The sequence below is a fragment of the Dromaius novaehollandiae genome, chromosome 9 (assembly GCF_036370855.1).
Source record: "Dromaius novaehollandiae isolate bDroNov1 chromosome 9, bDroNov1.hap1, whole genome shotgun sequence".
Taxonomy (NCBI): Eukaryota; Metazoa; Chordata; class Aves; order Casuariiformes; family Dromaiidae; genus Dromaius; species Dromaius novaehollandiae.
The window spans coordinates 16,457,206-16,739,766 of NC_088106.1; the positions used below are offsets into that span (position 1 = coordinate 16,457,206).

Below are 282,561 nucleotides of genomic sequence, written 5' to 3' on the forward strand. Positions count from 1 at the left end.
TCTAATCTATCTGCTGTGGTGTGGCACTTTTTACCATGCAAAAAACACAGCCATCTTTAGTGGAGGATTTTTTTCTGTTATGAAAACCTGAAATTAAGAAAAAATGATGAATTATTTCGAAAAATACTGTATTTTGAGGGCAAAAAGCAAATGTAAGGAATAAAGGTAATGGATTGTAAGTGGTAAATAGCAGGTATATAAACTTATGCATGATGGTATTTGTTTTCTCTGAGTGTGAGTGCTTGATTGTTGCATGCCAGCTTCCCTGTAGCTTTAAGGCACATATAACAAGATTCTTGGACCCAGATGAGACATTAGTTGTCCATGCAAGCAAGTGCCAAGAGCAGCAAAGGGCTTAGGTCACCATGTCCAGAAGTAGTTCTGATTTTGAGACTCTAATATAAGCTTCTTGGGAGCTTACCATCAGAGAAGTTGTGCAATTGTTAAAGCTTGCAATAGTATTTAATTGGGGCAAGAAAAAGGTGATATGCAAGCTATAAAGCTTAAATGAGATGTCTATTGCAGAAGATTTAATGAAAGGGCAAACTGGGATCTGCACATGAATCAGTAACCGGTTCCCTTGGACTCTGACAGCCTCTTCTATGTTCAGCAAGAGTAGACGCAATACCACTAGGAGTCACAGGAGTTATGATGGTTAGGGAACACCATGTGATGGCTTCCAGCAGTCCTTTCTTGAAAACAGAGCAGGTCTACAAGACCACCTCCGGCCCCTAAACACGTAACAGGTTATAGCAGAAAGGCCATGCGAGCACTGCAGGATGCTGTTAAGATGAGTTCAGCGCCACCAAACCCTCACTGCACCTGCAGGGGGGAGCACAATGCAGTCACTGTGGACGAGCTCTGCAGCATCTGTAGGGTAGGTGCTCCTCACCAGCAGATCTCTGCTCAGCTGGACAGTTTCACAGGTTTCCTGCAGCTCTGCAGTTGCTCACCTGGACACTGGAGGACTCATCCTGCAGCTTCAGTCACCATCAGCCTCTACCTCCTACAATGCAAACTATTCATAAAATTCCAAACAAGACAAAACTTTCCTTGAATTCTCTAGATGCATTCCTCTTTAGCACCTCTCTTTTCCTTTGCATAGCTATCAAACATACTCACCTTTATCCTCCCCAGTCTTCTACCCAAACAAGTAAGCAAAATATCCATTAAAGGAAAGGTGTGCCTGATAATTCAATTACCTGCTCACCACCAGAGGTAGCCTTGAGGGCCGACTGAGAACGCCGGCTCCATTCACCCCTTCTCTCAACTGATCTGTTTGTAGAAAACTTCTACCAGCCTGAGCAGGAGGGCCTGAGGAGGGGCAGTAAATGTTAATGAGTGATGGGAAGCTCCTGCCTGGGGTATCATTGCAGAGTGATCTGCAACAAGCAGGATGTTGCAGAAGGAATGACTTTCTGTGAATGCCAAACGAGCAGTCTGCTCTCCCACTAAGGGCTCACAGATATATACTGCTTCATTTATCCTGTGAGCCTAAAAGGTAGGTGTTTGCACAGAAAGAAGTCATTTTGGATTTTAAATAAGTTGTCTGTCATCTCAGGAGAAACTGGGATTACTAGAAGAGGGCCACACACTTGGTGTGGGCCTACGGCGTCTGGAAATATTCAATGTTTGGTGAGAACCAGAACATCCTGACATCTTGCACTCTTACTACAAGAGTGATTCTTAGCTGTTAAAAATGGTACTTTCTGACAAATATGACTTTGTTAGGCATTTCTGTAAGAACTGATCACTGCCAAGCTCCTCTTCTAGTTTTTCATTCACCTAACCCTGCATGTGTCTATAGCCCCAAAATACAAAGAGTATTTGTTCCTTCAGGTGCGTGTGACAGACAACGTGGTGGCAGCGGCAGTTTGTAGCCCCTGCTGTTGTGCAAGAGGCACAGGGCTGGCCGCAATCCCCTGCTCTCCGCTACAAGTGGCTCATTACGCGGGTCGAGGAGGCGAGAGCATCCGGCTGCGATACGGCGTTGCTGTGCTGCGTGCTGCCGAGCCGCAGGGGTAAGGCACACCGCACTCTGTCCTCCCGTGGCGGGCAGGCTTGCACGGACGCCTGACCCGGTGCCAGGACGCTGCAAGGGCTCCTGCTGAGGAGGAAGCTCCTCCGCGGAGCGACTGCCGGAAGATTAGCCCAGAGCAAAAGCAGCCAGCACAGCCCCGCTTCGAGGGGTGCTGCAGACTGTGCCACAGAAATGAGGGAGAAGCACCAGACCTCCTCGCATAGAAGTGGCTTATGTGCTTGCTGGGAGAAGGTGCTATTCATTACAGTCTGCATCTGGACGCTACAGTGAGGTTTAACCAGCATTTTCTTGTGTTTTATCTGAATTAGATGACCTTGCTGGGTTTTGGGGGGGATTTTGCGATATGTTTATATGATATGAAGGGTTACATTTATTTTGAATAGATTTTGTTTCAAATGGGTTACACCTGATCATAGAAAAGTTCCAAAGTTAACTTTCTAAAACACATCTGTAAATATTTATGTGATCAAAATATTTATTTGACCAAAGCAACTCCTCCCAGGAAAGCACTGCTGAAGAGCATCGAGTTCATTCTCCGAGGGTTTGTTTCTGAGGTCAGTGTTTCACACAGGCAGGTTCATTCCATACAATACACCATACTGCTTAATTTGACTTGGAAAGTTAAAATAGGCAGGTTATATAATGACGTTTATCTTTACATCAGGAAGTCAACTATGAAGCTGTTAAGCTGATATTATATAACACGGTCCTGATTATAGAAAGTGTGGAGGAAGATGATCTAGGTTGATGCATGTCATATTAGCTGTAATTGTTAAAAGTTAAATTAATATTGTGTTTCATATGCTTTTGGTTTAGATATTTTACAGCCTTCCTGAAGGCATTTGAGCATGAGCAGTCAGGAACTGAACTTTACTTGTTTATAGAAATTCCAGTTACGCTGTTCATTAGGTAAATATAAACACATGTAAATAAAATATTTTTAAGAAGGAACTAGAAGTCACATATTCCACATTCCTCGTAATTCTCTGGTTCTTGAAGTTGCTGGAATAATAAAACTCACTCTTTTGAAGGATTGTGAACTGTTCCAAACTGAATAAATATATTTTAATACGAAGGCAAAAGAAAGATCAGATTAGTTTATACCCTTGCAATTAAATTCCTATTTGAATGACAGCTCAAATAACTGCAGAGCACATGAACTGCACAACTTGAGAGAACTTTAGATACACAAAAAAACCTCCAATTCTCTCATACCGTCCCTGTAAACAGGAACATGTTCATCTACTGGTCACGTTCAGCTGGAAGAATAAAGGAGTCACTGGATCCTTGTATTCAGATCCAGTTCCAACTAATCTGAGAGAAATTTCAGTTACAAGGACGAACAATGGATCACAAACATATCACATAAACTCACAATGGAGTTCACAAATTAAAAATACAAAGCTTGTGTTATTGGGAAAACTCTCTTCTTTGTGTAAGAAAGATTAAAATCAAAGAATCAGAGATGCGTAAGATGATCCCATAAGAGTTCTATTGAGTAGGATTATTTAAATAAGCTAAATTATGATTTTAATAAAACTTTGACTTTAACAACTGGAATAATTTTGGGTCACTTAAGGGCACTGAGAACACAGTGTATTGATTTCTGTGTGATAAACAGCAACTCATTTTACCCACAGCAACAAAGACAGTAGAAAGGAGTGAGCTGGTATTTTGACTGGTCACTAATTTTATATGACAGGCACATGACTCAGTGGACTGTGGGACACGATAATCACACAATATAATGAAAAAAGTAGCTTTAATCTTCAGTAGCCTCTTGAAAATTGGCTACACCTGGTAGCTTTTGCAAGAAAAAGACATGCTACCATGCTGTGCTGTCATTTAAGCAGAACTTTTCCATAAGAAGTTGTCAGCATCTCTTGTAACCCACACAATTACCGCTGATAAAGTAAAGACACTCTCCCAGTGCCCAGCTCCTGGAAGGTAAGGCTGTGGTACGCGATCCAATCTTATCACACATCAGAGAATCCAGATGAGGTGAGGCGTAATGAACAAGCTAACTTCCGTCAGACTTCATTCCTTATTAGCTAGAGGAAATTAGGCTTCATTAGTTTCATTGCTCCCCCAGTTAACTGTGAAACATCGCATTGCTGCAAGGGAAGTGAAGTGAAAGCTTTCCGCAGCTGTCAGAGATCCTTTTATGAGTAACAATTCCCAGTTCCTTATGAAAAAGTGAAATCATCTGTGCTGTATGCTCATATGGTGACTGCTTTTAGACTCTAGGCATTAAGCAGAAGACAAACATAAGATATACAAAGCATCAATTTTATTGTTCTCAAGTATTTTCACTAGTAACTCAAATATCAAAAACTCCCGAGTTTTACTCATTACTCTTCAACAGACAGCAGTTCTTTTGCTGAAGTTATCAATTCTAGCAATATGCCAGCCAGCTTATATATCCATGTCCAACTTGAAATGAGTAATTGTACCATTATTTACTGCGTTAGTCTACCTCACCTTCTACTGTAATGCCCATCCTCCCTAAATGGATATTGTCAGAGCTCATGTCACTCTTGTGTTTTCTGGGCTGTTCTGATTACTGCAAACTTTTGCAATGTGGTGACGTCCCTTGTCCCTTTTGTCTTATTTTCCAGGTGGCCATCACTGCATTGATTGCTATTGCGTGTGTGGATCTAGCCGATGTTTCTTGAAATCTCCTGCTCTGAACTTGTTGTACCTATCCAGTCACTGCATGTGGTGCCAGCAGCAAGACAGTTTTACTTATATTCCCATCCTGAGTGGTCTCCATGACAGTCAACATATTCCATCGGGACTCAAGGCTCACAGGAAAACTGAAGTGAAGTCCCCCGCTCCGTGTCATGTTGCCCTACCTGTGCCCAAAGCGTGATGGCTGCAAGGCATAGGAAGTCGGAAAGCATCCCCTGTCCCCGTGCAGCGAGGTGCCAGCTGTGCAGGTGACACCTCTAGAGCACAAAGAGCCATTTCCAAAGCAGCCTCTGGCAGTGGGTCTGCCTGAGGAGCTGGTGCACAGGCAGGTACAAATCCCCAGCTGGGGTCACTGCTGTGATCGGTTTCAGAGCAGGCAGCTCCCAACAAGCTCTGGCAGCTTCTCAAAATGAGAAAACATGGTCTCTGTTTAATTATGGGTTTGTAAGCAGGCCTTAGTGGCCTCCTGCACAGAGCCCGCTTTTCCCCTCGTGCATGGATGGTGTGGGCTAAGATCAGGTTATGGATGTTTCTCTGCATCTGGACAACAAACTTTAGTTGTGCCTGCGTCTTGGCTGTCCAAAGCTGCACGCTCTCACACAGCGTATGCCCCTAAGCACAATCTCCTTGAACAAGCGGAGCAATAGGTGCTTTGCAGCGAGACTCCTGCCCTTGCCGAAGGTTCGGTCCCAGACAGGCTGCTGGCAGCAGTTGCAAAAGAAGGGCTTTTAATGGTGAGAGCGTCATGGAGGAGAGGGGCCATCTGTCAGATCCCCAGCCACTAACGTGGGCAAGGAGGCTACAGTGGAGGCAGACTGCTTCTTGGCTTAATTCTGCTGGAGTTCTTATCCCAAGGGTGATGCTGGACTCAAGCCAAGATATGTGGAGCTCAGCATAATGCTGGCTTGCATGCTGACCACATCAGTCGCAAATTAAGTACAAGCTTTTCTGTATGCTGCCTATAATTGTTTAATTTAATGATATTGCTTAAAACGTGGCATATATGACGCTCTGATTTATACCCAGTTTTCTCCCCTCTTCGAAGGAACTACCCAATTTCCTGAAAACTGAAGCCTGAAAAACACGATGTGTAATAGAGTGCAATTTTATAATACAGACTCTTACTGCAATGTGCAAATATAAATGTAGTCATTCATTCCTGAGATATTTTCTATATGTGCTGGATTCTCAAAACCACTTTATATACTGAAGTTTAGTAATGTGCAGTCTGGTTCCACCACTGTCAGGCAACAAATAAACTCCGAGAACTGAAGCAGAAGTGCCGGGAATGAACACCGCTCTCTGAGGTGCAATAAGGTTCACCTAATTGCTTCCTGGCTTGCTGATCCGTCATCCTGACCCTCTCTTTGATGTTTCTTTTCTTCTTCTTTTTTTTTTTTTCCCTGGAGCATTAGTAACAAGTTATAAATACTGTCTCAGGGTGTTATATGGGACTAGTCCCCCATTCCCAGCACAATGAGCATATACATTGGGATTATCTTTTATTTAAAATAAAAAAGCCTTGGAAACATCAAATCCAATTTATAAAAAAGTAGTTTCTTTCTTATGGTGGTTCCTTTGATTGCAAAAAAATTTTTTTCCTCTGTTATAATACATTTTTGTCACTCAGCAAACCACTCTAACTGCTGCAGATGTCTCCTTTCTGCTAGCTAAATTTAGGCTGTTCTTCCTCTCCCTCTGTATACATTACCCTGACATCAGAAGGACTACAGCCCCTTTAAAGTACATTTATTGCTGCTGTAAACAGTGAAAACTGATGAGGCCAAACAATAGAAGCTTCTGCCATTGCTCCTTCTTGGCACATTTTTCTTTAAAAATATGTATGAACTGATACCACTTAGTGTCAAAACTCGGACAGTATAAAAATACAGCAAGAACGGAGGAAGATGGGAAATGCATGTCAGTATACATTAAATGCATATTATAATGTGTTTTCTTCAATAAGGTATGTGAACAATTTCACAGTACATAGCTGTGGGAGGAAGAGAAACTCAGAGCGCAAATTAACTACGAAACATGGGAGCATTGGAAGGAGTGAGAGAGAGAAGCCTTCTCTAGATCTGGGCTAGGTGCGCTGCAGTGTAAGTTTCCCCTATTTTAAGATTAGGACCACAGCCAAATCTAGTCCTGATTTTCAGACCAATCACTTCAAGTCTGCACGAGTTTTCTAGGAGACGCTTTTTAGCCACCTGGTTTAAGCTCTTTAGACACATTTTCAGCTGTGTCTAAATCAAAGAAAGTGTAAATGGAGATGCAAACCTGGATCAAAAACCCCGTCAGCAGGATTTGCTTTGAACTTTTAGGTCTCTGTCTCATATGCACACACACACGCGCAGAGTTTGAAGTTTTTCACACCTGAGCTTCTGTTTGAGCTTCCACATGCCTGAGAAACAAGTACCTCCCCAATATAGGCACTTAAATTACCCCCGGTTCCTCTGTATACCAAATACGCATTTGCCCCATTAATGGGTATATAGCTATTGCTGCAGAGAGCCCCCCCCCCCCCCCCGGCCGCCGCCAGGTCGTTCACCTCCGCCCCGCAGGCCCGCTCCCCCCTCCCCGTGCCCGGCCTCGGCCCGCGGGGAAAACCCCGCAACAGGCAGGGGCCGCCGCGCTGCTGAGCCGCCGAGCAGCGCGGAGCCGGGCCCCCGCGGGCAGCTCCCGCAGCTGGCGGAGCCGGCGCCGCAGCACGGGCACAGCGCCCCGCGGGGCGCCCCCGGCTTCGCCGCCCTGGCGGGGGAACGCGCCCGCTCGCGCCGGGGGCCCCGCGCCGGGCGGTGACTCTCGGGACAACGGGCTCAGCCGACCCGCCTCGAACCCTGTCAGGCCGCCGCGGGCGACGGTCGCCCCCGGGGCGGGGCGGGGCCTGGCAGGGCGGGGCCGGGTCCCACCGCCCCCCGGCGGGGCGGGGCCGGGCGGGGCGGGGCCGCAGTGCCTAGTGCCCGCCCCTTGAAGGCGGGCGGCGAGCGCTCACCTTGCCTCCTCCCCCCCGCCGCCCCGCCGCCTAGGTACCGGCCCCGAGCCGAGCCGTGCTCTGATTGGGCGGCCGCCGGGCCCGGTCACGTGGGGGGGGCGCGCTCCCCACAGCCACCAGGCCGCCATTTTGGCTGGAAAGTTTGGAATTTCCGAGCGGCGCGAGCGGGAGGCGGCGGCGGCGCGAGCGGCCGCGAGCCCAGCCCAGCCTGCGCTGCCCGGCCCGGCCCGCCCCGGCGCCCGGCCCGGCCCGGCCCCGTTCTCCCTTCCTGCCTCCCCTCCTCCCTCCCTCGCGGGGGCGCCGCGGCGGGCGCGGGCGGGAGCCCCAGCGGAGCCGCTCGCCGGCCGGCGGGCGGGTGGGTCGGTCGGTCGGTCGGTCGGGCAGGGAGGCGGGCGGGGCCGGCGCCGCGGCCGCCTCCGCCCGGCCGGCAGGGGGAGCCGCGCCGCCCCCTGGCCCGCCGCGCCGCGCGGGGCTCAAAGTTTGCGGGGCGGCCGGGAGCGCGGCGGCGGCGGGGCGCCATGCCTGTCAGGAAGCAAGGTGAGCGGCGGTGGGCGGCGGCGGGGCCGAGGGGCGCGGCGGGCGCTGGCGGCGCGCGGTGACCGTGTGGCCGCTCTCTGCCCGCAGACACGCAGCGCGCCCTGCGCCTCCTGGAGGAGTACCGCTCCAAGCTGAGCCAGGCGGAGGACCGGCAGCTGCGGAGCTCCATCGAGCGCGTCATTAGCATCTTCCAGAGCAACCTCTTCCAGGCGCTCATAGGTAACGGCCGCCTCCGCTCGCCTCGCGCAGCGCGTCGTCTGCGTTAACTCGCAGCTTCGGGGGGGGGAAAGCTGCCGAGAGCTTGACGCTGTGTTGGAAGCTTTTTCTCGTCGTGGTGGTGCTTTGCGTAGTAACACACGTGCTGTTAGAGATCAGCAATTCCCTGGCTTTAAATAACTTATGTTACTATCCTGACCGGCCCGCTCTGCTTAAAGCTGTGCAATCCGGTGCAGTTGTTTCTTCTGGGACGTGCTACTCTGGGCTACTTAAAGCAGAATGTTTCTGCACTTACATCTTTTATCTACCTGAACAATTTATAGCAGCGTCCTTTCCTGTGAGTCCATATGTAACAGGTTAATGAATGAGTTGAAATGGTTTTATTCTAAAGCAGAACTTGTGTGAATATTTCTGCTCTAAAAGCGTCCCAAAGTTTGTATGTGTGGAGTTAACTTAAAGCGAATGAGAAGAAAACTCAAATCTCCCAGGGAAGGCTACAGCTTTTTCTTTCACTACACTTTAATATGCAGCAAATGATGGAAAACATTGCTCACTCTTAGCTTAGAGTACTTGTAATGCTTCTCCACTGAAAATGTTCACATAAGTCTTGTTGAAGTATTTGTGTGTAGGTTTGAATTTCTTGCACATGTTTGCTTGAAAACTGAGCATGAGCATAATTTACAGAATCCTGACTTTGTTTTGAAATTTCTACAGGGAAGTGTTGAGATGCAGTTTCTCATGATCTTTATGTCAGCTAAAGAATAAATATTTTGCTCTTTAAGGTAAACTAACAAACCTCTTGAAGTTTTGTATCCTTTTAATCAATAGTGATCTGTGTCTGACTTCTTTAGGAACAAACATTCTAGCTAGTATAAGTTTGCTTTTGTTGACTTGGCGTTTACACAGCTTATTGCATGTTTAGAGTATCAGATGAGTGTATGTGTTACTTCATAGTATTGCAGCTTCTTTGAATCTAAATTGAGTTTGTAATGTGGGGACAGGCAAAACATAAATATGCATTGCTGCATTTGGAGTGTTTTATTTTGGAGCATTTCTTCTCATGTAGCTTTTCAGAGGATAGTCATCTTGCTGTGTTTTTATCAGATAAGTTCTGGATAGTTCTTGAAAGCTAGCTGTGGAAACAGGTTAGTTCTAGAAATCTTGTACTTCAGAAGCTTTGTGTGTTTCTCTTCAATAGTTGATGGTAGCTAGCTCCATGGTGAAAAACTAGATTAATCTTTGTGGGATATGTATAAATAGGATTCACTGGTGGACCAGCATGCTGGATTTCTTACATCAGAAACTTAAAGTACACCAGTTAGGCTTTTTACTTTCCTTCTGGAAATTGTAGTGTTGGTGTCCATTTCTTTTTTGTTGTCTTCAAGATCCACTAAGTACTATGTGTCTACTCCCCTTCTTTAGGCAAGATACTAATCTAAAACATGGCATTAGCCTTTGATATTGTAACTTGCAACACATGCTCTCTCCTAATATCCACGTGAGGATCTTTGTTGTCTCATCAGCTCTGCACTTAGTACTGGTAAACTTTGTTACCTCATATTTGCTGGCTCCTTTCTGCAAGAACAGAGAACAGGAGTGGTGGTGGTGGTGCCTGGGTGGACTACATAGCCTTTTTCTCATCTTGTATGAAGTTGTATGTTGCAACCATTTGACCCCAGATTTTGTCTGGTATAGTTGATCAGTGCATGCAGAATAGGTACGTGCTTCTTGGGTGTGTTGCATTAACTTTGTATTTGCAGATTGATTGAATGGTTGTTTATTATGGAGTGTATGTGTGTATTCCCAAACTGTTTCTCTGAAAGATAGTAGCAGAGAAGACTTACTTTCAAAGCGGTTTATGCTCTTAACTTCAGTCTCTCGTTTTACCTTCTTCTTTCCATGGAAATACATAAGGGGAGTTGTCAGTAGTGACGGGGTGTTCATGGCTATTGTTTTTCCTGGAAACATCTTTTTGTAGTCTGACTACTGTATGATGGGGCAAGGAGTGGGGGTGGAACAATGGGGACTCCCTGGAAAAGATGGTATCTGGAGGATGGCTGCAGTTACTGTGAAAATCTTCGGCCTGCTCTTGCCTGCCTCTTTCCGTGGACAATTGGGAGCAGGCTGGATAAAGCTTTTGGTTGTGCTGCAGGTTAGACTTCTCTCAAGTACAGCATTTTTCATTACTTCAGAGTTAATTCTCAAGTACAACTTTTCAAGGAGTTGGGTTGTGTCTGAAAATTAAACATCCAAGGCTGCTTTGACAGCAAGTTGCAAGCTCAGCAAGCAGGCTCAGTTACTTACTTCTCATATAGATACTTATTCCAGCAAGCAAGCTACTTCTAGTTTCTGGATTAAAAAAAAAGATATATAGCAAAAACAAAACACTCTCATCATTTGTCGTTCCCTTCCCCCCCCCCCCCCTTTTTTTTTTTCTGCCAGGTTGCTGTAGTATCCAAGAGTTGCCTGTCAGTGATAGGTGAGAAGGTTTGTGAAGGCTGCAGTCAGTATCTGCTTTTTGGAAGCGCAGTGTAGTAATGCCTGGTACTTTAGTTAAATGATTACCAATGGCCTTTGATTAAAATCAGTGTGAGAAGTAGTGTTAATTTTAAGTCCTATTGTACAATCTCAATTATGGTATCTTTTCTAGCTTATGTTTTCTTGATTGTAATTAAAGTAACTTTTTGTTGCTGTACTGATAATTGGTGAGATGGGTCAGTTTGCTAAGTGACCCAAGTAAAATACCTGCATAAGGAGGGATGAGATAGAATATAGTTTTGGTTTGGTGAAGAATTTGGTATGTATCTTAAAATACTGAGGTAATGCTTAAGTTGAGTCTTTCTTATAGTTTAGCCAATTTTCTTTCTTCTTCTCAAAGATACAGATTTTTTTAAAGGTACAGGCATATCCTATATTTCACTTTTTTAAAAATATCTGAGGGGGAACACTCATGTGTGTAAGTCTAACACTTCTATGGAAAAATGTGTGAAGCTGATTTCTTTTTATAAATGGATTTTTCTTTTAATTAAAGCCTGTCTTTTTAATGGAATTTGTGCTGCAGCTGATGATGTGAAAATAGTCTCTTAAAATTAAAAATAGTACTGGCTTATAAAAATGAGGCAGTTTACCACTTTCTAAAATATTCCTTTCCTGACAGTAACTAACTTGCACAGGTGCCAGAAAAAGGGAATTTTAAAAAGGTCTCTGCATACCCTGGCAATGGTGTTGGCTTTGCTGCCTTTCTTGCCTTCTGTTTCGTGGTCCACCTTAAGTGTTTTTCTTGTGTGCTTTTTTTTACGTTACTTTTATGGCTGTGAATATGTAAACTTCTTGGTTTAAAATGGCAAATCTGATGTGGGGGAGGTTAAATGTGTCAAATTTCTTATGTGTAAGCACTCTAATTTATTTTACTTGGAGTTGATTCGCATGAAGACCTGCGTCATGGATGCTGTTTATGACTTTGATTATTCTTAACATAAATATCCAGAATGGGAAATTTTGAGGAAAAATTTTAGTGGTTGTGGTAATCCTCACTGAACCAAAAAAACAGGAACCTCTCCCCACACCCCAGTAATCTGATTTTTTTTTTAAAAAAACCTTAATTTGGATTAATGAGTGTTATGAATTGGACAGAATATACTAGAAAAATAGTGTTAATAGTTCTTATACATCAGAGAAAGAGAAGTCTTGTTTCTGAAATTTTTATGAAAATGATGGTAGCATTAAGGTAAATGCTTAATTTAGATTTATCTGTAGCTTGACTGAAGGTGAAACTTACAGGAACTTAAAAATAAAAGGCCCCCCCCCCCCCCCCAAGCTCTCTAGCTGTCTCAGCTCTGTCCATGCTGGCTTTTGTGAACTGCGTTAGGGAAAGAACCCTAGATTTTAGACTGAAGTAGACTGGATTGGGTCAGCACTGCCAAAAAGTTAGTACTATTTGGAGCTGACTGACCACGTTCCTGTCAGATAGCATGTGGCCCCAGATCTCCTCAGAGCTCCACGTGGCATCCCTGTAGACATTCTTGCTCTTTTAGCTCTCTCTCAGTTAACCAGTATGGAAGTATTTTCTATACTTGCTAGCTAAATTGAAATCTAATGTGATTAAAGCAGAAGCTTTTCTGCATAACTGAAACCAAAAGTGCTTGCCCTGGGGAAACTTCACTATCAGCTTTTATTTCAGGCATGTAGTTGGTTAATACAGCATATGGCATGATGACATAGTTAACTTTTCAAATCAACAGAGGCCTTACAAAGGCTTTTACTCAAGGGTATGTGTCACTGTGTAAGACTGCTCTGTAGTTAACTTAAGAAAGGCTACCTGGTGAGCTGCCTTTCATTTTTTTAAAATGTAATTTAGGCCCTAATACAAGTACTTTCAGACTTAGTTGAAAAATATTTAAATTACAAATCCAGAAATTTTTGAAAGTAAGGATCTGGTTAAATCAGTGACTCTTTAATTATTATTTTTTTTATTAGAGGGAAGCTCAGAGAATTAAGTCTTCTGTTATATTAGGTGCTACTGAAATTTTTGTAGTTGCTCAATAGGTATTTTGAGATTGAAATATTACCCTTGTTGCATTTTCATGACCCTCCCCTTCCCCCCCCCCATACAACTTTTAATAGCATAATATCTTTGCTCTTATTTGAGGCTGAAACATCTGTGGATGTTCAAGTTCTTGCAACTTTGAGGTATTCGTTTGCTTTTCCTAAGGAGACAGTGTGACAGCAGTTAATATAGCCTCCTTCCCTAACTGTGCGGTGAGTCAGTTTCAGTCTGATTTGACATAGGCTTGTGGCCTCACAGGTCATTAAGTTCATGGGGGGTTTTTTGATTTGTTTTTATCTGGATAGAGGGAAGAGTCGCTGCTGGTGTTTCAATAACTGGAGCATTTACCCTGTTGCTGTTTGTATGCTTCTGCCACATTGATTATTACTTAAGAATTTCCCACTTTTGGGAGGAACTTCGCATCTTCCTCGTGAAGAAATCTAATGATGAGGGAAACAATCTCATTGCTGCTCCTCCTTACAGAACGGCTTGTCCTTTCATATGTATGTTTGTAGTGTAACTTGATAGTGTAGAAAGTCTTGGGGTTGCTGTGTACAGCATACCCCTGCTGTTGATGTTGTTTTGTATGCTATATATGTATGTGCGTATGATAGTACAATGTATTGAATTTTTCAGGTTACATGCTGTTTTTTAATAGCCTAAAACAGCACATGGGTCTAGTGTAAATTGAGTAGCTGCTGATGTACAGATAAACAGTATCGTGGCAAAAGATTATCCTTGTTGTGGTTATAATGATTGTGTGTTTAGTGTTGAATAGCTACACTGTAGAATTTATCAATTACGGTATTATTCTCTTTACACTGCCACCATTAAAAGGGGCTACTACAAGAAAACATTGTCAACAAATCTGCTGTTCATCTGGAGGCTGAAAAGAAGCTGAAATTTGGAATAACCAGTTCAGTTTCCAGGTTCTGGGAGCATTTTTCTTCTGTGCTGTAGCAACTTTCTTGCTTTTCTTCCTTTACTATGTTTTTTCACCTGTTTCTTCCTAGTTGCTATGGCTATTTTTCCTCATGCTGCTCTTTACCAGGCTTTGCTCCTAATCTCTTGAACACTTGTATCAAAGACTTTACTTTGGTGCTTGGGTGCAGTGTAGAGGAAAAGGGAAAGCACAAGGAAAGGATGTTTGCCCTTAATCTTATGCCTGCTTCCGTGGTGAACCCAGCAGCAAGGACAGAGCAGTTGTGTGAAATATCTTATTTGGCTCTGCAGTTGGAATGCAGTGTGCCTACTTATGCTGGAGTTTGTCCTGTGCATCGGGCTGCTTGTGTTTTGAGGGATGGTGCTTGCTTTGATGCAGGTGGAAGCTTCAAAGAAACTAGGATCTAGCAGCTGACTGATTGTCTCCTTGCACAGATGGTTTCCTGGATTATAACTAGGCCAAATTTGGAAGAATGCTAAGAGATAGCGGAAGGGGTAGGGCTGACACTGGAATAACCTCCTTAACTTCATGTTCCCTCTCCAAATTAGAGGAGGCTCTAGAGCTCTTTGGTCAAGTGTTTGTAGGAATTTTGTTATGTACAAGTATCTTCCCAGCCAGTCCTCAAAAAGTTGAGTTATTTTGGCTGGAAATCAGAAAGATTAGCCAAAAACAGAGATGCAAAGAGGAAAAATTGTAAGAGCTTTGCAGATTTAAGTTCCATTTTCAGAGATTTGTCTTAGAATTTGGTCACAGGAAATATAAATGTGTTACCACTGATGAAGATGCTAGTATTTGGTGCCAACTACTTTTGTGTCATCAACAGTTCTGATACTTAGCTCAGAGTCTTACCAACTTACTGTTGTTGAAGAAACCAGTGCTTATGCTGTTTGCTTCAAGCAGTGCTGCGGATCTGTATGAAACCTTAGCTCAGAGCATTGGGTGAACTCACCCCAAAACAGTTTGATTTAGAATGTGTTCCTTTGGAGAGAAACTGCCTCAGTCCTGTAACAGCACTAGTTGGGGGACATCCTACAAACAAGACTGACTGATAGCACTTTCTTTATGCCTCTCAAATTTCTGTTGCTGCTAAAGACAGGAGTAAGTGTATGCTTTTGAGAGGAAAAATATGTTTTTATATTGGCTACTAGTGATTTGCAGCCAGGGTTGAGATATTTGGAGAGGGTGGACTAGTCTGAGTTCATTTTTATTCCTTTTCATGCTTGGGTTGATGACTAAGTGTGTGTGAGGTGATATTAAGTGGGAAAAGATTCTAGTTTGGACAGCAGGAGATAGTTATGCCAATTTTGGGCTGTGTGATGACAACTTTAACTTTTGTAAGTTTTTCCTGTCTTAGTTGTGAGTACAGGAAGTTGTGAGCACAGGAGAGGAGACCCTGTGGGATTCCGAAGGAAAATTGAAAGGAGACCTTGTGAAGATACGCTGAAGGAGCAACTGAGCAAAGGGGAAAATGTGAATGAACAGCTTGGAAAGCATAAGTGGACAGGCTGGCAAGGAGTGGAACATGGCTCACTCTAAAAGGCAGCCAAAGGAACAAGAACAAACAACTAGATCTAAGGTCAGATGAGAGCAATTTCAGTTGAGGGCAAATCAGAGAGCATCTGTGTAAGGATTGCAAGATAGCATTTACCAGAGTTGGAGAGCTAGATGTTAAAGAGGAGAATAGTAAAGGAGGTGTTGTAGAATAGAGGCTTAAAGGGTAGAGCATCATCACTGAAACAAGTGAAAGGGTTGAGGAAGAGTAACTGGATGCTGCAGCTTGTAGCAAAGGATGCTGTTGAACAGAACAGGTCAGGAAGGAAGTTACATTGCAACTTACTTTAAGAGTTCTTGATTGTGCACAGTAGTAGTTTTGGTTTGAAAAAGAAAAAAGCTGAATGGAGCTTTACAGAGGTTGTGATGAGTCTGGCTTTCACATTTCATAGTATGAATACAGACGTTTATTTTCTCCGGTGGTGGTGGTGAGATGACTACACAAAGAGAATATTTAACTGTCTCTGGGCATTGACTTAGTAAATGAATATGAAGCTTTTTTTCATGTTTGTTTTTCTTGTTAATCACTAATTATACTCTCTTAATGTAAGTAAACCAGACCTAAAAATGGATACTCTCAGCAGGTAAAGGGTAAGCATGAAGGACTGAGACTTGCTTAGAATTCACAGGAATTACTTTACAATTTAAGAATAGCAATTGGTAGCACTGACAGACTCTTCTGCCTATTCTGACCGTAGTCCTAACTCTACTTACATTTTGTCTATTCATTGTGTAGAGCCGCTAAGAATAATGGAAGGTGCCATACTTCTCAAACGGCCATGATCTGAAATGACATGTTGGCCTTTTGGTTTACTTTCTAGTAGTTTTAAGAGTTAAGTTTCAGGTGCTTCTCTTTCAGTATAGCAAGGAACCCCAAATAAGAAAGAAGTCTCTTGTGCTTGCTTGCACACGCTCATGCTCTCCCTTTTATTTTTTAAAGTAGGGAAGCACTTAATTTGTAATGGGGTGACACATCCATAGGACAATCTACACATGGTCAGATTGTTAACAGACCTGTGTGTTTATGAAATACCTGTATTTGGGAAAGCTACCTGTTCTCAACTCCTCTATATGGATGAGTAAATGTCTGATAAGAGGCGGACCAATGAGAGATGGCAAGGGAATTAATCACATGGATGGATTTTTCAAGTGAAACACTAAACTGGAATAAGTAAACTTTTGAATGAATTCATAAGCTCTTTGATCACTTTTGGGTCTGGGGGAGCACACTTGCACTGGCAGAGGTTCTCCAGAACCAAGCTGATACTGAAATGCCTTCCCTTCAGCCTGTATGTAAGCCTGTATGTTGGTGCAAATATATCTGGTAGTTTTCTGACTTGCTTCCTTCAGCTTTGGCTGAAGCTGGTTTGTTTTCTACTTGAACATCTGCTTCAAAGAAGTACTTCATCGATGTCAGTGCAAACTTAACTATATAGCTGGAACTCAAAAATGCTTGAAAACAGGTTTCCTTTCAAGTCTCTTCTCATATTTATATGCTGATTCTGTGAGACTTGAACAGATTAAAGAGCTTGTTGAAATGTCCATTTAGAAGTGTAAGGACTTGATTTCCAAGTACCATAATCTTATATGAGCTCAGAGCCATAAAGCCAGGCTGCAGGGTGTTGCCACCTGTCATCTAAAACTTAGTGGCCCAAGTCTTCACTGCCTGAGCAAGCAAACGGGAGAAATGTAGGAAATCAAATGTAGGAGAAAACTGTCAATTTTTACGGGGAGGGAGAGCTTTAGTAAATTTCCGCCAATTCATGCCAGGTTTTCTGCTGGTCGTAATGGTCATGGATGATATGTAAAGGCAAGGAGCAGTAAGGTGGCAATTTGCTGATGACATGCAGTTACTCAGCTTAGTAAAGTTAAAGTTGATGGCAGAAATTGCCAAAAAACTTATGGGACTGCCTGGGCAGTAAAATAGCCAGTGAAATTCAGTGCAGATAATAAATGTCAAGTGATATGCAGCAGAGAAACTTTATTAAGAGGCTCTGAGTTAACTGTTATTGGTCTGGAACAGATACTGGCATCATGAGAGAATTTGGTGAAAAGAAGTAGGGGGTTGCTCCCATACAGAGAATGACTATGTAAGTTAGGACCCTCCAGCCTGAAGAAAAGGTGATGGAGAGGAGAAAATAAGGTCTATAAAATTACAGGTGGCAAGTCAAAAGGTAAATAAGGATTTGCTGTATTGGCATAGGCATTAGATAAGAACTAGGAAGCTTCAAGTGAGGCTAGCAGATAGTAGATTAAAACAAAGAAAAGCAGTTTCATGCCCACTAATTAAATTGTGGGACTGTTTTCTATGGGATGCTGTGAATGCTGAAATTCAAGAGGAGAGCTGAACAAGCTCATAAAAGGGAAATCAACTGAGGGTTACTAAATACAGGCAACCTCTCTGTGGCTCAGGCAATCTAGAGGAGCAAATGGCTGGAACCTAAGAGGATATTTGCGGAGGTGTTGCCATTTGTGGCATTTGTGTACTTTTCTCTAGACGTCTGTTTTGGTCATGGTTAGTGTTGTAGGCTAGATCGATCTTTGGTCTGATCGAGTACAGCCTCTCTTGTGTTCTGGTTGGAAGCTTCCTGAAATTTGTTGGTTTTCTGTGAAGTATTTTAGTCTGAAATCAGTATGGCTTTTTCCCTGGGAGGCAGGAGAAGAGGGAAAGAAGCTCTGCTGACCAATCTCTGTTGTTCAAGATGGCCTTTGAGGGTGGAAAAATGAAACGAAACAAAGACCACAAATAACAAAAGTTAGGAATGAATTAATTACAACCTACAGTACATAAGGCACCTTTCTTTTACTGTTAAATACATTTCATTTTGAATTTTTTTTTCTGTCTGGAGGAGAGCTGAGAGTAGGTGATGAATGCTTATTTAGATTGCCTATCTAGATTACTTCACTTTGCAAAGATTTGCCAGTGTGTTAATAACTTGAGCAGATATTTTTCATGTGGGTCAGCTGTGGAAGCACTCCTGCACGCAGCTTTTTTTGTTGTCATTTTCTACTTCTTCCCTTTTTAGTCAATACTTTCTACCCTCAGGAGGAATTAGTTGCATCTAGTGGACAAACTAAATAGCTAGAAGAGATCATCATAAAAAAAACGCAGAAGATCCTTCTGGATTAGTGGCCTACTTCCTAGAATGCAAAGTATGGATTTAGAGTTTATCAAAAATGAGCAAACTGGGGGGAAAAAAGAAGATGGACTTGCCAAATTAGTTGTTCTTTGCACACAGAGCTGTTAAATGCATTAAGACTGAAAGTCTTCAAATGAGGATATAGCTAATATTGCAAGTATGGATGTAACTTAATTTCGTGTGAATTGTGGTAGCAGGTGTGTAGTGTACAGCATAAAGGGCAACAGTCCACTGTTTTACATACAGCGTCCAGTGTGGTCTGTTGCAGTAAATGTGTTAGTGTTTTCCTCCATGAAATCTTAAGCTTGTGTGGAATTTCCTGGCATTTATTTAAGCAAAACCACCTATAACCCACAAATGACAAAGATGCTTAAAGCATAAAAATATAAAGCCTAAAAACAGTTGGTTACTGTGATCTTCATTAAATGGCTTTTTTAATTAAAAGCTCTTATAAGTAGTAAATGTCGATGAAAATTTTAGCTATTCCCTCTATACCATAGCATTAATTAAAGGTCCAGTATCAGAATTTTTAGTAGAATCTAAAGAACAGTGTCACATTAAAAGTTGCAGTGAGTTGCTTAATCCTTGTTAGAAAGTCAAAAACATTTAATGTAATGATTATCTTTTGTGCCTGTCCTTAATGCAATTTAGTGAAATCTGAAAACGAAACTGACTTTAAACTCTACAATATCACTACTAAAATCATGTGTACTTTAGCATTTACTTTGTTGTTAACTTTCTGTGAAAGCAGGATTCAGTTCCTTTCCAGAGAGATAGTACAACTATTCTGTGAATTCTGCCAAATAGTGACTTCATAGTTTCTGAATGCAGGACCCTGCAAAACTTCTTCAAAACTCATTTTTGTAATATCAGTACATGTAAAGGGCACAGTTGCTTCTTGGTGGTGTTGGCTCTTTATTTTTGTTTTGACCCTTTAAAGGGAAAGTGGTAAAGACTTACCAGTTTGATTGTTTAGCTATGTTGCCTCTGTGGTACTTGCACCAATGTGGTTGATGCTTAGATACTCTTTACCTCCCTCTGGTCCTTGGTGTAGCTTGTGCTGGTGTGTTAAAAACTTCATCTGGGGGCCTGTTCTCTGCAGTTATATATGCATATTATTCTATGTAATAGTTACAGGATGTACAAAATACTAATAATTTTTTGCATTTTGGTTTTTATATAATTTCAGTTTACTTTCTAACTTCCACTTAAAGTATGATGTATCCTATTTGAGAGCTTTATGAAAGCTAGCTTATTCTGAAAGCATCCATTACTGCCGAAGTTTCTATAAAAGACCTATGCAGAACATTGTAGAGCTGAATGGAAAGGCCATATTGTTTGTTGCGGGAACGTGAGACTGAAGTTCTCGGAGGCATTGTTGCTGTTTGTGTTACGCTGCATGAAATAGGATATATGATCAGAGGATCAAATTTTACTATAATTATGTATGATTTGATTTGGAGATGCTTAGGCGGTTTACCAGTCTGGATTATGATTTGGCATGTTTGTTTTATTTGAACAATGCTGGATGCTTCAGTATCTATAGAGTGTTTAAAAATTTTTCTAGTTGGAGCGCTTTACTTGTTGCATCCGAGTTGCCAACTAGGTTACTTAAATTCCCAACAATTTGTTGCACTCGATCTTGGTGTAGTTAAAAGGAAACATACATCACATGCAAAGCCAAGAGTTTATTCCTGGTCTCATTAAAGTCTTAACAAGTTCCTGATTAGACTGTTGTTAGTCACAATGATACCAACACAGTACACATTGACTGTATGTATTATGAAATAACTTTTTAGTACCCACCCCTTTCTCTGGTGTTACGCACTGCCTTTCTTGGTTGTAAGATACGTGCTTTCAATCTTGGGATTGACTGGGGAGGGGAATGGGAGACTGACTGGTACTGGGAATCCTTCCCTGGGAGATGGATGCTGTTGATGATTTCTTCCTCCTCAATGTTGTGTCTTCCTGAGGTTGTTTTTAGGTAGCTAACGCGCTCTACCCTTTGTTCCTTCATCATTAGTTTGTAATACCATGTTATGTTTAGTTTATGTTATAATTATGTTAAGTTTATATATACACACAGTGTATTTTACAAATGCTAGATGCTTGCTCTTTGTTCTCTTTATTCCCTCAAACTGTTTTTGCTCAGTTCTCAAGATTGCGTGCCTCTGACCAGTAATTAGTGATCAGCGAGTTGTTTATAGCCCTGGGGCCTCTGGTATCACCCTGTGCATATGTTCTCAAGCCTCTGCTGTCATCCTATGCTTGTGCTGCTCTACGCTGCTTTTTATCCTGCTGTCATAGATGATTCATTTCATACAGAATGACTGCTTGTTATTAATATGTTAGTTACAGAAATACGTGTGTATGCATGTGTATTTATATATACACTATACATATATCTCTTGGTTAGCTTGGGACAATTGTGGGATGTAACACGTAGTGTTTTTATGTATATAGTATATGAAATATATATAATGTATGTATTATAAAATATGTACAGGAAAACTTTCTATATAGAAACTATATATAGTTTATGCATGTTATGTGTAAATATCTGGACAGTTGTGTTATGTAACACTTCTTAAGGTTAAGTGAAAGCTGTAGAAATTAGCTAATAGCCATCTGGTCTTTAAATAATTGTTTTTAAAGTAATACAAGCTAAAACAAATCTCTAGGCAGGCCAGGACGAGTCCAGAGGCCTGGGCTGTCACCTTGATATGAGGCCTGTGACCTGTTAAGAGCATTGGCAACACCTTGTTTATGGGGCTACACCTTTCCCATAAGAAAATGCAGTTACAGACATCCCATCTTTAACTTTACAAGTTACTGAAAAATTCATGTATAAGTGAATGCAAAGAATAATTCTGCTCAGCTTTATTTCACTAACTGATTGTACTAAAATTATATATTCCTTTCTGCAGAGAGGGTATGGGCAGGGAGACTAACTGTATCTGTGTACAGCAATGAGATTGAGAGTGTACACTGATCCTGGTTGTATCTCACTTACAAGTCTGCTGTCTGTTGCAGATATTGCAGAAGTAGCAGACACTATGCATACCAGTAGAAATGGCAAGCAGAGGTCTTATGTCTAATTTCTGAGGAGCAGGGTAGAAATCTATCTGAAGGAATGAGATCATATTGCCTGATGGAATCCTAGTGCTCAGAGACACATCCTCTGGACAGCACTGATGGAGACTCTTGAAGTGCCATCAAATGCACTTGATTTAGGAGAGGGCGTCAGAATTTGTTTACTGCTTTTGCAGTTCTACAGTCTTTTTTTTTTTTTTTTTTTTTTTTTTTTTTTTTATTGCTGCGTTGTGGTTTTTAGTTTGAGCCTGGAATCCCCTTGCTATAAGCAGACTTGGAATTATTTGTCCCCCTGATTAGCTTTCAGGTTTCTAATAAATTAAGAAAAATCACTCTCTTTAAATCCCAATAGTCCTCCTTTTCAGAATTGCTGGTCTGTTGCTTTTTTGTATAGAATCTTACTCCTGTTGCCATCAAAAACATTGTTGATTTGATTACATAATGTGCTTTTTAACTTGTGACCTGACATAATTCCAGTGTGATTTTTCTGTTGACTACCATTTATCACTTTGTGTGTCTGGCCTTCCTGAAACACTTTGCCCCTTCCCCCCCCCCCCCCCCCCCCAAGTCTGTGATCTCTGATATGAATTATTTTTCTGTAACTTAGTTTAGGATAGGAGATACAATCCATCTTAGAATTAATATGGGAGGAACAGGAGGGGATGTCAAAGTAGCACATCCAGGTTGAGAAGTGAATATAAGCACAAACATCCCTGAAAAATCTACTATTTTACTACCTGCTATTTCTGAGAACTATGAAGATCTCGAACTTTTGCATATGTTAAGAATGCATCTAGAGACTGGTATGATTTCATTAGATATTTTAAATGTGTACGCACAAAGCAATGTTTTTGTGGGTTGATCCATAGCGATAAATCATAAGGAAAGATCTGAGGTTGGATTACAGTGTGTCCTGAGTTTGTGGCTTCACAAAATTTAATTGTCCAGCAGTCATTCCTTACATAGCTAATGCATTCAGCATTCTTAGACTGCTTGCCTGTATTCGTAAGTGTTTAATGCTTGCATTTCATAGAGTAAAAATGTAAATACAAGCTAATATTATTGTGTAGACACAGAGTTTGTAAAAACTTTCTTTTTATGGATTTGAAGCCAGGTCAGGATAAACAGAAACTAATCCCAATATTAAGTGGTGTACATATTTCTGACATCTTTCAAGAGTGAATATATTGTGGTGTCCTTAAGAGATAGAAAAGTCAAGAAGGTGTATGGGGTATATAATGTGCTTTATGAAACAAATCATTCTGTGGTACGAATAAATGGATACCTCCACTGTCATTGAGACTTAACAGAATAGTAGTAGGATTAAGAATAGGTGCCCTAGATTTCTACTGTAAAACACTTGCACAAATAACCCCTTCCCATAAATAATGTAGTAATCTTCCTGGCTTGGTTGCTGTGGATTGCAGCTAAAGAATCAACTTAAAACACTGGCTATTTTAGTATACAAAGCACCCTCTACAAGAAAAAAACTTTACTTGGTGCATTTGATTGTCTTGTAGCTGCATTAACATTAATACATCTGAAATTTGCAACTGAGAGAGCTAATGTGAAAAATAGATTTAAAGGCAATTGGTATCTCTTAAGCTGTTTTGCTCCTGTATATGTAGGTCACGTAACGTCTTCTGCAATCCTGACTGCTCTTTCTTCCAATCAGCAGTGCTAAGAGCACATATAACTTTAAAAATTAATGTAAGCAGTTGATAGGAATTTGACTCTTGCTCTGAGAAATGATATAAATGGAATTTGAGAGTTGTAGTTTTCTGAATTGGTAGTGAGCAGCAGTGCAAATCTAGGGCTGGAACCACCAGCAACAGAAAGAGTTCTCATTCAAGTTGTTTCTTTTTTGGCCCAACTCCATCTAATAAAGGGATTGGTTCTTGTGCCTCTGTTACTGTCTCTGGGCAGCTGTTGAAAAGCTACATGATTGTAGATCAGAGTACTTCTCATTTCAGCCTGTGTGTTTATGGCTGGATCTTGGTCACTTCTTGGGCTAACTGTGTCTTAAATATGTCTTCTATGAAGTTGGTGTAATTAGGGACCTTGGTTACAACTCCTGTTTTGCAGATTGTACTTCCAGGAAGAAATTAAAGGCTTTTCAAGATAAGCTCTTCATTCTTCTGCTCTTCTCTTAATTTAAATTTGTAAAGATATAGGTTAATCTTTCTTGAATGTGGGTGATTACAGCTATGATTACACTTGTAGCAAATTCAAGATGCTGTACTTCCATAGAAATATCTTTGACTGCAGTTTTATTTTTTACTGGTGTTTCACGGTAGTATATAAAATACCAATGAAGAACTAGTGCAGGCAGCTGCTTTTTCCCCAGGAGTTTTCAGCTGAGTCCCCAAGGTTGTAGAAAAAGTTTATTAGTCCTTAAATATGACCTGTACTTCATACTGTTAAATTATTGTCCTATTTGTTACATGAGTCATCATCTGTTTTCAGTATGGTATCTTGATCCTTCTCCTTATTCCCAGCTTCTCTTAACTTCTCATTAATGGCAGACTTCATCACTATGCTTCTGTGGTTATTTAAGTAAAACTTCTGCCATATAGAGGGCCTTGAAATGTTGCCTTGAATAGGAGATTTCAGATAACCAAAGGCTATGTTAGCTGAAATTATATATGCCATGATATAAACACCATCTCCTTCCACTGTTCCACTGCAGTTACTCCAGGTGCTTCTGCTGTTCCTGCTGCACCTCATGCTACCAGTAGCTCTGCAGTGGCAGAACCTGAAGTCAGTGGTAATATGTAGGTCCAGAGGTAAGGGGGTGAGAGAGAGAGAGATGTGTATCCAGTGGGGAGGTTTAAGTGGTCTTGGTGATACAGCTTCATCTGTACTAAACAAAGTAGTAGGTATCTAGTTCGATTTGCAGGAGGAAAAGGTGGTTAAAATTAGAATGTCATAGTAATTATGAGGCCTAACTTCACAATTTTTTCACATCTCTAGATATTCAAGAATTTTATGAAGTGACCTTACTGGACAATCCAAAATGTATTGATCAACCTCAGCCCTCTGAACCAATACAGCCTGTGAATACTTGGGACTTTTCCAGCCTTCCAAGCACAACAGTGACATCAGAAACACTGCCAAGCAGCCTTAGCCCAAGTGTAGAGGTATGTTATAGAAATCTGTTTACTTTTTTAGTTGAGGCTATTAAGTCAACTTTGTTCTCTTTCCTTTATTTTATAACACACTTATTTCCATAGAAAACTTCTTAGTCTTAAGATTAATAGTCATAGGAGATTTAACTATTGAAATGTTAGATACCAGATGTGTGCATTTTTCTTACTCATATTTATAAATTTGTTTCTTAAATGTACCATTAAGTCTCTGTTAAACCGGATTTATGCTCTGAATTTTGAAACCTCGCTGACAGATTTAATATGCTTATACCATCCATACCAAGTTTCTTTAGTCATAACTTCATGAATAATTTTGGAAAATCTGAAGCTATATCTTTTTGATAAGTAAACTTTTTCGTATGTTCATAAGAAGCCCTCTGCTATTTATAGAGCTGTGTTTTGGAAGGAAATTCTTTTGGATTTCTTAAAATGATATGAATCCAATTTTCACTAGTGAATGGTGAGAAAACTGAGCTGAGAAATGCACACTGGTATGCATTTTTGCTAAATCAAGATCTCCACTGCCCAAATTAAAGTAGTAATGTTGCTTACATTTTTTTCATCAATCACAGTATGATCCTAAAGAGGTGAACTTTGAATTGTCCCCTCAATACTGGCACTGCTGTAACAGGTATGCGTAAGCTTCTGGAGGACTGAAGGCAGCTGGCTCTGACCCGTTTTTGTGGGATAGTAATAGAGCTCAGGAAAAGCCCTGGAGAAATAAAAGGGCTAGCCCTGCAACCTCTAGAAAAGCTCAGGAGTGTATACTACCTAGCAAGACAAAGTGGTCAGGCTGCCATGCTGAGTGAACTACCAGAAGCTGTTTGAGTTGTGTAAGAAAGTAGACTAAGAGGAAAATAAATAAAGCGCTTATGCTTATTGAGGCTTCTATGAAAACTGTCAAAAATACCTTAGAGGAAGCTATAGAGGAAACATAAAAATTGTGCTGACTTCTGTCAGAAAGCAGAAAATGGCCAGTAGATAAAAGATCAGCTTTTTAGCCTGGACAAGATAAATGTTGTGTATCATCAAGAATAATCATTAATGTTTCTTTAGATCAAGAAACCGCACAGTGTAGTTGTAACATATTTTTCAGGATTGTAAGTAATTGAATGTTTGAAGGACTGAAAGTCTAGTTGAACTTGTGGTAGTGGATTATTTTCCCTTGAATTTGTGAATATTGATGTACACTGGAAAAATTTAAACTTCACGTCTTTTTGTTGGAATCTTAATTACCTGAAGTTGCATAAGGAGAAGACCAGCGTCATCTTAATGGAAATGCACTGAGGATTGTCCTGTTTGGAGGAAAAAATAAATAATGTTAGGGTATATGAGAAACAGTATGGAAAAAGACACTATCCTATTTATTTGTATGCTAGCCTCTAAATCTTAGGCTAGAGTCTAAGACCTTCCCTTTCTAAAGATGTCCTGGAAATGGTGTGTCAGAAACTGGGCACGAAACTGACTGTAGACAATGGGGCATGCAAGGATGGGCAAAGTACCCGTCCTTAAGTGAGGTGCTTTCAAATAAGCTGGTTCTAATGCATTTTATCTTTGGATGTGTGAAGAACTTAATGAGGCAATTTGAGAGTCATTACACTTGTCCTAAACCACAGAGGATGGGTGAAGTTCCAGAAAATCATAGATGAGAAAACAGTATCTTTTTGAAAAGAGCATATATAGGAGCAAGGCAGAAAAGAAGGATCCAGATTTAACAGGTACAGGGGATGTTTCTACAGTCTTTCCATAGCCTTAGAGGATAGCAAAGAAATGAATAACAGCCAACATAGATTTGTTGAAAATAATTTTGTCAAACTTCATTTGTAACATGGTAATAGTCCTTGTGGTAGGAAGAAACAGTAGATGCGGTAAATTCTGACTTTATTTAAAAAAAAAAACTTTGGAATGGTCAAACAGGCTATCTTTTGAGATAAGTTATCAGTTCAAGTTTCCCAAGAGAGGGCCCTAGATCTAGTCATAGTTTGAGTAATTAGTAGAAATAGATGAGGATATTGTGATTAAACTGTAAATGATACCGTGGGAAGAGAGTGGTGGTTGCTGCTTCAGAACCTACGGCTGGAATTCAGAGAAGTCTAGAGCAATTGAACTAATGTAAAATGCACAGGTTCTAGTTCAGCAAGACCAGGTGCAATTAGGCTGTACTTCAGTTGTGCTGACAGAAGTTGGTAAATATTTAAGAATTGGTTTCTCACAAAAGATCTGGGGCTGTTGTGAATCTGAGTGAGTCAACAGTGTTGTGTGAATGTGTGTATGTGAAAAAGAAAAACACCTGATTGATACAAGAGTGGTGTAAAGCTCTTTTGCTGTACTCAGTCTGCATAAGGCTTTGCTGGAAATATTGCCAAGTTTGGGGTACCATGCTGCAAAAAAGATCTAGAAAAACTAGAGACTGACAAGGAATCTGAGGATTGAAGGAAGAAATAGGTAAAATTGGTGTTGCTTAAGAGAACTGAACACTTAATTGGGAAAGAGGATTTTGCTAGTGTATTTGTAGGCCACTGTAAAAAGGAAGATAGTATTCTGTGCCCCTGGAAGATGCAGCAGACTTGCACCACAGTAATAGGTTTAGCTAAAACACTTTTAATGTCTTTCTGAGCACCAGAATTAAGTGCAAGTGGGAATCGTCCTCAGTGAAGGTCTTTAAGGACAGCTTAACTGTGTCTGTCAGAAATGGCTTAATTTTTTTTCCTCTAATATAGCTTGGAACTGTGTGATAGGCTAATAGATTTATGTCCCTACCAAACTCATGGTGTGATTTGATGGTAGTGATCTAAAGGTGCCTCTAATGCCAGCAGCCTTGACTGTGAAGCAGATACCCCAAGTGCAGAACAGTAGGTGTTAATAAATCTAGGCTTTGTGATTGTTATCCACCTGCCCCTCCCCACCGAAAATGGAAAGTTCTTCTAGTAGAAGTTTACTTGCTTTGCTATTAAGAAGTCCACAGAAAGGAAGACTGACTCGTCAGCTGATGTGTGTTGTCCCCGTGTCTTTCAGAATTTTGCATGTAGATGCATACGGATATATGTGCAGATGAAATTTAGTTATGAAGTTGTCTTTACATTTTGTCTTCATGTGCTAGTAAACTGCCAGTAATACTAGGGCTTGCCCGTGACATGAACCAGTGACAACAGGCGCATTATCATGGCAGATGACAAGTGTGCTGTAAAAGAATGGCCTAATTCAGGAGGTCTCACCATTGACATTAGTGTATGTTCACTGCTGAGCTATTTGCTATATGGTGCAGCTACTTCTCTGGTGCAATCTGGTGGTCGTAGTCTATCGTGTTACCTGAATGAAACCTGATATATGATGGGTTACTTTGTTATTCTTTCTAAGTGGCCCAGATTTGGACCTTTATGGCAAAGCCACCTGTCTTCCTTGAGACTTTGTCTCAAGTATCATGAAATTCAGACAGTTGTTTGACCTTCAGTATATGAAAGATATCTTATATTTACTTTCAGTATTTAAAAGCATAGTCACACATGTTGGTGTTGATACTAAACTCTTTCACAGTCCTTGTCACCTACAGTAAATGTTATTTTTTATTTTGTTGAAATACTGCTTGAGGAATGTTGTTTTTCCATATTGTAGTTAGCCAATTCTGAAGTGTGGTAGTTCAGTGTTATGTGTTTTTAGTATTTCTGTATGTCATAGTTTACATACATACTCGAAAGCTAAACTGTAGCAGTAATCGTGTAGAGACAGAATAGCAGCTATCTTTCATCTCTTTTAAAAATGAGTTTTCTGTGATTACCCTTTAGTAATAAAGGCACAGCATGTGCTTAGTCAAAACATTTGTTTTGCTACTTGCTGAAACTCAGTAGGGGTCAGAGGGAACTTGAGTTAGTGTACCTGCTTCTGTTCATGGCTGGAGGTTATATATAGTTTTTTTTTTTTTTTTAAACAAAAACTGTCACTTTTCAGACTTGAGGGCTGCTGCCCAATTCAACTTTAGTTCATTAACCTGGTGTAACCAGATTAACATATCAGTTGGACTTTGAGACTAACTTAGCTTTCTTCTTTTGCAGTAGGATTTTATGTGATAAAAGAATGGGGCTGTTCTTTGCTTGTGATTAAATAGCCTTGGATATTATATCACAAACCCTATTTTTTTTAACCTTAATGATGATTTTTTGGTATAGCTACTCTGAGGCAAGTGAATATTCTTCCAGCTGACAGTTTGATAGTATTTGTGAGGTGGGAGTTGCCTAAGGGTGGGAATACAAGGGCCCCCTACAGTGATTACGGGTTGTGTTACAGGATCTTTATACATAGCTGACTTTTGGGGAATGACTTCTTAGCAATGTGTGGTCGTGTATATACACAGAATAGTGGTAGACAAGCTTAGGTTGCCTGAGGACTTTTAATGGGACTTAGGTAACCTAGTTCTGGTTTCGCATTACTCCTCCTGGATCAAAAGACTGGATTTTGTAATCTGCATAGGTATTGTATTAGAGAAAGTTTGAGCGACAGATTTCCTGTTCAGTAATATGTTTTCTTTTCTATGCTTTATATTTCCTGGAAGCTTATTTGACAGCTTGATTTGGTTTAGTTTCCAGTGCAAAAGATAAGGCAAAAAAAAAAAAAAAAATCAAGATTGTGATAAGCAGGAAGGGAGTGTTAATTCTTCCAGTACTAGGTATGAACAAAAGATAAATACAGGATCAACTTGAAAAAGATGGAAGGTGCATATGCTTTTTTTCTATGAGCTTTAAATGCTGAGTTTTAGCTATGCGTTGTCAAAGCACCTAACATCTATAGCAAGATGTATTAACTTTTTGATCTCTTAATGCTAGTAATATTGTGGAAAAAATATCAGAGGGAGTGTTCTCTTAGGCTGTTTGCGGTGATCTGTAGTGCCATCTGTAGGGGGGACAGTTTGTGTTTGAGAAACGCTTGTTCGATAGATGAAATTGGAGTTTCTACTAAGCAGATTTTCACATTGAGGTGCTGAATTTATATGAATCCATTGTAGTTAATGTTCTCCAGTGATGCAACCTGGATCACTGGTAGAAGTCTCCTTCAACCTAAATGAATAGTAAATTGATAAGGAAATCATTTTGTGATTTTTTTTTTCCTTTTTTCTCTATCTGTAGAGTATGTTTTAAAATAGTTTTAATTAATAACCATTAAGCTTAATAGCAAATACTATTGCCAACTTGCTAATTTACCACCTTAGATTTAAAACTAGCTCCTCAATATTTCATTTTAGATGCTGTGAGGAAGAAACTGCCTCAAAATAAAGGTTATGGTTTAGGAGGAGGAACTTCATCTGGAATGTCTTACTTTCACAGTTGGCATAACAGGTCTCTGTATTTAGTAAGTAATAGTGGCTGAAATGCTTTGATCTAGTCTGTGGTTTCCCCATACACCTGAACATGTTCCTGTGTTTAGTATTTGATGTGTGGTGTGACTGTGGCTTGCTGTTTCCTTTTTAATTAAAAGAAAACAAAAGAGGAAAAGGAAGGAAAGCAACTGAAATTGTACACCAGTCAACTAAAATTCAGGCCCAAGGAGGGAAATGAAACTGTCTGAACATCTCGAGTCATGGAGTAACTCATGCTCGGCTGCGAGATCAGACCAGGTTACCCAGGGCTTCATCCAGTTGAGTCTTGGAAACTTCCAAGGTCGGAGAATGCAAAACCTCTCTGGGCTGCCTGTGTTTGACTGTTCTCATGGTGAAAAAGCTTTTCCTTATTTCCAGATGGAATCTATCGTGTTTCAATTTGTCTCCATTTTCTTTTGTTCTTCCACCATGCACCTGCCTCTGTCTTCTTGATAGCCTTGGCGTAGGTGCTGGAAGGCTGCTGTTAGGTCCAAATGAACTTTTTTCTTCAGGCTAAAACAAGCCCAGTTCCCTCAGCTTCTCTTCAAAGGACAAATGATTCAGCCCACAGACTGTCTTGGCCCTCTGCAGAACTCACTCCAGTTATCAACATCTTTCTTGCGTTGGGGGACCTGAAATTCAGTGCAGAATTCCAGGTGCAGGATTACAAGTGCTGAGTGAAGAGGGATGATTGCTTCCCTTGATCTTATGGCTATGCTTTTCCTAATGCAGCCCAGGATGCTGTTAGCCTGCTTGGCTGTCCGGGCATGCTGCTGGCTCATGTTCAGCTTGCTATAAGATGATAAATAACAGTCAACATAAATATTTTGAAAAAGAGTAGAATTAAGCTAGTTCATTTTCTTCTACGTTGTGGTAATTGGTCATGTTGACAAAATAAAGGCAATAATATCTCTTTAACCTTTGAAAGATTTTTGATAATTTTGTGTGATTTAGTAAAATGAGCTGAAATTGCCTAGAGGAAAGTACTTTGAAGGTAAGATTTCTATGTATGCATAGTGAACTGAAAAATCTGTATTTAATGGATAATCACTAGTGATTTGTATTCAAAAATGGAATGGCGCATCAAACAGTTAATCAGGATTCTAGAGGAAATTCCTGCATATGTATGTGTTATTAAAATTGTAGGGTATTCTAGCGGTCTTTCTGCTTCTAAATTTTGTTGAGGGTAATATCGTCTTGTCTGGCCTTGACAAATGCAGTCTGTCATACCTGTCATTAGCAAGCTGTTCATGTGAAAATCCAAGACCTAGCCCACTAATTGTCTTCAGATACTTTCTTTGCTTTAATAGTCAAAAAGGCTCAGTATTGGCTAGCCTGCTGATGTGCTGTGTGCTCCCTGTTACCTTACGGCTACTTTATGCTTGCATCTGTAGGTGCGTATTGCCCATTATTATACTCGGGTAGAGTCTTTTTGTTTGTTGAGCATCTAATAGTTTGTAGCCTTGGGCCACTCAGCAGTCTTATCAGTTCACAGATGTTAACTTTACAGTAGGAGAATGACACTTGGTTTGCTATGTATTTTCATCCTTGAAATCCAGGCTCTTTGTACAAATAAGAGAACGTAAGTCTTAGCTAAATCCAAAAGTCTCCCAGGGCAGGCTTTTGGTCAGACTGAATGCAAAAAAATGAAACATGGTCAGTTCAAGATGTGTACACAAGCAATAAAAATATGGCATTTCTAATTGCTTCTCTTTTTAAAGTACTTCTGGGTTCAATTCAAAGCTGAAAGGACAATTTTCAAAAAAATGAATAAATTTAATTTTTTTTTTTTTTGAAAAGCTCTATAATAGCCTCTTCCATCCAGGTTCTAATGGAGCTAGTTATATTAGGTTACAGTCCTGTAATTTTAATGCTTCCTTTAACTAAAGGTACTGAGAAGATAATTGCAGTGATGCTAATGCTTGATCTTTACTGAGTCTTTGAAATGTCTCTTCAGTCCTGCTGAAGCTGGTCAATGACATACCCTTGCAAAGCTGAGCTGAGCCTGCTTCTCTGGTTATACCTGAGACAACTGTGTGATACAGGTTTTTTCACATAATATGAGAGTATATTAGCATTTAAATAACCATATGTGCTGTTTTTTATTTGTGGATAGATGAAGAAATTATTTATCTGCAGAACTGGTGTCTTCCAGAGCATCATTTTACTTTGCATGATTTTATGCTTAGATAACTAAATGCAGGAAAATTATTCTAATGTGTAGTTTATCTGGTGACTTAGATTCTATCTACTTGGCAAAAAACACTCAAATCTGTGAAGGCACAAAAAGTGACTGCCAGACATAACCTGAAAGAATCAGTAGAGAATTTGAGAAAAGAAGCAGCTATCTCTTTCCTTTGTGATACTCATCTGAATATCATGCTTTGTTTATTAATAGTAATATCACAAACAGTGGTAAATGTGCTTTTCTCCTGGCAGAACTGGGTAGAATGCATATTAGTGACGGTTACTGAGATTGCTTAGAGCTGAAAGGACACAAAGATGTTAAGGTAGAGGTACCTCTCAATCTGAGAAGTGAAAATGGTGATTTTTATATGCAGAGATAATCGTATCTGAACTTAGAGAATGAAGTCAGCTTTGAGATATTATAAATCTGTATATTCTACAATTTCTTTACCTGTACCGGGGGTCTTTGGAATATTTTCTGATGTGTGGGGTAGTTAAATTTTTGTTTTAAAGTTAAATGCTCAGATTGTCCTAGGTTAATGAAATTGCTTTCCTCTCCTGCTTGAGCTGTGATACTTTGATAGGCCTTATTTTCAGTAAGTATGAATGATGTGAAGAGATCTTGATACTCTTCTGAAGTTGGGTAAAATGATAATGGCTTTAATGGCTAGCAGTACTAGTTGGAAATGTCTTATTCTTGGGTGTATTATAAACAGGGCTTTTAAGGCATTTCATGATTTTAGTTCAAGTACTGATGTGTTCTTTGTCTTTCTGTTGATTCTTAAAATACAAGGAAAGAAGATTGAGTGATGATTTTGTTAAATTGTTTAATTCCAGTAGTTTTCATACCTAGTTCTTATTTTTGAATGACGTTCTTGTGAGCTCCAGAATTTCATATGTGGTTGCTCATTCAAGGAGATTTTAAATGTGTCTGAATATGTATATTGTTGTTTCTTACGGAAATATTAGACCTTGTGAATGTTTGACTCTTATTTTCAGATCGATTTCATGTATATGCACTGTTTCCAGTGAAAAGTCTGCAGAAACAGTGCCTTTGGCCCAGGGAATGCTTGTTTGTGTGGCTGCCCCCCCCCCCCCCCCCCAAAAAAAAAAAAAAAACAAAAACCATCTGTGATCTGTGTGCTATCTTTAGAAAAACATGCATTGGTGTTTGCTGCAAACTTTTTTGCTGTACCAGTGTAAGTGTGATTAGTATCTTTTGTTCTCTGTGGATTTTGCGTCATGTTGGGCTCTGTTTACTGGTTAATAAACTTCCACTCTTCTGAATTAGCATCCATGTGCTGTTGTTGGTACTTCACTGATGTTTGGTCTTGAGAGAGCTATGCAGAGAGTTGTTAGAACTGCCTTTTCCTCGTGTGTGTGTCTCTCTGTCTGTCTTGAACTGGTTACAGGAGATGTTCCTGGGCAAGACACTGGACTTGTGTCGAGCCTCCTAAAAGTACATTTCCTCAGTTCCTCTTACCTTTTTGGATGCTTTCACTTTAAGTGTTCTGTTTAGGGTACATGCATAAGTGGTCTTAACAGAGGCTTGGGAAATTCAAGAATAATTTGCATGTGGGGTACCTTGCGTGCATTCAGCAATGAGTGTTTTTGTTTTGTTTTTGTTTTTTCCTTCTGGAAAACAGAGGAGCAGTTCCTTCTACTTAACCAGTGCTTTGCTTTTCTGCTTTCTTAAGCCAGAATTTTTAGACTCTTGGCCTGGGCCTTATTACCAGTCTGAAAGATGTGTGGTTTTCCCACTGATGCTTTGCAGTGGTGAAAACTTCACAGAAGTTTTCATAGTAAAAATTCTTAATAGACAATGTGGGGATGATAATGAAAAATATCTGTGGCTTGAATTAAACAAACAAGGTAAAATCCTAGCCTTGATAGCTGAATGGTGTAAGATTTATCTTGATGGTCCATTCAACCTCAGCAGTTGTTTTCAATAGCATATTAAGTGTTTTTTGTTTACTGGGTTTTTTTGGGGGGGGATAACTTTTGAGATGAGAGAATGATTTTGTCCTCCTTGTCCTATAAAGGTGCCATCTGTCTGCAAAATAAAATTTGTAATTTTTGGGAAGTGCTGTTTCCTTATTCACTAACTTCTCTTTTTGCATTTTGTTTTTTCCTTCTCCCCTGTACATATGGCAGAGCCAGGGAATCAAGTGGTGGTGGAAAACTGCAGAAAGCTTCTGCAGCTTTATCTTAATTTTATGCAAAGAGTTTGCATGTGAAGCTCAAAGTTGTGTCCTTGTCCTTTCACTTTATAACCTCCTCAAGCTGCAGTTTGACTGATATTGATATTGTTTAATGTGCGGTGCTTCTCTTTTCTATGTGTGTGCCCCCTAGGCCCCTTGCCACTTCCCCAGATCTAGATTCAGATAGTGAAACTCATTTAAAATCGTTTTTTAAGTTGTAATTTCTTTGAAATGTGTATGCTTAATTCAGAGCCAAGGTGTAACCGTAAGGCACAAACACCTGTGGATAAATTTGACTTCTGATGTTACAGTGTATGTGTAATAGCTGCTTTATACTTGAGACTTGCATGGGTTGCCAGCAACTGTGATAGGTGATGGGCTGCTGTGTGGTATAGTACAGTTGTGAACAAGTGGAGTGGAAAAAGTATGCCAGGGTGGAGTCATAGATGCTGGCACAGCTACTTCTTCAGGCATGTAGTAAAGTCTTGTTTGTTGCTAAATTAAGCTTTATTGTGCTAGAAAATGTGCTGTGAAGAGCAGCTCTTTGAGGGACAAAAAAGGAGAGAACAGTCTTGTACTAATGCAGTGCACCCTAGACCACTCGACTTGATTTTGAAACTTGCTTCTTAAACCAGAAGGGAACAGTGAGAATGTTCTATGTCCATACCTACCTAGTCTGGAGTTTGGTTAGCTGTACATCTCGGGCCAGAAGTGAAATGATGCAGACAAGATTTTAAGCATTTGACTTTTCCCAGCTGTGCTAATCAGGCTGAGAAGGCAATGCTTGTACCCACCAACTTTGCCTTGTCACTGCTCTGTAGCTTTGCAAAAGGAAATGCAATTCTAGGTTAATTCAAGGCTCAAAATAGCGTCTCTCTTGCAATATGCATTACCTTTTCCTTGTCACTTTCTTCTCTCCCTGTTCTACATGGAATATTCCATTCATTACTGCCTCAGAAATCAGTTATTTTGCAGTTTGCAAATGCTGAAATGACGTGAGAGGAGTAAGACTTGCTTGCAACCATAACTATTTTTGAACAAGAGCTTCATTTTAGAAATTGTAACCATCTAAGAAAAGCTGATCTGAGATTTTTGGCTGTAAAATAATTTTGCATTACATTCCATCAAATGATTCCCTGTGACTCTCATGTGTTAGGTAATCCTGAAAGAGGAGTGTATGAAATAGAGTATGAGGAAGCACTTAACTGGTATGGAATGAGATCTGGTATCTTTTGTAGGATATTTTCAAGGATAAATGGAGATTGTTCAGGCATAGATAATCAAAATAGGTTAGCCTTTTTTGAAACACAAGCATTCTTATTCTAGCTTATTCTCTTCTTTTTCTTTTTTTTTCTCCATTGTTTCTACCTCTGATTTGAATCCAAAGGGAGACCTGGCACAGACTCTACTGTTTTGGCTATTAAATAAGTGTACTTTTTTCATTCTGTTGAGCTGGTGGTTAGCTGTGATTGAAAATAAACATCTTAAATGTTTGGAAAAATACCTGCTATGCTGAAACGATGGATTGCTTATGCATTGTAACAACAAAGGTAAGACGATAAAGCTTTTGATTAATGCCTGCGATCTTGGAAGTTCTTATTGAATCTTTCTATTTTTGCCCAGCAATAATGAAAATAGTGTGATGGTTTTCTAGTGGTGATTTTTTTTTTTTTTTAGACTTCAATTGTCCAAATAAATACTGTAGTTGTTGCTAAGAACAGTCATAGATGTTCATTCCTGTAAGAGTCAATTATGCCAGTATTTAAAGACTGCAGTGTAGTAGAACAATCAATTTTTTAACATTCATCAGTGAGACTTTTCTCTATAAAAATTCACTCTCTTTAAATGCATTAAAACAGTAGTTTGCTTTAGAATTCCTCATTTCAGATTAAAAATACTGGTTTGCATAACCTTTGTCAGGACGTGTTTAGAATAACCATCAAAGAGGAAAAAGATGAATCTGGGGAAGTCCCATTAGGGATGGATATATTTGAATGTTCTGCAAGCTTGGCATATTGCTGCTTGGTGCTGTTACTTCTGTGCTAGGATAAAGCTTCATGTGTGATTGTTGTTAATATAGTCCACTTGTAACTGCTAAAGATAAAATCCATAGATTGGTTATATAAAAGATAAGATTCATAGGCTGAAAGTAGATGAGCAGTGTGCTTGTGAAATATGGATAAAGGTGAGTTTGGTTTTTTGGAAGCTTTTTTCCTGTAAATAGTAAACTGTTCTCTATTGCTCCCTTTTTCTTAGATGTTTACATAGCTATAAGTTTAAAAAATCTTTAACAAACTACTTCCACTTTTATTTCTACTTCTTGATCATTTGGAAACTTTATTCTACTTCTTGAGAAAGAGGTTTGTATGAAGTTAAACATCTTTGAGAATATTTTGTGGGTTTAGTGATAGCTTTATAAAACAAAAGGTGAAGGTGCTTATGCATGTTCGATAGAAAGAAGCACAATACCTAGTAACAGGCTAATTGGAGTGGCTGAATTCACCTTGTCTGTCAGCAGCAAAGAATTCTTTCTGCTCTTCAGATAATTTTTTCTGGAAGTAAAACGTGCCTTTTAAAACCATAAGTTTGATTTAGCTATGTTCATTTGGGACATTTTTGCCTTATTTCATTTTAAATATCTCAAGTACTGTGAGAGCAGGAACAGGCTTTCATTCCTTGACTTTGGTTATGTAAATATATCTTTATTTTGTTGCACTCTTTTTTTTTTTTTTTTTTAAAAAGCTCAACTTCAGGTTTCTCTCTGCATTTATTTACCTTCCTTTATCTATTTCCTTAAAAGTACAAGGATAGCTTATATGGAAAGTTAAGCCAACAGAAAATGCACTCTGGATAAAAAGATACTTATTTGTTTGGTTTTTTTAGTATGGTCAGCCTGGCCATATAAGCACTAATGCTTAAGAAAGGAAGACTGTTCACAGAATTGCTGCCTGGAAGAGAAAGCTATCATTCCTTCCACAAAAACATAGTCTTAGATCAGCTTAGCTTGATCATGCATTTCCACCTGGGTTTATCACCGCTTAATCCTTATTGTCCGGTGCATGTCAAGTTTTGGCCTCTTAGCTAAATGCTCCTGTAGTGCCTTGCAGCTTCAGTTAAAGCTGTTGATAGTGAAGCTATTAAAGGGACTGTTTGTTTCCCTTAAATGTGTGTGCTTACAATGAATTGGAAGCTGTAGTCTTGGGAAAAGTACATTCCTTAATGTCATGTATGAATCTACTTCTGTAATGTAAAGGAAAACAAGTGTACATGGCGTAAGTAAAGCAATTCTGAAATCAGCATAGGAGAAATGTATGATAGGGTTGAAATAGGATTAAGTACTTCTTTCTCTGACTTGTGTGTAAGCCTTGTTTGAAATAATTCTGTTGCTACTCTATTTCTGAGTAGCAAAGAGAAATTAGTCTAAGATGATTTTTCTAATAAATTTGAAATCTTTCAGGATTTGATCTTTATAGTTTTGTTTTCTTTAATTCAGAATAAAGACCTTTTCACTTAATGGCAAACATCTGTAAACTACTTTCTGCTTTGTGTTCTGCGGTCTAACCAGTTTGCTTTGCTCTAATCTAGTGCAAAGAGTACTGATTAATACAGTCTTTCCCTCCTTATGTGGGCACATTTGGTTTGGTGTAGGTAGGCAAATTTGCATCACTGAAACCATGGATACTATTAAGAGCAGGCACGTGGGCTGTGCCTACAGTAATGATTCTTATTTAAGTAACAGTTTTAAATGAGTACGTGGCACTTAAAAATGCAGAATATGAAAAACCTTAAATTCTTGCGGATAACTGTTTTTTGAGCAGTCATTCTTAGCTTGCTTGTTCAGTAGTATACTTCCACTGAAACAGTTGAATTTAAAGACATGATTTAAAGTTTGTACAAATAATATTTCTAGTAAAATTGTGGTGCAAAAGTGTCTTGAAACAAAAACAATGATTAAGAAGCATGCTGCTTGAACTATGCCGGAGCAATGTCCGTCTAGCCCAGTATGTTGTTTCTGACACCTTGCTTAGTGTTAGCCTTTATAAATCAAAAGGTAAAGATGCTTATAGGTCTGTTTAAAAATGGATACTGTAGGAAAGGGGCAAGCATATATGATGCATCACCCTATTATCATGGGAGGAAGATGAAGCTTTTTTCTGACTTTTTAAACTTAAAAATCAGGAGCGATCATAAATTCGGGGCCATTATTGTATCACTCTGGAAGTGATCTAGTCCAACCTCCTGCTAAAAGCAGTGTCTACATCAAATTCAGGCAAGGTTGCTTAAGGCTTTGTCCAGTTGGGTCTTGTAAACATGTTAAGAACAGAGATTCACTGCCTTTCTCAGCCTGTTCCAACGCTTAATCATTGTCATAGTTTTAAAACAATTTTTTCCCTTCATATGCATTTAACCTCCTCCACCCTCTTCCTCAGCCCTGTCTCGGTTGGAAAGTTGTCTTTTGTCCTCCTGCTGTGCCCTATGATAAAGGGCCAAGCTCCATCTTCGCAGTAAGCCGCTGTTAGGTTGTGGGGAGCTGGTAGCAGCCTTCTACTAAGCTGCCTCTTCTCCAGGCTGAACAAGCCCATTTCCTGAATCCTCCTCGTGCTGCTCACTGTGCCTTTCAGAAACCACTTAAGGCAGATCAGTGGAAAACTTACATTCTTATTGACTAGTAATTGCATGTATGTAATAATTATAATAAAAAAAAGCCCTCTGCATATAACTTTTAAGGGGCATTTTCTTAAATTCAGGGTCATCTTACTGCTAATAGTTTGTGACTCAAGGACTTTCTGGGCTAAATATGACTGGTATAGTTATTGCTATAACTAGGAATCCTCAGTGGCCCTCTCTTACATGGGTTTGCCCAGCCTCACCAGATGCCTGTAAAATACAGGGCGAGGGTATAGATCTCTTCACAATATATGTTTTTTTCCCTGTGGCATATGCTTCATCCGCAGAGCACCTCTAGACATGCTTGCTTGCTCTTCCTAAATAGCTGTAAGTATGTAGAGTTATTTCATTGATAAACCTTGCAAAGTTGCTAATCTGTGTAACTTTTCAGGCAGAGAGGTATTGGTGAAGTTCTAAATTGTTCAAGTTTGGGTGGATGCCAGAAGAAACTGGATAGTTGGACCAGGTACCTGATGCGTTTGTGTGAAGTGGATCGTTTCATTAGATTTTTAAAGCCTTTGTGTTTGAGTCCATAGTTACTTCCCCCTTGTTTTAAAAGTAAAAGCTGCCAGTTAATAGTACAAATATATAATAAATGAGTTTTATCTCCTCGTTGTGTCAGTTCTGGGCATGTTTGGTTAGTAATTGACTGAAGAGCTGATTAAAAAAAATGCCTCTGAAATATCAGTATTTCCAACAGTTGAATTATAATAAGACTTGTTCTCATGAGAGTCAGTAAATCGCATGGTGTGAGTATATTTAGGTTGGAGGAGGTGGTGAATACAGCAGTAGGAGACTGGAGAATAACTTTCTGAAATCAATCCCACAAGTAAAATCTCTTTAAAATTAATATAGCCCATGAAAAGTATCTGAAGTGGGAACTAACTATTATTTAGCTTATCTAGAGTTGCTTCTGTGCAGGAGCAATTTTCAGAATTTTGGGGGAAACAATCAGATGCTTCTCATGTCAAAAAACGCTTCCTTACACGTATGAAAAAATGATATATAGTAGTATGTTGTCTAGCTATACTTGCAAATAGAGCAGATGGAAGAAATTATTATTACTATATTGAAATTACTCTGGTTATATAAATAGAATCAAAGAATAATTTGGGATGCAAGGATTCTTGGCATGGGGGGGTGGTCATCTGGTCCAACCCCTGCTCAAAACAAGGATAACTTCAGTGTTAGATGGGGTTACTCAGAACCTTGTTCTGCTTGGTTTGGAATATCTCCAAGGCTGGACACTACATAACTTATTTAGGTAACATGTTCCGATGTTTGGTTATCCTCATTGTGAAAATTTTTCTCCTAATACCCAGTTGGAATTTTCCTTGATGCAGCTTTTCTGTTGCCCTTCCTCTTTGCTATGTACCTTGGTGAAGTCTGGCTCCATCTTCTCTATAATAACCTGTTAGATAGTTGAAGACATCACCTGGATCCCTCTCAGCTTTCTTCTTTTTCCCCCAGACTGAGCACAACCTAGCTCTCCTGGCCTCTCCTGTTATATTATATGCCTCAGCCCCTAATCATGTTGGTTGTCCTCCACCGGACACACTCCCTTTTGTCAGTGTCTCTGTTAATGAATACTGAACAGTTTCAGCCTTAGTATTGGCAAGGGTGGGGAAATCTTTTACTAAACAAATAGCTTTTTCAAAGGTTTGAGGATAGCATTTCAAACTGGAAAGCTAAAGAGAAGTTCTATTTTGAAATGAGGTAGGACAGTTTAAAGTTTAGCAGCTGCTGTGCTGTTTAGTTCTGCATCTCTTGCATTTTCACAGCTCCAGGTGCCTTCCCAGAATCATGTCAGTGTATTTCGGAGGAGCTGGTGATCTTAACCTGGATAACTTTTTGAGTAGGATTAATAGGAGTAGCACAGTGAAATATTCATTCCTAATCATTTTTGCGTTGCTGTACCTCTTTGCCTGTGGAAGAATTCAGTTAATGGTTTCATGTGTGACAGTGAGCTGATTTTTCAGGTTGCTGCTACTGAGGGTGTGTCCACCTCTCCTTTCCTGCTCACCTCCTAGGAACTTAGGAGAACCTGACTTGCTTTTCTGCTGGCTAGTGAGTTAAAGCAGCTCATGGAAAAGTCTACAGAGCACTAGAGACACTAGAAGGTAGCTGCTGGGGTGAAGAAGGGAACAGTACTGAGCAGCTGAATTGGCTCAGCTGCCTGTGAAGTGCAGGTAGTGATCAGACCTAACAGCTCACCATTTTTGGAAGGGGGGGGGGAGAGAGCAGTGGTTTTCCCTGCAGCAGAATCGAACTGTTTGGTCTGGTTGCTCGTGAAACTGGACTCTCGGCAGGAACGGCTTTGGCATAGTCTCCTGTGTTAAGGAAATAGCAGTGGAGGGGGATTGAGTGCCATTGAGGAGCTGGGCAAAACAGTGGGAGAACACATGTAGGTTTGTTCATAGCTGGACATACGGTCTCTGACACGATTCCTTCAGTTGGTAGAGATATTTAGATTTGGTGGCAAAACAGGGCTTTTTCTCTCGCTTGAAGTGCGATTTCAGGATGGCTGAGCAGACCGGTTAAGAATTCCTGGTATGGCACTCATTGACTTTGTTTCACTAGCTGGCACACTGCTTAGCCACTTTATTTTGCAAATGCAGTAAGTTGCACAGGGGTCTTGCTAACGTGGGGTTTGGTTTTTCTTTTTTTCTCTTCTCTTTGATCTGATGCTTGCTTAATCATAGCTTAACATATTGTGAGTGGATATTAATCATACTTTAGTATGTGATAACATTAATATTAGAACTGGTACTCACCTGACCAAAAAATCTAGAATGCTGAAGACATGCTTTAGTGCAGGCTATCAGAATATATCTGTTCAAGTGATACAGAGCTTTATTAGTTATATAAAATACTCACTTGTTCTACCCTGTCCTCTGCAAAGACAGTTCTTTGAAGATTTTGTGCTGCCTCATCTTGTGTGTGGAGGAGGGAGGGATACTTAATCTGTGTGTGCATGTGCACTCCAACAGCGGGTTTACGTGGGGCCATGTAAGTTGTAGTATGTACTTTGGGGACTTTTGCTCCTTCCTCCTCTCGGTGAGGCAGCATGCACCAGCCGCTGTTTGACGTTCTCTCAGATGTGCCGGTGAGATGGAGCACACTACCGCGGTGGACTTTCATCCATCTCTGTGGCACTTGCTCTCTTTCCTGTTGGAACCGTAGTCAACGTGATAGTGGCGTGCAGCTCTCTGCATTTGTGGTGCCTTGTAGTAATACCTGGTGAAGGTAACTCCACAGAGAAGTGCTTTGTCTCCGCATCGCTTATGCAGTGGATGGCATGCAAGTGATGTAGCTTCAGGTCCAGAGCTTAAGGAGATGATAGAGGTGCTTGTGACTTGGGCACTCAGAGCTGCCAGGGTGGTGCGTTGGCCAAATGTGGCAGCGCTGCATACAGACCTGAACAGGCAGACCTCTCGCCTTCTTGCGCTTGCTTTTTTACATCTGTAATGGCTCTGTTGAAGCCTCTAGAGTTACATAATGCATGAACTTGGTCCATTTTCCTTGTAGTTTTAATAGGTTGCTCTTTATTTTTGCACATTTGTTATTTCACCAGAAATTTATAGTAATTAGAAATAGTGGCTTGTAGTATATTCCTGTATCTTTTTGTGAATACTTTACATGGAAGAGACTTATTTCTTACTCCTCAGTTCACTTTTTTCTGCTAAAATTATTTCACTTACGTTTGGTAAAATGAAACCTTTCATCACATGACCGAGTCTGAATGAAAATCTGCTTTGATTGCTTTAGCACAATTCAGTAAAGTGAAATAGTGGCCTAATCAACTACACTTCCTCAAAAAAAGAAAACAAATGTCTTATGTAATCCTACAGCTGATATGGTAATGTTGCTGCAGGTTTTTTTGTTTGTTTGTTTGTTTTTTTTAAAAAAAGCTTTACAGTGTTAGCAGTTTGGTTTGATAATTTAACTCTTATTCAAGAAGCCTAAAGCAGAAGTAGCTTATTACATGAAGTTTTTGTTTTTTGAGCTGGTGCTTTCATCTTCCTTCAGTCTATGAAAATGACTAGTATTTAGTGAATACTTTGGGTAGCCTCTACTTGCTTTTTTTCTGTTTTTGTTTGACATTTGCCTCTTTATGCTGTAACAATTCCGGTTAGCTTAGGAGAAGTGGTTAATTTTGTGACCTGTTAGTGATAAATAATCTTAGAAGCTGTTAATAGAAAACTTCCCAGAAATAAGCATAGTCTTCTCTTTGAGAAAAACTTGAATTACCCTATTTCTTTTCTTCCCAATAGGTTGTTTAGTGTCTGCTGTACACAGCTAGTTTTATGTAAGTAACTGAAATTCAGGTGAATGGGAAAAAAATCGAGTTTGGGATAGTAGTAGTATGGTGATTATCATTTTTATTTTGATCTTATTTAATTGGCTGTGATGTACACCTTGGAGAGCATTGCAGTATTTCTGAGGAGACAGAAAAGTGTATTTTATGCAGCGTTACATAAGTGCAACTCTGGCATATACAGCTAGAAGTACTACTAAGCTGGTGAGGAAGGTGGAGGTGCTGTGTGGCAGCAGCAGTGGGGAGCGGGGGAAGGCTGGAAGAACTTGACTAGAGGAAAGACTGAAAGGGGGTATGTTTCCCAATTACAAAGGTAGCACAGTTTTCAAATGGCAAGACATTAAAACAGGAATGAAAACAGTAAGCCAAAATAAACTAAAGCTGGAAATTAAAAGGTTCCTTACTGCTAAAATAATTGGTTTTAAAAGCTTTTCATACCAATAATGTAGACAAAACCAGTTCTTTATGTTGGAGTTGGATCACTTTAAGAATAATATTAAAGTTGTTCATTAGGGGTTTAGCTTGTTTGTGAGACTTAGCAGAAAAATCTGTCCTGCGTTGCATTATTTTGAAGGAGAATGATTGAATTTGGGTTGGATACAAACATGAGGATTGTTATTCATCTAAAATCATATAAGCACTATTTGTTGTAGCTCTTTCTATTTGATGGTGTTAAATAGGGAAGTTAATTTCAAAATAGTCATTTCAACTTCCTAATTGAAGTCATTGGCAATCTAGAAACTCTCACCTTTTCTCCCATTACTTGGAATGTTCAGTTATGCATTACTGAGAATGTAATCAAAACGAATCAGTTCACCAGTATGCTACAAACATGCTGGAATGCAATTTTTGGCAGCAGACTGACTGCAATGAAGGAGATGAAAACTTTGTGGTGGAATCAACTTGTATTTTTTCTGGTCTTGCGTTTGCTTTACTTATCCTTGTACATTACTGTAGATCTGGGAGGTGTCATTTTTGTAGGTTAAGTATAGTGCCTGTAAAATGAACACTTTGGAAAAAGGGATGTACTTTACTGTAGGCTCCTTTGCATCTTACATCCTTTACTACTGTGAGCAGGCAGGTAAGTGTTCAAATGAAAATGGAGAAATGCTGCCCTCTACTGTTTATAAAGTGTTTTTCTCAAATTAACAGAAGCAGGAGAATGCAAATGCCAGCATTTTATAGGACTTTGCGGGGCTTTTCTGCCTTCCAAGATTTGAAATATGAGGAGACCCTTTTTGAAAGTTATGGAAGAATAGTGTGCTAAACTGGAATTATATTGTTGGGTTGACAGACCTATAAAATACTACCAATCAGAAAGCTGTAAGATCTTAGTTGATATTTTTGAGTGTTGTCTTTTATTCCTACATTGCTTCGAAAATTCTCTTATGCACTTCATATCTTTCTACATCCATTGCAAAAAAAAGCATGTGCTAATTTTTGTTGGAATTATCCTCAGCTAGGGATTTTTTTTGTATTTTTCAGACATCTTGTTACTATAGGAAAGATTCTGTATAATGGGAAGGTTGTACAGGGAATTTCTATTCCATTTCTTTCATTGCTTGTCCTCATCTGTTTATGTATGTCTGTCTTTTTTGATTCTCTAACTCTAACGTAGGTGGTATTGCGTAATGAATGGGGGCCATGGTTATCCACAACCATACTTTAGCACCTCACTATATTCCTGGGATCAGCAGTGTGAAACTGGTTGGATGGCATTATGTTATTCTCCCATGCAGTTGATACCAGGTGCAATAATAATCATTGATGTAAGAATTTACAGTTTAAAAAAACTTTTACAACTGAAGCTATTACTACTTTTATTCATGCGCTATGTCCTACAGGGGCAAATGTAGATGGGAAGTGCTATGAGAATAATGAAAGTTTAAGAAATAAACTTATCTTGTGTGTAGATTCCTTGTCCCCTGACGGGTCCTAGTCTATTTAGCAAGCTGTTTAGGAGCTTCACTGATTGCTCTAGAGGAAAATCATAACATCAAAAAATCCAGAGTGAGGACTGGGGAGGGAATCTTGAGAAGCTCTTTGAAAGCTGTCAGGTTGTAAACTGAACACATTTTGCTTGTGCTTAGGAAGCTCAAAGTTCTTTGCCCTTTCTCCTTCCTGGGGTTTTCACTGAAAAGTAGAAAGTTTTGCTTGCTTTAATTAAAAAAAAATCATTTTTATCAAGTACTGGCACTTACGTTAGAGGTTATTAGCCCAGGAAGGAAGTGATAGGACTCTACTGGACATGAGTTTTCCAGGTTCAAAATTACTCTTGAACGATACTCTTTTTAAAACCTCTTACCTGAAATAAGGATAGTTTCCTTGAATTCCTTGATTGCCTCAAACCTCCTCTTTCTCAGTGGTGGGAGTGACATAAGCCAAGTAAAAGGAGCTGGAGTTTCCTCTGTCCTGACTGCTTTATCGACTGATCAGCTTGTGACCCTGTGGGTAAAGAACAAATCGCTTAAGGGATTTAAAGTACTCTAAAGGTATTTTGATAGGATTATATTTACTATGTGACATGATTTTTCATGTACTGCCTGAAGTTACCTTCAGATATACACAAAGTATATCTGCTATTTACTGTTATTTTTACTGTAGCAAGGGGTATTTCTTGTGCCTCCTCTCAAATGATGATGTTTTGGGGGAGGGAAGAAGAGGCAAGTAATTTGGAGTTAGTAGCTGAAATGTAACTAAGGTAGGCTAGAGTAAGCCTGAGGTCAAGATAATGGCACTTAGTAATAATAAAGGATGTAAAGCCTCATTGTTTGAATTCTTGGCAAAGTTTGGCTTTGATTTGTTACTGATATTTAATGTGAGAAAGAGTGTTTTAACTTGCATTAGCTAGCATTAAGATAATTTGACTTGCCATTAGAAAATGTAATTTGAGATTCCTTTGCAGACCTCAAGTTCAGTTCAAGTAACAACAGACTTCTCATTTAAGCTGTTCTGTCATGGTGATTAAGCTGTAACTTGCTTTTTGCAGTTTTGTAAAAGGCGTAAAAAATTCATGCTAACTCTTTTCCTTTCAGCTTGTTACAATTACTCATTTCCTCCTTATTTGCTGTATTTTCTGAAGGTGTTACTGTACTGGCTACCATATTAATGGGCACAATATGAGGGAATGAATCTGTGCCACAAGACCAGAAGTACTTGGGAAAATGCATCTTAAACAGCTGGAGAGAGTTGATACTCACATTCCTTCAGCTGTATTGGCTCTGTCCTAAGCAACTTTTAGTTCTCATGGTCTCTTACTCATCCTGCTGTCTACAATGCTCAGATCCATCTCAGCAGAGCTACTATTCAGCCACTTGTGTGTGTGTGTTTTCTGCCCTTGCTGCAGAACATGGCACAGCTCCTTGTTGAACTGCTTGAGGTGTCTCCTGGCCCAGTCCTCAAGGTTGCTGAGGTCTTGTAACTCCTTGTGATAGCCATTTCTGCTAATTGAGTGTTGTCTGCTAGCTTGGGCCCTTCAAATCCTTGGTCTTTTCCTAGCTATCTCTTCTGTGCCTTTTTGCAGCTCTCCCTCAAAAACCTTGCCTTTTGGTTTCCAGGACAATGGCAGGAGTGTCAATGGCCTGCAAACAGCCCTGTTGTTTCCAGCCCAAATAGCAGCGTTCCTTATCCGTTCTCAGTTAATAACAGTGTAAATGACAAATACCCTTCCTGTCTAGACTGAGACAGCCTTCTTAGCCCTTTCCTCTAGCACTTTAAGATGGAGAAATGTGTAAAGCTGGATTGCAGGCTAGCAAATTCTTCCATCCGTAAGGTCTAAAGAGTAATGTTATGGATATTTTTCTGTTTAGAGGGAGAAGTCACCCCTGGTTTGGAAATGTTCAAATCTGTTAGAATGACAGAAATACAGTGTGAGAATGTTCCTCTTTGAACATGGTACCAAATTTGTGATACAAAGACTTTTTAAAAATAGTTTTCTTATAAAACTTAGTGACAGTCTTCCCTCTATGCAGAAATGTATGGCAGATACCTGTGCATCAGTAGAATATTACTGCTGCCTAGCTTCCGTCTTGTTCTCAGTAAACTGCTTCTCAGTAGTTGAACCACAATCTGTTTTCCCTGTTTGTAAGGCAGTGGAGGTCTGATTTGTATTTGTTTCTAGGAACAACCTTCTTGCTGTTTGCAGTGGAGGGAAAAAAAATGCCCTAATGAGCATTTCTTCTCTACTCACTATGAGAGGCTTTCAGCCTCTGCTCTGAATGTGCTGCATCAAAGCAATAGCGCAGAAACACACCAAGGTGCTGTCCTTCCTGGATAAGGGAAGCATGAACAGGCATTGAAATGAATTTGGAGTATGAGATTTCACCAGATAAAAAGCATATGTTGTTAGTATATTCACCCTCTTTTTCTTTGTTTTTAGACTTACAGGCCTCAGTGGAGGCACAGTTGACTGATTAATAGTTTGAAAGTCACTAAACAGCAGTGCTGTTTTTCTTAGCTGTGTTGCACAGACCATTGAAAAAGTGGTTCACTCTTAAACTGCTGCTCCAAAAGGAACTCTTGTCTTTCAAAAGATAATACAGAATGACTAAGATTATGAGCAATCCTTCAATTGCTGGAGAGCGTATGAACATCCTTCAGTCTGCAGTAATCCTTTAGAAGATGTTAACTTCCTTCCTCCGCCCCCCACCAGTGGTTTTTGCATGACAGGCTGAATCAGACTGGCCTTCTGTCTCAATCTAATGAATGGATGCCTCGGGAGACTGCCTTTTGGGAGGATGTGCTTAGCCTACCCAGCCCGAGTCCTCCCGGGAACAACTCGGGGGACTTGGATTGATCTTTGCTCGAAATTGCCCTTTACACTGAGGGGAGTAGCCTCAGCTAATCTGAATCATATCATGCAGGATCCAGTCTTTTCTACTGAACATAGGCGTTCTAAGTATAGCCTCAGTTCATGAATAGTTTTTATCACTTGAGTTTAGTTGAGTCCATCCTCATCAACCTCAAAATGAGAGGAAGCTGCATTTGGAGGTTGGGGGAGGAGGGGGAAAGAAGGCAGTGAAGCTTTCCAGTCCTTCAGAAAAGGTCTTCTACCTAATGGGCTTTTATGTTTATCTGTTTTATCTTTGGGATTAAATGTCTGTCGCTCACTAGAAATCTTTTTGGTTGGCTAGAACTATGTAGATCTAAATATATGTACTTTTTCCTTCCTGTAGACAGATGGTAGCAACACCTCAAAGGCACCGCCTGAAAAATCACATACTTCCACTGTAAGAATGGTTTCAGCAATAGTTTCTGAATGGTATCTTAACTCTTGCAAGGATCTCATAGTTCTTCAATTTGGAAGGACTTTTCAGGTCATACTGTTTCTAGACATGTCAAAGATGTTTGAAGTAATGTAGTATTTTAGTTTTTTGGGGAGGATTTCCTAGCTGGGTTATATTCTAATTGGAGTACAGACACCTTTGTGTGTGTGCACATGTGCACACTTGTGCCTGCCTCCAAAGGTGTAGTTATCAACATAATCAAATTTCTTTTCAGCCATGACTTCAACAGAGGAGGTCAGGTAGACTTCAGTCTTATGGGAAGGAAACTTTGGTATCATCTTTATCTTCTGCACTTATGTCCTTGTTATTGGGTCAAGCCTAAAGTCTTGTAAAAGGAATTACTTATCTTTAGTCCTTTCCTAGCCTTTCTTAAAGGTGTTCTTCCAATGTTGGCAGCTTCCAGCTAGGAAGTAATAAGGTTGGATTACGGATTTCACAGCAGTCATACTAGTCAGTTCTGTAACTTCTATCTATATCTAAGGAACTTCTTTTGTGGAAACTGTAAAGACTGAAGTGTATGCTCCAGTACGGCTGAAACACTTTAAAAACATTAGGAGGAGGAAGAGATTCTACTCTTGGCCTTTTTTAAAATCCAAAACATGATGTTTGAAGGGCTTCATACCTTCTAGAGCATGGATTCCTATGACTTTTTGTCAGGGTGTGCCACCATCTTGCAGCAATAAACTGTGAAGCTTTTTTTCCCCCCTCTCTCCTCTTCTTTATTATTCTTAATACCCTTCTCTGAGAACTGCCTGTTGTTGCTTATGCAACTTTCCCCCCCACTTAATGGGGTTCTTTGTTCCCTCCATGCCTGCCACCTACTGTCATGAAACTTGCAGGTAACTGATACCCTCTGAGGTCTCTGCCCCTCTCCTAAATGTGTTTGCCAATTGTTTTAGAATTACGAAGTGGCAGGGGAGGGGCTGGCCTGGTACAGCACACCTGGCTGGTATCATTAAATAAAGCTGCTTTTCCTTTGAAATCACATTTTAAATTCCTAGGACTTCTATCCAGTGCTAATTGTCGGGAAGGTCTATTTTTGTGAAGTTTTGCTTCTGAATACTCTTGAGTATTACTATTTTGCAAAGCCTGTGTTGAAGCTTGATTATTTTAACATGTAGAATACATCATAGCACAGACACCTCTGGGTTCGTTCTGCTTTGACAGTGGTTTTTCTCTTCTGTTTTGGACTGAAGAGAGCTCCAAAAGCAAGCTTATAAAAGTGCCCATGATAATGGTCATTCAGTGGGGAAGGAAAGTATTCTTGTCTGTTTTCGGCTTGACTTATCAAGGCTTATGAAGGACCTCACCGGAGCGTTGTCCTAGATCTGTCTTCTGCTTAACAATTTAAGACTTGGAATAAACTGGGAGAAAATCATGAACACCTACTGAAAAGTTTCTATTCATAGGACCTTTTCTGGGCTTAAATGCCACCGCGGGGCAAGTTTTGAAAAATGCCACTATTAATCAAATTCCTGTTTCCAAAATAACATTCCACCTTCCTTCTGAAGTTATTGGGGCTATGGTATCCTCCAGGATGTTGGAAACTTTAAGACACAAATAGCTGCATTTACAACATGCTGATTGTCCCAGAAAAGATTTTTCTACCATTGCTGCAGTTGGTCCTGTCAAAACAATGGAAAGGATTCTCTCTTAATTTTTGTGCTTTGTGATGATTGTGTTGAGCACATATGGTTCAGACTGAGTGGGCACTGCAAAGTTTGTGTGTATGAGAGTGTTAAGCTCCCTAGGAGGTGGATGGGGTTGGCATTCTGGACTGAAGGTGCAGCAGTGGCTGTTGATTTAACTTCTGTAAATGTGTTCACCTGCCAAGGTGACAAATAAGGTAGCTGTTGTTTCTAGGGCAGCTGCTAAAGCTATCTTTTACAAGGGGAGTTTTCAGCTCATGGTGTTTTCAATAAATAAACCTGTTTGCCTGAAAATACTGTGCAGATGATTTTTCTGGCAATTTAGGAGCATGCAGAAACAAGTAGTACATTTTTTTTGGCTGCTTTCTCAAAATACATTTGGACAGTCTAATATTTCAGGGAATTACTAACAGCAAAGCCAAAGAGAACCTCACGGATACGAATAAGATACAGTTTGCACCAGATATCAGTTGTTATGAAACTAGTGTTTGAATTTCATTTATCTTAATAGAAATTGCTTACAAAATTATTACTCTGATTAAGAAGCAGTTATAGCCATTAGTTTAGAGCTTTCTTTTAAGATGAGGCAGTCCTAAACCGGTATCCAAACTTCTTTGCACAGATTAATTTTGCAGTTCTGTTTTCTTTCAAGGCCATGTGGTGATCTCTGCAGGACAAGGTTATGTAGACCAGTGGTTTAAAATAATAATTTGTTAGACTGAAATAATTCTGATGCTGAAGATGGTAGAAAAGGGCCCAGGAGACTTGGCACACAGATTTATTTTTATTTTTATTTTTATTTTTATTTTTATTTTTATTTTTATTTTTATTTTTATTTTTATTTTTATTTTTATTTTTATTTTTATTTTTATTTTTATTTTTATTTTTATTTTTATTTTTATTTTTATTTTTATTTTTATTTTTTTTGTGGGTTGTGTTAAGTATCCTGAAAGCATACCACTTCAGGCTCCTGCGGGAGGGAGACCTAGACTAGAGTCCTACCAGGCTGCAGGTATGTGCAGTGGTACCTAGAGGACACATCCTATTTGAAGAAATATGTCAGGCAGTATAGTCTTTTCCTCTTCAGGCTGCCATCCTGAACAGTTGCCAGTTTGTTGAGACAGACCTTCACTTACCATGGCATTAAAGACTCCAGGTCTCAGTTCTTACGAGCTTGGCTCCTACCTGTGCTGTATGAGGATATGGGTGGAACATGTGGATGAAGGAAACGTACCACTGTGTGGATTTTGCTCTGCTCTTCAGTATAGTCTGTAAGTGTGTAAAACTTGATACCTGAGAACCTGGTCATAAGTCAGTGTTACTTTTAGTTATTATCCTATTTTATCTACCAGTAATTTTTTTGCTGTTTGCTTTTATAAAAAATGCAAAGCTATATAGCATTGGTATTCACATCAATCAAGAGTAGTGGGCAAATGCTGAACAAAGCCTTGAGTTTCCGAACAGGTTGTGATATATATATATATATTTTTTTTGATGACACATAGCTCTTGAGTTTCTGCCTGTCTGATATTGCTACTGCTTGGGGAGTCTTGGAAGTAGCAGCTTTCTCATTTTATGATGGTAACAAATTAGTCTTGCTCACTAGTTGAAGATCTTAATGATATTCTCATTGGGCATGTGGGGACCACATATAAAGATCAGTTATTTCCAAGTGAACATGTAGAATAAATTTGAAATAAGAGCAATTCATTTTATGCTGTATTTTCATAGCATGATAACAGTCATTTTTAGTGATACCACTTTAAAATAAACATAAGTTTTAAAGTTCTGAATAAGCTTAAGATTGTCTTGTCTAAAGCTGTCATTTTTACATTTCTTTATATAATGTTGGGTGAAACTGTCCAAGGCAAGAAAGAATTTAGGTTTTCATTTTTCTGTATTCAAGAAATGCTAACTTGCATGAAAGAAAGCAAAATTGCTTGAATGCTTACTTTCTTGAGAGGAGAACAGTGAAGCTGCTAGGTTTGTGAGCAGATGTCACTGAAGTTTGAATGCTTGGGGAGGAGATGACAGAACTGGGTGAATTTGTGGTAAAAATCTGAGCCAACAAAACTTAGTTTGGAGATAAAACTTCTTTAAGGGCTTGAAGTTTCTCTGTAGTTTATAGCTTTCTCAATGGGTATACAGTGTTTGATATATCTTTTAAAAGTTGTATGTTGCTTGTTTAACAGTAACTTTAATGGTACCATTATTTTCACTCTAAGGAAGACTAGATCTGAATAGTGAAAAGACTGCTTTTTCCTAGAAGCCCATTTTTTTGCAGGAGGAGACCCATTCTGCCAGACCTCATAATACCTAGAGTAAAAAGCTGGCCAAGAATGGTTCAAACTTTTGCTAAATTTTTCACATTTTCACTGCTTAAGATGTGAAATGTAAATATTTTTCTGTAGATAATGTTCCTTGCTTTTTGTATTTTAAAACATTAACTCAACCTTCAATTTGAATTGGAGCAATGGTTCAAAAAATAAATATGAATGTGTCTCTTTAGAACTCTGAAGTAGAGTCCCAAATATTCTGAGTAGATGTGTTTTCCTCTGCGTGATACACACAGCTTCTTGAAATATGCAGTTGAGAACATTATTTGCTCATATTTAAAATAAAAGCCTTCAATGAGTACAAATAATTCCTTTGAAAAAGTGAAATTGTCATTACAGTTAAATCTCTAGATTTAGTCAGTGAACTATATAGGAATATATTTTAATTTGCCAAGCTTAAATGCTGTATTTCTAAGCATGTGCATGGTGAGATGTGATACTCTTAAGTTCTGTCTTTGTATAAAGGTTGGGACAATTTTGCAGTGTAACCGTTTTATTTGTTTACAGCTGCAAATATATGGCTGAAAGATTGGGATGTTTTATGTAGTCTTCATCAACAATGTAGATGTAATTGCCTGAAGTTGCTTGAGCTTTCTCTTCTGTTTTGTATCTTACTGAAGAAATCCTTTGTAGATGCCTGCACCGTATTTTCCTCTTACTGATTCTTCTGTGCCTGTGGCACATCAGAGCTTCTACTTTCTGTATCGCAGAGAGCTATTTCTGCAGCATTCACAAACTGCTTTTGGCTCTTTGCCTTTATTTGTTGTCATGAAATTGGCATGTACTTGACTTTTTTTTTTTTTTTTTTGTAAGAAGCTGCATTATTACCGTGTGATCAGAGTTATGGAAACAAGCTGTGTTGTTGACCTGTGGTGTGTAAAAAAAAGGTGTTTTGTGGGACAGGAGCATCCCTGTGTTCTTGGGGGAGTAGGCAATGGTCTGTGGCTGTGTCTTTCCCTTCTGTGACTTCGTTCCATTTTTGAGTGGTATTTGAGTATGTGTTTAGTTCTCTGCTGTCCTGTTTCTTCACACAAAAGCCTGTATAATGTAACCCCATCCAGTGGCAGAAAAATCTATTTTTCTTGTAAGATTCCTCATCATTTTATTACACGTTTGACTATCTTTCAATTTGAATGTACCTGCAGGTAAAACTTAACCTACTGTGGCTAAACTTGGGCAGTGTCCATCTTCCCTCCACCCCACAGTGTTATCTCTGTCATCTTTGTTTCTGTTTCCATGATGTTTAAGCTGAACATTTGTGATTTTTGGTCCTGCCCCTCCTGCTGTGCTTGCATGCAGATGATGACCTACTGTAGCAAGCCGGGTCTAAGGCTATTTGGTGAGAAAGCGTAAGTCATGGCATACAGCAGAAAGAAAACTATGCTTATTAGTATGGAAATGCTGCTGTCCTCTCTAGTCTCTGGATCTTCTACCAAGAAAGAGGTCTTCATGCAAATGAAGTTTATTTTGAGGTTTACTGTGGGCTGAGCTATATTCTTCCCCCCCCCCCCCCCCCCGACATCTTGCCTTAGTTTTGGCTTCCTCAATCTGCACATTTATATAAAGACAACTAGTATAATTTATGAAGCTACCCGATGCTGGTGCTGTACATGTGCATGTCACTTCTACGCTACATTAAATGTACACTACATTAAACTTTCTACCTCAGAGGGGCTTATCAGGTTAACCAAATGAAGTAAAAGGGAGAGCAGGCTGCTAGAGGTATCACCTTAAGTGAGCAGGCATTTTTAAGAGAAGAGGGAGATTCAGAGAATAGTCTTGCTAAGAGTCTTAAATGCTGCTTTTTTTTTTAATGCCATTGAATATAATTAAGAAATGGATGTGATGGGGTGATAATCCACTGAAAGGTTTGTTAGCTTATGGTACAAAAACAAATCACGGAAGGATATGTGTTTGATCAAATCCTGTAATGTGATATGCTAAAATGTATAAAGGTATTAAAATCCCTATTTTTGCTGCAGGGACCTCTTAAAAACAGTAAAGTTTGTATCCTTATAATAGGGCCTGATCAAAACATTTTTTTTAAAGAATTTAGTATCTTAAAGACTTGTTAGCATATAACGCAGAAAAATCTTTGAGACAGTGACTATATTTACTTCAGTTCTAAGGAAAAAAGCTTTTTTCTCTTTTCTTCAAACTGTCTTGATCTGTAACACACAGTTGCTTGAAATGAGGCACTTAAGCAAGAGCTCCTCCTAACCACGCCGGTGTGTAGGCCAGATTATTCGTGCTTTCCTATAGACCGGGGTGTGGGGGGGAACTGCAGCTTCTCATTTCAGTCTGCTGGAATTGGGGAAAATTCATGCATTTCTGCAGCGATGTCTTTCTCACTTCGGTAGACCACGAGCAGTTTTATTGGGCAGTTGAAAAGCCTTTTTTAACCTGTGCCAGATAACCATGCATTTTTCATGTTTGAAAACGGGCTTAAAGAGCCCACGGCTATTCATTGCGGGGCTGCCGCTCCTCCCCGCAGGGAGCCGCCGCCGAGGGCCGCTCAGCACGTTCCCCGCCGGGCGGCAGCCCCTTCCCGCCGCCTCGCGGGCTCCCCGCGCCCGCTGGCGCACTGCGAAAGGCCGGTGGCGGCAGCGGCGGCTCCGCGGCCGCGGGGGCCTCGCTGCGGCCCCGCGCCCCTCCCCGCCGCAGCCACGCCGCGCCGCAGCAGGTGGAGCTGCCGCGGGGCCGCCGCCTCGGCGCCGGCGGAAGGAGCCCGCCCCGGCTGGGGCCGCCGCGCGGCTGTCGCCTCCCGCTGATCCTCGCATCGCTCCATATAAAGCTGACTCGGTTTTTTTTTATGGACACGGGGGTTTCTGCGCTTGCTTTTTCACGAGCAGGTTTCTAATGGGAAGCTTTTTTTCCCTGAAGGATTCAACCTATTTATATAAAAGCTTATTTTTGAACACCATGGACCTAGATTAAATGTTAAAGACAGGCAGCAAGCAGCGTTTACAGAGGCATTTTTCTGGAATCTCAATCACGGATCGATTGAAGTGCCCAGGGTCTGAAAAGATGTCACCTAGCATAAAAAACTTGGATTGTTTTTCTCCGATGCTATGCCACTGTAAAGTAGCATGTACCAACAACACACTGTCTTTAATGTTTGGATGTAAGGTGGGTCTATAAAAGGACTTTCCTGGAAATATAAATGGAGTTTAATAGGATATTAACGACTGTCATTATGTCTAATGTAACTGTACCTTAAATTTCAGATTAAATAGCATGTATTTTGTTCCATGCATTAGCTGATTGTCAGGGCTCTTGGCGATTGTGACAGAAGTACTGAATTAGCATGCCTGCTGTTTAAAGATCCCTTTGAACAACGTTTTGAATTTACAGAATGCCGCATGTAAAATGTCGTCATTCTCCATTAATCAGCATTAATCATCACGTAATCAGTTTATTGCAGTCGGCTTTTATTTTCTTCGGCTGTGAAGAATTAAATACACAGGAGACTTGCCCTGAGATGCAGGGCTGGAAATGCCTTCTGACATCATATTGATAGAAGCAATTGTTAGTGGCAGGTTTGGGTTTAACGGTGCCCTCGGGCTTTTAGTCATCTCAGGACTAAATCAGCTGTCTGGGTTTTAGAGTAATAAAATTATCAAATTACGTATGTTTTAGAATAGTAAATGGAATATATTGTGTCATGTCAAAAGTGCTTTTTTCAGTAAAATTAGCACATAATCTGAAGGGTACGTTGGGAACACCAACTACTGGAAAGCCTCTTTAAAATTGATTGCTGTGTGTGTAAAGTTACTTTGAGACTGAGATTCAGAAATCGTTGTCTCCAAAAGTTACTTTGCATACAAGCCGGCGTTCATTTTTAGCAAAAAAGTTTGTGTTGAATTGTGAACAATTTTGTGTGTATGTATGTGTGCACATTATATATATATATACATATATATATATATACACACACACAAATGTAAAAAAAAAAGTGTATACCCATGAGAATATATTTTTATATATGTAAATCACAATATATATTGTGGTTTATGTATGTATATATAAAGCACAATCTTGTTGATATTGCATAAATGTTACCTAGTTTGAGAGGGAAGAGTCTGAATTTTTGTGCATCTTTTGATAGTGTGATTTATTGTGAAATCTAAAGCTGAATGCTTCACTTCCAGTAGGCAGTCATTTGCTTGCTTTTGCACCTACTTACCCTTCCAGTGTTCAGAGCATTTTTAATTGTAAACACGTGTATTTACTGAGGCAAACTGGAAACTCTTTACTATAAAATTAGGGTTTTTTTTTAAATTCTTTTGTAGAACTGCAGATCCTTTTCTTACTTGGAACACATTCTCATGTTTAAAACTTAAACTTGGGGAGAAAAGCCATATGAAGTAAGGATGAAAATGCTGTTATGATTTTAATTTGGTAATTTGTACTGCAGATAAGAGACATTTTTTGCATTAACAGCAAGCCAAAAATATCCAGAAACTGCACTTCAGTCATTTTGTGTCAGATATGACCAATGGTTGCATTTGTTACTACACTTGCACATCAGTGGCTCTTTTGATATCTAAGTGTATTAATGATTTCTAACTTTGCTACAATTCGGAGTACTTCAGAAACTTGGGTGCAGCCTCTTAAAGCGACACCATCTGTGGTGCGCTGCCCTTCTGGGGTGAGCCCCAGCGTGCCGGGCGGCGCGGGACGCGTGGGAGAGCGGCCCCGGGTGGGGAGCACTGTGGCGGCCGCCGAGCCCACGGGGCCTTGCTGGCAGCACCGGCCTGGTTTTGCTTGCAGAGGGGGCTCTTGTAAACAGGAGGAGGTGAAATGCTGGAGGGCAAACACCCCCAGCAGACTTCTTGTGGATTTTTCATGATGTCATTTGGGTATAGAATACTAGACACAGAAGCGAATCTCGCAGAGAAATGGTACCTCAAGTGCAATTAATTTTTTAATGGCATTTAATTAGTTCTCTGACTATTTTAAGTGTGGGGGTTTTATTCTATCCAAATAAAAATGTATAACTGGTAACTTAGTGTGGGTACTTCATAGTATGCAAATCCCAAATGAACTTCAGTTTTAGGTTTAAATAATTCTGAACTGCTGGTAATACAGAGATATTTTTGGACATTTTTTTCTTTATTCAGAAGAAAAGTTGCAAGGTTGTGCTGCATTAAATATAAAGTATACCATTATTTTTGAGATCATGTTTTTGAATGCTGTAACTTACTGAAAAACTGAAGGGTCAGTATCTCAATGACAGCATATGTTGAACAGCTGCATGTATGGAACAGTAATGGAGAATAAGCTGTTCAGTCCTTCACATACAGGAAGAAAAACCCCTGATCTCATGCAGATTATTTTATGAATACATTATTCTCCATTTTCATTTATTTTTTTGACCATGTGAAAAGAACATTGACAATTAGGCAGCTCCATTTCACATGTCTTGCTCCTTGGCATTCCAGAGCAGGATATTAATACACAATTAATACTACAAATATTTCTGGTGTTTGTGTTATTTGTACTTATTTTAAATTATGATATCACTTTGGGATGTCCATGAAATGAAGCATTGCCGAGATGCCTACATTTGACACCAGCTGTGCATCTGTATGTATCATGGTGGAACACTGTGACCGAATTAGCATGTTATATGCAGTTTTATTCAAGGTGCAATAAACTGAAGTCTTCAAAGGAGAAAAGAATTCCAGCTGTTAAAGGCTGCTTCCCATGTCTGTTGTTCAAATGTGTTGTTCTTATTTTGGAGATCGTTGTTTACTTATTAAAAAAAAATTTAGAGCTCTTTGAGGATAAAAGGGGTTACTCAAAGTACTGGACTTGTGTTAAAGGAATAAAACCCAACTTTCTTTAATTTCTGATCTAATATTTCAAGTCATTAGTTTGTCATGTATTGAGGCTTAAACTGTAATACCGAATGTCCTATTCTGTGGTAAGTCAAGAAGTTCTGAAAATACTTGAACATGTATCTCCTTTTCTTACATCACTTAAGTCTCTCTTGTGTTAACCACAGACTTCTCGCCTTTCAATGTGAATTGTTGCTTACTTGTAACTAGACTTCATTTGTTTTTCATAATCTACCCAGTTTTAACAATTGTGGAGTAAACTTCCACTCTACAGTAGCTGAAAAAGTTCTTCATTTGAGGGGGGGGGGGAAAGAGGGGGGAGGAATGTTAATGGGTGAATGCAAAAAATTCCTATGTATGAATATACTGATGTGGTATTAAAATGTAAAATCTGATCTTCAACACCCCACCCCTTAATAAAGTCACTTGTGATGGACATCTTAAGAACACATAGGAAATAAGGAACAAACCAGCATCTCGCAAAAACAGACTTTTCCATGCTGTGTCTATAAGGTGCAGTTTTTAGAAGAATTCAGCACTGAGCCAGTGAGTTTGTTAGGCTTGGCAGTGAAATCTGGTGGGTTTCATAGGATGAAAGGTAGGCTAGTCCTTCTGAAAATAATTTCTGATGGATTTCGCTGTACTGATTACATTATGGACATTTCAGAGTATAAATTTTATAGTGTGGCTAAGATGCCATAGAAAGATGCCTTAGAAAATATAGACATGAAAGCACTCTTTTAAGGACTTTGAATTTTGAGAATGCCTTGACCTGCAGGCAAATGTTTCTGGAAAAAGGAGAAAAACACTCATAGCTGGAATTCCCTGCCGTCTGACAATGTGTATGTTTCCCATTTTATTTCACTTTCATTAATGTGACACTGTCACATCAATCTACTTGCAGGCTTATCGGTATAAAATGCCTTCATCTGTGTTAGTTTTCTTCAGGAGCCTTTTAAAAAATATTAAGCCAAAAGTACCTTCCTGTTGAGTATTTTTTTTTTTTCTCCACTCTTTACTCTTTATTCAGTTACCTAGGAGAATATCAATGACTTGTATTTAGTTGTGAGCATGATACCAGAGATTTTGCTGTTGAGCACTTACCATGAAATGAGAATGTGAGAGGATGCAAATTTGCATCAGCAGATGTGGAAATAACACTTTGGTTCTGTGCTTGATCAAGTACGTGAAAATAGTACTTCTGTATTTGGTTCTGGTCTCTGTACTTACAGACTATATTAGTGTGACAGTACTTCATAGTTGCATCTTTAAATAGATCTGAGTTGTATACAGGAGAATGCTTGGCTGGAATGTACTTCTTGTTTTATGTCCTATTGTTTTCCTCAATGAGGAAGATGTTGTGTCTTCCTGGGCACTTTACTTGTTTCTGATTTAGCACTTCCACTAGACTGTTGTGAAGACTCATACAGAATACATCAACAGCTTAACATATTACTTTGGTTGCATTAGAAATTTTGCTTCAGCAAGATTGTGTGAAATTTGACTTTACTGTTGCTTTTGTGTCAATTATTGGAGCTTATTTTCTGACAAACAGTGTCTGGAAGTCCAAGTAGCAAAGGTTGTTTTTTGGGGAGACAATGTACTTTGTGAGAAGAATTGTAGATATTTAGATTTCTATACTTGCTTTTAAAATATTGCTTCCCAGCCCTTTTATACAGGAGCTGAGCTGTTGAATGCAAAGCAGTGTTTCCTAACAGCTTCAATTGCTGGAAAGATCTCTTGAAGGACCCTTTCAGATTTAGTTTAACTTCTAAACTGGATCGGTGAGAGAACGAGGACAAGTATTTAAATTTGGAGAGGCATATGCTAGTGGTCTAAAACCACGTTGTTTTATCATGCTGTCTGTCCTTACTGCATCAGAGAGAATCTGGCACTGTGAGCTTCTATTTAGTTATCAAGTTCAGGTGTTTATCTCTACTTGTTGATGTCTTTGCTTTGTTCTTACCCTTTTTCAAAGTATGGGCTTGACTTGTACGGAGAAAGCAAAAGCATAGAGACAGGCTATGCAATTCAGGCTGCATGTTTTCTTAACTTTGGTTTATAATTTTTCTTATCTTATTGTTGCATGGTTTGGGAACATTAAAACCTGGAGGAGGAGGGGAGAGGGTACAGGAAAGAAGGCCAAATTATGATTTGGGTTTTAAGCACTCTTTCACCCTCATTCAGATATTAAAACTGTCTTAAAACTTTTTTTTTTGTGTACAGAACATTATGCTCCCGAATTTCTTTTCATGTAAGACATTGGATTGATGTGTGCTTCTAACATGAACTGGATTTCAATACACATCCCACCCAGAAGAGAGCTGTAGTTACTGCTGTCTTTCATTGTGTTATGGTATCATCAGGTAGCTAAGGACACGCTTGCCTGACTGATTTGGTTTTTTTCCTCTGTGAACATGACATTCTGTATGACCTGAATCTTTAAAGTAACAGAATTACATGCTGATGTGGGTCTGTGTCGTCGGTTTAAGGCATGGGGCTGTAAGGGAGTTCCATAATCGCTTGACTTCCTTCTGGTTCTGTCTCAGTGAGATGCCTCGTTAGTGGAACTTGCTAAAAATCTAACACCACAACTTAATTGTCTCCAGAGGGTAGATTATGTACTAATCTGTGTGTGTTTTGAAATATCTTCCATCTAAAATATATACATGAGCTCAGACAGACTAAATCTAGATCTTTGTTCGAATGAGTTACTAAAGCTGTTTCATGTTTTTCCTACGTGAATGGGTGTCACTTGTGTGTTGAAAAGTGTTGCTATAAAATTTCAGCAAAATCTTTTTGTATTTGTCCTCCATATTATGTCGCAGATACTTTGTTCATTTTTACTGTTGTTTAACTGCTGGGCTTGTGAACTTAAGCAGCTGTTGAGGCTGTGGGCCTGAACAGTTAACACAATGACTGGGTATCCCTGTGATGAGGTTTGGGCAGTGTTCTCTTATGTAAATTAGCATGGTTTTATTAAAATAGATTTTTCTGTAGTTATCACCAGTAAATAATGTCGTCCATAGTATTCAGTGACTGGTTTAAAACTCGTTGGGGGTGTAATCTAGCACTTGCCTAGGTGATTTCTGGAAGAAATCCTGTTAACTGTGTTGCATCAGAAGAGAAATGATTTGACTTCATCTTGACACACCTGTAAACCTGCAGCTGAATCCTTTAGGGCAGTATCTGTCAGAGGTATGTGACAAATGCTTAGCACTTGATGGGTTTGCACTTTAAATTATGATTATTAATTAGAGTAGTCTGTAAAGCTGCTTAAAAACAGTTAAATTGCTTGGCTGCTATTTAAGGAGTGCTGGAAAACTTCCCAGCTGTGCAGCTGAGGTAGGTTGTGTGCGGCTCCAGTGCTGCTTCGGCACATCTGTCTCTATTCTTCCTTTGTTCTCTGCTTTGTGTTGTGCAGTCCTCGGCTGGCCCTTCTAAACCAGGGTCTGCTCGGAAGCAGAGTTGTGTCCAGGACTTGACTACTTTATTTGTAAGCAGAGAAATGGTCTCCTGCTAGCCCCTCTCGTATGGTTTGGTCTACTCTCTTCCTCCCTTTCTTCCTGTTGTGCCAGCACTGCTCGTGTCTCATCTTGCTGTGAGCCACTTGAGGGCATTAAAACAGCAGAAAATTAATACTGCTGAATTCAATGTTGTGCTGGATTAGCTCCCTGAACTAGCTCACCATGGAGTCAATGTGTGCCAGGAGCCAAGGGGCAAGCAGACAGTTGTGCAGGTGGGGCAGCAGAGATCCAGTGGGGTCTGCTCCTGTGGACGGTAGCTGCCCTCTGGGTCAGTTCGGCTGTACTGTGAAACTGCATCTTTGGATGCCTGTGAAGTTGGTCTGAGGCAATGAAACTTGGTGTAAACAACATGGGCTTTTGAATCATACGTGGCAGCAGAATTAACTTGGCATGACTGAAATAATTGACTGAATCCTTGTTTAAGGGACGGGCAGTTTTGGATGATGGCTGCCTACCTGTGCCAGGTCACTTGAGTGCTCTGCCTCAGTCAACAGGTAGCTGTCGGAGGTGATGCTGTACAGTAATGAAGTACAAAATACTTCCCCTCCTATGGAGAACTCTCTCTTACCAGGTATACTGATGTGCCTTGAAGCTGAAGCACTTCCATGCATGTATGTATAGTATGTTGTATATGTATTATGTAATATATGCAGAGGACAAGGACAGTTTGATATCTTTCAGAATAAGTAGTACTGTGAGTGTTACATTTCTGCTCATCTCATGTCCTCGTCTACTGTTTGCACTTTGAAACACTATCATGTATGTATTTGGTCAGTATATTTTAAACATTGGTTAGTGTATTTTAAACATGAATTCTGAAACTCTTGAGCAGTTTCAAGGTGACCTTACTATCATTTAGGAGATATTTTCTGATCTTGACTAGTGCATCAGAACCCAATTAGAATTTCACATTTAAGATGCTGGGTTTTTTCTTTCGAGAAGCTCATAGCCCTCATCAGTGCCTCCTATGAAAGATAATCCTTCACTACAGTATTTTTTTCTTTAGTTCTTAATCTAAATTATGACACACTGACCCAGTAAAACTTAATACATACTCTATTCTCTTAAGCACTAATACAGTGGATGAATCTTAGTAAACAAATGTTTCTCAAATAGATCTAGAGACTCTTTAATTACACTTGGCAGTGTCCAAATAATTGTTTTTAATGTATGTATCTGCTTTCAGAAAAAATCAAGCGAGTTCTCTGTGCTTAGCCTAAAAATATTCACAATTCTGTAAAAGTTTGTCTTGAGTGCACTGTGACCAGGGGGTGTGTGTCTGTGTGGGTGGTTTTTAACCTGAATGCCACTTTTAGTTCTTCACAGGATCTTATCAGGTCTGAATTGTGAACTTAATACACTTTCAGATCCCATCTTCCTCTATTTCATTGTCAAATTTAAGTTTGAGGTCTGTCAGGGACATCCTGGATCACAAGTCCAGTCTCCCTTGTGGAAAGGGAGATGGCCAAACGCTGCCTTCAGCAGCTGAGCAGGCTCCTTTAAAATAGTACAATTCCTACTTCCTCTGTTTTAAGACATTTTCTGTGCTTCTCATAGCTCTAATGTTTGTTTTCTAATTTTCAGGTCACAAGTAGTATGATATTGGAAATGTTCACTTGTGGTTTTGGCTAACACTGTCCTTTAATTCTCTTCTGTTTCTGATGTTGAACATCATTGCTGTGACAGCTAATGTCATTCTTTTTTTTTTAAAGGTTAAAAATAAGTCAAATACTTTTAGTACTCTCTCAGAAAATAGATGAAAATAGATAATTGGGAAAAGTCTAATGCTGAGCAATCTACTGTCTCTTTAGTGCAGGGAAAGGAAAGGAGACTGTATCTTCTGTCAGGAGTGAGCTGTTAGCTTGGCTGGCTCATCTCAAGAGGCCTGCCTGTTGAGGATGTGGAGAATTAAGACTCTTTTGAGTGACCATCGCGGTTTTTCACAACTGTCAGCATTCAGCATCTCTCCTTTTCCATCCAGTTAAGTAGAGGTCTGGAAGTGTTTTCAGGTTGCTTAGTAATAGAAGTCTTAATACTTTCACTTTCCTTGTGGGGATTATTTCTCCTGCCTTGTAGTGCTGCTTTGCGTGACCAATATTAATAGAGATAATGCTTGTACTGCTTCTGCCTTGGTGTTTCTAACATTTCAGAAGCATAATCTCTCTCAAAATCTAAAGCTTGACCTCATACATCAACAGAAGAGCACTGAATGGAACAGTGTGATCTTTTTTTATCTCCAAAAATAGATTGAGATATAACCTTAATGACTTCTGACATCTCATCAGTTACTGGCTAAAAGAAGCTCTATTTCTTCAATATCAGTACCTCATTTGTGTGCTTGGGTAGGGGCCTGGGGTTTTTTGGGGGTGTGATGGTGGTGGTGTGCTGTTAAGGTAGGCTGGGACTGGCTAAAGCAAAATGGGTCACAGAAATGCAACGAAGCAAGTAGCTTCCTTTAAGTGCTCAAGGGAGCTTGTCCCTGAGGAGTCCTGGGTTGGACAGATGAGGTGGCTGGAAGGAGCGAGTGAACAGATTTGTCCTCTTTCGACAGAAGTCAGTTGTGTCATTTCAGCTTGGGTCCCATGGGACCACGTCTTTGCTGGCAAAACTATATATTGCTATAGCTATACTACATGATGAGGGTACAGAAGATGAGACGCACTGCTGTGTATCTTGCTCCCGGAAGAGGGAGATCCCATCCTTGTTTCCTCCCTCTTTTGCACTAGCTCTGGTGTTAGTTAAATCTCAGCATGAATCGGGGTCAGTAATCCAGGAGAAATCTAATCCAGCAAAGGAGGGGTAAAAAGTGGGCAGTTTTCTGTTGATTTATACTGAAGGCCAGAATAAAAAAAAAAGGGGGGGGGAGGATATGGTGCCATCCCCAGAGTTTGGGAAAGGGGTTGGGGGCAGTAATATTAACCCTGCTGTTATGAGTTCAGCTGTCCCATTTGACTGTACTTGGAGTTACGTTTCTGTCATGTAGACAAAAAACCCAGATCTTCTATAAAACAAGTGCTCCTGGGTGAAAAAAATGAAATTGGTAATATCTACAGGAGTTGGTAACTGATGAATCATTTCAAGCAGTTTCTTTGTACTTAATCTTGCAGTTTTTATAGCTTTGTAATATTGCAAGACTTCATTATATGAAGACAATTATTATAGAGAATTATATAGACAATCAGATTACTATTTGGCGATTACTGGATTACTATGTATAAATGATATATCAAGAAGATGACAACTGTCGTTGACTAAAACAATAGTACATACATCTGAGAATTCTGTTAGAGAAACAAGAAATGCTTTTTTTCCTAAATATACTTTACTAGTAACGGAAACAGCTTTTTCTAATTTTAAAACCCTTATACATTAAAGGCACAGAAAAGCCTTCTAAATGACATGGCATGCTTTCCCTGTAAACTAGTAACATTGCTGTGATACTCCAGAGGGATTAGGTAAATGTGAGATGTGGCTACAAAATGTTGAGGTGTATCTTACGGACACAGTGAACCATGCTGGAAAAAAGTTACATGATTTCAGCTTTCAGGTTTAGTTTTAACTAGCAAGAGTATGCATGACTACTTAAAATGCCTCAGAATTGGCTGAGACTAGAAAGGTAAAATTGGGGTGAAGCTTATGTACAAATGGATTTATAATGCAAGTCCATGCCTGCTTTGCAGTTGTCAGGTGCTGGATGATCAGTTAATAGGGAATTCACAGTATAGACAAGTATTATGTGTGCCAGTGACTTCGTTAATACCGATCAGCAGAGATCTGCAGGTGTAGATGCAGCACAGAGATTGGGGCACATCCCTGATGGATGAAGAATAGTCTCTGGTCTTTGAAATGGAACGGAAATGAGTAAGACTGAGTAATGTTTGGGGGGGGGGGGGGGCTTCCAGGGTGGGGAAGCCTAACCTGTCTAGCAGCAAAACCACATTTTATAATTTCATAATAAAATCAGCAGTTGTGAGTTAGTATGTTGACATCCCAATATAAAAACTTAAAAAAAAAAAAAAAAAAAAAAAAAAAAACTTAAAAAGACTTTGGATGACAAGGTGATTTTAAAAAAACCACTTTGGCAGACTTGCTGAATCAGCATGGGAAAACACTATTGAGGCTGTTATTTAAAGGCAGGATAGAGTTGTAAATAACTGGTTGGCACTGAGAGTTTCTGCTATTCTGAGAGTTGTCATTTCTTTTTCAGAAGATAAACATGTATATTAAAGCTAACTTATTACTAAAGTTAGAGCTAGTTGTGATCTCTTAGGAACTGAAGTGAGAAATAAGCAGTCTCTGCACATGGTTCTGTGCAAGTACTGCGGTATTAAAGCTTGCACTAAAACTGAAGCAATATGATGTACTGAATAGAAAACTAGCTTAAGAATCCAATTCTGAATGAGTAGCTTCCTTCTCTGTTTACTTTTGCTGTCTGTACAATGGGAGTAATGTTTATGTCCATGTGAATGTGTTAAGTGCTGTAAGCAGTACTCTTCTAGTCTGTTTGTAAATAGGTCTTGTTTGGACAGGTTTTTTTGTAATGTTTAAGTCACTATTTCAAAGCAAATAAAATGTCAAATTATGTTGCATTTTGTAGCCCTTCCTATTTGACAAAGTATTTATTCTAATATTGCAGGGACACCAAAAATTGAAACCTAAGGCATGCGTATGCATATATGTAAATCATTGAAAATAGTTTGAGTTTACTTGATGTTTTTCTTCATCTTCCTGCTGACTATTAAGCTTTTTTTAACAATAAAATGTTATGTTATTTATTACATTACACTGTTTGTAAGACAAGTAAAGGGAAAAGTTTTCTAGAAAAGGGAGCTGGGGACATCTACTGCATAAAGAAAAGTGATGGCTTTATGGTAGTTTTAGGTGCAACTAAAATGGGTAAAACTTTTTTTGGATGGGATCAGTCTTTAAACTGAAAATACTAGTTTTAACTTATGTCTAGATTTTACTGCTTTGAAATCATTGAGGCAGAAGATTATTATTTTTATCTTCTCTAAGTGTCCTGGATAATCTTTTCACAATTCTGTGGAGGGCTGATCTTTTTCTGTAATTGTTTTCTTCAGAAATACCGCTATCAGGATGAAGATACACCTCCGCAGGAGCACAGCTCTCCGCACATTACCAATGAGGTGACAGGTCCAGAGCTGGTTCACGTATCGGAGAAGAACCTGTCCCAGATTGAGAATGTACATGGATTTGTTTCTCATTCTCATATTTCACCTGTAAAGGTAGGCGTTTTTAATCTATTATGACAGTGAAGTGGTATGATATATACTTTCTAGGAACATAATTTTGTGAAAGAAATTACCAGCAGATATATCTACTTCTATTTTTACAGAACGATTCCTTTGTAAAACTCATGTTGCAGATGGTAAGGCTTTTGAGTTAGTTCCATACAGTATTCTAACTAGAAGGGCACACCCAATAAAGCACTCGGATAACGAATCTAGGTAATGGAGAGGTCTGGGATGCAGGTATGATAGGGCACTGCTGTTACTGTTGTTGCATTTTGGGGTTTCTAGAAGGATCTCATATAATTAGTTCCAAATTTGGTTCTAGTAAATATTTTACTCAAGGACCTATAGGAAAAATGTAATGAGCTGCATGTGAAACATGTTTTTAGGAACAAAGCAAGCAGAATATTGGGCTGTATCCTAAAAAACAAACTTCAGGACAGATTTAAAAATCAAGTGGTCAGAGTGTGAGGTTACTGAGGCTGTGGCAGGCTGGTCTGTTGATGCTGGGTTCTATGAACAAACACTAGTGAGCGGGAGAAGGAGCTGCGACGTGCTTCTGCATAGCATGTGTGAGGCCACCACCTGAATCCTGCGTCTGGGTCCAGAGCCTGTGCTTCTGAGGGGCTGTTGGAAATGGGGAGCATGTACTGATGCTTCAGATGGTTTTCTGCAGTGAAATTTGGAACCTGATCTCTTTCATAAAGTTGAGATGTGAGGGACTTCATCAACGTGTTTGGGTTTCCACAGAGGAGAAGTTTGTTTGTTGAATTAGTAAGGAAATGTAGCTTGGTTGTTTTATAAATATACTAAGTGTGCCAAACTAAATATTGTCTTTTCTGTAACACTTCTGAAACTGTTTAGCTTGCTTTGAGGAAAAAGTGGAGAAATGATTTGATACTGATCAGTGTTTGGGTTTTAGAAGGATAACCTTGTTCATGGTAGGTCTGTGTTTTGATATTTTTGGCACGAGTTGTTGATGTGTGATAGTATTCCTTGTGACCGAAATTGGCAGTGCAATGGAACAGTGCCACAGTATTTTAAGAAAAGGTTGTTTTGAACCTAGTAAGATTTTTCAGAAGATCTTGATTATAAAGAAAAATTTTTTTTGAAGGTACTAGCTCTTTATAATTGATTTATAAGTCCTGAATGGTTGTTTGGTAATCTCTGTTCCAGCTTTCCTAGGATGTTAAAAATGTATGTTGGTATTGAACATCCTGGGGTTTTTTGTTTGTTTTTTTTAAACTTTATAAGTATTGCAAAAGAGAACCTTCTGTGGTCTTTAAGGAAGCACAGAGGACAAGAGCTGAATTCTTTAAGCCCTTATGAAACAACTTTCTGGAGCGGGGGGCGGGGGCTATACTTGCTTCTTGCAGAGTCTTGTAAAAAAAACCAAGCAGACTTTTCATTTTGAGTAACTAGGATTTCAACTTTGTGTTGCTTATGAAGATAGACGCACTTGTTATATTTCATTTGCTCAGTGTATTGCATTCAAGAAGTAGTATATTCAATTTTGTATGTGCAACTGTTAGAAATAAAACAAACAAACAAAAAAACCCTTTACCTCTGCATTTTGGGGACTTGGGGTAAACTGCTTATTTACAAGCTTTTCCTAATTCTTAGCACAGTTGACCTTACATCTCAGAAGGCATAAAGGGAGCAAAAAGGTAAACTATAAAACTGTTTGTAATGAATGTTCAAGTATAATGCACATCACAGTGCAGAAACCAGTACAAATTAAAAAAAAAAAAGTTATGCGAGATTGAAGATCTGTTTCCACTGGGGCGATGTAGACATTATTTCACTGTATAAGGTACATAAGACTGTGCAAAGGGGATAGGGCTTTAATTACCTTGGTTTCTTTCCAGCTGCCTTTGTCTAAGGGAGACCAAACTACTCAGGTAGCTCCTGTGTTTGACTTTCTATTTTGGATCATTTTTGCCAATAGTTAACTACATAATATAGAGCCGAGGATATGATATTGGTAATATTAATGTTCTGTGGAAGATGACTTTTATTCCTTATCTCTGTTCCATAGTAGGATTGGTCTTTTGTGCTTGATAAGATTGTCTGTTTAAGGCTCCCAGGCAGACTCTTACAAGCAAGCAAGGCTCGTGGCCAGACCATTTATATGGGACCCTTAACTATCCACTTCCGTCAAGTGGCTTCTACCCCCTGTAACTCTCTGGTAAAGACACTGATGGAAAACCTAGGGCAGTTCTGCAGAAATAAATGAGTGATTGTCCTCTGAAACCCTCTACTCGGACGTGATCATCTCCAAATTGAAAATACTAGTTTTCTTGGGATGTGTTGAGTATACAACTCTGCAGCACTGTTCTAGAAGAAAGAAACAGCATATCCCTTTTAAATTATACTGGAAACTTAGTTAAGTAGAATTTAACTATAATTACAAAATACAGTGAAGCCTTTTAAAATGTTAAAAAATACTGTGGATCTTGATTCTCTGCATAAAAATACTATCATTCTCTCAAGCATAAAGACTAGGAAATCGCCCACTTAGTATGGAAGAATATGTATGAGAGCAGTATTACTGTGCAACTCTTGTATGACCATTTACGCCACACAACTGAGTGGGCTTTTTTTCAGGAGGCTGCTGTCTTCAGTTATTTCAAAGCAGTATATAGTACAGCTGGAATTTGAGCTTTGCTCATCTGAAAACCGAGGTGGATGTTGTTCACCAGTGTATTGTGAAGCTTTGAATTCTGGCGTAAGGTTGGCTGCTGCTGTGGTTCTGTCCTGGAGAAGTTAATCTCTGTATGTATGACTTTGCTAAAAATAGGGTCAGTGGGGCCTTGAGGTTGGGAGCGAGGTTTGAGTGCATAGTTTCATAGTCTCTTGGAGTTTTCATGGGACCTTTCTGACTAAAATGCCCTTCAGCTCACAAAGTTTTTCTACTCTGGGAATAGTTTGCTGAAGTTACTGGAATAAATGCAATTAGAAGTTGGACCTGAACATGCCAGAGACGCTGAGGATTCCTATAACATGCTTAGCGTAGGTGGTCCTGTTGTTGTCTTGGTTTAATAATCTGCAAGAGATGTTCATAGTTTTGGCATAGCATATGTTGAAGATATTTAGCCACAATAGCTCTGAATTAAGAGAGCTCTGCATAATTTATTTGGTAGGATGGCTTGTTGCACTGTTTTTCTAGGGACCAGGTCTTGGCTAATGGACAAGATCTTGATTAGCTATATTCACTAGCAAATTTCCATAACAGAACCAGGTTTAATAGAGGGCATGAAAAAGTCTTACTAAAATACAGTGTTCATTACCCTAATGAAATAATGTGTGTGTTTAATGCGAAGATGGTTTTGTAAAATAGCAACACTGCATCCGAAACTTCAGATACAGACTGTTACTGGTTTACGAACATACAGTTAAATGCAAGCACTGTTTTATGATCGTATGCAGCTTTCTTAGAAGTGCTGCAGAGGGCAGCAGAATCAGCTTTTCTGATTTTCTTACGGAAGTCTCTTACAGCCTAGAACAATAATGCTGAATACGGGTGGACTTGGTGAAGAACTGAGATGCCTTTTATTACCAGTCTGCATTTTGTCCTTAGGAGAAAAGCATTCCAATTTCGTACGACTTAAATCAGCTTTTGCAATGTGTTTGGACTGTTGCACAATTTTCAAAGGGCAGCTTTCAGTTACTAAGATGACAAATGCATATCCCTAATTTTTAGGGGATGAACATATAACTATGTTACTATTTATCGAATGTTCTAGATTAAGAACCATAGTAACTCAGGGTGGTTTACCCTCTTGACAGAGGGTGAGAGTTGTGTAACTTGGATGCCTCAAGCATCAGAGAAGTAAATCTGACCTAGGAGAGCCCTTGCCCTCTGTTCCCCATTTAACATTGTGATGTGGAGCACTTCTTCATCCAGTAAGACTTTTTGAATGTTTAATGGGAGAGAATCATGAACAGAGAGTGAAAATAGTGAAACTTCAAATCCTTCATAGATGCTTTGTTCCAAACACTTTGAAGAATGTTTTCAGGCAGGCAGGTTGCTAGCTGCAGCTTTTCTGTAGTGGGAGGTCTCAAAATTTCTTGTAGAAACTCACAATCACAATACAAGGTGCCCTGAGTTACTAGGAGACAAGATAGGACTGTGGTGAATAGACCTCAGTGTGAAGGCCAGCAATGCAGCGTGAACAGGACTGACCGCTAGATGGTGGTGCGAGAAAAGGATTTGTCACTCCAATTGTAAAACTGAATTTAACTGAATTGCTGTCATACCTTCAGATCGATGTCTTTCAATTTAGCATTTGTTTTCATTAAATAGCTCCAACTGAGTAAAGTCTTTTGTAGATATGGTACCATATAAACTCTTAACTGTAAAGTGGAAGTTGGAATTTCCTATCAAGGTAACAAGCTTGGAGGAAAATATTATTGCATTGTTTTAAAGTGACAGGTCATGCTAATCCCTGATGTAATATGATGAAAAATATCTATCTTAAATTGCAGTGTACTTCATTTAAAGTATTTTCCCTTTTATGCACAGGTTGCTTTGTTACTCCGTATTATGATGTAGCGAGGCAATTCAATATTGAGTAAGTTTAGAGCCTGGTTGGGGCTATTATGTGTTTCTATGTTATGTTTGTATATTATGTGTTATTATTTGGGGCTATTATGTGTGCTTTCACTTGTGATAGAGAAGCTCCATTTTAAAGAAAAAATGTAATGGTATATAAAATACTAAATTATTGTATTTTGTACTGGAAAGGTGCATCGTGACTAGTGTGATAAATGTTAATCTTTATCCTGTGAGGTGAAGATGCTCTCTAATAAACTCTTAATGTTACAATAGTCATCACAGTTCCATTATGTTTCCTGTTCAAAATTTGCACAAGCCTGTTTCTTGGAGAAATTTCCAAGCAGTTGGTAAGTTTAGAAATGATGGTATGGTGTGGTTGCCTGCAGTAGCAGTAAGCTGGGCTCGCTGGTCCAGAGAACTCCCTCTAGTTCTCTTTTCTTCAATTAAATCTTTCTCACAGCTGTGTCTCTTGAATTTTTCACCATAATGCCAATCTTTAAAGGGTCTGAGGAGAACGTTTGCATTCAGTTTATTCCTTACACAGATAGCATACATTAACAGCTGAACATATGTATTCTGGTTGGAGCATTTGTACTGACTGTATTAAGCTAATAAGAAATTATTTGTTCATGATATACAATAAAATTTTAAGGAGTGAATGAATAGGAGAGCACAGCCATAAGAAACTTAAAACATCCTACATTTGGCATCTTTAGAATAGCCTTGTACAATCATCACTGCAGTAACATAAATGGTATGCTACTTCCAGGAATTGTGAGACATGGTTAATTTTGAATACAAACATTTTAAAGTTGTGACTATGTAATTGTTGGCTCTGTACATATTATGAAACAGTCAACTGCACTCTTCTGTGATTCAGCAGATAGGTGTATATTCAGAGAAATGATCATCATTGTGCGAGTGACTGCTACTGGGAAAAGGCAATATAGAGCAGTGCAGGCAGCTCCATGATTGACCTTTTTCATTACCAGCTACCAAGCAGGTGCTTGATCTCATTCAAAGACCAGTTATTCTCTTGAGCACCATTATATTCTGCCAGAGTACTTAGGCTTCAGATAAAACAATAAAAATCCTTACTTCCTATAACAAAGATTTTTTTAAAGTGTTTTAGACTCTAACATGTAGACTAATGCTGCTTGCTCATTTAAAGCACAGCGTTGGAGTTTTTTGTTGTGGTTATATATTTATTTCAGTAAAGAGAAACTATGACTTCATAATATTCTGGCAGTAAAAGCAACTGAGTTGATGCTTTCCTATGTTTGAATAGTGAAGTATTTCAAACTAAGGTGAAATACTGTCCCCTGTTGAGCTAGAAGACTGTTTTGCTCCAAAATTTTAATTACAGAAGCTTTAATTACAGAAATCCTCTTCCTAGGGGAAACATCTGGTACTAGGTCCTAAACTCCTCTGATAATGAGCTGAGTAGCTATAGGCCTGCAGCTTTGCTCTGTGTCAGTGTCCTCCGCTTTATCTTTGCATTTACCCAGCAGTGTCAGGTGTGGGAGAATTTAAACTTAGGTGCATTTTGCGTAGGAATAACAGTCTTACTCAAAATCATCTCCTAATCAGATCCAGCAAGGTGCTCCCTACAGCTGCTTGTTAAATGAGCTTCTGTTCTGTTTTACACCTTTTTTCTTTGCAACCCTAAAGAGTTTACTGTTTCAACTAGCTTTCATATCTGCAAGACCCTTGCATTTCCCTGTTAGCCCTGGCAAGTCTGCAGAGTGGTAGCTTCTCCTTTTTCTGTGCTGAATTGTGTGCATGTGCTGGGAGAGAGTTTAAAACAACTGTCATGGGTTATTGGACACAGAACTACCTCCATTCGCTCTACAAGTTGCTGAACTACAAATTTCTGGGCTCAGGGGTGGTTTATTGAGGGAGGATTACTCTATGCTTATGGTATTAGCTGGTGTGAGATGGTAGGCTGGATGGGCGCCTCATTTGACCTAGTGCAGTGATTTTTGTCCTTGCTAGGTAGGAAACAGTCTTTAGCCTTATTGTTTCCTCTTGCTTAGAAATGGCAGCCCCTGTTTTTGTTTCATACTTTGAAATGTTTGAAATGCTACCTTTTGGGAATCACTACTCTAAATACTCGGTTTCCAGTTGTATATATCAGTGGTATCCAAACTGATGTGACGAATGCTGCAGTCTGTCTTCCTGGTGTAGCAGTCCCGTTGGCTGCGTGCACTGTGGTTTTACTCTGTGGAATGAGTGTCCTGTGCCCACCAAATGGATGCCTGCTTTTTTCACGTGTTTAGACATCTTTGGAATAGTAGCTGAAAGTAGACTGTACTTTTTAGGACAGTTCATTTGGCCTCTGGTCCTGTTTCCTGACACCCCTATAGACAGGCGTTTTCAGGCTGGATCAAGTGTTCTGGAAGAAGTATAGTGCTCTCAGGTGCCATCTCATGCATTTGTGCCGTTATTCGATCGGAAGAGATGAGGCCTGGAAGTGGACTGCTTTTACTAGAACTGCTCACCTTGTTTGCTTCCTGCAAATAGTGTAATAACTGGTGCAAGCATGAATCCTGTTTACATCCTAAATGGATAGAAATCCAGTTAGAGCACCGCTGGAATTAAATATAGCTGAAGGAAACCTACCCTGGCACAGTTTTATGCAGAGAGCCAGTAACAGTACTTTAAGAGCAAAAAGGAAGAAATGACCAGCATGTTTTAGAACTCTGTAGTTTAATTTTAAATTGATTTGAAGTAAATATAATTTTAGAACATAAATGTAAAAAAAATCTCCAGGATCTAATGGTATTTCTACTTAATGTTTTTAAATGAACTTGAATATGAAAATTCTTATTTATTAATGCTGTAATGCTGTATAAGAGTCTGCTTAAATTGACTGTGGTATTGCAGGAAGAAATGTCAAGGTGGTATCTGTTCTTTAAAAAAAAAAAAAAAAAAATCCAGAAGGGAGATGAAAAACTACGGCTTAGTCTCATTTCTGTACTGGGAAAACATGGTGAAACTATTCTAAAGAGTAGAATAGGCAAATACATGGATAAAGTACTGATGAGGAGGCAATGTAAGCTTTGTAGAGAAGTTGTGCCCCACAAGTCAATTTCTACGTACATGCTCAAATAATCTTGTTGATGCAAGATTCTGGGTCTTCTCATGTGTACATAATGGAATCCTTCAAAAAAGCTCTTAGAGAAATTAAGCTGTCACAGAATAAGGAGAAGTAGTCTTGATGGTTCTTTTCTTTTTTTAAAAAAAGAACAAAAAAAGGGGAAAGTAAATGGTGAGAAAAAAGTTGGTAATCATGATGGATAGAGGTTACCAGAAGGATCTTGGAAGAAACTGTGTTCTCATTTCATCATCTCAGGGGAATGAGAGCTCAGGGTTATAATAGATTAATGGAAAATCATCTGAGTGCTCAAAGGCAAATGGAATACAGGGAAAGTCTGGAGATGCAATAGGGAACAAAGTGCGATATTGTATGATTGTAGAAATCTGCACTGTTCCTGCATCTTGAAGACTGTGCATAGTTCCTTATCTCAGAAGGTATGTGAAGTTAGAAGTGCTTCATACAAGAAGAATTAAGAGTGGTCAGAGACCTGGAGCAGCTACTGTATGGTGAAATATCTATCAGTCTGTTCAGTTTGGGAAAGAGCTGAGTCAGATGGCAATAAAACTTAAGTCATGGTGAGTAAAACTATGAAAATCACTAGGGAATGATTATTATATTCAGAAATATAACTTAGTAGATGATAGTGTTCTCATAGCCCCTAAACACAATGAGCTGCGTTCAACCTCTCACGCTGGAAATCCTAAGCCAATGATAGCCTCTTGGTTTCTGGGTATGCCAAGAACGTATCACAACACACGTTCCCTGTCTCTTCTGCCCTTTCTCTTCAGCTAGAAGGGCCTTTATTTAAATCCTTCCCTTAATCTATGTGGGAAATAACTGCTCACATATATGTGTGTATACGTACATGTGCAATGTGCTTCCTTTAATGCAAAAGAACCATCTGCCTCTGTGAACCTGAATCTTGTTCTAATAAGATTAACAGCATCCCTTCTTTCTCTCCCCTCATCTAAAAAGTCTTGCCCAAATGTCTGTATAGTTGGTGTTAAAATAGACCTCTGCTCGTTAGGAGAGCAGAGCAGAACAGCCTTGTGTACTGATGGTCGCTGTCCTTGGTTTGGGGAACTACAAAGGCACATTCAAGATGGGCCAGCAGCCAAAGGGATTGTAACTTTACACCTGCCCTGCTATGTTTTCCTACTTGTATTTCCTAAATCCTGTTCCCCTCTGAGCAGGTAGACAAGATTCCCATGAAGATGCTCTTTCCATTTAGGAATCAGAATGTTGGTTGGCATGTGTTTGTTGGCTGCAGGAAAGTTGCAATCTATTATCTTTACCTAAATGTAATAAAGTTTTAGAAAGGACTTCATCTTCAGCAGGAAGTCAGTCCTCTGGAGTTAAGGATGCTATATAGGAGAAGAGCGGAAATTGCAAAGAACAACTTGAAGTTTTGTACGTATCACAAATACTCATTTTTGGGCTAGCTTCATCTTTGGTGTATGCTCTTCGGAGGAGGTGCTCTGCAATTTTTAACTGAAATGTCTCACCCAAGTTCTTGATAGGTTACTGCTTTTGTAGTTCCTATAAATGAGGAATATACAAGTATGTGGAGAGCTGTCAGTCTGCATCTTATATTAAGCAGTAGTTGATCAAATCTGGCCTTTCTTAATATGGATCTGCTCAACAAATTCTTATCAGTGGAGAGGAGGAAAAAAAAACGGTAACAGATGGAATGTGGATTAATGCTAATGTTGAAACTTAAGATACACTAATCAACATCAAGTCATCTTACCAAATGGTTATACTCTTCATTTCCCCTGAATTCTCAGTGCAGTTGGGTTCATTTTGATGCGTTAATAAAATCTAAAGAAACTCGCATTAAACATAGGATGTTTGTATCAGTCTGGCGTGCCAAAAAGATGGGCAGGAGATTCATGAACAGCATACGGAAGACCAGGCACTTCCGTCTGCACTGCTTGGTAAGTCATCTGAGGCAGAATGTGAATGCTTTTCAGTTAACTTTTATGTTCAATATTTCTGCTAGAAATACATTTTTCTCGAAAAATAATTGTGCTGGCAAACTTGTTTTGAAACTAGAATACTTGCCTTTATTGACTGTGTAAATTGGGCTTGATCTGGGACAATCTTTTCAGTCCTGTGTCTTGATTAAATGCTGAGATAGGCTTTCTACCACTTAGCAGAAAGGGTTAATGATTTCTTTTGCCTCAGGGTCCAGTTTGAGTAGTGCACTCCAGGACTTTGGCTTGGAATGGTTGAGGCCAAATATTGAATAGCCTTGTTAACAAGACTTAAATTTTTTATGCCAGTAAATATTTATTAAACATAGATTTCTGAAATGTTTATAAGGAAAATGTGAATATATATATACATTTTTGGAGTGTCTTTTCCTGCGTGGAAAGTTATTGTTGTATAGCCCTGTATTTGAGAATTTAAATTTAGCTGTGGACATAGCTTTTATTTTAAGAGGCAGAGAAAAAAGAAAAGTGGCACCAAAAGTAAGTTCTTGCCTGTGTTTATGTTGTTCTTGAATTTTCTGTATAAAGTATATATTTTTGTCTGATACTTTTTGTCAGGATATTAATATAAATTACGTAAGGTATTTTTTTGAATGTTTCAGGCTCTTTAAAAATTAATTTAGATATAATTGCCATTGTATATACAAAGATTTTTGGTGTGCATTTTCACCTCATGGTATACTTGCAACTTGTAAAGGTATGCATAGGAAAACTTGTTTCATGTGTTAGTGTACCATCTTTGAGATAAAATTATAGTATTATGGCATGTTTAAGCTTGTTTTTGCAAGCTGATCATATAAACTGGCTGAAGTACAAAATCAGAATGACTTTATTCCAAATATTTGAAGTTAATCTTTTAAGTATAGTAATCATAGTGGTTACTATATCACCTATTTAAGTGGTTGAAGAACAAAAGGTGCTGTTTTATGCCTGCTGCGAATGCAGATGCATCTTTTGGTCTTCACTAGCTCAGACTAAAAGATTAGGGTTAAAATTTTATTAAGCCATAGGAAGGTATGTGTACTGATCTAGAAATCTTAATTTTTTAACTACAGTTCTTTCTTCAGATTAATTTTTTTGAGTTTTACTGTTTTATTTTTTAATTGAAGGTGCCAAACATATAGAGGGAATGAAGGAAGCCCTCAGCTCCTTTTAAAGTTGCCTCAGATACTCGGAGCCTTTTCATTGTGTTTCCTGCCTCTAGAAGTAGCTGTTCACAGGCACAAGTTCAGCTGCCACCTCTCTATCCATGAGTCTTGGATTTGTCATCTTTTTTCCTAGATTTTTCTCTTTCTATCCAAACAGAAATACTGCTCTATCTGATTTCTACTTGTTAGGTATTTGACCCTCAGTTGCAAAGCTATTTGATGAAAACAAGCCCTTATTTTTAGTCCCACTTTTTTTTTTTTTTTTTTTTTTTTTAAACTGCAGTAGTTAGATCCTGGATCATGCTGGAGTTGTGCCATGCCTCCATCTTCAGGCTGCTTTGTCTGGAACATGTAAAACCTAAATTTGTCCCATCTCCACACTCAAAATTCTGTAGTACAGGCCCTCGTTTTGCTCCTGCTACAAACTGCTGCAACTGCATCTTCTTAGGCATCAGCAAATCCTACTGTTAATATCCATACAAAGTGTACATGCAAAGACAGCTTTCCCGTGTCCCCAGTGAGATTACTTAATGCCTTCCTTACAGCCTGTTACGGATTTTTGTCTCTTGCATCAAAAATAAAAAATAATAATTAAAAAAAAAAAGCCTTGGCTTCGCTTTCAGGAAACTTTGTCTACACCTCCTTTTTCTGAAGCGCTGATGCCTGAAGTATCTTTGTTGGGGTGCCACAGTTCAGTGTTGGGGTGCGGGGAATCATCCTTGAAAGAAGCTGCCTTACAGCAGAGTATTCCTGTCTCACTTTGCAACTGCTTGATACCACATGAGGAGCAGCAGTCCCTTGGCACATTGCTTGTTCTTGCGTTGGGGTGTTCCCTTTCAGGAGTTTAAACGGTATCTCATGTGGCTGTCGGTTTGAAGCCTACTGAGACGTAATTTTTTAAATCTTGGTTTTATTTTTTTATGTATGTATATATAAACATGCAAATATATAATATATACATACATATGTACACTATATATAAAGTTACACGCGTTCTTATTTGTGTTCTCAGGTCTTTTCGAATGTATAACAGTGTTGATATTTAAGAATGTATAAGGAAAAACATGAAAATAATGTCACTTTGGTTCTTATAAAAGAAGAAAACATGATTAAAAATTTAAAAAATGTAATTTGTAATTTGTTCTGAATATTTTTACTTATAACCAGGGGTAAAGGAATTTCTCAAGTAATAAATTCACAGGCATCCTTCAGACTAGGTATTTCCTTCAAGCCTGGAAGAAAATCACATTTTGTGAATGAATTCACCTTCAGTTCTGAAGTTTTTGTAGTATTAAGCCTTGATAATGCAAAGCTTTGATAACTATTAATGTTTGGGTTTTGGAGGTCTTATGAATGTCATGGGCAGATTAAGTTAGATGTGTTCAGTGCTTCTGCTTCATCGCCCTTGTCTAGTGAATGCTTCTGTCCATATAGTATAATATGTTCTGTCCATATGATATATAACCACTGAGTAGGTCTTCTTGCTCATCAGTTTTGACTGTGGGTGTTCCGTAGCGTTTACAGTTTGAGTTGATCATACAAGGATCAGAGTAAGGAATAAAAAGTTTCTTTTTGCCTTAAATGACTTACTCTCTCCATCCCTTGGCTGCTGGTCCTCCTGGTAAGGGAGGGTTTCTCTTGGCCCTCTCTGCCCAGCCACCGGGTTTCTCGCTGAGCTCTTCCTGGAGCTCATCACTGCATCTGCATTTCTGCCCAGGCAGCAACCGTTGGCAGCACTTGAGTATAGTTTTTTCAGACCAGATATGTGAACAATAGTTTCATCTCGATCTGGTCTGCCCAAAACATGGCCTGGGAAGCAATTAGCTTAGTTAAAACTAATGGTAAAGCTGTACCTTTAAAGACAAAAAATCAGGCACTGTAACTTCTGTTTTGTAGAAAGTCAAGCTAGATTATCACAGAGGTCTTTCTGTCAGATGTTTTTGTATATAAAATTCAAACTTCTGCTTTAACATTAATGAATAGTTCATATTCTTTTTGATCTGCAAACTTCAAAATGTGTAGCTGTATCTGTAGAAACTCTTCACAGCCTTCTGTGCAATGGTGCAACCTTGGCATGCGCAGGAAAGTTGTATTTTTGAACATAACTTCCATGGGGTAGCGCACAGGTTAGAAACTGTGTAGCTCATTTAATTTAAAAATTGTCATGGAGCTTCCAGTGTTCAAGTGCAGGGGAGGTGGGAGAGAGATCTGTACGTTGTCATTGACCTCTTCTGTGACCTTTGACAACGGCAGTCTTGAAGAAAAATGGCTTCTTCCAGAATGTCAAAATGACAAATTTGTAATCCTTAAAGATAGGGATTGTGCTTTTTTTTCCCCTATACCAACATAATTACATGTAAGGATGCAATCCCAATATTATAAATCCCTACATTATAAAAAGGAAAAACCTATCCTTTTACATGGACTATTGTGTCAAGTATGTTTCAGACATTTCTATACCTCCATAACCTGCTGTATGCACATAGCTTTAAGGGCTCGGTTGGACCTAGCTTAATTTAATGATTTACACTGATCAGCTTCTGTATTTTGTCAATATTAATCAGGTCAGTCTGAAAGATGCCTTCCAAGTATTTCAATGTGTTATACTGTTAAGGTGTACTGGTGACTAAAAGTAAATGGGGCATTGATTTTTACTACCACAGCTGTAAATTCATGTGCATGTTCTTTTTGCTCATGTTGTAATGTAAGCCTTCTGTGAAGATTTGTTAGGTAGAAGAGTATATTGCACCAGAAAGGTATGTGGGGGAATTTGATAGTTTCCCCTAAAACGCACATCGTGAATCAGTGGGTTTGTAGAAGGGTATGGTAACTTGTGGCCATGTTGTAAGCCTGTGTGGGGACTCATCTCCCTGGCTAGAACTATACCAGGGACTGTTTTGATAATTTTGTATCGGATTTTGGAAAGGCAAAATTGTATTGAAACCCTCAGCATTTACCTTATTTCCTACATAATCACTTTAGTGTGAGCTAGAGGGTTTTTGCTTTAAATAGGCATCTATAAAAATATGAATGGTGAGTTATGTAAGGTAACTTGAATTCTAAATAATCTTTTAGATAATCACTCCCAGAGACTGCTGTTATTCCTGCAAAAGAGAGCAAGAAAAATCCACATCTGAGCAGTAATATTCTTGTGATTTGCATCAGAAGTCAAAGTATTTTTATGGAAAATTCATTAATGGATATTAAAAAAATTTGCAATTTTGGGGTTTTTTTTGCCGCTTTTGAGAAATACTGTTGGGTCACATTAAAAATACATATATTTCTATCGTTTTCATATCATGCTTGTTAAAGTGTTCACAGAACTAATCTTGGGAATAAATGTTACGATCATGTCCTAATCCAATGACTAATGTGACAATAGAGCAATGACTGTTAGAGTTTAATGTTAATTTCCTTAATCATCTTGCTGAATCAAAAAAACACTCGAATCCATTGATATGCAGCATAAAATGACTGTTCTGTGTTAGAGGATATCTTCTCTCCATGGTTGTCTTGTGTGATAAGGAGGGAAAACAAAAAAGAAAAAAGGAAAAAAAATAGCAAACATCTCTTTTTGAATATTGTTTCTGAATATAATGCTCAGGTCTTTTTGTTCAGGGGAACATTTTCACAGCTACAGAGTCGATGAATGAGTGCAGTTATGCTGCATGCATCCCTGTTTTGTTTAGTTCATGTTCATAATTTATGTAAGCAGTGAAAAGATGCTATTGGATCTTACTACAGGCAGCGACTAAAACTTGTTAATTTGTGATCTGTGCTTTCTCCACCCCGTAGCTGTTATCAGGCATCCTCAGAGTTGAGGGTTTATAACCTCTTGGGGTACCTGCTTCCTGGTGTCTCTTGAATACCTGTTATCAGCTAGGAAGAGAAGACAAGCTTTCGATCCTGTGGATTCTGCAAAAAGGAGAGGAAAAAAAAAAAGAAACATTTGCTTGCTTTTTATAATTATTACAATAATGAGCATCCTCTTGGGCAACTGCAGGTAGAGAGAGGATATAAGTGGTAGAAAGCTCAGAGGAAAAATAGCATCAGCTATCAAGAATTTTGTTTTCCGGCTTTGCAAATGATGCTGCTGTAATTCTATCTGCATTTTTTTCTGATCATTCACCACTCAGCAGCTGGTGGGGAAGTAAGACTGCCTGGCAACCACCTGCAGAGCTGCAGAGATGAATTACATTTTCGGAAATAACACACTCCTCTATTCTCGTGCCAGTCGAGGAAATACTAGCTCAAGCCATAGTTCTGTAGGCCCAAAGCATAAGCAGTGGGCAAAGAAAGGCTCGACAGACGAGTTACGGAGCGAGCCTTCCCGTTGGCAACAGATAGTTGCATTTTTCACTCGGAGACGTGGCTTCATTGACTGTATTTCTGTTGCTGCCAGCTCCACCCAGGTAATATGTCACTTGTTGAAGTTATTGTGTCTGCGTGTTTTCTGATTACTTACTAGCCAGAAATAGCCATCTGTTTGTGTATGCATGCTCCCATGTAATCTCTGATCTGTGAATGGGTTTTTTCTTTGCCTGCTTTTGTTTTCAGATTTCACAGAGCTCAGTATAATTTTTAGTTGGGATTGCATGGAAATGAAAACATTTGAATGGGATGTGGCTTTTTGGAGTTATTTTGCAATTGGTGAGCTTCTGATAAATTTAATCATGAGGTATTTTAATGATACTGAAAAATGCGGTTTGCATTCTACTGTTTAACCCTATGAGGGGAATAAACTAGTTATTATATTATGAATTTGGTACTACTTAAGATGTCAGATCAAAAAAAGACCAAATATTTCTTGGTTAAGGAATTGTATATAAAGGATTGTATTTAAAGGATTTAACAATTGTATTTAAATTCTATTCAATTGTATTTAAACTGTATTTAAAGGATTGTATTGTATTTAAAGTCTTAAAGTATATAGCACACATTCTAATCTGTATCAGTTTTCTGTTTTTTGTGGATTTTTTGGCTGCAAGCAATCTATAAGTAACACTAGAGAATGCCTTATGTATAGAATATACATTTAATGTTACAGTCTGTACAGTACAATCTATAAGAGACATAACAGACATACAAAGTTACAAAATGTAATGTTGTTTTTATTAATCATTATTGAAAATCAAACCTACCTTTCCTCCTTCTACCTGAAGTATGTAGATTTGGGGAGGGCTCTGAAGAACGAGGATGTTAAGAGGAGTTTAAACTTGCCAATGTTGTTAGCAGATGAATGTCTCGGTGAATAATGCAGTAGAGGAGAGTATACGCAGAATGCTGAGGCATCGGAATTCTTTAAGAATTTATGATTATGTTTGTTTTGCTTGTTGTCAAACTAAATTCAGCTTTAGCCAATATAACAACTTTCTTGATGTACATTACTGCATTTTTAACCTGAGTACTGCAAAAAATTGTAAAAAAAAAAAAAAAATATTTACAGAAATTGCAGTAGTACTAAAATATTCTTAGATCTGTATTGCTAGCTCTTTCAAAGATGATAAACAGGCACTTCCTTTGGAAGTCTGCTTATTGTTATCTGACTTCTGTTTGCGAATTTAAAATAAGTGATGAATAGGAGGTCATTTTAGAGAGGGTTTTTCAGTTTCTTACTGTCATAAATTTACATGACTAGAAGAGAGATCCTGTAGCTTCTGTAATAAGCCATTATGCAAATATAAGTTGCATTAAGTAGACATAGCAGCTTTTAAGTACTGTTAGGGTTTTTTTTTTAAAGCCAAAAGATACAGTAGTAGCTCTCTGAATAAATACTGTAGTTGTACTTACCTATTAATGCTTGAACATGTAATACTGGAACACATGAAGTCATGACTAGTCAGTCAGGACTAGAAACTTGCTGGTAAATATAATAGTGAATAGCCCTCTTTTGAATGTGGGTTGGACCTGATAAGCACCCTAAGGTCCCTTCAAACCTAATCTGCGATTCTGTGAATATCCCATTGTTCATTTTATTTTTCTGCTGTTATAAAGAAGAGTTTACCTCTGTCAAAGTTGGCCAAAATTTTTCTGTCGTAAGTCTGATGATCCTTGTATTAAAAAAACCTGCTTACATATGTTTGTGGCCAAAAGGAGGGGAAAAACATGTAATGTTTTGAAATGGTTGTAAAAGCTTAATGGCTATATTCAGCTGTAGTACACTGAAAACATAAGAGCTTTTTGAAGCCTTTTCCTCTGAAAAGATGCTGTGCTGTCTCCCTACCTCATCCACCCGTTGCAGCTGTTCTGACCTCAGGGTGAGGGAGGCAGACATCTCAGAATTGCTCTTTATAGTGCAATTTTGTTTTCAGTTCTCTTCAGTTCTTGTTCTGCGATGCAGTAGTCTGAAAACTCTTGACAACTTGTGTTTGTTCATCTAAGATGTATCCCCACCACTTGAATATAATCCAGCTCTATCAGCTTTGCAGAATCCAAATAGATAGTGGCTCGTGTAGTGATATACTCCTCCAGCCTGTCCCTTAAGATTACTGCTTACAGTGATGGGCTTTATATATACATGCTGTTGTGCATTAAGATTTTTAATGTATGCAAAACCAAACTGATGTTTTTTAAAATACTAGTCTTTTGTTTCCCTTAGTATGCTGCGAGTTGCCTGTGGGAATATGCTGTATAGCACCTGTCTTGGCTGTCCCTTTTATTTCCTTGCCTTTCTGGGATGGGATGATGATCTCTACAGATTTTCCCCTCTACTGACAGTAAAAGGGACATGATGCCTGGGAATTGGGCCGCATGCCCCTTCTCTTTCTTGGGACTTGTGACATGTCACCTTCTCCCCGGCTAGGTGGCAAGCAGGCCTTTGCTAAAGAAGGGACTTGGGATTTGGGGAAGGGCATTGACTGCATAGGGGGTCTCAAACCCAGAAGAGGCAAGGAGAAAACTGGTGATAGATCACACAGAACTGCTTTACCCTGTGGATAGCATTAGGTTCATGCTGAAGGACTGCACGTGTTTGCCAGTGCCCTGTAGCATGGGGCACTCACGAGCAGCGGAAGCCTGCTATAACGAGCCACAGTGCCCCGAAAACTAGCAATTCATTTTCAAACAGTAAAGTTGCCTTATTTGCTAGTATTACCCCTCTTTAATGTTAGCAGATTCAACTAGTATCACGTATCCCATTCAGATAGTGGAAATGATGGTGTGAACAGATGCAGGCAATGGCAGAGTAGGCATTGTAAAGCTCTGCTTGTGTGCAGCCCTGGCCGAGGTCTCCAGGGCGCTGTGCAAGGCACTCGAGGTGCTTGTATTGATCTGTAGACTTTGTAGTACTAACAAGGAGTTCAGTGATCAGATGTACGTTCTGCACAGCAAATACAGTCTGTCCGTAGTGCAACTGGGTTAACACCTGCTCCTCTTGTGGTAGAGGGCTGCTGTGGAGGTACCTGCGTCTTGCTGCCCCCGCCACTGGGGAGGCTGCCTGAACGTCCCAGGCATCTGAGGCCTTTGTTTTGTCCTTCCTCCTCCTGCATTCCCTAGGACTAGGAGTTAGTTATTCAATAGGAAGAATTAGGGAATTCATTTAGAAGCTGGTCTTCTGATTTTTGTCACCAAATTAATTAATTTTAAATAAAACCCCAGTCTATGGCATAAAATGGAACATAATGATAACTATACAACAAACTGATGCTGTTGCAAATGTGGATAGGTAAGCCATGAGCTTAGTTAAGATTTCAGTATGCAAATGAAAAATACTGGATATTTTTAAGTGTTATCCTAGCAAGAGGTATGTGTATTACATCAACGAAGATAACTTTATCTACAGCAATTCTTTCCTCCTCTGAAGTCTTCCCTGAGCTCTGTAAAGCACCTCTTCTTGACAGCGAATACAGCTACTGTGTCTCAGCATGCGCTTCAGCTCTGGGTAGTATTTGGCCCATTTTGTGCTTCAAACTCGGAAACCATGATTTGTTGGAAACTTGTATGGTATTAAAGCAGTTCTAACAGCAGTGCATTCATGGTGGTGTTAAAAGGTAACATCATTGTATAATGTGCTTCTGGCATTTGATATTGAAAAATCATTTAGCTCTTTGAGTATGCTGTCCTGATTCCTACTTCTCATTTCTATGAGTCTATATGTTTTAGGAAAAGAAGAAAAAATGGGCAGAAAACCCTTCTTAATTCCTTTCATCTCTTTCACTGATTTCTTTTGTGTATATATTGAAAAGCTAAACATCAGCTTTCAGAGCTTTTTCAAATAGTTTCTGCCAATTGTTTGAGCTCAACCACTTCTCTTCTTTGGATCTATTCCTTTTAAGATCCTGATAAAAATTTTAATGTATACCATTACTTCCAGAATATGCATAAGAAGATATATGTAATCAGACAACAAAACAGAGGTTTTGCAAAGTTTAAATGATAATAGTTGAAATTAACAGGTGATTATCCCACTCTCTTTTTTTAATGAAAGCTTTATGGTTCAGGAATTGCAAAAGTTAATTTCTTACAGCAATGTTCACCATCCTTTTTATGTTCTTGATATCCTTTACAATGTTTATATAGTTTTAGATATACAGACCATAAAACATGCTTTAAAAAAAAAAAGTAAAACTTCATATAAAACATGGAACTTGCTGCAGGAAGATACTGCAACTAAAAGTTAAGTATATATTTAACTTGAGCAGATTTGGTAGCAGTGTAAGTATTAAATAACTTGGTCAAGTATCTCAGGAGGCATTACAGTTAATGTTGATGTATTTGGGGAAAGAAATTAAACCTTGGTGCGGCTGCGAGACTGTCTTAGTATTCCCCTAAGTTTACAAGTGAAAATGGGACTTCATTATGCCAGCCATTGCACAGTGTGAAGTTCTTCAATTTTCAGGATTTTTTTTTTTTATTCAATGTATCTTTTGTATATAAAGAGGTGATACAGTGAAGAGGAAGAGAGGAGTAACTGTTCTATTAATACGTAGAACTGTTGTGTTTGGGTTTTTTTCCTTTAAATGCAGACCTTTACTTAACTTTAAATTCCTGAGTTTAAAATTTAAAGATACATTGCCTGAAAGCTGTTGCTGTTAGTTTTGTAATAGTATTTGCTTAGGTTGGTTCCAGCTATAAAAAAGCAATTCCTGATTTTTAAATGTGAATTCTAGTATATTAAAAGTTTCCTTAGTCATCTTGATTTTAGTTAGATAATATCGCATCTGTAACAATATGAATTTACATCTAAAAATAAAAAATTATCTGGCATTCTGATTTCATTTCCTGTAAGATGGCATTATAACAAGGATAAAAATGGTAAGAATTTATGCTTCAAGAGAAACGCATTTTGTGCTCTAATCAATAGACTGAAATTAGACTGTACAAAATACTTGACAATTTAAATTCAGGCCTCAAGTGACTGTCTCTGGAACCTTGAGTTTCTTCTGTAAACACTTTGTTTCTGGCTATATACAATGGAAATGAATATCCTACTTCCCAATGTGGTGAAGTATGCTTGGCAGTTATAAAGGGAAATGCAGTTTTAAGAGCATTAAAAAAAAATCAATAAATCTTAAAAATGCATATCATGACTTATGTAATATCATGTAGATTGTGCTGGCTGGTATAGCCAACTGTCATTCCTCTTTTGCAATTAACTAGTATGTTAATGAAGTAATGGGAGTATGTGTGTGTGTTTCCTTCCTGAAGCCATGCATGGGATATTAATGTTGGTATGTGCAGTGCTTTATTTTGGTGAGTCACTTGCAGTGTAGCAGTGAAGATGAGAAGCAGTGCTGAGGCTGCCCCGGAAGCAGCAGTTCCAGAGGTTCTAGGTCCCAGGTTCTCTTGCCTGTTTTCTCCCCTCACTTCAGAGCTGATTGCAGAATTTCTTCATATTTCTATTCTGTTATTTATCAAGAAAATTACTTCTTCCAGAAAGAGTCAGAAATCTGATAAGCCAAGAAAAAAAAGGGGGCACAAAATGTCTTGCTTTCGGAGCACTGCTACTGCGGGGGCTGTCTGTCTCCACTGTGCCCAAGACTCTGAACCTTCAAGCAAGGCAGGTGCAGAGTCCCCTGTTAATCCAGCACCTTCAACTCCAACAACTAACTCAGGTGGGCTAACAGTATCTTGCAGTATGAAGCTCAGTGAATGGAAGCCTTCGAAAGAGGTAGGACTCTTTAGGTCTGTTATCTAACTTCTCTAATTTATTTTGTATTGCGATAGTTGTCTTCTCAGTTGAGGCTTGTATTGGTGAAGTGTTTTGAAAGCCAAATGCAGGCCAGCGTGTCTTTCACCAGCTTACTAAACAGCTCTAACATAGCTCCTGTAGTATAGCGTTTCTGTTTTGCTGCCAAAGCTGCTGTGTATGTTTCAGTTAATACAGTTATTAAGTAAATGACTGTCTGATAGAAGCATTGAATCTAGAGTAAACACCATCCTCTTCCTATTCTTCTACCTTGGTCTACAATGTCAGGAACTCTCAGTTATGATTAAGGATGTGCAAGATGATTCTTTTAGTCCTAAAAAGTTAAGGCAACAGAAGTGTCTTAGATATTATTAGAAAACATGACTTCATCTTTTTAGAATGATCTGCATCCATGTCTGAGGGCTGACATGATATCTGAATCTGCATTATGCAGTCAAGAGACTTTCAGTTTATACTTAACTCAAAATCTTGTTAAACTTTGTCTGCAGCCTTTCTGGGACATAAAGTAACTCCAGAAGAGAGATTATCTTGTTACATCGAGATAAATTTAAAACTTTATCTAGACTTTAGCTGTACGTTCTCTTTTCAGAATAATTTACTTCCCTTTCTAGAACCTTTGCAGCAGCCTGTACTTTCCCCATGTCTTCCAGAACAGAGGAGGTACTTGAATTTGTCTTTCTGGTTAATGATCACTTAAAACTTTAGGTCAAGCAGATATACTGTTGATATTTCATTATTCCTGAAAATGATTTTTCTGTAGTTCAGCTTTCTGTATGAACATCTGAACTTTTTTCTTCATCCAAATTCTTTTCCGGTGCTCAGAAATGGTCCTACCTAGGGTAAACAACTCTGAATATTGGGCAAACTCCTAGTCCCTGGTAGACATCTACTTTGTACTTCTCTTTTCTTTTCCTGTTCTCCATCTGAGGTTCATAAGGTGATATATCAGTGGAATGAAGAAAACTGGTCTCAGAGAGATGGTGGAATAATATATATGAAATGGGAAATGTTGCTTAATGCGGGATAATATATTTGAGACCTTATATGATGCTGTGTATTGTGGTTGCTTACACCTTGACAGTAGGTCATCTTCCCAAGTATTTTAAGCACATGGAAGCAAGTATGTTATATTCTGGAGTTATAAAATGCCAGTTGTGCATCAGTGTAGATCCTGTAACAAAAGCTGTCTTTGCAACATATGTACTTTTTTTGACTAAGCCTACTTGTCTGGGCCGTGAACCCATTCAACTGTCTCTCACTAATGTCTCTAGGAGTGAGATCAAAACAGTGTTTGACACACTACTGTTTGCTGAACTTCAAGTACAAGCATACTGTGAAGCATTTCCAGTACATTTCTTTTTGTGTGTGTATTACTTTGACAGATCTATGAAAGAGGAGAATGTCAGGAAAAGATCCACCTTCTCATATGGTGCATCTCGTGCAGTTGAAAAGAAGTGCCTCATTGTAGCTTAACGTGACAGAGTATAAGCACATTGCTTGTACTTTGCCCATCATATAATGGATTTGTAGCTGACAGGCTCAGTGGATGTTTTCCTTCCCTGAGGAAGGTACTTTCCATCTAACATGCCTTCCCAAATTTCATTCAAATGAAGGTGTGTAGTTTCATGTATGATTTCAGGAACACTTAAAGGTGTCTCTAATTAGAAGGAAAGAGAAATCATTCAGATCACAGTTGGAACTGTTCCTGCAACAGATGCAGTACTAACCAAATCATGTAATGAAGTTCTAGCAGGGATAGATTGAAAAGGGCACAATTACCTCAGGAACACCAACAAGAAGAATAGCAGTTCAAATATATCAACAGACCTTGAGAGGGGTGTAACCACTCTGTTGGATGCCATGTTCATGTTAAGCCAGCAACCTCAGACCATCAACTTCCTTCCCTGTGAAAGGCTTGGGAGCATTCCTGCTTCATGCCGAGGACTGATAAGCTTGTACCACCTGTTAAGGAAGCTCATAAAACTAATACTGAGGCTGAATTCAGTGCTGAGATATGGCTCGTTAATACCACCACCACCTAGTGAGTTCTCCCTGAATCATAAATGTACCTTTTGAGGAACTGTCTTTTCTGGTTTTGCTCAAACTAGCACCAGCAAGTGTCATGTCTGTACCAGTCAAAATAATTCTTCCCAGAAGCAGTGTTCCATGCCAAAGAGAAAAATAGTCTATAACTTCTGGATATACTGGGAAAGCTGTGGTATAAACTACTTTTTTGTTGATTTGGGGCTGTAACTGGTACTTCAAATGGCCACCTCTTACTAGTAGCTTCTATATCTTCTGGTAACTGCTTGGACTCTGATACGAGAAGCCCAGTAGTGCTTTCTGACTCTCTTGAGCCACACACGTTGTGCACCTCATTCATGTTTTACAAATTGTACCTACTGGAACCTGCTGTTGGAGGAAGTGCTAAAGGACTTCCTGATAGACTTTCACTGATAAAACTGATTCCCATTTTCTGAGATGTATGCCAGTGACCTGATCCATGCTGACATGCATTTAAGTACAACTGTCATACCTTTTTCTTTGGAGAGTTGAGGTGGAGAGGGAGGAACTTGGGGAGCACTTGTTCTAGTGAACTACAATCCTCTTTTCTTGCCATTTTTATGGTACTCTTATGTTTCGCAACCATGTGGTTGCTTCTGCCCTTATAGACTGATAGGGTCCCAGATCTTGTGCATTTGTACCACTTTTTGAAAGACTCAAGGCTTCTATCCATGTATGAACTTCATGTATGTGTACGCACGCTCGTATCAAAAAAGCATTTTGAAGGACTATACTCAACACAGGACAAGGAATCTTCCAAGTGGGTTTTTATTTGGTTTTTGTTTTTTTTAAATCTCTTTGTCACCAGCTAAAGCATTTTGGGACTTGTTTTCCAGTTTGGTATTCTTCAGGGTGTCTCTGCGCTGTTTATTGCTATTCCATGTGACTTTGGTTCTCGGTGTTGAATTTCATCTCACTGCATGTATCTCGCTTTTCTCATCTACACGACTTGCTCTACAGCTTGTCTTGGTTGCGCATTTGCTACTCTTCCTGGTTTTTTTACGTTTGGCTGCACATTAGGATGTAGTTGAACTAATACATTCTCCAGACAGATATTTGTGACTCGTTTTGTCTCTTTAAGCTGATCTTGGCATTTATAAATATTCTGTTTATTGCTCCATTAAACTGTTCCATTAAAGTATTGTTTCCAGTACATATTCTAAGTGTTTCCTGCAACAGTGCTTTTTGTGGAATGATGCATCTACACAATGATTTAAAAAAAAACCTGATCACCTTATCCTTGTTTCTCATAACATTTAAAAAGGTCAGGGCAAAATAGATTAAATTTAAACTTTTGACACTGTCAAAATGGAAAAATTCATCCATTTTTTTTTCCATGTCTTTGTAGTCAACTTAAGAGGATTTTTTTTAAAGTTGCCATTATTTTCTTAAACTCTGTGGAAGTTAATGTTATTATTGGAGGCCAGTATCTATGTAGTTGTGTCAGTTTTTTAATATGACTTCAGATATTTTATCTAAGATAGAGGCATGGAATAGGATTTATCCTTGGCCATGGAATTTCCGGTTTCTTCTCACTGCCTTGCGCGGTGTTGACTTGCAGCTGCTGTGCTGTAGGAATGTTGCTGATGAGTCTCACAGCCTCTCTTCATTTTATTCACTTTATCAGTGCTGCCACATGGTGTTTATGTTTGTTTATTTAAACTGTTTCTCTCCAAGAGTGCTGTTAGAAGTAGTCAGCTGAGCGATCTGTATTATGTCTCTTGCAGGAAATAGGGTTTAGTTTTGATAAAAGGAAAGTAGGGAGCAGAGGTAGGGTTGCTTGGATGTCTTGTGTACAGTTCTACTCCAAAGCAAGTTTAATTTACGAAGTAAATTGTAGTTATCTTTTAGTTAACTAGCTGTATTTGAATACACAGTGTGATGTAACAGGTAAGAAAAGAGCCAGTTTTATCTTTGGAGAAGGAGAGAAAGGGAACTTTGGGTGCTGCTGTAACACAGTCTCCAGTTTGAAATCCTGGCTTGAAAAAGGATGGTGATGAATCAGGAAAGAGCTTTCAGAAAATGGATTGTAACCGTAGATTGCATTCAGGAAGACCCTCTTTAAAATGAGAAATTTAAGAACCTCTGGTTTGTCCAAAGGAAGGCCAGGATGATTTGATCACAGACTATAAATAAATATATGGGGATAGATTTCTGAAACCAGAAAGCTTGTTTATTTAGTGGGAAAGGCATCTAAGCTTTCCAAGACTGGGAACAGAAGCTAGACAAATTTAGATAGAAAAACTGATATGGATGAACTAGAAAGCTTAATTTTAAAGAAAGAGATTAATGTAAATAATGTCTCAAAAGCTTAGTGGGACATGATGTACATAAAGAATAGATCAGGGCAATAAGTGGTTTCTATGTAAAAGCATAATGTCAGATAAGGTTCATAACTTGACAATATCAAAATATATCACAATCTCTGATTCAGCATCTAATATAATGACTTTAAACAGCTACTTGGAAGCTGTAAACTGCTGAAAAATCAGGAGGGTGATAGCACAGCCCTAGATTATATTCCTAGATAAGGGTGGAATGCCAAAACAAATGTGTGCCACAAAACAAAAAAGGCTGTATAGAAAGCTGGGGCTGTATAGAAAGCTGGGGCTGTCCCACACTTGAACTTGGGGTAGTTCCTGTGACATATTTCTGTACTAAAAAAAAATAAAATAAAAATCAGCTGCCAATAGAAGAGAATTTAAATTAATTTGGTAAGAGGCACAGGTGATCAATATGAGATGACATTTACTCAACATTTCTTAAGGAACCTTATGTTTAATATGGCTGAACTGTACATTATATGGTGTGTGACCTTTTATGTTTAAACTGTCTGGGTACTCCTGGAATTATATTAAAAAAAAAAAAAAAAAAAAAAAAAAGCAAATATGCCTTAAAAAAGAAAAAAAACTAAGTTGTATTCTCTGGAGCTACAGATGAGCAGGTGTGATTTTTGTAGTGTACATGAGAAACTGAGAAATTCCTTATTATTAAAATAGAATTAGCAGGTAGATGGATAAACAGATATATGGAAGGGAAGGCAACTTGTCTTTCTAATGAGAAATGAAGCCTTGCAGATTTTCTTGACTTTGAAAACAGGGAACATCTAGATAAAAATCTAGATGGGATCATTTGGTCATCAGAGGGTCATTGTAATTAAAAAGCCTTTGAAAATAATAGTTCTTGGATCAAAGGCTGTTAAAGAAATTAATGATGTCATGGGATAAAGCGGGAGTATGTCTTGCGGATTTTTTTTTTTAACGGGTTAAAATATAGTAAGCAATAAGACGGGGCAGTTCTCATGCTGGAAAGAGATTATCAGAGTGCCAGAAGGTTGTATTCCTGAATAGTCTGAGATGTGCATGTGTGTGGTAGGGGGAATTGTAAGGTGGCAATTGGGTGTTTAGTATATATTTTTTCAGGTTAACTAAAACTAAACTAACTGCAAAGAATAGCAGACATATCTCAGTAGTGAATGATCGGGCACAAAAATAGCTCATTGTACAGTAATGAATGAGGCGCGAAATTAGAGGGATAGTCCTGCTTATGTGCATAGAGTGATAGGGTATAGATTAGCTATTGCTTTTCCAGATGGTTCTCTGAAAATGTCACCTAATACTCTGCAGCAGTCGAAAAGGTGGATCAAATGGATTGTCAAGAGTTACCAAAGAAGAAATAGAGAATATCATGAACATGCCCCATTTGTGTCTTTCTGGTGTGTCTGTATCTTGAACTCTGTATGGAGTGCTGTTCACCTTGTCTTAGAGCGGGTATAATAGAAGTAAAAAGGAAAAAGGGTAGTAAAAATAATCAGAGTAGCTGCGTCTGTACAGTATCTGTAGGCACTGATTAAGTGGACTAAAACTGTTAAATTCAGAAAAAAGCTGGGAGGGGGGTATGATGGAGGCTTATAAAAAGCACCAGTGAAGTGGAGAAGGTTCTCAATTAGCAATGATTTAACAGATTTCTTGCACTAAATCTGTTACATAACTGTGTACTGTATGAAGAAATACTTCTGCTAAAATGATGCAGCTCATTGCTGTAGAGTGCTGCGGAGAAGGTTCAAACAGAGACTGAATTCGAAATGGGCTTAGATGGACTTGCAAGGAAGAGGTCCCAGGTAGCTATTGAAGACAGCAGTTGAGGTCCTTAACCTGCTGACTGTCAGAGTGAGAGATGGTTTCCTGGGATATGTTACTGTGTGTATGTCCGACTTCCCTGTGTGTTAGTGGTTGATGTTAGTGAGGTTCTGGGCTAGTTAGGCCTTTGCTCTCATCCATGCGGCAGGTTTTCCTACTTTATTTTTTTTTAAAGTACATTTTTTTTTAATGGAGAGAGACATTAACTATTAGAATAACTTGCCTGTGTCTGTAGTGAGTTGTCTTATTTGATGCCTCTGAATAAATTACACTGGATAAAAACTGGATAAATCTCTGGAGGATGTTCTGAAGCTCAGTGAGGATGTATGGGTGTGATGCTGGATTTTGAATTTGAATTTATCTTGCCTTTCAGTGGCAGGCTCAGTGATCACAATCATTTGACCTTAAAATCGGAGTCTCCTAGGAAGATGCTATCTGATAGTTAGATTATTCCCTGAGTGAAGTGTCAGAGTCATGAGACAACCAAAATGGCAGGAATGAATCTTGGATTGCATCTGGGAAGGATGTAGTGCTTAGTTTAAGAGTTGTTAGCAAATGTGATTAGGGAAACACATGACACAGCTTAAGTTCCTGCCAGCCTGTCCTTAGGCATGTCTAAATCAGAAATGTTCTCATTGTGTCTTGCTGTGCATTCTTCTAAAGACAACAGATATACTGATATGCATCATCTTATGCTCTAACATAAATGAGAAAGGCAGGAGTGCTGACAGTTTGCTTTTTGTCTGGTGTAAATTTTTATGCCATGCGTTGTTCCTTTCGCATACTTTCTCATAATGCTGGGCTTGGGAAGTGTATTTGACAGTTACTAATTTGAGTATAAGCCTCAGTAGCCAGCATGAAAAGCACATTTTGCTTTCTGGTTCTTGAGATTTGATGTAGTCGAACACTTACCTATTTTTAACACTACCACTTAATCCACTTTCTTCTTTCATAGTCTGCAGTATTAATTTATTTGTTTCATTCCTGTTTCTTTACCTGGTCCGTTTTACCTGTCTCGTACTTCTCACTTTGTCCTTCAACTTGAACAACCACAACCAGATGATGTAGAACATACTAAAAAATACCATCTTTCCTTTTCACTTTGCTAGAAAAGGAAATACCGAGATGTCTATCAAGCTGGTATCCCAGGGCTAGTAGTGGTTCTACCTGATAGGCCCTAGTACCCTGCTTCCAGCAGCAGCCAAAGCAGAGGACTAGGGAGGGATATAAAAGCAGGAAAAATAGGTATGATTCTTCTTCTGAGGACTTTCACAGCATCTTTTCATGAAAACTTGTAAATTTGGAGCCTCAACAGCATCCTGTGGCAAGGAATTCAAGAGCAAAAGAGCAGGTTTTCCTTGTTTTGTAGCCTAAATAGGGGAGGAAATTCCGGGTTCTGGCCCCTGTTCTTGTGCACTTTGTCCAAAGATGTTTAATGCAAAACAGTGTTGGAGAATAGAAATGAGTGTTCGGGTTCTGTCTTTAGGGATATGCCCTTCTACTGGACCGGAGAGTCAGCTTTGTCTTTTCTGTTCTTTTGTTGGCCCTATTGTGTTGTGGGGTTTTAAAATTTTTAAAAATTTTTTATTTTTTAAATCCTTTCTTCCCAGAGGCAGGAAGGGATTAGGCCTGTTGGAGCAGTCTGAATGTCCCACTACTGTCCTGAGTAGTGGGAACTGTTTTGAACCTCCACATACCAAAGTGAGCCTGAAACTTAAGACTTGACACTGTTACAAAAATTTGTTTTGCGTCTGGCTAAAGGTATATTTAGCTCAAAAACTTGTCTTTCCAGAGACGTTAGAATAAAATGTGTTTTGAGTGATTGCTCTGCAGTAGAGAGTTAAATGAAGGACACAACCTCCCTCCTTTTTTTTTTTTTTTTTTTCCCCTCCCTTGCATTAAACAGTTTAGTGGCCAAAGACTTTTTTGGTATTGATTAGCTTTTGAAAGTTTAAGGTCTTGAATCTTTAATAGAATTGTGTTATGTAGTGTTGTTGGAATTAGGTAGGGGTTATAAGAAATAAAACTGCAAAATTTTCTTCAAATAGTCTGTATCTGATGAATCCTATTTTGATTTTCCTGAATCTTAAATTCGGAAGTCAGAACCCTGTCCTCTCAGCCCCTTCTAGAGAATGTTTTGAAAGGAAGAATTTCAAATATTTCAATTCTAAAGGCATTAAATGTTTTATTGTGGACTATCTTTTGGCATTGTAATTACCTGCACTAAATAATATGCAAAATTAATTGTGTAAACTAGTATTCTGCCAAGATTATTTTAATTCTATGAATTTTTGATTCTTCATAAAGTCTTCGCTCAGGACCCATTGCTCTCCCTCAGCATTCTGAGGAACTCAAGTAACTAACTTGTAATCATTGTCATCCACTTTTTTCAGGCCAATATAGTCAGTATTTCTTTTATCCAGAGTAAACGAGGCAAGGATGAGCCACACCAAAGCCTGGTAAGACGAGTTTTGGTAAGTGTGATAACGAGACACATTTCTGCCTTTAGGTGAACCCAGGCCTCCTTTGGTGTGGCTAGCACCGAAACAGAAGTAGTAAATCTTGCATTTTGGGTCCGACTTCCGCAGAGCCTTTTGGTTGTCACTGCAGCTGCTTTTGTATGGAATAGGAGCGAATCCAGGGCTCCTTGACTCTGCTCTCCTGCCCCGCTGGCAAGGTTAAGCAGCTTCTGGGCTATCTATATATGGCAGCAGCCTTATACCTCAAGTAATCACATCTGAACTGGCTGCCCTGGTGCTTCTATATCCACGGAGCAATTAACCTGAAATCCAGATAAAACGTCTGTGGATAATTATGGAGCATAAGTCAGTTTGTTTATGAGCTTGCTCTAAAAAATGTGTTGTTTTTAGCCAATATTGTAAACTTAAAATTACACATAAATGTTTGTTTTCCATTGCAAGGTTGCATAACATTATATTCTTTCCTAAATTATGCTGAAAAATACTGAAATCTTTAGAAATGTTTGGCAAACAGTATCGTAAGAAATAATTCAGTCTCTCTATTTACTTGTGGAGTGAGTTTGCACAAGTAATGCTAGACATTAAGTCTATTATAACTTTTATAGTATTTAATTTACTGAAGACTGACATGACAAACTACCTGTTTTGCTGAAAAGCTGTAGGACTCTTACGACTCCCTGTACAGACAGGGTGTGTTGTGTAATGGTACTCATTTTGAGATTGTATTATCACCATGTGTTGTCATGGAAGCAAGTTCTGAGGTAGCTTCCAGTGTTTCCATGGTTTAAGAATGAACAAAATCCAATGAGGTGCCCAGCTAGTACTTGTATGATAAATATTTTAACCTTGGCTCTGAGCAAAGAAAAGGCAAAGCTATCAGAACTGTAGTGCCCATAGTAGTGTATGGATGGGAAGAATTCAGTGTGCTGATGCCACTTGTGTGTATGAAGCTTTTGGGGGAGGGGAGGGAGGAATGGCTTTAGGATAAAGATCCTCTATGGGAAAATCAAGTCATTAATATTCCAAAACTTTTTAACGTTTATTTCTAGATGTGTTTAATGGGTGGTTGTAGGTGTTTTTCATGTCTGATTTTTGTTGTTCAGTAATGTGAGGTAAATTAAACTGCTTTCTGTTCATACTCGGTGCTTTAGGGCAAATTTCTTTATTTTGATAAAGAGCTTTTTGTGCAGATAATAGATTGCTCATAATTCCAGTGTTAATAAAATAATAACCTGCTTTAAAACAAAGAACTCACTTGGGTTTGCTGACTTTGCACCTTGTTTTAAGATTGTGCCCTTACAGATGTTGGTGAGGGGGGTATGCTTTAAATGAGGCTGAGTGTTTCTGATACTTAAGAAAAAAATGATGATGCTTTGGATGAGATGAAGTTCAAATGCATAGTTTTCATAATTTATGAATAACCTTCTTACAGATATACTCAATTAAAAAAAAAAACCCTTGGAGAAGAGTAGTGTGAATGAAAGTTAATTGACATATGTCTAGTACTAGAGAGAAATTCCTTCCTAATATCAGACCTAGATGTAGGTCAACTTTCCTGTTAGAATGATTTATAAAGAAGCAAACAAACATGCTGTCTAGGAGGAATTAATTATTCCCGGAACAATTTAGGAAGGAGTGAGGATTTATGTGCGTTCTGACCTTATAGAAGTGTCAGTACAGAAGTGTATTTCTGTTAAGGCAGATAAACAGTAACTAGTCTTTATGGTTGTATTTTGATTTAACAGTGTTTTCAGGAGTGAACACAATCTATCACATTTCACTTTGAAAAGCTACTGACACCCTAGAGCTGCCATTATTTCTTCTGTAATGAAGTCTTAAAGCACTTTTTCCTCTTTGCCCAGGTTTTCTGGTGCTGGAACACTACTTGAGCTTCTTTGAGGACTCTTTAGTGTTAGAAACTCTTAGAAACCTACTATTCTTAAGGCTGTTGTTTAAATAGTGCTTACTAGGCCTTGCTTTAAGTTGTAAATTAAATGCATTAAATTCATTCTTGATAGGACTTGGGAACCTAACTAAGTAGCCTTGTATTCTGTTTTGAGCTTAAGTGCTAAGTTGCTTGGAGAATACAGATGATTAACCTGCTGCATACTGCTCAGTGCTAAATATTGGTTTAGTATTTGAAAAAACATAATTATGAATTACCTTTATTAAATCAATATTAACTTTGTATAAACTTTGTGTATTATAAACTTGGAATGTGACTGTGACTGAATCATTTAAACAGTTCTTGAGAGGTTTGGCAAGGCAAAACTAACTAAAAATTAGTTTAAGCTAAGTAAATCATTCAGAATACCAGACTTGAAAGGAGGACACTGATATTTGCCTTTGTACGAAACATTGTTCATGATGTTAAGTCCGTAAGGTCCATTTTTAGATTCTGAGAGGGACAGGACTGATAATTGGTTGCTGAAACTTCAGGACTCTTGTTCATATTTGTATGAAATTCTTGGCACCTGAAAGATTTAACTCCTCAAACAGCCACTGGATACTAGGTGAAACGAGTTGGTGATTGCTGTGTAGTTCCAGGTTCACTATTGCTACCCTGCATGTGTCTGTTTATCTAATACACAAACCTCTACTTTGCTGCAGAGTAGAAATTCATGCCACAAACTGATACAGTCTGTCTTCTCCCCTCCTTTTGCTCGTAGATATAACATTTCATTTTTATTTACTCTGTACACTAAAAAATGCTTACTCAGCCTCAGCAAGTACATGTCTTTCTGTCCCTGCCTTTGCTGCTTTGCTTCTGCTTGGTAATTATGGTGCAAATTGTTCCTCACTGGGTTGTTTTTGTAGAGGAAGATTACAATAAAGAATCAACAGTAAATAAACTGCTCATTTATCTGTAAATTAGTTCGGGTCATCTTCACTGTTTTGTTATTTTTTCCTCCCAGTATTCTGCTGTCACTGTTTTCACTTTCAAAGCTCTTTATTTGTTTCTGTTTTAAGTTCGGATTTTTGAGTTCATTTGAGTTCATTGCAAAGTGCTGTGGGGGGTTTGAGGAGGAAACTAGGTTAGAGAATCAATTTGTTGGGGGGGGGGGGGGGGAGATTAGTCACATCTACCAATCTACCATGCCGGCTGTGTCTTTAAAGTAGAATGATCACATATATGTGACTTTCAAAAACCATGATTTACTCTGAAAAAGTGAATTCTAAAATAGGCGTTCAGACTAGTCCTGTTAATCTGCATGAGCCTTTTCTTCTCTGGGTTTCAAATAAAACTTTCATATCTGTGTTACAGAGCTGGTGTTACAGATCCAAGGTGGCTTGTCCATTCCCAACATCTCTTAGTAAAGCCTTTATGTAATAACCTGCATCTCTTCATGTAGACATACTCCAACAAACACTACACTCATCTTTATTTCTGTCCTTTTTGTCCAAACTGCCCTTGGAGAGACCTGGATGGCATCCAGGTGGAGATCTGGATATTTCTTCTTTCTTTGATCCTTAGGAAACCTTGGGAATCAGCCTTTGCTGCGTAGTGGAAAGGAACGGGGAGAGTCACCTTTAGGGTTGGAAGAAATAACCCCAAACCCCAGCCAGAAGTGCTTCACCCTTACATAAATGCACAATGGGAAATGGACTTGGTTGTAACTGTCCACAGATCGAGGCTGTAATTAAGCTTATAATTTACCTTAGTCTCTTTAATGTGGTAAAGCAATTTATCTTTGAAAAATAGGATGGAGTATGCTGACTTAAACAGGAGAATTTGAACAACATTGTGGTTCTCCCTTCTTCCTCCTTCCTCCCACCAAAAGAAAAGCAATACTCATGATACAGGAGTAGTTACTAATTTCTAAGCTTCAGTAGTTAGAAAGCTAACCAAGTGTGTGTATTTGAAATCATTTGGGTTTCAGCCACAGTATGTGAAATAGTCAGATATGGTGTCCTTCTCAAAACTGGAGAGTTATTGTAGTAATAAAGTCTTGGGAAATGCATAATAATGGTCCACTGATGAGAGAAAATCTTCCTCCCTTGCAAGGAATCAGTAGAAGAGGAAAATTGGGAGCCATGGTAACGGTATTCTCTCTCGGTGGTTCTCATGCAGAAACTTCAAGTCAATACTTAAATGAATGTTTATGTTCCGATGTTTCTGTGCTTTTGCTCTTGTGAAACTTTGTAATTTTTTTTACTTAATTTCTCTCAAGCTTTTGTTTTGGCAATGGGGAGATGCTGTGTGTTTTATTTCCAAGTCCCCTTGCTGCTATGTCTTAGAAAAATACATTCAGGAAAAATACTTATGACACAAATCCATTATTTAACAACTAATGTCACTGACAGTGAGGTACTAAAGAGCTGAGCAGGTTGCAAACTGGCACTGACTCAGGGAGCAAAGTGGTAGAGGCCATGCAGCTGTGTTAGTGCTAATGATACTCAGACTTGGGTGCTCTGGGCAGCATGCAGTTAAAGGGATGATAAACGAGGATGGATTGCAGTTGTGCCTAATGCTTTTCTCCTTTACACCACACTAAACAGCCTATAAACCCCTGAAGGTATGTTTAGATGAGTGTGTCTTTTGCGATTTGGAGGAAGATGGATGCAAAGCTCTTAGAGAAGAACAAAGAGCCAGCTAAACTACTGAAATGTCCTGTGACATTCAAGGGTTTAGTTTCAGATGTGTCATGCAAATTATGTGTATCTACAAAGAAAATAGACATTTTTTCAGCTTTGCCACTGGATATTGAATCAAAATGGTTTTTTCCTACTACTTGTTTTGTTGACTTTGACAGATATTCTGCTTTCTAATTTCAAAAAGATGTAATGAAGAAGAATTTGTTTTTATCAGTCAAGCTGTATTAATTCAAGTTGTTGATTGTGTGGTATCTATTCAACACTAACAGGAGAAGTCAGTACAAAAATCATTTTCAGAGGATTCTCCTAGATACCAGCATTGCCTTTTTGCAATAATGAAAGTTAGTCCTTTAGGCTTATCTAGTCTTGAAAAAAGACTTTTGCAGTAGACACTTGTTGCTAGTCAGGTATTAGTGTTTTTTTCCACTTTCTGCTGTTATCCAGCTATTGGATGAGTATTAGAGAATGTGGAGAAAAAATTATTCTTGAAGGAATATTGCTTGTAAAAGATTATTGGCATTTTAAGAGGTTGCTGAAACAAGTGTCCATTGAATGTTCAAAAAGAAAAAAAAAGAGATATAGGTTGCCTAGTCAGTGATCTGTGTACATTGTTTATGTAGCAATTAAAAGGATGAAATATTGACATTTCAGCTTTGTTAGTAATATATTCACAGTTTGCAAATAACATGAAAGCACAGCCTGATCCTGAATCCCCTCTAGTTATGAAAAATGACTTAGACAGAACTTAGTATTAGAGTGAAGCAGTTCATGCTTTTAATTAGTACAGTCTATACAGAACACTTGCCAGTTCAGGCTCTGCAGTCAAAAGCTGATCTTGTCAAACCTGTGCTGCTTTAGTTATGTAACTTTTTTCTTTCTTTGAATTATGCGTATGTCCTAGTGCTCTACCAGAGGGTTTTTTCCTACTGGTGTGACTGCAAGGCAGGCTTTGCCTTAAATGCCGCACATATGAATGTAATTGGGCAGAATGGCCCCTGTGACTCTCAAATGTCTGATCTTCATGAGCATCACCCTTCTTGCCTTCACTACTTTCCCTTTTTCCTTCTTGTTTTGCTATTTTATGCTCTCTGAGCCTACTAGGCTTTGATAGGATTTTTCCCCCCACGCCGTGATTTTTTTGACCAAAACACTATACTCACTTTGCATACCCATATAGCACTAAATTTCAATGCTGCCTACCTTTTTTCACTGGATATTGCCCTAGCTTACCATTTGGCCCTGGGTGAATTAAGTATTCTTCATGAACCTCCTTGTCATTGGCTGTGTTCCAGTGCCTGGACTGTTGCCCTTCAAAGTACCTGTGCCTTGCAAACCCCCAAATTTGTTTGTTTTTTAGTCACTGATACCCTACTGATAAATCACCTTGAGATCATCTTGGGGACCAAAGGCATGAGGACTTCCAGGAAAAAATACTGTGCTGTCACCAGTGATCTGCTCCATCTTCATTCTTTTGCCACTGAAGTCAGCATGTCTGAAAGCATGCTGGAGAGATGCGAATTCGTTTGTCTCTTCTCTTTCCCCTTTCTTCCTTGGAGGACAGCATGATAGGAGGTCAGGCAACTGGGTTTTGGATACTGTTTTCTAAGACTACCATGTCCAACACTCCCACTCCAAAAGAACTTGCCCTCGTTTTCTCACTTAACATGCTCCAGAGTTGATCTTTATTTTAATCAAGAGGCTAGTCTGCCTCCAGGTTTTCTCCAAACCCAATGCCTTCAGGAACAAGACATTTCTTTTGCACCTGGAACATCATGTGTTTGGGGATCCCCACCACCACCACCCAAGACAAAAACTTTCTCGGAAAACTCTTTACCTCTTCCTTTCTGTAGTTCAGGAATTAGAAATCTAGACAATGTCAGACTGGGTAGAAAATTGGGATTTCTGATATACAAGTACAATGGATGGTATGAATGCAGCTTGTTAGACCGGGAGCAATCTTGGGTAATGTCTCTGAAAAAATGCTTGTTTTGATCTACAAAAGCAGCCATTTGGCACATTGTTGCCAAACACAATACTCATGTAGAGACTTCTAGACAAGACATGGCCTTTTTGTGGATAATCCATATAGGCTGGGGAATGTGTCTCAGAGTTGCTCAGTATTAAGGTATGGGTAGCTATTTCTTGAAGGAGAAAAAAGTTGTGATAGGCAGTTTTTGAATTGTTTACCTATATGCACCTGCACAACATGCTTATCTTCTTCCACTTTCTCTCTCTGTGCTCCTATAATTAAATTTAGAGATTCTTGGGTTGTCTAGAACAGAACAACCAGGATTCATCTGCCCATCTGTATTAGTGGGACACAGTCATCCATTTCCCTGATACTGCAAAAATGAAAGATGTACTGATCCTTAGTACTTTCCATATGCACACTTGCATCTGCAGATATTCATATGACCAACAGATCTTCAGCTTCCTGTCACTGGCCAGAAACCTTTCTGTCTCTGCATTTCTGAATATTGCATTAATGATATGGTATGCAGCTCTTGTTTACATCCATTCTGGGTAGAAGATGAGACGTGGCAGCTCTTGGTGATTAGAGGAGCATCTGTCAGTTCCTATTTAATTCTTAATATCCATGCTATAGATAACTGGAGATATTTGTACTTAGGTCTGTATTTCAAGCTATTAATTTTGTTTGCAAGATTATGCTGACTTGTATTGTTTAAATATTCAGATTTAGTGTAGGGAAGTGTATAATGGCATGAAGAACAATCATGTTTTAATGCTTTGAACTGATAAAATTTCTCTGTTTTCTCCAAATGCAGCGTGTGCAGCTGAGCTAAGCAAGCTTTGTTTCCTGTGGGCTGGTGTCCTTCATTCTTACCCTAGCCAGCACCTGAGTTTCCAGTTCACAGCGATTCCTAGAACAGACCCATAGGGCAAGAAACAGATGGTGCGTGCTGTGGCGGTCCAGGGCTGGGCAAACGCTCATCATGTGTCCGTTAGCAAGACGACTGTATTAACCACTGACTTTAGCCTGCTTCCTCCCTCAGTGGGGCTGATACTATCGGTCTCTATTTAGTTGTCAATTTTCAAGTGGACTCTGGGAACTTAACTTCTGACCCTTTTCTTTTTTTAGAACGGTTGATTTAAAATTGGCTGGTGAAGTTAAATATTTGTCAGCATGATGGCAACAAGCCCGTTCCTCTTTTTGTGTGTGTTTTGGGGGAGGGAGGCAGGAGGGAGAAGAGTTGTTTTGGTGTTTGTTTTCAAAATTAGGGTAAAAATGTGATAGAGATCATGATATTTTAAAAACTGAATAAACTTAGGTTCTTTTCATAACCAGGTTTTTGATTTATAGAAACACTGTCCACCTTAACATTCTGACCTGAAAATGCTACTGTATTTCACTGAAATGCAACTCTTAATACTACTAACACTGAGGAAGTAAATCTATTTGTTAATTTTTCATGGTCTTTTTCCTTAAGTTTAATGTTGATATCTTGTACAACGTGTCTTCCCCATCACAATTTTCATGCTTTTCATCATAAACTTTAAATTCATTAGTTTTCAATCCACCTAATAAAGTATGCAAGGAAGGAGAACAGGTGTATTTAGTAGTTGTAGAACTTCTCCAAGTTTTGAGGCTGTAAAATACAAAGATGCATAGGGATCGTAGGAGCTTATATGAAAAAGAAAATAACGTAACATTTCATAGTTTGGGTGGTTTTTTGTTTTTTTTTGTTTTTAGTAAAGGCAGATGACTTTTGCCATCTATTCAATAATTTGTGCATTGCATTGATTATTTATGCCTAGCAAATTGACTGTTGTGTGGTGGTTCAATGGTGCTCTTTAAATAGAGTACACAAAATACAGTACTAGATGCAACAGCATTTTAGAGTTTCTTCCTATTGCCATAATCCAGAAAACATTTTTGAAACTTTTGCAGGAACCAATATTTGTTTTACCCTCTCCTCCTTTTTTTTTCAAAAAGGACTATTTGTATTGCTAGTTTCATGACTGCTTACTGTCACAGCAACAAATATTGTGGTGCTGCAGATGAGCATGAAATGGAAATGCTCAAACTAACTGATTTAACAAGGAGCCCCAGAATGGAAACTCGTCAAAATCTTCCTGTGCAGCCAAAACAGCCTCTCCAGCAGCAGCAGCAGGCACCGAACACTCATGCGTCTTTTAGTTCAGCCACCCTGCCAGCCTCTTCAAAACACAGAGGAAAATTTACAAACCTGCGTGATAGTGTAAAAAAGAGCCCTACAAAAAGCACAGCAAAAGTAAAAGCTACTAGTGGTTGGGTGTCTGATGGCTCATGCTCTAATTGTTCTTTGGAAAAGGTATGTATTGTACTCAGCCTTTATAGATACGTGTTTTTATAAGATTTTATGCTTCTTGGGAAATGAGACAAGGTGGGTTTGATGCAGGCTGAATGAAATGTGCCACACTTTTTCTCTCTGTAGTTTTATCCCTACTCTTTCTACAGACTTAATGTTTCAATTACTTTTTTTTCCCCTCTAGTTCATAATCAGAAATCAAAGATGTGATGTATGAAATTGAAAGCTGATGGGTAAAGAAATACTTCTGATCAGTGTTTTTCCGTAAGGATCGTTGTGCTGTTTACAGTGTTTTGTTTTCTACAGTAATTTGCTGCAAGGGAGGAAAGTCCTGGTTTGCTTTGTTTTTCTTCTCCAAGTTTTACCATGGTGTTTTAACAGAATTACTTTTTAGTATAGTCATTCATACATTTTGTTAGGCTGAAGGACTCTGTTATTGTTCAAGTCAAGCATTCCTATATGTGATGATCCATTTGATTGTGTAACATAGTTCATATATAATCAACATAAACTTTTAAATAGGCCTATTATTTCCCTTGTAGCTTAGATCAGTTTGTGTCTATTTAAACCAGAATTATTAAATGCTGTGGTCGTAGACATCTTTGTTTAAAGCTATTTTGGGGATAAGCTTTGAGTTTTCAGACTACTTCAGTGTATTAGTTTGGAGAATCCCTAAACATTAAAAATGTTCCTTTCTGGAAGTTCCTGGGAAGCAGAGCGTGGCAAGAGACATCCAAGGTGATTCAAGTTTCTTCAGCTGCTCTCGCAGCTGTACCATCTAATCCTTGTCAGGCTGGTCATGCTCCATACTAAAATATAATTAGCGTTCTCCTTCTGTTTAGAAAGATGTTCCAGATTGTCTTGCTTTGATGGTTAGAAATCTTGTAATTTCTTTTATTGTTCTTTAGCTCTTAAGTGATCAATAGCTTTTTGGGTGCTGCGTTTGGGAACAGGAATAGTTCTTCCATTGCTCACCTTTCTCCCTCACCTCACCTTAGCTGATTTGGTCTTGCTAGGGCTTTTTCCAAGGGGATGTGATGGGGCAGTAGAAAAAGTGTAGATACTGCAGGGTTGCTTGGGTCCCCTTCTTTCTTGGATTATATAGTGTCCTCTTGCTTCCCTCCCACCTTCCAGCATGACTCTCTTCCTGATCTGCACGCTTTCTACAGCTTGCAGACCTCACACATCTAAAAACTTTGTTCTTCTGCTTCGCTGTAAGGCGGGTAAGGGGTACTGGTGTTTGGAAAGGAAAGGAAACAAAGTGTGAACTGTCTGTGCTCCCACCCTGGGGTGAGAGGCTATACGGTAAGCACTACCCCAGCTCTGGGAGAAAAGGCAGCGTGGGCGAGGGTACAACTGAGTGGCGTGTGTGGCGTGCACAGACCCGAGACGATGCCTCACCAATATTGTGTGCTATTTTCTATTGTATACTGTGGTATTTGTATATAACCCATTGCCAGTCTAAAACTTCCCTTCCACCCATGTATTTAGGAGAGGAATGCAGTGTCTTCTTAAGCCTTTGTTTTGCTAACTGAACCAGGCCACACACTTGTTTTCTTTGTCTTCAAATATGAGATCTTTGTTCCCTTAGTCATCTTTGCAGCTCTCCATCAAACCTGTTCTGGTTGGTCGAACTCTTTTCCAAAAGTTACTTAGTTTCACGTCGTACTTCAGTCTGTATCAAATGCAAGGGTAGAGGAATTGTGTGTAAGGCGAAAGAGGGCTTTTAAAGTTAAAGTGAGGCTTTTTACTTAAGATGGGTTATTAAAGAAATCCTTTATGATTCCTGTTTAATTGAAAACTTGGAAGTATTTGGATGATTTTTTCCTCCTGCGTAATGTGTGAATTTTAAGATGAGCAGTAAAATTCAATATACCCTAAGTGTATTGCAGAACTGTGCTTGCTTTGCTCTGGTTTCCTGCCTTCCGTGTGGCAGCTGTAGCACCTACATCAGTTTATTATATTCCAGGAAGCTTTCATGTTCAAATGAAGACAGTTTCGTCTTATTCTGATTTGCATATCCCGTGAAAAGGATTGGCGAGGTTTTCACCTCTTCCTTCGTTCACATGGTAGTAGAGGAGACTTGTAAGAAGGATTCATATTGAGCTTGGCCAAGCAGCAAAAGGGTTTTTAAGAGTCTGGATACTAAATTGACAGCACAAATGACAAATACAGCAGTGACAGTATCAGCTTATGAGGCTGGAACCTTAAAGAATAAAAGGACTTTGAAAATGCAAATTTTAAAATAATAAGGATAAAAATTGGGACTGCTTGGGCAGGGTTCTTGAGGCATTGGGTAATGAGAAGCTGCAAGAGAGAGCGAAGGAGTTAAGCACTGAGACGAGGAACAAAGCGGGGAAATAAGACTGGTGTTTGGTGCAAAGGTGGGTCTGCAGGCTGTCTGGCCCATGATGAGATCAGCTACTGCCCTGTCAGTTATTTTGTTAATTCCGATGGTAGGAGAGTATGTGGTCAGTATTAAGAACAATTTGGTAAGTATTGCAATAGTTGGAATGACTTAAAATGGTGGGACTGTGGATGTGGTTGTGTTTTTTGTTTTGTTTTTTATCTCCTATTCCAGGAGTGACACCTGTAAAACTGGAGTTTTATAACCTACCAATGACTAACTTTTCATAGCATTGTGTTATGTTTTGACATGTAATATGCATATAGCTGAAATTTTCATTAATAGGATTTTTATTCTGTGCATGTGTTTGAAGCTGCTCACTTTGGAATAAGGCAAAGTTAAAGGGCTGGCCTATTTCTCTGCATATGTGAGGCTCTACTTTAATTGCTCAAACTCGTTCATTTGATCTGTCCTCTAAGTAACTGGAGGTCTGTTGCACTGAGCATGTGCTGTGTCCCTTGGGGAATAGCTATTATCAGTTCTTTAGACCAATTTAGATTCCATTTATTTTTTTAATACTTGAAAGATTGTACAACTGACCATAGATATAAAAATGTTTAAATGTTGTTAGTATTAATCTTTCAAGTTACCAGACATATCTTTCCATGTGTTTTTACATCTTTCAATAACTACAACTTTATCAGCTGTTCACTTTGGATAGATTGACTTTGAGCTGAAAACACCTGTATAAATATAATACATACTTCTAGTAGGGGCTGCTACTCTTGGGTGGTGTTAAATTTCTTTCATCTTTGCTTTTGCTGTTTAATTTGGTTTGTGCTATTGAAGTATCTTGCCTTGTTTATTAAAACATCTGAATCCTTTAAAATATTTTTAATACTTTCATGTTCTGGGTTTTTTGTTGATTTTTCAGGATTTAGTAATTCTTCTTATGTTTCTCATTGAGCTTCAGCTTATCTCAAGATCACAAGAATGTCCTGGAAAAACTAAGTTGCAAGAGCTTTGATCCATAGTTCAGCTTAAAGTTTGGTTATAGGTGCCAGTAGTTTCTGTTGCTGACAGCTTGCTGATAACCAGTATCTTAACATCTCAAAATGATTTGAATCAATGTTTAGCCCAGAATGCTATTTATAACCTTGCTTCCCTTGCAGCTTATGTCAGCAGCTTTTTTATTATTTTAACTAAAATTGCAAAATGCAAATTCTTACTAGACTGAAGGAGGTGTGCTATGTTTGTATAGTAAACCTATATGAAGAGCTCTGAAAAGGTGGAATGAGTGTGCGTTACGGTCTTTCATGCTGTTTGGTACTGTCAGCTTGAATGACTGTTTCCCTCCTTCTGTTGCTACTGTATAATGATGAAGGGCTTCTGCTTTGAAAGCAGCTCCCATAAAGTCTGAGCCTGTCGATTGACATGAAAAGGTTTTCTGTTGGACCCCAAAGTCTTGCTATTCTGTACTGCAAGGTAAGTTGGTATGAATAAATTATGTGAATATCTTTCTGGAGTCTTTAACATAAGCATATTGTTGGGAATGCACCATCATATACAATGCGGCTAAGGATGTCTGTTTTCAGTTGCCTTTATAGTCTTTAAATCAATTTGTTGTTGAGTATTAAAAAATAAAAAGCTGTTAAATTTGAATGCTTTTTGTTTTGACTTTTTGTTTGACTTTATTTTTGACATTTTATTGGTGATTTTTAGCCCACAGAAGCTGTTCCTTCCTCTTCTCCCATTGTCCCTGTGATCCCTGTCCCTCCAGTCCCTGCTGAGACCACTGTCATCCCATCTACCATACCACAGGTTTTTATTCTTTTTGTTTGTTTGTTTAAATTTGTTCCACTTTTTATTTATTGAATTTAATTCATTGTTGTTTAACTTTTTGGTATAGTCACACACAGGTCTGAGAGACCATGAAATAGCTAAATTAGTAATACGCTGGAGTTCCTTATGTGTTCTGATGTTTTCAGAGTAAGAGTATATGTGATTCTTATGGCTATTTCATCGGTATTTCTGTGGCATTGCCCTTTCCTTTCTTTAAATAGCTTTTAAACACATGCTTGAAAGCTGTAAGGATTTGTTTCCTGTCTTGCTGTTCATTCTGAATTGGATTGGCATTTACAAAACTTGCTTAAAAAAAAACAAAACCCACTGCTATACTTCTGACAAAATCAGTAAGGTAGAAGAGAAATATTACTGTAAGATGGGCAATATACTTGAAATCCATGTGTCGCACTTGTAAAAACACATTCGAGAATCATCTGCAAGTTATTGCTTGCGAAGTCTTTGTGTTTGCATATCAAACTTGAAAATGCTTTCTAAAATGTCTTCGAAGTAAATGAATTTGGATTCTAAGTAAAACGAGCGAGCGTTTGTAATTCATGAGTGTGAATTTTCCTGTCTGAGAGGGAATGAGCTACCCAAATATGACTGGAACATATAAAAACCACAATGAAATGAATAATACAAATTATTAAAGGCCACATAAGTAACAACATCCTACTAACAAGATACTGAATGTCAGAAAAAAATAAAGCAGGTTGTTTTCTGAAAAGGGTGTGTTTGTGTGTGTAAGCCATCTACTTTATTCAGTATCTGGTCTTAGAAGCAGGTCTTAGTCTGTTGCCTTTGGAATTAATTACAATTTCTTCATTCTTCCAGACAGGAAATTATTTACGGTTTCATTTTGTCTGTGTTTATGGAATATACATATTATATGTACACATGTATGTGCGTACACAGATTAAAATACTGCAAAGAATGGATATTTATGATACAGACTTGATCAGAACAGCACTTTGCTAGAGAAAGTACTGTGCCCAAGTTAGCATTGGGTCCATACTTGTTTTGATCGTTCATAACTCCCTCAAACTCCATCATTAGCTGTTTTACGTATCACTTACATTATATCTTCTAGTTGCTGCCAAAACTATGTAGTATTTTACTGTAGAGTGCTGCTGAAAACATAGGATCTGAATTCTGCCATATGCCTGTAACATGAGACTTTTTCCGTTATCGTTGGTAATTTTTAGTTTCCTGCATCTCTGAAGGAAGAAGCGAAAGGGGCAGAGAAAAAGGAAGCGTTACTCTTTTTATGGGGCCTATCCCATCTTTTTTTTTATAGCAGCTTTTATTCCATTTAAAATAAAAATATTTTTGTATATAAGCATACTAATCGGTTGTGAAGTAGCTGAAGAAAAAACTCCAAAGGAATGGAAAGAAAAGAGAACAGTATTTTGTGTTTTCACATAATGCTTTTAGGTGGAGCCATTGCACCCTGGATGAAGGCTGGAAGGATGTAGCTGCTTATTACTATTTTTATTTTTTATTTTTCCTTCTGGCCACTTGTTGGTATTAGTGTGCTTGGTGGGCATTTAGAATACAAAGGATTTTTCCCCTCCATCTCTGTTCCGAATATATTTCTGCCTTATAGAGCCTTCCTTCTGGATCATCACATTTTGAAGTGCTTGTCTCTTGAAAGCTTTTTTGGTATTGACGTTAAGTGAAAGCAGTAAACGTGCTAACATTAATATCATGCATATAACCTTGAAGATGTGATCACAGCATGGCCAGCTATGGGATAACTTAGGATAGAAGTTATTTTTACATATCAAAGATGTGATTTTTCTGCTTTTATTATGACTTTTTTGATGACTTTCAGTGCAAAAATCTCAAACAGTGGGTGCACTCCTTAAAAAAAAAAAAAAAAAAAAAAAAAAAAAAAAAAAAAGGCAACTTAGGTTGTTTGGTAACAGATGTTTGTTAACTTTAAAAGGCAACGAAACTCTCCAGAAGGATAATAACAAGGATATTTTCTGTAGTCTAAAAGTCAGTATTTTTTCTTGAAGTTCACTTTCAAGCTTTGCAACTCGACGTGCAACAGGGAGTAATCCTTTTAACTCTATTATGAATTTAAATTTTACCTAGGCCAGTAATGATTGCAAGTTTTTACTGTTTTACTGTTGCATGGTCCAGTTTCTAGCAGATATGTGTTTATGTGAAGTCATCACCCATACTATTCCCAGCCGGCAGGCCAGAAATTAGCTTAGTTTCAGAGCTGTTCCCTTCCTCAAGAGGGATCCTGTGCCCAGCAGCATTTGCAGCAACCCACCTCGGGCAGGCCAGTGCGCCGCTGCTCTCCGCTTGCTGGATAAAGCTAACTCGGGCTCTAATAACGCTTCATTCCAGGGACTTGCCAGTAGACTAAACTTAAAATTTTGTTAAACAAATTAAATAATAATTAATGCTATGTGTGTATATATACATTATCCTTGACTGAAGAAGGCTGCTTAGCTGGCATGGCAGGGGCAGTGCCCATATCTGTTGATGGGGCTGGTTACGAGGAGAACAGCAGCAGCTGTGTGACGAGTGCCTCGGGCTCCTGAGGCCCTATGGAATTACGTGTATAATTCTGCATCACAGCCAATTATAAGCAATTATAAAGTACCATGGAAAGTCATGAGCTCTGGATTTGGCAGACATGTTTTTGTGATAAACCTCCCTGTTTTGTTGGCCGTTTTTCCCCTTAGGCAAGCCCTTAGTCTGCTTGCAAACAGACCTGTCAAATGGCCTTGACCGTTTGGCGGAGCCGCGGCGCGATAGCTGCAAGTGGTGGGGTGATTTGGAGAACGCTTGCACAGCAGGCTGGCACAGCAGTGCTCCCTTCTGCGCAGCTGGTGTTTGAGCTACATATTGTCCTGCATCTTTGCAGTGTCCAGGCCCGCATGTGCAATGTCCGGCACCAACCTCCTCTTGCTGCTGGGAAATGATGCAAAATTGTTACTTCCTGCCATAAAATACAAACGAAGGCAGGGGGACTACTAAGAACTGAAGTTGTGGAAGATGCCTAGCGTCTGTTGGCTAGCTTCTGTCTTGAAACATACTGTTCACATAGAAAACTCAGCTACTGGTCGCAGTTTGTTTTAGCTTGTTTTCCTCGTCTTTTTTTAGACAGGAAAAAACACACAGGCTGTCAGCCTCAAACAGGTTCATAGGAAACTAGCCTTCACTGACACTGCTTTTGTTGAATTACTTTGCTGTTACAGAATTCTAATGCTAAAATAAATTCCAGAAGTTGAACAAAATGTAAAGAACATCTGACCAAACTTTCAGAAATAACTTTGGTCTGGTTTTCTTGTTTTATAAATTGGGGGCTTTTCAAAACCATGAAATTTTCAGTAGTATGTTGTCATGGTCGTGAGACTGCAGTTTCTATATGTTACCTATATGAATAGGTCAGCAAAATCTTCATGGTTTTGTAAGCCTTAAGTTTATCTTTGTGTTTAATAATTTCTTTTATTACAGCATGTTTTACTCTCCCTAAATTTGTTTTGTATATGTGTGTATATATGTATATAAACATATATATATATATGTGTCTCTCTCTATATATATATAAAAGAAATAATCAAGAATGTCACTTTTTTCTTATCTGTAAGAATATCTGCTTAAAGTAGTAAGGAGATTACTTTCTGTGGTGTGCCACCAGGCTTGTATATCTCATATTGGACTTAATATCCCAGCGGCTTTTGGGGTCAGGAATATATCTGTACATATTTTACTTTATTTTTTAAAGCAGTCTAGATGCTAGGCATTCACAAAATCATTGTCTCTAGTTCTTGGAAGTTTCTTACTTTGTCAGTTGAGAAGAGCACCTAGTTATAACCTGCTCGAGAATGAATTCAAAAACCTCTGGCTTCTCATTTTGTGCCTGCAGTTAGGATGAGGGCCAAAAAGTGTTTTATTCCACCCAGCCTCTTCCTAATCTATTAAAAAAAACCACCAAAACCAAACAAAACCTTGTCTGCAACCAATTTTAAAGGCAGATAATCAATGTAAAAACAGGAAATTTGTTCATCTGAAAGGATTTTCTTTCAGTGAAAGCCTCTTTTTTTCATGGTAACATTCTCAACATAGGAGAACAGGAATGTTTGCTTATTTTCCCAGTCCCTAGCTAACATGAATGCTATGCCATTTTCCATTCCTACAGCAGTAATTTCCAACTTTTTCTAACTTTTAAATCCATCAAAAATTTCTGATGGAAGCACATGCTGCTGTATAGTGGATGAATGTCTACTGACATGGACTTGCTTTCCCAAGTCAGTTCTGTAGATCTTTTACTTCCATAAGGTTGTGTTTCTGTAAGTCTGCAATTCCCCAGTGTGGGTGGGGGGGAAATATTGGTAGGAAAAGAACGGGGAACCCAAGCCACCAAAATTTGGTTTTAGAACACTGGCCAGTGAAGCAACTTCTGAATGTCATATCACAGGTACTAGGATAATTGATGTTGTGTTAAATGAGAGAGTGATTCCTTTCTTTCAAAGAACAGAATCATAAATGATAGAGTTTGTATGTAAAATACATGGACTCGTAGTTTTGGAAGGGTGTTTTGTGGGGTGAAAGCATGGTGCCCAGGTCAAGAGGCTAGAAACAAGGGTTTCAGAAGAAGTCAATTTTTCAGATTCTCTAGTTGAGGTCACATTTTAACAAAACTTTGAGAAACTAAGCAAATCAAATGGGGTGTAATTTTCATTAGTATTGTTTTCTCTTATATTTTATAATATTTGTTCTTCTTTTAAAGGCAAATCCCCCTCCAGTACTGGTGAATACAGATTCTCTGGAGACTCCAACATATGTAAGTTTGTTTGCTTTCAATTGCAACTTTAGATAATATTTTTGTGTATGTAGTTGTCTGGATCTGTTGTTACTGATAAATAAACCCTATTTTACCTCTCTTACGATGCACAGTTTCTTCAGATGTCCTAATGTTTATCCGAAATCCTTAAATAGCTGTTTCATGAAAAAATTTTGGTAGATTCCGGGGGAAGGTTCCGTGGGTATCACTGTGTGTGACAGTGCAAAATGCAGCTGTTTGGATACTGAATTAACCTTAGGCGACAAGCTCTTTAGTTGTACAGTCAGATGTTTTAATATTTAATATGCCATTTTGGTTGCAGTTTTGATAAAACACTTAATGCAGGGGCTGTACTTAAAATTTTAGTGCTCTAAATGATCATCAAAAATGTGTTGGTTCTGTTTGAAACGTCAAGCTAGTAAGCGTGGTTAGGAGGAGGCTAAAACTAGTGTTTGGCAGTATATGTTTTTTGATAGGAATACTATTGACAGAAACAGGCTTTGGAATGTATAGAAGTTTGACATTGGTTTTAAGTCTGAAACTTCCTCCTGTACCTTTCTCCCATAGGTACTTGTATCCCACTTTCCTGTTGCTTTCCTAAACCATGTTGATATCTGTACTAGTTCCTTTATATTGTATTTGCTTTAGGTACTGGTATTAGTGAGTAGAGAAGAATAAATCTTGTCCTTATCAAAGCATTGCTGCTTATCAAAATAGCTAGAAAGAAGCTCCAGTAGCTCAAGACAAAGGCATGAATTAACAGATTAAATAGAAGAATAAAAAGACTAGTACAGTGACATAATTGACTCACAAATTAGACCAAAGTCTATGAACAACGTTGCCTCTGACCAGAAAGATCCCAGCTGTATCTGCAGTGTAGGGAGGCCCTTTGTTCTATTGATATGATGCAGATAAGGTTTAGAAAAAAATACTGAATGTGAGGTGTCTTCCTCTGCACACAAAATGAGAGGATATGGGATTAAAAAAATAGGCATTCACATTTTAGATGGCCCCATCTGATAGGGGCACTGGGGGGATGGTAGATAACAGAAGCTGGAAGAGAAGCTAGAACTAACAGAACAAATTGACACTCAGAATTATAAGATACCTAAGTTATCAGTTTGCAGTGAGTGTAAAACAAACAAACCTGTAACCATCTGTAATCTAACCTGCTATGTAATCATAGGCGGCTGAGTAAAGCAATACCTTTCCAGGTTCACAGTCACGTAGGTAATGGTATTGTTAGGTGATACATAGTGTAAAATCATACCTGCGAGGTAACCACATCATGAATCATCAAAATCTTAACTACTAAACCTTTTTTCTATTTAAAAAAAAAAAACAAAATGTGAATCTACAAAGTCAGCAAGGGACAAGTGGTCAGACCACAGTTATCGCTATCTGGATCGTAAAGCTGCTCAGCAAGTACTCTGTTACTCGAGCTCATACTGGGTTGGAAAAAATAACCACAAATAAGCTTTTTTTTTTTTTTTTTTTTAATCCTTCATAAAAGGAGGTTCCCTTTTTATTCTCTGCTAGAAAATTGTACAAATTTGAAAAAGCTACTATGTATGTATGTTTTTACATCTTTGTAAAGACTTCAATAGTATGTTAAGACTACAAAGATTGTGAGATTTAGAAGACTTTAGAACAGACAAGATGCTTTGTAAAACAGTGGTATAAATTATGTCTCTTAGCTTGTTAAATATTTCATCCTAAAATGCTTGAAATAGCAAATTAACCTATAGCTGTATGTTATGAATGCTCTCTTAGGTATACATAGAACAAAAGATTTTGAAGTCCAAAATAATCTTAGTAATTAACCAAAATCTTAATGTTATGTTCATGGTAAAGAGTCCCAACACTTAATTCAGATATTTGACTGAATTTAGATATTTCTCAATTCTGTTATTTGATTGCATCCTAGTTCTGTAGGCAGCAATGAATATTGTTTCCACATGAAGACTATGAGGCTCTTGCTTACAAAATAATCTTATAAGCTCTTCAGGTTTTTAGTCTTGTTATAATTTGTAGATTTTTAGTAGATACTTAGCATGATAAATAGTAATATAAACATTTGCTAAATGCTGCTTTAGAGAAGCATTACTCATTTCTAGTGAAAAATGATGTGTGGGGTACATGCTTTCTTGAGTCTGTTCAGCTGGAATAGGTAGGCAGCAAAAGTATTAGATTTTTCAGATTAAACATTTTTCAGTCGTCAGTGTGGTGGGTGGATAGGTATGATTTTTGTGTTTTTGTTTGGGGTTTTTTTTAGTGAGTTCATACAAAAAGGCTTATTTTAAAGCACCTGTCTTTGATTTTCTCTGGTCAGCAAGGAGCAATACTTTGAAAATACTGTTCTGTTTGTATATAACTTTGTTACCCCTGCTCTAGAATATCTGTGTCAAACAGTCTGTTCTCTGGAACATTTGTATTTAAGCTAATATCTGAGAAATGTCTGATAATTCATGTAGGGGAGAATGGAAAATCACAAGCCCTTTCTAAGCTCTCTGAGCAGGGTGAATCAGCTGGGATTTGGTGGGAGCAAGTTGCCAGCCTAACAAACTGTGTCCTGTGTAAAGTCTAAAATTCTCCAGAAATGTTTGTCTTTTCTTTTGTTTTAGGTCAATGGCACAGATGCAGATTATGAATATGAAGAAATTACTCTTGAAAGGGTAATATGCTAAACATTTGTACTCTATTTTGAAATGGGGCTCATGATATTTAAATACAAAAAATTAATCTCTTTTGATAGCACACTGTTAAAAGGCAATCCAAAACAATTCTTACTCTTTTTTTGTAGGTATTTTAGGTATTTAAGCTAAATTTAAAAAAAAACACACGCAATGTTGAGTGTGTATGGAAGGGAAAGATATTTTTGTCCTCACTTAATTGCAGTATAATATTCAATCGTTTAATATTGTATTGGTAGCTGAACTGCAGTTTGTTCAGTCTCTCTGTGCTTTCTTGACAATTTAGACAAATTTAAGTTGACAGAAATCCTGACGCTTCTCTTCTGCTGTCTTTTTGAGAGGCACAGGTCCTTTAAACATTAATTAAAAACAAATCTTTTGATATTTATCATTACTGGAGCAGGGGTAGAGGCTTTTATTAATATCCTTGACCATTAATAGTAAAATGATGGAAGGCTTACCAACTGAGACATACTGCATTTAGCCGCCTTATCTAGAATTTGAAAGGATAGTGCAAATTGTGATTAAATTTCATATTGCAATCTGTAACAGGGCTTTTAATTATACAAGTAAGTTTTGTTTTGTATAGAGATTCAGGCCACTAGTTGAGATTAGAAACAACACTGTCATATGCGTTGCTTTGTTAGGTTTACAATGTAAAGGTCTGCTACAGTTCTCTTTTCTTGAACAGCACTGTAACCAAAAGAAAGAAGTCACGGTTACACTGGATACCGGTACAGTTCTGGCTGTGCTGAGGCAGAGAAGAGGCCTCGCAGTCAACTATAGGGGCAGGCAACCTTTGAGCAGAAGGTCTCAGTCTGAATCTCTGCATCTATGAGGACATACTACATATGTGACAGGAATGAGTTGGGCGATTTTGGCGGGGGAGAAAATAATTGGTCACTAATAACCTAGTGAGGAACAAATATTCGTGGGAATAATCTCAAAGAACTCTCACTGGAGAGGGAAGTCTTGTCTAGCTTGTCAGGTTTAGTTCAATGAAAAAGCGATGGTGGTGGCATTGTAGCTTTTACAGTGCCACAGTCTGACCTCCTGCTTGCTTCTGTGGAAGCAAGTATGTATTTCATATGATTACATTTATGTATTAAATATGGTTATATGTAGCATACAGTTTTACAATGTCAAATGTCTTTTAATAATGCTTTTATCGGTTGAAGATTATATACATTTGGTATCATATTGAATCAAATAGATGTATTAACTTTATTGGAGAAATCTATTCTTTTCCCCTCATAAAAGGTTTTATTTTTTCCTCTTATTTTAGGGAAATTCAGGACTTGGCTTTAGCATTGCAGGTGGAACAGACAACCCACATATTGGGGATGACTCAAGTATTTTCATTACAAAAATTATAGCTGGGGGTGCAGCTGCACAGGATGGAAGATTACGGTATGACAATTTTTTGTGTTGTATTGCTAACTTTTTTTTTCCAAACAGTAGAATAAACATTTTCAGTTGTTCTCAGTTTATGATATCACATAACACTTTAAGCTTTTATTAAACATTTTCACTATTTACAAAATATTTAATTAGGTGGTCTGAAATTTTTTCTTCCAAGAAATTTGCAGTTAAGTGATCTTAAGTGAACTTAACCTTCTCAGTTCTATGGTATAAATTGATTTTGCCAAATGTTCTGTAATCCTTAATTTGGTAAACTTTTGATGTTCTGATTTTGAATGTACCCTTCTCAAGGAATTAATTTGGACAGTTTATCAATATCACTTACATGATACAGGGATATATTTGATCCCACTCCCCATGTCTCTGGTTTTGCAAATGTACATATGAATCTTCTAATTCTGACGAAACTACTGAATCCAAGTGGGATGTCAGTAGTGGGTTGTTAGAAGCCTTCAACTTCTTTAAGTTACTTTCTTCTAGCAGTTTAGGGTAACTTTCTACCCTACTTCTTTTCCCACATGCACTTTATTTTTAAGCTGTATTGAGTCCAAGTTCACATTATATTTGAATGTATTTTTTAAGGTAGCTGATAGATGTTTCCTGTCTCACGTTATAAATTGTGCAGAGGTTGTAGAAGCCAGTAAAATGATGAGCTGCCAAACAAAAATGGGTGAAAGAGCCATTAATAACAGCAAGTAATGCTGGATAGCATGCACTGTGTTTCTGTCCTCCCTCTTTTCTCTTGTGCTCATCCTTCCACCTCCACTTAAAAATTCAAGACTTCTAGTTAATACTTAAGTGAATTAATATTAATGTAATCACTGAATAAGCTTGTCTTTTACTGTCACAGCACAATTTTAAATACTGCATGAGTTGAGATGAGTCTTAGCAGAGAAGATAGAATGCAGTGGAAAGCTGTACTTCAGCTCTCTGCTTAGGACTTCTGGCAAGTAGAGAGAGAGCATTCAAAAGAGTTCATTTTGATCCACTTACATCACTGCACTCACTGCATAGCCTGGTGCCCTGAGTATAGTACCACCTCTGTCCTGTAAGTAACCTGGTGCAGGGATCATGTTTGAGATCTCACTCAGATTGGGTCCTGGCAGTGAGTGGAGGGCAGGGGAACATTGGCTGGTGAATCCTGTCAAAACTTAAGTGCTACAAAGCTTAGCACTGCTGAAAATCAGACAGTTGTAGACATACACAGCATTAGGAAGCAACTGATGGTTATATTTAGAAATTAAATTTTGGACTTGCCTGCCTAAAATGGCCTTGACCCTAAAACCGAATATTCCTTCACTAAATTGTCTCTTATAATGCTTCCTGAAAGACTAGTGCGGGTAGGAACCAAGGACAGGAAATATATTTATTGTTTTTCTTCATTTAGGATAACTCTTGTACTTTGTTTGCATTTTTGGAGTAGTCGTATTTTTGTTGTTTTTGCCTTTTTGCAAAAGGCAACTCAAGTCTTTATCTTTTTTGTTTTGGCTATTGATACATGTTTTAGGATTGAGTTTTAACTTAACCTCTTTCCCTGGTATAGTTTACATGGTCCCTGCCCAAATATAGTAGCCAAATGTGGCATTTAAATGAGATTTGGTCCATTGGATCATTTTAGCACGTATTCCAAAATAAAATCCATGTAGTCTTTAAAAATTTATTTGTATTGCCAGATCTAGTTAATTTCTGTGATAAATTTCAAAATGGAAAAAATTCCACTATAGGTGATATTAATAAGGGAAAAGCTAAACATACAGGTAACTCTTGGTTATCTATGGGCAGATTATCTAATCAGTAGATTATTGTTCTTAATAACAGCCCTCTTATGCCTGAAATCATCATTCTGTGTCTTAAGCTTTCAAAGATATCGCATATCTTTGAAAGCCATAATTTTTGTTCAAATGAATAATTTACTTTCTCCATTATCCTCTCTTCTTATTTGTGGGATGATGCTCCTTTGTAACACCTGGTGAGGAATTGCTGGCGTATTAATTTAGATGGTAACAAGTGATATTTGCAACTTTGCTTCAAGAGCACTGTTAAAGGTGTTTAGAAAAATAACTCTTATTAATAAAACTTGCTGTTAACCATAGCACTCTTTAAGTATACCCCTGCATCAGTGCATGAAACAAAAACTAATTTTTCTTTCTCATGTATTATCAAGAATTTGCATTGCTTTTTGGTGCAAATACCTGCTGACTTATGGTTTTTAGTCTTAATGAGCTTATTTCAAGGCTTCATGTTAGCTTGTTGGCCATTGTCGGAAGGTTTATTTGGCAGAACTTAGCGACAGGCAGTTCAGGCGTTTGACTTACTGTAGTCAAAGCTCAGGGTTACTACAGCAACATGTTAAATGGAGTAGAAAGCCAACACATATATAAACAACTTGTGAAAACCAGGGAAAGCAACATACAAGTTTGTTAATGTCCTGGTTTAAAACCAGTGTCTTCTCATTGTATACCTCTTAGTTCCTGAATTAAACTTTTATTTCTTACACCTCTAAACAAAGGTAGCTTGTACAAAGCTCTGGTCAAAATACTCTTTAAATTGAAATGCACCTACTATCCTCTTCAATTTTGGACAAAACGGTAAATTTAAATATTTTCTAGTTAGTTTGTTTTATTTTTAAGTACTAACTGCTCTAATAATTAATTTTAAAGCATTCTTTTGAATCCATATGATTTCAAAGAAAAATCTATGCATCTTACTGTATTGTGTGTGTTAGTGTATTTTAGATAAGATACTGTTAGACTTCTAATGTGTCCAGTGTGCTGCAACCCAGCAGCTGAATGTGCACATTGCTGTCCGTAGGGTTAATGATTGTATTCTACGAGTAAACGAGGTGGATGTCCGTGACGTGACACACAGCAAAGCAGTTGAAGCACTGAAAGAAGCAGGATCAATTGTACGGTTGTATGTCAAAAGAAGAAAACCAGTCACAGAAAAAATCGTGGAGATAAAGCTTGTAAAAGGCCCTAAAGGTATGTAAGAAGTATAAAGTTTCTGTTTCACTAGAAGAATGGAGTTAATTTTAGCATTTATTTGTCTAAATAAAGCAGTACCTTGCATATGAAGCTCTATGAAATACAGAATAATGCAAGTTAAGACAGTGGCACCTTAAATACTTCTGAATTCTTATGCATGCATGTTGTAAAATTGTGCTTGTAGAATGCATATTTTTCTTTCAAATAGTAAAAATGAGTAGCTAAATTGTGTTTGTGATAGTACTTACTAATCTTTAAGTGACTACATTACATGTTATAAATGGGAGTAAAATGTTTCAGGTGAATTTACCTAGAAAAATCTTCGGGAGATTAAAAACATTAGGAAAAAGTATTCTTTCGCTTTTGTAAGTGGAAATGGTGGAAAATAGTTCTCTGAATATGAATAGTACCTCTGTAGCTGTGCTGTGTATGTATTTCACAAGGCATGAAGTGAATCATTTAGTCTTATTTTCAGAACTTCTGTAAATGTTACTGCTTTTCTAGAATATTCTGGAAAATCAAGAAGTTCACTTGGGAAGGCACCCAGTGTTCTTTCAGCTACGTCCTTTTCATATATATATATGAACTTTTATATATATATATATATATATATATATATAATATATATAATTTTATATATATATAAAATAAGAGTGTGTGTGTGTGTGTATATATATATATATACACACACACGCACAGTTTTAAAAACGTGTGCACATGTGTATGTGTATATGTGTGTATATATCAATCAGTTGTGTATCTATGTGTATGTGTGTATATATGTGATACAGGTAGCATTGTTCTTTGTATAATTATTAAAATCTAGTGAATGCTAAAAGGTTTCTTGAGTACTCGCTTCATTTTCGAGCAGGTCTTGGTTTCAGTATTGCTGGTGGTGTGGGAAATCAGCATATACCTGGAGACAACAGCATCTATGTAACCAAAATCATAGAAGGAGGGGCGGCCCATAAAGATGGCAAGCTTCAGATTGGAGACAAGCTTTTAGCTGTAAGTAAGGGCTGCGCTTTCCTTTGTGAGCATTCACTTTTAGGTCTCTTAAGTATATGGACTTTGTAGTTAAGCTGCCTATCAGTGGAGTTGGGGGATCGTGTTGTAGTATTATTTCTTAGAAATCAGTAAAATATTGTTCTTCTAGAAAATTGGTGATAAAATTAAATCTGCACTATGGTCCCCACAGACGTTTCAGGAAGTCTGAAATACGTAATTCAGCACAGTGCTTCCTGCAAAACCTATAGTAATCAACATTTATTACTGATGCCTGCTATTAGTTTCTGGAGTCTAAGTGCCTGAAATGTAAAACAGCATACAATAGGATTATTTTTCTCATAAATAAATAAATAAACAAAATCCCAGAATGGAGAGGAATTCCATATGCTGGTGTAGCTGGCCAGCCTATAGTGAAATTGCTGCTTGGATTAGATTCAGTGTTTGTTGTAGTACTTTTGAACAGTGGTTTGGGTTTTTTTTATTTGTTTTTTGATTCTTCAAAATTCTGTCTGTGGCACCTGAGTCATAATGCAGACTCTTAATGGTAGAATGCTTCAGTGAACATCCTGTGAAAGCTAGCACTTTTACATTGAGAATTGGTTTATTTTTTTATTTTTAGGTGAACAGTGTTTGCTTAGAAGAAGTTACTCATGAAGAAGCAGTGACTGCCTTAAAAAATACATCTGACTTTGTTTATCTGAAAGTTGCAAAGCCCACCAGCATGTTCATGAATGATAGTTATGCCCCACCAGATATCACAAACTGTAAGTTCAGCTTGTCTTTGGGTTAACTCTTCTGCATATTTATTTCCTTTTAACATATGCTATCTTAATATTTTAACTGTTTCAAGATTTTTAAAATTATAGCCAGCTGATGTGAAAATCTGATATTAGTGTGAGAAAGTTGATTAATTAGAAAAATTATAATCCTAAACTAGAATAACATCCTAGAGCTGGTCTGCTGAAAAGCCAGGAACAGTGTAACTATCATTCTGTTTGTGACTGCTGTGGCCTAGTCCTAGTGACTTAATATTTCTGGTCGGTTGTGATGAGTACAAGGAGAACAAATGCCGAATTCTCCTGAGTGTTGTGAAGAGAAACAAATGTAGCACTGTGCAGATAGATCCTCAGTGTCCTGTGAAATGAGGAAAGGACAGGATGCTCTTTGAAGCCCATCATCTCTTGGAGATAACTGCACTATCTTATATCTATTTGCATAGGCCTTCACTCTCTTGTTAGAAGAATGTTCTCAAATGCTCCACTCTTTGTAAATCTTAATTTCAAGCCTGTATTTGTTTCATCCCCATTTCTATACTTATTTGATGTTGGGCCACTCTCTGCGTAGAGAGCAACCATTTCCCCTTATGGTATCTGGTTTGTCCCATGAATCCACCTTCTCATTACTCCCTTGGAAGAGAGGTTTCTCTTTCTCTTTCCATTGCAACTGAACGTCTTCCTGCATTTCACCTTGGATTCAGACTTTTCTGGGACAGAAATAACCTGATCCTGGTGGTATTGCACTGGTGTGATTGCATTACTGTTGGATAATGATGTGACAGAAATAAAAATAAGAAATAACGTAAAAATGTTTTTTTAAAAAAGTATAAATAATATAACAAAAAAAATAAATAAAAGTAGAAATAAAAGTAAATTTATTACTACTGTATGTTGACTTGGTCATTGGGATATTTACTTTATTTGTATTCACTTTTGTGGGGACAAAGAGGAGGCCTCAAAGGAGATTGGGGAGAGGAAGGTAGAGAAGGAACTGGCTCCCTGAGAATTTGCCTATGCCTAATAACCCAGCACCAGTCCTGAAATTTGCAAAGGTCATACTTGTCGAATCTGGCTAAATGGCCCCAATTTATTAAATATCAACTTGTTAAAAGGCTAAGAATGGACAAGAAGAAAGCACAGCAGTAATTTGGAAGACTTGTTATCTCTCTTAGGAGGAGATAGCTGTTCAATATGAGTGAAAAAGGAGAAAGAAACCTGTAAGGGGATTTGACAAATGTACCCCTTAACTAGACTACCATAAAGGAATAGTCAGATATAAATATAGATTCTCATTTTAAGTTTTTATGTGCTTTCTCACTGTTAGTTAAATGATATTTTGATCTTTTTAAAAAACTGTCTGACTATAGATTGCAAAACTTAGGAATTGAGACATCAAACTCAGCTCAGCTGATTATCGTCAGTACAGTAGTTCAGGCACTGATAAAAGACAGAGAATTTTGATATTCCTAGAAAGAGAGGCATGAGTTCAGTTCCCATGGCCATTAATTCAGGGAGCCCAGGATGCCTTTAGTTCACTGTTACAAGAAGTAATATACATTTCCTAAAAGCTTTAAGTTGTCTTGAGCCAGGCAAGGTTTTAAAACCATTAAGTAAGTAGAAATAGGTGCCTAGTGAGTTTATATATATACATATTTGAATATATATATATTCAAACTATATGTATAAATAAGTACTGTTAAATACTTCAGTATTATACATCAGGGCATGCTGTAGGCCCTCTTTCATGCAGAGTGTGAATTTCTCTGAACTGGTAGATTGTTCGGCCATTTGCTTCATTAAATCTAGTTGTATTGTGACAGAGCCAAAAGGAGACTGGTATCTTCAAGAATACCTTCTTACTATTTCCATGGGCTCTTTGGTAAATTTCTATCAAGGAAAGGATAATCTATTGCCTTGAGGTCATGTTCTGTCAGCTTGCCTTGAGTGCTTAATATCCGAGTATCCATGAGTTAGTCGCACATCTGTTTTCTGGAGACAGATGACCTAGAGATACATGTAGACCCTCTTTGGTCCCACTACTGTCCTGCCTTCCAAGTTTCCCTTCCATTTGGTTGCTCTTCCCCTAAGTCAGACTTAAGACTGTGGCATTCTCTGCAGCCTACCATCCTGTCCTTTTACGAAGAGGGATTTTTATTTTTGTTCACTAAGAAATGAAAAGACAAACTCCGAAGTGTTATGCCACTCAGGCTCCAACAGCTTCTACTCGGGACCTTTGTCCTGAACAGTTTAGGTACTTTCAAAATATCATACGGGAGAGATTTCTTGGCTCCTAGAAGTCTTTCCGCCTTCTGTCCTTCAGTGATCTTTGACAAGGTGCTTGGACTAAAGCTCTCTCCATACCTCTGTTTTTTCTGGTTATGGTTCACTCAGCACAAATTTTAGCTTTCAGATCTTTCTTCTTTACTTACTTACCTGCAGCTGTTCTGAAACATGTATTTGCAATCTTTTTTCATGTTTTTGTCCTTCAGAATCCTGTCTTATCCAAGTTCTTAAGAATTCAGTCCCTCTCCTAACAGGGCAGTACCTACTCTTCCTTTTGCTGCTCTCTCCTGAACATGCACAGAGGCTGCCTGCAGACATGCCCATTACAAATACTGCTGAGATGGAAAACCCTGTATACTGCCTCGGTATGTCTCTAGACTGCTTACTGCCCAGACTGCCCCTTGTTTTTATTAAAATAAAAATAACAAGCAGAGTGCACAGTACCTGCCAGGTTGGAGTCTATACTGTCTGCTCAGCAGAACATGCTACAGGTTGCATGTGATTGTATTTTGTGTGGACATGATAGCTTGTTCAAGACTCCACAAAACGTCAAATTCAGGGTTTTGTTGTCTTTAGCACTTTCTCCCAGAATTGGTCTAAGTTTACTTGTAGGGCTGCCTCACTTTCTCTGTTTATGGGTGAGCTCTGTATTAAAAGAGTGTTTTGAGTGTTGAAGACCAAACTTCTTGAGCACCAGGTCCACAAATTCTAGTAGTTAGGCTTTCTGTAAATTCATTTTTCTTTTACAACTCCTATAGTAAAAGCACCAGCCATACAAAAGTACAGTTTTGTCAGATGTTCTGATGACACAGAACATGGCACCATGTAAGTTAGCATCCACATAGGTACTCACATCATTTGAGATGTGACGTTTCTTTAGTGAGATTAGTGGCTTCAAATAGAGGGACATTTGATCAAGAATTTCCTGAGATTCTGATTTATGGCAGTGTTTATCAAGAAGCTTATGGATCCTGCGAGTGTATTTCACTGTGTGTACCTGGGGCTGGAAACTGACCTCAGTCATTTGGTGTTTATCACAGCTAATGAACAGCTTCCGGCTGCCTTTGGGGAAACTAATGTTGAAGACATTATTAAAGCAGAGTTGGAGCTGTCTGATATCTGAACATTGAGCAGATACAATCCTAATTGCAGTGCATGTGAAAAACGTGACTCGTGGTTATGTGCCGTAGCTCTAAAGACTGTATTACTCTCTACAGACTGTATTACGTGTGGGTGATGAAAGCTTGACCTAGCTCTTGACAGGCTGGGGTAGTTGATTGCTAGGCCTGTTTCTGATAGTCATCTCAGCAGGATTTCTTTTAACCCCTGAAGTGTGGATTGTTAGCTTATACAGTTGCTTTACAAGAATCTCCATTTTCTGACTCATGTAGAGTGCAGTTAATGAAAGACTGTAATTTCTGGGCACATTGCCATTTGAGTACTGTTCTCCTCTGTGGCATCCAGTCTCTGATGGACTGAAAAATGAGATCTTATGGTACGGGAAACATGAAAATTCCACAAAAGCTATGTTACTTGACTGTGGAAGAAGAGCAGCGCTCTAGGTGAATGGACCAGTGGATTGATGTCATCCAGCTGTCTAGAGATACTGAGAGCTAAACTTTGTGGTCGATAATCATAACTATTAGTCTTCTGTAGTAAGTCATCAGTAAATTACTTCAGTAATCTGTCTATAACTGTTGGCCGTTAAAAGTCAGTCCAGGAATAAATGTCAAGTAACTTATTGGTCTAAATGCTTTTATTCAGTTGAACTATTACTGAGAAGGCCCAGAACTCAATATTAAAAAAACCCCACAAACTTTAACTGCATAGTACGTGCTGTACAACATCAGACTCAAAAAAGCATCTACACCTTTCTGAGGGACAAAGAGGACTTATTTCCTATACAGACCTCCCTTGAAGGCAGTGTTGATACATTTTTGACTACTAATCCATGTTGAATTATTACATTATTTGTCCTCTGTCTGCGTGTGCCTTGGTACGGTATTTCCACAGTGCATTAAGTAGTAGAATGCTGCAGGGGAGGTATTAAGTTTTCTGACTGGAGACATAAATTCCTTTTTGCTTAAATGACATAAATATGGGAAGGGAAGAGCATGTAATAACAGTAAATTGCAATAAAATTCTTACTTCCCACTTCAGAGATTGTACTCAAGATTGGTGTCTTCAGTTTGCAGATAATAGGGAAGTCTTCATCTTTCTGTATAGAATTGTGTTATGTCAAGGACGGGTGGATTTGGAAATGGAAGTTTTCCTTAAGCATCTGATTTTCCTGTGTTCCACTTCAGATGTGATTTAAATTAGCAAGTTAATCTTATGTTTGTAATTTTCTGTTCATCCAAGACAGTTACTTGCATATTAGCTTCTATAGTGCTAAAGAATACTAACTTTGGAAAATGACCTGACTTTGCAAAGCACCTTAGCATATGTAGAACTTTAATAAAGGGTGTAGCCATTGCTGATGTGGAATGGTCTGAAATAATAATTCATTATATTGCTTGATAGCCAAATTTAGTTGCATGGTGAAAAGGTACAAAATTTAAATATAAAAGTATGTGATGATATTAGATGGTGCATATGCTGCTGAACATAGTACAGTTAAAATGCTGTTTTAGAAGAAGCATTGTAATTCAATGAACATGAAATTTGTTATAGAAATCCAATTACTTCCTATAAAATATGAATCATAATAGCTGTCACTAGCTTGTTAAAAGCAACTGTAAATTCATTTTCTGAAATGGGAAGACTTAGTGCATGAACAGTGTGTACAGAGCTGCTGTACTGTGCTACATTTCCTTTTTTAATCCAAACCCATTTTCCACTAATTAGAGAAAAGTTCATAAAGCATGCATTACATTTTTTATGCTTTAGTTGTGTAATTTTCCAGTAAAAGTACAGTAATAATTTTTACATGCAGTAGTAGTACTTTTCTTTCAACTACTTTGCCTTAACAAAAAGTGTACAGTGCCATGGAAGTTATCACTTTGGTATTTAAAAACATGCCTATTTTTTCCAGTATAAATCTTTGTGACACATCTATATTACTGTACTCTTCAGTGATCAGTAAGAATATCAGTACTACATAAATTCTGCTGTGGCTGAGAACAAACAACTTCTGAAACTGACTGAATGGTCAAAACTTGTTATTTGTGCACGGAAGCTGTGCCTTGTCCGAGAGGCAGGCAGACAGAATTAAGGAGTAGAATCTGCAGTCTTCAAATCCTTGCAGAGAGCATAAGGATGAAGAGGGAATTGCACATGTGTTACAACTCTTGCTAGAAGCAATAAGTGTCTCTATGAAGTGAGGTCAGCATGAATCCTGCATCTTGAAGAACTCCTAATTATTGTCAGATTCTCCACACTGAATGCTGTTTTGACTTTGATCAGTTGGTTTTAGCAAAAACACTATTCTTTCTTTGTAATATTGAACAAATTTCTCACTTAAAAATACTCTTGATGAAGTTGTATATGCCACATGTTCAGGCCGTGATTAAAAAAAAAAAAAAAGAAATACAGGTCCTTTCTGTCATGCAGTCTGAATCATTCTATTCAGTTAGAAAGTTTTGATTTTAGTGCAGATCTTCGAAAGTCAGGTACTGCCTCAGATATAGCAAGGGAATAAGAGAGAAAAGTCTGGCCATTTAGTAGTTTTGAATCTATGACCTTCCTCCCAGTCCTGTGTTTATACATGTGTCCTCAGGTCATTTTGCACTTGTGGGCATTTTTTTAGTGAGGTGAGGAGGACCAGGTTAGAGTTTCCCTTTACTTCTGCAGTAACAGCTGAGCCCATTCTCTAGTCTTTCTGTTAGCATGCCTGATAAAGCAAAAGTACCCTTAAGTTACAGGGATTGTTGTAAAGACAGAAAACAGTGGTCAGATTCTTTTAGCTCTCCTTCAAGCTCAACTGGTGGCCTTAATAGTGAGTTGCACATGAAAAATGTGAAACTGAAGGAAAATTTCAGAATTTTCCTAATTCAAAAAGCAGTTGGGGGCAGACCTTGGTGCCCCCATGCAGCTTTTTGTTCCCTGCAGCACTTCCCCTTGTGTTCTCTATTGCTGGCTAGCAGCCTGGGTGCTCACAGTTTGTTCTGTAGTGCTGAGGAGTCAGCACTGAAGTTGGGTTTGCGTGGGATTTTTTTTACAACTTATATGTCTCAGAATGCTTTTAGTGTCTCCTTGAAAAACACAGAAAATTGTCCTCCAAAAGTTGTAGTTACATGATCTAAATGACATTATCAAGCAGTAGAATAATAAGAAATTCTCAGATTACCCCTTCTTGTGAAGGATTCTTGGTTCTTTGCATTGCAGAATTGCATTCTGCATGAAGGTTTGCATTGCAGAAGACCCATACTGAATTACTTTTAGATGAAACTAAAGTAGAAAATGCAGTCCAGGAGCACTACAATCCCTAACGGGCATTCAGTTCAGGGAACCAGAGTAGAGCTAATCCAAAGTAACCTCTTCCTCCTCCCTGCCCAGTAGTGTAGATATTGGGTTGTCAAGACCAACTGTTTAGTCCCACAGTCTTGCTCTTACTGTGCTGCACTGTTCTAGTTATAATCTCATGTTCTGTTCTGTTTTAGTCTAATGCAGTCTTAGCCTGAAGCACCTACACCATTTTTCAGTTGCACAGTATGCTTTGTAATAGGAGACAAAAACTGGATGTGTCCAATACAGGAATATAATGCACCCTCTTAACTACTTACAGGGTTGTCTTTCCTGGAATTATAGTATGCTTTCCATCAACTGAAGTCTTTAAGTTGCTAAACTTTTCTACTACACCTGTTGTGGTTCGGCTAAAAGACATGCTCTTCATGCACAAATCAATAAACCTGTGAATAAGGCAACTGATCCTCGAAGTACATTTTGCACTGGTTTTATTTCTTCCTCTTAGTAAACTGATGCTTTTTGCCTCGAAGCATAGAGGTGGAATAATCTCTCCTTGGTTTTTTGATGTTTGCTGTTTGGTGGTGGAACATAACCCCCAGCACCCTTCCTTCTGCCTACGGAAGGATTGCTTTGCTCAGTGCCTGGGAAGTGTTGCATCCCTGCCCCTTCAGGCCTCATAGTCAAAATGTTCTGGGGTATTCTAGAAATGCTAGGGTGCTCTGCACCAAAGTGCTGCAAAGAAAGAGGTAGGCATCTTCTCAGTTTAGAAGAAGTGTAACTTTAAAATGTCACGTTTTTTAACTGTTGCTGTAATGTAGCATTTTTCATTAACTGTCTTACTGCTTATTTTTTCCCCCCTTCTTTGAAGCCTATTCTCAGCCAGTGGACAACCATATCACTCCACCTGCTTACTTGGGACAGGCCCTGCCCCCGGCATCGCCAGGACGGTATTCACCAATTCCCAAGGGAGTGCTCGGAGATGATGAGATTACCAGGTAACGAACACACAGAGCTACCTGTCAAATTCGTTAACCAGGAAAGCTCACAATATGTGCTTGTGGGCAAAATGCTGAAGAAGAAATAAATGTAAATCTAACGCTTACAAATATGGATATAAGGAGAAAGACTTTTTTTAATGCATGATATATGAGTGCAAGAATAGGGTTAAAATCAGAACGTCCTGCCAAACCACTTCATGAGTTGACTGAGATGGTTTCTGCGATTTCAGATACCGTGGTGATGATTGAGGGATCATTCCGGATAGCTCCTAGCTGAGTTCAGGAGGGCAGAGTTTAAGCAGCTTGTGGTTCAGCCCAGAAGTGAGGCGTTCGTGTTTTGAATTTATCGTGGATCAGTGATTACTGCTTATTTTAAAGCAAGAGATCTTTTTTGTTACAGGAAGGGGTTTGTTTTGATGGCTTGGTAAATCCAGAAAGGCTAGAAAGCTCTTAATCCTTTTCTATTAACAGACTATTCCTTCACTGATTCAGTAGGAGATTGTATTAATCTTTTTTTTCCACTATCACTGGAAAAGCGAAGCTTTTCTAATTTTATTACCCTCCTGTTCTGTAAGTATAGAGATGTTAAGCTGCATTTTCAGAATGTTGTTACTAAATTCTGTGTCATACTCTCATCTGATACAGATAACATTGCTCAGTTTGAAGCAGGGTCTGCCCAGGCTTGGAACATACATAGCATAATAAATTGGAGAATTATTTTAAGTGTATTGGAAGAAGAGGAAGCCTTGGATATGTGCCTTTCCTAGTTATTTTACACTTGCAGTTAGGCAGGCACATTAGGCAAGGTGACTCTGACCTGCTGACACCATTACTGAGCTTATGAGTTTATCTATCTTCTAAAATTACTGTAAAGAAAGACTTTTACGTTTCTTCTGAAATCTAGGTAGATTTCAGAAGGCTGAAGCTCTAGGCTACCTAGAGAAGGCTTCAGGTGTTTTTTCCTGAAAATACCTTCCCTCCTTCCTTGCCCTCCTTCCCAAAAAAGTTTAGATATTTTGCATAATCTTTTTGAAATATCGTGTCTTTAAGTTCTCTGAGAAATTTTTTAATGTGTTAATGTAAGTCAGAGCAATATACCTATGTTTTCACTATGCCATATATTTGTAATAAAACCATACTCTGAAAAGATGAATCTGATGGTTGATGCAAGTGAAATTTGGGAATTTGTTGCTGACCTGATTGAAGAGCCAGTGCAAAAACAGTGATTTTTGAAGAGCAAACTAAAGTTCTGGGTTCTGGGGTTTTTGGTTTCTTGTTGTTTTAATTTCAGCTTCTTAATTTATCCTAAAAATTAATAACTAATGTCTCAAAATAATTCATGTTCATTAATTGTTCTTTGGTGCTCTCTAGTGCTTTTTAAATGCAGTACACAGCTGCTGTGCTTTAATACTAGATATTGTTCGTTGGTTTCTGAAATTATCCTTGCTTTTCTTCCATTGGTTAAAGTAGCAGGTTAGATTTTTTTATTTCTTCACTAGAAGTGGACTTATCTAATAATTCAGCCTTTTAGCTTGTTCACTATTTCTTCTTTCCCCTCCTCATCTAAGACAAAGAGGGATTTTATAGAATAAATGAAACAACTTAGTTTAGGGGGGTTTTTCAGCTGCAGTTGCTGTAAATAAATTGCTGATGTATTTAAGAAAGCAGTAAAATCTTATTTTGGAAAGGATTTATGCATAATTCTTCAACTTTTCTTTGCTGTATTTATTGCTTGATCAACTGTAGTGAAATTAAACCAGCAAGGACGTATTTTTTCATTGTTAGCTTTTCCATTATAATTTTTTTTTAAGCTTTAGAAAGAAAAATAATATCTTGTTGTATTTGTTATTAGTTAGATATATCATTCACTTCACACTGAATTCTGTAAGGGTTTAGTATATTTTAACGAACTGAGAAATAATGCATCATTTCATGTGGCATTGGGATATGCATATGCAGTGAAACTGAGACTATCATTAAAATTGTATGAAGTGCTTTGCTTCTATAATCGATATTAAATGATCGATTTAAAAACTTAAAGTGTGAAATTACTCCTTTTTAAGATTATTCAGTGTACAGGACTTATAAGAAGTTTTTGTTGGTGAACAGTTAACAAAAATGATGTATGTCATGCTAATTTTACTGTTATATTCTCCCTTTAGCTTTTTAAAATACTGTATAAGTAACAAGGTTAGAATTACAGTATATCTCATAAGTATTGTCCACATTGTACAAGGGAGGAAACTGAGATACAAAGACATCTAGGTCAAACCTTTTATGATATTATGGGAAAGGATGTAGGTCTGGGATTTTCTACAAGTGTGCAGTAGGCACAAGACCATACTTTCTTTATTGTGCCTTAACCAGTGTTACTGTTCTGTCCCTTAGTTGTCACTAGTTGTAGACTGTACATCTTAGTGGGGAGAGAGACAATGAATGGTGCCTGGAGGAGTAAGACTGAGCTATATTAAGGCTCTTGAATTGTTTATTCTACTTTTATATGTGACTAGTGAGCAAGACCCTGTGTTTTTTTCTTTCGTTTAGGGAGCCTAGAAAAGTTGTCCTGCATCGAGGATCAACAGGCCTTGGTTTCAACATTGTTGGAGGAGAAGATGGAGAAGGAATTTTCATCTCTTTCATCCTTGCAGGAGGGCCTGCTGACCTGAGTGGAGAGCTTAGGAAAGGAGATCGAATAATTTCAGTAGGATTCCTTGCTGCTTTATTTATTTATTTAAATCTTCTTTTTCCTGAATCTTAGTTAATATAGATTATATGCAGAATAATGTCATTAGCTATGCTGAATTTGAGACAATGGAAGGGTAATCCAAATATTTCAAAGCATCTTTGAAGTTTTTGTCTGCCTCTGTTTCTCATCTGTAACCTGATGAAAATGGCACTTTCCTACCTCAGAGATATTTGTTCAGACTTAGAGGTTATTGGCCACTAACTTCTCTTAATCTGGTAGCCAGGGTATATATGCCCAAATTGAAAGATTGCAGCCTTTGGAAACAAGCCTTTTAACAAGATGGAGACATTTGGCAGTAACGTCTGAAAGTTGGTCCTTTGCTTCCTGGAGTATCTGCTGAACTTCCTGTTAGGCATAATAATACCCATCTCAGAGCCTATTCTCTCTGCTAGTGCTGAATGTTATAAAGATTTTATGTTTTTTCTTAAAATGACTTAGTTTATGAAGAGTAATTTCTTAGGGCAATTAAAACGTGAATTGGTAGTTATTTAGGAGGAAAAAAATGAATTTAGCTCTGCTGTTCCTAAAATACTGATACTGACATTCGTCTGTATTATAGGGGGTTTGTAGCAACTATGAAAAATGCTGTTGGTCTACAATGTGACACAAATTTCTGCTTCAGACAGTTCTCTTTCTGACATTTTTATATCTGATGCATTGAAAACAAGGCTAGGCAATTTCATGGAAGATGAGGTTCATCCCTGGCTCTTGAACGTAGTGGTCTGTAGGTAAGCTTTGGCTCAGGAAGTCCCTAAATGCCTGTTGAAGAAAGATGAGATGATAACGACAGAACATTTTCTGTGTGTGTCCTTAAAGGGAGTGAAGAAGGTCTTAAGAAGAAGATAGGTGTAGTGAATAAAAATTCATGAAGTGATATGCTAGGCCTGTTACAGTATTTCTTAACATATGGATTTATATGAGACAGAGCTCATTGACTTTGGATTTCAGTAAAGATTAGTAATCTTTGTTTGTGTTAACTGGATTGTAATGTTAGAAACAGGAAAATCACATGACGTGGAAACCAGTCTGTATCCAGTTAATTTTTGTTCATGTGACTCTCTATTCCATGGTGATAATGATAAACACAAATTATTTTGATAAAGAGTTTTTTCTATTATTTGTAGGTAAATGGGGTAGACCTCAAAACAGCAACCCATGAACAAGCAGCAGCAGCCCTGAAGAATGCAGGCCAAGCAGTAACTATTGTTGCTCAGTACCGTCCAGAAGGTAAGATAGTTGCTGCATGCATTGAAGTTTCACTTTTAGGATTTGAAATTCAGAGAAAGATAAGTCACAGTGTCTTTCCTCTCCTCCCCTCTTAAGCTCTGTTTTGAGGAGAAAAGAAACAAATTATGCAATAGACAGACACATGCCTCTATTAGCATAATTACAAGTGACCAGATAGGCATATTTGAAAGAGTTGGTGCCACAACTTGTGTTTGTTTTTTTTTTTTTTTTTTTTTTATTTGATCATGTTCGGAAGTTTTGACTTTTTCAGTGAAAGTCAACAGCATCCTAAAATGAAAACTAGGCCAGAAAATCCAGAACGTAATAGAAATGCCACATTGTTACTTATATTTCACTATTGTCTTGATCCTTTAATATTTATGTGGTTTTGTTTTCTGTAGTGGTAGGAGGATAAAAAATTAATTCGTTCTCTGTTGTGTTGATTCAGCTGACCTAAGGAAACCGTCAGGATTTCGTTCCTCTATTTTGTACTGAGCTGATATTTATCCAACAATTTCTTCTGATCCAGATTAGACTGCAGTTAATACTGAGTATCCTAATCTTTGTGGGTTCTGCAGAAGCCAAGTAATACTGCCTCATCACAATACATGTATTTGTCCTCTTGTATTTTCATAGCATGTTTCAAATGCTGTTGCCTTTTGAGACTTGAACAATTCAGTAGTCTAAAATGGTATGTGTTCCTTGAGTCTATAGAGCCATGTATTATGATTATACATTATTATATATGTAATAATACATTCTTGATATGTTGATATGAACTACGATGATCAAAGTCTTTTTATGGTATTACTAACTTGGATGACACATCAGTAAATCTTGCCTGCAGTGAGTTGTCCGCTTGAACCTTCCCTTTAGCAGTACCAGCAGGGGATAAGTGTAGGCCCTTAGCAGGACTTCTGCCTGTATCTGCACTGTGAGACACTTGATGTGTCAGTACACCTTTCTTTCTTCTTTCTTTGTTTCTTCTCTTTTGTCCTGTTTATTTTATACCTTTCTCCCTGAGGCTTTGAACTGTTGGCTTTCACGTACACCCCCACCATGTTCTCCCTCCTCCCCGCCCCCCCCCCCCCCCCCCCAAAAAAAAAACAACAACATTATATCTCCACTGACCCAGGAACTCTGTCAGTAATAACGCCAACAGATTTGTTTGTGTCTGGTTGGTGGTGCGAATCCCTGCAGCCAACCCATGTTGTCAGTGTCTTGAAAGGGTGTGCAGCCTGTTCAGGTTTTGAGTCTGCAGGTCTTTGAGTTTCACAGGTGCTTCCTGGGAGTGCTCATGCTGAGGCTTCCTTTCAGAAAGAATAGTGAGGTCAGCATTGGTTCTGGAGTATTTGCTTTGCCTTTGTGTCAGAATTGGCAAATACTGATACGTTTGGCCTAACCTCTGCAAGTGCTCTCATGGGTGTCACACCTTTTCTTGTCACAATTGTCACACCTTTCTCTACTTTCTCCCTATTCAATAAGAAATAAAGCTTATGCTTGTATTTGCCCATGAGTTGTCTTTTTGAGCATCTGGCCAGTTATTTATATAATAAGGGCATTCATGGTCACTGTTTCTTCTGCGAGGGAGATAGGATGAGATGTGGTTCTAGCAGCAGAATGAATGTTTTTCTGGTAGAATATATCCTAGGACACAAACACTTACTTTCATCCAAATGTGTCCAAATTTCATTTGGATGAAGCAGTTTCAGTTCTCTTTTCTGGGGCTCATGCTTTTAAAAGTGGATCTCTTAATACTTTGAAAGTCAGAACTCCTTTTTATAATCACAGAACCAAGCATTTCAGATGGTTCATGATCTTTCTGCATTAGAGAAGAAACTTTCTTCATTGCTGCTCGTCCAAGTAGGTAACAGGTTTTCCTGAAACACATTTTGAGGTGCTTGACTGGTGGTATTTTGAGTCATTGCACAGAGGTTTGCCCAGTGTATGCTGCTTCTCTTACAAATTTCTCAACAACTGCCATTTCTAGACTTTAAACCTGGAGTTGTACTCATTCCTACATGTTTGCTGAAGCATTTTGGAAGGAGCCTGCATGCAGTTGAACTGTATTGAGTGAGGTTCTCATAAAGGAGGATGGATGTTTCAGAGGATGGATGTTTCTTGAAGTTTTATAGGCGGACATGTGATACACTATTCAAAAAAGGAAAATTTCTTTAAGATGTGGAGGCCATATTCCCATCTTTCTCTGTAACGTAGTGCTTACATTTCCACTCCAAATGGGGAGTTGAAGAAGCGTGTTTGAGCTTATTCCGTCCTTTCGAAGGATGCCACTGAGAAGTATATCTAGGAGTATTTTTCTATATTGAGAACCATTGCAGTTTGGAGGAAGAGTGTGAATTTGGACACATGGACAACATACCTCAGAGCTCTAGTTGCTAATGTCTGACTTTCAGTTTGACATCTGTTTGCCTTTTCCTACTCCTCATAAAAAGAGAGATTGAATGGAACTCCAGCTATCAGCTTTCTTCAGGTCTGGTGTGGAAAGTAACTTGGGTCAGATGGTTACCGTTCATAGCTTAGGGAGCAGTAAAGAAAGAGTATTTCCTTAAAGATTTGTATCCATTTATTATCAGAGGGAAGCAGTCGAGTTGAGATTTGACTTTCCAGATAGAAAATATGATCCTGCCAATCTTAATGTTGAATGTATTTGACAAAAGTGTGTGTGTTTGATCTTCAGATTTCCTAAGTTACAGCTGTTGATGGTTTTCCCCTCACTTGATTCAGTTAAGTTGGGAAATGATCTACATATATCTAACAGTTTTATGAACTGTCATTTTAATAGTTTTTACCTTTTTTGAATGTCATAATTAAAAATTAATCTTCAGTGTTTCTCAGATATCTTCCCAAAGAGGAAGCACATCAGTTTATTTGAGCATCAGTTATAATTGCTTGTATTGTACATGTTCGTTACTTATATTCATGGTTCCAGCAGGATTTTAGTAAAAGATGCTGACAGCTAGGACAGATCAAGGAGATTCTAGACATCCATCAGTGCTCATTATAACTGAGTAAATAGATTCAGTATGATAAGAGCATTTGGAAGACATTTGGGATCAGCTCACATCACTCCCTGTAATTGTGCATGACAGTTTGTACGTTCATAGATTTGGTGGGGAATACTGATTTATACTGTAACATCCTACCACATTAATTCTATCAGAAATTCCCCATTTGTGTTTCACCTCTGGGTTCTGGGAAAAGAGGATCTTGCAAACAATTCTCTCTCAGGAAAGCTCGAGTAACCTGGAAAACACATTAATCTTTTTTTTTCTTTTTTTTTTTGGGGGGGGGGGGGGGGGGGAGAGGATCCTACCACAGAAAAGATTGAGTTTTCTATATCTCAGTCTCCTCAAATCCAGAGAGACAACAAGCTTTATCAAATAATAGTTACTGGGCTCAAAGTAAGCTAATATGGTTAAATGATGCTTCTTTAATTATACCAGGGTTCAAATCACATAATGGCTGATCTCTTTTTTCCCTTAAATATCAGAAGTGTTTCTTAGTTACAGAATGAATTTAAAACAGATGGAGTCTTATTTCTAAGATTATCCTTCTGGATATGAGTTTAATTTTCACCAGAACGTTCTCATTATATTTGTGAAATACCTTACAAAATTTTCCTGTTACACTAAGTGAAATTTCAGCAACTCACCAGCACTCTTTGGGATAGCTAAGTGCCAAATAGGAAATGTGAAGGCATTTTCCTGTTTACAGAAGAGCCTCTTCTATCAGACACCACTTCTGTAGCCATTTGACTTCTTTCTCTTTGTACATTTTATGTTTTATCTTGCAACAGACCTAAGATCTATTGCTGTAAAATGTTGAGTCATGGACTGAGTTGTTCTTGTACATACTTTTGTGGTACATACATGTGTGTGTATATTTATATATAATATATAACTCTCTCTATATAAAAATTTGTAATACATATGTTTATGTATCTATATATAAAAAAATGTCTGTAGTAGCAGAGACCTCTGGGTTTGATGGACCTGCTAGGGCTGGGTGCTGCAGAGCAGTGTCCATGCTGGGAGAGTAAGAGACTGGGAGATGGGGAATACCCTGCAGAAATGGTGGGAAACTTGAACAGTTGTTCTCATTTTCCTCTTCCTTTCGAAGCTGTTCCTCCTGCTTGGGACAGGCATTTCTGTCTCTTTTCAGGACATCATTCACGAACAAAAGGAGGTTTTGCTTTACAGTGAGTTCCAATGGAAACAACACACCATGACCTGCATCAGCTTCAAAGAAAGTGACACTACTGCAGTATAAAAGAGCATTTGATCGGTGATTTTCATTTGTAGATGTTTCTGAGCCATTTCATTTTTCTGTTGCTCCCTGGCTCTGCAGAGACACCGTGGAATCATACTGCCTTCTCCCTTTTTACAGCCTCTTCGGATTTTCCAGAGATGTAGGTATCGCAAGGAAAATTGTGATATAAGTGTGGAAAATGAGAGGAAGCTCTAAGCAATTTGGATGTGTGTGTGCATCTCCTGAGAGTGGGAATTTAGAGATGGTCAGAATTATGATCATGCTCTACAGTAACATAGGAATAGAGGAGACTCAGTGCTTAAAGGGAATGTAGCGGGAAGAGAAGCAGCAAGGAGAAAGTATAGGAATGTCCAGAGGTGCTGGAGGGCTGTTTCCTCTTTCCCCGTTGTTATACCTGTTCAGTTTTAAGTGTCGTCTAAAACATTCTTGTTCTGTGTTTTGAGGATGACACGATAATATAAGGCTGCCTCAAAATTCAGAATTTTTAGAAGGTCAAAATTTTGCCATTCTGAAAAGGCTCAAGGTATCGCTAGGTAACCATAACTGTGTTATAGCTTGGGTGCATTTAACCATTTAGAAATAAAAATCTTAATAAATATATTGGGCCTATGGTTGAAATTGAATAAAGTATTTCACAAGTTAAACATTTTTCCTCAGTTATTCTAGATCAGAACTGAGCAGTTAAGTACCCATTTTATATTAACTATAATTACGTGCATATTAACTGGGCAGCCTTGGAGGAGATAGCACCAGAGAGTAGACAGTGTGTGTTGTCATCAGGATTCATTCATAGATCACCTGACCCTTCTCTCAAAATAGGGCAAAATTCAGAGAAGTGTGTCAGATGAGAGGAAAGGGTAGCAGCACTTTCCTTTTCCCAAGGATCCAACTGATGTACCAAAATAAAAGGATAATTATAACTAACACTACAGTCTTTCCTAATGTGAGTTATCGGGTGTCTATTGTTTGGAATTTAAAATCTTCATTCATCTTCCATTTGTAATTCACCTGATCAAGTTCATCTCTGTACATCTTCTTTTCTGAAAGAGAAGACAGACGGTTAGGTGATCAGTTTAGCTCAATGTTCTTAGGTGACTGGGCAGATCAGTGTGAAATTAGGAGAAGGTGCCAAGTCCTCAAAGATTTTAAGGTACTTTTTGTATAAGTGCTGCTTCTGGAATTGTATTGTTCATAAAGCTACCTTCTGTACACTTTTCTTTCAGACTTATTAAAGGAAATGTAACTGATTCTCTGTGGAAAATGTATTCAGTACAATGCAATAGTTTAATCAAAACTCCTGACACTCTGTAAATGAGATTTTCATGTATTTTTCTTTTGAAGGAATGTGTACATCTACTGAAAAAAAGATTCAAGTATAACAACTTTGTATTTTTCATTCTTGTGTCTTTAAAACAAATGACTCATGAAAGAAAAAGTAATGCTTTGTTAGAGCTTCCCTTTCATTGGCCAATATTGGGCCAGTTTTTCTGTTTGTGTCACTTCATCTCTGCACTGTTTTCTAGTGACATTTAAAACAATTGAAGTAACTTAAGCTCTAGAAACTGGTGCCACTTTCATACTCACAAGCTAAGATTATTTTCTGAGCATTTTTCCCGAACTATCTTCTAAATTCTGCTTTTATAAAAGTCCAGGTAGAGTGGCCAATAATGGCTTCACAAAATTAAGATTTCAATTTTGTTTCATGTCAAATGGATGAGCTTCACTTGGTTTAGTTGAGAACCTGGATTGTCGTAACCCAAAGTGGTTGAGAAGATCAGCACACCCCAATTTCACAAAATGAAGACTCTAGAAGTGTCATGGTTTACCCTATTTTGGGGGTATGCGGTCTCTAGTGTTCCAGTTTTTTTCCCCTGCTTGTTTTATACCTGGTTCTATTCATTCGTAAGTAATCTAGATTAGCCAGTTAAAGCACCTTTAAAATCTGTCCCATTAAGATTAGAAGAAGGGTTCTGTTATAAATAGTGTAGCCAGACAGTACTATAAGGCGATTTAGACATGTTTTAATCCTTTAAAACTTCACTTCAGCTCTTTAAGGAGGGTGGTGGGAGTCTTCACTTCAGTAGTGACTAGACCCATTCTCATTGTGAATTCTGCAAGTTTTGTGGAAGGATTTCTTAACTAAATGCAAGTGCCATTTTTCTGACTGTTTTGAAAATCTGTGGTCTAGCCTTTCAAGTGATGAATGAAGTGAAAGTTCATTACACACCAGGATGTGTGAAAGCCACCAGTAGCATGTGGAAGGTGTTGTGGTCTCTCTTAGTTTGTGTTAATATGAAGAGACTAGCAATGAAGCCAAGTAATTGCTCCTCAGAAATGTTTTGTGATGTTTTTATTTTGGTCCATACATTTTAATAGATTATCTCTTCCCTTGTGTAGTTGTACTAAGCATGATATACTCCACAGCCTTCTGCACCAGCAAAGATTCATGCGGTACTTTGAGTAAGGACGTACAAAATATGAATGGTACCTATGAATTTGTCAAGTAGCAGCGTAAATAAGAGATACCCAACTAGAGTTCATAAATATAACCTCACTCTGCTATGTGCTGTGCTAGACATCAGATGAGCCAGCTGGTCCTGCTTCATAAGCTTAGACCTGAAAACAAATGGGAGATCAATACTAGATCAATGTGATGGTGGTCATCATAACTTACTGTGAGGCTCCATTTCTCAATTTGTCTGTAGGCAGCATGACAGAAGAAAATTATGAGTATCTTGGGAGTAGAAAAAAAACAGTAGACAAAATTCTCAGCAAAGGAGTCCTGCTTTGATAGATCTAATGAAGCCTGCTGAAGGAGGGCTTTCCACAGACAGATGGGAAGAAGGAAGCGAGGAGCATACTTTTTTTTTTAATTGAAATGAACGTTTTCAGCTCTTAGCAGCCTCAGTATATGCAAGAATCTCTGCTTCTCAGTGCCATGCTGCCATCTGTTCCCTGTACACACCTCCCTCTTTCTGTGACTTGCTTTTCCTTCTGTCGTCTCAGCCTGCTGAATTTTTCCATCCCTTGTGGTAGTCTGCTGCTCTTTTGCCTCTCTTTGCTACGATGTGTGTTCCAGAGTAAATGAATTGTTATTGCAGCCCTTTTGCTCCTTGTCTGTCTATATAGACTATTCACTGTGTACCTGTTTAGCACTGTCCTCTTTTTGCTCACCAGGTAGGCAGTCTATGAGAATTTCACTGCTCAGACCCTTCTTCTGAAAGTTTGATTTCTGTTAAAGTAAAGTTGATATTGAAAGTGTTGCAGTTTTCTAGGCAAAATCACTTTAGGGACTGGAGCAGAGGAACCTTCCAAGATTTTCTAATCTATCCCTCCCCTCCCCCCCCCCCCTTTTTTTTTTTTTTTTTGCTGCTGAGCATATATGTAGACATGAAACAGCAGGGTTTTTTTCTAGTTCTACAGCATCTACTTATCAACTGTAATGTTAGGGTTTAACTTGAGCCTGGATGTAAGCAACCAACATTCCTAACAATCGCATAGGTGTAAATCAGGGTTAGGTTTGGTGTTTTTACTTGGGAGGGTGGGGGGTGTTGCTGCTGTGTAAATGCCATTAACTGAAGCAGCATATCCTTCTACTTTCTGAAGCTCTATGTTATGACAGCAAGTACTCCCCCCCGCCCCGTGCCCTCCCACCAATAAACTCATAGGAAGCTTTGGAAAAATTTAAGTCATTAAGAGATACCATTGTTCTTATAGTCTTACTTCATAGAGAGTTTTATGTGTATTGTTATTGCTTATTACTCCTTTTCTGGGGTGTAGCATTAGTGGCTTTCCTACAATTTGGACTAATAAGAGCTCCTGAGTTGCATCGCATTCACTGCTGTTTCATATGATCAGGTTTCAGAAACCTAATCAAATTCTTTGCAAATTGTTTTCCAAAGAGACTTGAGGATTTTTGTTTTCTTTTGTGCCACCACTGTTTATATTAGGACACTATTTCAGAATCTGTGTTTTGATGGCTGTGGAAATTAAAAGAATATTTGTAGCTTGAGTTTTCATGAACAGCTTACTCCTTTTGGGTTAATGCCAGTCTTACTTTTTTATTTAAATAGCTTTATCTCCTTTCTCAATAGTTGCCCCAGTCACATTTTTTACAGATATCAATCATATTCATTTTCATCTAAGTTCTTCATTCCCTTTTAAAGAGACTCTCTGCTTTCTTGATCATCTTGTTCACTGTGCCTATTCCAGCTCCAAATTTCTGGAATGCTGGTTAAAGTGGAAAAATAGGCATAACTTTAAGTTTTTAAATACACTTGTGCAAAGTGTGATTTTGCCACATGCAGTCATATGGAAGTTTATGCAGAATTCATTGTTATCTGTGAGAAAAATATGATCAGTTTTGTCATACACTAGATATCTAATGTTATGCATACCACATCAGAAAGAATGGAACTACAAAAAAAAAAAAAGGATTTTCTAGTGTTTGGGGGGAATTTAGTGATTATAAAGCAAATGAAATATGTAACTTAAACATACAGTAAATGATATTCTGGAAGTATTTAAAGTACTGCAGGATAAGAGTACTTAAGGGGAAAGTATCCCTCTGTGCTTGCCCAATCATAATTTTCCATGAATACTTACTACTTGGTTACTGTGAGACACGGGTGCTGAGCTAAGATTGGCCCTTTTGATCGTACCTAGTACTTCTGCTTTTATGTTATGTTAGCTGAGGCATTTCTTAGTATAGCCATTATGTTAAGTCTTTCATTAGTATAGATTTGATACTACTTCTCTGCAATTTCTTTGCATTTTGTTTTGTGTTTAATAAGCAATAAAGTATTACTGAAGAGCGATTAAAAACATATAAGTGTACAGATAGGTTTTGGGTATTTCTATAAAATAAAGTTGTATTTTGTATGGATCATATTTCTGGTAGAAGTCTCAGATATGAGATTCTAGTCTTGCTACCAGCTGCTGCCTGTCAGTGTTCCAATTCTGTAGAGCAGAAGGCAGAGCAGCTGTGGCCACTCTTCTGCCTGCTATCCTGCAACTACTTCTCTACATTTCATAAACTACTGGATGACATCACTGTTCTTTTCTTTAATGGAAGGTGCTGAAGACAACTGATATGCAACTCTTCCCAATCACAGAGATAGATATGACCTCTCCCAGACAGATAGCAGAGCTCACACTTTGCTTCATCCTGCCCAAGCTGAACCATGTCTAATTAGGCAATATGTCCATTTGTCAACAGGGATGGGTGCTGATCCTCTGGGTACCACACTGGCACTGGTTTTCTGGTGCTGTCAAGAGTCTTGTTGTTGTCTACTTTTCTATTTCCAGCATTAGTTTCCGTTCCACTGTATTTCATATCAAACTCTCCAGGACTTTAAAGAAGAAAATCCTGCCTACTTTTTGGCACCAAACTCAGTGATTGTTTGAGGTATCTGTCCATCCTGTTCTTTCCAAGAACTTGTCTTACAGGAGCACATCTCAAATTCTTGGCTTGTTCAATGTCAAAAAACTTTGAAGGGACTCACCACATTCCATCTGCACAGAGTTGTTTTAAGCTTCTCCTAATTATGGCATTTCTTGGTACCTCTTTTTCTTGAACATTAGAACCTTTGAAGTCACAGCCCATTAGTTTCCGTTTTTGCTTTCCTGGTATGGCAGGAGCCTCTCTAGACATTATTCTCCTCCTTACTGCTATAGATGTCCCTGTCTGTTATTCAGCACTTATTTCCCGGGAGGTCTGATGAGAGAAATTGAATTACTCTGGAAAACAGCAGCAGCAGTGGCAACCTGAAGAAAATATGTAGGATGAAGTAGAATTAAGGAGTAGTAAGCAACAGTTTCCCCTATAAATGGTGTTTTACCCACTGCAACAGAGGAAATATCCGATTCTTCCAATAGATGAGATATGACTGTCTTAAGAGATTGCAAATTTCTGTTCTGACGGTGCAAAGAACTGCAGATATTTTAAAATGTTGAACAGACTCTAGCACGAAATTGGATTATCTAATGTTTTCCTTGCTTACTTTCCTTTCACATAGGGAAAAAATCTCCTATGTCAGAAATCAGTGCTACCATTCTTGTAGTATGCTTAGAACTTAGCACTTTGATCTTTAAAAAAAATAAATGAGAGAGAGAGAGAGATGTGAACGACTTGCAAGATCATTCCTCAGGTGAAATACAGTTCTTCATCGTGATAGTTAACAGTTGCATGATAGAGCTCTCCTGACAGCCAGTCTGAAAACTCCCTCAGGAACCAAACAACTTTTGTACACCCAACCATCTCCAGCTCCTGATAAAAGATATATTGCTTTGACAGTAACTTCTTTAGTGAACAGAGCAGTGTAGCCACATAAAGCAAAGAATATGGTGTATGGAGGTCTTCACAAATGTAAGCTTGTCTGTATCACTCTCCTGAGAAAGAATGGGCAAAGAAAGGTGAATGTTACCGGTGTTGATGTGACTAGTGTCATTTACTACCTACTGCAGAAAATTCAGAATTGCAATGATAGGTGCTGTTCAAGAGCTTTTATAGAATAGAATTATTATGGTTTTGCTAATAGGAATCTGGCAAAGCCAGAAGGAAAATGAACTGTGGCCAATATCCCAGGAAAAAAAAGGCACTGCAGGGAATTAAATTCTGGTCTTCTGAGTCCCAAAGTAAAACCCAAACCATCTGGCTAGCTGCACTGCAAAATAAGCAGAATTCTCCATGATAGATTCATGTATTGTTTTGGTTTTTTGTGTTCAGTAAGATGAGTGAAATTAAGACAGACACAAGTGCAAAAACATATGTGTATGTGTGCATGTGAGAAATGAAGGAGAATATCAGCTGCAGAATCAATAAAAATTTCTTTTTCCTGTAATGTGAGCTGCACTGGGAGTGGGAAGCCATAACGTTCTGCCTTGTTTAGTGACTTGGGTTGTTTGTTGTTTGATTAGAACAGATTAAGAATTTTGGGGCAAACTATGTTTTAGTCAGAAAATATCAGTGTGTCAAAAAGTAAAGATTTTGCTTGTGATACACTGGTTTGTATTACTTTCAGTGAATCAATCGGTTAAAAATTCATGGGACAAAAAAGGTCCTATCCACAATATGCACAATTGACCATGCTTAGAAGATTAGAAAACCTAGTCCTAGGAAGTGTTCAGTCTAATCCTAAAGGCTAGCACTACCTTCTCCCTTACCTTAGGTATCAGGCTTCTAGCTATTCTGAAATGTGGGTGCAACTTGTTTGGGAAAAGAGACTAGGGAAAAGAAGTGTTTTTTGCCTCACGTATCCTACCTGCAATATCTCAAACTGCGTGAAAATTTTTCATATGTCTAATTTGTTCCTGTATGGAGATGATATTTTGGTATCTGTCTCATGATAAGTGGATAGCTTGCTTTGTTGTCATTTTAAGATGAAATTGCATTCTATTTAGTCATTGTTATACAACTTTCAGCTGTGAAAGGGAGGCACCAGCTGTTAAGCAGGATTATAATATGAACATACACATTTGTATAAATTAACTGCAGGTATGCAAGTGCTGTTTGAAATCCTATTCAGATTATTTTTCATAAAAAGAATGTGTCTGAGGATTTACAGTCTAAATAATTAAGACCAGCTGCTGTGAGGAAGGGGAGAAGTACAGTAAAATGAAGCGACTTGCCCAAGGCCACACAGTGTAGCAGTAGCAAGGAGCAGTAGCAAGGCAGGATTAGACTGTACTCTGTCTGCATCTGGGCCCTTCCTCTAAGCAATATTGTGTTCTAAAAATTGTCATTTTCTCACTTGCCTCTTCGAGTACCGTCCTGTCATCTTGAACTCTTGCTATTAGCAATAGCATCAACAGGCGTGGAAATGATGTTTTTGTTTTTCTTCTCAACTTCATCAGTCTGGATTAGTAGTGGTATAAATTATTTCGTCTGGACTTTATTTGTGCAATGGTATTTAGTATTTTAAAAACTGAAGTAGTATCTTAAAAACTACTAGCTTTTGGTTTTGAAGGACCAAAGTCAGGACAACTGACAGAACTGTTCATATTGTCTTCATTTGGATAGGATTGATTATAACTGTTATTGCTAGGACATTAGATTTATAGTTAAGTTGATGAATAAAATGATACACCAGAAACTAGTCCATGGTATACTCTTCTATAACTTATGTAATTTTTTTCCTTCCTCTCTGGTTAATCTACAAGTCTTGGTGGTCATTGTCTGAATCTGTGGGGAGAAAGTACTGCAGAACGTGATATGATCAGTCATTTATGGTATTAAAGTACTGCATTTGTGGCATTAATTATGACTGTTAAAGGAATCTTAATTTAGAAATTTCCTTGAGTTTTTTGCATTTTAAAGCCCTCTTTCAGTCTTACATTTCCTGAGTAAATTTGATGCCCACAGGGAATGAGGGTGCAGCAAGGGAGAGCAGCAGAAACGGATCCAGTTGAGCAGCTGCTTGTTGCACACACCCAGGCTCTCCCAATGTTGACTTGTTATAATCTTGCATCACGTGGTCTCCTGGAGAAGGTGGTGGCTGTAGAGTGTTTCTTTAACTAGTAAGCTTTTAGAAGTAGATCTGTTGATCCTGAAGTCCAAACTAGTCAACTGAAGGAAAAATTTACTTGTTTTGAGTTCATACTTTATGCTGACGGCATGTAAGTACCTCCCTTCAGGAAATGTTTTTCCTGAAGAAGCTCTTACTATTTTGCTGCCTGTCTTTGTATCTAAAATCAAATGCATTTAGCTTAGTTTTATTAGTACACAGTGCTGCTTAAGAACACAATCCGTTTTTCGAGGATTAGCACTGTACATAATTATGTAAAAGGAGTTTGAATGTCTGATGCCGTTTACAGATGGATCGAGACTTGTGCCAGAATTCTGCATTTTTATCCTTTCTTAAGATCCCATGGGAATATTGTCTTATTCAGAAAATTTTTTGCATGTTTCTCAGCTTGTAGTACTAAATTCTTTATCTCATTAAAGTCCAAAATATCTATTCAGTGCTGTTTTTTCAGACACTTAACTCCCACTTTTTATATTTAAAATACATAATTCTTTGTGATAAATATGCATTTCAAATATATGCTCTGCTGTTTTCTTTTGTAATGAGGTAAAATGGATCTATATCAGTCGTCTTATTACTATGAAAATGATAATTGTAAGCTAAATTGTTTTGATTAAAAATAGTTACTGTAAACTATAGATTGAAAAACATGAAGTCTTTAATGGATATTTTGTTGTGTTTTTGCTTTGTGTCTCATCACAGTTCTTTCAGAATCTATTTCAGTTAATGTTGATAAATGTAAAATTTTTTTATCACAAAAGATAATGCTTAATAAAAGCGTTTTTTGAAAGTTTTTTCTTGCATTGAAAAAGCAGTAACAAACGTTTATTTTCTTAGGTTTTCAACATTTGTGTGAATAATATAATTGCTGAAACTCAGGGGAAATTAATTATGGTGTTTCCCTTTCTTACAGAATACAGTCGTTTTGAAGCTAAAATACATGATTTACGGGAGCAGATGATGAACAGTAGCATTAGTTCAGGATCAGGATCTTTGCGAACCAGCCAGAAGAGATCCCTATATGTCAGGTAGTCATCTTTCTCACTATGTTATGTGTTTGTCTGCTTTCTGATAGACTGCATATTTCTGTATTCGAGTTTTTAAACACTTCTGGAACTTAACAAATTTATATTGTTATGATGGGAATATATTGAAAATTAAGCTTAATTGGGTTTATGATTAATGTAATATAGCTGAAAAAGAAGTAGTATCCCTGAGAGCCCTGTATGAACTTTGAAGAGCTGTGCTATTGCTTGCTTTTTGTCCTGTCTCTCAGTAATAATAACACTTCAGCATAATAATATTTATTCTTTTTAAGTCAGAGTAAATGAAGTTTTAACAATTTGATTAATTCAGTTTGTGTCTTTGGTTGTCATCATATTCTAACCTTTGTTCAGTTCCTCAGTTCACATTTATAATCTCCCCTTACTTACACTCTTGGATTTCCAGTTTATTTCCTTCAACTTGAGTTAGTTGTATTTCCAACTTGTATTAACAAATATTATTTCCATAACCGATAGCATTTTATTATGGCATAATTTCCATGATAACCAAGAGAGCAAATGCATTGAAAAAAAAGCCTTTAATAGGAATATTCCCCATTAATTTATTCATACAGAATTAAGCATAAAGGAGGCTAGAAGGAAGTGGAACTATAAAAGAGCATGAAGCAATTAAAAAATAGCTTCCCTAGAAATTTGTGGCATGATGCAGCTCATTAATATGCAACTGAACTCCTATATTAGTTATCATGTACTAATAACACGTAATATTTGAAGTATGCATTTGGTTAGAGGGATTGCATTTTTAGAAACAGATTTTGAGTTATATTGTTAATATATTCATATATTAACAATATATGTTTTTGTTCTTCAGTAACACATTTCTATTGAGTAATTATATTTAAAAGGGTTTAAAAATGACTTTTTTTAACTATCATTAATAAAATGAAAGTGAGCAAACTACCAACTAATTACAGCATTTAACACACAAAAAAGTGAGTCATTTACTCCTGGTTTAGTTCCCTAACCTGCTCACCTCTGGGTTGCATAAGGGCCAGCACTAGTCTCATGGAAGAGGCTAGACTGTGTTAGCAGTGGAGGTAAGACCTCAGCAGTGCTGGTGTTAGATTGGTTTAAAAATTTGTAGGACCTCACTGTTTGGCTTACCTGCTAAAATCTTGGGCTTGAGATGCTGTTGACTTTCCCATTGAGAGAGCTGCCTCAAACAGCTCCTGTCTCCTGGCTGTGCTTTGAGAGCTGTTTACAGGGCCAGGCAGTGAAACGATTCAGAAAACTGAGCCAGATTAAATATGTGTGTATCCCTGTGCAGTTGCGCAAGCAAGGTGCCTTCCGCAAGAGGGGGCAGCCCGGGGTGCGAAGGACCTGCTTTTAATGGTATTGCCATCCAAAGAAACGCTCGTGAAAATTTAGTCTTACTGTGAATAGCGGAAAACTGCTCAAAGCGTTGACTGTTTTTTTTAGTCTGTTCTTCCTTTTTGTAACTTTTAAGTTTCTGCTTTTCAGCTGATCACAGACTTGCAAGAAAATAATTTTTTTAAAGTTGCATTCAATTTTTTAAAAATATTAACTTTTTACTTCTGTACTATAAATATTCAGTTCAGCAGTTCAAGCTGAGTTGATTTTTAGAAGCCAACAGAGGGGTTTGAATGTAGAAGGAGAATTTTTAAGAATGTAGTTAACACAGTATTTCCAGTTAATCGAAGACTGAAGTACTATGATTTCACCATTACACTTCCCATTTCCCAGCTTTCCTTCCAGTGCACATTCTTGACCTGCTTTTGGGTTTGTACAGGTCCAGAATAAACCAGTTAGAAAGCTGCTATCAACTCACAAGAAAACAGGGTGTTTCACAGAAATCACCTCCTACTGGTATGCTGTGCAGCCACACACACTCTGCTGCTGGTAGTAGGGAGTGTATCTTGTGGGTAGAAGAGACGGTGGTAACAGCAGCTCAGATTTAGATTGATTTAGGCAGTTACGGGATTTTACCTCGAATCTTTTAGTTCTGATCGGCTTCTGTGAATCTACTAAGCAAAAGTGCTCTGGTTAAACAAAATATTGCACAAGGTGTAGGGTATTGGTGGTGACGCTTGATCAATGTGTAACTTAAAAAAACATTAGATATGTTAACTTCCAAAGAGGTAAAAAGAACAGTCCTTCTCTTGAGGCTGTACAGCAGCACAAGGGCCATTTCACAGCTTTGCTTTGCTGCTGAGGAAATTGCTATTGGCTCCTCATACACCTTGCCCCTTCTCTTATCTCTTCTCTGTGGAAACGTCATATATATTTTACCCTTGTTACGCTGGTAGTATAAACCCTTTGTGAGGACTCCCAGAATATTGCTTCATCTTTCCCAGGAGAACCCGTAGTGTTTTGTTTCTGTCCTCCTCTATATTTGTATACCATACGGCAATTTCTTTCTTGTTTGATCTAGGTCATAGCTTTGAGGTAAGCACTCAGTCTCCGTGTAGATATTGCCAGTGATGGTCACTATACCTCAAAGAGTTGTAAGAGAGTTGGATGTTCATTAGCTGTTAAAAATCTATATTAAAAATAACTGCTGTACTGCACTTGAGTCTTGGGTCAGCATACTTTGGTATACTGTCCCGAAAAGTCTTCTATTAAATGTCTCATCTCATGCAGAAAGAGACTAATTAAAGAACCCTTTAGCATACTCTCTCCTGAATGGTATGATTAGACATGGCTGTGTTATTCCCCTATAAACAGCCAAGTGACTGAAACATATTCGCACTTTTGGCATGCTTGAATCCTGTAGAAAACTTCTTAGCTTGAATCACCACTCATTTGGACAACTTTAGTTTTCCGTGTTTTGTTTTGGGTGGTTGGATTCCTCTCCAGATTCAGAAAGGGTGTTCGTCAATGTGAGTACTAAAACCAAAGCATTTCACTAATGCAAAATATGAGGGTAATTAAGAAGGATTTTAGCTCTGCTGTCACTGTGCAGATATGTGAACGTCACTCCCGTTGATCTAGCCAGTGATCACATTTGGGCAATGGGAGGTAACGTTCAGTTGAATATCCAATATGTTCCCAACTTTTTGAGAGTTATTGCTTCGCTAGTGGAACGACCCCCATTATTTTGTTGTTGTTGATAGAAGATTTTATATTTGGTATGCCAAAGCATGTATTTGCTCAAATCCGGTTTATGAAATGATCTTGACTGCACAATATTGGTGATGCTTGCCCTGCACTATCACTTTCCCAAGCTTTGTATACTTTGTAGATGTTACCACTCATTTGTGTTTTATTTCTTTCCAAAACATCCTGTTAGAAATAGTATTATCAGAAGTCTAACTGTTCTGAAGACCCACTCGATGAAGTGAAACCAGAAAGTCCAGACTGCTACCATAAAATGACATTTACGTTAACCATGAATATTCTGTGCCCTAAGTAGATATGGTATTGATATTGTTCTGTTCATGGTATTATATCTATTGAGTTATGGGAAAGGAAGCAAGTTTTATTCAAGGTATTTACCTGGGTAATTACATCCATATTCGGGAAAGACTTGGTTATGTGCAACCTATTTCTAAAGGCTTTCAAACAAATGTGATTACTCATATACAACTTCTTTTCAGATTGACTATAGCGTGTAGCCCTTATGTACCAATATATTATTTTAGTAGTTTCTGGTTTCTGTTTTTGGAGAGTTGACTTTTTTACACTTTGTTTGCCTTAAATGTCATTCCCCCCTGCACACACACAATTTAAGTCTCCAGGGATAAATGCTTTAAATATTAAGGATAAGTACTTAATATCAGTTATTCTTGTCTTAAAATTTCCCCAGGCAAGTATATGTATGGACACTGGTGAGAGATGCCTCCTTTCCATAATCCCGAGATTTATCTTTAGTCCTCATCATGTAACTAAGCCTAACAAATTTTAAATGCCTTTCTTTTGCTTGGTTAGCTATAGCTTGATTACCTTCTAAACTGCTTATATTCATATTTACACACTGATCTGGTATTTTAAACCACTGACAAGCTTGCTTGTGTTTACGTAATTTTTATTCCAATGATTGTTATCTGTAAATGATTGAGGGTAGGCTTTTGACTTTGCCAGGTGCAGAAAATACAGGCTTCTCCAGCCTGTTGGCAGAAGCCTTGTGGAGACTGGTGATTCCATTTTCAAGAAAGGTTTTGAGATTTGGAAGTCAGTTTTGTTAGAAGTCAGAACAAAAATATAAAATGCAAGAATTCCCTACGCAAAGGACTTTCCCTCATATCCCCTTTCAGAGAGTGCTGCAAGGTCTTTAGAGCTCTGCCCTTGTCACCATACCACTAGAAGGGCTGCCAGAGACTGATGGGCGAGTTGGTGGACACAAAATGGGTTCACATCTATTCTGTCTGATTTCGACCTCACTGTGATAAGAGGTTTTATGAGTCTTTGCACATATTGGTAGATACTGACAGAACATAATAGTTATCCCAGTTATTCCTTATCTTAAGCCACTTTGGTATGATCATTACGTATTTTTAATTTAGCCAATTTCAGTAACTAAAGATAACCTTTTTCTGTAATATTTGTTTTTCAGATGTGCCTTAAAGGATTTGAGTTATATAACATGATGCTGAGTTGAACTTTAAGTGGTAAATCCAACTGTAAAATGTTTATAGGCATTCAACTGCAATTGTAGAAAACCAGTTAAATAAAATACTCCCTGTCTATGTAATAATCTGTGGTGATTTCTCAAAATCATGGTAGCAACAGCAAACAAGATCGGATACAACACTGAGTCTCCGTAACCGAAACATGATACTTTTATGAAGTAGTCTGCTTGTAAACTGTATTTTGGGGGCGTTATGTAATGTTAGGGAGAAGACAATTGTATTTCACTGAAGATACAATTTAAAGTAAAGTGGCAGATTTTTCTTCTTAATTGCATAGATCTCAATGTATGATAAATAGTAATGTAACAAATGGTCCTTGGAGGACAATATAAATATGGCAACTCAGCAACGGCTCTCAATTTGCACTTCTGATTCTCTGTCTCTCCATTGACTAATTAAGATGCACTAAGTTAATGTCCTTCTGATTGTTTTTTATAATTCTTTTGATCTTTATTCTGAGAGGAGAGACATTTTCTCGTTGAAAGTTTCCATTTTTGCGTCTGAGCTCTATCTATATGCTCTCTTCCTTCAGCTGCAAATTCATAAAGCACATATGAAAAAGTGAGATTCAGTCATGGTATACCAAGTTTTTTGATGGTATGTTGTCAGGGAGTAAATTTTTCCCATATTTTATCTCATCTTCTATGTCAAATCTCAGTCTGTGCAATGTGCTTAGTATTCAAATATGAAAATTATGTTCATCTCTGCATTTTTGTAGCCAGCATGACACATTACAAATTTAAATAATGATGCTGATTTCTGCTTGAATGAGAATAGAAGGTGATGACATCTCCAAGTGGAAGAAACTTCACAATTTTGAAATCATTACGAGATTTTAACTAGATCCGTTGAATAATAAGGACTGGTATTACCAGTGTGCCCAAAATGTGCACTTACCTGGAGAAGGCGTACAGTTGCGCATCTCTACATAGTTCTGATACTTCAAACATCTAGTTTCAAACCACTCTCCCAAAAATCAGGGAGAAAAAGAGAAATTCCTTTTTAAGTTGACCTGCTTTGTTCTAAAATGGTAAGATTGTTCATGTTTCACAAAATATGACATAGGGATACTTCCCCTGTTGCAGGGATTCACTGGTTTCTTTGTTCAGCATGAATACCCTAAAATAAGAAATGCTTCAGAAAAGCTTAATCAAAAATCTATGGTATTGAAAGAAGTGAACATGACCAGGTAAAAAAATATTCTGGAAAATTTGGTAATATTAACACACAGCCATTAAATTCTTGGTTTTAAAGCAGAAGCATTCATGAAACTTGTTGATCTAACTTAACTTCATTTTCTGTAGACTTATAACTGGAGACATCCACTTACCTGTTCTCGTGCTGTTTTGCTGCTGAGTAATAAAGGGTGAAATATAAGGAAAGGACTTAATGCTTTTCCTAAAATAGTTTTTAGGACTTCTTATTTAAATTTAAATAGAACTTAATGATAGGGTGAATATTGTGGAAGAGTGTCCAAAGCAATGTTAATCAGGAATGCCAAATTTATTTTTAAATAAATTTGTGTTTGTGTTTATAACTTACATGAAATAAAGGTATATGTGGTATTGCTATTCTGTAATAAGTCTCCTTACAGGGAGCTGATCAAAACCAGATAATTTAAATACTTTTGTGTAGCTAAATACATAGTCCTGGGTGTGAAATTAGTTTCCATTTGATGACTTTCCAGGCATATGGAAAAAGCCATCTGTATATAAACAGTTGGAATGAAAAAAGATTTTTGTTAATTATTTGTCGTTCGGCTGATTTATCTGATTATTACCAGTTTCTGGTGTTTCTATAATTTTTAGCTGCATAATTTTGTCACTACTGTGTGACATCCTAATTCATATTTATCTGCTTTTATTTTTTTCCCCACAATAAAATTGTTTTTCTTTCAGTGACCTCAACGGAGCAAATGTATTTGATGAAACTGCTCTCATTATGCAAAACCTAACTGTGTAACTGTTTATCTAGTTAAGAGAGCATATGTTTCTAATATTAAGTGCTTTTTATCCTTTTGTGTCCTTTTGACATTTCACTCTTGTATAATTTTCTTATCTTCTCATGCAGTAAACACATGGAGTAATGCTTTTTTGCGCAGAGCAGTATTCTTACAAGTTTATGTTGAAACTAATCTTAAAAGCAGTGCTGGAAGAAGTTGTTGCTTGAATGCTAACAAAAAAAATCATGAAATAGTTTTCATGATGCATTAAAGTAATTCAGTGAAATGAAAATGCAATGAAAAACTTTTCATATTTCTTGTGACCCCCAAAAGACATAGTGTCTCAACCAACTCTGATTCTGCAGCAGACTGTATGCCAATATGTAAAGATGAATTGATCTTTAGAAAGGCAAAATTCACAAAACTAAAATATAGTTTGGTGCAAACATAGTCATGACTTACCAGGTACTTGCATGTGTAAAAGAAATTCGGAGAGTTTGAAAGTCTAGGAGAAAAAGGTATGTAAGACCACTGTTTGGGAAGAAGAAATTAACCAAACTTGGACAAGAAAGACACCATTTGTATCATTTTAATCATAGTGTAATGATCTGTTGACACAACTCTCCTTAGGTTTGGTGAGCTTGATATCTAGTCTCTAAATCCAGATAGGCTTTCATTTAGAAGGGGTGTCACTGCCAAAACTCACAGATGAGATAATGAGTTAAGGACTTTTTGGCCTTAGTCATGTGCACACTTCTCACTTTAAAATCTGTTTATATACCTGTTTCAAAGATAAAATAAGACTCCCTTATAAGGTATAATTTTAGGGGCATCTCTTACGGTTGCAGAGTTTTGTTTTTTTAAAAAAGAAAAAAAGTTCCTGTCACTGTTCATTTCCACATCCTCACTAAACTCTCTGTTGTGCTGGGACAAATGTGCTGTAGACCTCTTCAGAGAACTGATCCAGATTTAAAATAATCCAGCAGGGAGCAAACAATTAATTTTAACCCACATTAGTTCCCCAGTATGCCTTACCATGTGCCTTTGCAGACAGTTGTGCTATCATAACTAAAAAGGAAGCAGTAGAAGGCCTGAATGGATGTGGTCTGTGGATAACAGGGAACCTGCAGAAACCAACCTTGCTAGCAAAAAGAATTGTAATAAAAGTGCAGCCATGCAGCTGGTGCTCAGGTATTGCTAGTGCCCATTATTTGGAAATGGAGTCTGGCCTTAGAAAATTATGAGATCCTCTGAGAAGTGGTAGGGAATCTTCCAAAAGAATGCACACAGGGTTTTCTACAGTTGCTTTCTGGTACGGATGGTAGGGGCTGAGCTGTGTTCAGATTATATGTCTGTGCTTTCTTCCTGCAACTCTGTGGGCAAGAGATTAACTTTTGTTTTAAATGGAAACTGATTTTTTTTTTATTTACTGAAATAATTCTTACTTATGATTTGATATAGATTGACAGATGATACAGAACTTTTGACAATAGTGTATACTTCAAAATACTTTACTTCTCCCCCTGCTGCCCTCACCAGGCTCACATCTAACTTTCTCTATGAAAAGTACACATTTAAACTGTGGAAGGCATCTATTCCTGTTGACTTTCTGCAAAGTACTAGAGTTTTGCTCTGGACCAAGTTTGTTGTTCTCATGTATTAAAACATACTTATACATAGTATGTGTGTATATATATATATGTTTATACATACTAGAAAATACTACATATTTATATTCTCTATTTATGTATTATAGAGAGAGGGAGTATTCAACATTCGTGTCTTAAACAACTGTCCAAATGATACAGCCACTTTTAAAGAACACCGCTTATTTCAAATTTTGTGTAATTGAAACTCCCCTATTTTGTTCCTGCTTTCTTTATGTTTATTTTTTTCTTTTCAACATAGAGCTCTCTTTGATTATGACAAGACTAAAGACAGCGGCCTTCCAAGTCAAGGACTGAACTTTAAATTTGGCGATATTCTCCATGTCATTAATGCTTCTGATGATGAGTGGTGGCAGGCACGGCAGGTAACTCCAGATGGAGAAAGTGATGAAATTGGAGTTATCCCAAGCAAACGCAGGTATGTAATGATATTTTTAATGATTTTGAGATGTTTGCTATTAAAGTTCTGATTGTATTAATACATATATTGCATATATAAACATACAGCTTTGTTCTTTTTTGTTAATTCTTAACTTTTTTCTTTCTTTTTTTTTTTTTTTAAACAAGTGGATGATGTGGTAATCTGTAGTGGGATTCTGACTAGCTCCATGTTAAAATCATTTCTAACCTCTGAAGTTGTGTGCTGAAGTGGATAAAGGCAGTCTGAGTCTATTTTCCCATACTCTCTGTAAGCAAATTACTGCGGATACTGGAAATGTAATATAGGTTTAACAGTGCTACACCATTTACATACGAAAAGATGCAAAGTAAATTTTGTCTAATAGGATGTTGCTGGTTGTGCCTCCATAGCTGTGCATGCAACTTGTGTCAGAATTTTTCAGTTCAAGAAGAGCTCAAAGAAGAACTTTACCCAAAAATACCACCAAAGCAATTTTTAGAAGTGCAACATTGGAAATATTCTTTGCATTTGTCCTGATAGTTTGATAAAATCTGGTTTGAAAGAGTACTATGAAGTTCTGCTTCACACACTGCTAGTGTGATCTTGTTGCCTGAGTCCAGCTGCAAGAACGTGAGGTTTTCTCGCCTTCTACAATAGTGCAGTATATGCACTTAGGAAGGGAATACAAGCTCACTCTCAAACATGTCTAATCTGAATTTCTGGTGGGAAAACAAAGCCTATAGATGCAAACTCTATCACTGATATTTCATTTTACATATGTGTGACCTACACAAGAATTACTGACCAGAACTGTGATCCCCATTTGTAGATGGCAGGAATGCATCAGTTGCCAGCTGATGTTTTAAGTTTGCTGACACAGAAGTTGCTTGAGGTAACAGTAAGAACAGTTTATAGTGGAACATAAAACAAAAATTCCTTTCTTGTTGAAGCTACAGGCAAGCTCCTTTTGTCTTCTATTAGCTCAAGACTCTTCTCAAGGAGAATCTTAATCAGGCTCAGATCATGACATTATCATGAATTCTGTCTACCCAAAAACTGCAAAATGGTGGCAAGCCATTCTTTGATGGCCAGAGCAAACAAAGACTAGCTGTTTGTGTGATTATTCCAAGGACCCAAATAAGGGATTAGGTGGGCTGAATCTTAGTATCTGCTTTTGACTCGTAACTGAGGCTATTCACTTATCATGACCTTTTTCTCTTTTTGTACATGGATTTATTGATTCTCTGCAATCAGAAAAATCTTCCAGTATCTTTACAGTTCATCTCTTGAGAAATAAAAGCCTACTTTTTCAGTACAGTCTGCTGTTAGCACATTGCCATTTTCTAAAGGTGACATCAACAGCAAAAAATCTGTACTACAAAAGGTACACTATATGCTTACGTTGTCACAAGTAGCAATCTGAGATTCATGCTGGAATTTTGCTAATTGAGTTTCTTTTGTCCTTTTCTGGTAGAGTTGAGAAAAAAGAACGAGCCCGTTTAAAGACAGTGAAATTCAATTCCAAGACAAGAGGAGATAAAGGGGTGAGTTTGTGAAGTGCTCATTACATCTGGTGTTGTGAATGGTAACATTTTTCATGGTTTATATATGATGGTTCAGTTCCAGTTTTTAGTGAAAAGATTAAAGTCTCTCAAATAGAAATAAATATGAAAAGTAAAGCAACTTACACAGTAAACCATTGCCATAACACTGCAAACTGTTTGAAAAATTAGAACTGAAAATGTATATTATCATTAATAATGTAATGTAATAAGAGCTATAGATATTAATCAGGTATTGAATAGTGCCATTGCCAGAAGCAGTGAGCTCATTCGAGTCCCTATGATAAAATGAGATTTTGGGATGTACTTTGTTACCCAGACAGTATAAAGTAAGTTCTTTGTTACAATTATGGATGCCAAAGCATTAAGGAATTTCAGGTGACAGCATAGGTCAACAAAAACTCTAAGCTAAATCCACTACCAACCAAAAGTCTCCATCTCAATGCTCCCTCCCCCACCTAGGGGGAAGAGGCGGATAGTTATATGGTTTTGGGGGTTTTTACCTTCTTCACCCCTGCTCCCAGTTCACACAAGTACTGATGTGGCTGTGCCCAAATCATGTAAAGTAACCAGTTCAGATGGAACAATAACCCAGTCCAAAACAAATCACAAAACAAAATGTTAATTTTCTGAGTTTTAATTTTAATTTTGTAGTCCAGTTCACTGCATGTTACATAAACCCTGTCCCAGTACCTGTGATGGGGCAGTGGGAAAGAGTGATGAGAGAGCAGAGTAATGCTTAAGCAGCAATGGGAATGTCTGTACCCTAAATTATAGCAATTTCATAACGCTAAAGCAGCCAAATTTGGGGATTTTAAGAGAGTGAGGGTTTTTCTAGATGATTTGGTCATTCTGAAATTTTAGAAAAAAATCACAACCTAATAATTTCTACCAATACTATGTGACTACTTATTTCAACACTTAGGTATGTATACTTTAAATGTAAGAGCCTTCTAAAGTAATAATGTCTTGGGTTTTTTTATTATTATTATTTGAAATATGCTTTAAGCTCTTGAGGAAGCTATTTCTTAAATAGACTTTTTTTTTCAATAGCACTGGTGCTGTAACATTAGTCACTACTGTAGATTCTAGAGATTCCTTTTTGTCATTTATTTCAATTACAATGTTTTCATAAATTTAAAACTCACAGCTTTATAGAGATAAAATATTAAAGCTTCAATACTTAATCCTGATAGTGTAGGACTTTATAGTTTAAAAGACACTCAAGTTCATATTTGCATCCCTGTTTTACATGGTAAAGGTTTCAGTTTAATACATTAATAAAATCTTAAGTGTTTTTTTGTATTAGTATTTGCTTAAAGGGAAACCAGTACCTTTAGCAATTTTTCTGGTGAACAATGGCAGTATTGCCTTAAGGATTCGTTTGGATCACTTGCTTTTTGTTTTTTATGTATTAGTACATTCATATTTTTTTACTGCAATAAAACACATTTATCAACTGATGTCGTTAATTTTTAAGCTGATCATGTATATATTTTGAATTCACTGTTTAATTTTATAGGATGTAACCTTTTTGCATTTTACAAACTACCTTTATTTACAGTGGTGAACTTGGTGTTAACTGGCATGCCCAATAGGTGAAAGTCTCATAAAGGAAAATGCTTTGAATGCCTTAGATAATTTCAGCTACATTAAATAATTATTCAAATGTTTTAATGTTCTTTGAACGATAATTGCATGTTTTTGTACCATGTCTACCAATGAACTGTAAACAGTTAACTATTTGGAGTAGCCTATTGACCATAGCGGCATTAGTACACAGTCGCTGTGTACTAACATAGCACCAAAAAATGCATGGAATACTGAGTGGAAAAGCAACTACGCTTGCCATTGATATACAACTGCAGTTCTTTGTCTTCAGTAACACTTCATTTTGCAAACACGCTTATGCTCTTCACAATCTTTTGCTTCAGCTGTAAATGTTTTAACATTATGATTTCCTCTTTAAAGTGTTCTTCCTGTTTTTGTCCTGCTGGTATTTTTCCCTGTAAGTTGTCTACAACATACATGTTTTCATGGACTCTGTGTTGCTATGTCTGTATGTGATTATACTCCACTGACAGTATAAAATACCAACTATGAACAATTCTTCAAAATTTCTGCATTAAAACCTTAAATGACGCTAAGGATGGCAAGTATTAAAATCCATGTTCCTTTCATTTTAAAGAATACTAAGGAACTGGAGTAGGAATGGTTATCTTTTTCTTGTTTTTTCCTTTCATATGCACATTCATCTCACTTCTGTGCTGCTTCTGTTTTAATGTGTTCTTGCTTATGATGCCTATTCATGATTTGCAGTGGGCTAATGAAAAATTTAGTACAATTAATATGCATTTTCAACTAATAAGCAGTTCTCTAGCTTTTTATAATCATGGTATCTTTTAAAAATAATCTTTTGGTAATCTTTTATTCAAAATCGGTATAATACTACTGTTAATTTTTCTCTCTCTTTTTTTTGCAATGGAACTGACTCTGACCATTATACATGCAGTATATAAAATTAAATGTTACTGCAGTAAGTTTCACTATAGAGAAAGTTAAAATGAAGAATTAGTGTTACAAAATATTTTCCAAACTAAGATGAAGAGTCTGTGTATGCTTTATGAGGTACAATAAATTAGCCATTCCTTTTATTTTAACTCTCCAAATTGCAGAAACTTACCACCTCAGTTAAACTACCCCATTTCAGCTTTGTTGCACTTGTCTTCTCTGTTCTTTTGCCCAAACTGAGGTACTTGTCTTCATGGGACAATTATATAGATGCAAGACATTCATCTACTGAAATTCACATTACAGGATTTTTCCATATACTCAGCAAAAATCTTCTCCTTTAGGCATACTTCCTTGTTGCCGTTATTCTGTACATTACTGTAATGTTTGTGGGTGTGAGAAATCAGTTGCAATGACATGTTGATGTCAGATAAAGAGGCTCAAGAGGGCCATAACCCAAAACCTTGCTCATGCCAACAGTAGTTCCTGCGAGCAGATGATTGGCTTGAAATGAGTTTTTTTGTCCATATGTCAGGTTTATAATTTACCAGTTTTTACAGTAGAGTGCCAAGTTTGGTCCAACACAGATGCCAGCCAATTAAAGGTTTTATGGATTTCCTATTTAACACAGTACTGCTATTTCCAGAGCTCAATAGCATTGTCACCCATTGTGCTCCTGCTGTACCATGTGCCTCTTCAACACCTGGTAATTTTAAATACACTTTTTTTTTAAACAGTGGTAGTAAAAACATCACTGGATTTTTTTTTTCAGTATCTGATGTTTCCAAGCAAGTCTTTATTAAAACAGATGGCCAGAAGGATGTTAGTTTTGCAGTAGGATGCAGCCTGGATGTTGCACTGCAGGCATTCTGTTTAGGAAGGCCAAATGCTAGTTTTGTACTTCCACTGAATAGGTGGCCAACCATTTGAAAAAGTTTAGTCTTGTTCCACTCCTAATTGTTACTATATGTCATTCCATACTAAATGCTGTAAGTGTAACTCTTTGCAACCATACTGAATATGACAGGGAAAGGTGAGCTCACACAGAATTAAATAAGACAGACAATTATTTGAAAAGTATCATGCTCCACATTTTAGAAATAACTGTTAATAGAACCTTTATGATTTGAAAGTATCTTGGTTCTTTTAAAAAGCAGCTATTTAAAAAATGGTTCTGTGGAAGTTTTATTACTTACTGCTGCATGTCAGATGTACTTGGCTTAGAAATAAATATTCCCTGTGCAGCATAGGGTCTCAAAACCCAGCTGGGCACTTTCTTACTCTTGCTGTCCTCCCCAGTAATACAATTTCTGCAAGCCAGATGCCACAAATATGGCAGATTTCATATCTTGGCAAAACTGGTTGGGTGATTCACTTGTGCCTAGATATAAAACAGATTTCAGCTAGCTTCAGAGTAGCTGTGTTAGCTCTGTGCCTCATTACAATAAAAATGTGTTACTGATTTACTTATGCATTAAGGTTCTTTTTTATTTACTTTTCATAAAGCTGTAAGTTAAAAGTGATACAGTCATATAATATTCTCAGGAGAAGACATGACAAATATTACTAAAATCTGGCCTCCTTATACCTGTGTGTGTTATACATATAGGGTGTGTGTATATATATACACACATGCACACATATGAAAATATATTCATATTCTCCATCACTTAGGCAAGGAATGATTAGCACAGTGAACAGATGAAGTAAGTTGGTATCTTTTGAAAATGAATCTTGGTATTGGGATGCAGACTTTCCTGGAGCAAAGTCATTTCTTCCGATGAATTTGTAATGAATTGCAACTGTGAGAGACTGAAACAAATACTTTTTTTTTTTTTTAATTGCTTGCTGGCTATTTTAACTGGAAACACTTCCTTTTCTTTTTTGCTATTTCACTGTTACTCTCTTTAGTTTTACCCTAAGATAATTCAGTGCAATGCCAACTTTTAACTTTCTTTTTCTTTACTGTATGGTATGTTATTTAGTAGTTATCACCAAAGTATTTACAGTTTTGCCTTTGCATACAGGTAACACTGGGAAATACTTTTGTTGTGCCCTTACAATGTCAGCTGTTTGCAAAAGCATGTGTAAAGCCTTGGCGTTTTGTTGTTTTTTTTTTTTTTAATTGTAACCCCTCCATTAGATAATATCAATGGTTTAATTGATTTTGTTTGAGTTCATTTTGCTTTGGCTGTCTTCTAGCAGCCTACTTGTTCATGTCTCTTTGCACTCACAAAAAGCCTAAATTTGTGAAATATAGGTCAGACCTTATAGGTTGCACCAGCTTGCCAGTTCTCTTGGTAGTGAACATGTGAAACGGAGTGTGAGCAAATCCATGATCCCAATCTCTATTTCTGATGAGCTGAGAAGCTACTGTTAAATTGCACTATGCGCTGCATAAGGTGGTTGTAGGAGTCAGCTTCCACAGAGCTGCTGGTCTGGGCCTTTGTTCACACAGACATTAGACATCCTTTGTTTTGCCCCTCCTTCTCTTCTTCAGCAGTCATTCAATGACAAGCGTAAAAAGAACCTCTTTTCCCGAAAATTTCCCTTCTACAAGAACAAGGACCAGAGTGAGCAGGAAACCAGTGATATTGACCGTAAGTATGTGGAACCCAACTGACAGACAAACGCACGTAGAAGGGCCGACTAGATGCAGTAGGGTGTTACCATGGAGACAGTTTCACGAGCTGCAACAGGCTGACGAACTTAAGGTGCTCATGACAAACGAAATCTATCAAAGCAATAAAATGATTTCTTTGCTGTTAAGGTAAAGTCTAAACCAAGAGTATCCCAGTTTGGCATAAGCTGGATAATAGCATGGACTGACAGCATATGTAAAATTGGCGGAGATGACGGCTTTCCGGTGCTGTCAGTGACAGTCGCTCACATGTGCCTCTGAGGAGGACTCGCAGCAGCGACCGAAGTGTTACTGAGCTTGCAGTGTTTGCGAAGCCGGCACTTGAGACTGGGCAAAAGGCATTCCATTCCCATTCGGTTTTCTGGAAATGCACAGAGGTTATTTTGATTGCTGTTGCCAGGACTGGGAAAAAGAAAAAAGAAAAAAAAAGCGTCTCTCCAAAATGCAGTTGCCTCCGTTGGGTAATGCATACCAGGTCTGCTGGAAGCTGCATTCTCTGCTGTTTGCCTCAGTGATTACACTTCACGTGCCAGTCTGTTTAAATGCAATAAGCTTTTCTTCCCCTGTGATGTTCTGGGAACTGTCTCCTGTCGTAGCGCCAATTTTATATATTACTGACAATTATTTTCTTTGTGATTGTCTTTTTATTGCTTGCCCTCTGGGGACTACTCTGCAGGAGGTCCCTGACGACATGGGATCAAAAGGCCTGAGTAAGTGATCAAAATACTCCCAAGTTATTTTAACCTCCATCTGAAAATTTTTTTTAGCAGATCTCTTTGAGACTGGTGCTCTACGGGCATAAGGAGGTTAACTCTAAAAATGTTTCATAAGCTTTTTCTAGTTTGTAATGTTCTGGGGGTTTTTACTTTCAAGAACGTCTTTAAGTTCATGTGGTTATCATGTTAGATTTTTTTGTTCAGAAGCTTACTAATGCCTACTTGTTTGTCCTTGATAAAGGCTGTGATTTGTTGATATATTTTTGATGTCATTCTTACATCGATTTTGTGTTCTCATCTTTAAAAATAACCCACATCTTTTAGAATAATGGTATAATACCACCATAATATTTTATCTAATTGCAGTTTTCAACCCTCTCTTTAGGTGACTGATGTTTAACAGATGACATGAGGGCTTTTCTGTCTGACTTATCTGAACTCTTACAATAGCCTTAAACCAGTGTTGATCATGTAGGGAGGTGGCTAATATGAGACTTAAAACAAGCATTAGTTGCATTTCCTGCAGAACAACATGTTTCTGTTCCACTGAATGTGGTAAGATTGAAAGCTGCTGCGTACTCTAGCAGACCCGTTCGTGTACATAGACACCACTACTGTTCTAAAATAACAGGTCAAGTAAAGATATTAAGACCTTGTTTTCATCACAAATGTTAAACATGCAGGTTGTCATGCATTTCTGGGATAGCAAAAAGGTCATGGATGGCAACATTTCTTCCCAGGGTCTAACTCCTCCCTTGTCTTCTGTATTATACATGCACGGTGTTCCTGAAGTTGCTTGAAATAAGTAGTGCACTTCTATACTTGGCCTCAATCACTAAAGAGAAATACTGATGGCTATAAAATTACTTTTCTGAAACTGATTGTAAGGAGATTTCTTGGTCTAGGGTGGAACACCAACCATACCAACCTTTATGGCTTTATGGTCATGTCTAGTTTGAACTCATATGTAACATGATACAGAAATTTCACCAGGTGATTCTGTTATAAAAACAAATGGCTGCTTCTAGCCTTTATTTTCAGACTTCTTGAAACTGCCTTACCATGCTTAATGCAAGCTCAACTACTTGGGCTCTGCAAGACCAATGCTGTTTTTGGCATTCAGGCTTTCAGTCTTGCATCTTCATAAATTGTGCCTATTATCAGATTATTGCAGCACTTACTATTCTTAGCTGACTAGCCCAGTGTCTCCCTCAGAAGACAATTTTTTCATGTTCTACTACCAGGCTTTTAAACAGCACTATTTCCATCTTCCACACCAATGTGGGTGTTTGTCGAAGACCAGAAAATGAAATGGCAGTAGGTCGAAGTTGCTGCTGCTCATGAATGTTGGAAAATATCTCTCTGCCTTTCCTGCACGGAAATAAAATAAAAGAGTTCAGTCAAGTCAGACACTTGCATTTTAAGCATATTGGTTTAATTTTTCCAGAACCATTTTAAGAGGTTAATCAGTTTACTTATAATGTCTGTAACAGTTTTATTATGTTGATTAATCACTAAAAGCATACTTGTTTCATACCTGTATTGCTTCCTTCAGGGTCCCTTTGATTCCTTCTCTTCAATCTTGTAGTGGAGGAACAACACTGAATTTAAGATATTATGAAGATTTCCTATCACAACAATTATATGCACACAGTTAGCTTTCTGATTTCAAAATTAGTTGTATTTAATTTGTATATGTCATACACATGTTTATTTTATGCAGTCTCAACCTGTAAACTCTAGTGTTTGTCATTAGAAATAGACTCATTTCATGGCATGAAAATTGGTTCCTTACAGTAAAGTTCAGAAATATCAAAGTTCGTCTTTGTCCCCTAGACTTCTACAATTTTCAGATGACAGAATAGATTGATACCAGGAAATACTTCAATTGCATTAAATTTTATCATCATATGTGAAATTTTCATTTAATGTGTTCTGTTATAAACACAGCTCAAAAAAGTAAATATAAGCACCTTATAGCTGGTGAAATGTTTTAATCACTATGGAAGAGCTGAGAGATTCATATTGTTTTTTTACTCCAGTGTAAAAGGCAGGAACTTTTGAAAACTAAAGCATTATTGAGAGGAAAAAAACAAACAAACAAAAAACAAACTTTGATTTTTGCATTGCACTTTAGGTAAATTATTAAATATACCATAGAATAGCATCTATTATTGAATTTACCACATTATATTTCCTGGAATATATTGCAGTATTTTCTGCTCCTAGAGGCTTCATATAATTATTTAGTTGCCTCCTTAAATAATATAGTTGAAGTATATAATCCCATGTTTCTTGCACAACCAAATTCATCTTGAAGTAGAAACACCAAAATCACAGGGTTACATGTGAAATATGAATTAGTGTACTTTTCATAATCTTTTTTTGATATGCTATTTAATGTTTTTTTCTTTTTATTAACATCCATTCCTTTTGTATGAAATTAAGCTTGATCCTGAGAGGTATGAGAAGTACCTTAAAACATTTATGTGCAGTATGTATTGATTTCAGCATTTTGATGGTATCAGTATTGTCTTTCATCTGGATTATTTTTGTCAATTTGTTTTCTTTTGGACTCATGCCATTAGTGTGTGTTCCTTATTTTTCCATTGTGTTGCAATTTCAGAGCATGTAACCTCTAATGCCAGCGATAGTGAAAGTAGTTACCGTAAGTGTTTTTAAGTTCTTTGTTTATTTAGAACCTTTGTTTAGTACCTCTTTGTTTGGTTTTGTTTGTCTGTCTTTTCTTGGTATTTGTGTGCTCAATAAAACTGCCCAGTCAGCTTCAGTTAAATCTATACTCATGTGTTTGTTGGGGTACTGCAAAGTTGCTCTGCCTATATTTTGTTCTATTTTGATCTAAGATTAGTTCAGGATAACTTTAAGCAATTACTAATTTTTATAAATGATGCCAGTAGAGCTAGACCCGTTAGAACTCAAATTTAATCTTGACAAATATAATTCTATTTAGTCAAGCTTAATACTGGGAGCATAACTAAACTGCATAACCTGTTAAGTAATGTAGTAACTGTATCTACAGTTTTTCACAACTGATACCCACATTTAATACATAGATACTTTTAATGAAAATGAAGATGAGGAAACATGTATTTACCCTTGCTTTTCAGCTTTCGCTTACCAGTTTTGTCCAGTACGGGTACTTACTTTGAATTGTCTTCGAGGAACGTGACACACATTCAGTGCTAGAGTCAGTTATGATAAATTAGCATGACAGACTCTCTCTCTCTCATTTTGAAGGCATAGTATCTTTTAGATGTTAGACTGAATTGGCTATTTTATTACCCAAGCTGCAACATGTTCACACCAGGTAATGTGCTGTATGATGCCTCTATACAATGCCTTTTTTTTAAAAAAAAAAAAAAGGAAAAAAAAAGTTCTGTCTTAGACGAGAGTCCAAACTGCAATTCTACTAGTGAGCTCCAGCCAGCAGCTCCTCAATAAGGTTGCTGAGCCCAGACCTGGAAGCCAGGACAGAGCAGAGCAAGACAACGAAAAAGTTGTGGAGTCAAAGAGTGAATGTACAGTAAAATACACGCAGCGTGACACTGTCAGTGGCTTGCTGATCAGCTCCTGGTTGCCCACTAACCACAGAAATGAATCCTTCAGAAAGAGATATCATTGGTGTGGAGAGGGAGGAATAAGGAGAGTGCTTCTCCAGCACACACGTTTGTTTGGAAGCTGTTAATCTGCTGAGAGACAACGAGCTGCATCAAAATTTTTGTGTACTGATGAATACACTCAAGGAGAGAATTTATATAGTGCAAAAATTCCCCAGCACTTACAATGCTGATAGTGTTGTAGACTGCAATTGACAAGAAGCCAATTATGTAAAAAAAAGTGTATGTATGTATATATACGTATGCATATATATGTATATATATGTGTGTGTATACACACACACTCTCTTTTGTTAAAATTTACAAGTTAGTCCCCTGTGTAAAGACATACCATTAAAACTGTCTCACCATGACAGTTTCTCCTTAAATTTGTAGCTTTCCTAGGTTTTTTCGAGGTTTTTGTCAGAGCTTATTTATGTTCAAAGCTCATTATTGGTAGTACTAGGTAGCTTTTTTACTCCATTATTACTTGAGAAGCTGTGATTTTACTATGGATGTCATGCAATTTCTTATCTGTATGTGTAATTCTAAGCACTTTTTATTAAAATGATTCTTTTAATTTCTTCTTACTGCTCTCTAATATGAAAGTTATCTTGATTACAGATGAGTACGGTTGTTCAAAAGGTTCATTCTATTAATCTTCATTTTTCTGAAGTATCAAAAAACAGTGACAATATATACTTTTTGCCCTCAATCAGGGGATGCTTTATACTTCTTACTATCTTTAACATTTTACTTAACTAATTTCTGACCTTAGAATAATGTGACTTCTCCCAAAAAGTAGCTAATTACATGTCAGCTGGATCTTCTGTAGATGAGTTGATAGTTGAGTGATCCACTACTCCTCTCCCTGGCCTAGAAGAGGTTCTGAAAGTATATACTGTCTTTCTGAAATCCATTTGCATGAGTGACTTGTTGAGATATTAAAGTATACAGGTTGCATGTTTTCATGTCCGTCTTCACATATTCCTCACTTGCAATAATTAGAAAAAAACAAAATGATGTACACTAATGTATTGCTGTAATACAGTTTGAACACAGATTTATTGCAAATAACATAAATCTCATTATTCTTAATGAGATTGTAAAATTCAGAACTAAAATGTCCATAATCTTTGCTTTGGAATAAAGAAAATATATATAAGCAATTTATGCACTTTGCCTGCCATCCATTTCTATACAGCTATGGTATAGCATTGGTATGTTCCTTTGCCTGTTATGAATACGGCTCACGAATTCCAAAGAACGTTCCACAAATTACCCAAGCGAGTTATTGGGACACTGTTTTATTGAAAGTTCACGGTGATGTCATATAATTTGAGCTTGCATCTTCAGAATTGTAAATTCTTTGCTATCATGGAATTTACTTTTAGGGTTCTGCAAGAAATCTTACTTTGAGACATTTTGTTGGATTAAAAATGGTTTTTAGAGAGGTGGCAACTGAGGTATATTTCAGATGCTTTCACTAACTTTTGAAAAGTCTTCAACTCTCAAAGGGTCAAAATTTACTTATTTTAGTTTCATTCACTGCTGATGTGCTTTCTGAAGCTGAGAATAATACAAAGCATCCTTTGTTTCTAAGTTCATCTTTAAAAAGTCAAAATAATAGTTTGGGGTTTTGTAGAATTAGAGTGGTTGAAGGTTTTTGTATTGTTTGTGAAAAAAGTCAAAGAACAGATGCATAACTTGACAAACATGATTTTCAGCCCTGTGTAAAAATAGAAAAATTTTAAATACTGACTTCATAGTATGGAAAATGCTCATGGTGAAGGTGGCTTTGCCTCTAGCAGTGAATGATTGTATGCATGCATTTGTTCGGGGAGACATTTATAACGGCGTTTGAATAATGCTTTAATGTTCTTCTGCTTGACGTCAGTTTGACATGCTAACATATCCAACGAAATTATTTATACTGTATGTCTTATGCTTTAAAATTTTTTGTTTGGCTTATCTGTGTGGGTTTTTTTTATATATATAATTCATCACTCTTGGAAAATGTCCTGCATCATTATTATGTATATTTTACTGAGCAATGTCTGTATCTCATTATGGTTCATTAAAGGAATGAATTTAAATATATTGGTTTAGAAAATAACACACAGATATTTCTTTGCATTTACATTTTTAGGCGGCCAAGAGGAATATGTCTTGTCATATGAACCAGTGAATCAGCAAGAAGGTTTGTAGATCTCATTTATTATAAAATAAATACTGTCTGAATTATCAATATATGTCAGGTGGCTTTATATACTGAACACCATGGTAAACTTAATTGGTTTTGAACTGTTACTGTTGTTCAAGTGAGTAAAGTATAAGGGCATAAAATGCAATTGCTGAATTGATTTGGCATCTGTTCTGAATGTATGCGAATTAAGATAACTTCTTATCATTATGCTGTGTTTAACAGTTTCATCAATTTGAACCTCGCAAAATCATGGTTGATTTCCTTGTTTCATACTGCTTTAGAATTTTCTCTGCTCTTCCATTTTTTTTGGCACAGCAGAAGAGCGAGGCAATGGCTCACTTGTCTGTTTCAGTAAGCTTTAATTGAGATGGCTGTAAAAGATAGTAGTCTCTTCTCCCATTTCTTTGTGCTTCTTATACGGCTAATTTGGTCAGCAATTGGCTAGTGACATTTTTTTAAGGAAAAAAAGTTTGTTTGAAAACAAGAATGCATTCTTTCCAAACATATCCATCTAATGAGGTAAAATCAAAATGGAAATTGCTAGGAAAAAATGATTTATTTTATCACACATTTAAAGAAATGCTTTTTGGTGATTTCCAATGGGATCCTGTCACTTTCTTTTTTCATCCTGGTCCCGATTTTGCTTCAGAGTGTATAACGGGTGTAGAATTTTTGCTATTCCCATTCACCTTCAGAGATGTGAACAGTTGATTTACATCATCTGATATGTACTTCATATATTGGTAATTAATCTGTAGAAGGGATGCCTTTTGAGAATAATTGATACCTATTCCATATAAAATATGATGGCAATTTAAGTAAATACATATCATGTATCTACATGTATTTTGATGGTTACAATTTCATTTTGGTTTCATGCAATGAGTGGCCAGGCCCAGTCTCTTTTAATACCATTATGGAACATGCATGTACAGACTTTCTGCTCCAACTTGTTAAGCTTATCACCTGGACTCCACTTCATCAGTCAACTTCAGAAAAAAATATAAGTTGTTACACAAGACTAATACAAACTAAATTATTTAGATCATGCAAATCATGATTTTGACAGGCTCTTGATAAAATCATGGATGAGAAACCCATGAGCAAGGACATGTTAGAAATGGAGAAATGTTTAGAAATGATTGGCCTTCAGTGTGCTAGGTAAGCTACCCATAGGCTAGTGAACTGAAGGTTTGTTACCTTCGAATAAGCTGCTGCTGGTTCTGTGTATGCTTGCAAACCAGATAGATAGTCTCCCAGAAAGAAAAGCTGCTTTTTAGCTGGTATTAGCTTCTTAGATTCTGATAGCTTAATGGAAAAAGTTTTAGTAAAAATGAAAGTAATTTCAGATGAATTACGTGTCAAGATTGAAGAAGAAAGATATGAATCTTTCTTTGCACAAGCTGACATTTTTGTAACTGCAGCATTGTAAAACTGTCAGGATTTTAGGAGAGCCATGTGCTTAATCCTTTAAATAGCTATGTACTCAGGCATTTAAATACATGACTGTAATTCCCTTTTTAACTTTAACATAGTGTATAGGGAAGGCCTTAAAAGAATCAGCAGTGCATTCCTTTTCCTAGCTGCATGAATGCATTCTCTGTACACGTTAACCACAGTTGTCCACTAATTGACTTGCACAATAAACATTTATATTTTTAAAGAGCCCAGAGGAATAAAGAACTAATGACCAAGATAGATTTAAAGAAGCTTGAACTTGAGACATTAGTGGGACTTGAGGCCCTAGTGAGCCACCATAAGTCTTTATGCAAAGATGTTTGTTATTGAATTAATAAAGTGACAGTTACTGGATCCCAGACATTCCTTTTATCAATATATTAGTACCTCTGAAAGGAACTAGTTTCAGAAGTCAAAATATATTTTATAGGTCAAACTTTATTTAGTTTAGGCTTTTTCTGCAGTAATGACACATTCAGCCTAAAAATAAAATGTGTACAGCTGAAATTATATGCTAATGCTTAGTTACTTAGACATTATTGCCTTCATGGAACTTGCAGTGTAATTAGGTATTTTCTGCTTGTCCTTAAATTACAACCAGAAGCCATTTATAACTATAAAACAACTTAAGCTCCTTTTAAAAGATGATATACTTCATTTTATAAAGGGGTTAATAGTTACAGATATTGCAGTTGAGTATTTTCATATATGGATGTTTAAGCTGTGGTCTTAGATAATAAGAGAGAAGCTTTTCCAAGAAAAAAAGAAGCTTTTCCAACAGAGAACTAGAATTTCAAGAACTCTGCTTCTGCTTTGGTATCTCTCTTTGAAGTGTAAAGGTTTTCAGACTTCCCCTTTTGCTGCTTTCATTAGAATAAAGTCTTTTACTTGTAAAAAGATTTTTCAAAGACCTCATAAGTCAAAACTGACCTTCAGTCACCTACAGTAGTGATCTGAGGGTGAAAATCTAATGTCTTTCTTTGACTTCAGTATTAATTGATGTATGTTCTTTAGTAGGTTTTTTTCCTCTCTTCAGGAGTACATATTTTTTAGGTATTAAAACTATTACCATTTGATTAAGGGTTGTTTTGCTGAAATTTAAAGCTTAGCAATCATACTCTAATGTAACTGATGCTATTGTTTTATGTTTAATAGTCAGTTATACTCGACCTGTGATTGTTTTGGGACCCATGAAAGACAGGATAAATGATGATCTGATCTCAGAATTTCCAGACAAATTTGGCTCATGTGTTCCACGTAAGTCTCAGCAAATACTAAAGTAATTCTAGATGGATTATTCCTGTTACTTATCCTCTGTATGTTGAGTTAAAAAATGTTAATGTTTTATTGTCTAAGCTTTTTAGAACTATTTTAATTGTCAGTTATCAGTTTATAACAATTTTGCAGTATAAATAGACAGGTTTTGTATATTGCAGGGGAAAAAAGTCATTTTTTTCTTTTGCTTTAAAAATTACTGGTTTCTCTCTAAAGATACTACTAGACCAAAACGAGATTATGAGGTGGATGGACGTGATTACCATTTTGTCACTTCTCGAGAGCAAATGGAGAAGGATATTCAGGATCACAAATTCATCGAAGCTGGCCAGTACAATAATCATCTTTATGGAACAAGTGTCCAATCAGTGCGAGAAGTAGCAGAAAAGGTAAATCAGTGCCAGCTTTACTTTCATTTTTTCAGATGATTATCTGACTGTGCTGGCAGGGGAAAAGAGATGAATGGTGAGAAGCCATTAGTAACCCTCTGATCTGAAAAGGAATTTCTACAAAACTAGAAACAAAGCACATTGTCACAAATGCATCTGTCGAAATAGCAAAAGCTGTGAAAGGCAATCAGAAAAGAATTAGGCACAAAAATACAGCCTGTTATTTAGTGAATCTTCAAGACAAAGGATAAGAGAGAAGGTGGGAGTGATCAATATTGCTTTTGCTTTATGTGTTTTTTTGCTCTTGCAATGCAGGAACTGACTGCGGTCAAGGAGAATGAACTTGAACAGAAGACTGTTTTCTCTAATTAAATCTAATTTATAGTAAAGGTAGCAGGATAAGATGAAATTTAAACTGAAGTATTTAAGGAACTACTTAGAGCAATTTTTGATTCCATGGTCATTATCTTCAAGATCTCACACAAAGTAAGTTAGGATCCATATGACTGGAAAAGAGCAACCATGGTTTGTGCCTCGTTATGGACAGAGAACAGAGAGATCAATGGAATTACAGACTAATTAGCCTAACTTGCATACACAGTTCATTAATGAAGAATAGTGTCAGTGGTGGTGGGGTTGTTTAATGTGATGGACATTTGATATGGATCTGTATAGAAGAAAATATGTCAAACTGATGTTCTTTGTATTCTTAACTAATTTAGTTGACAAAAGAGTGAATGTGATAAACTTGATTTTAGAAAGACCTTTTACATAATTAGCATTAAATTTTGAAGACTGACTTTACTAATTGTTTTTTAGCTTGAAAAGAATTCCATTAACTGCTTTTTGCAAAATCAAAATGTTTCTAAATCTAAACTGAATTTTAACTGAGCTTTCTAAAAAACAGTGGGAAGAAGAAAGCATTTTTCTTACATTACGATGCTTGTATTAAAGAGAATTGCTTTGTGAGATTTCTTTATAAAGGTTGGCATAAATTCCACCTTAGGTTGTTGTGAATGTTGTTCTTTTTAGCTTACAAATATGGTGCTTTTGGGATAGAAAGCATTATCTGGTCTGTATGAAAGAAAAGCCAGCTGTTTTCTTTGTCGGGACTCGTATTTGTGGGCACTTTCAATTTGGACGCACAGTGGGTAATTACGGTTTAGCCATGTGACATAGGAGTGTAGCTAGTCCTCTGGAAAGCAGCTTTGCCCATTCTGGCCAAGTTGCTGAACATTGTTGTTTCAGGCAAGTGTAATTTATTGGACTCAAAGCCAGAGAGAACGTGGTGATATTCTGTGGCTCATATGATGTATTTTTATTTTGCTCTCTTTCTAACTGTATGAAGTAGAACCTGGCTCAGTGGTATATAGGGAGGGAAATAAAGAAAAGAAAATTAATTACAAAATTGGTGAAGTAAACGAACAGTGTTGTGCATAGGAGGCTGAATGAAGTATGTGGTTAAATGATGACCACAATTCTATATGGTTAAATGATGAAACTATTGAACATAAACATTATAAACCTGTCAGCTGTCACTTTATCTGGTAGCGCAGATATACTCCTTCAAGTCCATCCTAGACTTGAAATTGTGTTTTCTTGACCATCGAGTGGGATCTCCCTTAGTAAGGGACAGAACGATTGTAAATCTTTTATAAACTGCCATAGAAAACAAAGTACTGCTGGCTGCCTCTGTCCTATTAAATACTTCGCACAGATACCATCAGACTTTAGGTAGGTGCAGCAATTTCTCCACTCCGATTAACCTTCAAAGCTGTGGCAGCGGTACAAGCTAATTGCTCAGGGGCTATCCCTTCCTTGACTTCCTCTCCTTCTCCTTTATGGGACGAGTCTCTTCAATGAATCTTGTTGAAGGGATACAAAAGACTATTTCCGTATTTTATATGAGGAGTGCAGGGACTGCCCTGGCATAAGTGGTTGCTACTACCCAAAAAGTACAAGAAATAGTTTTCTTGCAACAGATTTGTGATTGAAAAGATTATGCACATTAATGCACATTAAATTGTGTTCATTCACTCATGCTTCCAGCTGATCCCTATCCCTCTTAACTTCCTCACCTCACAGCAACTACTAATGATACTTTCTGATGCCATTGTTTAATTATTGGAGTAGGCACTGAGTGCTCCTCTATGTTTCTGAATCAAATGCAGTACAAATATGGAACTAAAAAAAATTCTGCTTAAATTTGCCATGAGCAAAGAGCACAATATCTTTCTGTGTCAAAAACTTGATAGTTATATCATAAACTACTTGTATTTATTTTCCTTGTCTTCCACATCTTCATCTGAAAGGAATTTTCATATCCTCCTTTCTTTGGGATTGTTAATCTCTGCATATTTGAGATCATTCTTAGTGCACATTCAGTATCAGTTTAGCATAAATGGACACAGCTATATCTCAACATCCAGCACAGCTACTATGCTATCAGTCTTGTCCTCCACCCTATGCCCAAAAAACCTTTGGCACTGGTTATCCAGGTATAAGGTGTTGGTCCAAGCAGCAGTTTCTGTAAAAATGCTAACTGCCTTATCCCAAAATGGAAAATGGACCGGATGATATTTTTCATTCTTCATTTCCCAGGGTATGCGCCACTTTAAAAGAGGTACTGTATGGAAGATGTGGACAGATCAGCACATGTAGTAAAACACTCTGCTAGATCATACAAACACCTTAGATGGTACCAGTTAGTATCCTGATCCATGCACATGATTCCCATGGACCTGGGAAACAGTTAATCTCCAGCTGAAAACAAACAGATGTGTATTGTTTATGCTGGAAGAATGTTTCATTCCTCTGTAAGAATTGCTGAAATAAATTGTGAGTCTTTGTTGTGCAAGAGATCAGACCTAAAGGATTCTAGTGATCCCTTCTGCTTTGAAACAGAAATGTTTCAGTCATTTCAGATTGCACTGGCTTCCTTGCTCTTTACTGCGTCTTCCAAGGATTGGTCTCACAGGGGTTCAGGAAGTGTGTTTTGTGATATAAGCAACCTTTGGTTTTATGATGCTTTTGGGTTTATATCCTGGCTTGCAGAATTCTGCCATTCGTATTAGGTCTACTAAAGAAAAGGCTTTTCTCATTTTAGTCACACAAGAGCTGTTTTCCTCTTTTCTCTTGCTTCCCCTCTTCCCCATTCCTTTCTAAAATATTGGTATCCCAAATTATGCTGCCTAGAAAGAGAAGAAATACAAATGTTTGGAGGAAAAGGAAATAATGGTGTCAAAGATAGGAGGAGCTGAGGAACAGGAGAGCCTGTGGCGTGGGAAACGCCTGGGAGCTGGAGAATTGCATATAGTGGGAGAATAGAGGGAAAGAGAAAAGCAGCTGCATTCTGTTCCAGCTGCCCAAGGAAGGATTCTGACTTTATCTTTTTGCTTCTGAAAAGATTAAAAAATAATCAGCCCAAATAAATCGCATTCACCATCTCAAATCTGATGTCATACAGCATGATACTTCGGGGAGAGGGAAGAGATTGTATTCAGTTCGGTCTAACTGTTCTGATGGTGGGAAATTCCTGTGCCACCAGTGGTGGTGATTTGCTCAGATATGCCAGTTAAGTCATCTGGCTTTGGTCTAAACTGAATCAGTGAGATGGCCACATCCTTAAAAGATCCTCAAAGACCAAAAAAAAAAAAAAAAAAAAAAAAAAAAAGGTGATGATTTTACTGCTGTAGTTTGAAGTACAGCTGTCCCTTTGGATGAATCAGCATTGTTGATTGGGCTGCAGCCTCTGGAGAAAGGAAGGATGAAGGTTCAAGAACATCTCAAATGATAGACGACCCCAACAGAGGAATATTGTGGAACCCCAGGCCAGTGTGGTGAAATCGTAATACTATTAATGTGGATGCTTCAACTTTATTGGCTTCAGTGGAGCCACAGTTTTACTTCTAAGTTCTTATACTGTATATGGCTGTGACTTGAACTCTGCTAAATATCGTTTTCCCTTCTCTCTCTTACTTTTTAGGGTAAACATTGCATCCTTGATGTTTCTGGTAATGCGATCAAAAGGTTGCAGATTGCCCAGCTGTACCCAATCTCCATTTTTATTAAACCCAAAACAGTGGAAAACATCATGTGAGTAAAAGCAAAGTACCTCAGACTAAATTGTTTTAGACTGTCAGTGTATTTCAAAGCCAGCTTGCAGGTCATGTGAAGAAAAATTATAATATTTGTATTTTAAACTTAATTATTTGTTTTGTTCATGTAACTTCCTGTGTTGAGTTTCTAGGGACTTCTAGAATGGGCTTCAAATCCAAATCAGGAGTGCTTGAGAATGAATCCCGCTGTCTATGCAGTATTCCAGGCAACCTAGTGTCAGAATAACTCATTCCCACTGCAGTCTCTACTTAGGTGCCTCAGAAGACTATTCTTTACTAGTATTCTTACTAATGCTCAGACAGCAATTTAAAATCTTATTTCAAAAGATCCCAAATATTTGATGGTAGTTTTTTATGCATGATGCTTTTAATCTCAGGGAAATGAATAAACGCTTAACGGAAGAGCAAGCGAGGAAGACATTTGAGAGAGCCATGAAGCTGGAACAAGAATTTACTGAACACTTCACAGGTTTGTTTTGTTTGGGACTGTTCTCTTTTGCAAACTGAAATTTTATTGCTTGCTGCATGGTAATTGCCACACCATTAAGATAAGGCCGAATCTTGTTTACAGGCTGGTCTGTGATTGTTTTGAGGCATAGAGCAGTCCTAGTACTTCTACGCTGGTGCCAGTTTGAATTCACTAGATGCAAAACCTTACCTGGAGCTTAATTTAGGTCTTAAAATCATGAGAACTTTACTATTTTTCTAGTTATTGAAATGTCAATGTTTGCTTCATTGATATATTGAATGCTTAAAACTTTTTTTATTGCAGAGCTAAGATTGCCCAGCAAAACTCTCTGTAGAATGAGATTACTTTCTAATTTTTGAAATCAGGAAGTAAAGAATTTTGGTAATTAAACTTCTGGAAATTAGCATTGTGGTACTCCAGCAAAGCAAATACGTGCATGCCCTGGACTTAACTGTAACAACAAGGGATCAGCTGCAAACACTCAAGCTATGCTAATTTTTTGCATTGTGGCTTGCAGCATGAGGAGGTTGATCAAGCTGGAGAGGGTAGAGATTGATCTTGGGGAGGACAGAAATGGGCCTTGTCTATTCCTGTCCCAGACACTGGCTCCTTTCCTTCTTATTACATTCTCTTTTGTAGTGTTTCAGTATTTGCTGCCTCATTTACCTTCTTTCTGTGACATGTCTCCCTTGCACAGTTCCTTCTCCCACTATTTATGTGGGCAGAGCTGTGAATGCAAAGCTTCTCTCTGAACCATCTGCTCAACCTGGGCAGAGATATGGGCAACTCCTCATGGGAAGAAGATGGAGAAGCCAATAGACTCCCTGCCCCAATCTTCCTGCTACCCTGTTCTCTGCATCATGCACCACCCATTGAGTGACTTGAGACCATCCCTTTCTGTCCTCCTCCCTCTCTGCTGCTACACCCCCACCTATCACTGTCTCTCCCAAGGCTGTTGCTAGCTCTGCCACTCTTCCCACAGCTCTTCATCTGCATGTACCCAAAAATTTATGAGATTCTCAAAGTATATTGCAAATTCTTCCTATTATAGAGTTCCTTCCCAAATGACTTCCCAGCATGTCAGGTTTGTTTTCAGGAAACCACTACATTGTCATGTCTACTTCCTATCTAATGAGCTCATTTTAATAGCTATTAATTAAATATTTAGTAGTTAGTAGCTGGTGTTCTGCCAGGTTGTCTCAGTGGCATCATATCTAGCAATTCTTCAGGAAATTAAGGGACAGAATTAAAGATGTTTCAAAAAGTTATGAGCCTTTCTAAGAGCCCTTGAGCTTAGGGCCATGTTTTTTGCTTCTCAGAAGTGTAAGGCTTTGTTGACAAAGGCAGATAGCAACATCCCTTGGTCAGGTTTTTGTCCCTGATAATCCAGTTTAGGGCAAAAGTCCTTTTCTGCATGTTTGAGGTACTTGAAGATATTACAGTCCCATTTACTGCTTAGCATGTGGAGGCTGCTACTCATATGACTCCACTGGTAAAACAGAATGTGTGAACATTCTCTGATCTGTTAAAAATACCACCTCATGTGGGATAACTGAAATCCACTTCCTGAGCAGGCTAAGCTTAAACAAGTTTAGACTTTGCACTGAAGCATATGAAGAGCATGTCCATCTTCTTATTAAGCTTTGGAGGAGAGAGAGTTAAATGTAGCTAGCAAGAAGTAAGATTCTGAAGCTTCTGGCCTTTTGCACTGCAAATGCATTTCTGAATCTTTCTAGTGCACAATAGTGCTGTGAACATTGCACTTGAGATATAATAATTGAGCAGCCGCCTCCTCCCACAGGCACTGTGACAATGGGCTGCAGACGGGGAGGAAGTTTTTAAGAGATGGGAATGATGACTAGGAATAAAAAGGAAGTAATTTGCATGAAAGCAAAGCTCGGAAGCATCAATAATGTATTAATGCATAAAAGCGTGCGTCTGGTGTGCCTCTAAAATTATCTTTCCTGCTAAACTTTATTTCTTGGATTATCAACACTGAGGTGGCAATCACAATTATAAAGAAGTTGCTATCTCATGATGATTGCTATTTCAGGCTGAAGTGTTGTATGAACAGCTCAAACTTCATTCTCATTCTCACCAGACCATACTTTACTCTGATATGTCAGGACATATCCATATTGGTTCATTTCTGATTATTTTCTGGCCTTGGAGAAGACACATACAGCTTGCACAATCTGAATATAAATTGCACTCAAACTGTGTAAGGAAGGCCTATTGCCTATAAAACTAGAATCTATTGACTGGAAAACAAACTCCATGACTTTTTCCTCTTTCTGGCCAAGATCAAAGCTACTGCTAGCAGGGAGAAATCATAAGGTCCACCAGCTTCTCTGTGGCATTTCAGAGTGCGGTTGAGGAGTTCGCCCATCTCCATTACATCAAGCCAGCCTCAGACTGACTGACTGCATGAGGATGCAGCCCTGTGCTCTGTCTTGTCTTCTTGTGTTGGAAACATGCATGGAAGTTGGACCAAAAAGAATGCTGGAAGACATGAATTGACTTATAGCAGCTCTAACATGAAGTTAGGAAGGGCAAAAAATCCCTTACTGTATGTGTGTATTTGCAGTACAGGTTATTTCCTAACCACAGGCCTGTGGGCAGGACAGACAGTGCTTTGGGTGTCCTGTAATATCAACAGCAGTTTGCTTCAGTCCCACCAGAAACCAGAGATCCCAGTGGCTGTCGCTTCCTTCAGCAGTCTAAAATGTTTTGTTGCTCTAGAAGGAGTAAAGCTTAGAACGTCTTGGTTCCTGTACAGAGCTAGAAAAGATGATTGCTGATTGCCATATTATGTTTTGCAGCTATTGTCCAAGGAGACACACTGGAAGAAATCTACAACCAAGTGAAACAGATCATAGAAGAGCAATCTGGGCCTTACATCTGGGTTCCAGCAAAGGAAAAATTATGAAAACAGATTTTTATTTTTGATTTTCTAACTGACATCCACTACTACATCTGAAAACTCTTAAGCCCTTCTGGTGGAGCCTGCCTCTAGTTCTTTCCAGTGTGGTTCATGTCCTAACCATCGCATTCTGCAGTTCCCATAATGCTTTACATCTGATGTGTCTCTTACTTTAAATAATTTGTATTATTGTGTGTTGTTGGTTTGCCATTTTTCAAACATGACAGTGGAATGGCCTGACCAGCTATTAGTTTGGGGTGGGGCGGTGGGTGGGGAATTACTTCATAAAATTCCTTAATGTTTAAGGGAAAGTAACTTTCAAAGATTTTTCAAAAAAGCTTTATAGACATTCTTTTAAAATTTCATAACAATTGAAAGAAAAGTTGTATTCACAGAAGTTGTAAATCATGAGCAACTTTGCACGCTTAACTGTAATAGCATGGTTTGGTCAGGGCAATCAATTTCAGGTTTTATTTTCTGAGTTAAATTCTGTGGTCACAATATTTTTTCTTTCCAGGCAGTTAAAGAAAAACTTTTAAATTTTGAGTTAACATTTTCATTAACTCCCATCACTACTTCTCAAGGGATATTCATTTTCATAATTTCATATGGATATTCTTATAATCTATTTTTTCATTTTTTGCCAATAAAATTGCTAGGGACAAAGATGTGTAACGTTTTTAATCTTCCTCGTGCAACACTATTTATAGTGTCTTACAAAAATTGTTTATAGATAATGGTCATCACACTTTTTGAGCCTAAAATATGTTTAGGTGCTAGGAAACCTTGTATTTTACAAAGGAATGCCAAGTTTCCATTGGCAGTAATACAGAAAACAGCTGCAGAGATGGTCTTTAGGGCAATGAGAGTGTGATTCGTAGCCTAAAAATGTGTGTGTTCTTAGGGGTCAGATTTTAATGAATATTTTACCCACAATAACTGCCTATTTTGTTATAATAAATATATATATATATTAAACTTTCTTTAACTAAACTCTGTAACTATGGGAATTATTTTCTTTACATAGTTGCACACACGTATAAATATATATATATATAAAAATATATATTTTTCTTTTACCACCTACTCCTAGCTTTTTGTTTTGAATAAAAATGCAGATTAGAATTTACCTTCCTTAATCACATGAAATTAAGTGGGCTATGGTGGCTGGGCAAAAAGTCCAGGGAATATTAGTTAAAAGAAAAAATATGTGCAAGTTCTCCTCTTTTCTACAAAATTTCAGATGTTTGTACTTTTTTCTTGTAATATGCATGTTTTAACCAAAGGGAGAATTCAGAGTCAACAGTACATTTTATTTTTTTCTGTGTTTGTTCATGGATTGCATAGGTACAAGATCTTCCATTTGCAAAGCACAGACTTCTGTGCTGAGTGTTATAAATACATTGTAGCAAAATGTGGAACTAACTTCAGTAAGGAAACTCTTTTAATCCCATATTATTTGGTACCTGCCATTGCTTATTTCAAACTGATTATTTGTAAGAGGGATGTACTTAATGACAGCCGTGGTGCTGTCACTCAACCAAATTAGCTTTGGTTTGTAAAGAATTATCCACACTATCCATTCCATTTGTTAGAAAGAGGAGAACAGCTAATAAACTTTATTGTACAATGTGTTTGTCAAATGTCTTTTTAATTAAAAGAAATACAGGTGATGTAGGAGTTTTAAAAAAATTGACCAAGACTGTAAAAGAAAATAATGTGGTAAAGAACACTGACCACATGGGGCTGGTGAAGCTATTACATTAAAAACAGGGCTGAACTTGGGACAAAATACTGTTGGTGTTCTGTGGAATCCTTACAATGCTTATAGTAAGCATGGCCCCAAATCGTTTTTGTTTCTCTAGATTAGTAAAGCTGGTGTGCTGTGTTTCTGAGAATCCTTCCGATTCTGGAACTGCAAGGTGTGTAGGCCTGCTATAAGTTTTGACAAATAATACTAAATTTCTAAATGCGCTGGAAGTGTACTGTAGTCTGCTTCTTCAAAAGACCAATCATTTGAGGTGTACAATGAGACACCTTAAAACAGAGCAGCTTTAGATCCGTTTTTTAAACTCAGCTGAGATATCTAAATAGTGAGAAATCTGCACACCATAATAATGTTTGAGATTTTTACATAGTATACATTTTTGTTTTCCCTACCTCTTCTTTTAACCCATCAGGAATTGTTTTAGTTCCTGTATTGCTGAAAAGATTTGCAAGGAATTGTTCTTTCATATATAAGAATGTCTGAATAATTTCTATAGAGCTTTTCTTCCAAGCATTTGTCGAGTATTAGCTAGGTGTCACCAAATTCTACTTTACACTCAGGCTGAAGTCCACAGTACTTAACTTGCACGCTTATCATGCTAGCATGAAAGCTAGTCCTGGATACAAGACCAAGAAAACCCAAAGAACTCTGGGGTATCTTCTCTGTTTTGGGGGGTTTTTTGTTTGTCTTTTTGTTCGTTTAAATTTTTCCCTTTGGCCCTGATGCACCTGGTTGACTTGCTTTATTTTGTGATTTTTAGGACTTTGCATCAATTGCTTTTTCTCTGGATCTGATTTTTCCCAGTACCGTGTGCTGACGTCTTTGATTTTTGAGTAAGCTTTATATTATGTATTTTAAAAGTTATATTCTAAAATATTTACATATATTTCTCTTAATGCTTCAGTAGAGTAAATGGGAAATCCAAATGGATTCATACTGTTGCATTATAGCCTTACTTTAGCTGGCCCAGTGAAGGGACTGTGGGTTTTCTTGCCTACCTGCTAAACCAGCCATTTATAATTGCTGAAGATAAGCAGCTTCATGAGGTATTCAACTGCTGCTCTCTCTTAGTATTATAAGTTATACTATATTAATTCCTTTGCAGACATTTTTGTCTAACTACGCTGAAAATTGGGTTAAGAAATTATATATCTCTTTGAAGCATAGATAGTCAAAGAGCTATTGATAAAATAGGAAGATGAGCTAAATCACTATGGGCCATAGTGATTGTGATGGTTTAGAGGGGGCTGCATTCAGAATCATCCTCTGTGCTAGAGGTGCCCTTCCACCTCCTGAACCCTCTCAGCGGAAGATCAGAAGAACCACAGGAGAGGCCTGGGCGCAAATTCTATTCTTACTAATCTTGCCCTTGCACTCTCAAGCATCAAGAGTGCTTGAGAGGTTAAGCTGACCAGTGGGAAAGGCACAAGGGGGAATGACTCTCCAAATAATTCATCATTCCAGAAATTTGGAAGGGCTTCAGTGGTGCCAAGTTGTTTTCCAGCACTAGACAAAGGGAATGAATCCACTTCCAGGTGGTCTGGGTAGTCAGAATTGGAGTTCAGCTACAGGGTTTTGGTAAGAAGAAAGTCTGGAAGGGTCATGCTAGATAGGTAAATTTTTTGAAGCTGTGGATTTGAAATAGCAATTAATTGGAATAGATTCAGGTGTTGTTTTACAAGTGCTAGACATTAAATGTAGTAGTCTGGTCAAATTCCATCCAGGAGCTAAGTAACTAAGTCCTGAAAGCAGCCCAGTGACTTTACAGGCTGCGTAGAAGGCCTGAAGGATATGTGTGGTTGTGCTGTTCGTGCACTTTCTTGGTAGGAGATGGTAGAGATGTTGTGTGCATGGGGATTTGTGGTGGTGCATAGCCCTTCTTTTTCTGGGTGCTGATCTGAGGAATTGCAGAGAGCATAGGAAAGCAGCACTGAATGGCTTTTGCCTGAACAAAGTATTACCGGTAGCTGCAGTTCATTGACTAATGAACAGCAAGGAAATGGGCTGCACAAATGACTGCTGCTCTGTCGAAGCTGCTCTAAAAGCCGCAGCAGCTTTGAATAGAGGTATTCTCTGCAGGGTTTTTACTCTTCCTGGGAGAGGTAAATCTTCCTGAGTTTTCTCTAAAACCTTAAAATCAAACTACTTTAGCTATTTCCTAGCATTTGCTATTAAATTTTGGGAGATGTGTCCCTAGCAACTGCAGAGTGCACAGGCTTCATTATTATAAAAGCCCATGTTTCTTGTTATGGGTTTATGTGATTCGTGACAGCACTGAGAATGTGGCAAAAAGCGACTATCAGCTCTGTCAAAGTTCTTAGCCTGGGCCTGTTTTTATTTCCTGAACTTCCAACACAGAGAGAATACACACAACTCTTACTTAAGATGAGGATTTCATTACACAGCCCTACTTTGCCCCTGTGAGTTGGTGTGTAGCTGTTTATCTAAGTCTGGTGGTGGTGTTACAGCAATGACAACCTCATTTGTGACTCAGATATTTTGTCATATCCAAGTCTGTTGTTCCCCCCCCCCCCCCCAAGTTTAGAGTTGGTGTGAAGAGAGGTAGGATTTTTTTTAGGTTTTTTTTTTTCCTCCCATGTGGTGGAGGTGACGTGTGCCAAAGTAAGCAAGATAAACTGTTGAACAAAGTGCACCTGCCCCTTGACTGCTGCTGAATTCCACCACGGAGCAGACTGGGGAGAGCAGGCGTGCAGAGCACTGGTCTTTGGGCGTTCTGAAGGCTGGAAAAAGCATAAATCTCATAGCTTTCACCATGAAGAGCTCCAGGAGTGTCTTCTGCCTTCTCTTCTTTCATGCTGGTAAGTGCCCTCTGAAAAATATTTGGCTGTGGCTTGCTGTCTTTGTGGTTGGCCAGTTTGTGATGTGAGAGAGCAAGGAGAAAATCAAAACCAATTCAGAACCAATGCGTATGGTCAGGAGAAAGAATAGGTAGATTATGTTCAATACAGCCTTTCTGTCTTGACTCATTGGTGTCAGATGTTACATTTCCTCAGCACTGACTCTACTGCTCTTGGTTCTCTGGTGTCCGTTTCTCATGAGTATGATTGGTTCTATGATATTTATTTTGTAAAAATACAAATAATTGCATTATTGCACTCTTCATGCTGTGTGAGACATGGTGACTTTCTCTCCTCCCAAGTTCTATAGGTGGATGCTTTTAATTTTACCAGAGGCATAGATGCTGTTTCTGAAGGACTTTGCAGTTCTTCAAAAAGAAAGATGCTGGGTCTGAAATGATACTTGTTTATGCATTTTTTTTTTTTACTTTTTTTTTTTTTTACTTTTACTTTTTTTTTTTTTACTTTTTTTTTTTCCTGTTGAAAGCCCTTTTCAGTGTATTAGTAGGCTTTTGATAAGATATTACACAACCCAGTAGTGTTATTTTCAGCAAAGGAGTTAATTGGGTATGAGCCAATGGTAAATTATGTGCATGTTTAGGACCTTGAGCATATTTCGGATGGAAGCCATGTCTCCCGCCATTTCATGCTTCATGAAAGGGCCAACAGAAGGGCCAAAATTCTGAATAAACTTAGAGTCAGAGTTGCACTTACTATTTTAATGTGTTCTCCATTGGCAGTAGAAAGGCTAGCTACAGACACTTTCTGTGCTCTGAGACCCACTTCAAATGGGTTAACTCACAGGAAAAGAAAAAGGAATTTTCTGTAACAGGAAAGCATCTGGCGAGATGCTGGACAGAGTCCAGCAGTTTGGTAAGGGACAAATGAATTGCCTCTTGTAGATGAGAGAGGAAAAAGGCAACAGATTGATGCCACTTCATCAAACTGGCTAAGCAGGGAGCCAGATGAGCTTTGCTTCATGTTTCAGATTCATGTGACTAATGATTCCTCACACAGTTCATGCGTTACGTGAGTGCTGAGGTTGAAGAATGATACTTTGCCATGTGTGCCGCAGTGCTGAGAAAGCAGTTTAATTTCCAGTTGCTTGTGTGCAGGAGAGAAAGGAGGAGGAAAAAAAAAAAAAAAAAGCTTTATCTCTGAAAAGCTAGATTCTTTCTCTTGCCCCCAAGATATTAATGGTGAAGATGATTTCAGCCAGGGAGATGAGGTAGATGTTAAGTTTCCATGAGTTACCTGTTCACCATGACCCTGCCATGCATTTCAGCATTGCTACGTCACAGAAGAGAGGTGAAAAACTCTTTCCCCCTCTATGAGCATATTCTGCTATGAAAACTTCCTGCGAGCTGTCCAGGTCTGACTTGTGTTTGTTGACAGCAGGTTGTGTCTGAGTTGCAGTGGAACAGGCAACCAAGCTCTCTATTTCAGTATCTGATGCAAAACAAGGTTTATGGCATCAGTGATGTTGTTTAGCCTGAGCCACCAAGTGTTTGAAGTCGCAAGATGTACATAGCTACTATTTACTCTACTACACTACTACACTAGTGGAGTAATCTTTGCTAGTGAAATTAGATACGGTATTTCAACTGCATGACAATGGTGGGCAAGCAGAGGGCCAGTTAGAGTTAGGAAAAAAGCACAACATGACAAATAACGTAGAGAAGAATCCAGCTTAGTAAACAAAAAAATGTAAACAAAGCCATGGAATTTCCTGCCAACTGATTACAAAAATAATCTCTACTTACTCATTAGCATAAAGCATCTTGCGCCCACATTTTTTGTACAGCTGCACCATTTGCACATGATGATGTATGCTTATAGAATGATGATATATGCTTACAGAAGCAACAAGGTGTTACTTTGACATTTAGAGTACTGTTTTGGCTTCCTGGAATATACCTTTCTCCACTGACTAATGGAGTCCCCCCCTACTTTACCTGAATCTGTTAATTCATGGAGCTGCACACTGCTTTTAATGACTGTGGAAACAGCCTCTTACAGAGGTGTTTTGAAGGGACAAGTTTGCTTTTCTAGTTTTCATAATAAGCCCAGCAACAAGGTTCTTAAGCACCTAGGGTTGCTTTTCATTCAGACTAGCAAGCGATGGGGCATGGTTCCAGGTAGGACAAGGTACCGCCTAAGACAGAATTGTTTTCAGGATGATCCCTTTGCTTTTATAGTGCATCATTTTAAATAAGTATTTTAAACACTTTTTACTCAGTAGAAAGCATTCTGCATGTGTCCCAGGACACATGGCTTGAGCAGACAGCTGGAGGCAATAGTTCTCACAGTAAATGATGCTCTCTAAGGATTCTCCTGTTGCAGAGTGCATTGTTTAAGTGTGTCTTCATCTGTCTGCACAATAAATCAGACCTTGGAATCTGGTCAGGAGACTCTTCACAGCTGTAAAGTTAGAAGTAAGGGTAGTGTGTTTTTCTTTAATGTTAAGTTACCCAATTGTGCAGTTAGTATTGTACACATCTTCAGGGCAGCTCCAGAAAACAAATCTGAAAAGCTGCGCGAAGCCAGGACCGTGCTTTGTGTATCGCAGACCAGCTCCACAACACAAAATCTCAGACACTTCCACAGCCACCAAGGACGCGTACGTACAAAGATGTCATATTTTACCAGGTCTTAAGAATGGCCTGGCTGCCCTGACTTGTTCTGTGGCACCTGTACTTATGCTAGTAACAGATCCATCATATTTTAATATCTGAATTGGAACCTCTCCTGTTTCTAATCCAGTGAACTTCAGTACTCCTGTTAATCTGAATGAAAGCAGAAACCATCTCTGAAGCCTCAGTGCAGAACAAGCCCTGATTTCTTTTGTTTTGGACAGAGGAAGGGAGTGAGAGTCTGGATCTTTAGTAATCTTTAAATTCTAAACTTTGTTACAATGGTGCCTTTTTTTTTTTTTAAATGATCTCTTCTCTTGATGCTTTGTTCTCAGCTCTCAGCCTGGAACGTATCCGGTGGTGCACTATCTCTAAGGAAGAACTTTCCAAGTGTACTGACATGAGTACAGCCTTTGCTGGGGCTGGCATCCTTCCCCCAGTGGAGTGTATGGAGGGGGGGTCCACTGCTAACTGTACGCAGATGATCAAGGTGAGTTGTAAGTGATGGCAGCAGCATTCATTAATTTCCATGTGTACCTAATAATGATCTCTCCACTTGGCAACATAAACAGCTCTACAATGTGTGATAGAATGAGGTCGCGGGCTTTATGTTTCTTGGCATTCCCATCTTTGAAAAAGCGAAATGCATTTGGGCAGGGGGACGGACAAGACAGTTGTTTGTTTTAAGACAGAATGGTATACACATGAACCTGAAAAGCAAAATGGCCCTGCATCTTCTGTTTGGCTACTCAGATATGGCCAGTCAATAGGGACACAAGGATAGGGCTTAAGTAATCTCTTTTAAATACTAATCTTTGACGGGGGAGTTGTGTCAGGCTTCTTTAGCAGGTGGTAAGAAGGGGTGGAGTGATAGGGTGCAGGTAGTTAAAGCCATGCTGCTGTGCACAGTGGTACGGTAATACAGCAGTAATACAAAGCTTGTCTGGGCAGGGTACACAGCTTTCTTGTGGTGCAGGCCCAGATTGTGGTTGAATATGCGTGCTGCAAGATTGAGGAGCTCCTTGACTCTTCTTAGCCAGTCTGTGCAGGGAGGGATTTCCTTCTGCTCCCTTCAGTGACTGTCCAGTGACTCTTATTTCAGGAACTTTCTGAGACCTTCAGCTCTTCTGTTCTCATTCACATGCTCAGAGCTCTGCGCTTCCCTGTCCCTTTCTTCCCCAATGCAGGTGTGCCCCTGTTTTTGAAGGAGTCATAGTTGGTATTGCTTATGCAGAATGAATACTGTTGTCTGTCTGTTCTGGATGAAGCACCAAGTTGAGTGAGCAGAAGGCACACAAAACTGACTGGGTTAATTCAGCTGCCCAGTGTGCTCAGTCTGGGAGAGGAGCAGGGCTTTGGGGAAGGTTTTAAAGACTGTAAACCTTTGGCTTTGCAAATGGTGAATGGAAAATAATTCTCTCCTTAGAAGGGAGTGGGAAGCAACAGGTGGATATTAGAAGAAATGCAGGAGACGGTAATCGAGGCCACCATCACTGGCAGAATATGGTGGAAGGGAAGGATGGCTGCATATGTTAATAAATGTTCATCCTGTGTAGACATGCCCAAAAGTCAGGAATTTGTGAGGGAGATGCAGCCTGTCAAGGACAAGGGGATCAGAGCCAGGAAAACAGGCCTGGCAGAGTAGTTTGGAGGGAGATTAGGCAGGTAGTGGTATGGCCAGAAAAGGAGATGAATTTCAGAAATTGGTATGTTGTAGTGTTTTGTCAACAGAAACAGAAGGCTTGTCTGTCTATTAAATAATAAATACTTGGTAAATACCATTTTTGACTGAAGGAATCAAGACTGTACTAAAGAACATTAGGAGCAGATATCAATATATGTGGCTTGGACAGGAAATACTTTTTAATGTCTCATCTTCCCTAAAACCAATTTGGCTGATTGCTGCATTCCACAGAAAAGGATCTGTTAGACTCTGTAAAACAAGTTATTGAAAGAGCTGATGAGTGACTGCCCCCGAAACGTAACATGCACAGAATCGCATTTGTTATCCATTGCAACCAGCACACAAATTTCTAAAACTCTGGATCGTTATAAAACTTGATTAGCTGAACTGAGAATGCTGCAGGTGGATAGCATGAGTTAATAGCTTGCTGATAAAACTTCATAGTAATGCTTCAGGCAAGGTTCTGTCCTGGAGACCTCTTTTACTTATGGTAATGATCTGTTAAATGCTTGAAACTGGCCTACTCTATGTACAGAACCCCTGAGTCCGCATCTGCACTGAACTCTGCTCCTTGAGGACAAAAAAGGGATGGGACGCAATGGCTGAGGAGGCAGAGATATGCCGTTTTATAACCCCACATAACTTGGACTTAGTTCTGTGAACCGTGTTTGCGCATGGCTAAAGTACACAATGATTTCTTTCAAGATGTTTAAAAATTGAGAAATGGTGTAAAATTTAACCTGGAGAACCTGACAATATTTGATTTGACCAGAGCTATTCTTCAGCAGGTCTTTAGACTTTTCCGTGTGCAATTCACAAATGTGACACACAGAAATGGAGTCATTCTGAAAATAGTTAACGCAGGGTATTACCATTGCATGTATTTTTATCAAAAATCATATGTGGAGCCCATGCTTTTGCTAGTTATATTGACCAAAGATTGCTACAAAAAAAAAACTTGGCTATTGCTGATATACTACCTCATCCATGATTATATGATTTAAAGGGGCTGTGGTCTGTAGCCTGTGAATTATTCCCAGGCAAAGAAGTTTCAACTTCAGATTAAATACAATAATATATATTTTTCCTGTGTGCATATGCATTATGCTGTGGTGCAAACACAGGGTTTTAGACCCAAGCTATCGATAGGAGGCTTTTCTGCTAAAGAGAACTCAGTGGCTCAGCTTTCTGATCAGCAAAGTGCTGTTTCACATGGAAGTATTTCCGCATAATATAGTCCTTGTCTTCTGTGGCCAGCCTTTCTCATTTTATCTGGCCTCCCTCCTGTCCACCACCAATTCCAGAGGGTCATTTTGTTTTCTCTGAAAATCAGGTCCTTCCAGTTTCTTTCTGCTTTCTCATAAACTGCTTGGAGACTCTCATGCATCTCCAGCTGCTGGTCCTAATTTCAGCTGCTCCTTGACTGCACCCATGAGGGTTTGTACATGCCAGCTGCCTGTGTGTATGCACACACACACTTACATGTGCATCTCTATCCCTAGATATCCCAGTCCCTATAGTCCCTACAATCTGCAGTTGTATGCTGTCTCCCAGCCCCAAGTCTTAGAACAAATGCATTGGGATAGCACCTGGGATTTCAGCCTATACTTTTTGTATTTCAGTTCCTTACATTCTTATACCATGTCTGTGTGGCTGTAGCCCATAGTCAGTCTGAATTACTTTTTTGAATGGTAATATCTATACCTCTTTAACCCCAGGCATTTGCTCTCAGATTTTGCTCTTTGTTTTTTCCTATAAGCCATAAATATATATGTTTCACTATTCCGTTTATGACAGTATTGCCTGAGAAGCCACTTCAGAAGCATTTATATGGAACAGGAAAGATTTTTGTCATTGGATTCTGTAGGTCTGATGGTTACACAAAAGTTGTTTTGCGTGTTTTCTATCTTTTTAAATCTTTGTGAAAATTGCTACAGTTCAGAGGCAAGTGTCTAAGTTGTGCTATGGAAAGGCTAATGCCTTTTTGAAGTCAGAACACAATACAGCAATGTCTGCAAGCATAAGAATAAGCCTTGTGTGATAGCCCCTTAGACTGTGAATGAATCAGGCTTGCATCTTGATTTTGGTGGCTGGACAGTCCCCTGTAATCTGCACTTTGGCAATGAGTGGTTTTCCTTATATGTACTTCAAATGCATTCCCACACTACTTCAGTGCCTCATGTGCGCTTCAGAGATTCATTGCTGCTCCTGCCTCCTGTAATGACAATGTGGGGCCTTGAAAACATACTTGTGTCTTCCCTGGATATGCTTAAAATCCTAACATTGACAGGGTAGGCTGCCACTTCCTCATGATGTGGTCCAGATAGTTTTTTCTGCTGAGTGGTGAAAAAGGGTTACTGCTTTGGGAATCCAAAAGGTCCAGTTTTGTGCTTAGACCCTGGCTTATCTTTCCCAAGAGAACCATGGCAGTGGAATTTGCCAATAGTGTTTCTGTAAGTTTAGAGTAGATATAAGGGACCCTGCCCTATTTTCTGTGTTGAGTTTTTGTACCTGGCAAGGGGTAGGCATCAACGTAAGAAAAGATATTCCTCTGCCGAAGCAAGTATACCGTGTTCAGCCTGTGATTTGGCTGGGACAACTGAACAGTAAGTCTCTTCTCACTCGATACGTGACCCCAGAGGAGTTCTAGCTCCTCTTCTTCCTTTCACTGTCAGGTGTGCCTTCTAGAGAAGAGGCCATCTTTGATCTCAGATTCTTGTCCTGTGCTCTGACTCTTCCTGATGATATCAGGTCTGGTTATTTCAGAAAGATTGTGTCTGTTCTTTAAGATGCAAGTGTCTCCCAACCCCAGCTCCATTCCAGGTTTCCCTGGAGCTTGGTTCAGTTCAAGTTCATGAGAAACAACTCTCAGGGTATCTAATGTTTCAGCAAATTAATGAGTATCATTTTTTTTTCTCGCTTCAGCAAAATTAAGAAAATATTTTAGATGGCTTGACAACTTTGAGCCTGATTTAGGTACCAACATCAATATATTATATACCCTCTCAGATAATCCGTTAAAAACTTTTCAAGCATTTTGTGTGACTCAGCCTGTGGGGAATTGCTTCAGGATACTTAAGAAGCGTAGTCCTAACCTGGTGAGCGGAATTATCCCCCTCCAATCCTGAACTCCAGAAGTTAAACAAACTGATAAGAAACTCGGTGTCAGCCTAGAAATGCAAAATATCAACTTGCTGTATCCTTTCTCAACAGTAACTTGTTTCTCTGTCAGATGCCCTCTCCTGGCTTCTGCTAGGCTCAGTAAACACTGAGAGCCAAGTCTGGCTGATCAGAGGTGTGTAAGCAGTTCCCTAGCTCTTGCTTCTGTGGGCAGTCCTGTCCTGTGCTAGTTAAAATCCAGTGCAATTCTACATCTGTAGCAAAATTCCTGCCAGCTCAGTGTTATAGTCAGCTGAGAAGATAAGGTATCGTTGGAAACCTTCCCAGCAGTGGATGCCCCAGATCTCACACTCTTTTTCTTTGGACAGTCTTTTCAGATACTTGTTGTCTTTTCTGAAAGGCACTGCCAGTGTTACTTTGCTGCATTAGTCAGCAGTAGGATTTTATCTACACTGTTCTCTCCTTGTTTCTTTGGGGTACTGAAACTGCAGCCTTCTAGGAGTTTGCAAATAGGGCCGGGGTCTTCCAGAGGTCATGGGTTCTTGTAGCTGAATTGGCCCTTTATCTAAATGTCCTCACAGCTGTGCTTGTGCCTGATGTACCATAGCCATACTGAGAAGCAACCCTCACAGTACTTAGACTGGTTTGTCTTTTCTGCTCTTTCAGAAGGTTTATGAAAAATTCCTAAAATTGCCATCACTGATCCAGCTATTATGGGTCTTAAACTAATGCCCATTCTTAACTCCTTCTAGAACAGATCTCTTAGGCTTTGGACAAAGAGCTATGGCTCTTTCTCCTGCTCACGTGCTCATGTCTTCCTCACAAAGCGTTGCTGCTACACTGGGGGAGCTTGCTGGGCTGTGTGTGCCTCTGTTGCTCTAAGATACTGGTGTGGTTCTGCCCCATCTCCTCAACGCTTGGCTGCAGTTGGATTGGGGCGAGTTGTCATTCAGCCTGTGAACCCCAACTGTGGTGAAAGGGGGTTACCTCCCTGAGAGCATCCCCAACCTGCAGAGTCCTCCCCCAACTGTCCAGGCCACAGTGGCTCCTGTGTACCAGGTACCAGGCCTTTACTGGGCTCCAAGTCTCTGCTGCTTTACTCTGGTAATCAAGGTATTTTGAGCCTGTTCTTTCCTTGTTATTTGAGTTCCTCCTTTTGCATGTCGTTCACTTTTATCAGCTGCAGATGGTCCTTGATTGCTGCCTGGGTTGACCACTTTCTTGCATCAAGGAATTTATGAATCCTGTTGCTGGAACATGTGTCTTGGCGCTTCTTCACTGTTGTTTTACTTCTCTTATAACACAGAAGCATTTTCTCCTGTGCAGAATAAAATTGTCTGTGTTTATTAGGAACAAGCAATTCACCAGAGTTAGTGTTGCTTATAATAGATACTATTCCAAAGGGAGGAAAATATCGGAGGAGAGCAGAATTATTGTTTGCTAGAGCTCCATCAGAGGTACTTAGTATAAACTCATTCAGACAATGAATTACTGGGAAATGTCAATGTCCCCTTTCTCCCTCCCCCACAAGATGTATGGCTGCTTATCTCCTGGAATACAAGCTGGCGTGTTTAGTGCTGTCTTGAGTGTGCACTTTGGCGTTCATATTTTGCAGCTCTAGAAGACATTGCTTCAAAATGTCTGTGTGTGAGCTCAAAAATATATTTGTTTTATTCAAATCTTTAAGCTTTGGGGCACTAGCTAGAGATGAACAGAACTCCTAATTGATGAGCGTCCAGACTTGTCACAGAGCTGGAGGAAGAAAATATGGATCCATTTCTAAGATTCCTTTGGAGCGTGAAGTCTAGTGAGACCACTGCAGTCTAGGGCTAGTCTCTGCATTATTTTGGAAGGAAGAGAATTTTGGTGTTCTAAATCCATCTCGGTAATTGTTCTTTAGTAACTTCAGTGCCCTAGAAAGGACTTTTTGGAGACAAGAAAATTCACAAATAGAGATTGACTGCATCATATGAGCCTCTTCTCTCAAATTCATGAATACACTGCCTCTGGCTGTTGAGAAATATATGTTGAAACATAGTTATTAATATCTTCACCTCTTGTTTGCACAGGATGATTTGGCAGATGCAGTGACACTGGGCGGTCGTTCAATTTACCAAGCTGGAAAGGAGCATGGGCTGAAGCCTGTGGTTGGAGAAGTGTATGATCAAGGTATATTTAGACAAAATAACTTCTGGATTTGTTGATGTGAGCTTTTTCCTATGCATTTTTACTGTTTCCATTTTATTTTAGGGTCCTCTTGAAGATCCTAAACACTGCGTTATGGTTGCATCCCCTCTTGGGTGTTCTTGCCATGACAGACCTGTGGGGGAAGCAGGAGACCAAGGGCTGTGGTAGAGTCTGTCCCTGAAATGCTTAGGTCAAAACAGCTCTTCCTGTAATACCTTTTTACTGTCTTATTGCTTACTGTCTTCCCTGTTCCAGACTTTGCAGATAAATCAATGAATTGCAAAATATGAAGTTAAATTGTTATTAGGGCTATTCCTCAATCCTGTAAACTACAATAAATTATTAGGCTCAATTTTTAATTGTGCATATGATTACACGCTGGAAGGAGGGAAGTGATAGATTCTACTCCTTATCTGGATGTTGTGAAGCCTTGGGTGCCTTTCAAGACAGAGACTGTAATTCAGTGGTGCCTTATCATCCTGACTAAAGGCTTGATATCAATGTGTTTGTGTAGTTCAGAGGCAGAAGTATGTCCCGTAAATTTCAGAGAGCCAAGAAGAACAGCAGCTCTGGAAGCAGTCTGTGGACAGCAGATGACACTAGGTCTCCTGGTGTCCCACCACTCTATTGTGAGAGGGAGCTGGATTGGGTTTGCAGCTGTGTCTCAGTGTGATTTGGCCAAGTCAGTCTCACAAGTGCCTGCTGGCTCACTTCCTTTAACCTCCAAAACTTGGATCACTTGCAGCAGCCCAGCCTCACTGTTAATCACATGTCATGACCCTGGTGAGGGGACTGTGTTTTGATTTCTCAAAACCATGAGAGTCTCATGATCCAGAGGCTAGCTACCTTTATTAGTCAGGCTATGAGCTCAAATTGGAGACAACTGAATGAAATTTAATGGCTTGTGTTAGATTAAAACAATGAAAATGAAATCATCTGTGGTGCTACAGTGACATCAATGTGCTATGCTATGTCAAAATGATCAAATTAATAGACAACTGTGGGAATTGTTTTTACAATTAAATCTACTTGGTATCAATTTACAGGGTGAACATAAAAGTTAGAGCAGGTTGCTTGTAGCATTTAAAAAGGACATTTCACACAGCAAAGACAATAGGTGATACCCTGAGGTCAGCAGGTTCTCACCAAGGATGTGAACAACGTGTCTTCTCTGTGGGTGGAGCCGAGAGACACCACAATTCAGTGCATCTCACTGTAATGCAGCTGCTAGGCTACTTTGCTCCTATTTCTTCCTATGCTGCAGGGATTGGAACTTCATACTACGCTGTGGCTGTTGTAAGGAAGAGCTCCAACATCACCATCAACAGTCTGAGGGGTGCCCGTTCATGCCACACAGGCATCAACAGAACTGCAGGCTGGAACGTGCCTGTGGGTTATCTCATTGACAGTGGGCATCTATCTGCAATGGGATGTGACCTTCCAAAGGGTAAGAATTGCAGTGCCGAGAGCTGCTCTTCAGCAAGGCCTTTGTGTATGTTCTTGGGACTGCTGCACATGGACAGGAATGTGTGGTACTAGCTGCTGTTTTGTTCTTGGTTCTGATGCTCCTTGTAAGATAGAATAACGCAGCCTAGATCCAGTGAAGAGTGCAAGCTTTTTTACTTTGAAAGTCATCTTTTAAAAACAAAATGACTTATTCCTTTTTATGTTTTAGAGATTTACTGTATAGGTGCGTTAAAATGTGATTGTAGGATGACTCACTCTACTTTCACTTTCAGCTGTTAGTGACTATTTCAGTGCGAGCTGTGTTCCTGGAGCAAATAGCACAGATTATCCCGAATCCCTCTGTCAGCTCTGTAACGGAGATTCATCTGGGCAGAACAAATGTGAAGCAAATTCACAAGAGCAATACTATGGCTACAGTGGGGCTTTCAGGTAAAAACCATAGCATTGTAACTTTTTATCTCTATGCTATATCCATTGTCATAGTGTCTGGGCCTCACTGACAAGAAACCGAAGCCAGAGAACTTGCCGTTGATCCTGGCAGATAATCTCCTAGCATGTTAGGACAATCATGATTTAAGTCTAAAGACTGAACAGAAGTAATCCTGAACCCACTATTTCAGGAATGAATACCTGAGTATTAAAACTAACTGGGTATTTAACGCTTGTGCTGGGCAGGGAAATCCCATTGCTGTTTGCTTTGTCCAGCACCTGTTGACACAAGTCTGGCTGTTTCAGCAGGCTATATCTCTCCTAGTAAAACCTGATGACCCTTAAGAGTTTGGCCACTGAAGTGCCACACTACTCAGCTATTTCACAGTCATCCCATCTCCATGGCAGTGAGTTCTCTTAACAAGTTCCTCTCCCCTCCATTTTTGCACAACTGCCTTTCCTCATTTTTGTTCTTCCTGTGTGTGCTGTAGTCCAGTTCCCAGTTCCTGAGTAATAGTGCTGACTGAGCAGGGGTGGGATTTGTTCATGTGAAACCCTCACTCCCCTCTGTGTATTCCCCAAAGGGTTGTGTGACAGCCTTAGATGGTGAATTTTCCTGAATGAGGAAGGTCATGTTGCCCATCCTAGGCAGCCCTGAACATGTTGTCCATGTTCAGCAAATGACAGTGATAGTTTACTTCATGCTCTGACAGCCACTAGCCTCTGCCTTGAGCTAAACTCACAGCACAAGGATAGGAAATAGGTCACGGTCTGCTGGCTGATGGAGCATATCACACAGCCCTCCGACTGTCAGCAGGCAGTGCCCAATGCATGGGAGCAGTGCTCTGCAGCGCATAACTGTGGTTGGATTTACACTTCATTTAGGTGTTTGGCTGAAGGTGCTGGAGAAGTTGCTTTTGTGAAACACAGCACAGTGCCTGAAAACACTGATGGTAAGTAATCCGGAAACCTTTTTTAGCAGTCTGCCTGCGAGGTCTGGAGTACAGTGACAAATACCGTTGCAGTACAATGGCTGTAAAGACCAGTATAATGTCGAATGTTTGATTTATTTTGAATTGAGGAGTGAGCAAAAATGTTTTAATAATATGAATAGATGTGTCCACATCTGTATGCACCCAGGAGATGGATGAGTCCGTGTGACTATTTTTTTTTTTTCTTTTTAAGGTTTAGCCATTTTAGTAAAGGTTAGAGGTGGGATCTTTAACTTCCTCTGCAAAGAGAGATTTACCAGCACTAAACTCTTGGTTTTATACAGGCCTGGGCTGCTGTGAATATAAACATTGCTTATTCCTACTGAGAGATTTCAGGAGAGACTAGCAGAAAGGGTAGGCCATGTTTTGTTAAACTCTGAGGTCTGCCTTGAACATAACTTCGTTTAAATATCATGGACCTGTCTGACTGTCATTCACAGTAGGAAGAAACAAAAATGTCCTATGTGGTCCTAGACTTAGAGACACTTTTGATACTGCTGTGGACCGCAGTATAGTTCTGTGCATCTGGCAAGTGTTCAGCTGTGCACCCTATCGGAGATGCAAGACCACATAGATGCTTAGGGATATATTGGGCAGTGAGGAATAGTTCAAGGATGGTCAGGAGGGCTGTATTCTGCTCCATGTGCACATGCAATGCTTGGCACAGACTTGAAGCCAGAGTCATCAGCACCAGCCTGATGTCTATTCCATAAGTGTGTCCTGTTTGATTTCAGGAAAAACTCTTTCTTTGTGGGCTCAGAAGCTTCGCTCCAGTGATTTTCAGCTTCTGTGCCGCAATGGCAGTAGAGCTGATGTGACAGAGTGGAGAACCTGCCACCTGGCCCGAATCCCAGCTCGTGCTGTGGTTGTACGGCCTGACACAGATGGGACAATTATCTTCCAGCTCCTGAACCAGGGACAAGTAGGACACCATTTTTTTCATCAGTACATTGCACTTTAGATGGATTCTCCAACCTACCTGGGCTGAACTGAAGATGGGCACCTTCAGCTCTGTGGGAGTTTGAAAGGGAATGGGAAGCACTCAGCCTCCAGGTGTAGGGCCCTGAAGGGGGTAACACAAAGTGGGGCTGAAGGTGGGAGGGAGGGGCCCCCATTGTGGGGGGAGGAGTATTTTTTCACTTATTTTTAGCCTATGAGTCCTCCAGAAGGAAAAATCTAGTCGCTTGTCCCTTCTGTAGGCAGGAGATGGTTTCCCCTGTGCATAACCAATATTGTCACAGACTTCCCATGTGACAGCAGCATACAGGGACATATATCTGACACACATTTTTCATTTCTTTAACATAACAGCAAATATTTAGTGGTACAGGTGCCAGGTTTCAGTTGTTCGACTCAGCAGCCTATGGTGCCCAGAATCTTCTGTTCCGAGACTCCACCACCGAGCTCATGGCAATCACAACTCAGAGTTACCAGGCATGGCTGGGTGATGAGTATCTTCATGCCATGCAAGCCGTGAGCTGTGACCCCAACAGTAAGTTGTCTTCAGATTCCTCTTTGTAACAATGAACAAAGATAGTTGATAATTGAGATCATCTTTATTCTGCTTTATTTTCTTCTGACTCTTGGAGGCTTATGGTGAAATGCCATCCTAATCTCAAAGCATAGAGGAAGGGCACTCTGTGACCCAGAAACAGTGCCACATTGTAGAATGCTTTCCTGTGCAAATTGGCCCATTTCCAGCTTTGTAAGACATGTGCATATTCTCCCCTTTCTTGTGTACACAAGATTTGAATCTGGTAATAAGCTGCTGCTCCTGCCTGGTGTACTCTATTTCTTACCTGCTAAAGAGGGGAAATAGTAATTAGTTGCTGTGTAAATCCTCAGCTAGTGTATATAAAAGAAAGGATGGAGGGGATCCTTTTCCCAAGCTGGAGAAATCCCCAGTTGCCCTTTGAAGTGTTATACTGTCAGAAGAACGTAGAGATGACTTGGTGCATGTTCTGACAGACTCGGAAACATAGGTCGTAGGAATCCCTGTCTTAAGAAGCTTCGTAATCATGACAACTGAGCCTCCCAGACCTGCTCTGTGCTGTGGCAAAGCCTCTACCTCCAGGACTTGCCGTTTGTGAGGTTGCTTAGGGTTGTTGGGTCTGAGGAAGCCTGTGTTCAGGGTGACTGCACTCTCTCAAGAGTAGACTGCAAACAGCTAACATCTTGTGGTTGCGCTTAACGTTCAGCAGTAGGAGGAGTTCTTGTTCCTTCATTCTGGATAGGTGTGCAGTATGGACACGTCACTAATTTGGAGACCTCTGGTTCCTGAAGAAGGTGCAAGTCTGCGCTAAAGAAATGGAGAGAAAGAGTGGGCAGGGCAATGCCCCCTTTTCTGTTTCAAAGAAAGTGAACTTTAATACTTGCTTTCCAATTTTGTGCAGCGTTGCCAGAAACCCTGATCTGGTGTGTTATATCTACTGAGGAGATTTGGAAATGCAGTGAAATGAGCGTTGCCTTTCAGAAAAAGAATTTGACACCAGCAATCCAGTGTCTTTCAGCCGACACAAAAGAAGAGTGCATGGAGCTGATCCAGGTAGGCTGCTACCAGCCTTGTGCAATGGACAGATTAACACAAGCTGCTCTCTGCTGGGTAGGTAGGATCAGAGATGTGTGTATTTAGGCAAGCGGCAGACAATATTGGGTATTCAGGAGGCGATCTGCAGCTCACATGGTATGGATGGGCCTGAGCCCTGAAGCTCTTCAGTTGTGTTAAGGACATTGTTGCCCATCTAGCTCAAACCTGTGTGTCTGAAATCTGATGATGCTTTATGCAGGTTTTTCATGTTTTATTCAGCGGAGGATGGCTCTTTTGCTACCAGACTTGCCCTCTGAGACGTAACAAGTATGATGTTACAGGTGTCATCACTGTAGCAGGGAAGGTGGCTGCTGTTTTTTTTCACAGAAGCCCTAAATTTTATTTGATTTTTCAGGAAAAAGAAAGTGATGCTGTAGCTCTGGGTGGAGCTGATATTTATACAGCTGGGAAGACATACGGCCTTGTACCAGCAGCTGGAGAAAATTATGCTGGTAAGGTCAGGAAACATAAACATAGACCTTATTTTTCCAGGATGTTTTTTAAAAAAAAAAAAAGCTCCAAAACCAGAACCTCTGTTCTCTGGCCCTGATTGGAAAGTTGTTTTCAAAGGACATGAGTATTATTATTCTCACGTGGTGGATAGAGGAGGAAAATAAGTATGGAGTGGGTTTCTACAGTGAGTTTGTGGCAACTTTTGTCTACCCTGACACTGGACCAGCTTGAGTCTTTAGCAGTTGACGAATCTTTCACCTCTTTATTTGTCTTTTCAATTCCACAGAAAGTACTTACAATGGAAAAATGAGTTTTCATGAGAGCACAAGATTTTAACAGAAGCAAAAATACAGAAGTAACACAGATTCTAGTTAGAAACAAATTCTTCCCCTCAATTTGACTGTCTCAGAATCAGTGGTGAAAAGGGCTCATGAATGTTATGACACTAAGACAGAATTTTGATACTCTGCAAAATTCATGGAGATCTTAATGCAGATATGAGTTGTCACATAAAATAGCTTGCTGCTTAAAGTAGTTTTGCCACGTCACTAATGACACAAATATTGTTTTCAAGAGAGGGATGTATTCATAAGACTTAGTGTTAATAAAAACTCTTGTGACGTTTAAAGTATTCATGTTCATCTCTTGATTATTTAGTTCAAGTGCGTAGCAGTACCTGTATATGGGCTATATGTAAATGCAACATTGTGGAGTATTGGAGGTAAAGAAAAATTCCACGTGCACTCATACTTCATAGCTGGCTGATTGGTGCTATTTCCTTCATACAGCATGAGCTAGGAAGCTGGCACTGGGTAGTGTAGCACAGATTATCATGTAGCAGCAGGAATGCTTAAGGAAAGCTGTAATGCTTTTTGTTTGTTTCTGCAAGCTGATGACAACAGCAATGGGTACTATGCCGTGGCATTAGTGAAACGGAATCATTCCAATGCTTTCACCATCAGTGACCTGAAAGGGAAGAAGTCCTGTCACACAGGACTGGGGAGAACCGCTGGATGGAATATCCCCATTGGCATGCTAATTAAAAGGGGCATGATTAGGCCCAGAGACTGTAATATTCCTCAAGGTAAGATGGCAATATGGCATATCAAAAGTACAGTAATTCTAATTATACACTTTATAATTAGACAGGTAAAATTCTGATATTTCATAGCTCTATACTAAGCTAATCTGTTTAAAAATGCAACACACCTTTACAAATATAATGCAATGCCTTGAAATTTTAGATTTTGTATCGCCTGGGTAGACTAATGGAGGGGTCACACTGAGAAAGAAAGAATGTGAACGTATTCCTTTCCCTCTTTGTCTTATCACAAAATCAGGTTGGATGGGACCTTTGGGGGTAGTCCAGTCCAACCAGCTGCTCAAAGCAGGTCCAGCTAAGAGCAGGTTACTCAGGGCCATGTCCAGGCAAGTTTTGAGTAACTCTGGAGATGGAGATTCCACAGCCGCTCTGGGCCCCTGTCCCAGTGTTTGACCACCACTGATGTAAATAATTTTTTCCTTGCACCTAATCAGAATTATCTTTGTTGCAACGTGCCTGTTTCTGTTGCCTCTCATCCTTTTGCTCTGCACCTCTGAGCAGGGACTGACTCTGTCATCTTTAACAACTCATTATGTCGATGAAGACAGCAATCCCCTTTTAGCCTTCCTTTCTCCAGGCTGACCAAACCTGACTTTGAGCCTTGTATGTCATGTGCTCTAGTCCCCTGACCATCCTAGTTATCCTCCACTGTACTTGCATACAGTACACAGTATGTACAGTATGCCAGTGTCCTCCTAGTACTGGGAAGCTCGAAACTGGACACAGTACTCCAGATGCGGTCCCACAAGTGTCAGAGGGGAACAATCTTGACTGCTCTTACCAACACAAGGCAGTATGCCGTTAGCCTTTTTTGACACAAGGGCACTCTGCTGACTCTTGGCCAATTTGATGTCCATCAGGACCCCCAGGTCCTTTTTTGCAAAGCTGCTTGTCAGTCCCAGCCTTTCATGGGTTGAATCCATCCCAGATGCAGGGTTCTGCATTTGCCTGTGTTGAACTCCATGAGGTTCCTGTCAGCTCATTTCTCCAGGCTGTCCAGATCCATCTGAATGGCAGCCCTGCCCTCGAGTGTATCAGTCAGCCAAAAGTCTATACCAGTTTTCAGAAATGCAACAGTCTTTTGTTCTTTGTACAGATTTAACCAACTTTAAATTTACATAGGGTCTTGAAATACCTGCTTTTCATTCCAGTGTGTCTCAACTCTTGCTGAGCATTTAGGATATTGATTCGGCTCAGATGTCAGTGACCGGGTAGTCACTGTAACTCACGCTGTTTGTTCAGATGTATCCCCTCTTGGTGGTACTTCCAGCTTTGGGATATCATTGCAGTAAATGATGTATCCCTGTCCTGAATTTTATTGTATATATTTTCAAACTGCATTTAGCAGTAGAGCAATGGACCAGAACAAGCAATGGGTCTAGGATCATGTGACTACTGAGTCTAATTTTATTTGCCTATTTCCTATCTCCCAGGCTGCTCTTTGGTTTCATCACATAATCAACTAAATAATACTTTGAAAATATTTTAAAAGTTATAATTTATGAATTCCAGTAAGGTGGCTGTAACTCATGTCTCTAAATTCTACTGAAACCTGTACTGCTATGTAGATTCATGACAGCGTAACTACCCCTTATTGTGGAGAACACATGCCTTTTGCTCATTTTATTGGTTTGTCTGTCTTTCTCCAGCTGTGAGTGAGTTTTTCTCTGCTAGCTGTGTGCCTTCTGCTGAGCAGGACAATTACCCATCAAAACTCTGTGAGCTATGTATTGGAGATGATAATGGAAACAATAAATGCAGTGCAAGTAGCCAAGAACGTTATTACAGCTACAGCGGAGCCTTCAGGTAATTGATACATGTGGTTGTCATTGCTGTGTTGGTAAAGACCACGTGAGCGCATGGCTGTTGGGCTTCAGGCATACTGGGAGCTCAGGGACTCCTCATGCACAACCACCTGCTTGGAGCCACCTCACAGCCTTGTCCTTTGATCATAAATAAAACCCAAAGCCCTTGAAAAGGCAAGAGTTAATTCTGACACCGCTCTCGACAGCGAAGCAGTGTTACATGTCAAAGCCTTTTGCCAGCTTCCTGGCCCACAGGCAACCAGATGACCTATAGACAAATCCACGTGTCTGTTGACAGAGCCATCTGCCTAGCGAGGGGCGAGTGGATTGTCATTGAGATCCAGTCTTGCTTTAATCTAGTGTGACAATCCACCACTCTGAATGGCCACATCATCCGTAAGGAGCTTAGGCGGAGAAACAGGCAATCGGTAGCCAATATCTGGCTGCCTGTGAGTTTGTGCTGTGAGCGGCAGGCTGGTAACAGGGAGCCGGGGCTGGGTCCTCACTGTCCTTACCCATTTGTGGCTCTATGTGACGGCAGGTTTCTGAGCAGTACAAACTATGGCCAATGCTCAAATGTCAAAGGCCTCTTCAAAGCAAGATTTGTTAAAGGTACAGAGAGAACCAGTGTAAAATGGAATCAATACTTTATATAACAGCTGATATTTACATATGGAGCCATACACACAGACTTGGGGCTTAGAAACTCTTAGATGAGTAAGTAGCAATTCCTTTTCCTGACCTTCACCTCTGAAGGTAATGATGCATGTAACAGAGCTGGCAGAGTGGTTTTTCTCCTTCAGGGGTGGAGACTCTAACAACAGCTGCCTGGTAAATATTCAAGTGCTAGACTTGAATAGATTCGTGAAAGGCAGTTGTCTATTTGTGTCCAGCTGTTCTGCTACAGCACATGCCTTACAGGCAAACTCCAGATCCTTTGCTGTCCTTCAAGATTAGCAGTTAGATACCAATCACCAAACTGTTAAGCAACAAATGTTATTGTAGGCCGAATGAGCCCTGCCTGTATTCTAAGGTTCTACATTTGATTCTGCATTTGTCCTTATGGTACAAACTTTATATGAAGATCACTTTTTTTAATACAGGATAAAGTTGATGTTTAGTTTTCAAGTGATGTGGAAAGCTTTAGGTATTTAAAAGGTTGGTTAGGATTTGGGGGAAAAACAATCTCACGCAAGGAAGGGATGGGTCTGGATATGATGCTTAGGTGATCTTCTCTGAAAGAAAAGTAAGTTATAGCAGGTGACTGACATAATTTGGCCTCAGATTTCCAGATTCTTTCAGTTCTGTTGGACATCACCAGAACAACCTGACTAAAGGTATGAGAGGTTGTTCAGTTTGTGTATGTCCCACTGCTTGGGACAAGTTGACTGCCCAGAGTACTGAAAATCTGCCTTTGGGAACAGCCTTTTGCCGAGGGGCAGTGCACTGAACAGTACCTATTGAGTCTTGCTTTCTCTGCATGACAGTCAGCCACATGATGATAACATGTTTGATTGTAACTATGTTAACTAGCTATATATTATATTTTTAGTAACTGTTAGCATTAATAATTTTTCCTCACATTTTATACTAGAAAACCTTTGTTTGGTTAGTGCTTTAAGTCATCTTGATTGCTGGGTTTAATGATCTTGTTTCAAGAAATGTTTCCTGAAAAACCCTTGTGGAATAAACTATAAGCTACCACAACTAACCTTTCTTTCTTACCCATCCATCTCCTGCCAATACACACTATCCAAAATATGTGAGAAGTTGGATCTTTTTACTAGCTCACCCAGCTGATTTGAGGCTGAAATTATTTATGTATCATTTGCATTTTGAAGAAAGTGCCATGCATTTTTTGTCTGCTGACTTACCAACTCATGCCTAGTGAAAATTTCTCCTAATAGTCTACAGTGACTGGTATATCACGTGTTAGACAACACCACAATGTAACACGAGAAATAGCAAATGCTTGTAAAGGCTGGTGGTTCTACACATCCACCCCGAAATTCTCTGGAATGTGATGCTGTGGCACTGGTGGGAGAGGAGGAGAGTTTAGGGTGCCTTTGGCATGTTGGGCCTCTTCTGCTTCAGAAAATTAGGGGAGTTCTCCTCCTCTGAGGTTCATGAGATTGAACTTAGTTCTGGAGTGGTACCATTATGAACTGCAGTTAAATTAATTAGGTATCTTCACTTTATAGAACTGTCAATGCAGTGTCTGTGCAAGCACTAAGGTCACTAATTTGAAAAAAAGAGATGTGTAAATGTGTATGTGCATGCATGCGCATATACAGAATTTGATAAGCTCTTGGGTTATGCACTCAAAGGATTTCATTCAACAAAAAATATCTTAGTGGTAATTACTCCATACATGATTTGAAAGGCAAATGTAAAAGCTGCTGTTAGCAGAAGGGGTAAGCTGTACAGAGCATCACATAATGTGTGTTCTGTTTCTTTGCTTGTCTAATACTGGTCTTTTCTGTCTTTTCTCAGAGTTTTTAATCACAATTTCCTGCTTTATTACTATTTTAAAATTCTTCATGCAGTATACCTTGCAAACATGTTGTTTTTCTCTCCTTTCAGTATGCTTCATTTCTCTTTCTGGTTTTGCTCATTACCTTAGGGTCCCGTGCATTTATTTGCAGGAGTGTATTGTGATTGAAATAAAGATGCTTTCAACTGCACTTTATCTCTCATTTCCTAAAGGTGCTTGGCACAGGACTCTGGGGATGTGGCCTTTGTGAAGCACTCGACAGTGTTTGAGAACACAGATGGTATTCAGTTTTACATCTCTCTATTCTAGTCAGTTATTTTTCTTGAACTATTTTGCTGTAAAGCATTAAGTAAGTCACAGTAACTAATTTCTTCTTTCAGGTAACAATACTGATAGTTGGGCCCGTAACTTGAAGTCCAGCGATTTCCAGTTATTGTGTCCAAATGGTGCCCGTGCTGAAGTCACTCAGTTTGCTGAGTGTCACCTGGGCCGGGTGCCAGCACAGGCCGTTATGGTACACCCGGATATCAATGTTTTTGCTATATATGGACTACTGGACAATGCTCAGGTATTAATAATCCATTTATCCTATAGGGTAGTTAAATATCATCTAATACAGACCAAGGACGAAGATGACAGAGCCATACTGCCATATTGCGTCCCCTGCATCATGGGACTGGCAGCATGTGCACTCTGCAGAGCTCTGTTGTTGGAGTGGGAAAGAAAAGGTGAAGTACAACCCCTGTAATTCCCCCAGTAAAATCACCCTGCTGCAAAAGTGATTTCAACTATTTGCCTGGCCACTGGTTTCAGCTGTAAGCTTCCTGCAGCCTAAGGTGTTTTCCCAAGCTGCATGACTTTAAAATCTAAAATAAAGTACTAACACTTTTTCATCCTTGAATTCTTTTTAGGAATGCAACAGCATATGGGAACAGAACATGCTGGGTATATTTATGCTACAGCCATGTACATGATAAACCACCCAGGCAGATCATGCCTGGCTGCCTCAGCTAGAGTCTTCTCAGTACTGAAGTTGCCCAGTATTTCTTTTAAATTATTTGTCTCCATGCTAGGCTTCAGTCATTACTGTAACTCATATGCAGCCAGATCCTATGCTACACAATCATACTTACACAGAAGAATTTTTGAAAGTCCAGCTCCTTCCAGATAGTAACAAGGACCAAAAACCCAAATGCTGCTCTTGTACTTGCCAAGAGCAGGATTCTGTAGCTAATCCACTGGAGTTTCTGAAAGCAAACACGTAACAAAATCTGCAGTTGTGTATGAACTCCTCTGCGAAACAGTCCCCATCATCGTCTTTGTTGTACTAGAGGAATGTGGCAATTAGTCTTGCAAAATACTGAAAGTTTTGCATTGTTTTCAGGAGTTTTTTGGAAATAGCAGCAATGAAAATGGATTCAACATGTTCGATTCTTCAGCTTTTAACGGAAAAGACTTGGTCTTTAAGGATTCTGCTGTTGAGATCGTGCCAGTAAAAGAGAGGAGGACATATGCAGAATGGCTGGGCAGTGAATATATCGAGTCCCTTGAAGGGATGCAAACACCATCGTGCTCTCGGGCAGGTAATAAGACAATACCTATCAGTGGCTACTGTCATCCCCCTTCTTCTATTATGTCAGTTATGAGGGTCAGACTAGCATGGTCCAAATGGCAACTTCCAGGCCAGGCTCCTACCTTTTCCTCAGACGAGCTGCTGTTTGGACAACATGTGCTGTGCTGACATTTGAATGCCTCTTCCATGTGCTAACAGCATCTGCTCATCAGGGGAGTGGGGAGGGGTTGGAAGCTCCCTGTTCATGGAGATGAGGTGGAATCGGGGGCAGAAGCCAGGCAAACTGTGTCAGCATGGTCCCAAAACTTGGGATCTCATCCTGGGCTGGATGATTCCCAGGTGCTGTTAGGTGAATACTGATGTTCTCCTCTGTGAAAGAATTTCTACATCAGAAATCTTGTCTAGTGAATCCAGTCTGGCCTCCTTGCTGGTAACGTTCTGACTCCCACTGCTTCCATCCCTGCTTATCTCCCTTGCTGTGGGCAACAGTTTGTCCTGAGCTCAGCTGTCAGAAGAGATAAGTATGCAGAGGATGGACAGGGACAAAGAGATAGTACTTGCAGTCCAGAATACAGCTTCTGCCATGTGCAAGGTCCTCCACCTTCCAGCAAAGTAGGGGGAATATCTAAAGTCACTGGAGGAAAAGGAGGGCCAGGGAGGTTTGGAGGGACAGGAAAGAGCTGAGACAAATGTGTGCATCCACTGAGCTTGCTGACCTTTCCACAAGCAGCGCACTCGCTCCTCAGCATTGCGGGTTGCTTCAGAGAGAGGTCAACTACCCTTGTGATTTTTTAATGTGATGCAGTCTTCATTGAGACCCATTTAGTTGTCCCCCTTCTACGTAGGATTATCTGTTTGTGTGTGCATGAAACTTGTATTTGATATTAGTGAAACAGTAGTTAATTTCTGATTGTTTCTCAATCCGTTGGCTTGTAGCATTCAGTTTTTATTTTTATCCATAGCTGCAATTACAACAAATGGGGCCGTGCTGCTGACAAGCAGTGTCCTCCTGACTACAGCCACTACCTCATGACGCTGGGATGAAGGGATATTTGATGCAATAAAAAGTTGGTAAAATCAAATAGTAATTATGTAAATAAATGAAATGTAACAACTAAACAAGAGAAGAGGATTTATTCAGACTTTGGCTTGATAGCTAAACTGCATGGTTTTTCACACTTTTCCCAGAAGTTAACACTCTCCCCTCCCGTCTCTGCCCATACTGCTCCGTGTTTCTTACTCATTACATTTACTCTGTTACATGGGTTTTAAAGCAAAGAGACAACATCTGCCCTCCTCCTATTTCAGTCTTAGATTTTAAAGCTGTGTGTCTACATTAGCAGTTAGTGGCAATAATGCGATGGCCCAAATAACCACAGTTATATACAGAACTTGAAGTCCTTGGTGGTTCTGAGATCGTCTCCTGCCAGTCCGGGATCCATGACATCGCTGGGCATTTAGCTGAAGCTTTTACAAAGGGTAAATTATACAGTTCCGGTATATTTAGATACACTGTGTTAAATTTTACTGAGCAGATCCATGGCTGATGTATTAGATACATACCCACTCTCTGTGTTTGTAAATGCATTTCTGCCATAGTTGGAGCCTGTCCAGCTTGCAAAGTTGCTCTTTATGTAAGACACACAGCGATGTGCTGAGTCTGGGCTGATTTAGGTCTCCAAGCGCTTTGGTTTTGCTAGGCTGCTGCTGTTGTGTTATCCGGCACTATTGAGCGTTACTCCATTCCCTATGGGGCCCCGGAGGAGCTCCCACCTTCCCTGTTCGTTTTCTTGCACCACTTTCATGAACGTTTGGATTTGTCATCTCTGTTCTGCCAGGGAGTGGTGCTGCGTGTATGCAGGGACAGCAGTAATTTCAGGGTTGTATTTTCCTTCTACAGTGAATTAGCTTTGTAAATAAATACAATGCTCCAGAAACGCAGTTACAAATGAAATCATTCTCGCACTAACTACAGTAAAGCAGCAGCAGCAATGCAGCCTCACCGCCGTGTGTCTCACTCAGCTCTGATCACGGGGGGAAGGCGCTAGGGCCAGGCCTAATCCAGGCCCCCGCCACTCTGCAGCCGCGGGCGGGACCTCTCCCCTGGCTACAGCTATGAGCCCCCGCCCTGGGCTGGGTCTGTCCCGCTCTAACCTCGCCCCTAAGGCGCGCGCTGCCGAGCCGAGCCTACAGGCGCCCCTGGGCCCGACCGGCGGCGGCGGCGCCCCACGAGCTGGGCTGGGCCGGGCCGCTAAGGCGGCTCCGGCGGGGCCTCTCTAGGCCGCCCTCTCGGCGGCCGCGGCTGCGCGGCGGCGCTCCCTAGCGGGGCGGGGCGGTGCCGGCGGCGATGGCGGCGGCGATGGCGACGCTGTGGGCGCTGCTGGCGGCGCTGCGGGTGGGCTGGTGCCTGCTGCCGCAGGCCGGCTACCTCCACCCCGACGAGTTCTTCCAGGCGCCCGAGGTCATGGCAGGTACGGCGGGGAGGCGCGGGGGGGGAGGGCAGCGCCGGCGCCGCGACCCCTCTCCCGGCAGCGGCGGGGGCGCAGCCGAGCGGCAGCCGCTGCGCCCAGCCCCGCGCGCCCGCGACGCCTCCCGCTGCGTGGGGCCAGCGCGCTGCGCCGGCGTGCTTGCCTGGTGCGCCCAGCCGGCGCGGGCTGTGGTGCGGGATGTACCGCACGCTCAGCTGGTACGCACAGCTTCACAGAGCCGACACGCTTACGAGGGACCGCTGTCCAGTATGCGTAGCCAGCACGCTACACCGAGATCTAGGGTCAACAGATGTGCTCCGGGGGCCGAATTTCCACTGGCACCCTTTATAACGTAAATTCTAGGAAGACTGTAAAGCTATATTTTGCAATATGTAACCATATACCTACCATGTAACATCATTTTTAGATATACCTGCCCTCCTATGCTGCAAATTTGAAGTAGAGATTAGTTTAGAGAGTGAGTAACCTGAAGAACTGACCAGTCTCATTTATACCGCCCTTTCGTTACAAAGAGATTCCTGTGAACAACGTAGTAGCTGATCTGTAATTCTAGGCCATCACCTTTCTGTTACTGTTTCCTGTTACCATAGTAAGTGTTGCCTGGAACTGTCTGCCTTTTTTTTTTTCCTTGAAGCTTCATAAAGATTAATGGTATACTCCTAAAAATTTCAGGGCTGACAGCCATCTCAAAAGTTTAGAGACTGCTCTGCATCATGATGCCTCTCATCACATCTCATCTCAGCTGTATCCCTAATATACACCATTGGTCACTGATTAAAATATATTATGTATGTGTTTTTTTTCTTCTTTTCCTCCCTCTCTCTATAGGAGATATTTTAAACCTACAGGTCTATTATCCCTGGGAGTTCCTTTCCAGCTCTCCTTGCAGAACAGTTGTTTTCCCATTAATGACATCTGGAGTTACCTACTGGGTGATCAAGTGTTTGCAGCAGCTGGACATATGGTCAAGTTGCATCAACAGCTACACCCTTCTTGTATCACCTCGCCTTCTCTTTACAATCTTTTCTTTCCTGCTTGACTATAGTGTGTATCGATTAGCTCCTTTCTGGGAAGCAGATCCATGGAAAGCACTGGTACTTCTTGCTGGATCACATGTCACTCTGGTGTTTTATACAAGAACATTTACCAATACACTTGAAGGACTTCTGTTTGCTCTTCTGGTGGTATTGGTTTCCTCAAGTTCTGATGGCAGCTTAGCAGAGCCTAGAAGTAGCCGTCTTATAGGAATTGTAACAGTTGCTGGGTTTTTCAACAGGCCAACTTTTCTAGCATTTGCTCTAATACCACTGCTTTACTGGATGGGTTTAAATATTGACTCTCAAAAGAGCATTAAAACTGTCATAAACCACTTTTTGAAGCTTGTCCCATGTGCATGCTTTACCGCTGTTTTTTTCATAATGGCCGACACCTTGTATTTTACCTCCATGGGATTAGACAACCTCTACAGCATTGAAAAGAACAGCCTATTTGATATAATATCTCAGTTAAATCAGAAAATAATAGTAACCCCTTTAAATTTTCTCCGCTATAATCTTAATCCTCATAATCTTGCACAGCATGGAAGTCACCCACGACTTACACATTTTATGGTCAATGGGATAATGCTCTTTGGGATCCTACATATTCTGGCCATCGGTGCTGGTTTTAAGATGTTAAAGAAATGTATCTATATATTGCCACAGGTCAAGTCATATTACCATGGGTCATCTAGGATATTAGTGCATTCTGAGGGCAGCCCAATATTATTGTTGTTTTACTTTGTTCCTTTGGCATTTCTCTCCCTCTTCAGTCACCAAGAACCTCGGTTTCTCATTCCTCTCATCTTACCATTAGTCCTGTTCAGCACCTCACAGAATAGAGCTATGAAGTGGAAACCCATCATTATTATTTTCAATGTTCTTGGGGCTTTGTTGTTTGGATGCTTACACCAGGGAGGACTGATACCATGCTTGTTTCACTTGGAGCAACTTGTGCATTCTCCAGAGTCCTCAAACCATCCAGGACACTATATTCTACTCTTTGCTCACACCTACATGCCTCCTAGGTCTCTGCTCAATATCAAGAAAAGAGACACACATATAGAAGTAATTGATATGGCTGGGTCTGAAGAAGAAACCCTCTGCCAAACAGTAGGACAGCTAACAAACAATTTTACCTGCAATGATTGTCATTTTTTTGTTATAATCCCTGGTACAGTCAGAGCCACAATTACAAAATGCGGTGTCTCATTCAAGAATGAGACTTTAATATTTCCACACTTATCAATGGAAGATCCACCACAAATATCCTTTCTATTTAGTGAAAATTGGAGAAGTCAGTTAGGACTACACATCCTCCAACTAGACAGAGATCAACAGAGTCTTTAGAAGAACTATGTTTTAGTTTTTCACTTCGCTTTGGCTCTGCCCAAAAGTTCTATGAGACCTTTCTCTTCACAAACCCACATTCAGCACAGGCAGTGGCATTGTGAGCTCCCCTTATTCTCTTTATTCCTTTTCTTCTTGCTCTTATATTCTTCAGCGTAGTCAGTTCTGGGTAGGACCTGCTTAAAATTTGAGGGTCATTCAGTTCTTGTGAAGTCCTATGAACTTGTGTAACTTTCCTAATGAAAGAGGAAGTCAGAACTCACCAAAACTTTGATTCAAGCTTAGTTCTCTCCATGAAGCTGTACTTTTGAATTTCTTATAAACTCTGCTATAGAGGGTTTGTGGGTTATGTTTTTGTTGTTGTTGCTAATTCGCATTGACTCAGCTGCTGAAGAGAGGACACTGGACTAGATGAAAGTTGCCGTTACCCAAAATGGTTGTACTTTTAGGCTCTTAAAAATTCAGAGCCTTCTCTCAGTCATTAGACCAGACTGCAGTCATAGTGTAGGTACCAGCATTGTAATACTGTTTGATGAGGCTCTTGGGTGGCCCTCTCTTGTAAAGTCCCTGGTGTTGATCTAATAGAATCTGATTTGGAACATGGAAGAAACTTCAGCATAGGCACTTGTGATAAATCCTAAAATCCAAGTGCTATTTTGCCTGGTGCGTGTTTCTTGCCACAGTTCCATTCTTGTGGACATATGTATTACACATTGCACGTTGAGAATGATGTTTCATAGTATTACGCCTATTGCTTAGCTGCTGCAATTGGAGCAGTCCTTCCCTTTCACACTCCACTGTGCCCTCTCACTGCTTTCACTGCTTTTCATGGCCCTACCACCAGCAGTGGTGCACATGTGGCCTTCAGTGAGCTAGTTTAAGGAGCTAAGCAGACAGAAAACTTAGGCCGATTTGATCTTTATGTTTTTGGCTACAGAAATCAGAATGGTTGAGGTTGGAAGGGACCTTTGGAGATCATCTAGTCCAACCCCCCTGCTCAAGCAGGGTGACCTAAAAGAGGTTGCCCAGGACCGTGTCCAGATGACTTTTGAATATCTCCAAGGATGGAGATGCCACAACCTCTCTGAGCAACCTGTTCCACTGCTCAGTCATCCTCACAGTAAAATAGTTTTTCCTGGGTTTCAGTTTGTGCCCGTTGCCTCTTATCCTGTCACTAGACACCACTGAAAAGTCTGGGCTATCTTCTTTATACCCTCCCTTCAGATATTTATAAATAGCGGTAAGATCCCTCCCTGAGCCTTCTCTCTCCCCAGGCTAAATGATCCCAGCTCTCTCAGCCTTTCCTCATGACAGAGGCTCCAGTCCCTTAATCATCTTAGTTGCCCTTTGCTGGACTCGCTCCAGTTAAGTCCCTGTCTCTCATGTACTATGGAGCCTAGCAGTGGACACAGTACTCCAGGTGTGTCTCACCAGAGCTGAGTAAAGGCGGAGGATCAACTCCCTCGACCTGCTGGCAATGCTCTTCCTGATGCAGCCCAGGATACCATTGGCCTTCTTTGCCAGCAGGGCACATTGCTGGGTCATGGTCAATGTCTTGTCCACCAGGACCCCAAGTTCTTCTCTGCAAAGTTAATTTCCAGCAGATGAGCCCCCATCCTGTACTTGTGCATGGGGTTATTCCTCCCTAGGTGCAGGACTTGCACTTCTGTTTGTTGAACTTCATGAGGTTCTTGTCTGCCTGTTTCTCCAGCCTCTCAGGGCCCTAGATGAATCTCTGAACTGCCTTACTGGGGGTTAGACAAGCACCAGTTATGTTGCAGGCAGTGAGTGCAATTAAGGGGAGGGGTAACATGCCCTCCCCTTCACTAACAATTCACCATTAAATCAACCTACTTAGAATGACAAATCACATCCTGGCTCTCTAATAGAGGGTAGTCTGAATTTAAACTGCAATACAAAAAATCTGAGCTATAGTTCAGCAGGCTGTATCTGCTAAATAGTATATCACATCTAACAATTTGTGTTTAGTTTTTGCCTTCATCAACTTCTGGATTCAAAAACTCCTGACATGGAGAGAGATGTTACAGAATCACATATTAATTCAGTACATGCACTGTAGGCCAAGCCTCTCCCTATGAAATGAATCTGACATTTGGATTCTTTCTGTTCATAATGGCAGTAATGCTTTTTGCAGTTCTTCATGCACACAACTGAGGTCTTACAAGCCAGATTTTTTTCAGCAGAGCCAAGAACAACATCTTTTGATGCCAGGCTCTAAAAGGAAGCCAGGAAAAGTCCTTGTGTGAAGGATTTGCCTGTATCTTCCAAATCACACGAATAATCTAGACTTTTCAGGAACATAGTTTTTGCTATCTTGTAAAGCATTTTACATTACAAGTCTCCTCGACATGTCCACCCCAAATCCTTGATCTCTCACTATTGGAAGGCCTGCAAGTTGCAGGTAGGTGTTTTTTGGAGGGGGTAGGGGAAGGAGGGTTACATGTATGTTTGCACTGATGACTTACGCAGTAGTGGAAGTTATGAAAACATCATGATCACAAGTATTTTCAGGTTAATTTCCTTTTCTATGTTCTTCCATGTTGAAACAATAATCTGGTGTCACAGTTGGTATTCCATGTCCTCTTTACCGTTTTCAGCTGTACTTAAACAGCTTTAAAATCTGAAAATTGTTTTCATGAACTTCATGATCTCTGGCAGTATCAGAGGAGTAGATTTTTGAACTTCAGAAACCTAGTGGAGCATCATTCCTATGGCATGATGGCTTCTACAACATTGCACAGGTAATCTGTGATAGATCCAAGAAGAGAATCTGGATTTCAAATGCTAATTCAGACCTAAAATACACTGCTTTTGACTCACCAGATAGATCTTTATCACTTACACCATACATCCATTTTTTCATTCCGTGCACAATGAAGTCTTTGTTGGTGGGAATTTTACTTTTATAAGGAGTTTTGGAGACTCTGTATCTAGTGATTTGTGACATGCTTTTCACCTTATGTGATACAAAGAATGGAAACCATCCTCCTCAGTTATCTAAGCATCTAGCCATCTAGGCTAAAAGGTGAAACATGCTAAGAGGAAACGCTAACAATTTTTGTCTCATGTATGCTGTTGGCTACAGCAGCTTAATTAAACCAGCCCAGTGCATCACACGAGCTGGATGGATCTATTTCCATATTTATAGTCAGGATGGCTGTTTGGGTGCTTTTTCCCTCAAAAGCAAATTTTTAGGCCTATTTTAATCACTAAAGTATCTTTGCAAACCTCTTTTGCTACCATTGACTTAAGGTGTGCCTTTAGGATAGCACCAAATCTCTGACTTTTCTTTACCTGTCAAATGGACTGTTATTCTATCCACCACCACCACCACCATCAAAGTTCTTAGAGCTCTTTTTGTATGAAAGTCGCAACATAAATGTAGAATACTACCGTTGTACAGCCAGCAATTCTTAAAGGAATGCCAGTGAGAGATTTTGCTTTTATTTTAAGTTCTTTTATCACGCACTTAAAGTGTCAATCTTGCCAGTATTCTGAACGATGTGTAAGTGTTTCTGCCTGTTACAGAGTATTGTGGAAAGTGTAAACCGATTTTGAAATGAAAATCCATCATGTTGGAAAGCAGCATGCTTCACATTTCCATGCTTGGACCGGGAAACTAGTGATGGGCGTACGGCTGTGGGAAAAGCAGCATAAATCCGCATCTCACAACGCGCGTTACACGGTGGGGGGTGCAGCAGGGCTCCTCCTCCGTCGCCAGTGCCGCCGGCCCTGCTCGCGGTGCTGTCGGACGCTGTCCCCGGCCCCACGTCGCCGTTATCATCCCGCGCGGCCGAGGCGCGTCGGCTTCACCGGGCTCGCCGGCCGCTGCGCCGTCGCTCGGAGCACGGTTCACCTCCTCCTGCCGCCGCCGCGCCGCGCCGGCCTCAGGGCGCGGCCCCGGGGCGGCCCCCGCGGCCCGGCCCGCGCCCGGGGGGCCGCGGCCAGCCCCGCTCGCGGGCGCCCTCCTCCAGCTCCCGGCGGAAGGTGTCGCGCAGGCGGGCCAGGCGGCGGGCCAGGCCCTCTCCGCCCAGCAGGCCCCGGGCCGCCCGGCGGCCGCCAAGCTGGGCGCGGGTGAGGGCGGCAGCGGTGAGGCGGGCGGCGGCGCGCACGGGCCGCGACTCGGAGAGCTTCTCCACGAGGCGCGCGTCGTTCAGCAGCACCCACAACACCCGCCGCAGCACCATCCTCCCGCAGCACCGCGCCGCCCACCTCTCGCGAGACCGCGCCCGCCGCGCCGCGCCGTGCTGCGCCGCACCGCCCACCTCTCGCGTGACCGCGCCCGCCGCGCCGCGCCTCACGGCCCACCTCTCGCGAGAATCGCTCTCACCGCCCAGCTCTCGCGAGAGCGGCGCGCACTGCCCGCCGCTATTGGCTGCCGTCTCAGCACCGCGCGTTACCGGCGGGCGCCGCTGAGGGCGAGAAGGAGAAGGAGGAGGAGGAGAAGAAGAAGGAGAAGAAGAAGAAGGAGAAGAAGAAGAAGGAGAAGAAGAAGAAGGAGGAGGAGGAGGAGGAGGAAGCGGCGGCGGCGGCGGCGGCGGCAACGACGACGACGAGAAGCGGGGTGGGAAGAAGGAGAAGATGTGCTCGGGGTGGACGTTGAGCATCCTCCGCAGCGACTCGTACGCAGACCTCAGCCAGTACCGGGACCAGCACTTCCGGGTGAGCGGGGCGGCGGCGGGGAGGCGGCGGGGGCCTGCGGGGGCCTGCGGGGCGGCGTGGCAGGAGCCGTTGCCGGAGCCGTTGGGGTTGCCGCGCAGGGCACGCGGTACGAGCAGGAGCGGCTGCTGCGGAAGAGCTGCACGCTGTACGTGGGGAACCTCTCCTTCTACACCACGGAGGAGCAGATCCACGAGCTCTTCGGCAAGAGCGGCGACGTGAAGAAGATCATCATGGGGCTGGACAAAGTAAAGAAAACCGCCTGCGGCTTCTGCTTTGTGGAGTATCCTTATGCGGGCCCGGCAGCAGGGCCCCGGGGTCGCCGGGGCGTGGGCAAAGGGAAATGTGGGCTCGGAGTCAGGGGAGTGTCCCCGAGGGTGAAATTGCTCAGTGGCCAAAACGCCTGTGGGAGCCCTGGGAGGCAGAGGGCAAACACGCTGCCAGGTAGAGGGGCTTCTTTTAGTAGGTTGTTTTTGATCTGATACTTTAAACCAGGCAGTTTTCTAGATGGTTGGTCTCCACAGTATAAGCATATTCTAAATGCCTGAGTGAACAGGCCTTTCTTTACACAGGTGCACCCGTGAAAAGTTTCTATTAGTAATTCTACAAACTTGTGAAGTATTAACCTCATAACATGCAAGTCTCTTTGAAAGTCATTTTGCCATTGATTTCAGTGACCTTACTGGAATGGCGAAAGTTGGCCCCATGACTAGAGCATGTGTAGGGCTTCCCATTCCTCCTTTGACAGTAGATCTTCACGCTGTTAAAGATCAGTATGATACAAGAAATTGATATAAGATGTGTATTTCTAATATGCTTGGATGTCTGCAAATTATTCAGTTTCACTAACAGTTTTCTCAATCCCTGTATCTTCATAAAAGCAGTTGCTTTTAGAAGTAACTGAGCAAGAACTCGATTCAAGCAATTACTGGTTTTTGGAGTGCACTTGATATAAGTATTCTTTTCATATATTGAAATTAGAAGCCCAGTTCTTTTCGTTAACATATTTCTAAGATACTATGCAAGAGGAGATGCTGAAAACGCAATGCGATACATCAATGGTACCAGGCTTGATGATAGGATCATAAGGACAGACTGGGATGCAGGATTTAAGGAGGGTAGACAGTATGGTCGTGGAAGATCAGGGGGCCAGGTAGGTTGTTGAACAGTCTAGTTCTTAAGACACTGGTGACTTTGCCAAAATCCTTGCTTTTGAGTGAATAAGCTCAAAACAGCTTAGGAAATAGCAACTTAAGAATTATTGTTAAAGACAGCAGTATAAATTAATCTTTAAGAGATCTCATCAATGATAATGTTATCCACTAAGAAGAAGAGCTAATCTTACTTTTCCCTCCCCCTTTCTCTCTCCCTGTGCTCAAACTACTTTCAGAAACTTGGTCGCTGTTCGGGGAGATAATGCTTATAAGTAATCCCAGAAAATACAAGTCATGAACACAAGGCTAACACTTAGCTTGCCTAGAGTTGAGCAGATAGCAGTTGCTTTCACTGCTACAGCATGGGGCCAGCCACCCTCCATTGTCTGTCTTGGTTAAAGAATCCCTCTGGGCCCTATTAAAACGCAAGTCAGCTTTGTATTGTATTCTAGCGTTCTGCATGATGCGCTTCACCTTCTGTTTTGTCAGTGAGCTACTTGTGGCCACTTATATATTGTGGATGTATTATGATGTGTTCTGATGGTGTAATAGTTCTTGTGAAACTGTTTTTCTTCATGTCTTTACTGGACTTTCCTTTTTTCCCCCCTTTGTAAGGTCCGAGATGAGTATCGGCAAGACTATGATGCGGGAAGAGGCGGCTATGGCAAAACTGTTCAATGCCAGTGAATAGCGAATGACTCATCAGCCTCACAGGAGAACTAAAGCTGCACTGTAAATGTCATGAGCCATGAAATAGGTCTGTTGCACACAAATTTAAGTAACTAGAAATTCACAGAAACTACTATCAGTGTTGCTGTGGTCACTTAGTGTGTTCAGTATCTCCTCCATTTTAAAGTCTAGTTACAATACCAGGATCCAAAGCATTGGAGAGTGCATTAATACAGAGGACTTGGAAGCAGGGATTTAAGCACTGGTATGCACAAGACTCTGGTATCTAACTGCTGCTGTAACTCTTATATAAAATAGAACCAAGATTTAACACTATGGTGCTTTCTTCCACTGGCGAAAACTTGATTATTCTGTTGCTGGATTTTGTTTACATTAGTATCACAGGGTAGAGAGGAGGGTTTGTATATGTTTCAGAGATGAAAGGAAAAGGCAAGAAGCCTGAAGGGGATGGGAGAGCAATTTCTAGGGAAAACTTAAAGTTGCAGATTTTCCTGAGATTACTGGATTAGAACAGTCATGTAAACTGGTGCAGTTCCTTTGTGGAGCTAGTGCATATACATGAAGGTCACAGCAAAGCAAGTTGTAGGACAGATTGATTCCAGGAACCATAAAGTAAGAAGCAACCATAGTAGACAGCAGAAAACAGACCCACAAAGTCTTCTACAGAGTAAAATGGGATTGCATGACATTTGTTTATCCATTTGGCTTTGTGGAATACAGAGAACAGGAAGTTTAAAAGTTACACTACCAGTTATTTGCTTAGTTTGGGTAATACTAGTTTGCTTCCATCTGGTAGCTCTCTACAGCCCTAGTATTTGAGGAGCGGTATCTTCCAGGTACCTACAAAAGTGGCATAGAGCCAATTTCTACAGTTACCCCTGGAAATGAGATGTTTGAGGAACTATGTCTATAAAACAGAGGGAAAGGTTGTTCTTAAAATAGATTTTTCCTATTGAAAGAAACCTGATTGCAGATAAAAGTAAAAATAATAAAAAAACCTGACTTTTGAGAGCCTTACTTTATATTGAGCATATGGTGAGAATGACAAAAGAACTGCAGGATTTTCTAGTTTCTTTTTTTTTTCTTTTTTTCCTCTGGATCATGTTAACACTGTCAGTTCATGTGATGGGATTCTGTGATACTGCAGACATAGGAAAAATAATCTGTGCTTGCAACATATGTGAAATTGGCCTGCTGAGATGATAGAGTTGGAATGGAGCTGCTATAGGTTTTGGGGGATTGGTATGGGTCTCTTCTGGATTTTTGGGTTTTTTTATGGAACTCTGAGTTCTTTGGAAACTGCAATTCTTTAAGTTTTCCAAGTATTTTATTGTCTGTGACTTCTTAAAAACCTCTGAAATATCAAGTATATAAAACTTGATCTTTCCTCATTGAGGATATTGTTGAAAATCTTGATGTGTTTCTTGCATACAGTTTGTCACAATTGTTACTTTAAGTTGGAAATGCCGTGAGATAAAATATTTGTAATGAGACTTTGCTTACTTAGCGAGTTTTTTGTGGGTTTTTTTGGCACAAAGACATAGAGTAAAACTAGATCTTCAGGATCACTTGATCCTGGTTTGCAAACAAGACTTCCAGCGAATTTATTTTTTTCTACATAATGCATTTGATGATGAGTTTACGCTCTCTAGGAAATCTGCTCTAGGAAACCTGTGAAGTTTATTTTTCACTGTATTGGATTTTGTATATAAACTTGTCTGTTCTCAAAACTCTAAGTCACTTTCAAATAAAGTTGCAACAGTAAAATGGATTGGTTTTGTTTTTGTTTTGCTCTAATGGAATTGGTGAAAGAAATGAGCTATATTCCAACTCTTGCCCGCATCCCTTATTCTAGTGTCTTTTAAGATGGAGAGAGTGAATACTCCTTCCATTTGACCAGATTTTCAGTCTTGTTCAGTTCTTGACCAGATGCTGAAAGGTGTTTGTATGACACTTCTATTACTTTTGGATTACAAAACAGCAATTAAATTAGTTGCTAGTATTTAAGTGGATATGGAAGTCCTTGGTATGTAGCAAGCAGTTTTCAAGGTGTGCTTTGTTATAAAAACGAGGTTTAAAGTTATTTTTCGTTATAAGTGCTGCAAGACAGTCATCCTCAAATTAAACGGTGTCTTGCAGGTAATGGAGTTGATAACAAGGTTTTCCCTCAAAAACAGCCACACAGGTCTTTGAGTCAAGCCGACTGTCATTAGAACTGATTTTAACAGTAAGCAAGTTCTGTTTATATGAATATCCCTAGAACTGTGGAAATTAGGTGACTTATTGGTGCCACACTCTCTTGAGATCAAGTCATGGAACTAGTTTAAAAAAATAAAAAATAAAAAATGAACCTTCCTCCTGAGTGACTAACGAAGTACCACATACAGTGCAAAAGAGCAATGTTACCTTTGCAAGATGACCTCCTTTTAAAATATGTAACTTTTAAATAAAGCAGGCGATCAGGCAATCAGTTCAGTTCTGAGTGATGCTGTCTTTAAAGGTAAATAAGCATTAAATGCAGTGACTAGTAATGTAAAGTAAGTCCTTTGAGGAAAAATGCTCCCATCAGTTAGTTTTGTAACAATAAGGTTGCTATAAATTGTGCAGGCTAACAAACCAGGTGCCAGGGGTAAGTCTTGAAAGAAACCTCTGTAGGCATCAAAAAGCCACATTCTTCTTCACATTTATTATTCTGTAAGGGTAACTGAGACAGATTGCACCTGAGAGGGGAAGTTCCTGGACGTTGCCCCAGCAGGGTGGCTACTGGTATATAATTATATAATTAAAGATCCCTATTAGAGACATTCAGTAATTGATAGTAGAAAATTCAGATAGTATGCTTGACAAGCAACTTCTGAACTAGCTGAGAGTCTAACATCTCTTAGCATATAGCATGGGTGCTCTATGTACTATATAAGCCTATATGGAAAAATGTATAATGATTATGTTGCATGAAGTCAGTATGAATAGCATAATGGCCTATTCATTCAGAGACCTACCACTGGGAGACCTGTACTGAGCTATATGTGTAGTGGCTGTTTCTATACCAGTGCTAAAGGTGATATGACCATGTGGTGGTGTATTTCAGAGGCACTACATCCGGCAGGAGGTAGATGCTCTGAGGTTTCCTTCCTCCTTAATCTCTGTGTATCATCTGATATCCCCAAATGACAGCTGGTCTGTGCAGACTGGAATGCGAAGGAGAGGAATGGATAGGACTGAGTAACTACCTTTCTTACAGAAGCCAGTTGTTAGAGGGATTGAGGTGTCTTTGGATTCACCTCTGACTTATTTCCAGCCTCTTACAACTGTGCAATTGCTACACCTTTCTGGAAAGGTGTAGAAAGAAGAATGAAAAAACAGTTGCTGTTGTAAATCTCCTCAAATGTGTGAGGATTTTGGCAAGTCAAGGTGTGTGGATTTCAGCAAAGTCTTTTGTTAGACAAACTGGTATAGCTAGAAAGGAAGATTTATAGCATGCAAGTGTTTTTCCAGATCTGAAATAGCAGCAAGACATTGAGTGCAAATACAGACTGAAGACAATTGCTAGGAGTTTATTAGCTATGCTTGAGACAATGAGGCAGATAATTGATACAGCTCCCCTTGGTGGAGATGCAAGCAGTGGAGATGGAGAGAGGTGAAGACAGCAAGTGCATGAGCCTCAGTAGATGATAAAGCCCTGGAGATGCAATTATGGACAAGGGCAAGGGAGCTGAAGCTAGTAGTTGAGTTGGGGTTCTCTCTTCTTCACAACGGTGTGAGTCTGGGGTTCTGGAGGTTAGTTATGGTGGAGGAAAGGGTAATTCAAAGGGGAGAGTAACTGTGGATTTGCTGTTACTGAATACTGCTGTGCTCAGGCAACAGCTCCTGGAGCTGTGCAGGTTAAGCTGAGGGCAGAGGCTGCCTGAGGCCATACTGAGGGGAGTGCCATAAGATGGGGAACTTGCCACCATCACTGAGTGTGCTCTCTGTGCAGGACAACATGGCAGAGCTGGTCTGGCACTGCCCTGAGTGGTTGAGCACAGTGCTGTGACCTGAGGAGCACCGCCTCTCTTCCCTTGCCCCATGGTGAGCCAGGAGTGCTCCGGCTTTGCCACTCTAGTGGGTGCATGGCATCGTGGGAAGGCTGCAGCACCCACCAACATTGTCCTCCTGTCATCTGAAGGGGGGCGAGTTCAGCAGGTCAGCTGATGAGGTTGTGCCACTGTGACACTTGGCTGTATGTTTCAGGAAGTTGAGTTTGCAGTGAATGACTGCTTCTGGCTTGGCACTTCTCACTGAGAGGCTTAGGCAGAAGAAGAGATGTGGAATTTAGCTAGTAAGTCACTAGTTGACTCTTTTATTAATGGTAGCCTTTTTTCTGCTCAAGTCACTGTTCTCCATAAAAGTGATTTCTCCAGGGGTGTCTCAAGTCACAGTCTGGGGACCTCCTTGTCTTTCTCCTCTCTGTGAATAAAACTTGAAGGGTGTAGACAGTGATGGGCGCTGGTGAAGGTGGCTTTCGTTATGTTTGTACCTGTTATGTTTGATCGTAGCTCTTTCGTGCTGCAGCATGTGTTTGGGATACTGCCTGGTTAAGGATCTTGGCTTCCCAGACTTGGGGTTCAGCAGAGACTCTGGGCAATACCGCAAACCTTCCCCAGGGAAGACGTGCAAGGAATTACATTGCCATGCAGGTATGTAGAGTAGTCAGGACTTTGTGTGTTAAGAGGAAGGAAGCTTTGGGGCTTGAAGACCAGAGCTGGGGTCAAAATGTGGGTGGATCAGACAGCAGTGGGACTGGGGCGGGGGGGGGGGGGGGGTTCAGTCTGGGAAAGGAGCAGAATGATGAGGATGTACTCCTTCCTGGCTACCAAAGAGGCAGGAGGGGCTTTCTCTTTTACCTCAGAGGTGCAACAGCAGGAATGGAATGGTATTTTTTGAAGGCTGAAAGGGATCTTCTAAACTTTCAATGTCCTTGTGGATTTGGGGCTAGTTTAGCTTTGGGGAAGAGGGCTGAGGTGAAAGGTTGCTATTCAAATCCCCAGAGGAGCAATAACTGTCTTCTGAGCTCACAGAATGTTTTGTGGATCCATCACAGCCGTGGTTGTGATAAGGTGCTTTTCTGCTTTTTCATCCTTCAACAGCAGGAAGGAGGATCAAGTCCATTCAGAGAAATAATGTGGAAGCCATTGTTTTTTTCCTCATCTCATAATGCCATCCATGTGGGTAAATGTCATGTGCTCTTGGTTGGAATAGATCTCATAGATGGCTCACATGGAGGGAGAGCCTTGATGGTGGTCGAGACACAGGAGATGACTTGTGCTCTAGAGTTAAGTCAGAGTGCATAAAAGGGAAAGTGCAGCTTTTCTGGGGGGCAAGGGCTAGAAGGGTGCTGGAGCAGGAGACTGGGTGCAGCATCAGGCTTCAAGGAGGGCTATGGGAGTGGAAAGAAGAACAGATAGCTTGGAGTTCTGGGTTGTCCAGCATTTAATCAGAATACATTAAGCTTACTCACATTTCTGTGGTAAGGTCATCATAGACCTGTTGTGTAGAGGGTCTAACTAAGCAGCAGATATTGGAGTGCCTCAGGTACCTTTGGGAGTTTGGAGGGAAAAGGTTTAGTTCTAGCTGTGGGGGTCATACAATAGGTGAGTTTTGTCTGTGGGAAACCTATTATATGGTCCTCTTCATTTGGGAGATGAAAGAGGCACATCTTTCTTCATGTCCATCTCAATTGTGAGTTTATGACTTGCAGCTGGACACTCTTGCCATTGGAGCCGTGGTGGCCTGGGAAAGCACAGTAAAGGGAACAAGTTCTCTAGCTGAGACAGACACATCATAGTGAATAGAGTTCGGAACTTGTCAATTTTGATGGTGACCCTTAAAGAAAAGCTAGAGCTTATCCTCAGTGGTGGTCTGATCCCCTCCTCTTTTGTCCAGAAAATAGGAAGTAAGCTGGTTGGAAGTGACTTTATTCATTACTGCCCAATTTCTAACGAGTGTGAGGGGACGTGCAATGTTTAAAGTGATTTATTAGCAGTTGTGTGATGATGCAGGCCTTCAATGTTCTTTTAATGTAAGACACAAATGTAAAACTTTGCTGTATCATTTTTTATAAAAATGGGAAGTGTTTTTGTTTTAAAGTGAGATTTTCTATTTTGAGAAAGGTTTCAATCAAAATGGGATTAAAGAGTACATGACATGTGAAGTCTTAGTATCTCGAAAGTGTATATAGAGGAAATTGCTCAAACCTGGTTCAAGCTTGCCTACCCTAATCAAAATCAGATACAACTCTGCTGAAGCTAGCGCTATATGGAAAAAAATGAGTTCAGTCCTTACAATTTCACCGTGGGGCTACATTAGCTTTCTTACATGCCAGCTCATTGTGATTCTCTTTTGGAAATACAGGCTTCCCCTGCAACTTTTTGTCATACTAGTTCATTATGACCATATACTTTCATAAAAAAAATTAAGCTCTATATTAGCTTTCCTTAATACTAGTTCATTGTGATTGGATACTTTTATGGAAGTGTATCCATACAGAAACAGCAGCAGCTGACAATATGACTGGAAGCTTAATGCCTTGATGGAAGAGAAGTTGTTAAAAATAAAGGCAGTGACAGTTTCAGTCTCTCCCTCAGTCTGTGGTACAGGTCCACAGCAGGCTGATTTGCATGGCTCTTCTCTGGCACTAGTAGCTACAAATAAGATTTCTTTTCACAGTATTTGAGTTTTTGTGTAAAATCAATAGAGTGTAAATTGGACTATTCAGTGTCTTCATTTTAAAATATCTAACAAAATAATCTCTGTCACCGATCTACCCGGCAGGCTAGTTTCAAGGTGGTCTTTGAAGTAGTCAGGTTACTCACTACCCTGTGCAGCAGCAAAATTCCTGTTCAGGTCAGTGCCAATGCAACCACTGTTGGTGTTAATGGAATAATTCTTTCTCAACAGATGATTCTGAGAGACAAAATGATTAAAGTATTTAAGCCAATATACAGCACATCATCTTTCTTATTTTGTCAGATGAGACTTCTCGTGAAAGTTAAAAATTGATTCAGACTTCTACTAAAATCCACATGGTTTGTAAAAAGACTTTCATCTTTACAATCAAAGACAATACTAGTCAAAAGAAAGCAGTCCACAGGGACCGAACAGCTAATAAACTTATCTTGTGTCAGTTTGAGTTTCTAAAGCACAAATTGTACCTTATACCGCAGTAAAAATAGAGAAGAATTAGAGCAAGCATTTTTCTTGCTGATCTCTGGGATTTTCTGCTCTCAGCTGAATGTATTTGATACTTTCAGGTAGCTGTAAACATAGGGCCTGATATGACTGCAGGTAAAGTACCAACAAGTTGGCAAAGACTATGAAGAGGAGTGTCTTGGGCTTAGACCAGCCTTACCATATTTGGGAGGTAATGGCCTAATTTATTAATCATCTGCTTTCATGTCTCCTACCTGTTCCTATCTAACTGAGCTTTGCATGGGGGAATGAGCTAAACTCAAAGCTCCTCAGTAATAATGGTCACAACTCCTCTGTGCTCACTTTTGGGATAACAAGATGGTGTAAATGTTTCTCGTGGCTCGAGAGGAGGCTTCCCTGCCCTTGTCTAGCTAAGATCAGTGTAGAGTCCTAGCCTGTGATTGGCAGGTATTCTCCCTCCATTAGTGCTTCATCTCTTTTTTTCCTGTTTCTATCCAGACTCCAGGTGACAGAGGGAGCTTTTTCAAGGCTGGCCAGGTTTTTATCCTAAGGTTTTGGTACTGATGCAAACTGAAAACAAGGCTTGTTCCTTTCTCAGAAAGAGATTTGCTCTTCCCAGACTGCATGAGAAGCTGTAGTAAAGGAAAGAGCCGGCTATCTAAGGGACCGTTTGCTTTTGATGGTCTTGTACTCAGTTTTAAGTCATTTCTTTATGATTTGTATTCTGAGGTAAAAGGCTTTTAGTATAAAGCTCCTCTGAGGCTCATTTTCATTTTCAGACCTTCAACTGATTGAGCTATGAAAACTAATAGAACCTGTCTCTTTCTTCCATCTCCAGACATAGCCATGAGCATTGCACAAGGAGACACCATAGCAGTTTAGTTTAAGTTTATTCAGCAGATTGGTCATGATCTTGTCTGTCCCAAAGTGCAGTCTGTTGCTTACAAACTCCCACATACTATACTTGGTGTAACTGTGTCTGTCAGCAAATTTCCTTCCATGTGCCATAAATCTATTTTTCAGTCTCTTTTGTCAGGTTATGAAGAAAAACTCTGCATTAAATAGAAGCTGACAGGTAAACGTATGCAGCTTGTCAAGACACTAGATAGTGTCTTAAATATCTGATTTGTTCCTGTAGAATTACAGCAATTCTTCAAGCACTTCACGGACTTTTATATCTATTGCTTCAGAGTATCTCTGTGGGAAAGTGTCCTTTCTTTATCTTACTTATTTTTGATCTGAGGCACAAGGGGGCTATATGCTGAGTTTGACAGGAACCCTGTGGTGGATGAAGAGATGAGTCTCTTGGTCTCCTAAGTCCTAACTCTAACTGCAAGGCTGTATTTCCCATCTGCGCAAATGTATTTCATTGACACAGTAACAAGTAAGTGTAAGGAGATGAAGGAGATGTGCAATTTTCACATGTGGTTTGGGAAGATGAGAGATACTTGCAGGATACAGATCAACTGTTCTAAGCCATTGTTACAAAAGAATCATAAATATCTTATAAAACAAGGTAGAGTTCTAGGGACATGAATCCTCTCCCTGCAGGGATGACATTACTTGCTTCATTTTAATAATGCCTTCCAAGACAGTTGGAAACATGTATGCTTAAGTCGTCCACTAGCTTGATGGTACTGTCATCCCACATTACAGATAGATAGGCTTGACTCAACCATCTCCTATGTTTAAAATTTTTCCTTTTCGTTTCCTCCTCCTTTTTCCCCTGGAGCTCTTTAGACTGGATTTCCAGAGGTGTTTACAGAGCTTGGCATTGGAAGTGGAATGGAAACAGAGCTCCATAGAATGGCTTAGCACATGAATCCCTCTGCAGATTAAAGAGTCTTGGTTGTTTATCACTATTTGTGCTGTGGCTAAATTTGGCCAAAGCAGTAACCTAAGAGCACACAACCTGAATGACATGTAGATACCTGCACATTTAAAGGCCAAATATGAGTTATTCCTGTTTTAGGATTTTATTGCTTTCAGAGTCCTACAACAGACACAGATGCCTTTGAAAACCCTTTCTTGGCTGTTTAAGAGCATTAGTTCTGGTTGAACGTTTCTTGGCCTCCCAACAGCTTTCTGTTTGCTCTCCAGTGCTCTTTACTGGATGCATTTTATTCCGTTCTCTTCCAAGATGGTCTAGACAAAGCCAGTTGCTTCTGCCCTGGTAGGAAAATCTACCACTGTCACAGTGATTGTATAAGGGGTCGAGTCAGGATGTCAGAAGCCAAACTGCACAGAGAGAAATTGAAATATTTTCAGTCAAAAACAGAGTGCGTTTGGATTAAGCATTACTGAGTGAATGATTAGGAAATACACCTTTCTTCAGGGCCTTGAGGATGAGTATGTGTCCATATATAAGACCATATCTTCAGTCTTTTTGTTTGTTTGTTTTTAATTAGAGCCATGTCTATATTTTGAGTTGGTGGGGGGGGGGTTGTTTTTTCTTGTTTTGTTTTTGAAGTGGGTCATTTATTGAGTCTTCTGGAACTGACCTTTTTTAATAAGGATGGTATTGAACCACAATTTGTGTTATTTCAGCTATGATTAAAAGACTTTTCTTTTCTCAGAGTTCCTTTGAAAAGAAGTGGGACACAAAATCTTCTATTTTGGCATTTCTCTGCTTAACGTGCAACATAAATCTCAGCATAAATTAGCCTACTTGAGTCTGCTTGTAATAAAGTTTCTGGACAATGAAGCTTTTCCCTCCTGCACCCATCTTCTGCAGCACCAATTTAAGGTGGAGATACTGATTTTCTAGTTGGAATGGGAGCAGGGCCTTAATTTACAGAAATGTGTGTGGGTCTAAAATCCATCTTTTGTCTTTTTGAAAATATAATGCTCCATTTTTAATTATTTTGAAGGTCTTTGCAAAACTTTTTCAGTATTCAGTATCCTCTCTCCAAGGAGAACTTTTCCATTGACTTACATGGAAGAAGCTGCAATAGATGATTTCAGCAGACTCTGTTTCATTCCTATCAGTATAGATAAGTGTGTTAGGTATTAAAAGTTTATACTGTCCTAAAGTTGTAGCTCACTTGCAGCTTGAACTGTGACATGGTGAACTTGTGTCAATTTTCTGACTTTCTTTCATTAGTCTAAAATAATGGTCCAATTGTTTTATACTTTAAGTGTCCTTGTGTATTTTCTTGATGAAAAATGTTTCTGCTTTAAGTAGAAAAAAGTTGCTTGTTTGTTCACTGCAATTTGATTACAAACTGGTGCTTTTTGTGTGTTCGATTCTCTATAATATCACTGTTTTGCAAGAGCTTTGATTGTTTTTTATGAAAACGGAGCAGAAAGCCTGTCAGCTTGTCACACTGCCACAAGATGTCATGAGAAGCCGTGTCTCGCTTCAAGATGAGTGTGCTCTGTGAGTCTTTGGCAATCAGCTAAGCCAAATGGTTAATCTGGAAAGATGTTCTGGAAGCATGTCATTTCACCATATAGCTAATGCAATGTCTCAGTTTCTTGAAGAAACTCCGTTTTGTGTTAAGATTCTGCTGAGAACACAAGTGACTGATTTAGCAGTCTTCTAATGTACCCTAAAGAGAAAGGGGTAAAACAGCCTTGAGGTTGCTTTGATGTAGCATGCCTCATAATACTAAGCACTGTAGAACTAAGAAGTTCTGCGTGTAGTAACCATGATTTTTTTGTTCTGCAAAAGATTCCCCCCCCCCCCCCCGATTCATTTATTCCAGAAAGAGGAGAAATGTTTTCCCAGGGACTGGAAGGAGCTTTTGCACATTAAATCCAGGAATGTCCCAGAGGTTCTGCACTTTAGCTTTTAAACTTTCAACTGAATTCTGTCTTGGAATCCTATATATTATGTCGAAAACCTCTTTCAAGCAGCAACCTTTCCTCCCTGCTCCATCCCTCACAGCTGTAACAAGGTGTTTGGTGTTGTCTAAACTTGCTATAGGGAAACTCAGCAGGGAATTTTTAAGTTATTTTCTTTGCTTTGCCATCCTTTCCTTCCCTTCCCCACTCTTGACCCCCTGTCCCCAACTTGAGTGATAGGGGATTTTTTAATGCATTATTTTAGAGTGCAGTCAAGTCAGGAACATACCTGTATCTCCCCTTGAGTTCAGTGAGAACTATGTGCCTAGTACTAAAGTACAGAATGTGGGTCAATGTCCATTCTGTAACTCATTTCTCTATAAATTAGACTGCAACCCCCCTGGGAATAAAGGATTAACTTATGTTTGTGCTTGGTCTTGAGCATGTTGTCAGCTCTCAATAAAAAGAAGTCTGTGGTTCATTCTACCCAGTGTAACTCTAGAGTACATTGGATTGGACAAAAGAGTGAATACTCGGATCCCAAATCCAAAGGTACGTGTGCGGCACCTTCCCCAGTAAAATTTGTTACCTCTAACGCTGACCAGGTACTTGATGATATTCACTTGCTTTTTATTTCAATGCTTTACACAAAATACCTTTGCACTTCAAAATACCAAGAGAGGGAATGATTAATACATCTGAGCATCGGAACAATTTTATCTAGGTTCAGTTAACAAAAGGGTATCTCACCTGCCAAAACTGCTGGCAGAAGTAAGAGCACAAGTAGCTACAACAAAGTCTAAAGGCACCATAAGGATCATGCTTCTGTAGAAGAAATGCTGCCACCTTTTGATGGTGCTGCTTATCTCTCTGTGAGCAGTTGATTTCTTTTCAGAGTTTTAACAGATGGAGTGTTGGGTTGCGGGGAGGTTTGCACTTTGCCAAATTAATATTTAAAAATGGGAAGATTTCTGTTAATGATTCCAGAATGTCTGGGTAAAGAGTGGTGTATTTACTTTGTATCCTCTTTTGCATTTAATATGTATTTAATCAACACAAACCTCATTGTGGATAAAAGTACCGGCATCCCAGGAAGCTTCATTGATTTAGGTGGGAGAATTAACTGAATAAGGTCAACATAACTGCCATCGCAATACAAAACACTTATCCATATGAATCTAAAGCACTGCAAAGCTGTCCTGCTTGATACTGAAATCTAAGAAGCTATGTGCAAAAGGACTATAAAGAATGGATGGATTAAACAAGATAGATACATTTCCTTTCCTTTTTGGGAGGGAAGATGTTCCCCTCTTGTTGTCCTGTCTGCCAACATATGGGGCAGTAGAGGCATAGAGGCATGTCTAATTTTGCTGAGTTTCATTTGCCTATTTAAATAACTCATTTGTTTCTACCTTATGTGTAGTAGGTATAGTTCAGTTTCTGGGTTTCTTAAGGGAGTGGAAGTTTGGTGTTGATTTATAACAGTATTTGTATCACCTGCCTGTCTGTGATAGCTGTTCCTTTGGTAAGCATCGTATGTGTTTTAGCTGCCTTTCAGAACCTTAGCTGCCATTAGCTAATATAAAAGCTGTTTAGGATATCTTTATCTCATTTTCTTCTTGCATATGTATATGATATTCCTTATCTAGACCTAGTACTTGGTCAGCACAGGTCCTTTGTAACACAATTATTATCTAGCCAATTCCTTTCTTAGGTCCTTTTCCAGAAATCTGCTTACCTGTGTGCAAATTCTTGCTTGTGTTCTTTTATTCATGTCTGGACGTTTTTAGCTGTATAGTGGACACACTGAAGGAAATCTTGCTGTTATTTACACCTTTGCAAGCTTGAGAAACATTTTAAGATCTTTGGGGATAGAAACTGGTCTGGGAATGAATTTATGATTTGTTCATTCCTTATTAGGAAACAAAATCTGCTTGTATGTGAACTAGTCATTCTGTTTCTCATTATGCTGTGATTTGTCTTTCAGTTGAGCTGAGTACTTCACAGGATGAAGTACTGTGTGAGCAGTGCACACCTCAGAACACACCTCAGAAGACATAACGTATATGTTGCTGTCAATAGGGAGATGAATAGAATTGACCTGACTAGATAATTTTAATCTCTTTCTAGGAAAGAACCTGCCAGAGCTCCAACTTCAGACCAATTTAGAAGGTAATTAACTATTCCCAGATCCCAGAGCTATTCTGAGAGGAAAGTGCACCACGTAAAATTGTATGCTTGAAGCCTACCAAAGACTTGGGGTGCTCGGAAGTGTGACGGATTCTCACACTGTTGAGTTTGATGAGCAGCGCTGGAGAGAGCAAGTTTTCCCTGGATATTTGCAGAAGGCATTATCTGCCTCCTTATGCCTTTGTCTGTCCCATATTGTGCTTCAGGAGGACAACAGACATGTATATCCCACCCTTGGAATGATGATCAGTGTTATTTCTGGTAAGGGCTTCAGAGCATACAGAGCTGTCCTGTGACTGCCTTCCGTGCATGAGGGTCACGGTGCTTTTCCTTGCGCACCATGGCACTATAATGAAGCTCACAATTTTCCTTTTTCAGTGGGTATGATTGGCACCTAGATCCTGTTCAGGAAGATGGTTTCATTACAGCTGTTTAAGTCTAGGAGAATTTAATGTTTCATGGGTATACAGATATGCCTTTTAAAAAGATATATGCAGATACCTTTTAAAATATTCATTAGTACTAAACATTCTTATTGCTGAATATGTTGTAGCCACCACTGCTATCTGTGACAGCATAACTTACAGTAGAGATGTGAGAGACTGAAACTATAGAGAAAGAGTGGTGACAAAGGCCAGAAAGAAAACACCATTTTCTATTCAGTCTTCCTTTTAAATGAAGGAAAGGTATTCCTCATTTATAAGGATTATATTGTTGCTTTTCAGACATGATTCAAAGATGCATTTTGAAAGAGGGAAAGCATAAAACATCTCTGTGTCATTAGAAATTCTAGTTCTGTTTGAATAGGAAATGTTCTATTTATGTTCCTTGAAGCCTTCAGGTCATGAACAGTATTTCCATTCATAAGAGAACAAATGTAAGAATAGTTATCTGAAAATCTTTATAAAATGAGCATTCCCTTTTGAACCATTTATTCACTCAGTTAGTGGTCACATTAAAAAAAATCACTGAAGAATTAAAAAAGCTGTATGAAAAATAAAAGCAAATGCAGTGAAATTCCACTGTTGTTTCCAGTGTTCATAGTTTTGTTTGAGTGGCATAACAATTGGTTTCAACGAGCTGGAGCTCCTTAGCTGAATATACTGCATGGAAGACCTGTTCCTCCATTCATTACTCCAGGGTGGATGGAGAGTAATTTCACAGACCTTGGTGGTGTTACCGTGCATAAAACTAGTAGGAGACTAGGTGAATATTTGCCATCATATGTGATGGATGTTTTTTTTTAAAGAGGAAAACAATAGAACAAAACATCCCAGATTCTGGATTTAAATGTACTATAAACCTGACAATTAGAATATTTTTGCTACGTTCACTGAACACCTGAACTTCTAAAACACATATCCTATGAATAGAGGCATGATAAAATCAAGTAAACTTTTTTCATCTACTACTGTGTTTATGGTATGATAACTTGAGTATGTCACGCATTTACAATGGCAGAAGAGGGAGCATGCTAATAAGTGATGGTGATAAAATGTCTGTTAATGCTGCATCACAGCATTTTTGTGTTTGCAATTGTGTGTGCCATTTTTAAAATAAAGAAGCACATCTTAATTTCTGTAGCAGGCTGATTAGATTATGGACTAACTGTGGTAAGAACACAAAGATGCTGTGAGCTCTATCATTTCTGGACCTGACCTGGCTGATCACTGTGCTACGGAGCTGTACTCTGTCGCCTCGCTGTCTCATGCCAGCAGTAGCACAGGGGTCTGTAGGGAGCACAGCCAATATTCCTGGTTCTTATGACCTAATTTATCAGTGTATTGCAGAGAAACATGAATATTTGATTGTTTTTCCCCCCATGAAATCAGGTAATTGATAGTTAATTTTATGTTAAAGCAATGATGTGATTCATGCTGTCATTGAAGAACTCCAAAGTTAAGTATTGTTGGTCTCCTGATTAAATGCATAATGGGAACATTGCAGTGTATGCCAAGAAGCTGGGGTGCTTTGCTTAAAAAGATCTGAAGAAAAACTTAGATGTTTCTGAAATATTTCCCTTTTTCTTGGCTGAGCTGCATATAACCTTGTATTTCTTTATTTATAGCAAATTCCTTATTTTCTGCGGAGTCACAGGGAAAAGTTTAATGCAAATAGCCTAGCATTGTTGTTGTAAGGAATGGGGATACAATTCTGTTCTCCAAAGCAGCGTTCAGCTGATTCTTCTCCCCTTGCAGTAAAAGACGCTGTATAATGCAGCTCTTCTGAGTGCAGCGAGGAGCATAGAGGCAACCTGCTTCGCTACACAATTCACATCTCTCTTCGGAACAATACAGCGACAAGTGTACTGAGACCGTAAGTTAGCCAAGCAGGCTTCAGAACAGACTGAGCAGTAAGGGTAGGTTTAATTTTAAGCACACGTTTTGAGACAATTGAGTGTGGATCATTAAGAACAAAAGTTTAGTTCTCTGACTTACCACTACGTGTCAGTAGCTATTTGATAACTTTGAGCAAAGTGAAATATCTGTCCCAGAAGCAGGTATTTAACTCTCACTCAGCTGTTGGGACTGCACTGTAATTTGTTTTCATGTGTGCACTTAATTTTATGTGTTAAAGAATCTACAATTTGTGCAGTGCTGCCTGTGTCAGGCCTTTGTGCCTGTGATCTGTATTCGTGGGATACTTTCTCCATAAACAATCTGCAATCTCTGATATCACTACTGTGAGACCTGGCACATGGACAGTGCGTTGTCTTTAAAACACTTAATCAGCTCTTAATCCTTTTTGAGGTTTGAAGCACTGAAATGAATTGCCTGAATGTATTTAGCTAAACAATGGTTTAATATGAGAGGGATGGCAACTTCTTGATGCGCTTGTTAACTTAGAACACAGAATGCTCCTTTGCTATTTATCTCATTAAAGGAGCAGCAGAAATCAAACAGGGAAAATTAAAGATATTAATCTCAGTCTTTGGTTGACCTGAATCAAGCAAGGAGGGAAAAATTATTTTCTTTAGATAGAGTCTTCCTTTCTTAAGAAAACTCTCATTCCCTCTGCCTTAGTAAGGAGCATGTCCTGGCTGCAGAGTTAATCTTCATTTTTTTCTTTCTTTTTTTTTTCTCCACAAATGTGGTTATGGTTTAAAATATTCTTATATGCTACAAAATTGTGGTGTGGGCTTATAGTGTTCAGAGTAAAGACTCGGTTTATACTGTGCAATTAGAGAAAAATCACAGATTGTCTGTGAGGTTGGTTCTATTTATATTTTTACATTGATAAAATATTTACTGTCCCTTTGTGGATATTTTTGGTTTTAGAAAGCAAGAAAAAGATTCAGTTTGGAGAACACTGAAAAGTTTTCTCTCAAGTTATTAAAACATCCACCTTTTAAAATTGTCAAAATGCACCTCTGTCATCCATATAATGGATATTTACTTCTTTCCCTGCCTCTCTCCTGGTTCTCCGTAAGCACTATTTCAGAACTGAAGAATTGGTTCAAGGTAAGTAACTGTAATGATGTCTTTGAAAATATATTATCAATCAGTTTTGCATGTTGGGTTTTCTACATTTTTGAAAACAATGCTGAAATATGAAGCACTGTGACTTGTGGCTGAACCTCTGCTTCCACTCAGTGGATGTGTTTTCTTTCCATGTCCTAACAGCTTACCTGCTAGCAGAATGTCCTTTCATACATAAAATTCTCCCCATATATTCTTTATGTTCCAAGTTGCACAGATGATACACCACTTTTAATTGCTGTTCTTTTCTGCATCTGTGTAATTTGGCCAGCAGTGCTAGCGAGTGCCTTTTGTGGAAGAAGCACAGAGAAGTTGCATATCGCTGGCTTACTGGGATTTGGCTTTGTTAATATAGGAATTAACAAATATCTGCCACTTCCTGCCTCATTGGGTCACAGTTTTAAGTTATCTGGGGTAACCCTAACATTGCTGGACTTTCTGGGTTCCATGACTGCAGTGTAGACTTACCCCTAAATTGTATTTGTAATTGTATTTTTGGTTGCCTGGACTCTTGCTTAGAATCTTCTTAGAAATGAACAGTGCTGAGCCTTAACAATTCACCTTGCAGTCAGCTAAGGCCCCTGATATTTTCCAGTATTAGACAATTGTTTTAGTCAGGAGAGTTTCTGGGTTGTTGTTAGTACTTAGTTAAAATTAGCCAACAGATTTTATACTCTGGGCAATTTATTTTCTTCTCCCTTGTGACATGTTTGGCTCTGGCCAGTACGTTCTGCTTGCGTCCTGTTCTATTATTAGTAGTGTTGATTATCCTTCCCCCCACTTTGGTTTCAAAACAGAATGACATTTCTTTTTACTGGTACGTGCTACTTTCACACATGGGCTCTGTTTCACCAGTGATAAAGAACAGATGGATTGGTCACATGTCTTTGAGGTCTAGCTTAACCTAACTGCTGCTGGGCTAATTGGAGTGGGCTAGTAGATACGTTCCTTTCTTTTTCTTTTATAAATATAAAAGTTTTAAACTGGACCTTGTCACCTCTGCTAATTGTTAACTCTGGGACAAATTCATCCCTGCATCTTTAACCAACAGTGTATGGTTTTAATGTGTTCTGTTTAGTCTTATCCTGAGCTCATTACTGAGGTATCTGAGTGCCTAACACTAGAAAGGAAGTCATTTTATACTCTGCAATTTGTGTAATTTTATTATTCCATTTTATCTCCAAACAATTAATGGAAAATGCTGCTGTTTGGCATGTGCTTGTCTGAGAATAAAATCATAGGAGTTTTTAAAAACAGAAAGAAATAACAACACCCTTATTCACAGAGAGGGAAGGTGCTGCCCCGCTTACTGTGAATATCAGAGGTAACACTATATTCTCTCCTGGGAAAGGATATAAGTGTGTTAAATGATTTTTGGACACAGAAAATGTAATTTCTTTTCAGAATTGATTTACAGAGGTAAGTAAGTTGCTAAAGCACATACCTTCTGGCTTCTTTCTTTTTTCAGGTTTGTATCTCACAGTGTACCAGTGTAGGTAAATCATGGGGATTTTGATTAAAGGGAAGTGATGTCAATATATTGTGTGTGCTAAGAATATCTTTTTCCTCCCTTCTGCAGAGAAGAGGCAAAAGAGGAGAACACTTAGCTCAGAGCCTCTGATGGTTTTGAATTTAGTGATTTTCTTGGAGAAGCCTTTCCTCTGTGAGGTGCGTTCTGTTCTGAGTGCCTCGCTTAGGGACCTGTCAGCTATAGCGCTAATTCCAGGAGTGCCAATGGTCAGAGGAAGTCTCTAGTCAGGGCTTCCAGCCACAGCAGGGCAACCAGCCAGGTGCTGTGTTGACATAACGTTTTTTCACATCCTTCTGCAGACAGTGTCCCATATTAGCCAAGTTCTAAGCAGCATTAATAAATGCCAAACACATTTTGTGCAGCTGCATGAGAAAGCTATGGCTATTTATCACTCTCACTCAGTGTGACCCAATCAGACCCACATTACCTGTACAGCAAATTGGTCACAAGGGGATAATTCTGCACAGCTTCTCACAAAAGAAGTATTTAATCATTTATCACTCAATTTGGTCTTTATGGCTGTTTACTATGCATCTGCTGATGACAGTAGGAGAATGTGGGGCTCCAAGAAGTACCAGGACTCTGAGAATATTTTGAGAAATGCTACAATGGTGAGTGAGACAGCTTTAAATAGAGGGTAGTTTATAGCACTTCATTTGTTTTATCAAGTCTTGGTCTTTGATATTCACCAAATATAAATATCTAGCTTAAATAATGAGTTTGCATAGGACTAGTGCTGACCTTGCCTCCAAACTAGGAATTTTCAGTAATGGGCAGATCAAGGAATCGGCAGTCCGTGTTTTGAAAAAAGTTCACATGAACATATTACAGCTAAAGTCTTTTCGGAAATACATGAAGTGAACTTTTCCTTTTTACCATTGTCATTAAGGCAATGAACCACTGGATGATTCTGTTTAGCATTCAGGCTGTGTAAGTACTAATGCTCTGCCTATCTACTCTGTGTAAAGATCATTTTAATCATTAAAGTGACCTTAACCTTAAGTTGATTAAGCTTCTTGTGTAGATTACTAGAATCTGGAGATGAAATTGGTCATGCATCTCCCCCCACAATTCTGTGTTCCAGATCCATTTTACAATTAGATGCTTCATTTAACATTAGTCTTCTATGCCATGTTCATTACTGAGATACGCGCTTAAAGGGATTTCATCTCTCTCTTCTGGTGGATCTTGAGTTTTCTTTTTAATAAGGGAAGGTAAAATATTCCTACTGCAAGTTTTAAACACATCACCACACTTGAAAGGTAAATTAATCTCCTGGATCAAAGCATACGGTCATATTGACCTAAATGAGCTGCAGGGGAAGAATCTGGCCCACGGGATGCTTTCTGAAAACACTGATCTTTTCACACAGCTTCCTTTAAATAGAATTCAGATTTCATCATGGTTGATTACACAGTGGAAAATATATTTGCTGATTCTCTGTGTTAACTTGTAACCATATTCATCTTTCTTTCAAATTTGCAAACTGCACATATTAACTCAAGTGTTATGCAGTTTGGCTTTTATGCTTGCTGCAAATGAGTCCTAACAGTGTTAAAATGTGTAGGTTTTGGCTGTTTATGCAATCAGTTCCATTGAAAGACTGAGAGCATTAAACTCTGTGTATGTGGTCTCACTGCTTCTTTAGAGAAGATATGGTTCATGTTTAGCTTTTTGGGGAGCAGTAGTACAATCTGCTGGGGTAAATGCCTTTTGGTGCCTCTGTTTTTGTCAATGCCATGCTGATGATCCAGTCAATAGATAAAGTTGTCTGAAGGCCAGTCATATATGCCCTTTGGGGAACTTATTCTCTGATGTTTCTTGCTGACTGTATATTTGCTTGTATAACCTGCTGGTCAAGAACCATTTATGTTTCTTACTGATACTAATTTGCTGACAGAAATAGTATACATTCTTTGCTATATCTATGCAATTCCAATGAAGTCAGTGTCTAATGGCACAGTTTCATTGACTGAGAGAAGTATTCCCTTAATGTATTTTAAACAGTCAAAATAGTGTAGGTTTATTTATCTATTTAATCCAATCACTGGAGTAATTTTTCAAACACTTTGTGAGCCTTTAGCAATGAAATACCTAGACAATTCCATGTAAAGAATAAATATTGAGACAAGTTTTGTAGGGAGAAGTAATTTAAAACTCACATTTAAGGACCCGGACCTTGAAAAAGTAGGCAAGTATATGGGCAGGCATACTTTTCCAAAATGGTTTATTTTTCTTTTCTTTTTTTTTTCTTCACGTTGACTATATCAGTTGCTTTAATGAAAGATATAATTTCTCTCAACAAACTTACAGTATTGTTTTATTTATTAGTATTATTATATATCATTGACTAAGGATACGGCTAAGAGCACCAAGTAAAGCAGAAATAAAAACCCATTATTAGGAAAGAATAAAGAGGATGGCACCTTTGATAAAACGAGTAGTTTTTAGAACTCCATTCTAATACGATTGCTCAAGGACATAATTGGCAATATATTTAACAGCAAGTATAGTCTCTTCACAGGTTGGCTGTATCTGAGATTCAGGGAGAAGAAAACCATATGTACCAGTGTCTCGGAGCTCAAAAGTGAAAGAGTACTTGATGCCTTCATCGTAAGCCCAGTCGTCAGAGCCCCCTGCAGCAGGATCTGTAGATAAAGAAAGAAAATAAAGCTTAATTGGAAAAGTGTAGCTATCAAATAAATGTGATATACTTAAGAGTCAAGTCTCATAGTGAGAAATACAGAAAGGACAGATAAAAAGGAATATTTAAGGAACTGTTGATTTTTTTTTTTTCTACTCATGGAAAACTTCCATGATTTAGGCCACTTGTAAGCTCTGTTCCAGCTGATGATACCTGATGATACTACTCCCTCCATGTCAGTCTTGTGGAGAGACCACAGGAGAAAAGTCTGGTACCAGGGAGAGACTGGAAGCATGGAATGCTTGCATGTGGTTATTCAGAAAGTGTTGGTAACAGAAGCAAATACTGTCTCACTGGCCAGCTCTCTGAGATTCATACAGATCTGGAAGAACCATAGATTTGGGATATCAGCTCCATCTTTTTCTTCTGGGAGAATGGTCCACTCCCTTTCCAGGATTTTAATACAATGGAAGTAGTCTCCTTTGCTAAACAAAGAGTCTCCAGGATTGCTAAGTGTCACCAAAACATTTTTAAAGGAAAAAACTCCATAAATCTGTGAAAAAATGGCATAAAGTGTTTTTTAAGGTTCTTAAAAATTATTTAAGGGAGAGGAATGGGGAAAAGAGATTAGTTTCTGTGTTTAAGGAAATTAAGAAATCTTAAATATAGGAGATATAAAAGTTCTAGAAAACTAGATTTGGCAACCTCAACTCAGCTGCTACCATTGCAAAGGCCATAATTTGACAGCTGAGTTCCAAGAATGGTACAAGAACTGAATTGTAATCAGTACATGGCTCAGACTGTAATGCAAAATAAAAGAAATAATCAGCTGTGTTGGTAGGGTGGTTGAAGCCAGTCTTTAGAATTCACATTGTATTTTTGCTTTGACTTAGAGACACTGGCAATGCAGAAAATCTCAGGTTGAACAAGCTCAAAATTTTTATATTTTAATCTAAACTGAGTATATTTTAAGAATTCAATCTGTGCACATCAATTTACCTTATAGGGATCACCCATTCCTTGGGATCCCTAAAGCATATATACCATCCTATATTTTAGAGCTGGGAGATTGCATATATATCTCTGGGAATGCTTATGAAGAAAGAAGCCGACTGCACAGCAAGAATAACAACAGTCACTAGAAAATTGCATTTAATAGTAGCATTTGGTAGAGCTTGTTAGTATATTTAGACCAGTACTTACAGATTGTTTCAGCTCCTGGGCCATATGTATATTTGGTATTATACAAACTAGACAGCTCTTTGGATGCAGCATAAGCAATGGAATTCTGTAGGGAAAGAAAAATGATAAATGCAGCTTTGCAGAAGCTTTCTGAGTGAATCGAAGCAAATGCATTGTTGAATAAGTTGAAGAGCCATATCTGAGAAGCTTTTATTTTTAAACTGTTGTCCACCTCTCAGAATGATTTAGATGTCAGTAGCTAATAACGCACAGCTTGTTCTGTTGCTGTGAAAACAGCTTATCAATAAAGAGCGCACTCTCCAACTTTTATGGTAAGGCACAGCCTGGAGAGTTAAGGGGACAGGATAACAGGAGTTTATACACTTAGAAGAAACTTGTACAAAGCTCAGACTAAATAAGAAATCTGTGATAATAGTGGTAACTCAGTACATTAAATTGTGAATGCACAATGAGCCATGTTTTCCTCCTATGCATGCAACTATAAATTCAGAGCAGAGCCAGTTTAGTCAGTGAACATTGATACCAGTGAAAGTAGATTAAGGTCTTATAAATATTAACAGCCAGAAAAGCATAAATTACCTTGGAACCATATGTAGTCTCATTAATTTCAATTCATTTCCTATGCACAGAGGGACTCATTCAACTCCCACTGATTTCAGTGAGGGTTGGATCGGGCCCATGAATAGTACTATGAAGCTTTGTATGCTTGCATTAAGGATAATTATAGACTTTTCTTTGGAACATGTGGCTTTTCCAGGTCCTCATAATATAGCATGTTGGTAATAAAACATAAAAACTATTGCTAACAGATGATAAATATGAATGATTTTTGAAAACAGATGTTCAGTGTAGGAATAAGCAATGGATTGTCATATCTCTTTTGATAGCTTACAGCTGAATGGCTTACTATTCCAGGAATTTCCTCAAGCCCCTTCTTTCACTGTAGGTATGTGCTGGCTTACTTCCCAGTAGCTGAGATATTGTAAAATATTCTCTATTTGTCCTTAGGTTTCAACTGTTCTTATGAATTACTCAAAAAGGCATATTGGGCAATGTGTTTAGAAAATCTTAGCTTAGTGAGAATGCTTTCCCAGCTTTTACAAAACAGAAATGTTTGCAGTAACACCGGCAGCCTAGTTTATCACAGGAGTGCGCGTGTTTCCCCATTCCTAAATAATGCATACGTGCGGGATTCCTGTTGGATTTTGAACAGCCTAGAATTCTGGGAGCTGGTTCTAGGAATGTGGGCACATTTTATCATATAAAGAATACTTAAACAAGGCAGGCCAAAGTGTATTTGAAGGTTGTCCTTGCCTCTATAAAACTGGCTGTACCTGAACGCTGGGTTGTGTTTCTGGCCTCTCTATTGTCCAAACACAAGTGATGATGGTAGAAAGAATGTTGTTGCTTTGCATTTCACAATCTTGCATTCATTAGTAATGGGGATAGCTGAGTTCTCTCCACTGTTTTTTTTAAAAAAGAAAACCTGCAACAAGCTGATTCTTTTTTAATCCCTAATAGCTTTCAACACATGCTGAAGGAATTGCAGAGGTTGGAAACTAGTATCTGCTAGTGACAGCAGGTTTTCTTCAGAGTCATCTTTTATCTGTTTATATATACACTTAATCAGTCACTGAGATTAAGAGTAAAATCTTCTCTCAATAGCAAATCCCTTTTTAAATGTACAAACTCATTCTTCTTCTTTTCAAATATACGCAGAATGGAAATTGAACTTGGAAAAATACTCTTATACTATGCTGGGATCTGCAGATAATTAGCATTTTTTCTCTGCTTAGTAAACTGTATCTTGGGGACAGTAGAACAGCAGAGTTGCTTTTAGGGAAAAATGGGGTATGCCAAAGGACAGCTTTAAATCACTTGTTACTTTTCTCTGCCAAATTTAGAAGAACAGATACCAGAAAGTGTTTGTCAGGAAATCTTTTTACCTGAGGGATCTTTTATTATTGCCCAGGAAGTTGTAAAAAGAGAGATTTGTAGAGAGAACAGTTGAAATTTCCAGCTGTTAAAAGCCTGGAATCCAAATAAACAGCTTCCTTGAGCTCTCCAGGTTGAAGATTGAGATGGTATTTTAAATGACCCCCTCCAACAAGTGAAAAACGTGACTGTGTGTTTACAACTCCATTATGAAATAAGCCTGAGTTTTGATATCCAATGTCTTCCTTTATTATGTGACTCTCTCCCAAATACTTTTCAAATATACTTACAGTTCAAAAACCTACAGGCCAAAACAAAATTAGCTTTGTAGGAACTAAAGTCACCTCTTCCTCACAATACAAAACAGCAGGAATAATAAAAAGGAAGTAAATACTTCTGAGTCTAAATGCAAAATATGAGGCAAAATGTTTAAAAAAAAGAAAGAAAGAAAGAAAGAAAAAAAAGTAGCCCAATGACTCAAAGGTATCCTTACAGAGGAAATGGAAAAATTACGTGAAGACTTTTCTAGAGGTATCTAAATAATGCCAAGCATTTTCCAAAAAGTGATATTTACCCTTTGAAATGTAGTTTGGAGACTCATGCCTGTGGAGATATTCTTTGCTCTTGACTGATTTTCAAAATCTCTGTGCATAGCTGGCTTAGCTAGCTCTATAGTTTGGGGTTTTTTTGATTGTCAAGAAATCCTTCTTTTGTGAGGAAAATTCTGCAGAGACTTATACTAGCAGTGAGCCAACTGGCACCCTGAAGTCCCAGAAATAACTCTAAGTTAATACCTTGTAACTGGGAGCAGAAATGGCTTTTCAGCTTCTGACTTGCAGCTGAGCTCGCAGAGCTGGTCGTTTCCACAGAAGGTAGTATTCCCTGTGCTGATGATCCATTTGTGTTTACACAGCAATTCCTAATTTTTTGCTTAATCTTGTGTACATAGCATGCTGGCCAGTGAGACAATAGAGTCATGTTCTTAGATGCCATTATTTTATGTAATTCGCACCCTTTAAACCTATCTTTTCAGTTGTTAGCTTTTACTGGCCTGTTCTTTCTCACCACATCTGGAGGTTTGAACTAACATGATAATTTATCCGGCTAAGCGTCTTCTGACAATAGATAATTTTTGGAAGCAGCTCCCTCATCTTTGCTCTTGTAGCATCAGCCTAGATTTGCCTCAGCAAACTGCAGCTGTTTAGAAACACTCCAGGGACCTTGATTGTGCATCTGCCGCATGCAGGCAACTCCCTTTGCCATCATACTCTGACAGGCACCTGGAGAAGCCTGGTCACTCACTGGCTGGACCTGTCACACACTCTCCTCTCTCTGGATTGCAAAGTAATTTGCCTGAGGCTGAAAACTGTATTTGCCTTGCTTTGCCTTTAGTGAAGCTAATTTCTGAGGCTTCTTGTGTTGTCAGTAAAGGCAGACTCCCCTCAAAAGAGTCCATGACTGACGTGTAATTTAGTTCACTATTCTGTTGTTGCTTGTAGTTAAGTATCTCTCCCAGGAGTCTAGAGAATCCAGCCAACGGGATAACTGCTTCTAGAGTGCAATGCTGCTTTTCTGCAAGCCTGTTTCTCTGTGACAGTCCCACAGACTGTTTAAGAAGTAGATCCCTGATGAGAGGGAGTTAAGGTGAATGTGCTCTGCAACTGCTTGAGACTGTCTTTGAGCCAGGTATAAGCTCATATTTGAACTTAATCTAGAAGAAGCTACTACTAAAAACATCCCTTTCACAATTGTGAGACTGCCAGTATACAGCGATACTGTTGTGGGGGATCTGTTGCAGCAAACTCAATAAAGGAGTTATGAAACCACTTCTAAATACTGTCCTTCTGTTGTCATCTGGGAAGCACAGCAAACTGAAGCATTTACCAATATTTACAAGTAATACGGTTGGGAAGGAGTTGGAAACAGCACAGATGCAACCACAACTACCCATTGGCTTGTCTGAGTCTCTTGGATGACAGAATTTTTGCTGTTTGAAAGTTCCTTACTGTAGGTGTTTGCAGGTCTTAAACACATTCAAGAATAAAATGAAGAGCAAAAGGACTTTGCTCCCAGGCATTAGGTTAAATAATCAGATTAATAGTCAGTCGTGCAATATGTTTGAAATTCACTCTTCCTGCAGGCTGCGCAGACTCTGGGCATGTTTCTGCTTTATCCCGTGTCCTATTTTAAAGGCTCAAGAGGAAATGAAATGAAGTGGTAGACCAACCCAGCACAGAAGGTGAGTTTCAGTGATGTTAAACAATAACCAATGTGGCCAGTATGCCTTCAAGTAATACAGACTGAAATCCTGAGTCTAGAAAATTATCTTGGGTTGTGAATTAATAATATTCTGTAGCTTGTCAAACAGTAATAACACAAATACAGTAATCTAACAACAAGAATGAACTAGCTGCAGAAATGTATTTGCACTGAGTTGTTTAACTGAGAGATGGAACTGAACCTGGAAAGGAGGGAAGAGCATGATGCACTTTCCTCTAGCAAATCATAGCTCAGAGCCAATTCCAATTCAAACAAGAACTGAGAAAACTAGATTTATTTTGATGGAAAATGAGGAGAGCATAGGGTGACCTAATAGGAAGCTAAGGCCAAAACATGAACTAATTAAAAATATGGGCTGAACTGTTTATGAAAAATGTTATTAAATACTAAGGGCTTTATTTCAAGAGGAGGAAAATGCAAATGGTAAAATAAAGGAAAATAATTTTGCTGGGGTATAGAGAGATGCTGGTCTTGTCAGAATGTTTAATTATAAAGAGCTAATGCTTCTGTTCTCTTTAGGGGATGGATTTGAGTATGTATTCCCTGTGCAGGATAACACTCAAAGGTATAGTTTAAAAAAAAAAAAGAAAAAGAAAAAAAGTAAGAGGATTGTGAAGCAGGCAAAATGTACTTTTTTTTTTTTTTTTTTTTTTGGTGGATCACATTTCTTTCAGGGAGTCATCATGGGCATATTGTGTAACTTCTGAGAAATTCCTGACCTAGATTTTTCTGTCTTGGGTGTTTTTATTGTTGTTCAAGTGTTGTTTAGATAATGGTGAAAGTCTCTGTGCAACATCCCAGAAGAGAAAAAGAAAATCCCTGCATACAGGGAGAAGAGTTTTGGGAAAATCCTTGCGTGCTATAGGGTTGAGATCCTTAAAGCTCTTCTTGCCTCTGAGGAGAAGGAAGGGACATGTATGACTTCTACCATCTCTTTTACAGCCCAGCCCTGGGGATGGCTGAGGGATAGTTCTAATCCTCCACCCAAAGTAAACTACAATAACTTTGAGGTTGTTCTGATCTGCTATAGCAATGGAGTGGAAAGTACAGGATCTCTGGGATTCCTAGAGTACGCTCTTTTACCTGACAAACCAGAAACAAACAATTGTGTGCTTTCTGGTGATTTTTTTTTTTTTTTAGGCTATCGGCAGAAAGAATCTTTTTTTGGCCCCAAGGACATGTGGTTCACTGGGCTTGTAAGCAAGGAAGGTGCAAGCCTTCTCTAGGGTTCTCCCCCACTCTCCCAAAGTTAATGTTTTCAATCTCAAATTACTCAATTATTGTGCCCTTCTGTGTCTCAGACAGTGGAATGCAACATTAGCCCTATGGTATTCAGCTTCCTTTAATTAAATACAGTGGAACAATATGTTGTTAATGATAAGCAGACGTGAAGTTTTGTTTAACCACACGTCCAATTGCTCACTGAAAGAGATAAGAAATCGCAACTATATTTCCTTTAATTTATTAGATCTGTCAGAGTAAAAATAACCTCTAAGATAAGATAATGGCACTATAAATTTTGCTTCTTCATTTAGAGAATGATTTATGATCCTTTCATTTGCCAAAACAATTTCTTTAGCGATTGAGATTCCAACTCTCCAGCATTTCTCTAAATTCTAAATCTAGACAGAACTTTTAAACATGAAGCACAGTAATTGGCATACAATATAATGCCTCTTTTGCAGCTGTCTCATTTTAAATACAACTACTGATTGAAAATCTTAAATTTCTTTAGTCACAGCTCAAAGGAATATGTTTTAGTTATTTGAAGTAACCTAAAAAGCTGCTCTTTAGGACCTGACCCAGAGCCCAGTGAAGCCAGTTTTTCTATTTAATTCACTGGGGCTTGGATTAAGCCCATTTTGTTTAATTATCCCAACTACAGGCAATGTTGATTAGATGATACTGTGATCTTGCTCTCCAAAAGAAGAATTTTTGGCAAGAATTCTTCCCTTGTTAAAATCAGGTACTGCAGAAGTTGAGCATCTCTAGGATCCTGCTGTCTTTTTGTTGGGATCACCAATAGAGGGAATGTTTAGAGGGAATATTTTCCTTTAATTAGGACATGAGTATCACTCATCAGGTCACCTTTTAGTGGTGGTGAGATCTGTGATTGCTTTGTAGTAGAAAATAATGGAACTCTCCCTGGGATCATTGTACCGAATTTAAAATACAGGATAAAGTGACAGTGGAAAGACTAACTTACATGAAGTGAAATCAAATGGCTGAAGAGACATGTGTAGCTTGCATTCTTGAGCTATTAATTTTTTTAACCTGAAAGAGTAATGGGAGACTTATTGTCCATACCAAGAAAGGGGGGCTTGCTATTGGTAAAAATTGTAGAACCTTAATATAGATGATTCTTTAAATTTTATTATGTTTTGGAATAGAAAATTGCTAATGGAAAATTTTAATTTAATAAAATAATTCAAAAACCTATAAAAACACATTTATGGTATTCTTTTAATATAAAACTGTCAATATAAACTTTTTCCCATTTAATACTGTGAAAGACATGCTGTACTTCTATTTACGTTTCATCACATTTACTCTTGATTCAGAAAATTGGGCAGAATGTCATGCAAATTTCTAACACATGGTAATTTTGTGATCTTGACAATGAAGCTGCTCAAGGGTTGTGTTGTTTATAACTTTAGATTGAACTACAGTGTGTGAAATGTGAAGCTTTTGTAAAAACTGAAGACGAGAAATTACTGCAGTTCTCTGGAATAATTACAGTCAAAACTTTCTGGAACATAAATTAAGAAAACAAAATCTTCATCTTATTTTCATTCTCTCTTTCAAGCTGCAGAAAAATGTAACAAGAAACTTCATTATTGGCCCCACTTTGCATTTGTGCTTCAGAATTATGACATTTATTTGGGAGCACTCATAAATCTGTCAAGCCTCCACAACACACTGAGTGTTGTTGCCTTGGACTTCGGGCAGCTTCCAGAAAAGAGAGAACCACGATTTGTTTGTTTTGTTTTGCTATGTTGTTTTCCTTGCCATCAGCTTCCAATTGCTAATATGCCAGAGAGCTGAAGTCATTTTATTGTTTATGATTGTTTATTTTTGGCCTTATAAAAAGTTTATAACTTTTACACACATTCAATAATACTTAACCTCTGTTTTTAAGTATTTTTTTAAAAAAAGTCAAATACCAAACTGCCTTTCTTACTTAAATGGCTTTAGGGTATGGCCTTCATCTTGGATTGATAGGAGAGTTTTTGTCATTTAAAATGCCAGATTTATGCTTTTCCTCTTCCAAATAAAAGGTGCATTTAAGTGTAGGCCTGTTTGGAAAGGCCTCAGAACTGAAACTTCTTCCACCTCTTGTGTGTGTCTAGCTGGTTTCATTCTACTTTCGACAAAAACTGCTTCATTGACCTCAACCTGTATCTTTCTGTTCAATAGTAGTTTCGCCGTTTTACTGAGAACTAAGGTGCAATAGAAAGGGTTAGAGATTCTTATGTGTTGTTGATGATACTAGTTTGATCGTTTCTGTGTAGTTGTTACCTGTCTATCAAGCTGTGATCTTGACTTACAAAGCATAATGTTTGTGTCATGTATCTGAGCCCCCCATACACAGCAACCTCTAGAGTCAGGAAGGAGCAGTGCAGTATAACACAGGATTTCTGTATAGCTTAACTGGAAGACAAACCTCTCCTTAGGGCAAATTCATTCTCTGTGTGGAAATTAAAAAAGGCTCTTGAGTTTATCCTGTACTTGAACTATCTTGAAGCTATAATGGATTCTCTTGTTCTTGCTGTGAAAGACAGAAGTATTTCCAGTAACTGGCAATACAGATTTTTTCCAGATGTGCAAGAAACTGCCTCAAGTTAAACTGACCTAAATAGCAAGTGATGATTTTTACTTGTTCTTTTCATTATATCAAAATGACAAAGAGTTTCTACTTACCAATTCCTCATAGTTCGATGGGTATGTGTAAGTATACGAATAAGGAAACAGAAGCAGCTGGGAATAGGAGTGAATAGTGAGGTATGCCTTGATGGTAGAAAGATGTTCACGAATAAAATCAGCCAAAGCCTTGGTCTCCTTTTCAGACTCAGGTGCACTGCCACAGTAAGTGGAATCACAAGGTCTACTTGAGGCCCCAATAGCTGGAAAGAAGGGTGAATTTAATGAATATTTAATGAAAAAAAGGATTGGTTGTTGGAAGAGTGGTGATGTTACATCACTTTCATGGATAAGCCTTGGAAATTCTACTGAATTCTACAGAAAATGGCACACATGCCATTTCTGAGGAGAGAATATTTCATTGCATAGTTAAGACACTGGGCAGCATGATGTAGCGTTCGGGAAATATTTCCTATAGGGCAGGCATACTTGGAAGGACATGACTATTGATGTAAATCCCCCTATTATCTAAGTCATTTGGCATATGATTTACTTCAGTACTTCAACAATCCTTTTCTTGCGTGTCTTCCCCATTTCTAGGATGCTCCCAGGAACCAGCCAAGTGGAACCAATCAAGAGAAACCCCTCTCCCACCTAGTGAAACTAATTTAAAAAAAAACTAATGTTCACAGAAGTAGCCATACTAATGACCCTCGTAACCAAAGTCTGGTTTTTTTGCCCAGAATTGCCCTAAGAAATTGAACGTAAGCTTCTCCACAACACTATACTGATGATTTTCACTGGAGCTTGAGAGGGACCATCATGCAGTGAAAATCCATACATAAGTATCTTGACTGTTGTACCTCTGAATGGTAGTTTGCAGCTATTGTTAGGAGACACTTACTGCACCACCCAGCATCAAAATTCCTGTTGGGATCAGTACCAATGCAGCTGCTGCCAGCATTTTTAGAGCGTGTCTTTCTCCACAGGCGGTTCTGAAATAGAATGGTTAAGTGCATATCAAAATTAAGAGGAAGTTCTAGCAGTTGACTTGATCAGCAATACTTTTGAGAAATAAAAATGTGCTTACGCTTGTCCAAGTGTAAACATAGCCATCAATATTAAGAACAGGCAGGATGTAGAAGTCCAATTTGTTGAGAAGATTGGTCATGACACTATCTTCTCCATAGGTCTCAACAGCCTAGTTGGAAAGAAGACAGTGCTGACACCTTCATAGAATCAAAACAAAGCACCTCTTGTATGTATTGAGAGGCCTGGGTAGATCAGGAATTAAGTGATGTAGTGGTGCAAAGTGATCCTGATCACTTCACCATGAGAGATAGAAGCTGCTGCTAAAGAGCCATCTCATTCTGGTAGATAAATTACATGGTAAAGTAGTGTTGATTATGAGCAGAGCAATAAATCACTGGAAAAAGATTTCCACCTACTAGTTTCTTGTTTAGAGGCAGCAAAGTTCCTGTGCATATACTCTCTATATCTCCTGACCCTTTAAAGGTTTGGGTTTAATTTATGTGAAAAGGAAAATCATTGTTCCCATTTCTGATACCTGTTGTGCAGAGAAGTTTCTTCAGCAACCAAAACTGTAAAGAATACTTGCAAAGAACATCCTTACACACTTTTCCAGACACATGCTTTGCATAATATACGTAAGAACTCCTGCCATAAACCTGTATGTTGTGATTCTTCATGGCCTGCCACTTTGTGCACTTCACAGATTTCAGTGAGCATGCAATGATCACAGAAATGTACTCTAAGAACTATGGTGCACCCATGTTTCCTTTACCCTACACAGATGTAAAGGATAGCACAGGGGGCAATGCAATGGAGAAATGGTATCTATTGTCTTTTAGCTGAGAATGGGAAAGGTTGGATGTAGCATCTGCAAAAGTCGATTTTGACCACTAGAACTGATGCTTCTTTCCATTTTTTTGGGGGGGGGGGTGTTGCATATTCCTCTAATTTTTGACTTTCATGTCTAGAAGACATCTCAGATGAACTTCAGATGACTCTCAGAGGACGGTGCTTTTAAAGCACTTCTGCCTAGCCACACTTGGAACCACTGTGCAAAGCCACTACTGGTGTCAGGTACATCCATGAATTAAGCAGCCAGACAGAGAAAATGTCAGCTGTAGTGACGTGAATTGCTAAGAGAAAAATGATAACACATACTGTCTGCAGCCTTATTGGGAGATAATGAAATCACATTCCCATTGACTCCACTGAGATGCCACTTTCAATTTCCACTGCTTCTTACACAAAACCGCATGGCTGTCTGAGAAGACGGAGATTACGCTTGCCATCAATTTCTGTGCCAGCAGGGCTCACTGAAATACTTCAGCTTTCCTTTACTCAGGTTTTAAATACAAGCTACTGCTTCTGTTTTTTAAAAAACTTCAAGCAGAAATTCTTACAAAATTTTAGACTCAGTTAGTGAGTTATTCTGTGAAGGTGACTGATTCCCACCACCAAGTTGAGGGGGAATACACCTTCTCCTGTAGAGACAACCCTGCAGCATTTAATAACTCATACCTGCTTAATAGTGGTGGCAAGGAGCAAGAAAATAGAAAGGAAGTAAAATTGTTTCATTTGAAGGCTGAAGTGTCCCAGCCTGAAGTGAAGCTAATTTCACCACCTGTGAGTTCTTTTCAGAATATATCATTTCATGTTTTAGAAACCATTCTGTGCAACCTAAAGTGACATCTCAAAGGGATGTATATGGACAGTATTCCTGTCTCCCTGAGTGGCATGTAGAGAGATGCAGCTCTTCTTCTCTTGCTTCCTCTTCTCTTGGGTACGTTTCCTTAGTGTATGTTTCCTTTGCTTCACTGAAGGTAGGTTTCCATCCTCTCAGTTGTCCCACCGAGCAAGCCTGACTGCCGCAAATACAGAACCTGAAGCTGTGGGAACACAGCCTTTTTGGCACACAGTCCATTGCCTTCTGAAGTTGCCCTCAGCTGCCTTATTCCTTACACCTTATGATTATGTAAAGAGTATGACTTGATTTATAGTGTTGCTAGAGCTGTTTGCTTGTCTCCCACCTTTCTCTGACTACAGGTGAAAAGAGGAATCTACAGATTGCATAAGTAACCCGTTTAGTTGTCAGTACCTCTTACACAAGCTGAAGAAGTCTTAAACTTCTCAGATTAAAGGGCCAGCCATTAAGACATGTTTTAAGTTGTTATGCCCTAACCATCTGACGTGAGAGAAGAGACATGCAGCCATGTATTTAGAGGAAAAAAGGCAGTTTGCAGTGGCTTCAGCCCTTGACTCTCACTTAAGAGTCTCTTAAATGGTTGCATTTTGTAAAATATTTTGCTTACTGACTTCTTTCACAAACCACTGGCAGAAAGCAGGGGAGATCCACTCTCTTGCATGGAAACCACAATCCATAAAGATGGCCGCCTTATTTGTACCACTTTTTCCCACCTAGGGAAAACAACAACAACAAAAAAAAAGGTCTTGAACAAAATAATTTGTTTGTAGAACAAGTCAGATTGTTGACCTAAAGTGTAAAACTTTAGTATGGCATTTGTTGATTAAATGGAAATCTGTGGACTACTCTCAGCTGTAGCTGATCATGATGTTTCATCTAAAACCATACAATGCTAATAATTTTGTTTTTATTAATGCAGTTTGATTATTTGATTATTGATTATTCTGCACCCTTGATATATTTCCAGTAGTGGCTCTAATTGTTGATCTTGTTTCATTGGATGCTAGATTATAGTAAATGCTTCTGCAATTTTGGGCAAGTAATCTTTACCCTTTTGTCTTCATTTAATCCATGGTATTTTATTTATTCGCAAGAGTTATGCCAAAAATTATCTGGTGAAGATAAGAACAAATTTGTTACCAACTGCTGGAAAGTCTGACATTCATAGATCCTTTTAGAGTAAATGGGTTTACAAACAACATATGGAGAAAATATAAAAGTAGATGATAATTTACATTGCTCACAGGAATGTGATTAAATTTATATGTATGAACTTCTGTATAGTTCATTATGCCCTTCTTTTTTAATTTATATCTTAAACTAGAAGGTGAGAAAAGTCACAGTAGAAGTAGTGCACAAAATATATTTGATTTCCTGCAAAATTTATATTAATATGTTAGCATTAATGATGATTTAATAAACATCATAATCTTATGGAGATTAACAGGAGGTTAACAGGAGAAAACAGTTTGGCACAAAGAAATCAAAGCACTTACTTTGAGAAGGTAGATTTGCCGTCCTTCATATGTTTCCCCAATTACACTGCGAGAGACAAGGTCTGGGTTCTGAGCAGCAATATCAGCAGTCCAAGCAACAATCTGTTTAATAAGGAAGTTAAATTTATTGATGTCTCTGTCCTCAGGTTCAGAATAATTAATCTGCAGACTTCAAGCCAGAAGCTCTTTCTGAGCATCTAACCTAACCTAATAATACAGTTTGTAGACCTCCAAGAATGAATTCCTGCTTGTACTAGAGCTATATTATTTGAAATATATCCAATCTTAATTTTTTTCAGTGATAGTGCTCCATTACAGACCTCACCAAGCTATTCCAGTGACTGATTGACTGAACTAAGATTTTCCTAATATGAATTTGTCTACATCCGACTTCAATCATTGGAGTATGGCTGGTGAACTGCAAAAGCCTTCCAGTATTGAATGCTGATCCTGTACAGTTCTTATAGATAATGACCTTGCCAGCCCTTAAAGACGACTGTTTTCCTTGTTAAGCTAGGTAGATTAAACTCCTTAGATCTTCTACACGCTGTCATGTTTTTCAGTTTCATGGCTCCTCTTCATCCTTGAACTGTTGACAGGAGCACTGGACAGGAATTGGTAGGAACAGCCACCAATGCCAAATACAGAAGAGAGGAAAATCTCCTTCAATATATTCATTATTTCCCTGTTTGTATATTAAGGAAAGTATAAGCAGCATTTACTATCTTACTATCGGGACAAACTCCCTTTCTTCATGTGCCTTCAGAAGCTCACAAAAAAGTGGTCACATTCACACAAAAAAGCATTTCCTGCCCAAAGATCTATGATCTAAGAAAAAGACAAGAAACAGCAGATAGATACAGATAGAGTGGCAAGGGAATACTAGAAATAGTGGTTGACATTATTGTTGGTGGTGGCTTTTAGCATGCCAATAACCTGAGCAGAGTCAGCGGAGCTTTTGTTCTTATTTTTAAATAGCCTTGAAAAAGGACAGTTTTTTTTTTTCTTATGAGAGTTCTGGAGGAGGAGAATTGATTAGTTCTTGTAGGCTTTCTATAAATACCATCTGGAGAGGAAACACAAATGTTCTTGTTTGAAAATGTAACAGGTGGTCAGTAGAGCAATAGTTTGCACAAAAATGGAAGATTTTTGCAAGGAAAGACATGAAAGGGAGATTCTCATACTTTTAAATACAAGAACTGTCATGCAATGAATGAGGGGGAGCCATGGCAAAGATGTGAAGTGAGGGGTGCCATTGTCAGGGTGCCACACATCAGAAAAAATCATCATGGCTGTGAAAAAAGGAAGGAATAGGAGAGAGCTTATGGTGGATGAAGAAGAGGTAGAATTGAGGCAGGGAATAGAATCAAGTTGTGAAAGCTGTTTAGCAGAAGAGACAGGAGAAAGAGGGAAAAGGAGAGAGCAAATTGGTAATGAAGCACATCAGCCTGATCACTGAATTTCTACCAGAGATTCTCTGCAGTGTTGTGAGCAGAAGAGGAGGAAATTGGTGTAGGGGGAAGGCTTGTACAGATTGTCCCTGTGATGAGCCATAAAACTAATGGAGGAGAAAGAAGAGTTTGGAGGAGTTATATTAATCGATGGAACAGAAGAAGAAGAGGGAAGAAGGATGGAAGCATATCAGAAGCCATCTTGGCTAAACAGGCTAAGGTACTGAGTCAAAAAAGTGGCAAACTTATAGACCTTACCGTGTCCCAATTGTTGTACTTCTTATAGCTGTGACTAGAAGCACGAACTTTGCTGTCAAACTGAGCGTCCACTACAGTCTGCAGATCGTCAATCAGAACTCTACAATAAGGCACCATAAAAAGTGTGAAGAGAAACATACCATTTGTTAGCAGAAGCACAAGCACAAGGTAGATATTTCAGGGTCTGCCCCGAATTACAGCATTGTGAAGTGAAATGTAGGGGATATGATTTATGCATTTGAAAATAATATATACTAGGTTCAAGTTTCAACCTACTTCCTGCTTCATCCTTGCTGCCAGGATGATCAGGGAGCAATGGATTCCTCCGAACTAGCATCTGCCTACTTACTCCAATATTAACAAGCCTTCAGGATGGTGACAGTTTGGTTTAGGAAGAGTGGCAATGCTAAGAGATAGTGTGTGTAGAAAAAGGGGTCTGTATACGAGTTCAGCTCTGTTTTACCTCATACTGACCTCACGTTACCGGACTGTTGCTGCCTACAAGAGGAAAAGGGTTCTCTCTTGAACCGATGGCCCTGAAGGACAACTATTGCAGCAACGTAACACCCTTGGGGAGCAACACACAGATGTTTGCCTGATGAAACTTCTCTGTCAAGCCAAGCTTCCAAAGTCTAGGAGTGGTTTGGTAGCTTTGCTGCAGATGGATGATCCGTCCTCCAAGTTGCTCCACAGCATGTGATATGAGCTATTAAAGTATCAAAGCACCATAGCAAGATAACTCCAGTATCCTCTCTGCCATTGGCTGAATCGATCCCATGAACCTTTCCCAGGGACTGAAACAGACACAGCTCATCCTCAAGCATATTCTTGAGGACGTTTTGCTTATATTTCAACCTTGGCTATATATAAAAAAAAAAAAAAAAAAAGTGGTTCACTTGTTTTTCCAGTGCTTGTCTTAACATTCTTGCAGAGCTTACTCGTAACTTCAGGACATGTCCTTGATCACTTATTATTTGGATATAAAAGCAGGAGGCCAATTTGTGAGGCACTACCAGCCTTCAGAACAAACAGTGCAAATGACTACGTTGACATGATGTCATGGCACTGCAGCTACACTTCAAAAGAATTGTAACTGCTTGGGCTGCCACAAGGACACTCCACTGAAGTTTGTCAGGGACACCTTACAGACATTACGGCCTTTGCAATTGAAAGATTTGTGCATGGACCTGAGGGAGTTTGTGAATATTATAGGAAATATTAGCACATGTAGAGTAATGCCTCCTTTGCCAAAGAGGAAATTCCACTGAAATTGGAGTCTCATGCAGTATGTGGGCTGTGGCACTACTGAAAACAATTTACTTTAGAATGTTTCTAGACTTCATCCCCTGAGTGGTATCCAAATCAGACACATTTAACACAATGTATGGGGGCCCAGTAATTTTAGGCATAGATTATCCTTAGATTTAGTAGATCATGAAAGCTATGCTTGATGAGAACTGCATGATGTAGGACAAAAGAGTTTGATCTAGTGGCAACAACATGGTGCTGAGAGCCAAGAACTCTCTGCTCTGTCCGCCAAATGAAGTCATGAGAATCTGACTAAGTAAAATGGACTTTCGGTGTCTGGGTACAGTGATGTTGAAAGAATATGCATTACACATTGAAGGAGCCTGCCAATCAAGCCAGGCCAAGCCAATTTGTAATGCTCGGATTGGGTTAAAAAAAGCAATGAAGACAGCCAGCGCTCCTTTCCCCCAACTGGCCCAAAGTCAACTCGTCATGCTGGGTTAATGGTTGCACAGTTACTGGAAGATAGGAAGTGTGAGCTGTTGCCTGGTCCTCCTCTCTTCCCCTTACCCTCTCATCAGTGCTGCTCACTACAGTGCTTCTGTTGTCAGGCATGTGTAATGGCAGTGGCAGTGTGGTCTGATCCCTCCACTTATGCTGCAGTTGTATTCAGTCATGGAAACCCAGGACTTTTTTACTTCTGGGTACTGTACTTAAATATTTAAGCCAATTAAAAGCTCGCTCTCTGGAGAAATTCCTGCCACAGATCTGCTGTGCGACTTGAGTAAGCCCAAGGCTGTCCTGGGAATCTGGTCTCACCACTCCCTCGGCCCTTCACCTGACTCTTTGTCACTGGTTTATTTTGCCCCTCCAGCTATTGTTCTCCAGCTTAGAGAGCTCAGTGGGGAGTCCCTCATGCTGGTCCTTGAGACTCATGGTTTTCTAGCTTCAGTTCTCTCATGTTATTATGCAAACCTTTCTGGTGCTCTTTCTAGTCCTCTGCTGCATTTTATTTTCACTGGAGAATGTTTCCTGCCCCACCTTGTCCCACCCCAGCATACTACAGTGGGCTTTCACTTAGAGGAAATTCCTGGCAATATGTCTTTGCTTCCTGTTTCCTCTCACCATCAAGGTTTCACCTTACCCCCTTAAACCAGAGCAGCTACACTCTGTTTGAACTATCATAGGAAAGCTGACCCCAGGAGAGGCATCCACGGGAGGCAGAAAGTTTGTGACAGGAAGATGAGCTATGAACAATGAAAAGATTAAGCACATTTTCCCATTATTTAATCTCCTTCTATTTAAAATACAGCAGTGGGAACAAACTTACCTATACTCCATTTTGTTTTGTGCCAAAAGGTTTTCAACCTCAAAGGACTTGTCAGCTTCAACTCGGAAGTCAACCTGCATTTTTGGCTTTACAAGTGTGACAGAGTCTGGCTGCCAAAAGTCAACCTGAAAGAAGACCAAATGAATATATATAAAATATATACATATATATGGCTGTGATTTTTTTAGGTGGATGTATGTGTGATGGCGATGTTGATTGTGATTAATATACCAAATTTCATTCCCATCATATTACACTGACCTGATCTTGCTTGCCAGAAGTATCAGCATAAGATTTCATTGGAAATTCATCAAGAAGCTTTTGTTAGGCCCTGCAACCTACCTGGCACATTTCTGGAGACGGCAGTGACAGTTTCACAAAGGTCCCAATTCAAAGCATTGAAGCACATGCTTATGAACTTTGAACTAACTGAGGCATCAAGCAGGAGCAGCACACAATGACTTGAAGACAAGATCCAGAAAGTTTGTAAGTCCACTCAAGGAATAATGCATAAATGCCAAGTATTAACTCATCTTCTCAGACTGTCTCAATTTGGAGTTTTTAGTTTACTTAATAGGGACTACACTGATCTTGCACAGTGCTAATATCAGTGCTTGGTTTCCAGACTTGGGATGTTCTCACAGATAAAAGTCCACTTCCTTGATTTCACTGCATTTCAGTGTGTGTATAAGGATGACAGATGTGGCATCTGAGTTCATTGCAGGCCCAGTATGAGTGTGAGTAGAGCACTATTTATGTTGCACAGATATTTGAGATCCACCTCTGAGTTGCTGCTAGCAGGCTTAAGTAGCAAGCACATATACATGGAAAGGGTGATGTTTTGCCTGAATCTGAAAAGGTGTACTTTGCATGTGTAAAGGTTATTAATCTTAGTAAAAATATTTAAATATACTTTCTCCTTGGTATCTAAGCACTTAACATAAAATTATTACCTTAGGATTGTAATAATATAAACAGGGAGCACAGTCATCTCCATATGCTATGATAAATTGGTATTCCCCGTTTAAGCAACCAGAATTTTCTTTCCTGACGATTGAGATAATTAACCCTTTTTACGTTTTAATTGCCCTCATTGAATGCTTTTTTTACATTTTGGTCATACTAAGTACCATACAATTCCTTAAATGGACACTGCTTATAGGGTGGTTTCATCATAATCTGTCATCTTAAGTGTGACATAAAGTTTCTTTTAATTTTAAAATTGAAACAGAAAAGAAAGACAAGCATCAGCCTAAATCAAACTGCAGGTAGCTCTGGGTAAAAATATTCTGAAGTTCATTTGAAAGAGTCTTTTTTATGCAAAGATGACTGGAGTTTTTGAACATTGTAGAGTCAGTGTTACTACTTCTTAATGAGCAGGTCTGCTCTGCGTACCCTGTACATTTTTTTCTAGTACTACGGCATACCAAACAGATACAGATTTATGAATGATGTTCAAAAATTATAATTATCTTTTACAACCTCTTTCATTTTTTATACGCATTTCATTGGAGGTTTATAGCCTGCGGGCATTAGAAAACAGTGGACTCCCAACTCTGTAGCAGATGGACACTACATACATACTTTACATAAATCAGCTAGGAAAGACTGTTGCTTGTACAAGTGCTTTTAGGACTCTGAACCAACTCCGAACACTGATGTTGGTGTGAGGGAATTGTGCCTTCAGAGGATGGTGTTCAGTTCAGGGTGGACAAGTGACAGCACTGCTAGCATTTCCCATATTTTTGCTGAAGTCAGCTTCAAATCCTCTGTGTTTAAAGTCCATATTACAGGCTGAAAGTAAAGCTGGTTTGCCAACCTAATGCCTTCTCAGCCTTTCATCTCATGAATGTAAAGGAAAGTGGGGCTGGTGGGCATAGCCACAAACTATGTATTTTCAAGTGAGATGACTATTCCAGGATATATTACTAAGTCAGTCCTGACTGACTGCTTTGTATAACAATGGTAGTTCGGAGATCTTTTCTTTGTTTAAAAGAAAAAGAAAACAAGCAATCCTTCAGTTGAATTCCTTTATAGTACACACTTAAAAGCAAGCATGGTGTTTTAGTTTTCTGAGTTAGGATAAGAAAGCAGCAACATGCCACTAATGTATTTTTCTATAGAATGCTCTTCCAGCTTGCTATACTAGCCTGTTGATAATAGTCCTCCACATCTGTACTTCATTTAAAATACTGTCCTTTCATCCTACAGATAATGGTGTCTTTTTCATCAACAGCTATTTTACAACATCAAAGTTTAAGAGAATATTGAAAACACATTTGCTGTCTTTATTGTTTTTTTTCTCGTGTCACTGTGTCATCATATATCTACATCAAGGCCATTAAGAAACATGCAGCTTGACTGGGGAGAAAGAAAGCTTTAAAGGAAAGTCAGAGAAGAAAAGATGACATGAGAGACTAAAGGCTAGAGAAAAGTTCAGTTTGTTGAGAGCATGGATTTTTAGGCTATTTACATGAGCAAACTGTTTTGCCTATAGTGGCAAAAGTGCTGATACTTGGAATGTCTATGTTTCACCTAATACATTCTTGAAAGTACTCCACACTGAATATATCATTTGGGATTAATTTCTTCAATTAATAAAAACTGATAGGCACTTTGATATGCCGAGTGAGTTAGTTACTCTTTCTAGGAAGAAACTGGAATGTATTTGTTTGATTCTGGCTTTATTACCCTGTCCTGTTCCTTCTGGAGAAACACTCCAACTGACTTGAATGGAACCAGTATTGGGGCTGTAATTCAGCAGCATGAGAGGGTTTTTTTGAGATACACATTACTGAAGCAAAAGGAGAAATATTCCTTTCAAATGCAATGTAGCCCCCTTCCCCAAGTTCTTTACCTGCATGCTGCTGGCAAGGGCACTGATGATTTCCACCTGTTCTTCATTCTGTGGAATCACACGAAACACCTTCTGGCTGAAAGGAGAGAGATAGATTGGATTTGAAACAGATAAGTCAATTGGAAGGATTTTGTTCTTGCAAAGGAAAATTTATAAATATAAACTTGATGTCTAATCTTACCCATCAAAGGCAAGATCCTGCAGCTCAGCAGAAACAGCTGCAGTACCTATGAGAACCAAAAGTGCCCACATTTTGTTTTAGAGAAAATACAGGGCTTTCAGTTCTTCTAGGCTGCTTTTATAATCTGTTTTGTACTGCTTTTTATTGATTATACAGCAGAAAAAAACACTAATCAACTGATGGCCTTCTTTTATTTGCATACTATTTATAATGTGTTTTTACTCTACACCTGTGAAAACAGTTGCAAGTCTCAAGGGTGATTAAGGAATATTACTACTTGAACTGGATAAACACTTGATATCAAAAAGTGAACTTAATTTACTTTGTTCTTTTCTGTTGTTTGTGAATTTTGATGAAAAATTCTAGTGATTTTGTTTTACAATCATTTGGTTGCTGGATTACAAGCTTCACTTTATAATATCTTATGGTTGTCTTATGTGAAGGCAGATATCTGTCAGGTGTTGTTGCTGTGTGACTGGTCCTCTTAACAACACAACATTGTCACTGTTCCTGAATGGTCTGGGTCAAACTCTCGCAAAGGAAGAGGAAACACAGTTTGTATGTATGAATTATCACTTTTTTTCCCAACAAAGAAGAGAAGTACTAAACTTGTTGTTTGCTTAGTCATTTCGCTCCATGTTCTGACTAAGCCAGATTTAGATAGAACTGAGGGTGTAGAAATTTCTTGTCATAGTGGGGTTGTGCATATAGTCCACATAAATCAATAAATGCACTGATTTCTGCATATTGTCCAATTAAATCATGTAAGAATCAGAGCTAAATGCTCATTAAATTGTATGCAGGCAAAGAAGATTAAATAAATGTAGTCATACAAAAACATTTTCAGATTTGCCTCTCGTGCTTCAACTATTTAAAAAACAATAGTATGTTTGCCTCACTGCACTTGCATCTGTTTACTTTTTGTTAATGTGTTCTTGGCATTAAATGTAACGTTTATTGTCTGTTGATGCTGTGTCCTGAAGTGATTGATGTTTTTGACAGGCAGTTCGTAAATATAGTGGTGTATAAATATATAAAGAACAGAATTTATTGGCTCAGTTCTGTCCTCTGCTATGCCTGAGTGACCAGAGAGATTCCAGGAGTTCGGATACAGATATTCCTGAAGATATTCTTTGACCCCAAAATAGCTGTCTGCTCTTTTTCGTTTTGGCTCTGAGTGAGAAATCTGCACATATGCATACCCTATAATAAGTGAAAATTTATTAGAAAATTAAGTATTTTCATCTCAGATTAAAAGATACAGTGACCGTTTCAAAGTGGAGAAAACTGAATTGTTGATGACTGCTTTAAGAATGAATGTGATATCAGACTGCACTTGGCTTTTATGAGGCTTTCTGGAGTCAACTCAGCAAAGCTGCAGCAACCTTATATACAGAACAGCATATATGTATGTATACATGTGTATATATACATTTGTGTATATACATTTGTGTTCTGTATATATACATCTGTATATATATACATTTATATGTATGTATATGTATACATATGTATGTATACATATATGTATATATATGTTTACATATACATACATATGTATAAATGTGTATATATATACACACATATATATAAATAAATGCAGGAGTCTATGCTTAGCAGTATAGCCCATGATGAATATGTTCCTAAAAGAAGATTCCAGAATTGCACTGAGCCTATTTACTCAAAAGCTATGTTTACCAAATCATAGGGTTTGAACTTACTTTACAATTAATGACCTGATTTGTAGCACTGCAGGCTCTGGCCCAGCAATAACGTGTTTTAGAGTCAAATCTCCTAAGAAGGATTACAGCAGGCGTTATTCTGACAGAGTGCCAAAGCAATACTGCAAAGTCTTCAGAAGTTTTAATTTTAAGATGATGAGATCTACGGTATTAGATAAAATGGTCTGGTCTTATGAACACTCTAAGACAATAATGTGGAGATGATCAAGCCCAGAACTTGCAATGCATAAATGATCACAAGAAGTAATCAAACAAATTGCAGATGTCATTGTTCCCTGTTGAGCACTGAGAAGCATCTCAGAAATAGAAGACTGCCAGATTTCAATGCTTGAATTTACTTTTAAGAATTTCTTTGTGCCTTTTCATGCAGTTGGAGATTTTGTTTTTCTTTCTCCAAACAATCACTAACAGAGCATTACTGCCATCAATTACTACTGAGCTGGCATGCTTTACAGAGTACTATAATTTCTGGTGGCTGTCTTTGCTCTTTCCATCACAGACTAGGCCAGAAAAAAACAATGATCTGGAATCTTACTGAAGTGGTTCATTTTGCCTCTCAGGATTGATGGTTTTGTGTCAGATTAGCTCATAAACTAGCTCTAAACACTGTCTTGTTTTCTAACTGTATTATACAAATGTTCAATATTTGTATGGAAACAGGGCAGCATAAGGATAAATAAAATAGCAAATTAAATTTGGCTAAGCCATCTGTTCCTTTTATTGTCTGATTACAAGCCAACAGCACATCAGTTGGCCATGGCTGAGTAAACCTTGGCCTTTAGCACATAATACTGAATGCAAAGGCTAGCATTAGCTATCTCTTTGAAAAGATTCAGAAAGAAGATTTAATTTTTTTAAATCAAAAAAGAAAAAAAACCCAGCTGACTCCGAAAAGGAAAGCATATAGTAATTTCCATCAGGACATGTATTTTGTCTAATACGTAATGGTGAGCACAACCAAAAAAAGTGGCTATCAGCCATGGCAATTTTGTTATAATTTTCTCTTTTTTTTGATCATCTAAAAATCAAGCCTTGTATGATGCTGTCACTCACAAAAAGCATCCCCTATATTTAGTGACATGAGCTCTAAAGAAACTTTTGATGCTAATAATTGGCTGTATTCCAGCTGAAATTCATTTTCCTAGTAATTTCTTATTTCAGTTTTAGGAAGAGAAATACTGTGGTACTCCACTTTGAAAAAGCTTATGAAAGCTAAGCACAGACTGATAAAAGTAAAAAATACATATCCGTGTTACCATTTCACAAGCATCCTTTTTCTTATGAAGTCTTTCATCCCATTTGTTATCAAACTGAGTCCAACAGCCTGAGTGTAAATAATATCTTTTTCTAGGAGCTCTCAGTAGACACAGATTTCCTGAATCAGTTTGTTGAACTATATTTTTAAAAAATCTAGTATCTTTTAGTCACAAAATATTGTGAATTCTTATAATCCCTGACTGACAAATTTATTATCTTCTGAATATATGTTTGCTGTTTTTATGTTCCAAAAGATCAGTGAGAAACACCTCAGAGCTCAAATCTTAACACGGCTTTTGTATGTAATGTAGCAAAGCCCTACCATGTGTCCTAGACCAGTGACGTTTTTGAATTCTGGGGACTCTCTTATCATGATTTATTTGTTAAGGTGCTATGTGCACTTCGGCTAATCTTAGTTTTGAAATGTGATACTATTGAAAATATTCTGAAGACCTTTGAGAGTACTTTGAAGATGCTAGGATCAGCAGCATCTGCTATCAAGCATGTGTTCCAGGCTTTGTTGGTACTTTCTCTCTATTTATATATTATTAATATTGCATCCTTTAATTTATCAAATGCTTTTTCAGGCTTAGTGCCTTGGGACATACCCATATCCTACAGCTTTCGTAGCTATGTGTGGGTATCTTCTTTTATTTTCACATTTGCAAATGCAATTTAATGTGTGAACAGGAACTGGATGAGGAGAGGAAAGAGTGGGAGTGATATGATCTAGGATACAAAGCAAAAGATAGGTCTCATGGTTTGTGATCTGTTTCTACTTTTGTGATTGACTCATCAGGTGAGAATGCACAAAACCCATAATTGTTCTTTTGTAGAGCCAGTGGATTTTCATCTCCTGAGAAATAAGTATCATCTTTAGTACAGCTGACCTGTAGTAAGAAGGATTAAGATTTAATATATTGCAGCTTCATTGTGCGATCAATATATGGTTTGCTTAGTGTTTAGAAAGTATCTGAGCTTCTTAGCTAGAAAATGTTGTATATACCACATACTTTCAAATTCCTACTTGCTTGAAAAAAGTGTTAAATATGCTAAAATGGAAACAGCAAATAAAGGTACTGTCAATGCCAGAACTCCCAGAAACCAAGCAATGAGAACCTACCTGTTTAGTGCTAAACAGAAAAAGTACATTTAATAAAGCAATTAGAAGGCCTGGCCTCATCCCATTTGTTATGGATGTCTTCTGCCTTAATTAGTTTATCTTTGGGACAGGTCTTTCTGCTTTGTACCAGATTGACTGGCAGCCTCCAAACCTCTGGAATGGGGAGGGTGTCCCGCACCCCAGCCTGTTCGCTGGCCACTGTAAGGCCAGCAGGGTCAGAAAGCAGATGTTCCTCCCCGCACAAGCTTTAAGGCACTGAGATCAACATGTGGTATGTAGTGAGAGATCATCTCAGCACTAAAAAGTTCATAATCTGAAAAATGCAAGAGCAACTAGTGCACTCAGCACTTTTATAAATCAGTGCTCTTACTAAACTCAGCCGGTTCTCTCAACTCGCTCAGCTCCTTGCTGTATGTGCTGGGCGTAGGAATTCCTGTCTGGCTGTAGATCAGCACTCCGTTGACACCAATATAATATCTCCAGCAATGCCAGAACCAGAGGCTGCCAGGTCGGGTGCTAGAATGATTCCTTAGGGAGGCACAGGAGTATCTGCCCACTGGGAGGCCTCTCTGGGATATCTAATAGGGGTTGTTGGCACATTGTCCTTCTCCTTACTCCCTCAGTTCCCATGCTGGGCTCTGTGGGAGTTGAAGGGTAAACCAAGCTTTCCAGCGTGCAATCGCCCACCTCCAGTTTTAACAGGATTTAGACAGACACATGAATTTCCATTTCACCTAGCTAAATGTGGTTCAGATAGTGCTATTGTATTGGAAGTAACAGCACAGAAGGGTCACTGTGAGTGGGAGTAAAGACATATGACATAAAACTGGCAAGGCCAAGATGGATGAAAAAGCATCAGCAAGAATGGGACAAGGAAGGGAGTGGACTGAGTGTGGCAGCTTGAGTCCGCACTTTGGCCTAACTGAAACTTCTTTTTCCAAATTGCTGGGTAATTTACTGTTCTGTTTTGCTTTTTGTATGTATCGACCTTCATGGACTATGTAAATCACCAGCATTCTCCTCCTGTATCTCTTGTTTGTGATCCACAGACTTGATAAGGTTTGAAGCTCGGTGTTTGGGTAGTTGCCTTCAACTCTGAAAGATTTTGAAATCTGGTGACCTTTGCTAAGAGGCAGGCTGGATCACGTGCTGTTAGGTCTGGGCAAAGGCCAGGGAGATCATTTAAAAAGAAATAACAAGACCCATTCAAATTGAAAAACCTTTCCCACTATGCATTTATTGAAATAAGCCAAATTCACGTGCTGCAGAGGAAAGTACAACTCCACTGGAATTAGTGAAACTTTAGCTATTTCTCTGTCTTTCTCCCCAAAAGAAAGCATACATTAAAACATCAGTAAAATAATTACCCTTCTTCTTACTTTCCACCAGAGTTTGGAGTTAGGTTTGCTATGTCATACTGTAAAAAGAAAAAAAATCAACAAAAAAATCATGTAAAAAACACCAAGCCAGAAAGACCAATTATTGTAAACTGGGCATTCTGAACATCAATTTGTTAATGTAACAATATTATCCTTTTCAAAAGACTCATGGTTTTTAATTGATCAGAAATATTCATAAAACTCTTCCCAAAGCAATTAATTAGACGAGTAATCTATACTTGGACAGCATTAGTAAAACAGACTAGTTATAAAAATCATAGTGGCAGTTCACATAAAAATACGGGGCAACAATTTAACCTGGATGAATTAATCTTGGCACTCTTTTCCTCTGTGAACATGTAAGTAAACAGCGATCAAATTCTGAGGAGAACCTGTCTGGCTTAAACAGTCGTATTAGCTATTTGTGAGACATCACAAGGAAAACATGACAAGAAATCAAATTCAAGCTGTCGAAGTCTAACAGAGGTGGGGATTTTTGTCCAGAAGAAAAGTTCCTTTTATTCATAGAAATAATTCAGTGACTAAAAATAATACTGGACTTCTGAAGAAGTGATTAGTTTGCTATTTTTCAGTAACCAGTAGATTTCACTGAACAAACAAAAAATATATGAAATGCAAACAATTTCATCATGGAACCATATTCTAATCTCATAAATAATCTCTCTGCAATCAAATTTTCATGAATATATCTAAAAATTAATTCAGTTGGACACATACTTCTGCAAAACTTTGAAAAGAGGAAAAAAAAAAACCCCAGCAAGCTGCAGAACATGAAGCAGCAACATTCTTCAGAAATATTTTGGTCCTAATGTGTGGAAATGCTTAGGCATCAGACATGTCAAGATAGCTGCTTTAAATTCAGTGTCTGGATTCTGCTTTATTACACCCATGCAAGCCTGGGCATTTAAATTGAGTCATTTTGCTTTATTGCTTGGTAGAGTATAAATGAATCTATTATTTTTACCAACTGTATTAGCAGCAGTTTATAAAACTCTACCTTGTAATACAGACACCATCTCAAACATTGGGACCACGCAGGGCCAGTTTCAGATAGAGGCCTTTTGATTCTAATTTATCTCTGCTTCCTACTTACATTTCTCTGCACTTCTCAGCTCCCTACCCCAAAACCAGATCTGCTGGGAAGGGGTGAAGCAGGAGGAGACAGACCACACTTTGATCCATTGCCTCCCAAAACATCACAGCTACCTGAAATCCTCACATTATCTATGAATTATTTAAAATATTTTCTCAAAAAAGATGCATTTTGATGTGGAAATGTTGCAGTGCTTTGTGGAAATGTTGCAGTGCTTTGTGGAAATGGTGGGGAAGGTATTCCAAGGCCCCGTGCTGGATCCTGCAGCTGGTGCATAACTCCTGTGACACCTGCAACCAAGGACACCAGTCACACAGCTCTTTGGTGTCAGTGGCATCATGTGGGAGCCTGGCCAGGTATGAATGTACACGTATAGAAAAATATATTATTCCTGTCTTCAGATATTCCGTAGGGAAAATGGAGTCCCTCCTTTGCTGTGGTTAGCTGGATTTTACCTGCTTCTCAGCAGCAGAGTGCTCGCGGAATGGTTTAGGAGTTTTTGCCCTCTTCTTTCGCTGCTGAAGGTTTTCCTGTCTAAGCAAAATTGCCTCTTAGATTGTTCAGCATGTTGCTCACATTTGTCTTTGCTGTCTAATTGGAAGACTTAAAACAGAGTAAATGAAGTATAGCATTTTGCTGGTTTCTGATTCATATATAGTTTTTTTTTTATTAGCTGTTTTTGCTTTCCCTATGCTGCTTTCATCCCAGCCTATTTTCAGAATGAGGTAAAATAGTGTAAAATTGTAATATTTTGAAGAAAATGGTGATTCTGCTATTCACTTGAGGAAAACAAGAACAGGTCATGATGTTCAATACCGCCCCACTGAAAAACAAGCTTCCTGGGCTTGAACTGAGACATTTTGTTAGAGCTAAAGAATAAAAATAAAACCCAGTAAAATTTTCGGTCATACCTCAATCCCCTTGACAGGCAGGAGACATTCCCCCTTCCCTTCAGCTATTTTAAGGTCTCTGGCTTGATGCTTCAGCATGTGCTAACGGAGGCTCCCATCCCTCATAAACGAGCCATATGGAGCAAAGGCAACAGGGTGTGCATTAGCTAAGACTAATTCTCATATATAGCAGACATGAAAACTGCCCTCAAGAGGTTTATGCAATCCCAGAATAAGGCTTTCAAATCATGCTAAATGTAGTAGTATTTAAGATGAATGTAGAGGCCATTTTTTTATTAGTTGTTTCATTAGCACTTAACATTTGATTTCAACTTGGAAGTGCAGAGTTGGGTTTGTCAGAGAGACTTATCAGACATTTAGTAAGTAACACATGACAAGAACTTATTAATGGAACATATACAATTTGGCTGTATTTTTTTTTTTGAAGATGTACAGTTCCTGAGGTGGCATATGTGCAGGGGAAGCTATATACTCAGAGTCAGTGTTGTTTGTATGTGAAGGGTTTGACTAACATCGCTGTTGAAAGAATATCTGGGCCCAAGGGAAAAAATTCTGCCTCTGCCTATCTTATTGCTCTTTTCTAATTCCCCTTTTGAATGAAAAATCATAGGATTTAAGGCTTCACTGGTCCTTCACTGCAGAACTTCATGCTGTTTTACAGAGGAGAATTCAGCATGGTTTTATAGACTTTCTAGGACTGTTTACAGGTGGGAAGTCTGCAGATGTCGTTAAGATGAGTTGCTGTTCATCCTTCTATCTTGGCAGTGTCTGTAGGTGTCTGCTGGGATGGTGATGTTGTCAAACCTGAACACAACATCTCTGTGCTAAGAAACAGGATGGAGCAGAGATGCCGATGTTTCAGGCTCTTGAGCTCATGAGGCCAGTGTAGCACAGGGTGAAGCAATGCAGATTTGCCAGCTTAAGCCCTAATGCGAGCTCGCTGCAGGTTTTTCTGCTGATTTAGGTGCTGTGAACATGCCTGCTCAAACTGGTATATTAGAAGTTATTGTAATAAGCTCGTGTGGCCATTTCATGGCCTGGCAGAAGTCAGACAATTACCCTGACTTAAAGCTTTCCTATCAGTAAAAATGAAGATAACTGAGCAGAAAAAAATGTGTTTATTACAGATTTCCAAGCTAGGGGTCAGAATTCAGCAGAGATGGAAGCTGTTGCAGCCAACTTAAGCCAGTGTTTAACTGAGCCCATCAGCTACTAACTTTCACTTTGCATTAATTATCGTTAATTATCATGCCCTATTCTGAGCCCTCCTCTGCACGTAGTGAGAGTTTTACTAATTGGAATGTAGTTTTTACTATTTCGAATTCATATACTTGTTGAAAAAAAGCCATTATTCTATCACTGTTACTCAGGGAGAACAGAACCTGCTCTGAGAAAGCAAGGCTAGGTGTCTATATCACAGAAACCCTAATAAAAATTAAAGGAAGGACATGTCACGGAGAAAAGTGAAGGAACAACAGTTTTCAAAGTCTGTTAGGTATAGTCTGTACAGACAAGCAGAGGGTATAGAGATGCCAGAGGCTAAAAAATTGTGCATGAAACCTAACATCTTTTAGTTAGGAATAGGCTTTCAAAACTGAAGCTGCTGAGTTCCAGCTGAATTTGCTTTATGCCCTGGCTGATCTGATGTGAACTAGAGGGAAGAAATTTTGGAGGCATCTAAGAATATTTTCCATTGTACCTAAGCTGGTAGGTCACGGAGATGTACAATGTGAGTTCTTCACATGCAGCTTTCTTTTTGCCTGATAAGAAGCAATAAGCCATTTTGAGAACAAGAGGTGACAGGAACACTGAGACTAGGAAGACCTTGCCCTGTCTCTGCTGCACTGTTCACAGACTTCCAGTGCATTAGGAGGTGCAGTTCTGGCTAAAAACCTGTGGTTGCCATTAGGGAAAGTTTTATCATTGCATGCTTAGGTACCCCTGCAAGATGCATGTGCTCACATTTACTCACTGTACATGTATGTACAATTTAAATAAATCCCCCCTTAAGCTGCCTGAGCAGAGTAAAAGCAGGAGAAAATGTAATTTACAAACCCAGGGACTTCAGTGTACACAAAAATTTGGCCTTGTATCTATTACCTTTGATATCCCAGATTAATGTATGCCTCCAAATCAGAAAAGCTGTGTAATGCAGTTCCCCAGCTGGAAGAGGGGACTTGTGCTTCAAAACCAGCCTTGTTCCTTGCTTTCTCAGGCACCACACTGCGTTACCCTGTTCACAAACATATCAAGGGCCACCTTCAGGCTGTTGCTCCCACTACTCCTATTGGAAAACTGTTCCCAGTCATCACTGTTCTGATGTTTATAAACTGCCTATTAATTTATAGCCTTAATTTGTTCATGGTAAGCTGATACTCAATTATTCATGTACCAGAATTATCCCTTAGCTTAAGAAGGGCTTCACTTTCCTTCCAGTCATGTATTTATGAGGAGTAACCCTATCTCTTCTTAGATTTTATTTTGCTAGACTAAACAAGCCAAACAATTTGCTGGATAAAATAAGCCATTTTTTGTGAGCTGGGCATGCGCTCCACTCCTTGCTATCTCTCTCTGTGCTGTTTCAGTCTGAACTTGTTTCCAACTGTGGCTGACCAGACTTATTCCCAGAATTTCAGAGGAAGTCCCACTGGAGGCTTTGCTAATAACATTAATGCTCTCCTAGCTCCTGGCAGGACTTCACATCATACATCCTAGCACTGCAATGGCTTTCCCATGGTGGCACTGTATCAGAAGCTTGTGATCTGCTTGTCTTTGACCACCACTGAAACAAGCACATATTTCTGTAGACCAACAGCATCTTAATCAACTGACAGAGAACATGTTGGTCCAAGTGTTTCAGTCAATTTTGTACTTTAATCTTTTTCTAGTTAACTGACAATTTGCATAGCCCATTATTTCAGTATGCCACTGGTCACTTTATAACTTCCATTTTAAAGTCACACAAATACACCAAGCAAATTTCCTGTAAATGCTGGGATTAAGCTTGAGAATTTAACTTCAAAGAAGTTAAAGCACTCGGAATAACGGGTACCAAGTGTCAGCAACATGCCTACAATATTTCCCCTCTCAAATACCTATTTAAAGGCATTACTTTATGCAAGGGTGACAAGATACAGTATTTGTAGGGAAAATGATTGCATTTCTTTTCTTTCGAGTTCACGTTTTCAGCCTCAAAGCTTCATGAAACTAAGGTGATTAGTTTGGCTTATTGGCACTGAAAGGATACAAAATTTGCTGTGCAAAAATTTGAAGAATGAAAGATAAATATCAGTAAACACAAGAAGAGCTTTGGTTTCTGCACTACAACAATGGTTGAAATACTTCTGGCTCGAGTTCAAATATGAATTTTATGCAGAATGAAAGATGAGAGAATGGTTTCTTTTCATCATTTTTTTCTCCTTTTGTACATTCTAAAATGCCACCCTAATATCTAATATTGTTAAAACTATGATATTTCTAACTGTCATATTTCACTAAATTCTGACCGAATGAGCACTGGGTGGGAGGCGGATCATTTTGTTACAGAGAAGTTTCATCCCATATTACAGGAAAGTTACTTAGAAGAAAATCACATTCTTTTGAACCATTTAGTAATACTAATTACTAATGCTCATCCTAATACAAGCTCTTTCTTGTCTCTTCATAACAGCAAAAGGAAATACCTGCCTGCTCATTCCTCTCCCTCCCCTACTAAGTAACCAGCTCCCAGTTTAGTCCTCGCATTCAGCTGTGGACACACAGAGATGTGGGGTGAAGCTGCTCACTTAAACGGCTGCTTTACTTCTTGTTCTTCTCTGGGGACCAAAGAACACAGAAAATTTGGGGAAGGTAGATGGGAAGTCAGAGACATCCCACATCCTACTAATAGCAGCAAAATGAAAATTGGAGACCTGGAGTGATAATAAAATAAATGAGTTGGTAAAAACTCAACTCATGGAACTCTCATGTGGAACATATTGTGTCTACAATGTTACAGGTCATTTCCTTTGCCTTTCTCTATAAACATGTTTTTCAGATTGTTTTCAAGTTGGTCCAGCTGCTTCAAGCACAGTATATTGAAAGCATATTAATATGACAGATAACTAACAGCTGTTGCTGGAAAATTGACAAAGCAAAGGATAGATATTGGAGGATGAACTTGTGCTTTCAGTCACAACATCTTCCTGGATATTTTGCTTCTCTACGAGTTTTTCATGGCAAAGGCTGGGCCAGTGACACTAAGAGGTCACATTCTTTCCAGATTTAGCTCTAGCAAATGTAGTCATGCCTTATAAGAAACAGATATGCTGATGCAGTCGTTGTTCAAGGCACTGAATAAGAGAGAAAAGGTGTTCTTGAGCTCTGCAATCGCTCCCACAGTTGAAGAAGATATTGTCAGATGTTAAATTTGCTTCTGATTTACACTTATCTGTAAAAATATTTCTGCACTGAAGATTTGGAGATAGTGTAAGTAGGAATGCACATGCTGGAGAATCTCTCTATTTCAGAGATGATCTAATCCATTTTAACCACATCCTGTCTCCTGTGTCTTTAATTCAAGATTTGTCTTAAAAACTGCTTTTTCAAATACAGGTCTGTTAAAATGCAATGAAGTTACAATCTTTGTGACTAAAAGGGATATCATCTTTCTTTCTAACTACGTGTTTTTATTGTTTCTTGGCCAAAACACTGCACGCTTGGCCTGAGAAGGAGAGGAAAAATAGCACAATCCATTTAACTGGCAACTTTACTTGCATTCAAACCTACCAGGACACATACTGCTCCAAATGTATTACTGTTACAATCCTACAAGTTTCACACAACTGACGTTGCCTGTGGCTGTCAACTACCGTACAGCTTCCTTAATAATAGAGACTAAACACACATCTACTTTGATCTACTTCACTGTTTCAAATTTCAAATGCACTCTGAAAGCTTTTCATGGGATTTCAAAACTAGTTATTGAGAAGAGTAATTATGAAAGTAGCAATTTTCTCGCTGATGTTATTTTTCTATAATTGAGACTTAGGAAGTAAGAGCATTATGTTTCTTTGTATTTTTTCTACAGTATAATCTACAAGCACTTTTGATTTGTGTCATTTTTCTTTTATAATTCAATCTTCCCTGAGGAACTACAGTCAAGCAGAAGGCTAGGAGACTGGAAGAACGCAGACAAACTATATAAGCATATATAAGCAACATAACAAACACAAAGCATTAGAAAAATAAAAATAAAAATCTGCATTTCAAATAGGCTTGCATCAGGAGTTCTTCAGCTCATTTCTGGAATAGGCCACATGGTTAGAGAAAGATTGCCTTGAGTAGTATGTTTCTGCCTATTCAGAAATTGTGCTGACCTTCATTCCTTACATAATTTCCTAGCACTACTGAAGCAATTACTTACATGGAAAAGTGTTTAATGTATGTTGTACTTCCTTTAATGCAGTTTAGCATCTGGAAACTTAGAGGAAACAGTCTGCTTCCCAGGAACCACATTCTGAGAACTGCTGACATAGGCTGCAATACCATGCAGTCACAAGGATATAACTGAATCTATATAATACCTATTACAGAATATAATATATTATATTATATTATTGGACATAGAATATTATGAATGCTGCATGGGACTTTTTAAGCTGCTTTAATACTATTTCAGGTGTTCATTTACTTTTTTCCAGTTGTCCCAAACTGCACATTAATAAAATAGCTGTTTAAGGTTTATGCCCTTTTAGTAAAAATGTATTTCAGGTGCTATGAAGTGACCCAATGCCAAAAAAAGTTTGTTTAAAAAGAAAAATTTAATTTCCTTAAATAACATAAGTGAAACTTCTTTTTGCCTTAGCTTCTCCAAAATCTTGTTTCAATATCATTCAGAACTAAATCAGTCTGGCAGCTGAACCAAGTTTTTGAGGCTGGCAGAGAGGAGGGAATTCTATTCTACATGGAGGGTCTTCTATTTTATGTGGAGGGTCAGTTAAATGGTAGGTTTTGTAATCTTCACAAGTTCTTCATTGTAGAATCCAAATAGTTTATAAGGTTTGAAGGATTTTATAAGCTCTGCAGGGAAGATGATGAACTTTGTAACGCGCATATGTCCAAAACACAAGGGATTCATCATAAATATGTCACCATGACTCATGCCTCTTTCAGAATGTTTTAACAAACAGCATAAAGTAGTTTCTCCTGACCTCTTTGAATTGTAAATTCCACCACCAGATTTTGTAAGCTGTTTTGGGGGAGAAATTGCAAGTTCCACAAAGATTCAAAGACTTGGATGGCATGATAACTCCTTAGCTTTCTCATGGGATTCATGATGCCAGAGGATATCTGATGGAGACAAAAATCTACCTTAAGGTAGTTCAAGAGTATCGATCTTCACAATTTCTTGTGGAACAACGCCTATTGGAGGGATATCATACTGAGGTGCAAGAAGCCAAAAATCTTGACTCAAATAGAGCTGAAGCTCTGCCAAAGCATTTTCTAATTGTTTGAGTTTATTCACAAGTTTTGTGAAAAAACAAGTATAAATTAATGTTGTCACTATCATAAATTGCAACCTGAGCACAAGGCCAACACTGTTTCCAAATATTATGAGCAGCAGCTAGCATGCTGCCGTTACGAACTTCTGCAAGAGTTGAGAAATCTGAATCTGACATCTGATAACTTCTTATTCTGTCAGTCTGTCTTCTGCCTGAGAGGCAGCACTCTGAACTGGCAAAAAGTTCTCAAAAGTCAGCTAGTCTGCCACTTCGACCCAAAGCTGGATAATCTGTGTAATTTCTGATGGCTGTCTGAACTGCCTTTTTCTAACATTTTCCAGTGCTAGCAATGCCACAATTTCTCTTAATAGGTGCTGCAAAAAGAAATGATAACATTTCAAATAAAGCAGTTTATGAATGGATAAAATCGGTTGAACTTCAAAACAAGGAAACCAAGTCTAGTTTCTAGTCTCAAGAACAGCAAAGGGGTGTTGCTACAAATGCAGAGCTGTGAGTGTCCTGTTGGCCCGGACTCCACGCGGGATGCAATGCTTGTGTTGGGAAACGTGGTGCTGGGAACTTTCATACCATGATCTCTGCTGCGGCCAGCTCTGCTCCGGAGGCAGCTACCAGCGTGATTTCGAAACTCCCAGTTTTCTCCATTCCTGGTGGGCTCCATTCCTGTGGGGGGGGGGCTCCCCGTGGGGCCAGGCCTCACCGCCAGGGCCCGTCCCACCGCCCCGCCAGGGAGCAGGGCACCAGGGGCAGCCCCAGCCCTGGGCATCGGGCGCCGCCGTGGGGCTGGGCCAGGCTGAGGCCGGCGTGGGGGCTGGAGGGGCCATGGCCGGGCAGGGGCAGGGCCGTGGCAGGGCTGAGGTGGGGCCTGGGCCGGGGCAGGGTGAGGAGGCCCCAGGTGGGGCCAGGCAGGGCCATTAGTGCCAGCAGGGCCCTGACACTGATTTAGGTGGTGGGTGGAGGCCTGTGGGGGAGGCTGCTGCTGTGGGTAGCAGCCTGAGGGCAGGAGCAGAGGCCAGGCTGCCATGGCCTCAGGGAGGCAGCTACGTTGGGGGCAGGCCTGATGTTCAGGCTCCCCTGTGGCTGTCTCTGTGCTGGAGTGTGCCTAGATGAGCTGGGGTCTCTGTGGGCCTTGTGCTGGGAGGAAGATGAGCTCCTTGGGCTGGGGGGTGAGGGGCTGGGGCAAGTGCCCCACACTGAAGCAGGTGGCCCTGGCCTGGGGGCGTGCAATGGCCCGGAGAGTGGGCTGGAACAGGCTGGAGTGTTAGCTGTCGGTGGGAAGAGGACACCAGTGCTGGTAAGCTGATAATTTGGTAGCTTTGATGTAACAGAATTACAAAGAGCTCCTTTCCCTTGGTGCTGGCTGATGCATGGTGTGACTAGGCATCATCATTTCATACTTCTTGTCCTGGTAGAAGTGCTGATGTGGCATTTGTGAGCTGTATTCGGTGTGCGGGCAGGGAACGTAAGCTCTGCTGGCAGCAAAGCTGCTGTCTGTCCTGCCTGCGCATCTGCAATGATTTACATCGCAAGGGCTATGCTTGTTGGGCTGGGGAAGAAAGGACGCGGCCAAATCCTGATCTCAGTCGCACGTGTGCGGCTCCCAAGGCTGCAGGGCTGCAGCCTGGCTCGGCGCGTGTCCCGAGGAGGCCTCGCGCGGCTGCAAGCCTCAGGGATGGCACGCTGGAGAGCCGGCAAACAACTGCTCCCTGTCTCCTGGGCTTTGCTGCACTGCAGCATCTGGTTCTCACCATCTTTTTTTTTTTTTTTTTTTTTTCCAAAGGAAAACCACAAATATTTTTCACTAGGGAGCAGATAAATAAAAGTGCTTATGTTGTTTAAAAAGTTTTAGGGGGGGAGGAAGAAGTGATTCTTCTGGTGTATAAAGTCCTTATGTTTGGATTTAAGCATTAATTCACAGATTGTCTCTTATTGTTTTGTTCCCAGCTTAGGAAGTCCTTCAGGGCTTTCTCCCTCAGGAAATCACATGGGATGTTGTCTTAGCTTGATTTATTTTTCCCTTGTGTATTTGGCTTTGCACAGAATTGTCTTTCACAGCAGCATTTTTAATGGAGATTTGTATTTTTTGGAAATTCTGGCAAACTGGGGAATACTCTAATTTTTCAGGGAAACTTTGAGTCAAATTTGTTGTGACTTTGGATGCACTTGATACCAGGGTGATGGGTGTGATGTAGTGAACTAAATAGCTATTCTAAGGGTCTGTGGTTAAAAGATTATATTATGTTATTTCAGTCTTGAAACACCCTGAGAGGAAATCTATTCTAGTAGCAAGTAGTGAAGGGCATACAGCATGTTTATACCCAAGCAGGGTTAGCCTGAGCACGGACTCCTTGCTTCCCTAGTGCTCTGCATTTCTGTAGTACTTTTTTATCCTGGCTTCCAAATGCATGTTTTGACTGGTAGACAACAGTGCTTGTAGAGAAGTTACAGCCCTTCTGTCTTCCCTGTTCTTGAGATGAGATCAAAGGAAAGGTTTAAAATGATTATCAGAAAGGATGTTTAAACTGTGGTGGCTTTTAAACATAAAAAGACATTTTTGTAAGGTAGATAATCAGGTTCTGAGCTTATCTCAGACACTGTTCTAAAAATAAATTCTCATTTTTCATATAGATTTCTGATGGCTCAGTGGCTCTGGTATATCTGAAGCAGGATTTTCAAATATATGTTGTCTTGGTTTTGAGTTTCTTAATTAGGTAAATGCTAGCTTATAGCTTTGCTGTTTGTCTAGCATCATGAATGTACACAGGACATTACAGAGCAAATGCATGGGTAAGAGACAAGTCCATGCAATTTTCCATCCCAGGATTAGATATAACAAAGTCGGCAACACAGCAGGGGAAATGAGCACAAGTCCATGATGAAAGCAGATGCGGAAGTTGCAGATTAGATAAAATGATTGCTTGAGGTTTTTTAGAGCCAAAAAGGATGAGGTTGGTTGAATCAGACCTGAATTTAGAAAATTTTAAAAGACAGTCATTATTTCTCATTGTAGTGTACACTTGAGCCAGGAGGAAAAAAAAGGAGTGAGGGAATAGGGTGCAGAGAATCATCCAGAATTAAGGTGAGATGAAGTTGAAAGAAAGCACATAGATAAGGGCTGGATAAGAAAAAGGCACGGGTATTTGCGGGAGGGGGAGTAACACTGCTGCCTGCGCAGCACTGGTGTGTTGAAGTGGCAGCTCACGGATGGCTCCGTCAGAGGCAATGGCAGTACAGAGTGATGTGTAATCTGCATGTATCAGTCGGGGAACTTCTGCTTCATGCTATATGGTGTGCCAGAGGTCCTAACCCCCCACCTATTGGTGGTTGTACCACTGCCTCTTTGGTATGCAAACCTTGCCTCAGTGTCCCACTTCTGAGCTGAGCAAGCCCAGGTACTCAAGGAGGAGTTTAGGAGTTTGACTTCATGCTAGCGGAAGATAAGCGTACCATCTGCGATGGACCTGGGGCGATGCCAAGAACCGGGCACTCTTGAGAGCACGGGCCCTATTATAGGTAGGGCAGCCAGTTGTAAAAGACCACGTGTGGCACCAGGCATGCCCAAACAGGGCATCCCTATGGCACTGTGCTCTGGTGGGGCTCTCTCCCCATCTGTGTACAACCCCATGCTCTCACTTGGAAGAGTGGGACAGGAAAATCCTGCTTCTTCTAGAAATTAATGGCATGTGTGCAGTGAAAAGGTGATCCCTTCTACTTCTGGACAAAGCGGCCTGTGATATTTACCTGTCTGACAGATGTGTCAGCTTGGCTGGGTGGAAAGGGGCCTGCTACATTTCTACCTGGCTTTGAGGTTGCATGTGGGCAGGGGGCTCTGAAGAGGTGTTTGGAGTAAGCTGCTGTCTGTCCGAAGCCTTGAGCAAATTATTAGCGAGGTTAGGGTTAGAGATGGACCTGGAATAGTTTACTGAAATAATGTGGTGAAACGAAAGCCAAGATTCTAATGTCATTACAAAGACCAAGAAATGGGGCCTTGTTTGGGGGACAAAAAAGTATGTGCCTGGATAAAGAATAGATGAATTGTGGAGGGGCATGTGAAGCAGAGACCAAAAAGAGATCATGAGTTTGTGCCTCTTCTAAATGAGAAAACTATTGCAATAAGAGAGGAGGGGAAAAAAAACTTCACAGATTATTTCTCATTATGGCTGTTCTGCATTAAGCAGTTAAGCAAAGCAGTGTATTAAAACATAGTTGCTACAGAGATTTTTTTGTTTTTGTTTCTTGGAATAGGCTGATGACTGGGAAGGGACTTGATCCATGTGATGGTGTAGCAGAAATATGGTCCCTGCTATGAAAAATTGTAAATGTTCTTATTCTAAACAAGTCTTGTTGTATGACATTAATCTAAGAAGAAAAATACTTCACGTTCCATGACTCAGTAGCAATAATTTTTAGCTACTAGGCAAAAGTTATATTTTCATTTATATCAGGGTACAAATTTTACTGGAGTGTCTGAAAGACCACGTAAAGCACAGACTCTGTTACAAAACTGTTTTTTTCCTTTTTATAATATTTATCTTTCTATAAGCATTTTTGGCTGAATTTAATAGAATAGTTTCACAACTGCCTTTTCGCTAATAATTCCTTCACTATAATTGGGTTATGTTTTCCACTTTTGTACAGCATAATGTAAGTAATGGGTACTGAAGTGCATATTATTACTTTAAAAACTCTGGGTGACAAGAATTCATTAGAATTCTAAATTATTACATAAGTCTCTTATTCTGCAGGGGGAGTTTTAGTGAAATGCTGCACTGGATAATTAGCCAGTGCTAATCTGTGTCTTCATTTTTGGAGAGTCCAAAAAAGATTCTATGTTTCATTTCCTGAAATAAACAAAAACAGCTTCTGAACTGTCAGAAGATAACAGTAGTTCTTGAGGGCTAATCATTACCAGCCTTTGTCATAGGGTTGTAATTGTTTCATGAATTCTGCTTCAATCAGGGAAAAATAGGCTTAAGTGCCAATAAAAGTTTTTATGCTGCTATGATTTCCTCCCGCCTCATCTTCCTCCTCCCAATTTATGGCTTTATTCTGCTGTCTCTGTTACTAAGCAACACTGTACATGGTGTTAATGCAAATTATTTCAAACTCTCTGATAGTGAGACAGAATAACCTCAGGTTAATTTTCTGATTAATATATGCTACAAAGAAGTGCTGTGCACTATAAAACCCCAAGATGATGGCTAGGAAGTGCTGTATCGCACAAGGGCATAAAATATCTGATATTTTAGTTATACTTCATATGTTGCCATGTCTGTGTTCAATACCTCCTTTCCAAGCAGATGAATCAAATGCCTGGTTCCACCATTTTGACTTGACCTGTTTTCTGTTGAGCAGCCCAGTTGATTGCACAGTGCATATCCCATGATATAAGTAGCTTTCCTGTGGTTGCATATTACATTTTCAGATGCTATTTTTGCTTTTTTTTCTCTCTAAAATTAAAGGTGCTGTGTGCTGTTTTCAGGCCTGAGTGTTATCTTTTTTCATCAGAGCCAATAGTAAAATTCCAGTTGACATCAGTGGGAACTGGGTTGAAATAGTGTTCATGATTTTTTTTTGATAAATCTTTCACAAGCCACAATACCAGTCCCCATATAGGTAAATCTCTCATGTTCTGTATTGCAGGTGATTGCACGCTTTTCTCTTTTCCCATAATCTTAAATATAAAGTCTTGTTTTATAGGCAATACCATTTTAGATGAAAATAAAGCAAATAGATTTCAGTACAGCGGTACAGAAATCTTGGGAGTAATGTTTGGACTGTTACGTTAGCTCACTGGAGCAAGTTTGATAGGCTTATGGCTAATGTTTTCAGAACTGCTTTGACTTTACTTTTCTACGTCAATGACCAGGCTTGCTATTAAAAGGTGGAATCTGAAAGTCCAAATGTACAATATTAAAGGGTTTAAAGTATACTTGAATGTATGTTTGCTTCTTTGATTACTGCCCTGCCTGAGAATTTATGCTTTTCAAATGGCCTGAGGTAATGCTGAGCTTTACTCTGTCCAGACAGGTTTTTCTGCTTTTTAAAAGGAGCTAAGGCAGGTTCTTGATCTGAAATCTACTAATTTTCAATGTATTGAAAATACTAGTGTGCCATGCAGCTCTAGAAACTACGTCTGCAGCTGACCCTTCTTCAGATTTTTTTGATTTTTGTTTTTACATTTTTTCTCCCCCCCTTTTTTTTTTCTTTAAAAAGTAATCTCCTGTTACTGAGAGAGGCCCACTGGAGGAGAAAAATACCAGAAAGACTGCCAGCAGAATGCTGTCAACAGACTGAATAATAGAAAAACTAGTTTACATTTTAAAATTATGACTAAATTATGATAAATTTGTGCATAAAAATGCTTGTTTTTTC

The 282,561-nt window shown here is 39.0% G+C and overlaps 4 protein-coding genes and 1 long non-coding RNA gene across 17 annotated transcripts; 4 read left to right on the forward strand and 1 right to left on the reverse strand.

Annotated features, from left to right (window-relative positions):
• The first annotated feature begins 7,953 nt into the window (after positions 1 to 7,953).
• Positions 7,954 to 183,586, forward strand: LOC112981701 (disks large homolog 1). 10 transcript variants are annotated; one of them, XM_064516828.1, is made up of 25 exons: positions 7,954 to 8,264; positions 8,352 to 8,483; positions 24,727 to 24,893; positions 67,345 to 67,509; positions 110,121 to 110,219; positions 114,997 to 115,050; positions 117,675 to 117,725; positions 119,029 to 119,153; positions 121,977 to 122,146; positions 123,021 to 123,157; positions 123,777 to 123,921; positions 131,492 to 131,618; positions 134,166 to 134,322; positions 135,492 to 135,594; positions 149,323 to 149,437; positions 157,913 to 158,089; positions 159,546 to 159,615; positions 165,462 to 165,495; positions 169,728 to 169,763; positions 171,268 to 171,318; positions 173,938 to 174,039; positions 174,274 to 174,446; positions 178,432 to 178,541; positions 178,942 to 179,033; positions 181,856 to 183,586. In XM_064516828.1, exons 1-25 carry the CDS (start codon positions 8,246 to 8,248, stop codon positions 181,960 to 181,962), a joined length of 2,718 nt encoding a protein of 905 aa, XP_064372898.1. In that variant the 5' UTR covers positions 7,954 to 8,245; the 3' UTR covers positions 181,963 to 183,586. The 10 variants fall into 10 exon arrangements, with proteins under 10 accessions (XP_064372898.1, XP_025953332.1, XP_025953333.1 ...); XM_026097544.2 differs by lacking the exons at positions 165,462 to 165,495; positions 169,728 to 169,763 and adding exons at positions 164,645 to 164,744; positions 168,128 to 168,169 and having other exon boundaries at positions 7,955 to 8,264; XM_026097545.2 differs by lacking the exons at positions 165,462 to 165,495; positions 169,728 to 169,763 and adding exons at positions 164,648 to 164,744; positions 168,128 to 168,169 and having other exon boundaries at positions 7,955 to 8,264.
• A 2,772-nt stretch (positions 183,587 to 186,358) lies between these two features.
• MELTF (melanotransferrin) lies at positions 186,359 to 210,227 on the forward strand. Its single transcript, XM_064516830.1, has 16 exons — positions 186,359 to 186,543; positions 189,551 to 189,705; positions 196,089 to 196,188; positions 197,471 to 197,653; positions 197,946 to 198,102; positions 198,988 to 199,055; positions 199,829 to 200,016; positions 200,406 to 200,586; positions 201,488 to 201,639; positions 202,037 to 202,133; positions 203,024 to 203,218; positions 204,886 to 205,042; positions 207,748 to 207,815; positions 207,916 to 208,103; positions 208,920 to 209,118; positions 210,071 to 210,227. Exons 1-16 carry the CDS (start codon positions 186,498 to 186,500, stop codon positions 210,139 to 210,141), a joined length of 2,205 nt encoding a protein of 734 aa, XP_064372900.1. The 5' UTR covers positions 186,359 to 186,497; the 3' UTR covers positions 210,142 to 210,227.
• A 951-nt stretch (positions 210,228 to 211,178) lies between these two features.
• LOC112981682 (nuclear cap-binding protein subunit 2) lies at positions 211,179 to 222,279 on the forward strand. 3 transcript variants are annotated; one of them, XM_026097527.2, is made up of 4 exons: positions 218,323 to 218,667; positions 218,766 to 218,947; positions 219,679 to 219,817; positions 220,434 to 222,279. In XM_026097527.2, exons 1-4 carry the CDS (start codon positions 218,587 to 218,589, stop codon positions 220,503 to 220,505), a joined length of 474 nt encoding a protein of 157 aa, XP_025953312.2. In that variant the 5' UTR covers positions 218,323 to 218,586; the 3' UTR covers positions 220,506 to 222,279. The 3 variants fall into 3 exon arrangements, 1 of the variants encoding a protein (XP_025953312.2); XR_010390491.1 differs by lacking the exons at positions 218,766 to 218,947; positions 219,679 to 219,817 and adding an exon at positions 211,179 to 211,579 and having other exon boundaries at positions 212,426 to 218,667; XR_010390492.1 differs by lacking the exons at positions 218,766 to 218,947; positions 219,679 to 219,817 and adding an exon at positions 211,449 to 211,579 and having other exon boundaries at positions 212,270 to 218,667.
• Positions 222,280 to 231,627: 9,348 nt separating this feature from the next.
• On the forward strand, positions 231,628 to 254,382 carry LOC135329166 (uncharacterized). Its single transcript, XR_010390493.1, has 5 exons — positions 231,628 to 232,034; positions 233,613 to 233,933; positions 235,871 to 236,031; positions 236,951 to 237,133; positions 246,605 to 254,382. It is a non-coding gene; the product is annotated as an uncharacterized LOC135329166 (long non-coding RNA).
• CPB1 (carboxypeptidase B1) lies at positions 240,893 to 262,300 on the reverse strand. 2 transcript variants are annotated; one of them, XM_026097526.2, is made up of 11 exons: positions 262,161 to 262,300; positions 261,980 to 262,055; positions 259,123 to 259,247; positions 256,545 to 256,644; positions 254,836 to 254,937; positions 253,951 to 254,052; positions 251,696 to 251,806; positions 251,510 to 251,600; positions 250,666 to 250,868; positions 242,530 to 242,614; positions 240,893 to 241,330 (listed from the first exon to the last, which is right to left on the reverse strand). In XM_026097526.2, the coding sequence occupies exons 1-11, from the start codon at positions 262,229 to 262,231 to the stop codon at positions 241,143 to 241,145; spliced, it is 1,254 nt and encodes a 417-aa protein (XP_025953311.2). In that variant the 5' UTR covers positions 262,232 to 262,300; the 3' UTR covers positions 240,893 to 241,142. The 2 variants fall into 2 exon arrangements, with proteins under 2 accessions (XP_025953311.2, XP_064372901.1); XM_064516831.1 differs by lacking the exons at positions 240,893 to 241,330; positions 242,530 to 242,614 and adding an exon at positions 248,947 to 249,018.
• Positions 262,301 to 282,561: the final 20,261 nt, after the last annotated feature.

What these genes read in the sequence shown, in the direction of transcription:
- LOC112981701 (XM_026097544.2), top strand. An exon ending in CTCATATTTCACCTGTAAAG is followed by an intron (nt 67,510 to 110,120) that starts GTAGGCGTTTTT and finishes GGTGATTTTTAG; the next exon opens with CCCACAGAAGCTGTTCCTTC. An exon ending in AAAACAGTGGAAAACATCAT is followed by an intron (nt 178,542 to 178,941) that starts GTGAGTAAAAGC and finishes TTTTAATCTCAG; the next exon opens with GGAAATGAATAAACGCTTAA.
- MELTF (XM_064516830.1), top strand. Translation starts at nt 186,498, where the DNA reads ATGAAGAGCTCCAGGAGTGTCTTCTGCCTTCTCTTCTTTCATGCTG. An exon ending in TGGAGAAGTGTATGATCAAG is followed by an intron (nt 196,189 to 197,470) that starts GTATATTTAGAC and finishes CCTATGCTGCAG; the next exon opens with GGATTGGAACTTCATACTAC. An exon ending in AGCTGGAGAAAATTATGCTG is followed by an intron (nt 202,134 to 203,023) that starts GTAAGGTCAGGA and finishes TGTTTCTGCAAG; the next exon opens with CTGATGACAACAGCAATGGG.
- LOC112981682 (XM_026097527.2), top strand. Translation starts at nt 218,587, where the DNA reads ATGTGCTCGGGGTGGACGTTGAGCATCCTCCGCAGCGACTCGTACGCA. An exon ending in ACCGGGACCAGCACTTCCGG is followed by an intron (nt 218,668 to 218,765) that starts GTGAGCGGGGCG and finishes GTTGCCGCGCAG; the next exon opens with GGCACGCGGTACGAGCAGGA. An exon ending in TGCGGCTTCTGCTTTGTGGA is followed by an intron (nt 218,948 to 219,678) that starts GTATCCTTATGC and finishes CATATTTCTAAG; the next exon opens with ATACTATGCAAGAGGAGATG.
- CPB1 (XM_026097526.2), bottom strand. Translation starts at nt 262,231, where the DNA reads ATGTGGGCACTTTTGGTTCTCATAGGTACTGCAGCTGTTTCTGCTGAG. An exon ending in CAGGATCTTGCCTTTGATGG is followed by an intron (nt 262,056 to 262,160) that starts GTAAGATTAGAC and finishes CTCTCCTTTCAG; the next exon opens with CCAGAAGGTGTTTCGTGTGA. An exon ending in TTTTGATGCTGGGTGGTGCA is followed by an intron (nt 250,869 to 251,509) that starts GTAAGTGTCTCC and finishes CCTTCTTTCCAG; the next exon opens with CTATTGGGGCCTCAAGTAGA.